At 38.6% G+C, this 243,793-nt stretch overlaps 1 protein-coding gene across 2 annotated transcripts; it reads left to right on the top strand.

Annotated features, from left to right (window-relative positions):
* Window positions 1–229: 229 nt before the first annotated feature.
* On the top strand, window positions 230–155,195 carry CCDC171 (coiled-coil domain containing 171). Of its 2 annotated transcripts, XM_075136387.1 has the most exons (25): window positions 230–435; window positions 3,569–3,739; window positions 7,537–7,675; window positions 9,744–9,918; window positions 12,793–12,974; window positions 18,114–18,260; window positions 28,226–28,318; window positions 29,688–29,848; window positions 37,679–37,817; window positions 46,766–46,868; window positions 51,812–51,915; window positions 54,784–54,873; window positions 56,752–56,952; window positions 61,800–61,967; window positions 63,905–64,093; window positions 69,689–70,193; window positions 70,936–71,052; window positions 75,930–76,156; window positions 76,831–77,013; window positions 78,710–78,895; window positions 96,367–96,512; window positions 99,760–99,814; window positions 111,188–111,319; window positions 132,995–133,147; window positions 154,911–155,195. In XM_075136387.1, the coding sequence occupies exons 2-25, from the start codon at window positions 3,582–3,584 to the stop codon at window positions 154,950–154,952; spliced, it is 3,795 nt and encodes a 1,264-aa protein (XP_074992488.1). In that variant the 5' UTR covers window positions 230–435; window positions 3,569–3,581; the 3' UTR covers window positions 154,953–155,195. The 2 variants fall into 2 exon arrangements, with proteins under 2 accessions (XP_074992488.1, XP_074992489.1); XM_075136388.1 differs by lacking the exon at window positions 56,752–56,952 and having other exon boundaries at window positions 154,911–155,194.
* Window positions 155,196–243,793: the final 88,598 nt, after the last annotated feature.

Genomic DNA, 243,793 nt, shown 5'->3' with positions numbered 1-243,793 from the left:
TGCTCCGCGCAGGCCGCCGGCACGATGGAGCGGGCATTGCGCCTCCGCTGCCCGGAGGGCTGGAACCATCACCGCCCGGCGGGGCGGAGGGCGGGCTGCCGGGCCGGCCAGAAGGAAGGCGAGGCGGGAGCCGCAGCCGACCGCTCAGAGGCGGCAAGCGCCGGCTGCAGGGGCGCTCTCCCTCGCCCCCGCCCCGCGCACGCGCACGCGGACGCGGACGCGCACGCGCGGCGCCCCGCCCGCCAGCGCCGAGCGGCGGCGTTGCCAGGCCTCTCCGCGCCCTCAGTCGCGCGACCCCTTCCAGGCGTGGGCGGAGCCGCGGCCCCGCCGCCGCAGCCGGAAGTCGCCGTTGAGAAGGCGCGGCGGGGCGGGGCGGGACTGAGTCCTTCCCTCCGGGCCCTAGCGACCGCGCGCCCCGCGGGCGGCTGCGGAGAGGTGGGCCGGGGCCGGGGCCGGGGCCGGGGCCGGGGCCGGGGCCGGGGCCGGCGTCTCGGCCGGGGTCGGGGTCGGGGTCTCGGCGGGACGCGCTCGTCCTGCGGGCGGTGGGGCGGGCGCCTCACGCAGGGCTCGGGAGTGCCCTGGCCGCGTCCGGCGGCGCCGGGGGCCGGCTGCCGCGGCGGCGCGGCACCGTGAGTCCCTCCGGCCGCCCGCCGGCGGCGGCGGCACGCTGCCTGGCGCGCAGCCAGGGCGGCGGGAGGCCCGTGGGGCCGTTCTGCCCGGCGGCAGCAGCAGGCTTGCGGCGCCCGGTGGACGGCGTGCCCGGCGGTGGCGACGGAGCTTCCCGCTCGTCCCTCACTGGCGGCGGGTTTCGGGTGGGGCGCAGTACCAACTCTTGACGTGCCGCCGAGCCCGGCGCTGCCGCCGGCGCTTTGGCTTCGGCCGGCAGCACGCCGCGCTCCGCTTCGGGCTGCCGGGTGCGCCGCCCGAGCCACTGGTATTGCCTGCGCCTAAAGACGTGACACCTTTGGTGTAAGCGTGGTGAGGTGATGGTGTCGCTTTGGTTTTTGGCTTGCGTAAGAATTTTGGTCTACGTTAAGGAAAATCTAGTGATTCTTTCAGCTGAAACAGCTCCTGGTGAGTTTTTACAGGTTCCAGTGCAGATACATTAGTTACGCCTGGCTTTGTATGTTTCAAAGCAGTACGTCATAAAGTCATGCTTAGATTTATTTTGAGTAGTCTCAATCACAGAACGGTTTGGGTTGGAAGGGACCTTCAAAGATTATCTAGTCCAAGCCCCCTGCCACAGGCTGGGACACCTTCCACTAGATCAGGTTGCTCAAAGCCCCGTCCAGCCTGGCCTTGGACACTTCCAGGGATGGGACATCTACAACTTCTCTGGGCAACCTGTTCCAGTGCCTCACCACCCTCACAGTAAAGAATTTCTTGCTTATATCCAATCAATGGGCTTGCTAGTTAGTTAAGCATATTCAGAAGTTCATGAGGAGAATATGACAAGTTTTGTAGGTAACGCCCGTCAAACGTATTAACTCCTCAAATGAGCTGTTTTGTTTAACTATGAGGCTTCTATGAGCCATTCCATGCCACTTGAATACTTTTTTTCATGAGTGAAATAGCATGCTTTTGAAGCGTATCCATTTCTGTGCTAATAAACTAGCTATTGATACATATTTTAACAGGTTGCACATTCAAAATCAGTAACATTCCCAGAAAACATTCTTTAGATTTTTTTTTCCCCCTGTGTAGTTTCAGAGTAATTTCAGGAAGTTTTAAAACTGCAGAATGATGCAGATGTGACAGAGTACCTTTTGATTGTGTTTTGAGACTAAGATTTTTTTTCACTGCAGCTATTGGTTGTTGGGTAGAGTTAGTGAATTCTATTCTTGAGGTGAAAAAACAGGTTTCTGAGAAAGTGTTTTAGTTATATTTTTTTCCTACTGTTCATTATGAGATAAAGCTTAAAAGCGTGGTATGAAAAACTTGTTCCTCAGTGTTCAGAGCTATATCTGAATGTGAAAATTGGGCACAATTGTTAGAGGTATAGTTTCCCATACCCTGATATCACAATTTCATTTTATCCAAGCAGCTGATCTTTACTGAGTGCAATACTGCAAATACGCTGTCAGGATTGTTCTTCTGTCATGTAAAGTTGGAGTTTTCAGTTTGCAAATTACTAACAATTTATTGGGCCTTAACATGTGCCTAGCAATTGTACCACTGATTTGTCTAAACTTTGAAAATGAGGTCTTCAACTGTTTTCTTAGCCGAGATGGAAAGAAAGCTGTGTTGCTTTCTCTAGGAGTGTGAGTGACAGTTGTATGGTGGTTATGTGTTTTGGGGCTTACAAACACATGTACCAAGGTGAATTCTGATGGGTAGATCTTAAAAATCACAAATGATACATCTAGATACTCTTTATTAAGAACCTGAAGCAAACTGTTAACCTTCATTGTACTTTTCTTCCCATATTACTCCACTTGATTTTAAAGATACTTTGGAATAACTGCATGTTTGAATATAAAGCAGTATCATAACACTGGGCACCAGTTGTTATGCTTTTCTGTTAAAAAAAAAAAGTTTTTTAGAACTAATAGGTTTATTCTTGCTGCATGTCCTGTTAAAATTATAGTTTGAAGCAGAAATGCATTTTTTCTTCTCCATGTTTGTAGTGCACATTATTAGCTACTGGAATGAACAAAATCAGTTAATATATTATATCGGGTAGTTCTGTGTTCAGTTTGACAGAAATAGATTGTGGCAAACATGTGGCTGCAAGCCAGTGATGGTAAAGGTGGAGTCCCGGCTAGTTTCTTGTTTTGGACTTTAGTATGGATGTCCATCTGCTGTGGAGTTCAAAAGCAAAAGCCTTCATGGCTCATTAATCTTGACTGTTGAATACAACTTTTTCTTCATGTTACCTTGCTTTAGTTAATGGAAGGAACTCATGAATGAGTGTGCTATTCAACTTGAAGTAAATCTTGGAGTTTTTTTAAGGTCTATGTTATAAATATGCTACCTGTATTGATTTCTTTTTATCAGTAACACTGAATTAGTGAGTTTCTTTTAAAGGTGAGCTGAGTTATAGTTCAATTTAATATTCCTCCTGTATACCCCTAAATATTGCTGATATATCTAAGACAATAAAAATAAGTTCAGGCAGAAAATTCCAGGTTTATAAAACAGAAGACTTGCTATGTTAAAGGCTGCTATTAGACAGTAAACCTTGGATATTGATCTACTTAAAAAATCACAGTACATGCATTTATCTCCCTTAGAATTATTTTGAAGAGGAATGGAATTTGTGATCCTCTTAGGAGAATAGAGAATGTAGATGAACAATCTACGCAAACATAACATTATGTATTGACATCCTTCTGAATACCCTGGCAGTGGATGTTCTACAAAATACATTTTTTTTTTCCCCATCTACAACATTTAAGCTTAGAGGACTAGCAGCACAATTCTCTTTGCTGGCTAAAACTGATGTCAAATTACAGTTGGTGGTAATTGTTCACATGACATAGTAGTAAAACTGGTAACTGTTCGTGAGTGTTAACAAATGATTCTTCTATTATGTTGCCAAATAAACTAAAGCATGTCTCTGTTACAGGTTTTAATTTTTTATGATATGGAAAAGAGTAATCTTTGAAGCTTGTCAAGTAAAAGTATATGTGGTCGAAGATGATGTTCATTCTGTAGAGTTTAGAGACTTAAAAAGCTGCATATTGGACGTCATGAGTTTGTCCTCTCCAGTCACCTGTGCTGTCACGGAAGCTAAATGGTGAGCTCCACTTCTGTATTTTTAAGTCTAGTAATACGGTTCATGGTTTTTGTGGCTTATTTCCTAGACCCCTGAAATTATGTAACTCAGACTGAAGAAGAACCAGATACAGTGTGATATCTGCAAGCTGTGCCGTGTCAACGCAGTCATAGGATGAAAAGACTTGGAGGCGTGCATACTGGCCAGCTGATGTGCAAGAATTCTCAGACGACCGTAGGAGACGTAACTTAGAGGTAGAGGGAGTTCTGGTCTGCGGTTAGGAACCCTGACCTGGAGTTACAGAATGGTTTTCTGCATTAGCTGAGGTGCTAGGGGTCAGCTTTAAGTCTTGCACATGGCACTTATTTTTTATAACCTGATATGTGTTTGATCTTTGGCACAATTAGAGTAAGCTTTAATTCATTCTGTTTATCTTAGCTGTGAGAGCTATTTGTCACTATTTAAAGTCTAATTATACAAAACTGCCAATTATATGTAGGAACAGCAAATTTCCATGAATATCAACTTTGGTTAGGAATCAGACTGCAGACTACTCCTTCAGCTGGGGAAGTTTAGCAAGATTTCACTGTTAGGTAATAAATGAAAGAAAATTTCTCTCTGTTACAAAATTACTGTACATTTTTTGCCAGACGTGGAAGAAAAGCTGGTGAAAAACTGTTTTTCTGCAATATTCTGTGATCACCGTAGCTAGCTGACTTGTGAAGTGAATGTGAATTTAAAGTTTTGAGTTATAAACAGTCATTCTGCAATGTAGAACTCAAAAGCTATTTCACCTTCTTATATGCTCTCTTGAAGAATCTTAAAGTACTACTACAAATGGTGTCTTAGATAAAAGCTGTAGTTGGTAAAATATGTATTTTAGCTAAAAACCAATGATCGATGAAAATGGAAGCACAAAGCATTCTCTGAATTCCTGTTAGACTGCAAATCGTACATGCTGTGAAACTTTCCAGGGATTTTGTGAGGTTGTTTTGTCTTTGTTTAAGCTTCCAAGAGTTTTACGTTTGTAACACTTGTAATATGAGTATGAATATGGAAGGAAGAATCTCCTACAATAGGGAGTACGAAGCTCTCATGAAGTACTGTATCTGCTGGCGACACTGTGATGATTAAAGAAAATATCACAGAAAGAAGAATTCTTAAGATCAATCTCTATTTTACTTGAAAATGTTTAAGTAGACAAATAAAATAATCAAGTGGCTAATATAGTAATATTCCCTTGGGGGGGGGCATTGTTGTTTTTGTTTTTTTTTTTAAAAAGTAGCTGATTCAATTTGATTCTATGCTAAGACCAAAAATAGGGTTTTCTGCTCTATATTTTTAATTTTTCAGTAATGGCATTTTGAGTTTAGAGGCTGTGCAGAAAATGCTGTTTTAGAAAGGTGTTTAATGCTTTCTTCCCAAGTAGTTACTGTTGTGCTCTTGTGTCTTAATGCTCTTATGCACATTTTTCATGTCTAAAATGTCCCTATTACTTGTGATGTTTTGTAACTTGTTTGTTGTTTGTTTGTTTGTTTCCCCTCCCCCCGCTGGTCCAGTTAAGCAGAACAGTTAATCACATAGTTAAATTTTCCAGTTATTGTGTAGATATCTCCATTGTGCTCTTTTTTTTCCTGGATAATTAATAGAGGAGTTGGAAGGAACAGTTTTCTTGAAGGCTGATTGCCATACAAACCTATGTCATTTACTTAAAGATTTAAAGGTGTTTTTTTATTTACTTTACAAAAAGTACTCATGCCTTTGCTTGCATTCAGTGTGCTCTCCATGCAAGAAATATTAAATATCACCAGGTTTAAAGAAGCAAAACGACCTCCCCACTGCCTGCAAACTGACAAAATTGTTACCCATTCCATAATCCTTGTTTCTTTGCCCTAGTCCTCCTCAGTTTTCAACTGGGTTCTGTTTTTCTACCTAACCCGTGCTTTGCTAACTGTGGTGCTATCTGGCCTTTAGCTGTCTTCAGTTGAGATTGATACTTCTTGCATCATGTCTGAATTAGGTGACTTGCCTTTCTTTCATCTCTGTTTTTCCCAGCCACAGAAAAATAAAGGTCTCCCAAACCTATTTTATGATGTCCACAAACAAGCTTTTATACAGTTTACAGATGCTCTGGGTGTTCAGATTCTTCTTATTTCCTGCTTGTCTTACCACCACATCTTCTTACTGCAGTAGCTAAGAGTTGCATAAAATAACAATACATGATTTTACTCACCTTGTTGCTGATCTTTTGCCCTTTGAGTTATGTTGGTTCCTTTGGGTATGGCTCCCATAGTAAACACTGAAAGCTAATAATGAGCCTGTTGTTTTCTTGCAGTACATGCAGGTTTTTATGATCCTCATCTCCTACATTTATTAAATATATAAAATGTGTTAACTACATGGCACCCTGTGGAACAATTACTGATGACATACAATTATTCTGATCTCATAGATGAAGTCCGTCTTGTTTTTAAATGGAAATAGACTTAGTATTTATTAAATTATAAAATATTTATAGGCTGCAGCTAAAAAACTGAAATTTCATCCTTTGTTACTACTAATGTCTTTAAAGGGAAAACTTAATCTAAATCACTGTTCCCTTTGTTGATGACATTTATGTCTTTTTTGCTAGTCAACTTACGTGAGAACTCTACCTTATGATATACGTTTTCTCAGTCATGGAAAATGTTTATGGTGCCTGTGCACAAACCTAGGGATAAAGTGGTCATTTTTTATTTAAAAAACCCAAATAATTAAATCCCAGTAGACTGTCATTTCTGTAATTAATACTTAAGACTTCATGTAGACAAAGGTGAGCTATTTTAGTGTTTTCAGTTCTCTGTGAAATGATGCCAACCTTGTGGTTAATTTAATTATGTTTCTCTTTACAGTATATTTCATATTTAGTTGTCCTGACAACTGGTGCTTTTGTGTGGAGCAACTAATTATTGTAGCCAGTCTTACATATATAAAATAACGTGAAAACTGACATATATAAAATAATGTGAAAACTGATTCTTAACTCCTGAAAAAATTTAGAATTTGTCCGGTTTGAAGTTACAATAATTGCACAGAAGATTATTAAACTAGTTTATTTTAATTAAATATGTATTTTTATACTCATTTTCACTCTACATATATAAGCTTGTTTTGATTGTTTTAATATTGCTTGTGCTCAAGGGCTGGTCCTGCTAACTGCCAAGTAGTTTCTCTTTTAACTGAAATAGTAGTGGAAGTGAAGATACTGGGTATTTTAGAGGACTAGACCTTTAATTTGTATTGTGTTTGTGATCAATTGCTTGTACGTAGTTTAAATGTATATGTCTTTGAAGAAAAAATGTGGAAAAGTGATTTTTTTTTTCCCCCACATATATGCATTTGTTTTACGACAGAGGTGGTTTTGAGGTCATAATCCATGTTAAAAAATGAGCCTTGCTGCAGGAGCCAAACAAAAACTTGCTAGTCATTTTAATGTAAGTGATTGCAATGATGTTTTTTTAAGCATCCTGAAAGTTTATTGAATCGATAATAAAGATAATGAAAAATAATAAAAAACATGTTATGCTTAATTTAACATTGGGAAATCCAAAGGGAATATCTGTTTTAAGTTCTTACTGCTACATCTCTCATCTCTTGCACAATAAGCAATTCTATATAACCCTTTCTTCAAAGAGCAGTAGTATGATGACAACTGCGTGGCATAATTTTACTTAAGTGAATGTTCAGAACTTTGGGCTCACAGTCGGATCATCGAAATAAGGGAGCATTAAAACTTAAAAGGAATACTCATGTTTTTTGAAAACATCCATATTTTGCAGCTTACATAATGCCAAGTGTGAGTCACAGTTACTACAATATAGCAATGAATCAGAATTGGACACTGCTGAAGATCTGAGAAGGAAACTCTGTCAAGCTAAAAAAGAAAAATTAGACTTAACCATTAAACACAATCAAGAAGTAAGGACTTTCTTGTTTTCTTTATTTTACTCTTGGAATAAATGTAATCTTGTTTCATTAAAATAATGCTTTTGCGTGTTGTGTCAGAAGCACAGTCATTAGCTGAAAAATAACAGGGAAGATGATGCTGTACAGACCTCTCATACCTGTTCGTAGGAACTCTTAGCACCTCCACTGGCATTGTTAGAAGTTGAAGTTGCACCAAGCAGAGTGCAAATTTTCTGCAGGGAAAGGAGTCACTGTCATTATCAGTAGTTTGTTACATAAAATTGCCTGGTGACACGAATAAATAAAAGCCACTGCTTGAATCTAGCCTCATAAAAGATCTTATTTAGTTCTTACGTTTTTTTGCAGAGTATTAGAGTATCATTTTAATTCTGCAGAAAACATTTGCAAATCATAAACCTAGTACAGTATTTTTCTGTGTGTGTACACTAAATCCAGCTAGGATGTCCTTTAGTGGTCTTGCAATGTCTCAACTTGTGCAAATTTGCAGTTTTCAATAACTGTAACAATGTGTAATGTAAAAATGTGGTGATGTGTTCATCAATAACTTCATACTTGTTAATGAGAACCTCATTCATAGGGAAATAATTTACCGGCATTACAAAGGTTTTCCCTGATGCTGTTGTAGCGAACTAGTATTGAAATGAAGTAGTAGTAAGAAAATACTTAATTTTTTCTTTAGCTTGAATATCAGGTTTCCCACTAGTATACATAAGGAAAGGTGGGCACTGAGTACAGCAGTAGTTGTAATCATCTTTAGATTTGTTGTTACTAGGATCACTTCCCACACTCGATAAGGCCAAGGCCAACCTGACAGCTGATGTCCTGGTTTAAACTGTGCTGGTGCGGAAGTATTATTGCTACTATATAGTAGTAACATAGTAGGTAACATAGTAGTAATATCTGCTCTTAGCTAGGGGCAGTTGATGTGGGTGCTCAGTCATCTGTTTTGGGCTAAATCCAGCCAATAAATCAAGTTTTCTGTTCCATATCCATTTATTATTAGGGTGGGTACCCAAATTAAGAGATTCCTGCTTCTCCCACAAGGACTTGCTCTTGTGCTGCAGTTAATTCGTTATTTTCCCATTGCCCCATCGATTATGGGGTAGTTCCATAAAATGGATCCCTGGAATTATCTGGATTTAAAAAAAATCCAAACAAATTGCTTCTTACATTGAGAATTTGAAAGCTGGGTGTGAACAAGGATCTTCTGCATCGTTTTGCTGTTGTGGTTTGCACCACAAGGTCAGGTTGCATTTTAAGTAGATAAACTACTTGTGAGACTGTTTTTTTTTTCTCCCCTGTCCATTTACTGTATAGTTACAGATAATGGAAATGCTCAAGTTACCTACACACGATATTATTGATATGAAGGGGCTATTTTGTAGATGGTCTGAAGAAATACATATTTTACTTCCCACCTTCCTGTGTTGAAATAGCTTGGACTTGATTTTCTGGACCCAGTTTTTGGCAGCAATGACTAGACTATGTTTCTTAATCTGGATAAGATCACTTTTTGAAGCATTTTCCATTCTTAGTTTGTTGTCTGTTAAATTTAATAGCATTCTGTTTGACTACTGAACATTATTGGACTGAATTTTATGTTCATACCTATACTTGTGAGTTATTAGATGTCTGATAGTCTAGCATGCCAACATGACTGTTTTTCTAAGTGTTAAATTTGAAGAAAGTTACCAGAAAATTGCCTGTGGAATACAATGTGTCTGTTGCTGCAGTTTTTCCTTTGAGGTGCGGGAAGATGACAGTATTATGACTTATTTCCTTAAGGTAGTGTATTTTTGGAAGAATGGAGGGGTATGTTTAAGGTACATGAAATTCATCTAGGAATAGGTACAGTTTGCATAAAAAACAGTAAAAGTACTTAAAATCTGCATAAATGTGTATTTGCAAGACTATATTTCAAATTCAAGTGGAATAAGGAGACAGCTGCAAATGCAATTCAAAATATCTTTTAAAATTATTCTGCAGGTGTATTTCTGTAATGTTGCATTTTTTCAAAGGAGCGTAGTTGCTAGTTTTCTGAAACAAATTTATTTTCTAGCTGTCCAACTATGAAAGCCAGATAGTCAAATTACGGTCAGAAATTGAGAAAGGAGAGGCTGTTCGACAAAGTCTGGAGTATGAATTGGCAATTGCCAGAAAAGATGCTCGTCTGAAAAGATATGCTGCAGGAGAGGAGTTAAGTGATGCAAAAAACAAACTTGTGGAACTGCAAGGTAAGTTTCAAAAAAGCAAACATGGAACAAAGGCTAAGTCCATTTCAAGTCAGGAAGACAAATGAGAAGCAGTGACTTAATTAAATTTTCTAGTTATTGCTGTTTTTCTTGGATCCCTCTTATCTTTCCCATCTCTTATCCATCTGCTTTTGTAAACTCATAAGAGTTTACAAAACTCTTGCTGTCTCGTGTGTATTAAAACTAACCTGCTAAACCTATCAAACTGTTTTCCTCTTGCCCCTTACCTTCTGTTGTTCCCTCTTTCACTGCTGTCCTTGTACAGAATTGTAATTATGGTGGCTGTCTACACATTCTAGTTATCACTATGTCCAGCAGTTCTTCCTTTTCCATTTCAGGGGAAAAAAAGAAAAGAAAAAGTCCTTTCCTGTTAATTTGTTTGCACTATTTCCAACAACTTTTTTCCAAAAGTTCTCATCATACTGCTTCTTTCTTTCTTCTTTTCAAAGGTTTCAAGCTTCTCATTGCTGATGTCTGGTTTCGTTTCTTCTCATCATGCTTGTTTCTCTTTCTATCGGTAATGGAACATGTATGTTGTGACAGTAGTATGTGGAAGGGAAAGTTTTTACTTAGACGTTTTTTTTCCTACTAGTTTTGTGTTCAGAAACTCAGATTCTCTTGATCCTCCTCAATAGAGAGAGAGATATTTCTCATTCTTACAAGTAAGTGAGGCGCATTTTTAATGACCTAAGTAAGTATAATACCTTTTTAATCTAGTACAGGAGATGCATTTGTGAGTTTGCTGAACCTTTGATGTTCCATGAAGAGTTTAGAGCATTCCTCGTGGAGATTTTGTCTTTCCAAGAATGGAAGGAGACTTGGAAACTTGCAAGTACTTAAAGTACCAGGTGTTTTTAAGATAATTAGAAAGCTGAACTTTCACTGCTTTGGAGAACACCTAAAAAAAAAAAATCTTATGGATTGCAAACTGGAAGAAGGCATTTTTTCCCCTTTGGAAATTCCCCTGCGATTGCAGGCTGAAGACTTGAACTGCTCGTTTCTCCCTTAGAGGAAAGCTGTGTTTCTTTCTGTGCATGCTCATTTTACTGCTAGTTTGCTTGCCAGTTTAGAAGTGAGTAGTGTGTGTGTTTCAGAATAAATCTTATTTTGTGATTCACTTTATGATTTAGAAAACTCATTGGCGTCTGTATTGGGCACAGCTGGCAGGTGTTGGTGGTGGGTGCAGGTCTGCAGGGCAACCTGTGCGGGAGGAAAGAGGTCTGAGTCTGCCTGGAGCTTGTCCCAGCCAGCTCCACAACGGGCAAACCCACCTGCCACCAGTGGCGCCAAACTGGTCACCAGAAAGTGCATATGGTGCTTCTGCCAAAACGTGTTTCAGAGAGGGTGGTAAATGCTGAGAGGAAGAGAAAAAGAAGGAGAGAAAAAAAGAAAAAGCAGGAGAGACGGGAGCAGAGCAGCAGCCTGAGCAGGGGCTGGGGCCAAAGCAGTGACCGCTGTGCGGGCACCAAGAGGCAGGACTCAAGAGGGACTGTTGCTGACAGAGGAACCACAGCACAGTGACCCTAGTCTGCTGCACTGCCCATCACCTCTCTGAAGGGACTGGTGTGTGGTGAGGGGACTGGAGAACAAAAAGCGGGTAGGAGAGGTTTTGCAGAGGCAAGGGATGTAGTTTCTTTCAATACCAGAATCAGTAATAGAAGTCTGTTAACTGGCAGTAAAATACATTGGTTGAAATTCCTCAAACTTTTTTTTTTTCTGTGACAGGTGCCAAAGAAGTCAAATCATCATGGCGTTGCTTCTCAATTCTTTTGCAGTTTATAACTTACCACTTGTTTTCCCTGGTCACTTGGAGCCTTCCCCACCTCATTTGGTGCTTTGATGTGACCCCGACTTAGCTCCTTGGACAGATGACCTCATTTGTGGCTCGTCCTCTTCAGTATTTCCTCCAAATTGTTTTTCTCCTGTTCTCAGTGAGGCTTGATTTTCTGCTGTCTGACAGTCGTCCTTTCCCATCATTGTGTCCACTGATTTTCTGTGTTGTCTTAACGTGCGTTTTCTCTTCGTTTTATCCTTCTCAGACTGGGAAGAAATTTCAGAAAACTGGGATGAGTTTGAAATAAAAATCTGTTAGAAAGTGGTGATCACTTAAATGCCAATGTAGCTAGTTGTATTCAGCAAAATGAAAAGCTGATACAAAGTACTTTCATCAGAAAGCCAATTTGTAAAATAAAGCAAAGTTCCTAGTCAAACTGCTTAAATAAATAGGCATAGGTAATGAAGGTTTCCGCAGCATTTAAGCTTTTGCGGAAGAGTATATACAGTGTTCCCCTATGTCAGGGCATTTGCTGGGCTGAAGACTTAAATCTCTTGAGAGCAAGAGCTTTCCTTGGAAAAGTTAAGCCTTTGCTCGCTAGCCCAACCGGCCTTAGGTTTTCCTATAGTCCCTTTCATGGTGCAAGTGCCTATCTTTACTGTCATTTAAAATGAGCTCAATATTAATTGATACAGACTAATATCTATATCAAATAGACATTTGGAAATAAGCTGGCCAAGTGTTGTAGAAATCTGAAATTAAGTCCTCCATGCTATAGAGACCTCACTTGAAAGAGTTATCTCAAGTTTTTATTCTTTTCCAAGAGTTTTAATTTCTAAAAATCTCTAGAGCATTTCTGTGTCCTTGTGTGAAAGATGCTATAGGAACACAAAATTTGACTGTTTCTTTGTAGTGAAGATGGTGGTCTCCGGTGCTGGAAGTGTTAATCTTCCAATGTTCCACAGGATATCACAATATATCACAATACACAGAAGAACTCACAATTATTATACTTTTTTTTTTCTGAACATGGTTTGCAGTGCTACTTGTCTTCTTTCTTTCTCTTTTTCTGTAAACAATAGTATTGAATGAAAAACTTCAGCAGAAAGTGGCAGAGACTGAGAAAACATTTCATATTGCTCAGCAGAATTGGAAAGAACAGCAGCAAAGACTTGCAAGTGAGAAGGATGATATCCGCAGAATTTGCAACAGTGAATATGAATTGCTTCTTAAGGAAAGAACCCAACTAGAAAGTGTTTTGCAGGTATGATGTATTAATAATTGAAAAGTTGCATGAGATGATGGCTGGAATTTTTTTGGTGCAAAGTGTGTGGTGGGTTAGGGTTTTTCTGGTTTAGGGAAAAAATCCTCCAAATAGCTAAATACTGCAGAGTATTTCTGAAGACTATAGCTTCATGAAGTTACACTTACTGTGTCACAGTCTGTCTTCTTTTGATGGAATATGTTGTGGCTGATTTTCATTTATCTGATTTACATTAGGTAAATACCTAAACCAAGTTACCAGTGCACAATGTAGTGCATTGTGGCGCAAAGCTGAGTTAGTAAAATCAGGGACACCCAAGACCTCGCTTCTGACTTAATTTCCCTGTTACCTGCTCCAGTCTGACATCTAACAGCCTGTGAATGTGAAAATAATTTGTATAATATGGAGACTACACGCTGTCAGGGAACCCAGTGATGATGGGATTTCCAGTTGTGCATTGTACATTATTAATTCCATGCCACATATGAAAAATGACCATTGTTGGAAATTCTGCCGTTTGGTTAGAAAAAAATCATTTAATGCTAAGAGATGGCCTTATAATCTATTTAGAACGTGCGTTTTTATTCTTCAGATAACTCATTTCATTGTATTTCATGAAAAAAGTAATTTTCAAAGTTGAGTTGCACTGATATGCATAAATCCCTTAGATATTAAATGTGTGCAAAATAATAAAAATACGAACTTTTTCTTACACTTTTTATACAGTCAAGCTATTCAAAACTGAAATGTGTTTCAAAGAAACCTGGTAGTATTACGGTATGGAAGTGCTGAGTTAACATATCCAACTTTTACCTGCTCCACAGAACGCAAACAATTATACAACTATAATTTAATAATTTTAATCTTTTAATTGACAATTGAATTGACTTATATCTTAGCAATGTAATAATAGCATCTGAGGAAAATGGAGAATGTATTCAGCGATAGTTATTCTTCATGCTTTTAAAGAAGTGTAGTGCAGAGGCTCTGTAACGGCTGATAGCCATTTACTCATATGCATGATGTATGCAGAGGACAGATTGCTACTAAGAGATTAATTTTCTTTTATTCAGTGAGACTTTTTCTTTTTTGTATTTCTATTTCTTCTTTTATAGCTCCCTTTAACATGTGGCAGACTTGTCTCAGTTGGTCCGGGCATTGATCAAACAGTAGAAAATTAGCTCTGCTTTCTTCCCACCTGGTCAACTCCAAGCCTGGGACAGTGCCAAACAGTCTTCCCAAATGACACAAAACAATCCTTATCTGGCAGCCAAGTTCTGACAGCAGACCTGCCTGTTGTACGTTATGGTGCTTTGTCAGATTCTATATGGCGCTTGTAGGAGCAGCTCTTAAAAACCAGGCCAGAGAGAATCCCTTAATTACGTGTATTCCAAAAGTACTGTCTGCTGACTCTTAGCTGTTTTTTGGAAGGTGACATCTGGAAAGAGAGGTGCAATAATGACACCTGAAGTAGAAATCAGGTAGTATGTGGATATGTAGTGTTTCTGTGCATGGGCTGCAAAAGGAGTTGCACTCTGTTGTTACCTGAATGACCAGGAGCCCTGAGACCAGGATCCCCTTGAACTGGATTTTCTCAGAATGAAGGACAAAAAGGAAGTTCCCTCCTCTCTCCTCACCCCAGTAATTTTGTGGTTATGTTGAACAGTGCTTTGAAGAAACAGTTAGGAGAACCATAAAGGAATAGTTAATCAAACAAACAAACAAAAAAACAACAAAAAACAGAGAAAGCCAAGGCAAGAGAAGGGTTCAGAGAAAAACGTGTGAGTTAGTTGACAGGTGATACCCTAAGATCCTTCTCAAACCAACAGAAATATGATGCAGTTTTCATTCAAAGTCGATGCTTAAAAAAATAGGGTTAGATATAGGCTATGAAGAAACCTATTTTTAGATACAGTTTTCTTTTTTAAGTTGCCAGGTAAAGCAGACTAAGAGTGGAACTTTGGCTCTGAGTTCTGGCTAACAATAGGCTGAGTTAGGTTGAGGAGGCTTTGGAATGGACTTGTCTTCTGTTCTGTAGTGTTTTGTAGAAGCCGTATTCAGCGAGTTAATACTGTATAAAAAGAGCAATGTTGGAGAGGTACTCTCTCTCGAGTGATGTTTGGCCTCAGATCAAAAGGAGCAATCCTGTCCCCAACAGGATTGCTTGGGACATTGTGTTCTCTGTCAGGGGATGTATATTCAGAAGTAAAGGTGATCTACAGAGGCAGGTGTTTGGTTGGTAAATGTATTAAAGCTAGAAAATTGTTTACTCCTGAGGTAAACGTGATTCACTACTAGGTGTCAACTCCTAACCTGCTTTCAATAGTAAAAACGTTCTATTTTCCCACTTCGTTTTTGTAGCTGTTACCTTGCCCATTGCCTTAGTTGTAGGTTTTATGTATAGGTATAAAATTCCAGCAAATTAAAAGTACATCAATAAATGTTAAATATGGACTTTTCCAGCAAATAAAAAATACATAAATAAATGATAAATATGGAATTGACTGCCTTAGTTGTTGCTTGAAAACTTAATTCATTTAAACTTGGCAGATAAATGTCAGAAGGATCTGGCTTTATAAATTATGACTTCAAATGTGTTCTGGTCTTTTGCGTTGTGTATTTACAGGCCTGTTTTAAATACTTTTATAGTTATTCTGAATTATGAAATGAAAGCTAGGTGAAGTGGATTTAATTTTGGTCTTAATATGTACATAGAAACGAGATTCTAAGCATGTATGCAAATCCTCGTTGGAAAAGCTCCGTTTCATGAACTGTAATTCTGAACTTGGCTATGAAAATGCTGAGATAGGCACAGAAATGAAGTCGGCTTAACCTATTGAAATGTGCCTCAAAGATATGGAGGGAAAGTAATCCTCTCTGGTTTCTAACAGGTTTGTAGTGTGCTCTGTTGCGTGTGCTTAGCATGCTATCCGCTTCATAATAAAAGATGTTGAAGTTCAATAGTAAGTGCAATAGCATCACCTTGTGGTTAGTCAGAATATAATATTCCTTCACAGAAGCACTCAGTTTTTCCTTAAACTGCTTGTGAAATCGTGTTGTTTATGCACGCTTTTTTAAAAATCAGTTATGTTTTTCATAAGTAGCTATATATAGTAAGTGTGTATATGACATGCAGGTATATGTATGGGTTTTTTTGTGTTTGTTTTTGGTTTTTTGCATGGTGAAGTATGTTTCTCTTTGAATGTTCTAAGTGCAGGTGACTGCTGGGATAGTCTTGCACAGTTTCATACCAAGTCTGAAAAGTTTGGAGACTTCTTTAAGATTCTGAAATCCTACAACTCATGTCGACTTGTATAACAAGCTTGATGTATTGATGTCAATTTTAGTCTGATTAATGTTAACTACATTTCCAGTATAAAAATTTTTTAAGTATTGATGTAGTATTTTGCAGCAAACTATGTATTACTTATTTCATGCACGCTTTTCCCAGCTCACTTCTGTTAATGTCTGGAAGATATACCTGAAGAGATAAATATCTCTATATCTTTCCAGTGTGGAGAGAGTGTGAGTAGTTGTGTATTTCTATAAAAATGGTTAAAATTTTTTTTTAGCATGCTGGTGGGCAAAAAACCTGTGCATTGGTTTGATATTACAGGCAAAATTAGGGGATTAGTTTAAATTTAGTCCATATCCAGGTGTACTATTTTTGCAATATTTTGATTTACTGAGGTTCCCATTTTTTTCTTCACATGTGTTTCATATGCATGCTCCTTGTTATCTTTTCAGAGGATGCCAAAAAATCATGTCATAGTGCCTGCGCATGAAAGAAGAGAGAAAATAAACTTAATTTTTTCAGTTACTAATTGGTAACACGTAGCACTGTAGAAGAGTTGTGATTCCCTTATTGTCATGTTTGAGTGGCCAAAACTTTCTACCTTCATTCTGGAGGAACTTCTAAAAATCGTTTTCCAAACTTTGGAAAAGACTCTTATTTCTTTGATCTTCATGTATAAACATGCTTCTGTCAGACTTCAGTCTTCCGAAGAATCATTCTATATGAATAATTCATTTTCTCCTCTTCCTCTCCTCCCTGCTCTGCAGATGTCTTATGATTAGTAATTTCTAGGAACAAGATTATGTGATGTAAGGGTAATAGCAGAATTTGCAGACCAACTAGTTTATTTTCACAAAATGTCTCTTGCCATTATATTGGAGTAAATGAACAGGAGGACTTATTGTAATCTTTCTATGTTTTGCACAGAAAGTCATTTTAACAAATTGGGTCTCCAAAGGTCCTCCAACTAAATCACTGGATTTATAGCTTGTTTCTGATGCTAGTTACGGAAAAGCTTATTCCTGTCCACTAGACCAAAGCTATTCTTTCTGAGACTTCTGGGATCTCCAGCTTAAGTATGCGCTAGACTACTGGGGGTTCATTATTTGGCTACTTTCCTCTGAGCCTGGTGTGGTGTGAATGTGGATTTTATAACAGTGACTCCACAGAGCTGCTGAGTCCAGTGGTGTTAGTAATTATCCCAGCCTATAGCTTGGTTCAACTTCTGAATGCAGAAATTGAAGTGGGGAACAGCTTGGTTATTTTATTCCACTGGGAACTTCGTAGTTCTTGGAGATCATTTTATAAAGTAATTCAGTTTCTAGACAGAAGAAAGTCTTTCTCAGAACAGCAGAAATGAAGATTACTTAGTCTATGGGAGTAACTATTTCTAAAAGTGTCTGATTTGATTTCAAGTTCTAACAATTAAAACCAGCACCAAACAGAACTTCTGTCCCTATGTATCATTTTGTCAAATGCACTTAACTGTTTCCCTCTCCATCATTGCCATTGAGCTGGGGGAGAGAAGAGATTGGAAGAGCAGCCTTGTACTCTTTAGAGAGTAAGATTTCCTGTGGGGAATTGGCTCTGATTTTAGTATTACCGCAGAAGGTCATGTTCATAGTGATTTTTGAACCAACACATTATTCAATTCATTTTACCTGGTGGTGAATGAAGAGCATATCTGTTGTTGGGTAAATGGTTCTGTTGACATGTGCTAACGTGTTAGATTTTAATGACCTGTTCTAATGCAGTCTCCATTCACAAAGTATTCCTCTTTTGAACTCTTTACTATAATATTTTATCTTAGTAAAAGCATCTCTTAATGCTTTATTTTTTTCTAGGAGCAGAATAATGCATTGCAAAATATACGCAAGAAAATGAAAGATGTAGAAGTGGAACACAATGGGTGTACTGAGCTGCTGAGGCACCAGGCCAATGAGCTTGAATACAGCGCTGAACGAGAGGAGCGACTTAAAAAAGAACTTGAAGTAAGGTTTTGGACTACTGCTATTAGTCTCAACAAGCACTGACACTCTGAGCAATTTCGGTTTTGAGGGATGGAACCTCCCAGTTAGGCTCTGAATTCTATGTACTGGATTAACAAAATGTTGAACATCTGTTTCACAGAGAAGGCTGAACCAGGCAAATGCCATTTACGCTATGTGCCTGACTTGAGACTGGTGTTTGAACAGCAGATGGGAAAAGGTTTATGTAAGCGTGAAAACAAGGCTAACTTTAGTTTAGGAAATCTGTACATTTTCCATAACCTCCTAATTTGTCTATCTTTCTATCTTTTTGGCTTAAGAACAGATTTTGAGAATTAGTGAATTTGTGATGGAGAATCTACTGGAGCTGAGAAAGTCACCGCATGTTGTGCTAGGTAGAGAGAACAGCATACTGGAATATCACAGTGGTATTATGGCAGCCTCTTCCTATCTAGACTTAAATGCTACAGGTAGTTTTAGTTTGCCTGTCTGTTGAGTGGCACCGGTTGCTGGGAAGTCTCAGGTCTTTAGGACTAATATCTTGTAAATGTGCTCCTTTTACTAAACTGCTAGTTCTCTCCTAAGTTTCAACATTTTGTTTGTCCACTGATAGGCTTTGTAGTTACTATGCTATCTGTATGTACAGTCTGGACCAAGACTTTCTTGCTAGAACATTTGTCACTGCAGAAAAGCATAGTGACCAGATGATTCTTTTTCTTGATGTAAGTTTTCTACCAAAGGTATCTTTAAATATTTTCTGCAACGAATTTTAAAGAATTGGCACTTGCAATTGGCAACTTGGGTATTGGGAGCCCTTAAAGGAATAAGTGACATACCGTTTTCAGCTGTGTTTGTTTTCTGTTATTTTTCCCTTAAAGGCAAAAGAAGTGTTTAAAGCATTGATTGCTAGGTAGATAGAGCCCTGCATTAAAGATGAAGTACAAAAGAAAATTCCTACAGGGAAGATCAAAGCTCATCAACTAAAAACACTGACTTATTGATCAACAAGGTAGACTTTTATGCCCTCAAACGTATCTACAGGAAATCTATTGTCAGGTATTGTGAGCTGCACCTACTGGCCTAGGCAGAATTACCTTCAGTTGGAAAGCGCTGCGTACTGTGAAGTTCCAATAGCCATTTTAAAAACAAAGATTTTTGTTTCCAAGTACTTGAACAAGGGCTTTTTTTGTGATGTCATGGCTTTTAATATATTAACATAGAAATCATGAGCTGAAAGGAGGAGGAGCAAGGCACTCACCGTTTGTGAATTTGAAAAAGAAGCACTCAGTTCCTTGAAAATGTGTAACTGCTATGCCCTGGAGACGGTTTTATCAGGGAATGCTATTTATTAACCACAATTAATTAAGATATTTTCATTGCTGCTTAATTTTTATTAAATTCATTTAACTTATTGAATCTCTTAATAAAGTTGTGAGAAAACAACATTTCCTACTACAGAAAAATCAGTCTTGTGGTACTTGTTCTAAGTATAGCTGTTTAAGAAGTGATTAAGAAAAGTATGTGATGAAACCTCTTGCATTCAAAAGTTTAAGCAAATAGCACAAGTCCCTGTGAATTAAAAAAAAAAAGTCTAATTAGACTGCAATGCATATGCTTTAGTCAGCTTGCATCTCACTTTAGCGTCTCAAAAGTGAATTGCACGTGTGTAAGTGTGTGAAAGGGCCTACAATAACAACTTACCCATTCTATACTTGAAGTCAAAGAGAGATTAACTGATGAGCATCTCTGAAAATACCTTTATTCTTTAAGAAGCAAAAGCACTAGATATTTTAAGCTTTCAATATTGATTACTGTAGATGGTATTGATTACTGTAGAGTTCATATTGGATAGTGGACTCAAACTCCAGAGTTTGTGTCAACAGCATCATTGGCATCTTACAAGGTACCAGTACTCTTCATTGCCGTTTGTGGAGCGAAATTTATTCTGCCTTTTCTGTGGTCATGAAAGGCTGCAGGGGTTCTGAAGTTCAAAATTCAGTTTAATAAAATCTATTTTAAGTTGCTCTCTCACCCATAATCCTTTCCCCAAAAAGTTATATACTGGGGAACAGAGTTTGAAATCTAATTGCAACCTTTCTTTGATTTATAAATTTGTCGTTCCTCTTCCTCTCTTACCTTCTGGAGCTCATCAGCCAGAGGTATTATCTGTCCTTCATGCTGAAACAGAGTGGAAAGACCTCAGTTAAAGGGACCAGATAAGCTGCTCTTCACCTCCATAGCTCAGGTTATTGGAACTTTGGTCTTGGAGGCTGTAAGGGAAGGAAATGGAGGAGTGTTCAAGGACAGACTTGTTGCATAAAGGAGGGGAAATGAGCACAATCTTCTTTTCTAATTGTGTTTGACAGAAACAACTATGCCCTTTTAAAGAGATATGCTGCATTCCCAGGTAGAAGGAAGTGCTTCTGTGGAGCCTGGAGATTGTGGGGATTTAAGCACATTGCTGTCCATAGAATTTCCTACTCTCTGCCTTAATAGCTGCCTCACTAGCTTGCTAGCTTCTGTGGATCACATTCTTAGTTGCCAAATTCTTTCCGTACACTGTGGACGAGGCGTTAAAGAAGGGCGCTAAAGCCTGGGCAGTAGTTTTCATTGTGTGCCAATGTCCTAAATTCTCCTTGTGTTTCTGCCCATCTGGTATTACTCTTACATAGTTCTGTGGTGTTCTAGCTCTCAATTTAAAACTCCTCAATGTATGGGAATAAGGACTACCCATGTTAGAAATATGGATAAAGTTCTGATAACCAGTCCTGTACTTCCAGCTGTGGTTAAACACAACTCTTATTTTTGCCTCTATGATGTCAGTATTTGAGATGGTTTTCCATTCAGATATAGAAGACTTAAAGTAGTACACCCCAGACGGAACAGTCTACATTTTTTCGTGAAATAGCCCTATATTTCTTCATCCCGCTTCATGGAATTTTTAGCTTATAGATTGAAATTTGTTTTTTGTGGGAAGATGGACACAGGAGACATGTCTTATTTCAATTTCTATGCAGAGTAGCTTGTGTTAATGGGCATTTGGTTAGAAAGTGTGTACTTCTTGATGATGGCAGCGAACTTCTTAAGGTGATTTGTGTGAAGAGCAGTGTAGTTCTAATTAAAAGACAATCTTACAGTCTTTTGTTATATGCTACTTCTTGGTGTGCAATGAGGATGAACTTTTTTTGGAGTTCACAAAGCTGTTTCTTTACTACCCTCTGCTGGACATAAGGGAGAAGTCCATGGGAAAATATTTGTGTTTCAGTAGTGAAAGGAAATGATAAATTTAGAATCTTTTTCTTTTTGTACGATGGCACTTTTGTGAAGCATTCTATCTAATAGACTATATTATAAAGAAAGGAAGGTCAAAAAAGTCCCTGCTCTTTTTTTTTTTTTTTTTTAAATATTAGTCTGGTTTTATCCTTCAATCATTATTCTGAACATGGTCTAAAAAAGGAGATTTCTAGTTTCTGGAGTTAGAAATGAAGAGGAAGAATAACGTCAAGTTTCTGTGGACTCTTCAGTTGAAAGGTGGCTGTTGGTACACTGTATAACCTGCTAGCTTTCCAGTTTGCAATGATACCAATGTGTACCATTGCATGGATGTGGAGTCCTGAAGTGGAACACATACTGTACCAGAAAAATTTAGATTGGGAACCTTGATATCATTCTGCCTCTTTAGCCTAAGATTCAGTAGTCAAACAAATTCTTTATGTATTTGTATTGAACTCATCAAGATACTACTGTTTATGATAATCAGTTTCCTGGAACCAGTGTCTTTTATTTTAACCTTTAGCGCCATTGCTCTGGAAAGATGATTTCTTGGGAAATATAGAGCAATCTGTATATAAAAATAGTGTTTCTTGTGATGTGTCTAGCTGCCAAAAAGCTGGGTGGGAAAGCTGTTTGATAAACAGTGGAGGAAAGGGGAATGTGGATTTTACCATGAGAAACAGAATTATTAGTTCATAAATTTCAAACTCTGTGTCTTGTTCACAGAAATGTAGTGATTTTCTATTGTTTGTTTTATGTGTTTGAGGCTGCCAACTCTTGAGGCTGCTCCAAGCTGGAGCTCAAGGTCTCTCAAAGTTTTTAAGCCTTTCTCATGAGGCCTGAAAAATGTCCCCATAACTTCGTCCATTTTATTTCTGAGACTGAGTATGTTGCCATATTTCTGAGACTTTGAGTAACCATTTAAAGACCATTCCCGTAGCTTTCACCTTGTCTTTCCTGCTCCCTTGCCTGTAAATATATTGACCTTTTCATGTCCTGCTAAATGTGTCATCTCGTATTAGCTTGGTAATGCTGCTATGATGGGGAGATGACTGCAAAGAAGACTTGAGTCATGGTCCATCTCTGTATTTGCAGAAGGTATACGTACATGCAATAGTTTAAGGCTGTGGGTGTATTAACTTTCTTATTGTATCTAAGTCAGTGAAACAGGAAATTTAGGTCCTAGCTAAAACCAAAACACACCCCCCCCCCAAACCTGCAGACCTGCTTTTTTTTCTCCTTGTTGTTATTAATTTCACCATGAACTGCAGTGTTAGATAAGTTATAGTTCTCATAAGAAAGGCTTGAAAAAGCTGCAAGTAGTGTGAGAGAGGACACATTCCTCAGCCAGTTAAGAGTGCTACTGGTTAAACTTTAAACTACTTTTTGTCTTCTATTTTTGTCTACACACTTCTTGACGACTTCCCCCTACTTAATCCTCTGCTTTCTAGTGTCTCCACAATGCACAACTGGCATCTAGAATTCTGGCTACTGTGCTGTCTTGTATATCCTCTAAGCACTGCAGTTTTCGTAATGATATCTCTGTTGTGGCTCCAAAGTTCATATTTCTCCAGTGACAGGCTCACTGACGTAATGGACTTTCTTTCTGAGAGGAGCTTCCTCTTTATCATTTTCTATGTCATCGTATTATTCAAGTCCAGTTTGAAGGCTGTTTGCTTTTACCTCACTATCAGACCAAAGTTGTTTGAATACTGTCTTATGTAGCCCTCACCAGGAGTTAGTAACAAGTCACATGTTAATCTTGTCTACGTGCATGTATAAAGAAACAGTGTCAGTTCATGTACTGTTAAGGGGTTTACCAGCTACTGAGCACGAGAACCAAAAGGAACATGATTTTCCCCTCAAGGTACTGTAGAAAGAGAGAATAGTTCAGATGGGTTTTCCAACTGCAACTGAGTTGCAGATTGGAATGAACTTGGATTTATCCAAAGGCAACCAAACTACATCAGTTTAGCAATCCTAGTTGTTTTTACTTTTTTTTTTAACCTAAAGCCAAGCGTATGGCTTATCTTGTAGCCCCCATGCCAGTGCAGTTGTTTATCCGGTGTTGTGCAGATCAAGTATGGCTCCTCTGTCAATGAGACACATGACTCTAGACTTCATATACAGAAAATGTTTATAGTGAGGGTTGACCGCACTCTGTCAGGCTGAAACAACATTTACTTCAGTGGTTAAGAATTGTTCATAGTTAAGTAACTTTATAGTTATTAAAAGGTTGTTTATTATCCGGACAGGAGATGGCTCCACCTTACCATGATCAAGAGGCATTAGCATTTCTAACACTAGGTGGAAGTGGTCAGCACATCTCCCAAAGATGTGTTTAGACCTGACCTCCTGATTTGAGTTATGAGTCATGGGGAAATGCTTTTAAGTAGCAAGAAGTAAGATCTTAATCTGAATATGGAAGCACACAAACAGAGTGGGTAGATGATGATCCAGATATGAGGTACATGTGTGTCCTCTTCACTTAAAACTTTATCTTGGCTGAGCATTTCGCATAGGGATTGGACCTCAGCCACGGGGAAGTGTAAGTATCCTGACAACTTGTTAGTAAAATGAAGCTGAAAAATCTTGCAGAAGTGATCTAAACAAAAGCAGAGAAGAGAAAAATTACTTCTATTGCTGTATCTAACCTTAGTAACTGTTGTAAATGTACTTTTCTCTTTTTCCTATTGTTTTTTTTGCTGCTTATCTGATAAAGGGTATTTTCATGTAAATGCAAATGCCACATTTTCGTGGCTGTGGCATTGCATAGTTGTAGGATACTGAATTACTCTTTCAGTACAGACTGCCCCAGTATTCACAAGTATTGCAGTACTTAGAGCAACTGTGAGGTGCTGAGAAAAGTGGAAGCCACAAAGGCCAGTTTGGAAAATGGTATTGCAAACTGTTAGCAGGCAGAAAATGTCTCCTAGAAACCACATTAGCATTGACGTGCAATAGGACACTGGAAAAAGTGACTGAACCTTAAGGGATTAGAGTAAACATATAGCACGGTTGCCCACAAGTTCCAAGGCTGATACTGAAGTTTTCCTAGTAATTTTTATTTGCTGTTTCTCAAAAGTCACAATTCTGTGTGTGCTATCATGGAAACAGATCCCAGATATCTTTGTTCTTTAAATTAAGACTGAAATTGACTCAGGTTGAATAGCTAAGGAAACTTCAGAGATTCCATGAGTTTGTGTGTGGTATTTTACTTAAGATGTCTGCCTTCATATAGACCATTAGCTGCACATGGACGTGACGAGTGACTGAATCTTGTTGAATAACCAATGTTTTCCATGTTGGATAAGCAAACTCTTTGTAAATACTGGAGAACCCACTTTTTGGATCCATCCTTGGGATCGATCTCTGTGACTCGGAAGTGACAAGAAGCTTTCCAAGCTAAACCAGAAAGTATTCCGATTTGACTCCCAGTTGAGAGACTGTGGTCTGGATGTCTGTGGCCAGGAACCTTTATAACTTGTTTTCACACAGATTCTTGTTTCTAGACAGGCATTGTGTAAAGTTTTCAGACACATATGGTTCAGTAAGGATACTGATTTTCACACCTTTTGTGTGATTCGAAGAGGTTTGCCTGGCTAACATGATGCTGGTATCAGTGTCTTTCTGTTTGTCAGACAGGAACACGGAACTCCTCTCCTCATCCTACTTCTCTTTTTGGAATCGTTAGTACAGTGTTACAGGTTAGACTCATCCCTGACATTTCTTTCTTTCCCTCAGAGCGTGTAATGGATCATTCTCACTGTGAAGAGAAGTGCATATAAGCATCAGTAGAACCTGTTTGAACCTTTACTCGCAAAATAGACAAGATTTTCTATATAGTGTTTTTCTGCAGCTGTGTTCTTCCCAAACAAAACTTCAGACTCGGCTTGGAATCCAGGTGCAACTTCTATGGCTGATGTGCACTTAGATAAACAGTGATTCCGAGATTCTTTTCCTTAGAGCAGTCTAAGCAAATCTGAATTTCTTTATGTTTAATAACTCTGTATTAGCAAGGCTTATGTGCTAATGGCTGGTTAGATATCTCTCATAAAGTCTTCGTTTTCCCACTGATTTCCTACTGATTTACTGGCATCTAGCTCTGTTTAAATTTGCTAGATATATGGTGAACCATAAGCTGCAGCAATCAAATTGGTAGAACCCAGGAAAAAGAATATTCACTGCTCCATCAGACACAGACAGCATCTTACATGACTTCCTCAATTTACATACATAATTCTTCTGCAAGCTCTTTTAAGCATCTGAATCTCTTCTGGGTAAGACAGCTGCTTATACTGGTAAGCTAAGATTAAGGTTTACCTGAGTAATCTTCTGAGACTTTTGAGGAGAACATAGTTCACTCTTCATCTTTGGCTTCTAGCAATGCAAGAAATTAGTGGCAGTTCCTGTCAGGTCTCTGCCAGTGACTTATCTTGAATGAAAATACATTTTATTTCTCTCCCTAGGTCTTTGTTTTCTGAAGGTCCGGTGAACTAATTTAAACAAGGTTTTAAAAATCAAAATTGTAACAAACTACTGACATGTGGCAAAGCTTTAAAGAATCAAACTGTAGAAGAAGATGAGCTGTAAAAGCAAGAATAGGGCGTTGAGATTCCTAACCTCATGAAGAAACCCCAGTTTTGAACAAGTCAATTTTCTACACCTTTATATGGGGATAAGATGATACTTACCTGTCAAACAGATATTTTGATTTCTAGTTTCTAATTTAATTTCCCTGTGTGTACTGTCTTGAATCTTTTTGAAAACTTTCCGTTGGAAACCTGTCAGGTACATCTAGCTCTTCTTTGGTCAGTGCCTAGGGTTCATACCTTTTTTACAGTAGGCTAGACACCGTGTCCTGCTTCCAGTTAGGAGCCTGTTTCTCACATTCCAGAGATCATCAGGAATCTATGTAGCTGAAACACTAGTTTTGCCAGTGCTTCTCTTTAGCACAGGCATGCTAATTCTACAAGTTAATTCTTCAGTGACTTGTGACAACTCAAGCAAATGGACCATCTGCAAATATGTCTGTTTTTAAATGGAATTGCTTTTACTTCAGACAGCAAGAGAGTGATATGTTGGCACTTCGTACAGGTGTCTGCTTGTTCCTTGTAATTGTTTTTTTAATTAAGTATGTTAAGCAGATAAAACTCCTGGGAAGAGGCAAAATTTAAGCCTTTTGACAGACCTTATTGTGGAGAAGGTTTGGTAGGCTCTGTGCTGTTGCTGCTTTTTTCTTTAGTAGACCTTCCATGGACATCAGTTTCAAAAGTCTTATCTTTTGTATGTGTGTGTGTGCTTATACAAAGTTTAAATTTGTTGCCAAGAGCCATTTTACCATCTGTTAATGTTTCTCTTCTTTAAAAGTTCAGAATCAAGATGTAGTCTCACATACTTGCTACTTTGTTTTACTTTTCCAAAATCAGTAACTTCAATTGTTTTCCTGTAACCTTAAATGTGCTTATGTTAAATGACTTTTTAATATTAATTCCTTTTTCTTGATCGTCCTAATTTAATTTGAAGCCAAGAGACATTTTTGGATGAATTTTTCTTTTCAATTCAGTTATCAATCAAAGTGAAAAGATTTTATTGATAGAAAACAGTGTAGTTAAAATTGCATGTGAATTTCCATTATAGCAGATCTTTAGTACTGCTTTTGGTAAAAGTATTTTTCCAGATGAAATTTTGTGTCCAGGCCCTTAACTGGACATATGTATCTGGTGATTGGTTTTGTGTTTATTGTAACTTGAAAGAAATTTTTTCAGCTTGGATCACTTAAAAAAAAAAAGTTTAGTAAAAATATAGTCTACTTTTGAATTTTTTGTAGGTAATACACATTTCCAAGTAGATTCTTAGCATAGTCATTTGCATTTTTGTGCTTTTCTAAATGTTGTAAGAATGGGTAAGAAAGTTGCAACAACTTAATTCAGAGAATCCCATTTTGCTTAAACTCTGCATGCATGTATAAGTGTTCTTCTGTGTAATGAGATGTTGTAGTAGTCAGGATATTTGTTAAAAGAGGTCATGAACATCCTGAATTGCTAGACAAAAACTTAACAGAATAGTTACAGGTCAAGAAACACAGCAGCAGAAAAATAATAGGTTAATGCTTTAAAACATTACAGAGTTTACAGATTTGTGTTGTAGGGAAACTATGACTAGTCTAGGGCTGCAAAGCAATCTGTTTTGGGCACCTTAATTGGAAATTAGGTGCCAAAGCCAACATATTTTTGAGGAATTCTGTATCTTCTTGTGCTTCATCTGTCTTCTCACTGAAATTGTAGATACTCTATTGATATCCCATTGTATTTTGGGACATACAGGGTGTGGTTATGTTGCCTCAGGTGACAACATTGGTGAAAAAGCAAATAGTAAGGGAATAGGTAGAATATTTAACTTGGTTTTTCTGTTTTCTGACTCCAGCTGCAGTTTTCTTGATTGTAAAAAATGCAGCAATAACATAATGCTACATCAATTTCTTTAACTAAATAGAAAATAATAATTTAATATTCTAGATATGTAAAAATTATTTTTATATGTATTTCTTGGTATGAGTTCTCACAGTTCCAAAGTACAAGTAGTTCAGATACATCAGGTTGGTATATGGAGTTCTAATATACTGAATAAATAGAATAGTCTGTGTCCTGTTTACCATCTCTGTGGACTTAAATTTCTTCAAAATGTACTTTTAGGCAGCTACGGTGAGAATAAAGAAACTGGAAGAAAACATTGAAGCAGAGAGAGCAGCACATTTGGAATCCAAATTTAATTCAGAGATCATCCAGGTAAACTTTTTGTTAACTATTATGTACAAGTTTACAGTAAAACAGTTGATGAAGTTGTAGACATACAATCTTCCAAAAATGTTAAGACCACTTACTTGCTTCAGTGAAAACACTGGATAGTTTTTTTGCAACAAGTGTCAAAATTGTAATAGCAGATATATAAAATGAGAGAATAGAAAAATACCTGCTTTTCAGGGAAAATTAAAGTTATTAGAATAAATAATAAAATAAAATGTTACATTTGTAAGTTTGAGAATTCCCACTAGCATTTAAACAGTGAGGGGAAAGGAAATGTTTCACAATAGTTAAACACTATACTACTGTTTAAATATCCTGCCCTGTATCTTTTGAATGGGCACTTAGAGTTATTTGGAGATACAGTGATTACATCCAGCTTCTCTAGGAGAGAGAGTGAGAGCTTAATGCATCCTGAAACTGCAGTTCCAAACACAACTATTCAGAGTACATTTCAGCTTCAAAAAAAGTTGATATGTGCTGTTACCAGTAAAGATTGATTATATGAAAAAATCTAGTATATATATACTTGCATATTAAATCTTTGTATTATTAAACTGTATTACATGGGGTTTGACCCAGTAAGGCAATTATGGTTTATTTTAAAAAGCAAGTGAGAAAAAGCTAAATCATGATTGCTTAGTAATCTTGTACTAACTAACAAGCCCTTCACACTGGACTTTTGAAAAACTAACAAAAAAAAAAAAAGGAAATTTTGGTATCTTTTTTTAAATTTATTTTCTGAGTAACAAAAATAAGTACAGCCATTCTTCAGTCAGTTGTTTTCTTATTCTCATGATCTTCTTTATGTACAGGCACTTAAATTTTTTAAAGTGACAATTAAACTAGTAGAAAGGAAAGATTTAGTTTTTTTAATTTCCTCTCTCTACTTTTACAACATACAAAGGAACTGGGAGGGTAACATTCCTTAAAGTTAGAGACTTATGGGTGAATGACTGGTAAGGTTTTCTTTCTTGTTCATGTACATGAACAAGCTTCAAGTCTGCTTTATGCTCAGTGGAAGTGTAGCCTGTACTGTTAATCCCACACTTTCATGAGTCTACTTAAAAAATAGAATTCCCCTGTAAAACTTCAATAATAACAGAAAAAGGAAAAATCCAGACATCACCAAAGGAGAATAAAAGGTGCTTTTGGTCAGCGTATCTGTTTGTCTCTGATTTGAACTGTATGTATTCATACATTTTTACATGTGTTCAATATTTTCTGTGTGTATACTTCCATATAGAATTAATAGAATATAGTTACCTGTGAAGCAGAACAGAACATAGAACAGCATTAAAGATCATGATAGTTTTTCCTAACTTGTTTTAATTGCTGTCTTATCACTTGGTAGTTAAGAATTCGAGACCTTGAAGGAGCTTTGCAGGTGGAAAAAGCCAGCCAAGCAGAAGCTCTTTCGGATTTAGAAATGATCAAGAAAGAGTTCAAAGAGGTAGAAAATGCATATGAGAGAGAAAAACACAATGCCCAAGAGAACTTGGAAAAACTCAATGTGTAAGTTACCTTTTAAATTAATTGTAAAATGACAGTAGTCAATTGAGTACCACTTATAGTTTACATTCTCTATAGTTTTCAGACAGTAGAAAACAACACAATCTGATGCAATTTGCCAAACCAAGCCAAGGTTCAGAACCTGGCATTCTCTTAATAACAGGTCCGTATCAGTAACTGTACATATTATGGGTAGGTGGAGAAAATAACCAATCTGTTATAAATTATTTACAAAGCAAAAATGTTGAAAATAGTAGTTATGATAGGGTCCTGTCTCCAGTAGTGTTTGGGAGAAGTGTAGGAAAACATACGTGGCGGGTTTGTAACAGATTTTTTTTCTGTATTCTCTTACATTATTATGAAAACATTACTTTTCACTTCAGGGAGCTAGATGAATCTTTAAGACTTCTGTCTAGAAGTTGTGTATAATTTATAGTGGATAATCTTCATTTTCAGCTTTGAATAATTGTGGAAAATTCTAACTTGGTAACGAAAAATAGAAAAAGGGGTGAAGTGTGTGAGAGCAGATGAAATTACTTGGGATTCCTTTCCTGCTCAGCACAATCTGCTGTGTCTGTGGTAACAGACAGTTTTTGGAAGAGTGGCTTTGTTATATTCCCCAGGCAGATATAGGATGCACAATACTGAGTCTTCTTCCCTGGCTGGATCAAGTATATATTGGGGTGAGAAAATGTCAGGAAGAATGGTGTTGGAAGACAGAGAACTGAGGAGTAGGTGAAATAAAGAATAGTAGGTGACGTTTAGGGATAGAAGAGGTTTAAGAAGACTTAAAGTGGGTGGCACACAGTGGGGGTGTGGAAAGAGACTCGAGCTAGTAGAATGGGTTGGGAAAAGGTAGAGGTGGCATCTCTTTCAGTCTCAGATTATATGAATCTGCACACATAGGTATTTATGTTGACTTATTCACACAAGCAATAGTGTAGAACAAAAGAAACTGGTTTTCCCACAAGTAAGAAAGTTTTGTGTGCCTGAGAGAATCTTTCTATATGCATGGTTACAGAGATGTTTTTACTAACACAGCTGAAACCTGTGCTGTATTATAAACACCTTAGAGCTCTTCATTGAAATAAGGCCAAAAGAAGTCTGAATGTAAGATTGTGCATTTAGGTAAACCAGAGTCATATTAAAAAATTAAAGCTTTTTTCCTCAAAGAAAAAGAAATAATTTTTATTTAAAAAATTTGTGAAAATGTGTGAAATACATTATGATAGTAATCTAATGTGGTGCTTCAGGAAGACTGCAGTCTTCACAGCTGGGAAACTGAATAAGTATATTTCAAGATTCTGTATGGTCCTAAAATAACATCAGTTAATTAAACTGTAATCTCATCCTGCTTGATTGTTTTTGCTTTGAGCATGAGTTCTACGCCAGCAACATACATGGCACTAAACTAATACCAAGTTCTTTGCATTTCCTTGAAATGGACAAGGCCTGTACCATTGATTGGACATCTTATTCGTTTTTTGTTGCTGTGTTTTTAAAAAAGCTCCTTTGTGTTCAAAACAGCCTTGTTTGGAGGAATGGCTGTTGGATCAGTAGTTTTACGTAACAGGCTACTTCACACTGTATGAGTTTTTATTGTATGTAACTTCTTACTCTTACAGACAATATGGTTCCTTTTTATTTTTTTCCTTTTCCTCCTTCTTGTTCTTTCTGGTAGGTTTCCATATTCTTCGAGTGGTCCAGAAAGTATGGAAAATTCATGTAACAGATAAAATCTTTCTCTTCCCTTCAGACTTAGAAGTTTTCTTGAACTAGTGTTCTTCCACTAGTACTTGTGAACTAGTGTTCTTCCAGTGCTTGTTCTTGGACCGTTTCTTCAGTCCTTCCAAAGGCTAATATTCCAAAGTCCATCTTTGTATTTGAGGTTAGACCAGCCAAATTCAGCATTCTCAAGTGAAACACGGGGCTTTTTTTAGTTTTTTTGGCTAATGCCTGTTAAGCTGGAGTAGTTTTCAGTCTAGAAAAATTTCTCCTGTCTTGGCAACATGCCTACCATAGCATGGCTTTCTGTAATCAGTCGGGGAGCTGTAACCTTCCAAGAATCTCCAGATACTATTTACTCTTTCCTTCTGGAAGTTTCGGGAATTTTTCTCCTGTTGTTTCTGTCCAAGCTCAAAAACTAGCCCTTGAATTGTACAAGCAGCTCATGTTTGTCCTTATATCTCTTATTACGTCTCTTGCATTCTTAGAGAAAACAAGTGTGTCTGACCTGTAGCTTTTGCTGATGAAGTTCAAGGTAATGAGATTAATGAACCACAGATACTGTGAAATCTAAGGGTGCAGTCAGTCCATCTGGGGGGTTAATAGACTTGTAGAAATTATACCTATGACTTTTGAAAGTACTTAGCTTTTGAAATGCAGAACTGCACTGTTTTTTATCTTTATAGCTCTTAAGAATGTGAGTCTGAACACGTGGGTCATGTTCGGCTTTGATGTAGTCACAAATAAAGTTAAAATTACAGAAGATTGTAAAAGATGTGAAATAAACGTGGAGTCATGAATTCTGCATAAATAAATTTTTAAAATACAATAACATATTTAAGTGTTACACATGCCCAAAAATGTAAACCACACATCATGCAAACATACTAGGTCCTGAAAGGAGTGTTAATGCTTTACACTGGGAGTTACGTATCAGTAAAACAATTTGATTTTCAGGGTTTCTATTCTGTTTGGCATTTTAATGCTTTTATTTGTCTATCTTCAGTTGTTCTTTTTAACTTTCATCATGCCTGTTCTCTCAGGTACTCCTCTCTGTTTTAGGAAATTCTTATTTTCATGTTGCTACAAGATGTTTTATCTTAGGTATCTGTGCTCAGTAATAATTTTCAGTACAAGATCCTCTCATGAAGATTCCTTTTGGCCCCACAGAAAGCTCATAAAATATGAGTTCCTCACCTACATTTTTTAGAACAATTTGATTGTTTGATTTCATCACGCTAGATCCCAATCCCCCAAAGTGGTATGCATGTGCACTTAAGTTTCCTTAACAAACAGAGTTTGTCAGAGCATTTCATTCTGTGAATTGTATTAGCTTCTCAGATGACCAAAGACATTTTATCTCAAGAAGTAGTCTTAAGGTGGAGTACTGCCTGCACATGGAACTGAACTGCTGTCCAGTTGTTAACCATGTGGAGCTCCACTATCACTTTAGGCATTGAACGTGAGCGCTCTTTCACAATTCTGTATTTTTTCTAGACACTTAGAAATTACAGGTTACACTCCACTAAGTTAGTGACAGAGATGTGAGTCTTTTAAGGCCTGAATTATTCTATTATTAGTATCAATATATTCTGAGAATCAAGGGATGATAATAGAGATAAAATGTAAGCTAATTAGAAGCATTTTTGATAGTTTAAACATCTGTTTAGGAATTTTCCAAACCATTAGAACTTTATAAATTTTACCACAAGACCTGTTTTTTAAATTTTAAATTAGTAATGTTAGTTAAAAATTGTGAAAATCCGTAAGTAGTAATTTTCCAACTAAGTCTTGGAGAAACTCCTAAAGATACTTTTCTGTATGAGATTATTCTTAGATTATTAGATTATTATTAGATTATATGTATTATTATAATAGTTAAATATTGAATTATATTGCTGCATTCAGTAATGTTTTTTTCCTTGTGAGAATCTTTTATCTAGACATATGAAGCTGTTTCTTTGAGAAGCGAAGGTTTTTGTGTTTAGAGTAGTTCTGATCCATAAAAATTACATTTTGGAAAGATGGGACGAACTCTAAAAAAAAAACCTTATTGTAAAAAAAAAAAAAAGACTTGTTTTTTTAGGGACTATATTTCTTTGTCTGGAATTGCTGTAGGAAGTACGTGAATATATGTATTTGTTGGGGCTAAGACTAGGAAATACAGTTCTTACAGTTATGGTACCAGTTGCATTAGGAACTTCGATTAGTAGAGAAGTAAGTACTTGTGTTACTAAAATGCAACAAGAACCTTAAACAGCCTTCCCCTTTTCCTCTAAACTGAGTAATTCTGTTCAACAGTTCTTTCCCAGGAAAGCAGATTTGTCTTGTTTTGGAGCAAAAAGAATTTGTGCCTACCTAAAGCATCTGCTTTGTGTGTTAACTGGGTATCAGAATAAATTTTGTCTAATACCCAAACAGTACTTTCCACTACTTGCAATCATCTGTTGATTCAGGCAATTACTCCTAGCAGCTTCTGCCAACTGAGTTTTTTGAAAACAAATTATCTTCTGTGATTTCAGAGAATGCAAACCTTTCCATGAAAGTTAACACAGTTAAACAGTTGGTGGTTTTGCTAATAGAGCTTGAAGAAACAGAAACAGCCTATCGTTACAATTTTGTTAGTCCAGACACCCAAATTTCCAGAACTCCATAAAGATAGGTAATAAAGGTCAAGCTTTATCTCAGATGGATGTCAATACTCAGTTCCCTTGAGGTAATTACATGGGGTGGACATGTACTGCCTCGTCTGTTTCCTGTTCCTTTTTTTATTCTTTGAAGCATGTAAGTATCGGTAACATTGGTGAATATCAGTGATTGCCTTCACCGGATCCCTTCAGAGAGAATAAAAGAGCCTTTGATCTACTTACCTTTGAAGGCTGTGGTCCTTGGACTCCAGACAATGTCAGGAGTTTGGCTTTTTCTTTTAAGCCATGATTTGGCATCCTAACATATTTTCCCTTTTTCTGGAGGAGTCCCATGAGTTTGTCATTAAGCCTTAGTCTTTGCAAAGTCTTGGAGACTTCACTTGTGGTGCTAGAACACTTGTATGTCTTTTTAGCTGGACTTGATGTAGGATAAATTATGCCAAATTTGGAAGCTATACAAAGCTGTGAGAATATATTTTCTCAGAAAAAGATGGTTGTAGTAACTGAAACCAAGCAAACAGGCTTTTCTGGGTTGCATGACTTATTAATTAGCTCTGAACCCAGTAGCACTATGTAAATGGGAAGCAACATGGGATTTGGGTCTCTGTGTGAATTTACTTTTCTTGAAGAGTGAGAGCATGATATTGAATAAATTGGAACTGCTTTTGCTGTGTTTCTGAAAGCTGTGGGAGTAGAAGCTACTTTGGGGGACTGAATCAGGCAAGTTCCTTCTCTAAGAATAAGAAATAACCATCTACAGCTAAAAGAAAAAAAATCAGCCAGGCTGAAGCAGAAGCGCATAGATATTTGAAGGACTGTTAAAGTAGTCCTTCAGGTAAAAAGATACATTGATCTGTAAGAAATAAGTCAAAGTCATGAAATGACAATATTGACTCAAAAGTTTCAAAGTTGGAAGAACTTTGAGCACTTAGCATTACTTTCAATTCTAGTGAGACAGAAGTGATAGGAGCAGAGACAAAGAAATGAGAGACGCCTGGATGTTCCCACTGCTAGGTTTGAAAGTTTGAACTTTTCAAACCTAGTTCAGGTTGAAAGGGATTGCAGGAGATCTATAGTCCAACATTCTGCTGAAACCAGGAAGCTATGAGACCAGGTTGCTCAGGGCTTCATCCCGTTAGGTCTTGAAAACCTCCAAGAATGAAGTTGGCACAACTTCTCTGGGAACCTGTTCCACTGTTTGACTGTCATGAAGGTGGAAAAAGTTTCTCCTTGTCTGAACCTCTTTGAATTTGCTTTGTGACTATTGTCTCTTGTGCTCTAGCCATACATTGCTGTGAAGTGACTGGCGGCATCTTCTTGATAACCTCCTTTTAGATATTGGGGGCCCTGTTATATACCCTGAAGTTATCTCTTCTCCAGCCTGAACATACCAAGTTCCCTCAGTTCTTACATGTACTTCAGCCCCCGACCATGTTGGTGACCCTCTCCTGAGCTCACTCCAACTTTTTTCCTGTGTTACGGGGGAGATGTCTGCTTAAAAGTGGTCATTATCCTAGATGTGTTGTAATGAGTGCCAAATAAAAAGTGATTAGTCACTTCCCTTGATCTTCTGGCTATGCTACTGCTAATACAGCCCAGGATACTGTTAGCTATCTCTACTTGTATGCCGTACTGCTGATTTGTGGCTAACTTGCTGTGTATCAAGATTACCAGGTCCTTCTTGAGCATAGCTGCTCCCCAGCCAATTACCAACCATATTGCTTCAGGAGGCTCTTGCTTTCTGAATTCAGATCTTTGCACGTGTCATTGTTGAATCTCAGAAGGTTCATGCTGGCCTGTTCCTCCTCCCTGTCTAGATTCTAATGAATGGCAGCCCTTCTCTTAAGTGTATCAATTGCGTTGTGTTGTGACCTACCCCCACCCAGTTCACTGTTACCTGCAAACTTGGTGAGACTGTACTCTGGGCCTAATCCAGGTGATGGATAAAGATGTTAAACAGATTCTAATACAGACTCCTACAGTATTCCACTTGTTACCAGCCACTACCATCTGAGCTTTACCATCCAACCATTTTTATCAATGTTGTAGTTCACATATCTAGACTGAAATCCTAATTTGGGTATAAAAATACTGTGTGAGACAGTGCCAAAAGCCTTGCTAAAGTTGAGTTATAGTTAATCTATTTGCTCTCCTTTTGTCCACAGATCTGGTCATTTTATCATGGAATATTACTGGGTTGGCCAGACATGATTTAGCCTTGGTAAATCCTCACTGTCTGTTCCCAGTCACCTTTTTCTCTTTCATGAGCCCAGAAATTTGTTCCAAGAGGACTTGCTTCATGACCTTGCTGGGACTGAAATGAAGCTAACTGGTCTATAGTTCCTTGGCTTGTCCTTTTGCCCTTTTCTGAATATAAGTGTGACATTTGCTTTTCTCCATTTGCCAGTGACCTCCCCAATCTCTGTGACTTTTCAAAGATGATAATGAGCAGCCTCACTGTGACATTGGCCAGCTTTGTCAGTGTGGGTGAGCTGGCCTCTTCAATTTCTATGGGTTGAATTCTTACAAGTAATCCCAGACTCAAACCTCACCTGCTGCTAGCAACTGTTCTCCTCTTTGAGACCTTTTACTGATCATAGAGGCTTGGGAGACTTGTCAGGGAAGACTGAGGCAAAAAAGGCATTGAGTGTGGTGACCACCTCTGTGTCCACTGTTGATAAATGACCTGGTCTGTGTAGAAGAAGGTCCATGTTTTCTTTTCTACCTTAACGTAGTGGTAAAATCTCTTGTTGTCTCTGTCATGCTTTGCAAACATCAATTTTAGGTGAGCTTTTGGCTTTCCTGACACCATGCCTACATACTCAGGCAATCCTTCTAAATTCTTCCTTGGATTCCAGTCCCTGCTTCTGTCTTCTGTATGGTGGTGTTTGGCCTTGTAGCTTTCTCATGAGTTGCCTGTTTAGCCATGCCAGGCTCGTTATGTATCTGTTTTCCTGAGTACCAGGAGGACTGAAATAGTACAGGAACTGTTTGAAATTTTGGGAACAGTCTGCTGGTGGAAAAATTTGAAATCATGCCATTCTGAGTAGAATATAGTCAGGGATGTGGAAACTTCAGGAGCAAGCTTCATATTTGAAATCAGGGTTGATTATACAAGATGTGACATGGTCTTTCTGAAGAGGGCTACTGTGTTAATTAAAATATGATGAATTCTGTTTATTATATGTAATTTGGAAGCCATATCCAAATGATCAAATGGATTATAACTGGAAGCCTAACACAAGCAATGGTAACTGAAAAGGATATAACTACTTCTTGAAAAGCCTTTCTTAGAAGGAATATATAACTTTCTTCAGTTAAAAAAAAAAAAAAGCTACTTCAGAAGCTATATGATGTGCCAACATGGTATGTGTCATACCCATTGATTATCTTTAAAAGCATATAGTATACTTGACAAAAGTATTTTTGATAAAAATGCTCTAATGCTGAAATTTTCCAGATTAGAAAGAGAGTGTTTCTGCACAAACAAGCAAATGAATGAGAAGATTGAGGAAAAGAAGAAGGTAATTAAAGACCTCTCTGAGAGACTAGGGAATAACGAAAAAACCTGCAGAGAATTACAGGAGGAACTTGCAATGGTAAGACAAAAGGCCTGTGGCACTCATTGTCTAGGGTTTTTTAAACATACTGGGAACATAATCTGCATTTGCTGTGCTGAGCTGTGGAATAATGGCATTGTGTTACTCTGATTTTACTTTTATTACTTTGTTTTGTAAAACGTGAGTAAATATAGCTCATACACTGGAGAAGCTAATTCAAAAATGAATTTTAAGTGATACACCATGTATTTAACTGAAGAGTTATTTACAGAAAATAATTATTTTAAAAGTGTGGCTGTGAGTAAAGAGTAACTTGTGTTGGCATTCCTAATGAAGAAGGCCGTTTCTAGATATGGATTATGATTCCTTGTTGTTGTGGTTTAACCTGGCAGGCAGCCAACCACCACACAGCCACTCGCTCACTCCCCCTGCCCCCGGGGAAAGAATCGGGGGGGGGGGGGTGTGTGGGGTGGAAATTTCGTGGTTTGAGATAAAGACAGTTTAATAGAACAGGAAAGAAAGGGAGAATGATAATAATAATAACAACAATAATGATAGAATATACAAAATGAGTGATGCACAATGCAATTGCTTACCAAGCAATTGCTTGCCGAGCAATGTGCAAACAGCGATCGCTACTTCCTGGACCACACCTCTTATTTATATACTGAACATGACGTCATATGGTATGGAATACCCTGTTGGCCAGTTGGGTCAGCTGTCCTCGCTATGCTTCCTCTCAGTTTCTTGTGCACCTGGCAGAGCACGGGAAGCTGAAAAGTCCTTGACTAACGTAAACACTACTTCGTAACAACTGAAAACATCAGTGTGTTATCAACATTCTTCTCATATTAAACCCAAAACACAGCACTAGGAAGAAATTTAACTCTATCCCAACCAAAACCAGGACACTTGTGGAGAATGTTCCATCTTTCTACCCAAGCTTTTTTCTCCAAGCGTTATTAGCTACCATTGTAAGCTTATTTATTTCTATTTCACATAACGTTTGCTTTTAGTGCAAACATTTGACTGTAAAAATTGCTTGAAAATTGCTTGTTTGCAGGTGACAAAGCAGAGGGAATTTTTTTTTGTTTTGTTTTGGTGTGCATTTGGCATGTTGGACGTATTTTACTGGATTATTTTCTGAAATCTTTCTCTTTTATATGACCAACTGGGGCCTTCCCACTGGCTCTACCGACCTCAACTTTGAATAACAATTTTGCCATCCTGTTGCATAGCAGCAGGGACAAAGCAAAGATCTTAGGATATCTAGAAAACCTGCCCTCCTTCCATTGTGTAGTAGCATTAGCCAATGTAAACGTTTTTTGATACTGGTTTGCAAATTTCTCCTCTTTCTCTTTCTTGGAGCTGTGAGTATGGAAAGTAAATGTGGTTTGTTCCCTGCTGCTGACAGGCAGTGAGCAGGAGCAGAGACCCGCATCAGAGGATCTTCAGACTTGTTGGTGTCTTCTGTTCAGTTGATGGAGTTATTCCATACATTGTCTTAGTGTTATCCACTTCCCAGACAGATTGGTAACTAATAAATTGAAGAAAAATCAAATCAAAACCCCCTCTTCCTTCTCGGAGAATCACAGCTTCTTCCATGCAAGTATTAATGTATTAAAAGGCATTTGCTGGCCTAGTTAACCTGAAGAAGTAATCTTATCAGGCAAAAAAGGAGTAAGAAGAGACAAAAGCAACTGTCTCCCCTAACTACAGTCAGTAATGATTGCTATTTATTAATATAAAATACAATTCAAAGCTGAAAAATTTATCCTAAGAACCTTGAGTGCTTGCTAGCTATCGCTGTGATTTGAGTTTTCTTTTTCATTTTGTATTCCTTAGTAAAATGTATGTTATAGCTGCCAAGAATTTAGGGCAAATTCTATTCATGATCAAGGTTTCTGGTAATGGCAACAGTATCAAATGGTGTACTCAAAATGAACATTACATTACTGAAAGGTAAAAAGCAGAATGGATTGTCTCTGTTAAAAGAACTGTCTTATTCATAGAGCCGGTTGTTTTAATTGTTTTACTGGAACGATTTCAAACCACAAGACTGTCTTGAACAGGTAATAAAAATACTCATTTTCTGAGCAGTTGTATTAGTGGTCCCCTATGGGATTAGATTTTTATCACCTTGGATGGCTTCGTATTTTTCCTGAAGACTTTTGTATTTGTTTGGGAAGGAGGAGTGCCTGTGTGTGGTCTTGTTTACACAGTTTGGACAGCTTTTTGTTATTTTTCTTCCTAAAATGAAAAAGCAGAAGACTCTAGTAGAAACTAAGTATAGATAACATTTCATATATTGTTATTAGACTTCCCTATACACATAGTAAAATTGTGTGAAAATGGCAGCGTGTTCTCTTCCCTTCATTTCCTCCTCCTGCTTTCTTGATCTATTCATTACTTTCTTATATTTTATACTGTTGTTAGACATCCTGAATACGTCTTTTCCACTCCAGCCTGATAATCTTATATTGGTTTCTCACTCTACTGCTATAATGCAAGTTAATGTTTTTGTTTGTAAAATACTTGGGAAATATAACCAAACCAGTGAAGGCTCTTTGTTTTTAGAGAAGCAGACTTATGCAGGGACGAAATACATTCTTTGGAAACTTTATATGAGAAAGAACTTTTTTTTTTGTGTGTGGCTCAGTTGAATGTATAGTAAAGTAGTTATGCTGCTTTTAATTTTAAATATCAGCATGTGGCAGAAGTTTGCCAGAAATTTGCATGGATCAAATGTGATAGGATCTGTTGGTATCAAACAAAACTGCTTATGAATGTTCAGCATGAGCAGGCTCTGAAGATTTCCATTATGTTTTTCTGAGGAAATTGGTCTCAAGCTTGTCATTATTTCCAGCTAGGGTTTTTAGAAATTTTTAGCTTGAAGAATAGGAATTTGGAAGAATGGCTATTATGATTCAGAACTTGTTTTAAGTTGAAACAGCCCCAGCTGTATTCCTGCCCCATGGAAAGAATAAGAGGTGTCTTTAATAGTTTTAAAAGTTACTCAGGATATTTACATTTCTGGCACCTAGTAGTGGATGATCTTTAATTCTTAGTACCGGACAAGCGGGAGACGTTGAACCTTTTATTTTATGGGAAATGTATATTGAAATTTGGGGAACTTGCCAATTCACCAGAATGCATATTAGGAAACTGAAGTCATTAAAAATAGTGTATTTTAGTATAAATTCCTTTAATTTGGAAGAACTGTGTATTCATTTCCTCCCCTTTGTATAGATACTATCAGGAGTAGCATAATTAGTGTGTAAGTAGTGTAATCGATTACACCCAGAGCATGTCTTTTTCCGTGTGGCATATAAATCTTCCTCTTATAGGCATGCATGCAGTCATGTGCTGTATACATCTCGGCTGTCTGTAATAGCCCTGTAGGTTATTGTAAGCTGAAAGTCAGAACAGAAGTGTTTGAGAATCTAGTTCCTAGACATAGGCATTAACCATTGTTCTTTAACAGAAGTGTCTTAAGTATTGACTGAACAGACAATGAAACACCCTGAAGATTATGATTCTGCTCTACAAACTCGATGAAGTAGAATCTGGTACTGGATGGCAAAGGTGTAAATCTCATCTAGACGATTCATTGTGAATGGAGCTTTTTCTTTCAATTTAAAAAAACTGAGACACAGTCTTCATTAATTTTGTGCTAATGATTGTTAAATGTTATGTTACCTTGATTCTTGTTTTGCTTGCCTTAACTCAGGGCTGGTGTGTTTCTACCCTGATGCTACTTCTGTTGTTCTAATTTAAGACCGATAAGTCTGAAGCATATGCTTAAATGATCTTCTACAAAGAAACCAATTTTGTAATTTATTCTGGAAGTGGAGAGCTCACTCAAGCTGTGATGTCGCAGTGTTTGAAGACAGGCATCTAGAAAATGCTTTTAAAGTTGCCAGGTTTTGAAAAATTTTCTCTCACTAAAAAAAAACAAACCCAAAAAACCAAAGAGATACTTCATAACATTCTCTCCCACCAAAAGTTTGTTACAAATCTCTCTTTAGGGGACTAGAATTGTTCCATATAAAACTTGAGCATTTTTGATTAATTTTATTTCAGGTGATTAAAACTGAGACACTAAATTTTTTGAGAAATTCTATTTAATTTACACATGGCTAGACACTTTTTAAAGACCCCTTCATAGGGGAAGGGTCTTTGGAAAATGCTAGCTAATGTAAGAAAATAAAGAAACCCTATTAACTATTCAATAGTTAGATAACTTGAGCAAAAATAAATAGTAGCCTAAGGAGAGAGATTGTCAGTGAGGGTTTTGTTTTGTTTTTTATACTGCAATTTATGCTTGGTTGTTTAAAATTTGTGCCACTGTTCTGCTATACAGAACATCACTCAAGTAAACCCATTTTTTGTTAACTGTGGAGGAGTCATTTGGAGCCTATTTCTATAAATGCTTTGATTTGGTTCCTCCAAGGTCATGCCTGGTAAATGTTCTTTTGTAAAGAATTTACCCAAATGCTTTTCAAGGACTATCTGAATATACTGCTTTTTGGTGGCTGCGTGGGTAGTGGCCCTTGCTCTGCCATCACTAGATGGGATTTGTACTGTGGACCAAGTGGGTAAATTTGTCCATGTGCAAGAAAGCGACACAGGAAAATCCCTGTAACTGTAAACAAAGTAGAGAGAATTCCTCGTGGAATAATGGCAGTTCGTTGCAGCACTGGACCCCAGTTACCTGCATAGTACTACCGGGGTTTTGATAAATTAAGTTTGAAAAAGCCTCAAACTCCTGCCTACATGTTTATTTTTTAAACGTTATTGAACTTGAGATACAGATGCATATTTGCAGCATCAGGTCATGTGGGCTATTCTGGAAGTGTGCGTAGAGTTTGCATCTATTTTCTTTACAATGGCTTTTGGAAACTGCTGAAAAATCAATGGGGCTTCATTTCTGTCCTGGAACAGGTGATGGAATGACACCAAAATCGAATACTGGTAGTTCAGGAAAATATCTCTACAATCAAGGTACTAGGGGATTGCCAAGATAAATGCAAATACCCTACTTCTGGAAGATTAGTATAATTCTGACAGTGGGTGGAATAATTTTTATAAGTAGTAGGTTTTCCTAATAATTCTGGTTATCCTTACAGGTAAGGATACAAAGCATTTGGAAAAAAGATTTTCTCCTGGTTGGAGGCTACAGTACATGTAATGAAATACATGTAATGAAAAATACTTGGCTTCTATTTAATTTCTTTAAAATTGCGGTTGTGTTTTAAAATTGATGGTTAAGTAAATATTTTTTCTACCAAAAATTCTTTTGTCCTCAAGAGATGTTTTGTGATAATAGGAGCCTTCTTAAGGATATGAAGTTTGACTTGGGGAAGCATTGTGTATGCTACAATTCAGCATATATTTTGGGTTCAGAAAGTACGGCTTTGCTCCCATATTGTTTGGTTTCTAGCCTCCTGACTATTTTGTGAGGGAGGGAATTGTGTTTGGGGGGTATAGGAAATACTCCTAATATATTTCAAGAATTTTAAATTCTCAAGTGTTCCTGCAGACTTCACAAGAAGACTTTACTGCTGGTGTCAGGGACCTGGGATTCCTGAAGGCAGGTTCTACCGGTAAAGACTGAGGTGCAAAAGGCGTTGAGAAGGTCTTTTCTGCATCCTAGTCACCAGATCCTCTGCCCCATTCAGCAGCGGGCCCACATTTTGGCTAGTCTTCCTTTTGCTGGTGATGTACTCCACGAAGCCTTTCCTGTTGCCCTTCACGTCCCTTGCCAGATACAACTTTAGATGGATTTTGGCTTTCCTAAGAATATCCCTCCATGCTTGGACAGCATCTTTATATTTCTTCCAGGTCAGCTATGCCTGCTTCCACTTCCTTTATGTTTCCTATTAATATTTGAATTTAGTCAGGAGCTCCTTGTGCATCCACACAGGCCTCCTGCTGCTTTTGATTTTCAAGGTCATTTTCAAGGATCACCTCCAAGGTCAAGAATGGTCCATCCCAATGTGCAGGAGTCAAGCAAAGTCAGCAGAAGGCTTACTTTACAAGTGTTCTTTCACCTTTTTCTACTAAGTGGTCTGGGAAGCAAATTTTCTTAAGTAAAAGCTTTAGGACTTCGTCACCTGATTTCCCTTTTGAAGTAGTCTAGGGAACACTCTCAATAGTACCTTTCCGGTAGTTCTACGGGAATGGCATCCCCTAACACAAATATGATGATGGATGGAGTTGCTGAGAGGGAAGTAATCGCATCTCCTGGAACAGTTGGATGTGGCAGAAGATATCTTTCAGCAGCTGCAATGAATTATGTTTGACTTCTATACTGTGGACTCCATTTTCCTTTTCAAAATAAAGAGTTATGTATACTTGCTGTGTTTGTTCAGACTGAAAAAAGAAAACTAAGGGAGTTATAGCTACTGCTATGACCTATCCAGTGAGTGCTTATGGAGAAGACGGAGCTACGCTCCCTTTCGAACTGTGCAGTGAAGGTATGAGAGAAAACAGAAGCTTTTGAGAGGGAAATTCTAATTACCTGTAAGGGGGAAAAAAAAACTTCACAGTGAGGATTGTGAGATATTGGAGCAGGTTGCCTGGAGGGGTTATTGAAACTCCATCCTTGAGGATACTCAAAACTTGACTGGAGAAGGCTCTGAGCAACCTAACCTGACTTCAAGCATGGCCGTACTTTGAGTGGGGAGTGGGACCAGATGATGTCCAGAGATCCTGTCAGCTTAAATTATTCCATGATTTTATGACTCTACACATTTTTATTAGATACCTGTCAGTGAGACATAAGAAATTAGATCGATATGTTCAGACCCTTTTGGACTTTTAACTTGTGCCTGGATTTCCAGCACTGTAGTTTACAGTATTTTTCTTCAATTTCTGAGAATGGGAACAGTGATTGAAAATGGGAGTTAGAAAGAAAAGATACTAAATACTTTGCAGATGAAGTGTAGAGAAACTGGCTAGTCTAAGGAATTTCCTTTTCATCTTTATTGCTGTTAAAAAGAGACTGAAATTGGCTTAGGGAGTGTAGATGCAGTTAGCAAATAAAGCAGAGAGAAGTGGTGAAGGCTGAATAGACTGGAATATACTGACTAAATTGTGGTAAATTCACTAAACCAAATCAAAAAATTGGATGAGGAGATGGAAGAAAAATTCTCACATTTGACTTTTCCATGGGAAAAGGTTTTTCTGGGAAGATTTAGTCTGACCTTGTCTGTGCTGGAGTGGTTTATGTAAAAAGAGTACTTATTTTATTGTGATGCTGATCATATTGTTCTATTTTCTTATTTGTAATATGTGAGGTCTTTGAGATGATATGAGTACATGAGAGAAAATTATTTTAATGTGTTTGCATCCCATAAAATATTTTGACTGGACCTCAGCAATTACAAGCTCTATTTATATAGATAATTTTATAGAGTAAGAATTAAAACTTAGTTATTTTTGAATATATAGAAGTGGTTTGCAAATTCTTTATGAAGTGTAGTACAAACTCACACAAGGAAAGGCGTGTAAATGCTACAGGGGACTCAACACTGAAATACACATATGAATAATATATTAGTTGATATACAGTAGATATAATTAAAATTGAAAGAGTAAAGCAAATTTATAAAATATTTAAACTGAATAGTGAAGAACACTACAGAGAATTAAATGCATTTCTTGGTTTTTTAGCCTGACAGTTATATGCTACCAGTATATAGCAGTTTTCTTGCAGAGGATGTTTCCCACACTTGAGAAATTGACTGGATCCTTATACATGCAGTGAAGCGTAACTAAAGCAATAGTTTATAGATATGATACAAAACAGTAGGATTTTTCTCAGTACAACAAGAATAACCTTCCATCACCAAGTAGAAATGGAAATTACTCAAATAGGTGTTAGAATTTAGAATAAAAATATATCGAGTAATTAAAAGTAATGAGACATCTTTCAGCATAACCTTTGTCATAAGAAAATTGTGAAGTTATTTAAATCTAGTTTCCTCTTGATTTGGGGGGGAGGGGTTGTTGGTCTTTTTGGTCTTTTTTGGGGGGGGTTGTTTGTTTGGGGTTTTGGTTTTTTTTTTTTTGTTGTGGTTTTTTTGTTTGTTTTATTTTCTCTGCCCCCCCCCCCCTCCCCCGCTGAGATGTATTACTTTTTGTCAGTCAGCTGCTAAATTGTGTACATTTCTTTGAGAGGTCAGAACTACATATGTCCAAGAGGACGTTGGTCTTGTCTGGAACTACAGATTCATGTCTTTGAAAATTGCAAGTTTTAATATCAGATATAATTGAAGGAACGATTTGGTATAGTCTTTCTATTGTAGTGATTAAAAAATTTGCTGTAATACCTTTCTACCCTCAGAATAAAGCCAGTGTCTTCATTTGAACAATAGGCTGCACTTAGTGAACAGCTTTCTTTAAGAAAATTCAGTGATAGGAGCTGAAGGACTCTGCTGCTTTATGTTCCATGCATAAGGAGGAATTTTTGATATTGAAGAAATCACTATCAAGCATGGAAGATACTAACAATTGAAGTAGGCAGGTTTACAATGAGAATAGGTGTGGGATTTGACTGAGTGCCAAATCATGAATTTCTAGCTTGTCTGCCAGTAATTTGGTGTCTTTCTGGATGTCCTTGTAGGGTGTAACAATAGATTTCATTGCTCGCATAGATGGGCAGCAGTTAATGAATGTTCATTAAGATATTTTTAAAGGGGAAGATGATCAAAACTAGGTTTTAGTACAACCATTTTTTTCTTTTTCATTTGACTACCTGAAGCCTTTAGTTCTATTTTAAGTGTGTTTCAGGGTTCTGTTACTTATTTGTGATGTCATGTTAGGTCTCTTGGCTCTAGAAAAGGAGTTATAAGAAATATAGCAGGAATTTAAATTTAAAGGGGAACAAAAATACCATTGTGATCTGTATTTCTTCTGTTTACTATTTTAATGGGTTTCTTTTTTTCCCCTCTTGTCTTGTCTGTATCTCCTGTCAAATAAAGGCCAAGAAACACCAGGTCTTTCTAACAGAGACGTATGAAAACAACATGAGAGAGCTGGAGTTACTCTTGGACAGCTTTGCTATGTCAGGCCAGCGGACAGCAGGTTAGTTGAAGGTATAAAATGACAGATGCATCTGTCAATGTTCCAAAGTCACTACATTGTGGGAATTCTGCAGATGCCTCTTGCATTCCCTCTTCTCAACATGCTTTGATTTGATGACATGATAAGAGCAGTTCTCACAGCAGTCAAATGGCCTTGCTAGCTGAGAAAGGGTGACGGAATGTGGACCTGCTGTTGTCAGCCCAGAGCTTGATTTACAAATGCTGGGGTGTATATGATCGGTCAGAAAAGGGCTCACTTGCTGTGCTCTAAATCCAACTGAGAAAAAAGTCCTTACAGTATACCTGCAAAGGGAACAGATGTTTTGCCTGAACTGAGCCAAATTCTGAGGCAACCTTCAGCAACTTAAAGGTCATATATTCACAAAGGTTGTGTAGGACACATGATATAATACAATACTTTCTACTGTTGATTGTGGACTAGTACTATATTGCATTCACTTGATCTAATATAGAACATATATTTCTCTGTTTTCATTAAAATTAATTGTAAGTCAGTGGTTGTCACTCTGCTACCTAGCTTTATATGTAATTATTACATCAAACTCAACAAACTGCTGCCTGCTTAAACATTTGAAATAGTGGCTAACGTAAACAAGCTGAACTTTAACATCAAAGCTAGTAATTTTTTTAAAGGTGAAAATAGTACACTTCTTAAAATCTTCATTTAAAACTATCTATAAAAGTTTTCTCTATGCGTTTCCTGTTAGAAAATCACATACTAGACACAAAATGCTTCCAACTTACAGTGCAAGTAGACAGGCAAAATGTTGGTTAAAGAGCAAGTGGGTTTATTTTGTGTAAATTGTGATGATATGTTTCTGCACTTTTTAGCAACAGTAGACATAAATGGGTCGTGTAACACCTTTAAATGAAGATGCATTTTTTGGTATCTTCACAAAAAGATTTTTTTTTCAGAGCCTGGTACTGTTAGAATTGAATGAAGGAAGTCCCTGAGATTGTCCTTAAAAGCCTAGCCTTGAGCCTGTGATGCATTGATTTCCTCACATGGACTATATGATTTTTGTTTGGGAACTGGTATCAGTTTTATTCTGTAATTACAAATGTAATTCCTGTGGGTGGTACCTGTAGGTTTACTGTAGATACGTCAGACTGAAAAGCTCTTCAAAACCATGTGTTTTCCTCCATCTTGCAAAGTTCCACATGTCCAGACGGGCTTCAGTAATTCTGGGGGGAGCTGGATGCTGCTGCCAAAGTGCAGTTTCCAAAGCAGTAATTGTCTTTTGGGTAGGTTTTCTGTTCTCCCTAGTGGTAAACCTTGGAGAGAACAGCTTTGACCTGTTTCTATAATATTAGGGATTCAGTAACAGTAACTTCAGTATTAATTTGCTTTGTTTAAGGTAAACTTTGAAAGATCTTATTTAAAGAGATCTTTTCTGTAAGCTTCAGCATATCTGCAGAGCCTCCATTGAGGCAGAAAGTCAAATTTAGCTCTGCTGTGGATTGAGTCTTTACGGCTAATATTAAAATGAACATTGACTAAGACATTTGTTCTACATATTTACTACGGTTCTAAGTGTGAAACTTAAATGTTTAATGCTATTCCCTTACTGGGTTGTACTTAAGAATTTATTATGTAACTATTTCTTTCAATTTTCAAAAAAATGTTTAATGTAATCATATTTGAAATGGAAATGCCTAGGTGCCAATAAAAGTAAAAATCTTAAATAAATCTTTGTAGTCTAATTAGCAGATGAGGGTCTACATGAGCCATGCCTGGCTGGGCAATCTTTCTTGCTTGTTTTTGTTTTTAACATTTAACTCAAGTGGTTGAGAGATCTGCTTAAAAATCTGTCAATATCAAAGGTCCAGCCCCTTCATTTAAGTGCTGATTAGGCTGTGATGTGATTATTGGGCTATACAGAAAAAAGAATAGAAAACTTTCTGGTTTTAAGATTAAAAACCAAGGTATTTTAAAAAGTTATTTTTTTCTTTATACATTCCAAAATAATAAGCATAAATCCACATCTTCTCCTTTTTAAGTGACCTTTATAAATTTTCCGCAGCATTGTTGTTCTTACTGGGCAATTTGCATTATTTCAGTTTGTCCCTGTTCAGTTTATCATATTTTGCAGTTATTTGGCAACAGGGTTTGTGCTCAGGGAAGTTTGTCTTCATTTCAGGAAAAAAAAATAGCGATGGTAGTAATCTCAAAAAAGTGAACTAAGTAAAGCGCTAAAAGTGTTAGCTGCTTTGAGTTAGTGTCGCCGTTTAACGCCAGCCACCAGTACTGTTTTGGTCAGAAATCTAAAACACAGCACCATATGAGCCGCTATGAAGAAAATTAACTCTATCCCAGCCAGGCCCAGTACCATTTAAGAGTTTACTCACTTTGTATGCCTCCTGTCAGACTCCTATTGAACCCGAACTCTTAGGTGATACTGGGCAAATGCTTTAAGTATTGGGTTTTTTTCCCCCTCATTGCTGAAGTAGGGCCTCTCCAGCAAGAGGGGGCCATTTGGATTATGTTGCATGTCTCTTGCATGGTTGTATGAAGACAGACAACATTTGGCCTGTATTAAAGCCATAGGCTTGTTTTCAGCTAGTGCAGGAAGGTGGAATCTGGTATTTCTGCTGGCAGACTGGGCTGCCTAGAAAATAGGGTTGCAGCAAAAGCAAGGAATGCCAGCATGGAAAGTTTACTAGCAAAAGTCTGGTTTCGGCAAATATGATGTAAGTTAAGATAGTTCAGAGGTACGTTTCAGTGACAGCATTGCAAGCTGGGACTTTAGAAATGCAGATGCATTATTTAGACAGCTTGATGAAAACTATGGGATGGAAGACAACCCCTAGATTGACTTAATAGGTATTATTTTAAGCTGAATGAGAATTGAGCGTTACAACTTCTCTAGAGCTAGAAGTATGGAATAATAGTACTTTCTTTTTCTGTGCAACCAGATCACTGCAAAATGTTCCTACAATGGGTATTAGGAAGAAGTTGCTTGTGTAATTGAGAAGACGGGACTGGAGCCCTGTGCGTCCTTAACTCTAGCTGTGGTTAAGTGATAAAAATAATAGTAAGGTGTTACTAGTCTCTTTCTTAAATGTGAAATCTAAACTTCTCATGAAAGGTCAGATTTTATGAATTCTTCTTAGGTTGATTCTAAGTGTAACATTGCTATTTGGGACATCTCTAGGACTCAGAAGTTTGGGTAAGGGCACTGGAGTCTCATTAAGAAGATTTTGCTTTTCCCTGACACTGTAGACCTTTAGAAACTAAAGGTAAATAGGTGTCCACTGGGGTGGCTGATAGGACAGAGCAGAAGTCTGTCGCTGGAATGTGCATTCTCTTTAAATTTGCTGGCGTGCTGTAGAGCAGACCTTGCTCCTGTTACTGAAAGCAATCTTGCAAACCTGCATTTGTTTGACTTTGACAGTAACAGTTGGCTGTCAAAATGAAAAGTTAGTGTCCAACCTGAATAGTACCCTATGCTTTCTGTTATTATCAAAGGGTTGGGAGAGAAGAGGCTAATTAATTGAAACAATTTTCAGGGCGGCTGTTGGTAATGTTTGCTGACTTGTGCATGTGTGTAAGTTTTCCACTGACTACCATTGGTGCATTATGTACAGCCTACAGGATAAATCTATCATTTTTGTAAAATGCTTTGAGTAGAATATCATGCTTACTAGATAACACTAACCATAGGATTCTTCAAAAAAACCAGCCTGCAAGTCTGTAAAGTGCACCTCCTCTAGCTGACAAAGTTGTATGGAGAGCCAAAGAAAAGGCTTAGAGTTTAGTGTCTGACTTGACTTTATGAACCACCCTAGGTAAATTGCTTAGTGACACTGACCTTTCAGAGGTAATAAACAGTTGTATCATCATTTAGTTCTGCTGGGAGTTGTGATTGTTTAGCCTCTCTGGAGTTCAAATGCCACAGATTTTTTCAATTCTTTTGCAAAATAAGGATGCTATTAGTCCTTGGTTGGTAAAGTTAGTTTTGCTTATAGAACATGTTAAGACTTGTGGAAAAGATGATACTATAACTTGTTACAAATAAGTTGGTAAATGCTGCATACTATTATAAATAATGCTGAGAAGAATCTGTCAATAACCTGGTATTTTGCTGTAACACTAGAAAAAAATGAATAGTTTCTTCTTGGAAATTTAATATCAGCTGACATCTTGTGACCTCTTGATCAATACAGTGTTGTTTTGCTTTCTTAGCACATTGTACTACGGGCTTTGGAATGCTCAAACTTGTTCATATGTCCCTAATTAAGGCAACCAGATCAGAAGTCTCCGTCTAAAGGTTTAATAAATAAGTGTAGTGTGTATATAATGGATATATCAGCTTTAAGATTTATAATTGAAACGTTATGTAGGACTCTGCAGACAGATAATAAATTTTTTTTATTATTTCCTTTGGAATGAAATTCAAGATAATTTAAAAGGTTTTTAAGACCTCTCCAAGCATAACATAGTCATGTGATCTTTGGCTCAGTAAAGCTTTGAGTAAATGAAGTACTACATTATAATATGCATGCTTAGTCACAACAGCAAAATAATGTCAGGAAAAGTGTAACATACTTAACTTTCAGGCAACATGTTTTTCAAAGTGTGTTATTGTGTGGTTTTAAAGTTGGCTGGTCTGACTGAGTGACACAGACTTGACCACAGTAGAAATTATATGCGAGACTGCATACCAAATACATTAGGTAGAAATGTAATCCAGAACTTACAGTTCTGTATCTTGTATTAAAGCTTTTATACAAATGTCTTTCAGCTGTATTTGCTGTGAAAGTATGGCTATTCGGCTGCATCTCTTGTGGCAAACAAGGCTGCTGTTCAGTGTTTTGTATTGTCACTGAAGCCCTAACTAATTTTAATACCCCTCATCCAGAGTGAGTAGTTTTCTCTCTGTTGGCTTTAAGGCTTCATTTTCATTCTGTATTTTTCTTCAGGCGCTTGTAAGGACAAAGATAAACCTCCGAGCCTCTCTGTCCTTGAGACTTTGAGGTGTACCTTGACAGCTTACCAGAACAAGCTGGAAGATACGTCTAATGAGGTAACACTTGCACTGTTTGGCTCTATATGTATCGCCTTCAGCCTGCAGCAGTACATATGCTTTGCTTGTAAAAAAGGTCAGAAAGTGGGAATGTTGACTTGACAGCTTCACATATACCCAAAGAAATAATCTCTGTCACTACTATTTCCCTAAGCTTGCCCTACAGTGAAGTTTCACTTACATTTGGGGGACAGGGAGAAGAGGTTTTTTCTTTTTTTTTTTTTAGTTTAATTTGGTTTTGTTTTCTTATTAAACCTGTTGGGGTTATTATTTTCAATAAACATTCAGGAAAACAAGCCATTCGTATCTAGGCTTTCAGTTAAAAGATGATGATTTAAGAGTTGGGGAGTGTATACAGCAATATTCTTAAATACGCAACACTTGAGCCTCAGCAGTCATTGGTATCAGTTCTGTAAATGTGCATACCGTTGTACATTTAAAAAGTGACATAATTTTCTGAGATGAGCATGTTTATGATGAAATCTCTTTTGGTGCTATTTAGAGGTCTTTTCAAGTAAAATAGGACTGTGACAATACTTTCTTTGAGTTATCTAAGACCATAATGGAAGTATTTGAATTTTGGAAGTCTTACCCTTGAAAAAAATCAAATGTTTTCCATGCAGTCCTACTGGCCTTTCATCTCACTGACTGAAAAGTCACAATCTTGCATTTATTTTCTCATTTGTATTGCTAATGTGATTAAATTAATCCTGTTGGGTGTAAATGTTTTCTGAATTTGTGGCTTTAAAGGCTGTAGAGAGAAGTTAACTGCACTGTTAAAGCTTTCTGTAGAAACTTGTAATTAGCTTATCTTTGGATAAAATCGGCAAATACAGAAAGGCAAGGTGTGATAAGATTGTAAAAAAGGCAGTACTGGTTTTTCATTTCTAGGTTTTGTCTTTTGTTTTGACAAATGCATAGTCTAGCTAGTCACTCACAACGTTTTTTTTAAAAAAAAAAAAAAAAAAAGAGAAAAGAAAAAACCAGAAGAAAAGTATATCGGCTTTGCCCCTTTTGTTGGGAAAAGAATGGTTTCCCGCAAGACCTTTGAGTTTGTTCAAAGGGCGCAAAAATAAGTGACCATGGAAACAATTATACTTTTGTAAACAGCAAGCACTCTTAGGTCTCTCCCAGCGAGATAAGAGAACCGATGTGTATAGTCATTATGAAACTCTTCTGAGACCCAGGTCTGGAAGCTGCAGAGTAACTAGGAACATATTACCCACAGCGAATTGTTATTTGGGAGGAGGAATGTCACGTGATAGGCAGCACAGTTGAAAAGTCGACTCAGCAGGCTTTGGCTTAGTGATGTGCTTTGTTGTGAAACTGTGCCAGAGACAGCAGTGGGGAGACCAAGGGGGTGGCTGCTAAGAAAGCAAAGAGAGTATTCTGACAGAAAGAAGAATGAACTGTCAAGGAAAATAAATCGCAAGCAGAGCAGGACCAACTGATGACCTGCCACAAGACTTCCCAGTAGGACTGCATGTGACTGACTCTGAAGTTGTCATATGGAGCCAGAGATCACCGAGCACCTTCATGGTGCACAGAAAGGGCAGTGCTCTGTCCTTCTTGATTACCCCCGCCCCCATAGATAACACTGCTTTTGGCTTTTTATATATTAGATATGTTTAGTAATAAAACTTTTTAATAATACAATAATGCACAAAGGGACTATGAAGGGCACTGTGCAATAAAAACAGGATGTTTTAATACACAGCAGTAAGGGTTTAGTTTTGAGTAATTATGTAGTGGTTCTTTTTACAGAGAGATTTTCGAGAAGACCCCACATATTGGTGGAGTTATTAATATACGTGTACACCTGTATGTATACGTGAAACGTGCTGGTAAACTTGTCATGTGTCACCTTTAACTTACTGCATTCAACATTAGATTGAACGATCTAGTTAATTTGTGTGACTGAAAGGTGTATAAGTGTTTTGGTTTTGACAGATAACAAGGTTTTGACTTTCTTTATAGTGCAGAGGCTAGAATATGTTTGGGGAGAGAGAGAAGGCTAGTAAACCAACAAAAAGACTGGAAATATTCCAGTAGCATTCTGTAATTTACTGTAATTATTTCTAAGGGTTCTGCCAGGTCTCCTGATCTGAGATCAAACAAAAATATAATTACCAAAGTAATTTGTAAATTTTGTAAATGAGATATTTTACTTCTGAGTTGCTCCTTAATACTCAAGTGCCGGCAGTAACCTGCATTATAATACATCTCTATTTGATGCTTTCTTTCAGACATTTGTATTACTAACCTCATCATCAGGTAGCCAAAAATATAGATTATAATAATGTGTTGTTATCTTTTTTGAAAGTGGAAAGTGAAGCTAGTACACATTATGGTCATGAGCTACCTCTAAGATGGTTGCTTGTAACACCACAAACAGTTCAGTAGTCACCATGCCTCTTGGGAACATTGCTGCTTTTTACGGGTATGTGAGTACTATCCAGCGCTCAGTAAAAAGTAGAGACCACGCTCATAGCTGGAGAATTTCTGCAAATGGCCACTGACTTTGAAATCTTGTTTACTCAAACCACTCCCCAGATCATAATCTGAATTTATTACCTTTTCAAATGCATTTCAAAGCCTGTGTTTTTGTCAGTATTTTGAGAGTTGATGGGAAAGTTAATAGTGGACTCAGTTTGGGATTCTGCCACGGCTATTTATCTTAAATCATTGTAAAAGAGTTATTTAGTGCTTTTGTAATGGCACGTTATTTAGATTGTACGGAGTATAAATATTTTCAAAGGAATTGAAAACAATTTTTTTCTTACATTTATATACAAAATTTTTCCTTTATGTTCAAGTGATTATGTAGCCTTTCTGTAAAAGCCTGTTTGACTTCCATATTTTTCACAGCTTGGGAAAATGAAGGCTTTGTGTGAAAAGATGACAAAAGAACTTGAGATATCCAAAGAGAAAATGTATGCTTTAAATCAAGACCTTAAGGTATGGTTTTGTAAACTTAACATAAAATTTGAAAGTTCTGCAAAAAGTATCTTTCAGGATTTAAGGCATCCTTTTTTCTTATCAGAATAAGTCTCTATATCATTGTATTCTGTTGAGCAGACTAGTTTACCTTGTATGCTGCTTTATTCTGGTTACCACCTTAGACCACATAACTGATCATTTCAGTGATTGCACTTCTGAAATAATTTGAAATAGATTTATCAATTTGCAGAGTATTGTTTTACATTGAAATCAGCATCAGTAATTTTTTTTCTTAACTGTTTTTCTCAAGAAAAGGAGAAGAGAGTTTCTCTGTTCACATGAAAGCACATTTTATTAAAGCTGTCCTTTACTTTGTTAATTTTTTTTTATGTTTGTGATTATCAGACAAGTTAATGCATGTGTGAATCATCAGGTCATCCTTAACAGCTGTACAATGTGCAGCCCAAAATTTCCTAGAGTAAAATCTACCTGGGAACTGATAAAAACACTTGAGAACTTTTTTCTTTAGTTTTTGAATAAGAATTTTTTTTTTTGTCTCTGTTTTTGGCTGACATACCACTTTTGTAATGTCCTGTCTGGTTACATCAGTGGCCAAGGGAGTGAGAAGTCCTGAGGTCATGGTTAAACTTAATCTCCCAACTGGCAGTGTATTATATTACTGCCAAAATAGAATGTCTCTACTCCCAGTGTTTCTCAGATTCTTTTGCTGGGGATATGCTGCTTTATCACTTCAGTTTAGTCACAGATACTTTTGCAACACTCATTGAATTTTCATATTAATTGATACTTGCACATGACCTCCTGTCATCTGATCTGAACTTTCTTTACTAATTTATTTTAAGAAGACTTAAGACTTCTGCTTCTGTTGCAGCACCTTTGTAAGGCACCTAAAATTTTGCAACCCATTGCAATAGATACTTGTATTCTTCATGCAAAAACTGAGTTTGCTACACAAAGATGGTACTGGTTTTTATGCAGTACACCGGTTTCTGATCTCTTTAGATTTTTGGTAATAAAATTGTATACATGAGTGAAAACTACATCCAGTCTGAAAACATTTGTGTTAGAAATTTAACATTGCTTTAATCTTCTAATATTTTTGTTAAGAAAAATAAAATTTGTTATTGTCTGATGAATTGGAAGTATCTTTGCTCTTATATTTCCTATATAAACAGCTGTGATTTTATGAAAAACAAACCTTTAGCAAACTTCAGCAGTGCTGGAAGTCCAGTGGTTGTAGGAGAGGAAAGCATGTGTATTTGTCCACTCCATCTCAGCAATCTTTCGGCTGAAATGGGTAGTGTATTAAGTTCTTTGTTTACCTTGTGAGATTTGGTACTGGTAACATATTGATTGTATTTACGACCATTTCTGATTATTAGTTTCTTCCCGTGGTCAAACCTCCAAAGAGAGACTTCACATTTTTTTATCATGCAGATAAAGAATACAGTGGGTAACAACGGCTGTCTGTGTTGCCTACTGACTCAGTTGTAATGGATCAGATATTTACTTATGAAGATAATGTATCTTTTCACTAGCTCTGAAAGCTCTCCACTCTGCAGAGGATAACTTGCATCCATGCATTCTGCATCTCAGTTGTGGGGGTAGAGGGGATTCCGAAGGTCACTGCATCATGGAGCTTTTAAGTTTCAGAGATGGATTTCTGATGCCGACTAGTTACAAGCTGTCGAGAAGGACTATTGTCAATTTTGAAATTCTATTATTGACGAGATACAATCAGCTTAGCCTGGAGTCTTCAGAACACATATGGCTATATGACTGTTTACTTCCTCAGATGCTGAGCACTGGACTAAAGTAACATTTTATAGAGTAAAATTCTTACTAGCCTTTCTGTTCCATGCCTCTGTTCTACAGGAAGCTCAGGATAACCTGGCTGATGCCAATAAAGAGTTAAATCATCTGCACACTAAGTGTGCAGGCAGAGAGACTTTAATAGGAACTTTAAAAATGGAACTACAGAATGTACAGCAGTGCTGGGAGAAGGAGAAAGTACGTGCCACAGAATCTGAAAATGAAATCCAGAAGCTTACCAGGGCTTACCAGAAGGATATGGAGGTATTACCAGAGACAAGATGAGTGTCAAAAAGAGTCTTTATTTAATCTCAATTTTATACATTTACATACATCAGATGGTTACTCTTGGTCTTAACAGATTTATCCCCAAAACATGATTTTAAGATACGTATTTTGAAATATGTATTTAATATCTGCAAGATCTCAGGACATACTGGTTCTCCTTCCTTCTATATCACAGAATCATACAATGGTTTGGGTTGGAAGGGACCTTAAAAATCATCTAGTTCCAAGCCCCCTGCCATGGGCAGGGACACCTTCCACTAGACCAGGTTCCTCAAAGCCCCGTCCAACCTGGCCTTAAACACTTCCAGGGATGGGGCATGGCATCCACAACTTCTCTAGGCAACCTGTTCCAGTGCCTCACCACCCTCATAGTGAAGAATTTCTTCCTTATATCTAATCTAAATCTACCCTCTTTCAGTTTAAAGCCATTACCCCTTGTCCTATCACTGCTGCCCTTGTAAAAAGTCCCTCTCCAGCTTTCTTGTAGGCCCCCTTCAGGTACTGGAAGGCTTCTATAAGGTCTCCCCAGAGCCTTCTCTTCTCCATGCTGAACAACCCCAACTCTCTCAGCCTGTCGTCATAGGAGAGGTGGTCCAGCCCCCTGACAATCTTGGTAGCCCTCCTCTCGACCGGCTCCAACAGGTCCATGTCCTTCTTACATTGGGGACCCCAGAGCTGAATGCAGTACTCCAGGTGGGGTCTCACGAGAGCCGAGTAGAGGAGGAGAATCACCTCCCTTGACCTGCTGGTCACGCTTCTTTTGATGCAGCCCAGGATACGATTGGCTTTCAGGGCTGTGAGCACACATTGCTGGGCCATGTTGAGCTTCTCACCAGCCAGCACTCCCAAGTCCTTCTCAGGGCTGCTCTCAATCCATTCTCCACCCAGCCTGTATTTGTGCTTGGGATTGCCCTGGCCCATGTGCCGGACCTTGCACTTGGCCTTGTTGAACTTCATGAGGTTCGCACAGGCCCACCTCTCAAGCCTATGAAGGTCCCTCTGGATGGCATCCCCTCCCTCCAGTGTGTTGACTGCACCACATAGCTTGATGTCGTTGGCAAACTTGCTGACTGTCATGTCACCAGCAAAGATGTTAAACAGCACCAGTCCCAATACTGACCTCTGAGGAACACCACTCGTCACTGATCTCCACTTGGACATCGAGCCGTTGACCGCAACTCTTTGAGTGTGACCATCCAGCCAATTCCTTATCCACCGAGTGGTCCATCCGTGAAATCCATGTCTCTGCAATTTAGAGACAAGGATGTCATGCATCCGGACAGTGTCAAAGGCTTTGCACAAGTCCAGATAAATGATATCAGTTGTTCTTCCCTTATCCACCAACGCTGTAACCCCATCGTAGAAGGCCACTAAATTTGTCAGACACGATTTGCCCTTAGTGAAGCCATCCTGGCTGTCACCAATCACCTCCTTATTTTCCATGTGCCTTAGCATAGTTTTCAGGAGCTCTGCTCCATGATCTTGCCGGGCACAGAGGTGAGACTGACTGGCCTGTAATTCCCTGGGTCTTCTTTCCCTTTTTAAGAATGAGGGTTATGTTTCCCCTTTTCCAGTCAGTGGGAACTTCACCGGACTGCCACGACTTCTCAAATACGATGGATAGCGGCTTAGCAACTTCATCTGCCGATTCCCTCAGGACCCACAGATGGATCTCATCAGATCCCATGGACTTGTGCACCTTCAGATTCCTTAGATGGTCTCGAACCTGATCTTCCCCTACAGTGGGCGGCTCTTCATTCTCCCAGTCCCTGCCTTTGCCTTCTGCGGCTTGGGCAGTGAGGCTCAAGCACTTGCTGGTGAAGACCGAAGCAAAAAAGTCATTGAGTACCTCAGCCTTCTCCATATCGCGGGCAACCAGGTCTCCTGTTTCATTCTGGAAAGGGCCTACATTTTCCCTAGTCTTCCTTTTATCACCAACGTACCTGTAGAAGCTTTTTTTGTTGCCTTTGATGTCTCTGGTCAGATTTAATTCTATCAGGGCTTTAGCTTTCCTAACCTGATCCCTGGCTGGTCAGACAGTTTCTCTGTATTCCTCCCAGGCTACCTGTCCTTGTTTCTACCCTCTGTAGGCTTCCCTTTTGTGTTTGAGTGTGCCCAGGAGCTCCTTGTTTATCCATGCAGGCCTCCTGGCATTTTTGCCTGACTTCCTGTTTGTTGGGATGCATTGCTCCTGAGCTTGGAGGAGGTGATCCTTGAATATAAGCCAGCTTTCTTGGGCCCTTCTTTCCTCCAGGGCATTATCCCATGGTACTCTACCAAGCATGGGTAGAAGAGGCCAAAGTCTGCTCTCCTGAAGTCCAGGGTAGTGAGCTTGCTGTGCGCCCTCCTCGGTGCCCTAAGGATTTTGAACTCCACCATTTCATGGTCACTACAGGCAAGTCTGCCAGTGAGCTTCACATTCCCCACCAGTCCCTCTTGTTGGTGAGAACAAGGTCCAGCCTAGCACCTCTCCTCGTTGGCTCCTCTACCACTTGGAGAAGGAAGTTATCATTGATGCATTCCAGGAACCTCTTGGATTGTTTATGCCCTGCCGTGTTGTCCTTCCAACAGATATCGGTGTGGTTGAAGTCTCCCCATGAGGACCAGGGCTTGTGAATGTGAGGCTGCTCCTATCTGTCTACAGAGGGCCTCATCAGCTCAGTCTTCCTGGTCAGGTGGCCTGTAGCAGACCTCCACCGTAATGTCACCTGTCCCTGCTTTCCCATTAATCCTGACCCACAAGCTCCTGGTCAGTTCCTCATCCCTCCCCAGGCGGAGCTCCATGCACTCCAGCTGGTCATTGACATAGAGGGGGACACCCCCCTCCTCGTCTCCCCTGCCTGTCCTTCGTAAAGAGCCTGTATCCCTCCATCCCAACACTCCAGTCATAGGAGCCATCCCACCACATCTCCATGATGCCAATAAGATCGTAGCCCTGCAGGCGTGCGCACGTCTGTAACTCCTCTCGTTTATTCCCCATGCTACGTGCATTTGCATAGAGGCATTTAAGTTGGGCCCCCGATGAAGCTGTCCTACTGGCTGGAGTGGCTGGAATTCATTTGTGCTGCTCTTCAGGTGTTCTCCTGCTGACCTGTGACCATTCTCCAGATCTTTCTCTATCAGAATTAATAGCTTAACCCTTCCAGTATTGTGAATTTTTGAACAACTGAGTTTATTTAAAGAACTACACCTGACAAGCAATTCTTTCTTTCTTTCAAATTGAAAGTTAGCAAAAATGTTTTACAATTGGAACATACAATAGTACCATCATAATATGCTGATGTTAATTACTGATTCACATGGCAATTGATAGATATCAAATGTAGAATTGAGGTAGTTTTGCCTGTGTGCCACAAAACCTAGAAATTCTTATTTGTGACCTGTTAGCTCATTGTGGTGTGTTATACGTGGGAATTGCTTCACAAAGTCTTATTTCAGAACTATTATCTTTCTCCTTATATTTGTTTACGGATGTTAATTTTGTTGCCTTTTTTCCCAGTAAAGCAGTTCTGTACTAGCAATAGCAATGATATTCTTTATCATAGTTGTTGTGCATATTGAGCTCATTACTTCCACAAATTTGGACATGGATGCCAACTGAGTAAAAAGGAAACATTCTTTCCACCTCTTTTGCAGCCTGGTATTTAAATAGTGTCCACATGAAGCAGCTGGAATCGTTATACACATCAGATAATGATTAGAGTGAAGGAAGCTAGAAGCCTGGCTATATTGTAAAGTCAGCATGTCTACAACACTGTGGTTGCATTCAACATGTGTGAATTGATTTTGGGTCTTGGGATCCCTTTTTTCATGCCAAATGGATAATTGTCATCCTTGGTTTATCACAGCTCAAGCAAAAATGTAATGATTATGGCACACTGGATTTTCCTTGGGGAATTAGGAGATCTGCTAGGAAAAAAGTCAAACTGAACTAAACTAGAATTTTTTATTGCCTAAAATATCATTAAATAATTGTGAGAAAATGCACCTAAGTATAATGGAAAGGGCTCAGAAAAACTATAGTTCCCCATCTCGGTCATCCGCAAAGTCTTGATGTAAAGCCCCTGGAAAACAATGGGAACCTTTACAGTGGTTTACAGACTTTGAATAAAGGCTCTGTTTCTTATGGCTTTTGAGGTAGAGCTTTCTATTGTTGTCTTAATCAAAGTCGCTAAGTTGCATATATGTACTAAAAGGATGAAGGCTGGAATTTCTGTGGCATGCTGTTGTTGGTAAAGTTTATTTATAACTTGCATCAATTTATTATACTACTGACTAAAATCAGTTTAAAGGAATGAGGTATGGCTCATGGAATTTAACTGATGAAGCTATAAGCCTATTTTGTCTAGCTAATTTAGTCATACATAATCTACGCAAAAACAATTTTTAAAAGACTTTAGAGTGATTAGTTGTATAAACAGTGTGTTGTGCTGCCAAGCCAATCAGACAATTTTCTGCATGCTATGCAGATATTGGAAATGGGTACGATTTGAATGTACCTGAAAGTGTTAACATGAAGGATTAAATTGCATCTACTAATAGCACAGAAATTTGTGTCTATATCAGGTTATGGTTGTGACCACTGCAGGACTGCGCTTTCTTTATTTATATACTATGTCTAATTAGACAAATTTTGTGGAAACTGTTTTCTTACTCTGGTTTTAATATGTATGACTGCAAATATTAACCATATTGCTTTTGAAAAGGTTTGAGAATGAGCTTTGTGGGTTTTTTTCAGCTGCGTGCAGCTTACTTTACTACACATATGATGCATCTCTTTGGATTCTAACTCTGTTCAGATACAATTTTTCTTTTTGTTTCAGGAGAAGCTAACCTTCCTCCATAGCTTATACCAGCGTTTGGTAGCAGGCTGTGTGCTTATAAAACAACCAGAAGGCATCCTAGATAGATTCTCTTGGTCTGAGCTTTGTGCAGTCTTGCAGGAGAATGTTGATGCCCTGATCTTAGACCTCAACAGGGCTAATGAGAAGGTAAGTGTCCTTAGGCACCAGCTACCTCTATTAAATTCAGTGACATTTGTCCACATCACAGTATCATTAAAAAGGACTGACATTCATCTTATTTCAAAAAGAATTTGGACGTTAATAATTCAATACCATTAATTATGGCTTGTCTACAACTCAGTTTGATGCCATTGCTGTGGGCATGTAAATGTGACTGAAGTCTGTATGAAGTCTCTAAGCTCCACTTTCTGTGCAGGACATGCTAATAGTACTAGCCAATATTAGCCACAGGGACCTAATTAAAACAAAATAAATTAATCTTACTGATGAAGCAATTCAAAGAACTTAGTCATTTACACTAATAAAGCAAGTCTTTATTTTAGCATAAAACAGAAACAAAATGCACTTACTCCAGGAACATCATCTTTAAATTATATGTTTATGATTCAGAGGTATGATATCTGAAAAAATGCCAGTGTGGTTTTTTGATTTAATTGTAACTTTTGGATTATGAAATTTGTATTCAGAAATACAATAGAAAATACTTATTTTTATAAAACATGTCAATATTTGTTTAAGGGAGAAGCTGAACTTTTCTGAATGGTTTTAATGTGAATAAGCTTACGTGGCCTTTCTCCCCAGAAATCCCCGAGTTTTTAGGAAAGAAAAGACCTCTTTTTAAATAACTTAAACTGGCTCCACAGACTAACATATGCCACTCTTTAGGATTTCAGTTCATGTTCTGGCTCCATTGATCAGGCCAGTCCTACAGTCTTAGTAGAGCAACTCCACATCTTGGCTGCCCTGACATTTTGTTCTTAAGGCACAGGAAGGGAAAAGCTCTTTTGGATGTTTCTCATCTGCTGGAATTGTGACCACTCTTCTGGCCTGAGTAAGGGACAGGGCTGGTTACAGTGAATCGTTTTTACTCTGCCCATCATTTGGTAAATAACCCACCAGTCAATGGAAATTACTAAAGAGAGATAGTATAAAATAAATTCTGGGATGCACATTGGGTGTATATCTCTATTTTCCTTTTGAAATAAAGGAGGAAAGGGAATGGAAGGGAAGGGAGTGAATATTGTTGGCAGTGTTTGGGGGGGTTGTGTCTTATTGTTTCTTGCTTTTTAATTTAGTATGGTTATTGAGATTGATTGTGAGGTCTCTAGGGCTCTTTTCATGTACTTACCAGCTTTTCAGGGATTTGGGGCAGTGTTGTTACCTGTGTTGTACCTGCTTTCTGAGAACAAAATTTTTCTGCAGTTTTGTGTGATCTATTTGGAAGGTATCTTGCTGATATTCTCTAGTAACAAAGTGTAAGCATGTGTATTTAGAGGTCATGGTTAGCTTGATTCATTACTCCATTTAGTTTGCATGGGAGCTGCAATGTTAAACCACAGAGTGAATACCTTCATGCTTCTTGAAAACGCATCGTAAACTAATGAGCTACTTGTGAGAAAAACATTCTGTACGCTAAAATTTCCTGAAATTATTTCAATACTTAATAATATATGGAATGTCTTGGCTTTCCAATAAAACAAAATAAAATTAAGGGCTGTTTCTTCATTATTACTTGCAATCCTTGCAAACTGCTAAAGGGCTGGTATACTCACATTACTAATTTAGCAGCACAAGATTTAATGCACTTGTTTCAAAAAAATATGGGAAGTGTCCAGTTCAGGTTTCCAACAAAGAAGGCAACAGATACCTGCAAGGTGGTATAAGGATGGCAAAACTGAAACCAAGGAAAATGTATTATTCCAAAATATGTCTCAGTTTTGTTGCAAGATTCAAGTAAGTAATCTGTCATGAAAGGCTTTTATTTAGTTTTAATAAATATTTTGAAGAAATTACAGTTTAGATTTTATGTTGGAATAGTCTGTGCCTAAATTAATATGTACAATTAAAGTAAAAAGGTATTTTGAGAAGTAAAATAATTTCTTTTCAAATCCTCGGTCACACAGATATCTCACCTAGAATATATTTGTAAGAACAAGTCTGATACTATGAAAGAGCTTCAGCAGAGCCAGGAAGATGCTTTTAGCAAAATGGCTGAACAGATGAAAGCACAGCAAAGCTCTTGGCAGAAACAAAAAAAGTATCTGGAACAGCAATACTCAGGTCTCCTTGGGGAAGTTCATGCAAGGGCACAGGTATGGTGCTGTGAACCATGTAAATATTTAATGAATTATTTTGGTATTTTAAGCTCCTAACCAATTTAAGTTTTTTGGGGAATTTTAATATATCTTTAAAATAAAAAAAACCTAACGCTGTGGTAGTATTAACTTCATTTATAATAAGAAATAAATGACTTCATGAAAACATTCCAGAAATGAATTGCTTAATTTGGTCTAGCAGTTGCTAGTGATTTTTTTTTTTGAGATGTTAAAGCTGTAAGATTGAAATTGCTTATTTTAAGAATTATATAGGGCAGTTACTTTTCCAGTGTCATGCTTTGCAAAGACTCTGTAGAGTAACTGTAATGTGGTGTCGTCTGGCGATAAATTTAGGTATATACATTCTGACCTTAAGAACCAATTAGCAGTTACAGTGGTAGATTTCAACAGTATTAAAGGACTTCGTTATACAGATACTACAGTGAGCAATGGTTCAAAAGTGTAAAACTGTCATCACTGGTTGTTAGAAAAGTTATCTGCAATCTAAATTGCAATCTAATTTGTAATCTAAAATTTTCACTGTTGTTCTACAACCACAATCCATTTTCTTTCAGGTCACATTCCTTTACACGTGTTTCAGTTAAAAGTGTTGTGAAATATAGGAACTAAGATATGCCTTGTTATTTGTGACTGCCGTCAGAAGAATGCTGTATTTGACTCAGATTTTGGGCTTGGAAGTCTTTGCACTCCAAAAAATGTATTTATGAAGTATTCTTTAGACAGAGCAATTTATGGTAATTTCTTGGGAATGAGTTAAAAATCTTGTATATATTATTTGCTTGATATTTACATTTCACATGGGATATTGGCAATGCTAAAAACATCCTTATGAGTGGAGTAAGTGGCATCCAGACTTATACTAATTTCCCCCCAAATCCTGTAGTTTCATCTTATGAAATAATTGCCAACAAAAAGAATGAAGAAATGAGAAAGCTTAATTTGAATTTTAAAAATTACTTTTCCTTCCTAAAGAAAAAGAGGATTTACACAATCTAGATTTCTACCTCTCATGGATGCTGCAGAAAAGAAAGGTCTGAGTCATCTCTTTCAGAACTACAGCGTATTGTGGAGAATTGGTGCTGTGCAGTACTGCGCCATTCTTCAGGATGGCGCTGAAGCTGCCAGTCTTCTCAGCTGAACTGTGTAGACAGCAAACAGAGCATGTACTCAAAACATGGCTCTCTTTCGTGAAGTGTGCATCAGGCACGTCGTCTGGAAAAGACTTCATCTGTCAACTTGCTGTACAGGACTACTTGGTTTCTAAAAGGGAAATGCTTTCCCTTAGAAACATCTGGGCATGTCTTCTAACACAGGTTATGCAGTGTTGGAGTAATAGCTGCTAGTAGTGTAATCTAGGCAGCACAACGTCTGTATACACTTGGATGATTCAACAACACTGTCTCATCTTTTTTCCATCCCGGGTTGCAGTTTGCCTTCCTTACCATTCAGTGTCAATCTGGGAAGAAGACAGTCTAATTTCTTCTGGATTTCTAACTTGTGACTTACTTTGGAACTACAAATACCAGATGAAGCCTTTCCCTTTCTTGGATCCGCAGGGTCCATGGATGTCTGCTGTTAGGGCTGTCCTAATCATGATTGCTTGTTTTTAGTAAGACTTGACTGTCTTTTACGTATTGCATTTTGAGCCTGTTAGCCATATTTGTCTGCAAGATCACTGCTCTGTTGGATCAGAGGTGTGCAGACAGACTAATGTTGTAGCCTGATTTCCATAGGAAACAAGGAAAAATGTGCCACCATTTACGGAATATCTTCAAAGGGTCTTTTAGATATTACTGACGGCCAGTGTTTAAATAAAGATGCAGAATGCAATATTTAAATTTAATTCTTTTAACAGGCTTTATTCATTAAACTTTATAGGAAACATATAGTCAGTGTAAGCAGAATATAATTTGCCAGTATTCTGTATTTCATTGTAGAACTGTGGGTCTCATCACTCTAGGACATTTATTCCAGCACTACAAGGAAACTGTAGCAATTTGCTGTATTTTCCATCCAGAGATCTGAGTGTTAATTACAATTACAGTTTAATGAATTAATCTCTTGTAGGTGTTATTTCCTTTCTGGAAAGGGAGGATGAGTGATTTTTGCTGTCCTGCACCAAGCTAATGGTACATCGTAGGATGCATTCTTTTGTTTGTAACTTTGTCTTCAACCAGTGTTCCATGCCTTCTTCTAGACATTTTCTCCTCAAAACTCCTGGCTTGAGACTTCTTTATTTTTTCCAATTGTTGGTACATGTGCAAAGGTAAACTGAAGACAATCATTTCAGACTCTCAGGAGTTAACTGAGAGCTCTAACTGCACAGCAATATGAGTAATGTGTCTTGGAAATTATTGTTTGGGTTTCTTAGAACTGCAGTAGAGAGTTAAGGCTTTTCAGAACGGTCTCTTTATGATTAAAATGTAACATTGCAAAATCTGGAGGTTTTAGTAGCAATGACACCTGCCACTGCTTCTGTTCCCAGCCAGTACTGTTCAGGGTCCCTGACTCCAAGGTAGGATCTATGGATGTTAATAGGTACTACTTCACAGCTGTTACTCTAGGTCAGATGGATGGTGTAATCAGAAAGCAGTCTCACTGTTTTTCTGTAGGGCAGAAATTCCCAGAGTGGCCTTATCACAGATCAACAGTAAACAAGGCACTCTATAGATATCGCTCTTCTTTGTCTGTGGTCTCCGTGTTTGGAGAGTCAATGGAGCTTAAAATGCATATCCTTTTTCCTTGCCTTTTGTAGTAGGAGTACAGTCCTCTTGATTTGATAGTGTGCCATTTTGAAAAAGTTACTATGCCTGTTCCTTAGCCTCACACAAATTGTTTATTCAGACTCTGCACAGTCTCATGGGAAATGTCCTCTGAATTTTAACTATCAGTTGTTTTTTTTTTATTATGTAGACATTTATTAATCTGTTCCCATTTTTTGTGGCAACCACTTAAAATACCAAGGTTTTGTTCTGATATGTAAGAGAAAAATCCTGTAACTGCTTTAAAAATGTTAAATTCAACAGAAAAATAAAAGCTTTGCTAAATAGGAAAGGGAAAAAGTTCTCCAGGGAGGAAAAAAAAAGTCTTTTTTTTTATTGGCTTTTTTTTTGTTTGGACACCTTGCTCTTATAGCAAGGCAGATGAATTAGCTGAAGGCTGCGGTGTCTTGCAATTGTATCAAAAGTCAGTGCAATCACTGCAAAAGGAGGAGAAATACGCGTAACTAAACTGTTCCTGACCCTCCGGGTCTCTTTGGACGTGTCTGGCCCATGTACTTAAAACACAGGGAAGAAATAGAGGACAGTGGTGTTGATGACGTTTATTTAGATGTATAGATGTATATATTTAAAAAAATAAAACAACTAAAATACAGGAAAACCTTTTGAAGTCATAGTGTCATTATATTTCTAGTTTACAGTTCTGTTTTCATGCCGGAATAAAGCGTAAGAAGTACGATAAAGTAGTGTTGCTAGTAGCACCTGATTTTTTGTTAAGGATTCTTGGAATCCACCAGGTTCTGCAACCCAGTGAGCTGTCCCTCAAAGCTCAAACACTGAAGGAAGCCGGCTTGCCAATGTTTAGGAAGAGAATTCTATGTCCCTTTCAAAAACTGGGCTTTTAAGCTTTGAAGAAAATACTAAAAACAGTGTGGAGTAAGTCAAAAGCAATTATTAGCCAGTAAAAACAAGGTGTATTTTCTTACAAAACTTTCACATTTCTGTAATCAGAGATTGTCTTGTTCACTTTTGCATATTACCGTATAACCATAAGTGTAAAAACACTAAGCTTTTTTAAAAAATAAGCTTTAATTAGCCAGAGCACTGAACGTTAGTATTGCTGCCCAACAGCTCTGTAGGGATCACACTTTGTTTTCTCAGATATTGGCCTTTCACCTGTGATGACCAGAAACCATAAGCTGTTTTCTAAATTCAGCTTACCTTTTGAGTTCCTTCCAGTCATGCTATCAGGGTTTTTTTCTAAAAAATGAAACACTGTAAATAATGCAGTGGCGCCGAAAGTATTGTACATGTTTATACTTAATTTTAGAGTAGTAAAGTGACATATGAGGCCTGTAAATTGCATTTTGTAATTAAATCTTTTAGTTACCTACTTTATTTTTGTATCACTGAAAGTATTTTGATAACACTACAAATTCGTCCTCTTGCAAAAAAAAAAAAAATTATTTGGTCAAAGATATTCTGAACTGACTAGGGTACATCTCTATAGAAGCATGGAATCTTTTATTTCCATTCTAGGGATAGCTATGTATTTTTTTTCCCCCCATTGTGCTTGCAGGATGGAGGAGGGAGAAGAAACGAGGGTGCCCCTCTCACCACTTGCTTCGGACCTGAACCAAATAGAACACTTGGGAATGTGGCTGGATGACACCGTTTTACTTCTTTTTTGGCCACTGCTAACAGGAATAACCTCACCCCATTTTTAACAAAACTGATTATAGCTCTAAGAGAGGTAGCTGGAGCTTAGCATAATCCTCTCTTTTCTTCATCATACGGGCTTGTAATTCCATTCATGTTTACTTTTTTGTGTCCATATATTGTAACTGGAGCGTAAGCATTTAACTTGAGCTTGTGGGTTTGTTGTGAACAGTGCCTAAAATTTATTATCTGCTTATACCACCGGGTCCTGTTTAAATGTAGCCTCAAGCGGTTGTTCCAATCACAGAGGACTCTCATGCCTCAAGAAGTCAGTCTAAGTCTCTGAAGTCCCAGCGTAGTGTCTTGATTCCTGTACAAGAACTTCATGTTATCAAAAGTAACTAGTATGCATGGTCTAACCTTAGTCCTGGCATTCCCTGGCTTGTTAGTGTCTTCATTTTGCTTCACCAGTTTACTGTTTTAAATCTCCCTCTTTCCCTATTTCAGGGCATATAGAGGAAAAGAAAAAATGTTATGCAAGTTGAAAAAAATCTGTTACGGCACTAGTCAAAACAAAAATATCTGTATTACACTGTTCTTTTGAAAACTCAATTCTGTATGAGACCTAATTAATCTGTGAATATATAAGTAGGGGGTTGATTACAAAGTAATTAAGAGATCACCTTTACTTCCCCTTTCCCAGCTGCTGCCAATCTGTCTAGGTTTATCTTCCAGAGTTTTCCTTCTTTTTTTTCCTCTCTCTTACACTAACTTTCTCTTCTGCTTTGAAGAGCAATGTTCTTTCTGAATCTGGAGCATGTAATTGCTTATTGTTAAGCCAGTCATAAAACTGGATTGTGGACAACCAGCTACTGTTGGACCTTCTGTGGGCTATTGCAGTACTACTGGATTATTGTCAGAAATTTGGGGTCCATCTGTAGTGAAAGATTGTGCAAATTTTCCTCGTACCATTGATTTATTTTCATATCTCTGGTTCTGTAACTGTTTGCTAAGAGAGATACTTTGACAGTCATTACTAATAATTTTTGTTCCTTTAATGTGTTATTTGAATCTCAAAAAAAAAATCAATTTTCTTTTAGCTTTTGTCTAGGTAAAAATGATTTTGTTATTTTTAAAAATATCTCCTTGCTAGTATTTCTTCTGTTTTTCTTTGGTTTTTCCCTTATCCTAGGAATACGAAGAAACAGCAGAGAAAAACAAAGAAAAAATTTATGTCCTTGAAAAAAGATGGGAGAAATTGGCCCTTGAAAACGTTTCTGTGAAAAATACGTTAACGCAGGTTCAGAAGGAGCATTCATCTCTCCTGGCAGCCTGTGCGCTATTGGCAGGTGCCCTGTATCCTCTCTATGGCCGATCGTGTGCTATGTCTTCCCAAAGAGACCTTCTCCAGGATCAGGTCAACATTTATGAATTAGTGAACCAGCAGATTAGGACCCTAGTTCATGCTCTCTGTGATGTAGAGGAAAACAATCAAGATGAAGCAAAACCGAAGAAAAGAAAATTCAAAGGCCTGATTCGTGTATTCCGAAGAGGTGTGATTGCAGTTTTGGCAGCTAACAGACTTAAAGTTTTAGCTCAGTCTTCTAGTTCCCTCTTCTCCTGGGTAAATGGCTTCAAAGAAGGCATTGGAATTCTAGTTTGTATAGGAGACTCCAAAAGCAAGCGTGATCTGTCAAGTAAGCTAATTGTTTTCTTCTTTGATAAGCGTTATGTCAAATTACATGGTTAGTGAATAACAAATAGTGATGTTATTAATAATAAAGTGTAAAGACAAATTTAGTGACATTTTGACAAATGTAATTTCTGGATTTGTGATTTCTAGATTTCTTGACAAATGTAATTTCCCCTAAAAGGAAATGCTTAGTCTGTTAAGCATTGAAAGAAAAGTTACAACTACGCATGTGAACTCATACTGTTTATATCCTTGACATTTGCGTTATGGATTTCAGAACTAGGTGCTACTGCATTTTCTCTGTGGTAAAGTATCTTGTAATGTTCCTAAATGATTGACCATCAGCATATTTTTTGAAAAGATATTTCCTCTGCTTTTATTAATCACTTTTAATATTTATTTCCTACTAAAAATGCAAAAAGTTGCTTTCTGATTCAGATAAAATATTAGCATAGGATTTCTAAATTTTTCTGTAGAGATTATGTAGTCTTCCTGTCCCTTTCTGTTACCAGACCAGCTCATGCTTCCCCCTGCTATCAAAAATGTTTCCCAAACTAGAAGATCCACCTACTTTTCTGTTTTAGTAGTTCTGGAAGCATATTTAATACAGTCTAAATTGTCCTGAAAGAAGAATTAGTTTGTGACTTACATACTTAGTCTTGGTCAATTTCTGAAAGAGCTGGAAATAGTAGTGTGCCTTATCTAAGTTAATCAGTTTTATTCCTAGCTCCAATTCTGTTTCACAGGTCGTGAAGAGGAACAAATTCCCTGTGTTGAAGCACTCAGATGGTTTACCAGTTCTAACCTCCTTGCTGCAATAATCAGTTCTGTCACCGAATTACAGGATGTTGTTAACAAAACAGGTAATTTTAAAAGTATATTCTTGTAGTAGAAGATTAAAAAAAAAAATCAGGATGGCTACATCATTTCCATTTTTTAGGATTTTATCTAAACTATTCTGGATCAAATCTCTGGAAAGCTGTATTGTTGGAACAGATTAATTTTCTTTAATTGGTGATATGATACTTTATCATTTTGGTATATAGAGTCGTGGAAACAGAAGTCTGGAGAGTGCTTCTAGAAAGCATATAAACAGTTTTGCCTGGCTTATTGTGAGATAGAAAAAAAGAATTTATGCCACGCTAATAGATATTTGGCTAACCTGTTCTTCAAAGCTTCCACTGAAGTAATATTTACAAGCTTCCTAGTTATCTTGTTCCACTGTTCTAATATTCAAAAAGTATTTTACTGAAGCTCAACCTGATTTTTTTCCATAGAGAAGATCTATGTCATTTCTGTCTATTTGATCTGTGTATTTCTTAAGTGCGGGCGCTGAAACTGGCACATATTCAACCTGGGAGATTACCGCTGCTGACTGAAAGGAAATAATTTCCTGCTGTGTTTTATATGATATCAATCTAGAATTTCCAAATTGCTGGCATCTGGAAAACAATTGAATTTGATGGATACTATTTTCATCTGGTTTACTTGCTATTTTGTGATTTTTGAGAGAGAAATAAAATGCTGTCAATTTACACAATGTATAGCAGTCCTTATTTTATGTCTCTACTGTGTTCCCTCTCTAAGTATATGTTGAATTAGATTTGTGTCTAGATTCCCTAATTTTTTCAGTCTCCCCTGATACAGATTTCTGCTATGCCTATGGAGGATTTTAGTGCCAGTCTCTGGAAATATCACCTCTTAATTCCCAGCTGTTAACTATCTGCTTTAATTTCTTTGCAGTGAGGACTGATACAAGATCTCACTTGCTTCCTCTGCATTGCTGTCATCCTTAGTTCTTTGGTACCTGGTAGTTTCAGAGTCCCAACAATTCTGTCACAGAATAAAGGATACTAAAGGAAGGATGATTTATATGAATAAAGGGAAATAGCAGGACAGAGAGAAGGTGATATATTTCCCAGAAGCCTGAACAGTAAACTGGTACCAGAAGTCAGCCATTGAATCAAAAGTGTTTTGATTCAGTGTCAGGTGCTCTCTTCTTTGATCATCCTGTTTTCAGTAACTTAAAGTTACATCTTACAAAAAAAAGTTTAAACTCTGTTTCAGAATATTTACAGGGTTTATACTGCAAATGTTCCTGTGTATCGAGTGTTAAGTAAGAACAGCAAATTGAAAAGGAATCAAGAGAAACTTTACAGCAGCATTGATGTGCTGAAGTGACTAGCTAGAATACCCTAAACTTCAATTTTGCTGGTACTGAAGTATATGAGAATTCTGGTGGACTCTATTTACTTGATATCTCTGCACTCAACACACTTTTGATTTTGAGAATTAGGAAAAGCCATGCTGAGAATTTTATGGCCACAGTCAGTCTGGAGAGTCTTTCATAGCTTATCTGTATTTTAAGTCATTTTCACAGAACCTCAAGATCTAACTGCTCATGTATTACTTGGAATTCTGTTGCTTGTGAGATCAAAAGTCTCCCAAGAACCTTTGGTTCAAAAATAGTAATAAATAATTTAAAGTTGGACATCAAATTTCCGGAAGTATCGAAGTGATAAGGCTCTGAAGGAATATATTTGAAAGAAAGCTTGCATACTTAGGAAATTATTTTATGTTCTGTAAGTCATATTTCAAATAGGATTTAAACCTTCAAACTGACTTAAAGGATTTTGGATTTTTTTTTAATGTAAATAGGCAATCTGAGAGGCATCTGCTCTCTTCAGATCTTAAAATAATGGCAGTTCCAGATTAGGAACTCCCTCCTGCACATCACAGGAGAGAGTAGGCACAAGAAGGTGCTATGTGGATCTACAATATGGAATGGGTTAAAAATTACTTTTAAAGATGGCTAGATTCTGAGGAACCATTTGAGACAGTTGGAAGAAACAAAATCCAGATCACTCAGATAACACTGGAACTTTGGGCTTGTGCGCTCTGGTGATTTGAGGCACATTTCTTGGGCTTCTAAGTTTTAAAAAAAATGGTTTTGGTTTGACATTTGTGATCATTTCCCTTCACAGTGTTCATTAGTTTGTTTCTCATTCCAGCATGTCTTGGAATGATCTCTTAACTTCAATCTGAATACAAGTTCATTAAAGTGTTGGGGTTTTTTGATTTTGTTTGGTTTGGGTTTTTGTAAGGTTGGTTGTAGATTTGTTTGAACAGAATTTGTACTGCGATAAACCAGAGAAAATAAAGGTCAAGCTTTTTGAATACAAATACCATCAACTGTTACATACACAAAGCTTTTGAAGCTTAGCATGAAAATTTTAGTCTTGTGTAGTACTACTAAGTTCATCCTGCTGACTGTTCTATTTCAACAAAACAGAGTAAACAAGAATTCTTGTCAGTGAAGTAAGATTTGTCACTTTTCATTGTCTTTTTCTTCATTTTTTTAATGTAAGAATTAATTGCTCTTTGTGATATACCTGTGTTTGTGTTAATAATTTCTTATACACATCACAATGTACCTCATTTAATGCTTTTATTGTAATTCCTTGATCCTTCGTGGGCTGGTACTTAAAATGTATGTACTTAAACCATATATTCTCTTCCCAATGATTATAGATACAGTTCCTTGTGGAATTGCATTATATTCTCATTTCATCTTTCAAAGCAGTCAGTAACTTGCATCAACATATTTCTGTGTATTTATTCCAAACTGCTTCTCATTAAAAAAAACAAACAGAGGTGGTGATTTGCTTTGTTATTCCCCATCCCAAGAAAGTGCCTTAAGTTGTGGATGCTGAACTGTTCTGAATAACAGGAATCCTGGTTATGAAGTGGAATGATTGTTTCAAAATGCTACAACACAATTGCCTAAACTATTAATTTATTTTTAATACAGTTAAACTGGGGGTTCTAGACATGGGGAAAGGGGCTGCCGTCCTAGGTACTGCACATATGGAAGAATACTGCGTTTTCTGGCAGGCAAACAATCTCGTGTAAAATGAGATACCAGGTGGAAATACTAGGAAAGATGAAGGAACAGTAGCTCATTGACAGTATGCTTGTTTTGATATTTACCAAAAATCATGGCAAAGGAGAGTTTTTTAGAAGTTTTGGTGTCATCTTACATGGAAGGCAGTACAAATGTTCTAGTTTTAATTTTAGGTTAATTTGACTAAACATTCAAACTAATGAATGCATCACGACTGGAGAAGGGAGATGGTCTTTGAAACTGAAAGACAGGTAGGACAGGATAATCTGTGATAAGAGTTAAAATGATGAAGGTAGCTTATCTTTTATGAGATCAGTAATAGAGAACCAACATAAAGAAAAGAGAGGAGCCATGGCCAAAGTAGACAGAGCATTACAATAGCAGTTTCTTCTGGGTATGAGAAGAATAATATTTTTTTATTTCAAAGGATGTTTTGTTAGTTGAAGTGCAAGATAAAAATGCTGGGTAAGATTTTTAGCTTTAAAGATGAATAGAAAGAGTACTATCTTAGACGTGAAGAAAAGACAGATTTACTACTAGCTGGGGTTATGGAGAGCGTGTACTCAAAAATGATACTCCAGTTAAGCACTGGAATCATTGGAATGGTGGTATTTCGAAACCAAGCAGGAGAATGGCTCTGAAAAAAGAATGTTTGACTTTATCATGTGCATTTTTTTTGTTTGCTTACAGATAAATTTAATCTCATATGTGTAAATGATAAATTCTTTATGATGAGAATCCTAATCTAAAAATATCAATGATCATGTTTTGTTTGCTTTGAACCTTTGGTTTTATCCTCGCAATGTATAAAGAGAAATTCTTAACTTAAAAAAGCTATGGTTACTTTTTTCTGTTTATACTCTTAAGCAAATATTTTAATTCACTGCAGCAACAGGAGGTCTGCTGTACTACTGAATGTAAATAAGCTCTTCCATGCTTGTCATCTTACACTGATAGTATCATAAGACAAGTAATGACAGATTAAGACCTGCCTAGCAGAGGGAAAACTAAATTACAAGACTTTTATTAAGGCATAAATAAACCTATTAACTGTTATCTGGAATACCAATTAGTGGAAGGAGCACTGACAATTTTATTTATCAACATTAAACACAATTATTAATTACAGACCTGACGAATCTAGCAGTAAGCAGGACATGTTGGGTGTGCTGGGGCCTTAAGTCCATTATATGAGAAGGATGATTACCAAAATCCTGTGGGGAAATAAGTAATTGTAGCTGTAAAATTTTAATTGCCTTGGAATAAGGTAAATTATATTCTCCTGTCTTAGAATATAAATAGTATGGCATTAAGGTACCAAGCCTCACTAATTTTGTACAGCAAATGATTTAGACATCTATAGAGGGAAGGGGAGTCAGGAAACCCTCAGAAATTTGCATTGTACATATTGCGATAAAGTGATTTACCATGTGCTATCACATCTGACATACTTGACCTGGCTTGCATTTGCTTGCATCCGTTTTATATGTTTTCTGAATTACAAAATTAGAACACTCAAGAAAGATTTAAGAAAGTATAGTATTGGAGGAGAACATAAAAACAACTGGAAAGTTATTCTTTGACAAACAAATCCCATTCTTTAGAATCCTATCCTACTCTTCTATCCAAAGATTGATAGGAGTAGAGTGTTCATTGCTAAATACATAATGTGTCCCAAAGTCTCTCTTGAGATATTGCTGTGAGCTCAATCTTCCGCTCTTTAATGGAAATTTCTTATTGAGTATTTTAAAGCTGCTATTTGTTGTTTTTTTCCACTGAAAAAAACCAAAACTAATAACCTACTTGATGTTTCTTTTTTGTTGTTGCTTCTTCAAGATCCAAAGCCCTGGCTTTCTGGACACTCACTTGTAAGTGCAGCCAGGAACTCCTTTTCAAAACTTATGGACAAGCTGAATGTACTAATGGAGACTGTTCCACTAGACAGCAGCAGGAGCATTACTTACCTGGAGAAAGACTCCTTGGTGCAGAGGCTGGCTCATGGACTTCATAAAATAAATACTCAGGCTCTGGAAGCTGGATTGTGTGACAGACTACCCATTATGGTATGCATTTTTATAGCGCTACTTCATGTAAACAGTAGGTTCACAGCATTAGTGTTACGGTGAAGCTTTCTTGATAGTACCAATAATTTTGTTTCAGATTGTTTATGAGTCCATTACATTGAAGTCAACTGTATAGAGAATCAGAAGTTGATTTGCAACACCCAAAAACATTAGGGTGTGAATAGATCCTTTCTTTTATTAGCAAAGAATTTTAAGAAAAGATTTGATGTATCCAAGAAAAAGATTTTTTTTAAGTTCTATCAGAATTGTATTTGCTTTATAGGAACAAACTTGCTTTTGGCTTTAACTAAATGTTAAGGTTCTTTTTTTTTCTTTCTTTCTTTCTTTCTTTCTTTCTTTCTTTTTTCTCCTGCTTACTGTTCTATCTTTCAGAAAAGATAACCTTCCTCCCTTTAACCGAAGTGAAAGGATAAACTCTTTCTCACATAATCTATCTCCTGTTGTGGGCCTTACATAAAAACAGGTACTTCCTTGAAAACAGAATTTTCAGTAACCCTCAACAGTAGGTGAAACATTTTTGCACTCGTGTGTCTTTTAGAGATGGAGGACAAAATGATAACTTTGTCTAATTTGCTTTGGTATTGAATGTGCTTGATTTTATTGCTAAAATAGCACACTTTGTAGCACATGAATATGTTTCTGTTTACTAACAGAAAAGCATAGCATCCTTGCAGAAGCAAATATTTGAATTTACACAAAGACTTCATACAGCAGAGGTGGAACGCCGCTCACTGCGCCTAAAACTTGCAGAAGTCAAACGGAATTTCAGTGAGATGAAAAAAGAAGCTGACAAAACCCAGAGCCTGCAAGAGCAATTAAATATGTTTAAGCAATCTGTAAGTATATTCGATTTAGAGGAGACTGCTTACAAGAGATCCTCCTTTTTACACATTTTTTGATTTGTGTTCTTTTGAAAAACAAGTATAAAATCAATCTACTATTAACAGAATTTTCCAGAAAACTTGCGTTGTAAATGTCACTGAACTATAAGTCAGATGTATTTAGGAGTATCTCCTTTCCACAGGAGTTTCTCTTTGATTTGTAGAATGAGGTATTCTGTGTAAATTACATGTTTGGTCTTCAGCAACCCAGGTTTTCTTCCATATGTTGAAAATGTTGGTGTGATTTATACACCCTAAAAGGATTTATAGATTTCACTTCAACAGAGTAAAGTCAGCTGGAATGAGGGTATCCAATAAGTGTGTTCATGAGAAGTTCATAAAGCATAAATGTAGTATTTTAAACTCTGCATGGATATTGCTGAATATTAGATAGACTTTTTACTGTATCTCTGAGTATGGGTTATATCCTGAGCTAGTAAGTGCAAATTTTAGTGTGGCAGTTTCCTTGAAGGAGTAAGTTTATGGCAAGTAAAAAAAAAAGCCCTAATCTACATTCTCAGTAGCACATGTGCACCGAATTCCTCTCACCCTTTGCTGTCGCTGATGATTTACTTAAACACTATGGGTTCACTAATCTGTAAATAGCACTGTCTGGCAGGAATGAGCAGAGACAACAAAAAGGTTCCTTAACTGCTTGAAGCCACAGTATAGCGAGTAATGGACATGGAGTTTGAGGGATTGATGCCATTTTGTGGGTTGTCAGTTTGTTCCCTGTCATACTCATGGAACTGTGCCTTCGGTCCTTATTGGAGGGCAAGAAACTTGTCTTGCGTTAGCGTGCTGGAGGTTCACTGGGCACCCTTCCTCCTATGCTTATTTTCTGTAGGTTGCTTTCAGAATTGAGCTCACATTTGAGCTATCTGGGAAAGTGAATGGATGAGGATTCTTATGCGTGCTTTACACGTGCACAGTATAACCGAAATAGTCATGTCCCAGAATGAGCAGCATTTTCTATAGCTGTGCGCAGTGTTGATCCTGAGGCCTAGTTGGTAGACCTGTCAGTGTGTCCCAATCAAAACACTTCCAAGCAGAGAACATTTAATAGATGATTTCATATCCATTCACCTTCCCGTTCCTAGCTGGTAAAATGGATTTTTTTTACTCAAATGGACAAGGTTATATCTAATCATCTTCGGTTTTGTTCTTAATGGGTTTTATTCCCTTACAGTTCTGGGACAGCTCGATGAAATTGTCACCTTTTAGATTGTTGTTCCAATGTAGATGATGATTTTCCTTGAAGAATTATTTCTTCTTCCTGGAACATTTTGGGGAACGGAGAAAGAGTCCAGGAAGACATTTACAAGGGTCAATAAGATATGCACTGAAATGTGGGACATTGCTCTGCATATTTCCTTCTAAATATTGATTCTTTACAACCTGGGATGGTAATATGAATAGAATAATGAAAGCATACTGTACGCTGAATGCTTTTTTGAAAAAATATAGTGAATAAAGTTGTCTGCCGTTCTATTGTTCGGTGATCTGTCTTCATGTTAAAAAACCTAAATATTCATCTTTAGCATGCTTTTGGTTTAGAATTCGGTATGTTTGCACGTGGAACTCTCAAAGTCAAGCATGTATACAAGTGAATACAGTTACACAATCAAACACAATTTATTTCCCTTATCAGAAATTGATCACCCATGAGAGGTTTGAAAGTGCATGTGAAGAATTGAATAATGCATTACATCGGGAGCATCAGGCACAAGTGCTTTTGAATGAACAGGCACAACAGCTACAGGAGTTAAATAATAAACTAGAATTACACTCCAGCGAAGAAGCAGATAAAAATCAAGTCTTAAGTGAAACTGTAAAGGTAAGATGATTATCCTTCTGAAATAGGCACCAGAAATTTACCTTTTGGTGAATAAGCCAATCTTGCAGTTCCTGTGCAATTAAAATTATAGGGGTAAATGCACACACACTACTCAGTCCATTGGAATTTTAGGGTACTCGGAAAACACTTTCAAAATGAAACTTCAAGGTATAACTTCCCTTTTCTTCTTTTGGGACTGGGCCGTGTACACCAGTATCTGTAATCTGTGAAGTGTCTGGACTTTACATGCTACATAAGAGATAGCAGTTCTAGCTGTCATGAGGTGTTTGCAGACTATAGGAAAAATGAAGGAAGAAATACAGGAATACTTTGATTTTTGATAGAGATCATAAGAATATTATAAAACCTGGATTAGCTATTTCCTGAATATAATCTTAGGGTAGAGAATGCATTTGTCGGTTTGGAATATGCTAGGTCAGAGTAGAGAAAGATCCTTTTTCATCAGGCTTTAGAATTTTCCCCAGACGTAATGAGTAATGAGGGAAAAGATGATGTTATCAGAATCTCTAATAGCAAATCAAGGGGCAGAGAGAGAATAAGAGATTTGAAACCAGGTGGATATCTAACGCGGGAAGAGGAGAAGCCTTGTGATGGCAGGCCAGTAATGTGTGGTGACTTGAGCTCTGCAGCTTTCACTTATTTTTTTATTTAAAGCAAGCTTTGTTGCTTCTGTCTGCTCTTCAGCCCTACTACTCTCTTTCCACTTCCCAGTGTTCTTCTGTGAATTGATAGTTGAGCAAAAGAGACTGCTTCACTGATATTTTGAGAAATAGAAGCACTTGAGATTCTGAGGAAGATGTAGGGAGGAAGTGATAAGAAATGTCAAGAGGTGGGAGGAGAACCAAAAAGATGCAAGCTACAAAACCAGTAGAAATGTCAGAAACCGTTGTTGAAAACGTAACAGTGAAAATGGATGTCAAGGAGGATGACTTGCAGCAGAGTTGAAGTTTGAAGTGATGTACAGTGGAGGAAGCTGAAGGATGTTGTTAAATTTATTAAGGAGGGTTCTCATTAGCGGTATTATTTACTGAAAATGCCTTGCCTCACTAAGGGTGAAAGACAATGACATTTCCAATTTACCTGTTAGTTTGGTTTTTATGTTTTTTTCCCCTCCCAGTCCCCTAACTTTGGGTGTGTCATTTCAATGTAAAAATAAACTTTTCTAATATTTAAGTCAGGTTGCTTGTTAATACTATTGCTTTTTTGTTTTGGATACAACTGCAGTATATATATAAGCCATTAGACTTGTGTTTGATTTCTTTGGGAAATACTTAATTCAAGAGTTTTAAATGGGTATTAGGTCATAAAGAAGGGAAGGAATAGAAGACAGCTGTTATTTGAAATCTTCATTAAGGTCTACTCTTTATACATTAATGCATGGTATTTCACCATGTTTTACTTTATATGTAAGACATACCTTTACATTTGTTCAGAGGAAATGAAACAAAAAGTCAATTGTAGGCATTTGCAATATAGGATGGAGTTTTAAACAAATCTATTGCATGGATTATTTGATACTGAATTAGATTTCACAGCTTCTGTTTTGTATTAATTGAAGGCTAGACAGAAATTTTGTGAGACAGCAGTGATCCTGAAATGCACCCTAATTCTGCAACCCCATAGCAGATGTTTGCTACTGGAACAACTTGATTTAGTGTAAAATACTTGATTATGGCTGAAAGCTGTAAAGATACAATATAATGTAATAACGTAGCTGTTGTGATAGGATGGAGGCTAAGAAAGTTGACAAAATAAGCCTTAGAACTGAAGCTTACCACTTACAGTTACACTGATTTGGTTTTCTAAATGTATTATGCTGTAATTCTCAATCCTTTCCATGGAGGAGTTTTGAACGTAATTTAAGTTGTAGACTTGTTGCCGTGTACTGTCTCTAAACTTCTGTTTAAATACCAGAAGGTTGATTGATGTCTCTTAATTCCTTCATGATGTTTACTACAATAGTTAGCACAAAATTGCATTGTGGTTGTAATGGCCTGTATCTGTGACTGTATCAAGGAAGGAGACAAGATCAGTTTGGTAGCATGGCAACAAATGTTCATGATCTAGCGTTTCTTGATTTTTTTTTTATCATGCATATATGATTTTATAATGTATACTTCGTAAATCATCATCTTGCCTTCAATTTTTATCATTGTTTTTTACAGTTCCAAACCTGTGCTGAATAAGTACTTCCTAAATTCAAGCAGCAGTCTAACACAAACTACTTTGATACCAAGGGGTAAAAGGACTTTTTTTTTTTTTGAGCTCTACATGTTTGGGGTTTTAAAATTTAAGAAAAAGTCTTTCATAAGCTTTTTCTCCCCCACAGTTTACCACAATCCCACTTTATTCATGGCTTTATTTATGACAGGCAGAAATGGACTCTGCCTTTGCCCTGGCATTTTAACTGACAGACCTTTTTCTTTTGGCTAATCAGCTTTTGTGACTTAAAATGGGTTTTTTTTGGAGCTCTTGTTTTGCAATACAGTGGAACAATCTCATCTCTGTAATAATCAACCCTGACCTTGTAAAATAGTGTTCTTACAATTGCATAAGCTTTTAAACTCTTAAATAATACAGAAATACGGAGAAAAAGAACTGTTGCATTGAAAAAATATAATAGAAAAAATATGCCTCCATCTTCATCTTAAGATATATCTCCAAGTATACATCTCCAAGTATATATAAAAAGTTGGAGAATGTGGTGGTGTACAAGAGTTTTCAGATGGAGTAGGGTGTCATAGAGTAAAAAACTTGCTTTGAATTCTTTATTCATAGTTTTTAAACAGGTAAGAAGGGGAAAAATAAAATATTAGATACTTGTACTTTTGAAATTTTTTTTTTAAATTCACACTTAAACTTATTCACACTTCAACAGCAATCAGTAAAGGAGATATTTTGGTATTCACGTACTTTCATAAAGTGGGCTTATTAAAGGAGTAATACTTAATTTCTTAGCTTATCGGTTCAGATTTTAATCCTGTATATTTTTATCTTCTTAATGGCATATACCATAGAGACAGCCAAGGTAGCCAATTACATTCAAGGTCAGCTAGAACTAAGCAACTCTTGTACACCTCTTTTTTTATTAGATGAGGTAAATCAGTAGATCTGATTCCCATGTCTTTGAAGAGAGACTTTTACACAAATGCTAAACAGGCATCTATAGCAGACGTAGTTTTTACTCCTTATACAAGCATGTCTTAATTCCACTAAAATACTTTTTCTTCCTATTGACAGGCACTGTGTGTATTTTTACTTCCTTTTAGGTATGTTAGTACCTGTAATAAAAACAGTATCTTTTCAAGGTTTAATTTATGGAGCGTGTCCTATAAATTGCTAATGAATAACTCTGTGTGCATTTCAAGTGCAATATATGTTAAATCATGTAACTTGCTACTGATCTGCCTCAAAATAATCTTCAATACATGTTTTAGAAGGAGATAATACCCTAAATTTTGGGTTTATTTACTCTACTGACTTTAGTGAAGTTACCATTGATTTATGACAGCATAACTGAGATAAGAATCTCATCCAAGTGCTTTGATAACAATCACAGAAAAATGTTTTCTGATGGTAAGATTTGGAGTGTTTATTTTCCCTAGCTGTTTCATTTAAATCATTATATGCATATTCTGTGTTCAGAAAGTGTAGTATCCTTCGCTAAACAGACACATCCAAATTAATTAGATTCTGATGGAGACTGGGATTTCTAGGTTTGTTAGAAGTGGATGTTTTCCCTGAGTAGGGTCTGTGTTCTTGGTGTGGATTTCAGGTGAAGGTGATACACAATTTGCTGCTTTTTGTTGTGTTTCCTCTTCATACATTTATAGCCACATATTTGCCCTGAAAAATCATTTCAATTATTTATACAATTTCTTTTATTAATATTATTGCACACACTTTGCAAGTCAGTTTTATAGTTGTCTATTTCTGCAAATGATGCAGTATTCTAACTTACAGAAAGGTTAAAAGGCCTCACTTACATGAGGAAGACCAAATGATTTTCATGCTTCTCAAATAGAACAGCAAAGATTACAGTTACTACAAGAACAGAAATAGGTTTTGGATTTTTTTTTTTTTTAAACTCTCTGACATCTGAAGTTGGAAAGACAGTTCGGATTTGGGTGAACTGAGGGATATTGTTGATTCCCAAAAACTTGTCACTTTGTCAAGAAACGGCATTTCTGTGCATTGCCTGGTTAAATTAAAGGCTGTTCTTTAAAGAAAGCAGTATAGCTGATTACCATTAGCATCTAACTTAATAGAAAATTTGTATTAATCAAATTTAGCATGTTAAAGAGAAGCAAGCTCCCCTCTAAATAGGTTAGAAACAAATTCATAATTCATTAATTAAATGGTTTTTTTTTTAGTTTCCATACTCTGAATGTTCTGAACAGCTAAATAATTTATAAAGTAGGTAAGAATGGATTAGCATGGCCATCTGCCCTATTCTTAGTCAAAAGAGGCCATATGTTTTCTTATTACAATAAAATACAGGTTAAACAGTTTTGTCATGTATTTCAGTTTGCATTAACACCTTTTGTAAAATGAGCAAGCCTGCTCATTCTCCTTCTCTGTTACATAACTTTCACTACCGATAACTTCTTAGTTAGATAGTCTTCAAAGAGTTAGGTCAACTAAAGACTTGGTCTGGAACTGGTCCTTTGTGCTTTCTCGTCTAAAGATTGCAACACATTATACATGGAATTTAGATATACGGGAAGGGATAGTCTTCCCAGGCTTCCTTCTGGCAGCTGGTATCTTTACAGAATAGGAGAAACACATAAAGACCATCCTGTTGTGGACTGGACCTGAGAGCTTCTCTTTGCAGAAGAAAAGAGAAGGCGACTGTGACAAAGTCTGCATTCTGTTACTCAATCTGCACTTCAGATATCTAAAATTAAACTTCACCTTAAATTTCTCTCTTCTGTGGTTTGTCCATGAAGTTCGTTTGTGTTATTGTCTTACTCTCTACTTTATTATCTTATTTTTTTTAAATCACAAACTTGTGCATTAAATCTTCTCTTGGAGATAAATAATTGTACTCTATTCTGTTTAGCGCTTTGAAAGCAGCTCTTTATGTTGTGGTGCGCAGCTCTCCTCGCTTTGCTTCTCTGGTTAGCCTCTAAGATTCAGAGTCCAAGGGTTACCCTGTTCTTTTTCCACTTTAGGAATCACCTCATTAGGAATATTGATCCCTGCGTTTCCTCGCTGAACTAACTTATTTCCAGCCAGGTTGTTAGGTCTGTGTATTTCCTTTGTTCTGTGCCTAGAACATTCATCAGCATCAGCATGAGTAGTCTGGAGGGACTGAGGTCAGTACGTGGCCTTTAGAAAAGTATTGTATTTGCTCCATAGTCATCAATGAAGCAACCAGCAACCAAGTTGTTGAAGGTCTGCCTTAACTTTTCTGAGTCAGGCTTTCTGGAAGATATGTAGGTAATGAGCAGAAGAGGGGAAAGAATAAAGTTAAAATTTATGGTTATGAACTAGTTATGTGTTTGCATTAACATGAAGTTCAAAACAACAATTCAAATTTTTGCGGTATGAGTCACACAAACATAATTTAATTAGAAGCTCTTATTTTGAAAGGATATTGGTGTTACCATTTTGTTACTGTTTCATTCCTCTGCAGTTCCTCTTTTGTCCAGTTTTGCAAGTGGAATGTTGGTAATAGTTCATTGTAATTTGAGCGATGTTAAGATTTTACATTGGAATTTGAACATGTATTCATACCAGGTGAACATTTTTTGTTATTTTTTAAATTATCCTACTACAAAATATTTTATTGGTGAGTAGTAAGAATATTATTCAGGCTGTTTTTGTCAGGCAAATTCTTTACTGTCTTTGTATAGTAAGAAAATAATAAAATAATCTCAAAAATTGCTTCTACTTTATATTGAGAGAAGAGTGAAAGGAATTGTCAGTTTATTACATTTATGTTCAATCTAGTCAGGTGTAAACATTATTTATCTAATAAGAAAAGACATTTCTGTGTTAGAAAAATTCATATTTTATTTTTAATGTGTCAAAGAGTTTAAGATAACTGAGGAAGATGCTCTCACCATTATAACAATTTGGGTGTAATTTAGGCACTGAGAGAGAACACTGGAATAAGTCATGATTACATAACATCACTTTAGTTAATCTTTGAAAGCCAATTATGATCAGGAGTTAATTTCCAAGTAAAAGTAGATTTTCCCTTCTGTAGAAAATTACGGGATAAGTTTGGTCATGCTAGTCTGATTCAGTAGTCTGATTTGAACAGTCATTTTACTAATCATGCACTTAAGTGCCCTTCTGGTAGTTTGCAGAGGAAGGCAAGTAACCAAGACGGGTAGAACTGTGCCCAGGAATAATGAAACTAATATAGAAACAAGAGTCAATAATTTGGACTGCAAGTTACTTCTCAACAGATGTCTAAGACCTTGGGTTTTTGGTCTAATATATTAAAAACTGGCACACAAAATGCTTTATTTATATCTTTACAGTGTAGCAACGTTGCCTATTTCAGAGAATACTTTTTGTCTTGAGTCTGTTTGCTGCACTGTGCTATTAAAAAAAAAAAAAGGAATTCTAACATTCTGTCAAAGATTAAATAAAGGAAAAGGAAAACTTTAACAAAGTAATTGCATGAACCAGAGCATTTTTATGGTCTTTTAAAAGTAAATTCCAATTTTTTCTGGGTATTCCATTTGTAGGAACTATTTGCCTCCCTTGGGACGAGGGGAGAATAAATGGAACAATGTCGGGATCTAAAAGCTTAATGGTTTTATTGCTGCATTGTAATTATACTAATAAACACCTCTGTCCATGACCTTGGAATTTATAGTGCAGTGAGAAAGATTTATTGACATGTAATTTGGAAGAAATATGGGATTATTGTGTAATTACAGTGTGTGGTTATTAAGCATATGTACTTACATACCGTTTATCCCTGTTATTTCAAGACCTTCAACTATGTTTCAGTTTTCACTCAAAAATACAGAAAAGCTTCTTGTTAAATCCGGTGCCTGGGAGATCTTTGTTACATTATTGGGTCAACTTCAAAGTAACTTTGTTACCTTGAGATGTGCAAAGGGGATCAATAGATCTTTAAAACAGCATGTGATGTTTTTAAAGAAATGTTCTAAACCCTATTTTTCCGAGTAGTTTAGATATCAATGTGTAGGACTTTCTGCTATTCAGGTTCTTGATATAGAAGTCCTTTATACATAGATTTGCTTCTTGCCGCTGTTTAACAAGTATATCTCTAGGGCCCCATCATTTTTTCACCTTAGTCAGGTTTTCCCATGATCTCCCTTTCTATTTGTGTGAAGCTAACTCTGTAAAGATCTTTATATCTTCTTGTGAAACCATAAGTAACTAACTCTCAAATACCTATTGGAATATAATTAAGCTATTGGAATATAATTAAGTATGTATCTAAGTGGCATAAGGCTAAAGCAAGAGATGCCTTCCTTTGCACTTCAGTCCCCTTTCTTGGCTACATACCATGACAGCAGCCATGCCTATCTTTCATTTAATTTGGTTTTTGAATTTAATTCAGCACTCTATTTTCATTAGGTATTCAATGATTTTTCAAGGGCAAGTTTTTGCAAAATTTATACCACTTTCAGCTTCCAAAATCTATAGCTGTGTTATCTTCTTTTTATCATGAAAAGCATCGAAGCTCTTTGAGATTGTAGCAGGGTAACAAACTCAAAACAGAAATTTGTTTTTATGTTGCCTAAATTTTTGTGTTGACTTTTACAATGTGTATTTATGAAAAACCCACTGAAGTTCTTTTTGCTACTTGAATCTTTTTATTATTAGAAGGACTTTTTAAAAAGTTTTTAAAACTTTCTAGCCAAAGTAAACCCACCTTAATTGTTTGTTGTGTTTGGTTTTTTTTTTGTCTATGGACTATACAATAAGTAATTAAGTGATTTAAAAACTATGAATTTAAGATTCTCAATTCTAAGTAACAGTCCTGAGATCTTATTTATAAATAGTACTTCGCTGTCATACAAGAAAATTTCTCAGTTGTGAGAAAGAAGGAATAAGTGTTCTTAAAAAAAAAAAGTTAATGAGAATTCACTGAAATAATTGGTTGTGTGGTATCACAACCAATGTGGTTCAATAATAAGGCATATTTATTACTATTGCTTCTATAGGTGAGTGAAGCAGGTAATTTTCCAAGTTTTGTACCATCATGGTGCCATTTTATCTTATACTTAGGAAACATACCAAAAGTGAAAAATGTGAATAATAATTCAATTTAACAGTTGCAGTGATTTATGCTGTCAGTGTTTACCATGTCTGCTTCAGGATCTGTGTGTTCCGTGCTCAGAAAAACATACTACTTGTTTAAGGTTTGTGCTCTCAGTTGGCACTTGGTATGCCACAAAGCATACCCAGAGGGAAGGGAGACATCCAATCAATATGCCTTCATAGCATTTTGATCTCTTTGCTGAATATTGGGATGTAATATATCTCTGATGCTTTTTCAACAGAATGATTTAGAAGTTGCCTTTTATATTAGTTAAATTTTGTTTTACTGTATCTGTTTTTTCTGCTAAAAAGACTATTCTCCAGTTTTTAATGAAGGAGGGATAGGAGTGACCTGAATAAAAGAACAGACCTTTTAGTATGAAATTACATATTTATCAATTTATTCTTATTTTATTCAGGTTTAAAGAGTAAAAGGGATAAAGAGAATCATGTATCTGTGTTTTCCCCCTGCAGATACTTCATGCAGCAGGATGTGGCTGGCATAATATTAAAATAAAATACGCATACACTAAACAGCATTTGGGGCTGTCTGTGGAAACACATATACCTGAATACAAATGTATGGTTTGGTCAGGACTCTTCTGAAGGAGAACGCAGTCTTTGAATGTAACCTGGATAAAGTGATAAATCTGCCAAAGCCCATGCTAATATTAGTGCCATGTTAAGAAAAATTTGTCAAATTCATTAGTTAAGAAAATGAAAAACTCTTGCTGAAGCAAGATCAAAACTTTAGCTGGCATAAATTGACATACTTGGCATTGTCCATAACTGCTTAATGTGGTGGCTCACACTAATGCACTAGTGTCTGGTGGAATTGTGTAGCAGCTTCTTCCAAGAAACTGCTGCAGAATGACCTGCAGCACTAAAATAACTTAACTGGGACCACCAGTATATTGAGGTCATGTAGAGTATATTTTCTTACTCAGAACTGAACCTTAAGTTCTATTTAGAAAATTTCCCGAAACTGTTCTAAAGACTCTTAGGATTCCCATTTTTAAACCACTGTCTGAAGTGAAGATATATAGCCAGTGTACCATAATAACTGTTTCTTAATTTTAGTTTTGAAGCAGAATGCTGTGTGATTTAACGTGTCCCTGATGGCTTTTTAGTCTGTGTCCAGATTCCTACTGACTTGAAAGTGTATGCCTTTTTAAATAAACAATGGCAATGAAATTGTGGTTATTTACTTTGTAGGTAACATTTAATTGTCATTGTTAATAATTTATTGCTGTCATTTCTCCTTCTTCCTGAATTATCTTAACTAACTTTTATGATTTAGAAATATTCCAAACAAGTTGAGTGATGCAGATCCAATGGAAGGATATTTTTTGAGAATTTAAAATAGTCTGTTCCTGGGCTTAGAAATGTCACTGGTAATCAAGATCATTAAGACCAGTAGGACGTGATCAGAGGCAGATGGTTTGAGCCCAGTTCACCTATAATGAAATGCAAGAAACTGATGCGATGTATTGTGTCATCATAGATATCCCGCTAAATATTTCTCTGTGTGTACATGTGGTATAGTAGCACTTGTAAACCATAGTAAAGGTAAAGTCTAAGTGCTGTTTATGTTTACCATGTACACTGTGTGCTAATGTGCACAATTAGATAATGTGTATCAAAATTAAGCAACAGTATGGCAGATGCTTGTGTATAGCAGAGAGCAGTGTTACAGAGCAGCATCAGTTTCCCTGTAAAGGTAGGTGCCTCACTTACATACAGGTGCATGAGAGGGTTATGAAAAGTCCTCTTTTGCAGTACCAGGTATAAACCATCTTTCTGAAATCTTGGAACTGTAACAAGTATAAGGCTGGGGGTCTATCAGGGTAGAAACTGTAACAGTGAAAACAATAGGATTACTTCTTTTCTGTGGCACTTAAATAACTGATTTAAAAGCATGACACTGACAAAGCACAGAAAAGCTGCTGCTCCTGTAAGGCTGGATCTTGTCTGGTCTGCAGTTGCACAGGGTTGGGTGTTGTGGTGGGAGAGGAATTTACCTTTTCTAGGGAGAAAAAAGAAACATCGGTCCTGAGGTAGCATGTCAGAAGTGAATGAGGAGTGACTGATCATGTACTCATGCCACCATGCATGTGATTCCAAAAATTTATTCTCACTTAACATCGAGGGTTTTTCTAAGACACTTAAAACTCACAGTGATAAAGCCTGGGTTTTTCTAAAATTGTCTTTGTTCCGTTAAGGTGGTATAATCCTTCTCTGCAGCTTTCCAGTAATGCTAACATAATTCACGTAGCTCAGAAGATGATAAAAATTTCTAGATTATCATGTGCATAAATTTTATTATGTACTTTAACATTTTGCAAAACGTTGTTTAAAAGTAGGGCTTAATTATTATTTCTGATTGGATTAGTGTATGTCTGGAAGGTCCAGTGCATCTTGGTATTCAAAAGGGTGTCCCTCATTTGAGGTGGCTTTTCAACTTCTGTCTCTCTTCAAACGCAGCAGTGTACCTCGCTGACACATTTGAACACCGATGCTTTTGTTTGCTAATACTAACAGTCCATGAGGGTCTAGCCTATGTGTGGGCAGTTTATATTTTGTGATTACTTCATATAAAAACTTCCAAAGTTTTGTTTAGTTTCACTTACTTTGAAGCTGAGTGACATGTGAACTAGGATATTGCTTCTGGAAGAAGTGTTATTATGTGAAATTATTCAGGAATAGCTACTGTGTTTAAATTAATAAGCTCTTTTAATTCACAATGACTTTAAAGGGTACACAGCTCAGCGACTTCAAAAAGCATTTTCAGTCATCCTTTGCTAAACATTTTGAGCTAATGCAATTGAAAAATGCATTCTTTTCTTGTTGATCAGAACAGATTTTCTCTTGAGAAATAAGTCTGCATTGTAGCACAGAGATATTAAACCTAGCTTTAAGTCTTTGAGGCACTGTAATCCAGCCTGAACCACTGCAGGTAAAATGCTTGTAGTACCTAAAGTTGCTTGGATGGTCTGAGAGCTATGCTTCAGTCAATAAATGGACTGTTGTCTAGAAGTACATAGGTAATGCCATTCGCTTTCACGATGTGAGTGCCTACAATTTCAAATCACTTTTGTAAGAAAAATCTCTTGCACGATGAAAACGTATGCATCTTCCTGATCCAATCCATTGAGTGACTCTCGAATAAATTTTTATTGAAATGTTTCTTAATACTTAGATGCTAGATCTTGTAGAGTAACTGTATTTCACAGCTGCTTTTTAAGCTACCTGCACCATCATTTAACTTATAATTGTCTTTAGATGATTGCTTGACTTTTTTTCTGATACTGATTTGGCTAAAGCTTTCTACTATTAGCATAGGTTTTTTTCCAATATTATGAGGCTTTCTTATATAAAACAATCACAAGCAATTGTATTTGACATTGTATCAGAAATGTGAAAATACGTCTGCAAGTATCCCTTAATTCACCAGTATTTTGTTGGTTATTTACTAAAATTATTGTGCTGGTTGGCGTTACTGTTTTGCTTAGTAGGCCTACTCATGCTCTGTGACCTCATCATACAGGGCACTTTCAAAGACATGAAGAGCCATTTTGCGCCTTGTTAGGTACACTGTGATCTGCAAACTATGTTTAAATGCTTCCATTTCAGAGAAGAAATGCTTCCATGCTTGAGAGGAGAGTCATCAGGTATGTCCTTTCTCAGAATGCCAGCATATGAAAAGATTGCTGCTGTCAGGATGATGGTCCAGTAGCAAAGAGGTTAAAAAAAATCACTGCTTTTTCTGCAAAGCAGGTACAGCTCATTCAAATGTCCTTTTGAGTATATTTCTTTTCTTAAGTGTAAAGGGCACGTGAAAGCAGCATTTGCTATTGAAGGGATGGCATGGGTGGTCAACCTCAGGTTAGCTCTGCTTTGCAAGAGCAGAACAGCCACATGGAGTTCATTTCAAACTGCACTACTGTTTGACCCTACTGCAGCCACTATGAAACACACAGTGAATCCAGGTATAGTATGTTGATATTGCAGTTTGGTTTCCAGTTGAGAAGTGTAAATCCATCTTATTTGTTGATATAGCTCTAAATGTATGTCTTGGGTGTTCTTTTTTTTTTTTTTCATGTATCGATGAGAAGTCTCAGTTATGAATTTTTTTTGCCACAGAACTTTTTTCCCTGAGTTTTTTAATCGCCTGTTTTGATAGAAGTTTCATTTTGAGTTGTTCTTGGTAAGTGAGAATTTTTTTCAGAAAACATCCTGTGGAAATTCAGCTGTATAGTTTGAGCTAATGTAATTTGTAATTGTAGTCATGCATACTAAAAATTCAGTTGACATTAAATATTAATGTAACTTTTTGTACCTTCTGAATTTGGATGTTTCAAAGATGCAAGATTTCTCTAGATTATCTGTAGACTGTCTTTTGAGGGGCACTGAGAGACCATCCTGAAGATTATATTTGCCAACAGGGATAATGGGAAGTGTGTTTCAACTGGTGGAAGAATCGGTGTTGGCTAAACTTTGTATTGTTTTTTTCATTGTGGAATTTTATTAGGACGAGAGGAAATGGCCTCAAGTTGCGCCAGGGGAGGTTTAGACTGGACATTAGGAAGAATTTCTTTACTGAAAGAGTGGTCAGGCCTTGGAACAGGCTGCCCAGGGAAGTGGTGGAGTCACCATCCCTGGAAGTATTTAAAAGACATGTAGATGTGGCGCTTAGGGACATGGTTTAGTGGTGGACTTGGCAGTGCTAGGTTAACGGTTGGACTTTATGATCTTAAGGGTCTTTTCCAATCTAAACAATTCTGTGATTCTATGACAGTTTTCAGGATGTATTCAGTGTGTAGGTCTTTTAAAAAAGTAGTATTTTGCATCTAAATGGAAATTATACATATAAAACTTAATCCTGAAGGCAAAATCTTTAATTTCACAAATTAGTTCATAATACACATACTGCAGTATATTTGCATATCTTGGTGCTGTGTTGTGTCTGCGTAATTTAAATCTAATTTAGTAAGCAGTTTGATCCAGCTTTAGTTGGTCTTGGAAAATACGCTCTCAGTATAAATTTGTCACACCTTATGAATTTAAACCTTATGACTGTCATCGTTCATCTAGAATGATTGTCTATCTCTTATCTTTTGAATAGAGTACTTTTTTGTGTGTAAAGAATGACAATGTTAAACTTTGATTTATTTTTGTAACTGGTTTTGAAGAAAGAGATTCCTCACTGCAAAGCCTAAGCTTGTTAAAATTATTTGTGGAAGGACCCAGCCGACAGACATCCAACCAATGAGTTTTTTTTCTTAAGTACTATCGGTTACTTGCTGTTCTCTTCAACAAATGGTTTTTCATGCTCAGTTTATGGGGGAAAAAAGCCAAATCTAAAATATCTCTAAATAGAACTCCTTCTAAGGATTCTGATGAAAACTCAGCTGATCTATGAGATTTTGGTGGACTGTAGAGGAAGGAGTGCAATGATGTCTGAATTAGCACCTGAATGTCTAAACATCTGAACTAAACAGATAACTGGTATTTTATGCAATGTAAATAAATTGGAGTTTGGCTTCTAAGTTGGTTCAGAATATTGTGCTTGAAAGTGAAAGCTCAGCATCTTCACAGAACTATGTGCAGACACAGTAGGTTTTTAAAACCTTCATTCTTCTTATCATATTTAGCCTCAACTTTCTAACAATTGTAATTGTCCATAGAAAACATTTCAAGATAAATGCATTATCAGGTTTTGAAATTTTCTTATTTTTGTAAATACTAAGACCTGGGGAGCAAAATAAGGGCTATATTGTGGATTAAGTGAAATATCTCAAGGCTGTGCTTTTCTGATAACTGAACCTGAAGTGACCTTTCTCAGACACAATTACAGAGCTGTATGTTTTTCCTTTAATTTCATCAGGGGTTTAATTAGTATACAAATAAAACTTCCCTTATCTTCCTTTCTACCTAATTGGCTTGTCTTCGCTTATATATGAAGAATGTGAAAATGGGCTGTAATTAGGGTGACCGTGTTAACCTTTTTTTCTCAAATGTACTGTTGCCTAAAGGCCTCAAGGCCTAAAAACAGTGCTTTGGATTATTGCTTTGCAATCACTATGGCTGTCCCATAGGTTTTCTCATGAGCAGAAGGGCTTTGGGTGCTGCAGGTTCCCACTGCTTAACGGGATCTTCATTCTTCTCCCCACTAAATGTTTATTGATTATCTCACTGCTCCACACTCAGCCTCCAACAACTTAATATCAGGTGACAGTCAGGAGAGTTCTCCAAGTAATTAGAGTGGAGCATTGAGGGAACAATTAGGAGCAGAGTTATTAAACTTGATTTATCCTATTCTCTCCTGAACACTTTCTTGGATATCAGAACATCACACTTTCACAATCTACCCTGGCTGAGAAATTAGTGGCTAACCTGCTGCTTATCATTGTTGCCTTGCTGCCTTGAGGCACACCCTCTTGGTTTCAGTCACTCAGCTGGAAATATTAGAGTCCATAAAGTTTATCAAGGGTTTTAATTAGATCAATCTGAAGAAGGAAAAAAAGAGAGGCTTAGCAGCCATTACTTTAGAATACTCCACACTCTATTTGAGCAATTTCCAAGGCTTGACTTTAACCCACGGTAGCAAGGAGCTTCAAGTGAATGCTGAAACTGCTTTTAGAGAGCTAAAATCAGTTTACATTTTGCTTAGATATTGCAATATTATTGATAGGTAAAGTCTGAATCCTTTGGAGATTTCTGTAAATAATGGTGAAAGTTTTGAATATAATAAAGCAGCTGTTCAGTGAGATATTTGATTTAATATTTTCCGTATTGCTTCGTCACCGGCTAGTGTGGGTTGCTGGCCATGCCTCTCAAAGAGTTAGGCTTTATGCTTTCATCCCTGTTATTGCCTCGTGAATAGGCCTGCGCTTGCAATTGGTAAGCAAGATTAGTTAGCAGCTCCCAGAGGATTTTGACACCTAGTGAGTCTCTTCACCGTTTGTGGTCCGTGATGAAAGCTTTATGCGGGAGCAGACAACTCTTCAGCCCTTGTAGAAGGATAGCTATCTAATAAAAATTAAATAAATATGCATAATGTTCCTATTATCCTGTCTTTCTTCCCTCATTTAGACCACTAGAATCTTGGAGCCAGATTCTGTTCCAGCAGCCCCTACATTAAAAGTTGCTTGCATCAAAGTATTAGCAGAACTATCTATTCTGCATCGGCCAGAGCTCAGTCCTGTGACTGCATCTTAAAAACAGATTTTTCAATCAGATGGGAAAGCGGGGTGGACAAAGCATTGTTACCAGAGACATTGTTCTCTGTTCAATAAGTTTTGTTTGTCAAAAACAAAATGGGTATATGGGCAGGAGGGGACTTGACTCAGTTTTCAGAGCTGTTTCCTCAATGCTGACTTAGCCTAAAACAAACAAACAGTAAACACAATAAATGGAAGAAGATAATGTTCTTTGTTCTTAAATTAAAAACGGCTCCTTTTATCTTTGCTAATCCACATCTAGTTTCTTGGAAATAACTTTTCTGAAAATCTAGCAATTCACAAATTCAGCTGTTCAGACAGGACTTTGATAGCTGTCAGTGGCATTAAGGTAAAATTTCTGAAAGCAACACTTCTGGTTTTGGATATCTTTATGCTAATAATGCAGTGGAAGAATGATATCTGTGTGTTTATCGTCTCATAGGTGAAAAATAGCATTCTTCATTGAAAATAATGACATAAGAGGCAGAATAGAGTTATTCAATCTGCAATAATTTGAGCAAGACTAATATTAACATTTCTGGAGTTTAGAGTTTCTTAAATAAACTCCTGATTGTTTTTTTTTTTCCTTACAGCAGCGATTAATCTTAGCCTGGATTTTGTAAATTGCTGAACAGAGAGTTCAGGTAGTGGTGCTGTACCTCCCAAATACTCTGTTGAAATAACTGGTTGGTTTTTTATCTTGAGAAATGTTTGAAGTAAACTTACGCCAATCCACAGATTTCAGTTTATTTTGCAGGATTATGCAGTTTTATGCTGTACTTGGGGGTTTTTTTGTAGAAATTTTCTCTAGCATATTGTTTTTTGAAGTGCCTTTGACTCTTGGCTAAGTCTGAAGCTTTTTCAGATTAGCTGAGTTTTCAGTGCCCTCCAAATTTTTATCAGCCTTTTGTATATACTGTTCTTAGTACCTATCCACAGCATAATACATATTCTCAGTGTTCACAGTCCAGGTCAAGTACTCCTGAGTACAAATTATGCAGAGTATTCTTAGAGCTTAAGGAGAAAACATATCCCTAAATTTTGAAAACAAGATGCAAGAGCTCAGTCTTGCAACTGTGCAGCCTTCTCTATCCTTCTAAATTGGTTTAGAATCTGTCAGGGAATTTGCATTTTGTAAAAGAATGTTTATAGCCACCTATTATAATTTCTTTCTAAAAAGGCAGTTAACAGCTGTAAGTAAAATGTAACATTTAGCAAACTATGAAATTTCGTTATTAATACTGCAGTCTGTAAAAGTATTGATTTTTCTCAGCAGAAAGGGGTAGCAACTAGCCAGGTTCTGTATTAATTAGTTCTGTGTGCTATTTGTCACCTATTGGATTAATCTGAATTGATTTAAAGCACGTTGTGTTAATTCTAAGCTGGAGAGAAACATTAAAAAAATACACGTACTACTTTGCATATTGGAAAACTAATGTTAAAATAGTGAAAGCACCATAAACCAGTGATTTATTCTTAGCAAGAATTGCAGCAAAACTGTACTTAATGCACTAACACAGAATATTAAATTTTTTTTTAATCCTGAAATTTCTGAATAGTGCAGAGTATTTAAATAAATGCTACTTTGTTTATTCCCTTTCTTTCTTTGTGAATTCTTTAATGGTCATTTTAAATTAAGTTTTGAGACTATTTTGTTCTCTTCAATGCTGTACTCTTGATATTTCCACTGTGTTTAGATCTGGTATTTGTAAATATAGCACAGTATATGTACCTGTTTGATCAACAAATTGCTTTATTTTAGAAAACATATTTGTACGCAGGCAATATACTAAAAACTGGAGGGTTCTGAATTAGTAATGTTTTTGCTAGAGAATTCATAAAACCTTAGTATGTAATGGTCCAAATCTACTTCACGGTCAGTCTGTTTTCCACTTTGTTTAATAGCCTATGGCATAAATTGAAGTTAATTATTTGGGCTGACAAGTAACTCTGCTTTCTGTCTGCTTGCAGAGACTCTCCGAGGCAAAGATGGAGCTGAGAAGGAAAGATCAATCTCTGCATCAGCTCAATAGACTTCTTACCCAGCTGGAGCAGGACAAGCGTCGACTGAAAGAGAGCATCCATGATGCAGAGAGTGCCCTCTGCATGGCAGCGAAGTGAGTGCTGGGACCTTGGGGAGATCACTTAAAACGGACAAAAGATCAATTCTTACTTTCATGCACAGGGTTTTAGCCCTGGCTAATGTAATGCTAGAAAACAAAAGTACATCTGTCTCTCTTTGAAGTTCAGTGATAGTCTTCTAAAAAGAAAACTGTTAGTTCAAGATACTAGATGGTATGTTTTCTCTAGTTATCCCATAATAGTGCTCCAAATTCTGGGTCCTGAAATAGCATGGGCATTTTTGTTTGCCAGTTATCGTACTGATTTGACAACATCTCTTTGGCAGATCCCTAATGCTGTGTTTATCTAAGAAATGATTGCTTGTTTTCTCTATTTCCATGTCATCTTTTTATAGAGAGTTACAATTTATTTATAATAAATACAGAAATGTCAGCTAGGTGACAGGTCTTGGCTGCCAAAGGGGCTGAAACCCATTTTGGACCTAGTCTTAGCTGCGGAACAGGATAGATCTTTCAGCTGATTTCAGAGAGTTTTGGATTTAGACATAAAACCCATGCCTTTTTATACCATAACCTGGAGAGTGGAAGGAAATGTTCAGGGAGCAATCTTGAAAAGATTGGTAGTCAAAAGGTGTTCCATTGTCTTGAATGAGATTATTGCTAACCTCTTAAAGTCATATAGTCAGATAAAAAGATAAATCTTTGCAGACTCTGTTATCTCTTACTCTTATTGTAGTATGTACTTTGAATATTGTTGGTCCATGGCTAAGATTTAAAAAAAGTTTAATTTAAAATTAAAATTTCTCATTATACGTGGGATACATTTGACCTCTGAAGAACAATAGCTTAGAAGCTTTAAGGGTTTTATGCACAAGTGAAATAATATCATTAATATAGTTATCAGTGAAATGTTTAACAAGCTAATTAAAATGACAAATGTTATTTAGTATGAGTGTATTAAAGCAGATGTGACCTGAAGAAGGATTTGATCTGGAAAGCTTGCCCCTTTTCACCCTGCCCCAACCTATTTTATGCACTCTAGTAAAGATCATTCCCTGTGTCCCTTCTTATATTCAGAAAAGGTTATTTTAATGTGATGTGGTTTTAAAATTGGTTTTATTTCTGTATATAGCAATTGAATATTGACAAAGAAAAAACCCATACCATTTATTGTTCTACCAACTCTTCATAAGAAATATCTTTTTTTCCCTTTGGAACATAGCAGCAAAGTAGGTGAAACAGACTTTACTTTTGTCCAGAAAATCTTTTTTATATTTTTATACCTATTTTATATACCTTTTTATATTTTAATACCTATTCCATAACCTCAGTGATTGTAAGCAATTGTTGTGGTTTAACCCTAGCCGACAACTACGCACCACACAGCTGCTCGCTCACTCCCCCCCTGTGGGATGGGGGAGAGAATTGGAACGCTAAAAGTGAGAAAACTTGTGGGTTGAGATAAAGTTTAGTAGGTAAAGCAAAAGCTGCATGTGCAAGCAAAACGAAGTAAGGAATTCATTCAGTACTCCCATTGGCAGGCAGGTGTTCAGCACAGCAATGCATGGGTGTCTTTCAAGTTCTTTCCTAATCTTTCGTACAGCTTTAAAGGATAGCAAGATGGCTGGCTTGTTCTGAGAATGGCTAACTTGATTTTTCTTGCAGTGGTGGCAAACTGCAGAAATTTAGTATCCTTTTCGTCATTTCTCTGCTAGATACAAACTCTGTATCAAACCTTCACTCCAGCTATTGTGTAAAAGATGATGTAAAGCATGTTCCTCATGCCTGAACTACATTTCTCGATAATAATCCTAAAGAATAGTTCTATGATCCAATTCCAATTTCCCTTACAGCTGTAGGCGTTAATAAGTATATGAAATAAAGATTGAATGAAATGTGGATCCTGGCATGTAGAAGTGCAATAGATTCATTTTTTTAAACTTTTTTCCTAGGTGCTATAGACAAATATCAGCCAGACTTTTATTTTAACATGTTGTTTAAGATAATAAATCAAGCATAATCAAAAGGCTTCCTGTTCACAAAAATAAGAACCTGGGGACCATCTGGGTCTGAAATTCCATCTGAAGATGCTTTCCCTTTTATGATGAACACCTGAGATATGCGAGGAACAGACTGACTTCTATGTCAGTAGCTAACTTAGAAATTAATGGTGTTGAACTGACTCTCTAGAACTGACTTCACCCAGACAAATAGCAATCACTACATAAATGAGGCCAGTAGAGAAGGTGAACAGCATGTCCCTGTCAATCTAGTCCAAAGAAAGGCAGGATCCTGAAAAGAGAAAAACCTATGTGACAGCTTTACTAGGAGTGTAAAAGCCAATCCTACTTTTCTGGCCACCTTCCTGTATTTGCTGTTAGGATAGTATGGATCAAGAAATGAGGAAGCAGTAGTCATTCCAGGCAGAAGAACGCCATGGTTTTGACTTCTGTTTTAGGAACTGTAAGAGCTCGAACAAAATATTCACATAGCTGTCAAGGTAAAAGACAATTCTGGAATATTAAGGTGTATCAGCTTTTCTGGCATAGATTCCATTTGATTTCCTATGGTGTTTTGTTGGTCACACTGTCCTGTTGTTCTTAGTCATATGGTGTTATGCAACTTTAATTCCATTTCCGTCAGTGCATCAGATGAGACCAAGGTTTTTTATGGCAGCATAACTGATCAAAGCTGTCTTTCTTACTGAAGCCCTAATCTACAAAAAGGCATGAGAGTAGTATTTCATTCTTCAAACTTCTGTTTCGTAAGGATAGGATCCTGACTGGACTTCTTTTGGAAAAGGACCAGTGGAATGTTCAGATTTAGAGAAGACAGGAAGACTTATATGCATATAAGTACATAGTTGTTAGGCCCATATAATTGATGAAAAACATAGAATTTGTCAGTGTTTTCCAGTACAAGAATGTAATCTCTTCCTGCTAGAGCCTGGACTCCATTCAACATGCCTTTTTTATCCAAGACTGCAGATTTCTTCTCCAGGAACACAATAGTTGTTCATTGATATGCCTATAAATACAGCTAGTTTAATTGCTTATCCACAACAGAAGCATCTTTCATATGGAAACATGCCAAATAGTGGTCCATAAACTATTTTTTAGGGTTTGCATTGGAGATATAAAAAGGAGACATACAAACATAACAGTTTGAGTTGTCAACGATTATTTTTAAAGACATGATGGTTATAAAGTAGCAGAAAATTAATTTCTACATCAGTAGAGCTTCAGTTCTATTAACTACTCTGTTTTTTTTTCTCTTGTAATAGAGACAAAGAATTGATTATTAGTCATATGAAATCTGTGGAAGCCACTCTTCATAAGGTAAGAACTTGAAGTGTTCTCTCTGCATTTGTATTTCCAAACACACCGAGATATTACAACTGCTTATTCTCAGGGAAGGAGGGGAGCAGAAGTTGTTGTAAAGCAACTTCCTTTCCTTAGAGTTTAAGTTCCCACCTTCAACTTCTTTCATCTCCAAAAACTATTCATATTTAGTGAAATAAAATACAATTTTCTAGTACACGGACTTCTTATTTTTAATATAAAACTTACTACAAAATTCACCTTACTTCCCTCAATCACTGAGCACTATTTCTGGTTACCAATTGAAGACTACTGATCATCCAAACAATGTGTAATTGCTGCTGAGTTAACTCTCTCTACTGAGTAAAGCGGAGGTCGTCTGGTGAGGTCACATACGTGGTGGCCATAAGGCATTTGGCTTTATGCATGCTACTTTAATCTTTGATATATGCTAAATAAAATAAGGAAGAGACAATAACTATTAACCTGTAATCAAAAACTTCCATGATATTTTTTTAAAACCTTTCTTAAATTGAGTAATAATCTTAAGTTATCTCTTTGACTTGTACTATTTTGCCCTAGTATGGTATTCTTTGAAGGTCCTAAAAAGCTGTATATATTAATTATTTGGGAGAAAGGGCCGTTTTTAACTGTAGCTCTAATGGCTGATTGTTTTATAACTGTTTTTAGTCCAGAGCAACACAGACCAAAAGAAGTGTTTTTATTACCTTGGAGTGTTCATTTCCCTTATCGCATCTTGAATTCCCAGCAACATGGGAATCTATTCCTTATTTTAGTTTCTGTGTCCACCAAAACTGTTAATTTAATTTTCAGATACCTTTTTCAAGTTTCTCTTTCATTTCATGTTCACAAAAAGTGACAGTACCTAAACTGTGTGGTTTAGCTGCAGCAAACTGGGCTGATAGGTAATGTCTTCCTTTGTGTCCCCATCTTCTTCTTACTGGCTTCTTTTAAGCTTGGGAAATCTATATAATGCAGAAAGTGCTGTGTTTTTAAGTAACATGTACGTGTAATGTCCTTGGCCTTGAGAATTTATTGTTCTGGATTGCAAGTTTACATTTTGATTTAGAAAGCAGTGCTGTATATGCACAAGGATTGAAATGTTTGGGGAAAGGTTATAGGGAAGGTCACATGCTTAGTACTGATTTTCCCAATGCAGTAAATGCATTGAGAAACTGCCATCTTTCTTTGAGAATTTTAGTTACCACATCTGCTTCTTAATGCTTGATGTACATAATTGTTAGGCCCAAATAGCTTATTATTGAGTAGCAGAGTAATTTATCCTTTCTGGTTTGTCAACCTAAAGAATGATGAAAACATGAGAATTAGAAATGTCAAGATGCTCCTTTCAGCAGGAGCTAAAAAGAATTGATTGTAAATCATTCATAATTTGACATATCATTTCTCCTAGAAGAACAAAGGGAAATTATTGATCTTTGTTTGGGAAATACCTGAAATGTAAACCCTACATCATAACGGTAGCTAATTATCTAACATTAATGAACATGGCTTCTGTGTAAACTATCAAGTTTACACTGTTGTTCTTAAAGGTTTTCTCACACTGTGAAAAATCAGAACATGATGAAATAGATTAAATACTAGTAAAGGAACCACAACCCTGTCTTTCCCCTCATAGAAATTCTGGGAACTGCTTTTGTTTTCAAAAAAGGAATCAAAAGAAAGTGGATAAAGTTCAGAATTGCCTGGAGTTGAACTTCAAGTATTACTATTAGCTGCAGATATATTTATGGGAGTTTGAAATTGAACATTGTGGTATTTCTACGTTGATGTATTCATGAGCAAATATCCACAAAATTCCACTGCATCACTTGCAGGATCTGTGTTACCAATGCATAATGCTAAATTTTTGCCTATAGAGCTCAAAGGGATTTTACAGACATCCTTAGTAGTCTTAGTTAGACTCAGGATAAGATGGTATACACTGATACCCATTAAAGCGACCTCATTCTTTTCTGTACTCTATCACTACAAGAATTCCAGAAGGCAGCAATGTAGGTACTATACTTGGGGTGTCACATTCAACAAACAAAGCAAGAAGAAGCAGAGCTGAGGGAGACAATCTCTGTGCGTGCTTCTAGAACAACTCCAGATGAGGGATTATTTACAACACTTACTGCCCTCCCTGTGACTGGATGGGAAATCCAGAATCATACATTTGGCTTTGTCAACAAGTGCTTGGACATGCTTGTGCCCGGAATGATTCTTTTAAAACCATTTCAGAGCCACCTTTTTAAATCGTCATGAATATTTATGAAGCGTAAATATTGAAGAACTTGAGTATGTGTATGCTAAGAGAGAAAATATTTTTAGCAGCTAGTTCCATACCGTTCATAACCTGCAAGATATTCTTTAGAAGGTTATTTTTTGTCTTATTCTGTGTATTGTCATGTTAGCTATCTCCATCTGACTCCTGGAGCTGGATTATTTGCACAAGAGTTCCTAATACCATTACAATAAGAGATCTTTCTTCGTTTTATACCATCTAAATATTGAAGACAAAGTGCAAAGTGAACGTTTTACCAAATTAAAAAAAAAAAACACTACCAAGGACAAACAAGGACCTCAAGAAGATTTTGGTTTGGTTCAGTTTATTCTCATAATATTAAAGATGACCAAAAGGTAATAGCTGAATTTTTTTAAAACCTAGTTTCGGAAAACTAGGGGGATCAGTCGGTCCATAACAACTCTTCTCTGCCGTTCCTTCTTCTTCATGCTGTTTCGCTGCTCCAGTGTGGGCTCTCCACAGGGCCTGCAGTCCTTCAAGAATACCTGCTCCAGTATGGGCCCTCCATGGACTTCAGTTCCTTCAGGAACTCTCCACGTGCTCTGGTGTGGGGTCCTCCACAGGCTACTACTCCCGTGCTCCAGCACAGTCCTCTCCATGGGCTACAGGGAAATACCTGATTCGGTGCCTCAAGCACTTCCCCCCGGCCCTGCTTCTTCTCTGATTTTGGCGTTCGCAGGGCTGTTTCTCAGTCGTCTTCTTCCCTCCTCCTCTGCCTGTGTTGTAGTTTTTGCCCTTTAAATACGTTTTCCCAGAGGGGCCACCAGCTTGGCTGAGGGGCTCAGCTCTGCCCTGCGGTGGGTCGGTTGGAGCCGGATGGAACTGGCTGTGTGCAGCACGGGGCCGCCTAGTCTCTCCCCACGGAGGCCGCTCCGCGGCCCCCCTGCCAGCGCCCGGGCACCTGCACCTGGTACAGTGCCGTAAGTGCCTCTTCTTCAGCCTCCCTAAATCCCTGCTCTCTAAACTCTGCCTGTGCGAAACGCCATGGTTTCTGTTTTCCCTTGTACTCCTAACTATTAAAGTCTTGACAAGCTTTATGGGCTGGCAGAGTTTTCAGCCTGTCCCAGCCTCGGCTGCTTAGGATTTGGCCATTTTAACAGGTTAATAAAATACTATGTCTTACAAGCTTATACTGTTACCCACTACCCTGTGAGGCTGATGAGCTGTGATAATGAGTAAGTAAAAAAACACAAAAAAACCTCCCAAAAAAATCTTTTTCTCAATACCAGTTAGCAACCCACTCATTCTGACATTTTGGGACAGTTCAGGGATCAAAGCACCTATTCAGTGTGCTCCTTTCCTTTTCGCACTTGGTCAGAAAAATTCTTCTTCATCTACTTCTATAATGCACTTCGTTTCTGCTGATTGAAAGGTTCATACGCCAGCTGGCAGAACAGCTTCCATGCAGACCCGACAGCGGTCGTGCCTTGAAATCCTTCCACCATTGTGTTTCATTGCCTCACTGCTGCTCCCCTTCCACCCCGTTGTCGTCTCTGAAATGTCGCTAAACTGGCTATGCATGAGATTTGGGCCCCACAGTTCTATCAGTGAAAAAAATCTGAACACTGTATGATCCGTCCTGTTATATACAGAGACAAAATTATCTTTCTTTATCCAATTTAATGATGTTTTTAATACAGGACAAAGAGACAGTCGGAGATGGGGTGAGACCATTGAAGACTTGAGAATTAGTAACTTCGTAGCATTAGATTGCTATTTCTGAGGTAGTCCATAGCAATAAAACGCATTTCCTTATGGTGGTTGTTTTATGGTCTGTAAGAAATTAATTTACAATATGTTTAAGTCCATATACAAGTGACTACATCAGTAAAAACACTCAGTGTAAGTGGCATTAATTGTTAGTTTCAGCAAGAAGACCACAAATTGATCAGGCCTTGAAAAAACAGAACAGTTATAAGGCTTAAGTTAGCTGCCACAATCAGACTTCAGGAGATGTGACCTGATACTTCTCGGTGTACTGATCAGCAACATTTTTCTGATTTAACTGGGATCTATCACATTATTTAGTTATCTCAATAGTGATTTAAAAGCTCTTGTTTTAGAGATCTCAACTTGAAAATTTTTCCCTAGCCTAATGTCTTCCCAGGGCTGGTTCTTCCTTGTATTTAGACACTTTAGAGTGAAGCCTGCTCGTGTGTGTGTACTCAGGGTCTATTAATTGTTGTGGTCCTTGATTGTTCTAAACCGGCCCTATCACAAGCCTATCGAAACAGTGGATATGTGTACATGCAATAAAATCACAAAGAAAACCCAAGTAGAATATTAAAATTCTAGATGACTGCTGTAAGAAGTTTACAGTAGGAAATAAGCTATTGTTTCTCTGTGATAAGAAAAAAATGCAGTAAAAAGATCACTTTTTCTCCTCCTCCATCTCGAATTAGCACCTCTTCATTTCAATGTTTTATGAATGACTTTTGTTCACCCTCCTAGTAATCTGACTTTCTTGATCCTTGTTCCTAAAGATCAGTTGTGCAGGACATACAGGTGTTAGCACAGCTGGCTTGCTGATGACAACTCTGTCCATATAGCTGTCTAGTGTGTCATCACTCATATTGTTCAGTGTCATTCTGACCTAGCCAAGCTAAAAATGGTACTCCAGCTCAAGAGGGATTTAAAAACCTTGACAAACTAAAGATAAGACATTGCTGAATGTCATACCCATGTGCTTAACTGTTTTCAGTTTAGACATACCTAAATAACTAATTTCAGGGTGCATTTGTCTTCTTTTGTTGTTGGTTTTCTTTTTTTTTTTAAGGCTGAATACTTTTGTGGAGTTTGCCTTCAGTAAGGAAAAATTCTTGTTTGGAGAATTGTGGAATTACTGAATACATTAACTGTTATTTTCTCCAGACGTAGGTTCATTTTCAGCCCAAGGTCACTGAATCCATTCATAGGGAATGTATTATAGTGCACATCCTGCAACTACAGCGAAGCTTAGGTGCAGTGGTCAATGTTTGCAAAAAACAACTCTGGATCAAATTAACATCTTACTCAACAGACTGTGTAATGTGTGTGTCTAGTAATACGAGAAAGCTTGAATTAAACTTACAGGTAAGCCTGGGATGGTATTATACTCTGAAAATTAATTTCCAGAATCTTGAGTAGTTTAAAAAAAAAAAAAAGGCAAAAAAAAAAAAAAAAGCCAAGCATACCCAAAACATCAGTTTTATGAGATACGTGTCTTCTTACACAAATGCGGTTATGCGGTAATTCATGTTCTTTTAAAAACCACCTATGAAATGGCTTGTATTGTAATTAAATACAGATTTGCATGGCAGTAATCAAAAAGGATAGTCACTAAATCTGTATGCTAATACAGAAATTTTTAGTAGATTTTCAATTACATTCCTGAATGGCTACCTATAGCAGGGTATGTGCAAATGCTATTTAAAACCTCCACTATAAACAAAAGTCAGACCCTTGGGTTTGAGGATGTATTCCTTCTTTTGATGGAAGAGTATGCAATGATCTGCTGGCCTTTCATGAGTACTCAAACCTAACTGTGACGACCGTATGATAAGTATCCATTCAACTGTACCATGTAGCTCTTTTCCCCTTTCCCTCCCATGAGGCACTATTTTGTGATTTGGTGTAGTTTGGTTTGGCCTTCTTGAGGGAAAAAAAAAAAGAAGAAAAAAGAGTTTGAGGTGGTTTTTTTGCAGTTCAGTTGACTGGTTTGGTTCCTCACCTGTTTCGCGCTCTAATTGCAGCTATAGTTTTTCCAGTTTTCAGATGTTTGATTTAAAGTGCCTTCAGTTTAAGCAATGCAATCTTGTCACAGGCAGTCTCTCTACTTCTGGAGTGATCCTTGATTCCTGAAACATCCTGATGGAAAATATTGTGCCCGTGATTATGTAAGCCCTCCTTCAATAAGGTGAATGTACACTTTTTGAGTCATTTCCTTATTTCCAGGGCACACTCAGACTCTAGTGTTTATCAGCAACTGATATTAACGGATTGTCTCTTGCATCTGACAGGGTGCTGTGGTATATAGTTCTTTGGATGTCACACGTGCCAAATCCTTCAGCAAATCTTTTGGAGTCTGCATTCCCTTAAAGGGCTAACACTTCGGGTGTGATCACTGTTTTCTAGAGAGCCCACACTCAGGAATGACAGTAGTTGGATATATCCTTAGAAAGATTATCTGTATTGGCAACTTACTTGAAGAACTGCTGTTATCAACACTATTGAGTACTATTGTTGGTGCAACTTCTTTCATGTATATTCAGTTGTATTTTTTAGTATAGAGTAAAAGAACATCAACAATTCATAACTAAACATTAAAAAATTAGGAAGTGTTCATGAAGGTCTAATTCTGTCCACCAATGTATACATTTTTTTATTATTCTCCTTAGTTCCATAATCGTTTGTGCCTCTCTAGCAAAGACTTGTGCATCCAAATGAGTTACTATATAATTTACTTGTGTTAAAGTGCTTCTCATCGAAGAAGGCAAAGGACCGTGTTCAGTAGATGTGCATGTCCTTAATTTGTGCAATATGGCCTCCATTCTACATACTGCCCTGGAGGTGTGGGCATTAGGCAGCTAAACGCATCACATATTTACAAGACTGTGGTGAAGACTAAGATGTGGTTTGCATTCAGATGGCCTCCTTCTATTTTAAAAAGTTCTAAAACCATTTTTCTTAATTATATGTCACGTGCAGAACACATAACAGTGTGGTAGAAACCATTTTGCTTGGATTCTTTTAGAATTATTTGCATAAGGTATTTGTAGCTTCTATTATCTCAGCAATATGGTCATCTCAAAGTCAAGCAGACTAAATCATTGTTTGCCATTCATTTATCACCAAACCACTGCATCATCGTAGTTTTTGTTCCACTGTTTAAATTGCAGGTGATATTGTATTAAAAATAGTAGTAGGAAATGAAAGTAAAAGAAGCCCGAAGTCTTTGACTTCTAGGTACTATTTTTTATGTAGAATTGATGAAACTTTGAACTTACAAAAGGTTCCCCTATATAGCTTACATAGAGAAGTTTATATCCATAAATAATCTTATTTTCTTTTCACCATAAGAAAGCATTGAATTAGGCCCAAAATAAGGAACTAAAATCTCAGGTTTGTTCTACCAATCAGACAGTAACTGGGCAAAGACATTAGACAGTAATGCACATCTTAATACCATTTACAACTTGCTAGCATGTAGCACCATGTCTTTATTGGCATAACTGGACATACCAGCTCAAACTGTGCAGAGGGAAAACAAAGAAGTGAGCACAGAAGTGGACTATAGACAAAATTACTGTTATCTCTGATTAGCAGAGAATTTTTAATATAATTTTTGGACATGTAGAATTAGCCCATCAAATTCTACACGTTGGTTCAGTCAATAATGTAACTTCAGTTTATTATTCAGTTTCAGCTTTGATCTGAATTCATCAGTACTTTATTGATTTTAAATTTAGTGGCTATAGTGTTGTCTTCTGTGTTGCTCTCTTAATTAATTAAAAAGTTAAACACTGTCATAAGTCACTGTGCTCCTTTGATTTAAAATGTTTTGAGTATTTGTAGTAGAGTTGTGTGGATCCGTTTGTGATTTTGCCTGTTTTCAGACAGTATTTATGTAAGGCTAAACTGAAAAATCTGATGATCATACTTAGCAGCCCACTGTCGCAGTACTTATTATGCTCCATATAAAATCACTCTTGCAACTTTTCACGGTCTCAGCCAAAATTATGTTTACCAAAATCAGAAATAGCCAAAATCTTCACTAGCATTGGATTTAGATACATTTTTTTTTTCTCTCTCTATTAATTTTTGAGTGTAGGGAAGTAGAACTGGGTTTAGACATTTTTAATCATTGCAATAAGCCTGATTAGCTGATAAGGTTTTTCAGATTATAGTGTTAGGTCTCTATGCTAAGGAGACCTCTCGAATAAAAGTGTCTTGCTTTTGATTTCACGTGGAGAAAAAAAGAAGTGTCATTAAATACAAAAGAAGCTCTGAAACTTGCATCATAAAGCTTAACTACATAGGATGGCTTTCCTCCCTGTCAAGCTGCCAAAAAACAAATTTTTTTTTTTAATAAAACTACCAGTTTTACCTTTGTCTGACAGTTCTGTAAACATAAATGTGTATGTGAGTACTGTGCTTACTTCATTAGAGAATGAGGAAATAACGTAGTCAGGAAGTGATGAAATTAGTTCTTAACTAGAATTTCATATAGGTACGGCTTATCCAGCTTGATTCTGTGCAGGCATGGCCATTATAGCTTTCCATTCCTTGAATCGGTAGCCAACTTGAAGACTGTTTTCACTTTTAGTGAAACAATGTAATGATATTTGTACAGTATATGCCCAGTCTTTTGTTCTTATAATTTTTCCGAACCCTTGTGAGTATTTTTTAAAGGAAAACTCTAGCTTGATTTTCTGTTTCTCAGTATGCATCAGTTCATAATGAAATTCACTCTTTACAATCTAAGTATTTACAAACACAAAAAGTTTTGGGGTTGTTTTTTTAGTGGTGAATCTTTATACCAAATGTCATACTCTGTAAGGAGCTAATATGTACTTTGCTGGTGTGGTGGTACTAATGGCATATGTTTACTACAATTCAGCCATTTTTTAAAATGGCTTGTGTATTTTATTATTCAGTGAGTGTCAGGCCCCAATACTGAAGTGGAGAGTTTGAAACTAATAGGGTTAAAAGGACTTCTACTGTCTGTATTGTGTGTGTATTATACCTACATTGCTTATACGTTGTTTTTTTCCCCCTAGTATTAGCAATCTGCTTTTGTACTTTGACATAGGGATTTCCCGTGTGAATTTTGTCACAGAAAAAAGAGAATCATCAATATCGCAGTTAAACTTGACTTTCAAAGCTAATAGTATCTCATTTGGGGGCTGAAATTTAATAAATTTTCTTTGATTCTGGGTGAGTTTTTAAACATCAAACAATGAATTGGCCAGGGTGCAGTAAAATATTTAGATCTATTGACTACGGTTCAGAAGGGTAGAAGGCAAAACACTGGTGGTTTGATGTTGATAAATTCTTAGTACCTTAATCCACATTAATGTTTTCTTTTATCTGTGTGCATACTGGCAGCAAAGACACAAAAGTTGGCATACATAAGCTATAAAAATGTAAATCGTGTATGTGTGTATGTGTGTATTTAAAGTAATGCATTTTGTTATATTCAGCACGTTAACATCTGACCGGAATTACACATGCTGACAGAACACTCCAGAGAATTTTTTTGTTCCACAGGACTGTATATCCTGAACCTAGTGCACTATGTGTGCAAAAAATGTGTAGAGGACCTTTCCTGTTATAAAAATTGCATCATAGTGCATATGTTTGGCAGCCACAGGTATTGACAGGAATTCTTTAGGTCAACTTGGGAAATGTAGGGCTCCCTATTCCCACAGAACAGAGCAACGAATAAAATAAAATCTTTTATTCTTTGTATCAGTAGATTTACGCATGCATACTTTTTTCAATCAGAGCAGATTTCAAAGGCTGTGCTATTATTTGAAATATGTTCACTCACAACATTTTATAAAAAGCTAATTTTGTAAGTGGTTCAAAAAAGTAGTTTGGGACTTAAAATGAATGGACATGTTTTAATTCATGTTGGTGAGTTCTTTTGGGCAAGGGAGGCTCTAAGAAAAACTGAAATTTATTTTAAATAGGATTTAGTAAACGGTGTGTCTATTGATTTATATGTGTTTAGTATCTGTTTAGTATCAGACCGTGAATTGTTGTAAACAGCAGTAAATTATTTTTGCAGTACTAGCTGTTCGTACTCAACAGATGCAGTCTATGCCAAATGAATGCACTTCCTCTGTTCGTTTGTACTAGTACGTATTTGTACGTGTGTCCATCCATCTGTACTAGAATCTAATCTGACTACTGGGATCTCCTGGAGGAGGACATCATAGTTTTTGTATTAAATAGAATGAAAAATGGGTGCGTGGCAGCATGTGGTATGCGAATGTAGGTGATGTGTCCGCGGAAGTTGTGTGTTCAGTGTAATGTGTAATTTCCCATCCATGCTGATAGACTAATTACATCTTGTAAAATGGTGCCGTGTAAATAGCGGTAACGGTATTCGCCCCGTCTCCAACACTAGTCGGGCTGGTTGTGTTTAAAGAGGAAAGCGTAGATCACGTCACATCGCTGCGAGTTCTACCGGTGCGTTGGTGTCGCGCGGGGGGCACGCGAGTTTCGAACGAGGACCGGTTCCCCGCGTGGTCGGCAGGTGGCGCTGTGACACCGAGGGCCCGTGGCGCGGGCTGTGGCCCTCTGTGGAAATGACACTGGTGCTGCGTGGGGGTTTTGTTTCACCCTTTCTTTTCAGACTGCCTGCGAAGCTGACTGAATATCAACCTGTCTGAATTTTGTGCAAATTGTAGCATTTCCCACGCCAAACTGGCATAGTTAGAAACAGTATGAAAGTCGATTAATAGCAATTGGTGCATTATTTCTGGTAGAGAATCCACAACAAGAAATCTAGTAGCAGGGCTTTTTTTTTGCCCCTCCTTCTGTTAATTGTAGAGCTACAGGTTGGTTTATTTTGCTTTGTTTTAGGATTATTCATTTTGATCTGGCGTTTAACTGAATTGATGCTAAGTGAACCTTATTGTTGAGGACTGATATGATCTCCCTACAGTAGACAGAACTCACATGCCAGCTTCTTGGTTGTTAGATCACATGCGCTTTTTAATTTCATAGCTGATGTTTGTTTGAGTCAGAAGTACAATTACAATTTCTTTTCTTACACTGTTTTTACAGGGGACAGATCTGTGAAATGTATGTACCAGGTGGGCTTGTGAGCCCTTAGTGTCTCTTCTTTCCTCCTCATTTCAGACCAGGGGAAGATGCTTTTTCTTCTTAACATTCTCTCCCAGCACTCTGAATTAGAGATTTATTTGCAACGAAAAATCAATTAGTCCTAAATTTATTCATGGATTTCAGGTCCAGCGATCAATGCAAGTCCACTCAGTGGGCTCAAGGGGACCCAGTTCATCCCAGTTAATGTGTCTGAAGGGGAATTACCATTGATGCTGTTTTTTTCCCTTTAGGTCAGAGATCAGACCTTGCTGTCACGGACTGCGGCAACCAGGAATGACTTCACCCTGCAGCTACCCAAACTGCACCTAGAGACCTTTGCAGTGGAAGGGCTGAAGGGCAGGCCAGAGGTTGTAGCATTTCAGGTTAGAGTCTAAAATAATCCCATTTCTTTTTTTCCTTTTTTGCATCTGAGATAGAAAAAGAAGCTAGACTGCTGTGAATGTGTGGAGAACAAAAAGCTCCAAAACTATTGCAGTTAACAGTTGAAAGAGAAATAATTTCCATGTTTACTCTTGAATATGGTATTTCAGAGATGATGTGAACTTTTAATTTTGCAGTTATAATGTTAAATAACTGACAGGAATATGACCATGGAAAAATTCAAATGTTATATTTGAAAATTAAATCACTCAATCCCACCCCCCTTTTTCTCCCCCCCTTAATTTAAGCAAGACAAATAAAATAGGGGGGGAAAAAAAGACAGAATTTTTATGCTGCTTCTTGGTCAGTATCAGATTTTTCCATATTACAGTTTTAGAAGTAATAGTGGGTTTTGAGCATTTCTAATTTGAGAGACACTGCTATTTGTGATACTTAAATATAGAAGCTATTTTGTTCATGTAGGTTTAGAGACTTTTATGTTTCAAAATACTAATTTTGTTAGGAAGAAATAATGGGGGAAAAAGAGAAATTAACTGAAAACATACATATTTTCAGCTCTGAAAATGGATTCTGTGCAATGCCTCCTTACTGTTTTTAAGTTTGTTATGTCGTCTTGTACACAAACTATCCCTTAGTCTTTATAGCTGTGCAGGATGACTTCATGCTGGTGATACAATATTGCTAAAGGCAGAACATTTTGTTTTCTCAAAGAGAAAACGAAAGGCAGAGTGAGTACGTACTTCTTTCATTGTGCTTTTCTATGTGAATCAGAGAGAGGAAAGCTAGTTGTGTAAAGTGCAAGGAAGTTAGACAATGCAAGTATTGCATAGTGTGTGTACATTTCTGTAGTAATCCTTTTTAATTTATTGTAGCTTTTCTGTTCTAGATGCGATATATAATTGCAGGAAGAGAGTCACAAAATCAAACGTTCAAGATAGGCAGATTCTAAGCTGGACATTTCTCACTGTTTGGCCTCTTGCATGCATGCGTTTCAATGTGATAAAGTTTTGAATTATGTGTGTATTATTGTGTTTCCATAATAAAGTAGTAATATGTAACACCTGAGATTCCCATGAACTTTAGTTAACACAGCTGTACGTCTCTAGCAGAGAGCAGAGTTGCAACCGTTTCCCCAGTACAGTGATGATCACTTTTAAGGCTGTGCAAAAGGTTCCACAGGTCGCATCTTTTCAAAGAAGCTGTCATGGAAATCACCAGCTTTTAAATACTGCTCTTCTAATTCGGTGGCCTGTTCAGTGGTGGCTGCCCTTTTTTTTTTTGTCCCATCCCAACACCCATTCTTTTTTGACCTCAAAATGATTGTAGAAGTATTTGCAAGACAGCGTATTCCTTCTTTCTTTCTAAGAAGATGAAGAGAAACAGAAGTATAAAAAGTTGCATTTGGCATTTGTACAGAGTGCTTGCGGTTTAACTAACACATAGCAGTATATGCGCTGGGTAGCTTACTGGTGGTGCAATATTGTAAACATGCTTTTTGTTCACCCAACAGCTTCAATTACACATAGTTACTCTGTACGTACACAAACAGCATCAATGGTTCACAGTCTATCTCACTGTGCAGTTTCTTTTCCCCTTTCCCCTTTCCCCTTTCCCCTTTCCCCTTTCCCCTTTCCCCTTTCCCCTTTCCCCTTTCCCCTTTCCCCTTTCCCCTTTCCCCTTTCCCCTTTCCCCTTTCCCCTTTCCTTTTTTCCCCTCTCCTTGTCTCCAGTTACATAGTGCCTGTTTAATAACTTTCTATGTACATTATAGAGATTTTATTGTAAAATTTCCCCTTTATAGCTGGGAGTCAGCTAATTGATTTTAATTTCATTGTATATAAAACTATATTAAGGGCAATCCTGCAATCTTGAATGAGGTAAGCAGTTAGTAACCTTATTAAAACCAGTGGAATTGTTTGCGTGCATGGTCTCTGTAACCACTACTACTACATGTATTTTATAGTTAGTCTGTGACAAGTACATTTCAGTTAAAGGTCTTATTATCTTCAAGTGTTAGACATAAGGAGTTTTTTTCCAAGTCTAAGTTTGTTATCATAGAATCATAGAATAGTTTGAGTTGGAAGGGACCTTTAAAGATCATCTAGTCCAACTCCCCTGCAATGAGCAGGGACATCTTCAACTAGCTCAGGTTGCTCAGAGCCCTGTCCAACCTGAGCTTGAATGTTTCCAGGGATGGGACATCTACCACCTCTCTAGGCAACCTGTTCCCATGTTTCACCATCCTCATTGTAAAAAATTTCTTCCTTATATCTAGTCTAAATCTACCCTCTTTTAGTTTAAAACCATTACCTCTTGTTGTGTCGCAACAGGCCTTGCTAAAAAATCTGTCCCCATTTTTCTTACAAGCCCCCTTTAAGTACTGAAAGGCTGCAGTAAGGTCTCCCCAAAGCCTTCTCTTCTTCAGGCTGAACAACCCCAACTCTCTCAGCCTTTCTTTATAGGAGAGGTGTTCCAGCCCCCTGGTCATTTTCGTGGCCCTCCTCCGGACCCGCTCCAACAGGTCCATGTCTTTCCTGTGCTGAGGACTCCAGAACTGGATGCAGGACTCCAGGTGGGGTCTCACCAGAGCGGAGTAGAGGGGCAGAATCACCTCCCTCGACCTGCTGGCCACGCTTCTTTTGATGCAGCCCGGGACATGGTTGGCCTTCTGGGCTGCGAGCGCATATTGTCGGCTCATGTCCAGCTTTCCATCCACCAGTACCCCCAAGTCCTTCTTGGCAGGGCTGCTCTCAATCCTTTCATCCCCCAGCCTGTGTTGATACTGGGGGTTGCCCCAATCCAGGTGCAGGACCTTGCACTTGGCCTTGTTGAACCTCACGAGGTTCACATGGGCCCACTTCTCAAGCTTGTCCAGGTCCCTCTGAATGGCATCCCGACCCTCAGGGGTGTCAACCGCACCATTCAGCTTGGTGTCGTCTGCAAACTTGCTGAGGGTGCACTCGATCCCGCTGTCTATGTCATTGATGAAGATATTAAACAGTACTGGTCCCAGTACAGACCCCTGAGGGACACCAGTTGTCACTGATCTCCATCTGGACATTGAGCTGTTGACCACTACCCTCTGGATGCAACCATCCAACCAATTCCTCATCCACCAGACAGTCCACCCATCAAATCCATACCTCCCCAGTTTAGAGAGAAGGATGTTGTGGGGGACCGTGTCAAAGGCCTTACAGAGGTTCAGACAGATGACATCTGTACCTCTTTGCATGTCCACTTATGTAGTTACTCCATCATAGAAGGCCGCTAGGTTGGTTAGGCAGGACCTGCTTCGCTTTCGTGTTTGAGTACACCCAGGAGCTCCTTGTTCATCCATGCAGGCCTCCTGGCATTTTTATGTGACTTCCTCTTTGTTGGGATGTATCACTCCTGAGCTTGGAGGAGGTGATCCTTGAATATTAACCAGCTTTCTTGGGGCCCTTATTGATATTTGATGGTTTCTTTTAAAAAATCGCATATAAATTAAGATCTTAAATTACACAGTATGATAGGGATGATTGCATTGTTTTATTTTTATTATTTATGCATCCGGTTCGTAGTGGGTGGCTGGAATCAGTAATTAATAATAATTTTATATCCATTGGTTCAGTGTGTATCACTTTTTCATCATATGAGAGGAAGGAAAAAAGCTAGTATATTTGCATGTGCTTGCACATCTGCATAGGTTATCTTTCTTCCAAATTTTTGGAAACCAAGTGGCTCTTAAAGGTGTTTTGAATGAAATCTGCTATCCTTAATTCACTTGATGGGCTCAGCAGCATTAGTGATCTATATTCCTTGTCATTGGGAATACGGGAAGTCTTGGAATTTTTAAATTGCTGTTATCTCTACATGTATGTTTCTTGGGAAAAATATGCTTTCTTTATAGGAGACAAGTGCAAAGAAGATTGGCATAATGAACCTAAGTTGCTTGACTGTGAACTAAGCTATCAGAGATTTGCTTTTTTGTGGCATACTTAATTAATTATCTTGTAAAACCAGAAGGTTGTTTTTTCGAGCAAATGGATCCAACATTCCAAATACCATGAATGCTTACAGGGCTGATCAAACACACAAATAAAACCCTGGTCATTCCCAAATGAAATAATTGTTAAGCTGTAGGAAGTGGTGTGCATCTTTTACAGAATGTGTTGTACACTCTAGTGATAGACCTTCAGCTAATGAAATGAAATATTTGGGACACAAAGTTCTGTGTATCTTCTCCAAAGCCTCACTTTATGTAATGGCTCTTGAATTGCAAAATTACATAATAGATTGAAATGTAAGTTATTCAACAAGAATGTCCTTGCACTGAGTGTCTTCTAAAGCCCCATGCAAGTAGGGAAAGTATGACTTAATTTGTAGGCATTCATTAAATTCTTGGAAACTGTAATAAGAATTACTATAATAGTTTGAATATGTCACTTGAGATGGATAAGTAATGAAAAAAGTGCAGTATCTCGAAGAGTAAAATGATATGATTTCTATAGCTTTGAAACACTCTCACCTGATATTTAATTGCTTTGAAGGATGTTATGTCACAAAGTTGTGCTGTTTGTTACTTAGCTAAGTTTGAAAGCGGAAAACGTAGTAGTATTTTCAAGCACCTGAAACACATGAGAGCATAATTTAAGGTGTGCTGTTCTGGCCGTGCCTGAATGTTCCCACTGAAGACAAAAAGTGGAACTATATGTGAAGCCTCCAATAAATACAAGATACAGGATCAAAAAGAGCAACTGAAATAACATGGGATTCCTAATTCTAGTAGTTTTGCTTGGCACATGACTATTTAAATTAACCAATAAAGGTTATCAACTCATAAAATATAAAATTGAATTATCCTACACCTTTAGGAAGAGGATAATGTTCTCTTAGCTCTCTCTTCTGAAAGAGGTTATTGGCTCACAGAAAAAGTGGTCATTCAGAAGATTGATCAAATATGTAATTAATACTCATGGCAAGCAATTTGACCTAAAAAACAGTATATAAGGTCCCCAAATAAACCAGATGAGGTTTAAATGTTCATGTATAAATAATTAAGCATTGGTATATTCTCACAATAAATTTCTTCTATTTGCAGATGTAGACACAGAATGGTAAGAACTGGTATGAAAGAAACTTCTTGAAGCAAATTTAGGTACCTCAGGCTATTTTGCAATAGCAATAGGATGTGTAATGTATACTTGATGTGTAAGTGCTTGACTCCCAAACAGGGAAAGGCTAACAACATACAAATCAGTGGTTTTCTGTGTACCTAGTTTATGCTCTGTATTTTCTGTTGCAGGTTGGTTTTACAGGAGGTACAGGAGCCATTTAAACAAAGTAGAGGACAATCTTTATGGAGGATGTCCCAGATGTTCTAATACATAGGCGTTGTCGGTGAAAAACAGTGGCCACAAAAAACTAACTGTGGTTGTCAGAATCACATCCGCTGCATGTCTGAAAGACATGCATATGGCTGTGTGATCAGACAGCCACTGACGTTCTCACGTGGTAGCTACCTGCAGATGTGCAATTAGGGAAAGAGTAATCATCTTCTGTGTCATGGGAATTACCTTGACCTCTGTCTTCAAAGTCTCCATTTGCGTATTTTATTAATTGGCCTTATTAATTTGTGGTGGTTGCTTTTGGTCAATATTTGGCGTGGTGGGCCTCTTCCTCCTCTAATATCTGGTTGCTAAAGGATATGATGTGACTTGGAAGAGAACTGATATTCACAGATTAACTTGTGTTGCTGTTTTACAGGATTTATATGAATTAGAGAATTCAAATGGGCAAGTTTTGTGAATGACTTTAATGAGGATGTGAATATTTAATGCATTTATGTGGTGTATGAAAAAGCAGATGTGACGATGAGACTATAGGTAGGCTTCTGGTGTAAAAGGGGTGCACATACATGTATCTGTATTTGTCAGTATTTATAGGTCTTAGGAAAAAGCATTTCTTTGTGTGCTGCCCTTCACCGGAGATGTAAGATTGGCCTGAATGTTGGAAATCCCTTGCATATTAAGAAAATTTTTGTTTATTATAACCAAGGACTTGAGTAGGTAAATCTGCATTTTTCATTACTAAGCTCTCCCTTAATTCTGAAGGATACTATACACTTGTGTTGTGCTTTCTATCCTCCAGGTGGGTTTGAGATGGATAAGTTTTCACTTTGTCTTGTCTGTCTGTCTCTGTCTCCCTCTCTCTTTGTCTCCCTGCCACACGCTCTCGTTCTTCACTGCACGCTGTCTCTCTCTGTGTCCTATGTGCACACTCTCCACTGCAGGCGTGCTCTCTCTGCCGCACGCTTGCTTGCTGCTGTGTGCACACTCTCTGCTGCCGTTGCTCTCGCTTTCCCTGCCGTGCCTGCTCTCTCTGCTGTACACCTGCTCGTGCTTTCCCTCGGTCCATCTCCGCTTGCTGCTCTGCCTCAGTCTCTCTTTCTCAGTCTCTGCCCCCTCTCCTGTACCTGTCTTTCCCAGCCTGGCTCTGTCTCGCTTGCTCTGCCGCTCTCTCTGTCTTTCTGTTCCCCCCGTCCCTCTGCCTCTGGCTCGCTCCCTCTTTCTCTGCCTCTCCCTCCCACCCTTGTCTCCCTCTGTCTTGCTCTCCCTCTGTCTCTGTCTTCAGCATGTGTCCATCTGTTCATGCAGATTTAGGAAGTCCACACGGGATTTATATGTACTTCTTTGCGTTTCTCAGGTGTTTTGAGGTAATTTGAAATGAAAAGTGCAGTAATGACATACGGACTTATAGTGGTGGTATTAATATAGTCAAGTACTGACATATCTTCAGTGTTAGCGTATAATCATTATAAATTTATGAAGGAGTAGGTTCTTACCATTTGTTTTATGTAAATTATGTATTCATGTATGATTTAGTCATGCATTATCTGATTGTGTTGTAGGTCCACTTTTTCTAATTAATTGGGCAAACATAAATGTAGTTTAAGGTGTTAGGAGCTTCTTAATTTGTATTTATTTTCACTTGCTCATTAATTTTAGATTTATGCTTGATAGATTAGAAGGTAAAAGATAGGCATAATTCTGCTGATAATTTTTCTCAAAATAATAAACACTTTCTCATTCCCGTGCTTACTTGTCAATAAAATAGTTCTTACCAAATTGAGGAAGCAAGTGATTTCAAAGGTAACATTATAATTCTGTCATCAGATTTTATCCTCTGCAGAGGGCAAGTCTTTCAAACATAAATCAGTTCTGGTATGAGGATGTAATGGGATGAATTAATCGTGGAGTAGCTGCTTGAAAACTGAATTATTAGAATTTTAAATGTTGTACTTCTGTTTTGGAGCCTTTTTCTTTATTTTTTTAATGGCATAGCTGTTAAAAGAACAAATAATGGTGTTTTTTTTCTCTTAATACTTTAGAAAGGAGAAAACTTTTTAAGAGGGTCTTGAAGATTTATATATACATGCACCCAACATGTACACACTTTTAGTGTTTTCTTTTTACTTCCACCATTTCACCCACAGAAGGAACTATCCATTTCATTACAGAGGCCAGAATGCTGCCTCCTCTGGAATCAGACTGCTGCTTCTTGTTGGGTAAAACTGGGTCTTCGTTCTCCAGGAGTTCAACAGCTGCTATCAACAGTACCTGGGCTGCCTTCCCCCTCTTTTCTTCTCCTCTCCAAAAGGACTGATTTCCTACCTAGTGTCAAAATGTGCTGCTTCTGGACTGACCACGAGCCTGCTTTCCAATATACTGTTTAAAGAGAGAAGTGATTCTTTATTAATATAATGATACTTTGCACTTGCACCTTGAGTTGAAATACTCATAAATAAGTGTTTTAAACTCACTAGAGTTTAAAGACTCGAAAGAGTCTTGCAACCCTGACCTTTTGCAAACTTCAATTTGTCAAAAATAAAGTTGGTGCAGGGCTTAAGAGACAATAATTAACAACTAAGTAAAATCTGAATAACCAGATTGAAGAGACATAACATGAAGAACTCTAATTTAATCTCCTTGAATGTGTTCAGCTGATATCTGGAGTCATGTCTCCAGATAGGTTATATCATGATGATAAATATTTAGAAGCCATTTTAGCATGATTTATTTTAACTATAGTTCCTTTAAAACGTAACATTAATGTGTGTAAGCAAAACACAATTTAAAACATAAAAAGTGTTCTTCAAAATGCCAGTGATGTTGGAAATGTGCCTTTTATAATTTGAATCTCACACCCCTTCTCCTTTCTGCGGGTTAACTGTGTTCCCAACTACCTCTCCTCTTCACAGCATTTCTTTTAGCAGTCTTTTCTTCCCTGTTCTCTGTGGGGTTTTTATTGCTCTCTCTCCTTTTGTCATTTTCCCCCTCCTTATCATTAGCCTCTTTCCCTCGCTTTCTCAAGCATCCTTTAACTTTTTTGTTTCTTCCTTGCCTTTCTTCATTCTAATATGACGAACCCTTCTAGGAAGGCTTTGTAGTTAGCTGGTACACTGATTGCACCCCAACCCTGTTAAGTCTTTGACACTGTGGGACTGTAAATATCAAAGTCAGTATCTGTAATCACCAATTAATCAATTACTGAAAGCTGTCTCTTTATGCCTGTGAAACTACTAACTATTGTCCAGCCTCTTTCATAAGCGTTATTAGTTTTGTAAAAACTTTAAGTTAAGTTCTGCTGCTGGTTGTCTTGAATGCCAAAGTTAGCATATAATCATTTAACCTTTCAGTAACCTACCTTAATGGAAAAATTTCTTTCTTGACCCTGTCAAGCAATTGTGTAACTATCTGCCTTTGTCCACTTAGACTTTTTTGTACATTTATGTCTGTTGCATGTGAGTAATCTCTTATGAATGATCTGTGCTGATATGCAAGAAAGCCGTATAAGAACTGTGTAAAATATGATCTTAATTCACCAAGTTTATTTATTTAGTTTTGCCTCTGCTTGTAATCCTGAGATGGTTTTTTTTTTCCAGCTGCTTACCAGGTTGCTGCATCTTATAGCATAAGGACCCAACAGGAAGCATCTTTATTGACTTCTAATCACTATTCTTTTATGAGAAAAATTACTCTAGAGATATGGTGATCTCAATATGTACCCAAAGCTGCCTCAGTGAATAAGGGAAGACTCCTAAATGCTGTAACTACAAAAATAAAGCATCATTCAATTACAGAAAATAACAAATATCATTTTCAAAGCACCTTGTTTGTTAGGCAATTTTTCTTACTTCAGAAATCCTATATTTCAGAACTTGCATGGGATTATCTCTGCACAGTATCTTCAGAAAAGGAGTAATTTTACCAGATAACCACTGTGTAGCTTGGACGTGAATGCATTGTTTGATTTTGTCTGCGGTGTGTACTGTTGTAACACAGATAAGCCCATTCAGAAGCATAGCTGTTAAACTGTTGATAATCATGTGAGTTACAAAATGAATTCATGAAGCGAATACCGTGAAAGATTAGGAATTGTCTGGAGTCTTGCCTTTTTTGTACTGGTTCTTTTAATTTCAAAAACTAAGAAGAAATGCTGAGCAAGTGAGTCTAAGCAGTAGGAACTAATAAGGCAATAGACTTTATTACACAAATATCTTAGTAGCAGAAACAGAATCAAACTATTTTCTATTCTTAATTACATTTAAACTAAAAAAAGAAACTTCTTCAAATATTGAATCTTTTGTTTAGTCTTTATTCACTTTAGTATTCCATTATTATAAAACATATATATGTTTGTTATTCTTACCGATTGCTTTACAGAGCAAAAAAAAAATTATTAAATAATGCACTATATTAGTGCAAGAATTTTGTAATGGAATCAAGAGAGATATTTCTGCCCAGATACTGCGTTTGGTGGGCCTTGTAGTTAAAGACCTGGAAGAGGAAGGGTTATCTACAACTCGAGCGAGTTTATTATGGCTTAGTGATTTGCTGATTGATTTCATTTGCTGTCAGTTAAGGCTCTCTTAATGTCAGCTTTCTTTGCATAATGCCTTGAAATAAAGACTGATGAAGTTTTTCAGATTGATGCCGCTTACATAAACTGACCCTGATTTGCCCTTCTGCATGACAATATAAGTGACAGCAGTTAGACGAAAATATAGCAATGAATATGCAACTTAAGGATTAAGAAAAACACAGTAAACCTTTCAGAATGTAAAACTAGGCATAAAAAACAGGCTGTTCTGTTAATTCCACAGTTGTCCTATATTGAAGAAATAGACTGGGATAGCATCCCAAATAGTATACCACTGAAGTGAAATTTGAAGAGGATGAGTTTTGAAAGGATTAAAAGTTAACCTGTTTTTTACCAAAGTCTACCAATTTGCCACTAATTCATTTTGTTGGGGTTTTTTTTTGGGGTGGGAGAGGTGTGTAAATTGTGGCTCATAAATTCACATATTGTTGTTACCTGTGAATTTTCTTTTTTACGTTGTTATCTTGCAGAAATCATAATGAACTACTTTGAAGCTGTTGTCTTGATTTTTCAGTTACTGAATTGATTGATGGTCTAGTGATATGTGCTGCTAGAATCCTGAGGTCAAAGTACCAACATTTATATTGGTCTGTGAAAAGCATAAATTCTTAGGATTGATAAGGTCTATTGCTGTAGGTGTTCCAGGACAAATATGCTTGAAATAGGGCACTCATTTTTAATGAATACTTGTCCATTGCAGTACCCAATTTCATTATAGTGTTCTTTAACTCTCCCTTCGTTATGGTCTCTTCCTTCATTATGTTCTCTTCTCTCATTATGGTCGCTTCCCCTTTGAAGCAAAAAGGTGGTAAGAAATTAGAGGGTGGGGAGAAAATGGAGAGGGCTGGAGGGTGCAATCTCATTTAATGCCTGAAGACTATATTTTAGTTATGACTTCTCTCTGTTCAGAGGCAGATTGTGTGTTCTTTTCCAATACCAGCACCCACCAGGTCCCCCTCTTCCTGATCATATCATAACTGACAAATACTAAAGGGAGAGATTAGAGAGCAAAGCATTAGGCCGTTAGTACTGCCTGTAGTGCCAGACTTTCTCTCCATCCAGTTTCCCATTCTCAAAGGAATAACCTTTTTTATAAATTACTTCAATATTATGCAAGCTAAAGTTTACAAGTTGAAGTTTAAATTCTGAAGTTTTTACAAATGCTTGCAAAGATCACAGGACTGGGTTTTGAGTAGTGAGTCTCCTACATGTCAAAATGCGATGTTTGTCTGTACGTTGGCAAAGGTCACTATCCTAGATGCTTGATTTGTTCTGCATTTATTCCATTTGAGACTTGCTGCAAATTTTACTCCTTTGGGAAATAGACTGTGGGACTGAGTAAACATTTAATGCCTAGAGGCACACAGAATAGCAGTAAATCTGGTTGTCCCTGCTTAAAAACAGGTTGGACAGGGGAAACTAAAAAAAAAAAAAAAAGAGTATAAAAAACAGGGCTAAAATGTCTCCAGAATTTCTCCCAGCCCCCACCATTTTAGTCCAAAGACCTCCTGAAACAAAATTCATATTTTTGTATTCAACAGCCATTTATTGTCCCATTGCTTTTTGAACCTATGTAAAGTTAAACATTCACATGACTTGTGGAAAGGACTTTCGCAGCTTAACTACACACTTTCTGAAAAACTATTTTCTGTGTTTGTTTTGCAAATGGTTTCTGCTACTTCATTTAATGTTAATATGTTAATGTCAATAAATATTCCCAGTTTACCTTCTTTATACTAGTCATGCTTTGGCATCGTCTGTCATAATCACCTCCCATTCTCTGCCACTCCATCAGTAGTTGTTTCTTTTCAGGCTACTTTCCTCATTTCCGAGCTAGAAAAAGGTGAAAAACAGTAGAAATCATCTGTAGTTTCTAGATTTGGTAAGCTGTGGAAGTGATTTCTCTATGTTACCAACATCTATAGGAACAATTGCTAATAAATGACCTAACTGCAAGTAGTGGTCCAGCTCTGAAAAATGAGTAAGGAAATAGTAACCAACTAACATTAGAAGTAGTTTGGAAAATGCTGTCCTCTAGGGTGTTTCCAAGTTAGGACAGCCTGGGATCCTTGGATAAGAACCAGCCGCTTTTGTTGATCCACCAGTAAGGTTACCACTCAAGCACATGATATTGTGGTGCCTGCAGTCATTGCCAAATCTATTAAAAAAGAAAGACTAAAAAGAGCTTTCTCAATTTAGTTACAATGCCCTATGATATGGGGTATTTTACTTCTCATCCTATTGTTGAAGAATACTTCATGCTCTCAAGGCAAACTCATCTCATCAGTGCCTATCCTCTTTAGTTTTCTCCTTTCACTGTTGCTATAAGCATCCTGTTTTATAAACAGAATTCAGAAAGTCACTTTATCTCTCATGCTTCTAAAGAATTGGATCTAATTGTTGACTGTTGGCCGGACAGGGGAATGGACCATAACAGCCCGTTCCTTATTTGCCAGGCTCCCAACCTAATAATTCAATTCCTGTTCTGCAATCTGATGATAAGTTTCCATTTAATGGAAAGACACTTGGTGCATTTGCTGAAGACAAAGCAGAAAATCAATGTCTTCCAAAATATTATCCAAAAAAGCTCATCAGGTAACAACACATCGTTGAATTGTTGGTCTGAATGAGGACAGCCAGAGCTCTGCCAACAGAAAAGTTAGTGTCGTCTTCTCTGTCTTTCAAGCTGTTCCAAGTGAACAGCTTTCTCACTTAGCTTGTTAACCTCTGGAAATATAAGTGGCCCAGACTACAGTATAGTGGAGTCTCACTCATCCACCAGTTTTTAGCATGTGTTGATTGGGATTTATACCTTTCTGAGTTGAGCTAATCTGTAATCTATATGACAAATGCCAGAAAGATAGACAAACAGAATCAGTTTTTCCCAACAAGTGTTTTCTTCACCTGTACATCCATTGTTAGTAGAATTAGATATTCAGAGATGACAGGGATCATTTTATTCATTCTTCTTCCTCAGATTATGATGGTTAAAAGCAAACTTTGGGAGGAAAATATTTTCTTTATTTCATACTAAGTTTAAGGATAGCAAATTGTCAAGCTCCGTGTCAGTACCACTTTTGGCAGACGTTGCCAATATTCTCCAACTTTTGCTTTGGAAAGAGGGATGCTAATGTGTATGCTCATTGTAAAGGTCAGTAGTAGGCGTACTGTGCTCTTTAAATTTCCTTTGACTCTTCAGATTTTGGAACAAGAGCTGTTGTCCCTGAAATTTCTAATAAAACATTTTAATGCCTTAAGTCAGGTCTTGAAAACAAGTCTGGTTGAAAATCTAGCCATTTGTATGTTGGTTTTTTTCAAATTCCAATTTTTTTTAAAGTTCAAGAATGTATGAAGCAAACTGGTTATCTCGCTAACATCTGAGTTTAGGCAGAATGAAGGGAGAACACCTGTCCATCCTATATGTGGCAGTGGACATTAGATGAAGGGTGTGTCCATTTAACTAAGGAATGCAATTCAGCTTTTCTAGATCATTACTTTCTCTATAGAGACTGACTGGTGCTTTTTCCTGTGCTGGCATGATGAATTTGTGCACATAACTGATGTTTTGGTGAGAAGCCAAAATGAAAAAATTAGTTTACTATCCAACCTAACAGTATACTTTAGAGTTTCCTTACAAAACTACAAAAGGCTGCTTTATGTAGGATGAAATATTTATGTTGAATTAAAATGCAGTGCTACCATGAGCACTTCATAAGAAAAGTAAAGGAAATGAAGTAACTGTATTATAAAACTTTGTGCAGTTTTCTAGGCCCTGGGCTCCATTAGACTCGAGCATTCGCCTAAAATCTGATACGAAGATTAGGACTTAGTAATGATTGTTTATGTATGAGCCACATAATCGCAGTTGTCATACCGACTAAATCTGCCAGAAGGGACCTTTGTCTCTCCTAATAAATGGCAACTACAGCATAGATTGTCTTCATCTTTTTGTGTGGAAAATACAAAGCCGACACATTTCCCCCTTCTAAGCATATGTAAAATACTTTATCTAATTCAGTTTGAAAATGTTTTAATCTAAAATTGAAAAGCTGCTTCTTGTGGGCAGAAAGGAGTAATCTATATCTGTTCATAGCTCTAGTAAAAATATTTAAGGAAATGTCTATAATGAGCCCAGATTTTGTGCGGTGATCGTTTTCTTCTGTTGGAGTCAGTGACGGACTTTTTCTACACTGGTTAAAACTAAATTGGTATTTTATCATGAGTTTCTAAAAAGATTCATAGAAGTCTCAGTAGCATCTATTTGTCTGTAAAGCATATTTCTTTTACTAAAAGTAATTGAAATCAGTCTTAGTTTATAGAGCACTCTTTAAAACCAATGAAAAAATGTATCTTAATTGTCAGTAAACTCATTGTTTCTACTACGTTGGCAAATAGTCAAGTTAGTTACTTATGTTGGATAGTTTGTGGACAGCATTTCAGAAGAACAGAAGAGTTTCTCAGATCACACATTTACCTTCCATGTGAAGTTGCTTCAGATTTTCCTACTTAGTAACTTGATAGATTAACGTTTGCTTCTCTCTCCTCCTTAAATTGTTCTCATACACATACACCTATAATTAATCCATTAGATTTCAGACTTAGTGTCTAAGTTAAGACTTAGTGTTTAGGTAACATTTATATAGGTAACATTTATTTATAAAGATTGGTTTGCTTATATAGGATATCCTATCCATATGTAGGAGTCCCTTAAAAATAAGAAAGAATATGGTTTTTAAAATTGATTTTACTTCTATGAATTTGGTTGTGAAAACAGAATTCTATACTTCAACTTTTGTATCTCTCTTTTACTTCCAAGATGTCACTCCAATAGACCAAGAGCAACATCATCCGGATACAGGCAACTTGTACTTTCACTTGACATTTCACCTGGATTTTGATGAGAAGTTTTACTCTCTTGTTTCTCCTCAAGACTGAATGTGTGGTGGGACGCTGCCATTTTTTAAATAAAACTGCATCCTGACTTTTCTGTTGTGACTGCTGCTGTTTAGTTCCTCTCATCAGTGGTAGTATATTGTGCTCACTCTAGACATATTTTCATGCTCACAGTTGAGGCACTGTAACGTGGACTTTATATTATTTTCAGTGGCTACCTGTCCCTCTTCCTTTCATCCCTGTCTAGAATATACACTGCAAGACAAAGTTGAAGGAAGGGTACCAGCCTGAAACTTCTTTCAGTTTCCATTTCTTTCTTGCCAAAACCATTTATTTGAAAATTCTCTTCCTCCCTGACAGACTGAAATGTTCTTTTTGAATCAAGACTGTGTAAGAAGATGGGAAGGGGTACAATGTATTGGTAGCATTTTCCCCATAGCTGTACTTATACTACCAGTTCTTCGGGGCAGCGATTGTTTTTCCTTTACATTTAGCATGCAGCTATGCTTGACTTTGTGCAATGGGCAGTGAGAATGGTCTTTGCCTGCAAACATTGGCCTATAAAAATCTGCATTTCCTTAATTTTGTTAAGTGGTAATTTGCTTGCATGGTCCAGAGATATTTCTGAGTAGTCAAGGCTGCAGGTAGCTCCTTTGCTATAAAATTCTCAGGATGTTTTCTACCTGATCATACTAACAAACACAACATTGGTCTTAATTTATCAGTTTCTGGAAAATCAATGTTATTTTTGAAACTCTTACACTTCGTAATAATTTTCATGGCAATTGTTGTTATGCCCATCCGCTGTGGTTTCCAGTAGAAGCACTTTCCCTTCAGTCTCTGTCAATTTCAATTCTCCCTTTTCAATTTTCTTGTAGGAAGTCATGTCATTACCTCTTGCAGAGAATCTAGCCTTTTATTTAGAGCTTCATTCCCTTGGGCTATCCTCTGAGACCTACAGGGTAAAGTAATTGTTATTGAAGCGAAGGGGATAGAGTTAGGCCCCGTGTGTGGCACTGAGTCAGCTTTCGTTGGGGGAAAAAAAAAGTTGTAACAGAACTGACCTGCTTTTTGGCACATTTAAATTGTGCATGCCACGCTTGAATGGAACCCAACAAAAAGTTTAGTGTCGAAATGAGATACAAGGAGAATAGATCATTAAAGAAGTGCCAAACAGCTGCAAAAGTGCAATTTTGCTGAATGCTGTTTCCCTTGAGGGTTTTTTCTGATGCCTGAGAAGCTGCTGTATTTACATCCTCCACTGCTGTTGCCACTAGACATTTCGGACTATGGGTCAAGGCAGCCAGAATGGGTTTTCAAATACTAAAATGTACAGGGGAAATGAATTTTAATCCTTTTTTCGCCAAATATAGCGCTCTCAAATCTGTAATAAGTATCCTGAAATCTTGCTTCTGAAAACAAAAAGTAATTGACGTATGTTTTGTTTACTGGACTCATTTTAACTAATCTTATTTATGTCAGTTTGAAGCAAGGCAGTAATGACAGGCATTGTATGGGTTATCCATTAAGCATGCAGAACTCCACTGCGTGGAGTTTTGTTTTCACACCGGTTGCTTTTGTCTGAACTGCACTTCAGCCAAATTCTGTACTATAAATGAAATTCTCAGTCTTTTCATAGTCTCATCTAAGCACTTTGTTATACTAGAGTTAGTCTTTCATTCTTCTGAAGTCCATTCATTATTCCTTCTCTTTTTCTTTTTCATCCTTTTGTATATGTTGCCCTTAGGTAAATTTACTACCTGCTAACCTTTTTAGTTGAAGAGTTTCCTGAAGGGAGAACTTATCAGTCAAATGTTAATTTTGACTTTTTTTATACTTTTTTTTTTTTTTAAGCACATTGTGTAAAATAGATGGTCTTGTTATTCTGGCTGCTGCTTCTGATGTTACAAACTCAGTGCTTATATTGTCAGGCTGCTGGTCTGTTTGATACCTTTTAATAAGCATCATTTCACATAGGGTCTCCTTCCTTTAGTTTTGTTCCTTCTAAACAGGAGATACGGTTCTATGATAACAGCAGGCCCAATAAGATCCTGAGTTAATGGTATAACATGGATATAAAAATGAAGAAACTGATTCTTAATCACTTGGTATTTTATTTGTAACTTCAGAATAGTCTAAAACTTTAAGTGGAAGCTTCCATTCTCAATTATTTATAATTCATAATCCAAACAAAAATTATTTTGAACTGTGTTTGTTCTCATTAGCCAAGCACTGAGGGCAAGGGAGACAACATGAACAGTGTTTTAATTTGGAATTAAAAACGCCGTTTTTATAATGTATAATAAATACATTAAAACTTTGATGAGAGGTCTTCTGCTAATTTGCATATGCTGATCTATATATTTCTTGTCATATGTTTCTACTATAACTGAATTGAGAACAGCTGAAGTTTGAGTAACCTTTGCATTTCATAAATGAGTTTTATAAAGGGTTTATTTTCTTTTCGTGTTTCATGTTTCTTAAAGATTGTTGTGTAATTTGTCAGTATTAGCCATTTTTCACTTTATTTAAAGTAGTCCTGAAGATTGGAGTCTTCCAGTCTTGTAAATTTATAGCCAGTAATACATGCAAAAGCTGTTTTAAAGCATCTATAGCACTGTGCACATTAAAATTACTGGTTCTAGAAATGGTGTACAGAACAAGGAAATGATTGATTATTCAAAAGTACATGGAGGGAATGTTAGAAAAAATTGTTTTTACATGTCCTCTGGAGGACTCTCTCTAATGTTAAGTGTTCTCAGTCCTTTTAAAGACTAATCTGGAGAAAGAAAGCACAGCTTAAATTTCGCTCTGCAGTTCACTGGTTTGTAGTTTGTAAACAGCATCAAATTAGTTTGTCTCATTTTTACTCTCAACTCAGCTTTCTCAGCTTCACCAACTGTAGCTTAAGCCAGAAATTTTTATGCGTACCCTCATATTACAGATGAGACATCTTTGAACAGGTCATAAGGACCTTTTTCCTTATGGCTGCTTTCAAATAAACCTTATCTGTTAATTTCACTTAAAACAAAACATGTTTAATTTTTGTAAAATTTTATATTTGTTCTCTTTTATCTATTTATGTGCTTATCTATGTATATTCAGGGTATTGGAGCATTGGTAGATGGATATGCACATACATGGTTTTACAATGCTCCTGTCTTTTGACCTTGTTTTTACAAGCTGGGGAGGCAGGCAAAACGGCCAGGTGTGCAATGCCCAGAATCTTCAGAGTCCCATTTTCTAAATAAATAAGGATCTGACATTTAAAATATTTTGTTCTTTTATCATTTGAATAGCACTTACCTGAATTTTTCAAAATTTTCTGATTTGCTTTTAATTCAAAGATAGTTAAAGTGCTTGTAGGGATTTTCTAGATGGGGATACTGTTTTAAATTTATAAATATCCATAAAAAGAGATCCTTAGAAGTACTTAGGTTTAAAATAACTTGTCCATTGAAAGTTATATTTGAAAATGGGACTTGGGCAGTCTTGCAAATTTTGTGCCTAGTCCAGCACCTTCAGCATAAAAACATCCTTTCTCCATGTCAACCTTATGGATATATTTTTATCCTGTGAGTTGCAGCCAATTATCAGGGAAAGTTATGCATCTGTTTTCATGAAGCTGCCTGTGTCTTGACTTAGTGTTGGAGCATGGGTCTCCTCTCGCACTGAAGGCACTTTTGACTTTGAAAACACTCCTACCTATATTTGATTCTGCCATATCAGTACCACATGATGTAGAACTTCAAATAATAGTGAAATCCTTTATAAAATAAGGCATTGAGTAAAAGGAGAGGGAAGAGGTCACTGAAAAAAGTCATTCAGCTGTCTGATTAATTCCTCTTTTTGTTTGATTAATGCAGAGTAATTCATTACAATTTCTGCTCTTAAAATTGACAGTCCTATGTAAATTTCAACCATAGTTATCTTGCATCGTGTTCCATCCTTAGGAAGACTTTGTAATCACCGAATTACAGACTGGTTGAGGTTGGAAGGGACCTCTGGAGGTCATCTGGTCCAAGCCCCCTGCTCAAGCAGGGATAGCTAGAGCCAGTAATGTTTAAAATTAGTATTCTTCAGCCCCACTATTGCTGTGGCCTCCTTGGCTAAGTCTTCTCCCCACTAACTTTCCTATAGTACTCATCTGTCTGAAAAGGTTCTAACTTTTAGAGTGGTGTGAGTCGCAACAATATTGGTTCCTATAACGTTCAGGGATCGCTGCATCTGGCCTTTTTGAACAGAAGTAATTTTCTGGTGTGTATTTTTAAAATATCTTTATTTGTAACAGAAGACAAGTTTTTATTGTTTCATGTTCTGTTCCCAGTTTGCATGTCACACTATTACCAACACATTCAAAACCAGAAGTGCTCGCTTAAATGCAGATCTGGCAGATGTGTATGAATGCCAAATTTTATGCTATAAAAATTAATCAGGAGGGTTGCTGAAGTATCTTATTGCTATGTATACTTAAAAACTATGTATACATCTTATTGCTATGTGTACTTAAAAACAAAAGAAAACACTCCTTCTTAGCAGGAGAGGAAAAAAATTCTGCAGGACTAGATGTGCCTTCTCTGAAATTCTGTCAACAGACTTTGTGGATCATGGAACAGTTTCCAGAGCTATAGATATATTTGTATCTGTAACGTGCAAATAGGGATCTAAACTAAAGCGCTGAACTCCTTTAGAGATGTGTTTAATCATTATGTGACAGATCTTAAAATATGCAAGTGACCAAGTTCTATGCCCATTCCCCGTGTATCAAGCTTTCCAATAAGTGGAACTTTTGTATTGTGGAAAACGGATCCGTGACTCAATGTGTGACTGACGTGAGTTACGTAAAATCGTGTGTAAGTTAATGCCTTCCAATGGCACGTCTAAAGACCCGAAGTATTTGCCTTCCTTCAGATGGCATTTAGAATAAATGTTCTGCACACTCATTATCAAGGATTCCGTATCACCCACAGGAAGACCCAAAAATACTGTTTTCCCTAACCTGGTCCTGAGTGAGAGAAATCTAAAGTGACCCTGACTCTTTGCTAGGGAGTTGGGATATACTGGAAGGAGTGTATACCTACGGGTGCATAAATGCTGCCTTCCACATCGGTAGTGAATCATTAATAGCTGAGAAGTAGCTTCCTTCTGGACTGAAGAAAATCTATGTCTTAGAAAAAATATTTACCATGTCTGAAAATAAAAGCTTGTGAACAAATACATTTTTTCTAGATTGAAAATTTTCGAACTCATTAGACAAAAGAACAAATGAAATAGCTGAGTTGAGCAGCAAGGAATTGATAACTGTTGTTTCAGATAACTGCATGGACCTAGAGTAGCTCTGGAGATGGAGGGTGAAGCTGTATAGCTTAGTGGCTTCACTATCTTTGTGATAGCAGAGGTAAAAGGAAGAAGGTAAGGAATCATCTCTATGCATTCTAGTTCGGTGATACCTTTGGATATCATCTGGGAAGTAATCAACGGAACACATAAGATTTTTTTCTCTGAGATTTGAGACATAGCTTGTTATGACGCATTGGTATAATCCTTGTTTATGAGTCACAGGCCCAGCCCATAGACTTATTTCAACATATGTCTAATTTTTAACATGTGGGCAGTTGCCATATGAAGACTCTCAGCCAGTTTTATATGGGGTGTGAGATATATATCCACATTCTTGCTTGGTATTGTTTGTGAAGAGCTGCAGCATTTTAGTCACGTTGAATGTGGATGAAAAATTTTAAAAGCAGGATCAGAGCTGACAGCGGCAGACTTACAGAGCTGTGTGAATACACTTTTAGGACTAGCACCATAATATGTAAAACATTTTGTATATTCTTTCTGCTGAGAAAAGATATGATATTGTTAATTTGCCACTGCTGTTTTCTACATTTGACAATGAAATAACTTGATTGATTTCAGCTATGTTAACTTTTATTCTGAAAAGCAGTAGTGTGTTTGAGAACAATGAAAGGAAAACAGTAAAAATTTTTGTGAATGCCTGTTTCTGGCACTAAGTTTATTTTTGCCTGTACCACAGACTTACATTCAAAAGGCCAATTTCATATTATCTGTAATATGTTCTTACAGTAAAAACTCGCTACAGGTCATTTCAGAAGGGAAAACTATAACTTACAAAATGTGATTAACCAGTTGTAAAGAAGACCAATAATCTCAACAGTGTTACACTATTTAGGATAGATATAAAGTTAGCAGTGCTGCCAAATCATTTGTACTCTCTTGTGCTGCTAACTTTATTATCAGTCTGATCAATATTACATGGTTGGGACATTCTTCCACTATACATGAAAACAATTATATTTTCCCAACTATATCGTAATCAGATTATTTACTTTCAAAGGTCTGTCAGTTCACTGCGTTTCTTTTGTTTCTGCCAAATTAATTTTTTTTTTAACGTGGAGTGGGAGGATTAGTAACTTGACTCATTTTGAAAGTATGAACATTTACCTGAAACTGTATAGTGATTCTTTGTAAAGAGAAATTGAACTTGCACTGAGTCTTGTATTTAAATACAATGAAAAATGGTATCAGCTGCTCAATGCAGTTCTGCATGTTTGAAAACAGCTCATCAAAACACCTTCTAATTAGGGTGCACAGTCATTTGCTTTTCTTCAATGCTATCAATATTTAAGATTTTAGAAAGAACACAAAATCCTGTTAGACCTTTTTAATGTTTAAGCCGTGAGGCTGAAATTTTGCCTGCCTTCCAGCTTTTGATTTCTCTGATTAATAGAAGTTAGGTCTTCTGTAATGAATTTGGATGTATGCTGTTTGGCATTTAAGTATAGCCTGCCTGGCACTGATGATTTATTTTACTTTTTAAAGGCCATGATTAAAAGTTTTATGGATGTCTACCAACTTGCAAGTTCCAGAATTGACATGTTAGTGACAGAGAGAGCATCTCATCAACTTCACACTGCAGCCCCAAAGTCCAAGCTCCAAACAGCTTGTCTTCATGAAAGTGAAAGCTTACAACTGGTAAGTCTGCTTTTCAAGTAATTTTTGTCATTTGGATGTGGTTTCCTAGCCAGCATTTCCCTTCATGCTGCATAGTTTCTGTAAGGAAATACAATAATATTTCATTATAAACATAATAGAGTAATAAAACTAGTGTCAACAGAAACCACGTGAGACTTTTTCAGAAGAGAAAGGGGGTAGTAAAAGTTAACACAGGGATTAATTTTACTATTGTATCTTCTACAAGGACCTGTTCATTGCTGCTGTAACTGGAAAAGTATACATTGTAATTTCTTTGATTTTGGCAGTACAGCAAACGGTTGAATTTTGGACCATCTAAAAATATATCACCATGTTAAAACAGAATATTAACTGTACATGAAAACAAAATGTTTATTAGGAGATGTGGGGGGTTTTTTTAGACAATTGTGATTACGAATAATAATTCTCACTAAAGTCACAAGGTTAAAATCCAATTTCAGAAATAATTTCTTGTCTAAAATGCTGTTGCCCACAAAGATACTTGGACTTGCTTAAGGCTAATAAGGTGATTCTTCAGATCTGAGATCTCTCTCTAGGGGCCTTAACTGAATGCAGATCTATTTGTGTCACACAGGCCAGATACATAAAATGTCATAAATATGTAGTCAAATATGTCTAGAATGGGACTGTGTAAGCTGTGCAACTTGCATACACTTGATGTATTTCTTCTCCATCTTTCTTTACTTTTCCACATAGGATAAAGGAGAAAGCTTTGGAGTTTGGGGGTTTTATTTTTGTTCTCCTCTCCTTCCTCCTTTCTCTTCTTTTATTCTTGTGAAGCAAAGGACCATAAAGAAAATGAGGATTGTTTGTCTTTCTTTTTGAAATAGAAGATCTCTGAGAAGAGAGACGTCACTAATGCAAATGACATAAATACATTGGCAAGTGTATATTCAAAGGCTGTGGCTGTGACTTTGGTTGTTTCCAACAGAATTACATTCATTTCTTATCCTGCTTCTAAATTGGATCAGCACAATGGGAAATCAGCACAAATAGAAAAATATATTAATCAGTGCAGAATTTCAGTTTTAAGATCTTGAGATGATAATTGTTGAATGAAAGCTTTGTTTTATTTGTGACTGCACAACCTTTCTGAGAAACTAAATGAAATTGCTTCACTAAAATTGCTTTTTTTCTCCTCCAACCAGGCTTTCTTTATGTTTTCTACTAGGTTTACATGTGTCCTGCTGAGCCTGTGCCCAGTGTAATTGGGTTGCTCCTTTGCCTGTTATGATTGTTTTTGTTGTTTAAATCAAGATGACCACTTGTGTACTGAGGATTGGGAAGTCTGCCAAACTTGCTGCAGAGAGGTTTGCTTTCATTTGGATTGAGAGAGCTTTTAGCAAAGATTATGCTAGTCCTGTCTATGAAGGGATATGCAGTGGCTTGATACGTTACAGTGAAAACAAACAACTTCCCCCCCCCCCCCCCAGTTCTCCGATGCCTGTGACTAAATGCAGTGCTTTTTAGGTGATTTGTGTCTGCCTACAGTATCAATGTAAAGATGATACTTTTTGCATTGTAGTAGGATCTGTTCGCCCTTCCATACAACCCTCTGGGGGGAAGATTAGTTCTTCCTTTAGATGCAGTTTAATTTGAACCTAAGCATAAGCATTAATAGAAAGTGTTTTAAAATTTTAATGTAAGGGCAAAAAATTCAGAATGATAGATTCTCAAGTTTCCATAAAAAAGTATAAATGTCTATGGTATATTTTGTAGTATTTGGGTTTTTTGTAAAGCTTGTCCCTAATATTTGCAAAAGTTGCATCAAGCGGGACTTTTAGTAACTTCAGGCATCACATCTTTCCAGAATGACTGACATTTTAGTTTCAGCTGGTACTGTTCTGTTCTGATTTTGAGGAAGAAATTTTGCACTACATTTCTTTCTGTATTAAAAAGTAGGACAGATTTTTTCACCTGATTATGTTAAATGATAGGGAGTAATTACTTTTCTTGAGCATCTATTTGGTTTCAGAATTGTACATACTTTGCTGGTTTCAATCCACTGTGTTTAATCACGTATCCAGTTCTAGTAACATTGCAGGCAAAACTTTTCATGTAGGAGACAAACACAGCATCTGGACTGTATTAATTGCAGAACTTCATATGACGTATGCTTGTGTTCCTAGAACAGTAACCTACTGCTCAGTGCTGAAACACACTTTTGAAAAGTCTTTCAGGTGTATACCATGTGTGGACCCTTACCTTGTAAGACTGGTTTTTATCTCACTATGTTGTGGCTGTCTCTTGATGTCTTGTATGCTAGTTGTGTAAGGTTCTTGCCTTCCCAACTGTCCACTGCATGCAAGTTTGAGCTATTCATCAGTATTCATCTTTTCCATGTTCAGAAGGTATTGCTTTCCTAATTGACCTTTTTGTACTGAAATTTGCTAACTATGTCACCTTTCTGTCTATTCACACCACTTTTTTCCCTCTTCCTTTGCTTTGGGTTTTGCTGATAATTGTAAAAACAAAACTGATGCCATAAGGCAACATCAGTGATTCTGACTCCTCATCTTTTATCTAAGACTCTGAATAGACATCTCCATCCTCCAGTCTGCTCCTAGTCCAACCACTTTCCTTCTAGTCAACAGTGTTTAGATTCTGAGGTTGCTATGTGTGCTCGTGCTAATGCCAACAGAGGGGAACAGGAAGGGATATGATTATGATGGACAGAGGGGAGATGAATGCTGGAAACACTGCTATCAGAGAAGAGAATTATTATGTGGGGTGAAGAGGAGTCAATAGCAGAATGTCTCTGTACTCTCCATTAGCGTCCAGCTATCTGCCTGTTGTACTCATCTCTGATGATTCTTTCTCTGTGCAGAGAAAGGCCGTGAGCATTTTTCATTCTTGCAGCTCTTTAAAATTCAGTATGGCTGAAATGCAGATTGTTGGTTTTCTACCTAAACCTTTTTTTTCTATTGTTCCCTATTCCTGTATCTCTTTTCTGTTTGTTTGATTGGTTTTTTAATTTCTCCTGATTTTTTTCTTCTTTACCAAATGCTGCTGAAATTTCCCTTACATTTCTAAAATGTCTTTTTCTTTTATTTCTGTTATCAGACCATTAACATTTTGTAATAGTCTTTCTTTGCAACCATGAGAGTTTCACTTCTGTGCATTTCCTTGTTTTTTAAAATTTACTTTCTCTGAAGTGCAAGTACCACAGTCACCATTCTGTCCTCCATAACGTGCTGCATCCCCACATTAAGGGTCACGCCTTTAATTGCTAGAGCTAATAATAAAAAGAGTTCAGCTAAGATGATGTCATTGATGGGGGCATATGTAGTCTTGACTACATAAGGATGTAGGTTGCCAGAAGAGGGACAGAGAAGCCAGCAGTCAACCTCTAGCATGAAATAAGATGGAGAATTATTTCACTGAGCACTGAAGTCAGTACTTCAGTGCTGACTGGCACTGCCGTTTTCTCATGATATTTAAGAAACGGTATTGTTTCCCTTTACATGTCTCTGCTTTTATGCCTTCTTATGATTTTCCCTAGGAAAGCTTAATGTGCCTAGAAGATGGGTTTAGTGGAAGTACTTCACTGGTCGTAACTAACTGTACACATGATCTGTATGTAAGCAAAGAAGGTATCAGCTAAAATGTTCTTGTATTTCTTTTTTCTGCCTATTTCTTGTTCAGCAACATCTAGTAATAGAAACATCACGAACTGGACTGTGCTTCAAGGTTTCCTATTAAATGAACACTTGCCAGTTACTTTAACAGTACTGGATTCTGCTGCTTTGATTCATTTTACTTCTTCAGATACATTAGTTTATTACTATACTTGCACTTTCATTCAGAGTTGCAGTAATAAGTAGGCTTTGAACTGGGAGCTTTTAAGTGCTGCACTATGCAGTAGTATAGTCATAAGCAATTACTTTGTGGGTGCTGTGGAGCACCGTGTGGCATCATATTAGTCACGTGGCAAGCACATGAATCCATGGTGTCTGTACTGCCGGAAAGTTTGTTGCTGCAAGCACAGTGTTGTGGGAAGTGGATGCAGTGACACTGTATTTTCCAGTGTGACCTGACACATATGAGGAACTGACAGAATTCAATTAATTATAAAATTTCTCCAGAAAGAGTTTTTGTAGCTTTCAGCCCTGAGATTTTGTGCCTGATGTCAGTACTGCTGGCAGAATTTTAAGAATTTAAAATATTCTGGTATCAGTTTGGCAAACAAAAGAAGCCACTGTTATATTACAAGTGGTCAGGTGCTCCTCTGATCCTGAATGTGCAGCTGATCTGGTGATATTCCTTCTGCTTTCACTTCAGAATCAAAGGAGAATAGAAAAGGAAGGGGGAAATACAGTAATTTATAAAGACGATGAGGAGAGAAAAGCTTTGTGTGCACTGGAGAAATGGAAATTTGGGGAGCCAAAAAGGATAACTTTAAGGAGGAGAAGGTGAGTTTCAGATGGGTGAGAGGGATGAAGTGAAGGTCTGTGAGAAGAGCAGAGTTCTCTAACTAACTACGAAAACAATTGTTGTCTTTGGATCCTTCTCCTATCTGGGGTTGAAAATGAAATCACTCATGGCTTTATGTGGCTTTGCATCACCCTTACTTTTTTTTCCCCACAGTTGTGGCTGTGTCTGTCCTTTGTCTGAAAATGCCTAGTGATATCACTTAAAGTACTGAAAAGACAGGAATTTTAGGTTTGGTAAAGTGAGAGAAGCAAGTAAAATGATCTTGTGCGTGAAAAATCCATATTTATTGTTGAGATGCTAGTAATTGACATATGCTCTCATATTTTTGTTTTGAAGAACTGCATTAAGCAAAATGTACACTTTTCTTCCCAGACAGAGCAGTCAGCTCTCAGTTCTCGTGATCTACTTGAATCCTGTTCATGGAGGGGAGAGAGAAAAGAAATACTTAAAACTCAAACTTACCAGTTAACTACACCAGTGACAGTTTCTTCCTACTTAGCCACGCTGGTCAGGGCAGTGGTTTTACATGTCTTTCCCCCATACCCTTTTTTTCCTTGTCACTAGTGCAATCTGTGTTTCAAGGCTGAGACGTGCATCTAAAAGGGATGCAATATCTTACATTTAGAATTATGAGGACGGAACTGGAAAGAAAGAAGAAAACTTATTTGTCTTTTCACTTGCTGCATAGGAGAAAGGCACTCACTCCATTGGTGTCATGTTAAATGTCAGAGAGTGTCTTTCATGGGCCAGAGCCATATCTCTTGTGTTAGGACATGGAATGACTGATGTAGCTGGGGGAATTCTTCCCAGATGTTGCAAGAAGCAGATAGGTCCTGGATGAAAACTCTGCTTGGCTTTTCCACTACTTCATGCTAGCCTGATGCACAGTTGAACTGAAAAGATTTTTTGAAAGATTTGGAATTGAACTCGTTTTGTGAAAAATTTGGAGATACTAGTTCCTAATTTGCCTTGCAAAAAATAATCAGACTTGTTATTTTTATTGTTACCCTGTGTCTTGCAGTGTTTTCTTGGAAATAGTCTAGGACAGAATGCAGTAACATATGGACCTCAAATAATTGTAACTTTTGCTCAGTACTGTTAATTATGAGTGTATGGTTTATTTACTATGAAACATATGAATGTTTTTAAAGTGATAGTAAGTAAAGAAAAATCTGACAGACCCACAAGGAGAATTTCCCAATTACTGAGATGATAATAGACATGAAAGAGTGGAAATATCAGTATAGGCAAAAATAGAAAACTGTATTCGTGATACTTACTAAGCTTGAAGTCTCTGTCAGGCTGAATCCACAAAGCGATAATATCTTCCAGAAACTATTTTTTTACTGAAATATTTGCATTTCTTACCTGATTTTAAGCAATTGGGTGTTACTTGCCAACCTTACTGCATAGCCAAGGAATGCAGGTATCCTAGTGCAAATGCTTACCTTGTCATGTGGTATTGCTTACACAAGTAATAGTTGTAACCAAACAGTATAAATCATGTAGTTTAAACTACTTGCTTATTATGTAGTACCAATAAAAAAAAGAAAAAGAAACCAATATTATAAATCACATTATGTAACTTAGGGCAAGGTGTTCAAAAACAGTTACAGTAATCCAACAACACATTTGCTATTTTGTAAAGAATACTTCCTTTTCTATGCAAAAATTTTTTGATACTCAATATTCTAGGTATGTGAACTTTTAACTTGTCAGACTATTGTAACATATTTGAAAATTATAGTAATTTGATTAAAATGTTGCCTATAAGGCAAAAGATTCAGTTAATAGAATCCATATGTAATTAAAATGCAGAACTAAATGTAATCAGACCCCAGTGACTGGTGCCTTCATATTGATAGTTTTACAATGGCCTCTGGGGTTGAAAGTTTATGTTAAAGTTACTAATGTAGCCGTGCTCCAGAAAAAGAGTAAGACAGTTTAGCTGTTTCAGGTATAACAACGTCCTGAAGTGATAGTCACACAACTAAATAGTTGATAGTCTGAATTTTAGGGGTATCTTCCACTGGCAGGTGGTAGAAGCACAAGACTGCTGGAGTCTACTAGTCAGAGAATTGCATTCAGCAGCAACACTGCTACGTAAACATCCTCAAATGAAGGATCTTGCTGTGAGCAAGTAACGGTGTATTTTTTTAATAATATAGTTACTTAATTTGTGTGAATTCACGTTTGAATCATCTGAAAGTTATAGACACAACAGTATGTACCAAGCCACAAAAGAAGTTTAAAAAAATTTCCTGAACTTAAAAAAAAAAAAAATTATTTTCTCTGGACAGTTTTAAGAGTCGACATCCTGTGTTAGAGTTCTCTAATCATCACCAGCACAATTTACAATCAGAACACACAGAGAGCCAGTTCAGACCAGCTCATCTGTTGACTTTGGCAGAAGCCCTTAATCTCACTGTGTGCAGCTGCCACTTGAGAGCTGGGGACTCGGCAGAGAGCCGAAGGAGGGTGGGATGCAGGGTTGGTCAAGGCATGAACACATAGGCCTGCTTCATTTCAACAGCCGTACACTGCTTTTTTTATAGTCTTTTCATTTTACAGCTTTTTTTTTTCTTTTTTTTTTTTTTTAAAAAAAACTGAAATTAAATGAGGACCTCTCATGAGCCACTGCGCTCCAGGCATAAGAAATTGTAATGTCTGGCTTCCAGAAACTGTCCCGTCAAAATGTGCTTCTGATTAGGTGGCTTAATTACAGCTGTGAAAACAATGTTGATTTAGGCCTCAAGATTCCAGTGCATGTCAGCCGTTATTAGCTAGCCTTGGACTGAAGCCACCATTTTAAAACTCTGTACCACTAAAGTCACACACTGCCTGACAACTTTTTATTTAGGCAGAAATGTTGCCAGAAGCAACACATTTTATGCAAAATATTTTTCATTGCGCAAATTTCAAATGTGACACTGTTGATGGACATAAAATGGGTAGTTACGGGTGGACTTCACCATGTCCAAAACCTAACTTTTGCAAAAAAAAAAAAAAAACAAACCACCACCAACAAAAAACCCACCCCTACCCCCCCATTTAAAATAGTTTTTATAAAGTTTGACTGACATAATGCTTAATTTTAATTCCTTTAATTCAGTTTTATTCCAAATCCAGCATGTTGGTTTAACCACCCAATTTTATTGCATCTAAATTTTCCTGACAGTTTCATTTGCTGTTGGGAAATAAAATTGCCATTTTTGCAACATGGGAAATAATGGCTAGTTTCAAAACCAATATGTTTGAAACTTCCTTTGCCTGAAGCAGGTTAAGGCACACACTCAATTTAATTTAGGGTAAAAAACCTCATTAAATAGTTTTTAATATTTTAATATAATTTAAGTAACTGCTTTCACAGTGGGAAGGCTTATTAGGCCCATGTACTTACACCTGCAGAGAGGTAAATGTTTGGGTAATTAGGTGGTTTCCAATACTTTGGCTTTTCAGTGTAGTTGCAGAGTTAATGCTGTAAACACTGTAGATGGACACAATGCCTTTGCTGCATTTAAACATTACATTTCCACTTGTAGTATTTTGCTTTCAAGTGCTTAAGAAAGAGGTTTAAGTGGGGTGGTTTCTTTTTATTTTTTTTTTTGCTTTGTTTTGTCTGTTCTTAAAGTCTCCTTAATGACATGAATTGGCTAAGGAATGTGAGTGAATGTGTGTGGGTGTTAGCTCTCGGCAGAGGCCGGTGCTTTGGAAAAGCAAGATCTACATTCTCACTTCACAGTTGCCATGAAATTCCAAATGTCCATGCTGTGCGGTTTAATGGAAACCATGAAGTTCCTAAATGACCGCAGGTTTGTTCCGATGTTAAGCACAAAACAAATCTTTCAAGTCATTGGCTGAGTCGCAAAAAAGGAGGGTCATGTTTTCAGGAAGCTAATCTCCTTTCCTTTTTTTCCTTCATGGTTTGCATTTCTATGGCATTAGAAATGTGTTTCTAGTGAGGTACTGGAACTACCAGCTCACAAACAAGGGTTCTCAGTTCCCAGGACTGAAAACAAGACACTTGGAACCTGAAGCAGTATTCATCTTTTATCCTAAATGCTCAGGCCAGTGCAACAATTGTACCTCCCGGAGCAACTAATTGGAAATTGATTTAGAGAAACTAATGATTTGGATAAGGAAAGAAGTCTGAAGTATAGATTCAAGTTTGCCCTGTAAAAAATCATCATGCATTCATTCTCTGCCTGCAGCAGATTAACAGGGAAAAAGGAAGTGAATGCCTACGCTTCATTTTGTTCAGTTTCTGAAGGAGAAATACTGGAAGTAGTTAGTCTCTTATTTTCTTTGCAAAATGGTACGTGGGGTTTCCTGAAACTGAATGTTTCGGAAAGGCCTCCGTTGCAGTGGAGGGCACCTGTGAGTCGGGAGACAGCCATGTGATGCCATTTTCTTTATTGGATGTCTTTGCAGCGGTCTTTAAAAATGTTTCATTGGTAATATGCAATGAGTTTTATTCACCAGCCACATATGTTTGCTTCCTGTTTTCTACACACCCCTGTTTCTTTTGCCTTCTTCCCACACCTCTCAAAGTGACATTTTCAGCACATCAAATTAAAATAAACTTTTGTATATTATTACGTATACCGCTAATGCTGCAGTAGAAATAAAAGTATTGGGAGTGCTAGACAGGCTGTTATTTTGAGAACTGGATATTATAGACCAGGACATTTAACCCCTGGAAAAAGTTTTTACAAAAGAACAGAGCCAAGCACACAATTTTACTGGCTTTATAGAAGAAAAGGAATATTCTCTACAAAGGCAGACAAATTCACTTCTTTCTAGACTCAAGGACTTTTACTCAGGCCAGAAGGTGCTTCCTCCTCCCTTTTGAAGAAGTTATTTCAAGAAAGAGAGCTGGGAAGCTTCTATTATTCCCTGCTAAACTGTGGGTTAAACATAAAGGGAATGTCTGTTTGTTCTGAGACTGTGAATTCACTGAGAAATTTTTTGAGGTGATTAAAGCATAGCTGTGCTTGAATGAGTCTAGCTCAGATACTTAAATGGCGAATGAATCCATGCAATCCAGATTGTCATCTTCCTGATATTTTCTTGACATTTTAAATTTATATCCTATAAGGTATACTGTTGTGAATAATCATTTTCTTGTTCTGACACCTGTTTAGTTTTGTGTTTCAAGCTAAGTATGTAAAGCACTGTTTATAAGGAGAAAATTCAGTGCTGATCTTCAGGCATGAGCTTTGATAAATAGTGCAAGATGTGTAGATGCTACCTATGAGTTGCAATTCAATTGTTCAGGATGATAGGTGGAAGGGGTTTTGTTGTCTTTTGTGGTGTTTCTTGTTTACTTTGTACCAGTAGCTCACTGACTAGTTTGCAGGAAAAAAAGACAAGAGAATAAGACCTTGGGCACAGTTTCCAGGAGTCTGCCTCTTTCTCAGCCAGCCTCAGAAATGCATCTATGTGCAGCATGCACCCACTTACGATACAGTATGGATAACGCTACATGCACCCATTTAAAAAAAAAAAAGAAAAAAGAAACTTCTGCTGACATTTAACTGGATTGGGCCTAGAGAATCTATTTAAGCGTAAAACTACATTTAAAATAGTGGAGAAGTAAGTATTCCCCTGAAAAGATGTACTTTAAGTGTTTGTAAAGCAAAATCTCATGTTTAGAGGTTTATGTTTCCCTCTGGATGGCAGGGAAACGACTGATGCCCCACCACCAGAGAATTCAGTGCCAGCTAGCAGGCAAACTTTCCTCCACAGGAGACAACTGTCTCTGATGCTGTATCTCCTCTTAGTCTCTGCTTCTGGTGCACTGACTGGAAGGAAGGTCATGGGAGCACAAGACTGGGTATCATCTCCACCCTTGGTCCCACAGCAGATTTCTTAGCTGTCAGACCTCACCTCACTAGTCCAAGTGGAGGAGGAGTGGATCCTCCGCAGGCCAAAGGGAGATAATGAGAGCGATAAAGAAGGGAAGCTGTAAACCATAGCAGTCTCCTTTACTTTGTGCCTTTCTGGAATTTATAAAATCAGATTGTTTTTCTGTTGATTTGCTCATGCTCTTTTCCCCTGCCTTCTCCTGTAATTGTGCATGTTTGCATCCTTTTCAACAGGGGAAAAAAAGAACAAACCTTTGTGTTCCTTTCCGTGACATTTTTGCAGTAGAGTAACACGTTTTTGTAGAAATACATGTGTTTACCTACTTCCATTGCCTGATTGCTTGCATTTTGTACTTTAAGCATAAAAGTTAATGTGAGAAATGAAAAAAAAAAAAAAAAACTTGAAAATATATTAGAGAGTATGACTTGCAGAGATAAAAAGACAGGAAATTCAGAGTTAGGGCATGAAGCATAACACTGTTCTTAACTCATAATTTTACTCCTATAATGTTGACATGATTTAAGGGCATACAGTCAGCAAGTTACATCTTAATGTTTGTTTTCATTGGGTTTTACATATTTAAGTCACACTGCTTAATATTTACCCATCATATATTTATTTATTTATTGTTGTTGGTTTTAAATTACGTATAAAAACTTTTCGTAGAAGGCTGTGAAACCCACATTATGTAGTGAAGGCACAGTTTTTCCAGTTGATCATAGTAAGGACCTGTTTTCTCTAGAGACTGGGCTCCCTGAAGCAGTTTGGCCTGTTGAATAAACTAGTACTTGAACAAATTTTAAAACTGTGGAATGAATACACAGTAGGGTAGAGAGTTTCATTGTCAGCTAAAAGGATGTTATCATGATAATAATCCTGATTTTTCAAATAACTTCTGTTTTATTCAGTTTGCATAATGGTTCAGTTAAAGAGATTTAGAAACTAATGTGCTTCTTAAACTGTATCTTTCCTTTCCCATTTTACAAGGGTTTGGTTTTTTTGTTGACTTGTTTCAGAAATGCTACCTTTTGGAAAGGAAGGACGCTCTTTTTGTTAAGTAATCAATTGGCTTTTTTTTTTTTTAATGGAAGGTAAGGCACTTTTAAAATGCATAGTAAGTAATAAAATTTACTAAAAATGTAGACAAGAATAGTGTGGTTAATCACCAACAGAGTTACCCTGCTACATGTCATGATATTAGGAAAGCAAAGTGACATTATGATGGTGCAATGATTCCATTTCATCCTCTTCAGACGATGTAACTGCTTCAATTCCTACAGCTTTTTAGAGGGGGACCCATGGAAACTTTAAAGCCACATTGCTTTAAGACACCACACTTGTGGATCTGGCCCTCAACTGAAATTGCCCATAAACATATAGTGTGCTCAGTAAATGTCACCATAAAGCTGATATTGCAATACTTGCCTCTCTTAAATTTGTATCTTGACCAATATTTTGAAAGCCTTTTATCCTGTCTAGGTGTTGCAGGTAATTTGACCAAGAAAGCCCTTGGAGGCCAGAGCCACAATAATGAAATAATTCACTAATTTTTCACCTTTTGTTGAGTATCAAGGATCTCATTTGATCGCAAAAGGATCAGCTTATATGGAGGTTATATACTTACGATCAGGGACCTGTTAGTCTTCCAGACTCTGTGTGACATCAAGTTTTCTTTCACAGGGTCTAGTAAATGCATTGCACTCTTTTGGGAGCCTAAGCATGTATTGTAGCTTAACCAGGACTTTGCAAAACTTCCTGCCACTTAAAGTCATCTAGTTTCATTTTAATTTGTGCATGTCAAAACATCATATTGCTTTAGGAATTTCTAGTTTAATTTAATAGCTTACTGAAGTTTACTACACTTTAAATAAGAGATTTTTCAGAAGAGCATAATCTAATTGGGAGCTCTGAATAAAGGAATTTAAGATATCATTCTGGAGTATACAACGCACACCAAATTACTGAAACATCCCTGTGTAAAATGATTTTTTAAAGTTGTGTTACAGCTTGCTTGTTTTACAAACCAAAAAGCTGAAGAAACCTCTCTCCAAGGCTCCTTCTGTGTTCTTCATGACTCTTCTGATAAAAATTTTACATGTGTGATGGAAGTTTGTAGTGTTGTATGTGGTGGTGGTGGGTTCTGTTTTTTGGGTGGGTTTTTTTGTTTGTTTTAACTCTTCTGTGCTTTCAGAACACACATTTGGTATATATATATGAAAGGATGAAATTCCATTAGCATTTTTTTAATGTTGATTCACATAAAATATGATTGGTATGCAGGAAATATTAGTTCCATTTGCCTAGCAGACTCACTCGAATTGCGTGTTCAGCCTCACAGAAAGTGGTGATCTAGTACCTGAGCTAAGAGCAGTTCTTAGAGGCTGATTGTGCTCAGGAATCTAATAAGTATAAAAAGTTATGCTGAAGTAATTATTAGATTTTTTTATTTAATTTCAGTCTGAAGTATAACTGTATATATAAATTCGGCCAAAACCAATAGAGACAGTAAACCTAGCTCACCCACACTCAAGTTGTTTATAACTGATAAGCTTGATTCCTTGCCCAGTTAGTGTAATTTGGATCTTGCATTTACAAAAGACCTACATGTTAGCCATCAACTGAAATTGAGCCTAAAATTTTTTTTTTTTTGGCTATTCAGATATCAACTGATATTTTATAAGCAATACTGCTGGAAAGCCAACTGTTTTCCCAGACCATTACTGTTATAAAACTACCCTTTAGAACTCTACTGAATATACACTGCTTCAGATATTGCATGCAATTTGCGGGAGAAGGAGTAATTCCCTCCTGAAGTTACTTCAACTAAGTTTTAGTGGGGGTGAATGAACATTAAAGTGCTTGGTTTGGATAAGCAAACAAAAGTTTGAAAACTATCCCAAGCCTGCAGGAAGCCAAATGTACCTCTTCCCGGTGAATCTTTATGAGGGAGGGGGATGGAGCCCTTATCAGGATTTTGGCTGGGAGGTAGCAGGCTGCACATCCGCGGTGGACAATCCAGAAAATGTACACTGCATTGGCCAGTGCTAAAAGGGTGGAACCCTTTGTCCTCCTAATACCTTTATGATTTTAATAATAACCATTTATTTTGAGAAAATGAAGTTGACAATAGTAATAGTTCACTTCTAAGCATGTGGGTATAAGTCAGTCATTTTTTGCTCTAATATTAGAGGATCTTTTTGAGAGACTAGTCAGTTTAATACAGTTATTTAGATGAACTGAGATTTAGATTAGCCTGTTGCCTAATGCAAGTGTAGATGTTCTTACTCAGCATGCAGGTGTTTGTCTGTATTTTGGATAATAGATTACAATCACTCTGTTTTTCAAATAGGTGCAGATAGGTTGCATAAACCATATCTGTATCCAGTTTATGATCCAAATTCTGTTGTCTCCTAAGAGCTAACATCAATCTGCTGTTTGTTAGGGGATGTTAAAGACTGTCAGTTCATGAGATCAGCATTTCCCTTCTCACTTCGGGATTATGCACAACACCAGATTATATTCTCACAACCAAGTGGACCGAAAATCACTTTTTGCTCACTTAAAGGTTTTTGGAGAGTTCTGCAATAACATTCTCCACTAAGAGGCCTTGTGTGTCCCTGGCACTTCATTTTAAGTCCGAATAATACCATTTTCCTACTTGAAATCTGAGTGAGATGTTCGCTACATTTTTTTTCATTGCTACAAAACTACCCATTTTTGCATCAGCAACCTCTGCCAGTGGTGTGCAAGTTCCAAGTCCTTGTGACTTGCTTCTTTTCACCACCTTTCATAAGATAAGTTGGTTCTATGTCGTTGCCGTAAATTCCTGTCGAGATAGGTGTCTGCTTTACACCTCAATCAATATATTTCTGTTTTATTTTCCTTCCTTCATGCTTATGGCTACTCTTGAGCTTCCACTTTCTACGTACTAGATGTCCGCTTCTCTTTATGAAAATCAGATTTCTTGTGTGAGAAAATGCCCTTTCAATGGCTTTTAGCGAGAACTTCAAGGGGACTTGTCCCTGTAGATATGCTGGGAAAGCAAATAGGTTACATAACCTATTTCAACTTGCTGTAGTTTAGTAAACACTAGAACCTGAAAGGGCTTCTTGAATAGTCTTCTGAGTCTTGCCTTGCTGGAGATCTGCTAGTTGAAACCCATAAGACCACCAGAAGGCAATCACTACAGTGACTCTCCTAGTTCCGCTGTCCAGACACCACTGCTCATCCATTCCACCCTTGGTTAACAGTGTGCCTCTTCAGCAGAGAGCACTTGAACATCATCAGTACTTATTGCGTATTGGGTTTTTAAGGGGCTTTTCTGACCTACGCCAGGTATTTAATACAAATATACTTGAGAGAAGTAGTGAGCAAACTGGAGTATTCTCAAGGCATCTGTCTGTAAATTAACAGTGAGTTCTATGTTTGTTCTTGTTTATACATAAGCTATCAGGAGAATCCTAAAATGTTGATTTCAATTTTTTTAATAGTTCATTTGTTTTGTTAGCTACATTCAGATTTATATTTCTGAATATTATTCCTCAAAAATATTGCATATTTGGCAGAAAAGCGTAGCAAAAATTAATCTTCTGAATGCCTAAAGATTTTTTAATGCAAGAAAGCTGAATCATAAAGACACTTTCATTGTTCCTAGACCTTTCTCCTTTATGTTGTTAAATGTTACTATTAGAAATAATTACTTTTTCCCTCTTTCCCCCTTGTTATCCATATTGCTGATACAGTATATCTTTATTAATTATAAAGTGATTGAAGTATTTTACTGAATCAGTGTAATTTCTTTTTTGCCAAAACATATATGATGATTAGCTCTAGGATTCTGCATTAAAATTAGTCTTTGGTAAAAGATAGATTAATGCACCACTGCTGTCCTTGTCCTGCTTAGTAGCAGAACGCCTGAATTGTAGCTGCACCAGTTCAGCGCAAACAGACAAAAAGGAAGGTAGCTAAGCATTTTGCTGTGCGTGAGCAGTTAGAGGGCAAGCAGACACCATGCACCTTGACCACCTATTATGAAGCTTTTTGCTGCAATGTCAAGTGAAAGCGAGTTAATTGGGTGAAGCTGTAGAGCATGTTAGGGGCATGGTAAAGGGTTGCTGTCTGACAGCTGAATGTCAGCAGAAGCTAGTGAAGTGTGGCTGAGAGACAGAGACCTGTCACAAAGTTCATGTGGACTATAGCACAGTTAGGGAGATGAAATGTGGTTCTGTCTCACTTTCTCCCTCATTGCATTCAAGCACCTTAAGATTTCACACTGTATGTGTCAACCCTTGTTCTCTAAGCTGTTTTCTCCTAACACTTCTGCATTCAAATGATTGGACAGAAGATGCTAATGTTTAGGAAAATGAATGTAAATATACTTTTTTCTTTTTCTGCTAGAGCAGCAGTATACATGCAACTCAGACGAAACTTTGAAGGCTTACGTCAGACAGTCACACTGTCTAGATATTCAGCTGATGACTGAATACATTTCTCAAGAGAATATGAAGTTTGACACTTTAACTAGTTGGATAGGGACTGTTTTCCCTCTAGCACTGGCAGAAGAGAACGCTAAGTGGGGAGGACTACTTCATGAGCCGCTTGTGCCTCAGCATGGTGTTGTGAGTGTTTTAGTCTCTGGTTGTAGTCACCTTCTCCTCTTCTTGCTAGAAAGAAGCGAAGAGCTGAGAGGGAACCATGAGAGAGAGAAATACTGATCTGAGGCAATGAAAAGCTGTGGGGAAACTCACATAGCAGGAAAGGCTTTCTTGGAAGCAAGAGCACCGTCAGTTAAAGATAGCGACAATCTTACACACTGATGCATGGAGAGGTGTCACAACAGATTAGTAAGAGTATAGTGTACCTTTCAATGTTGTTTGCAATATGCAGCACAAGATAAGCCAATAGCCATTTGGGTTAGCTACTCAGATTAAAAATAAATAAATAAAAGTTGCTTCCATTCTTGAGAAAGTGGAAAGACACTGGTAGGCAGCATGGGCAAAAAGTACTAAAGAGTTTGGAAACTTGGATTGAAATCAATACAGACTGAGCATTTCACCATGAAAATAGTGTACTACATAGTTTGTCTTATGTTTTGGTATTATTAGTGTAGTGCAGAGAATTTGACCTGAAAATGGGAGACTTCCATGTGTATTCCAATGAAGCATCTGGAAGAGAAACTTGCTATATAGGCTGTATGGTGGATTTTGGCCAAACTATTTAGATATCATCAAAATTAGCAATGCAAAACCAGCTTATTTGTCTTCAAGCCAACAAAATATTGAAGATAAGGTGTTCATCTGATGTGATAATCCATCCAATCCCGTGCGTTCCTCAAACATAGCAGGTTTAAGTATGTTTGAATAAAACAGGATTTTCTTTTAGAAAAACAAATACAATATTATGAAATCTTTCTCTTAATTGCTTTTAATAGAGCCTCTAGAATGTGATTTCACTGAATGCATTAAATGCTAAAGCATTAGAAAAGCAGGGGAAAAAAATCTTTTTCCAGATATTTCAGACTTGTATCTTTGTTTAAAAACTCCTGAAAGTGGAAGAGGGAATTCTTTGATAATGAAAAAAGCCATTAGTATTGTTGGCTAGCAGCATCTAAAGTGTGTTGTGTGTCTACCTTTCTGACTTAATATATAATGAGTTGGCAGCCCATTGAATTATTCTCTGATAGTAAATTGTTTGCAGAATCCAGGCAGGAGTGCTGACAATTAAAATTTATACCGAATGTTACCATTTTCGTACTTTGTGTCAGGGCACCAATTTAGTCCTACTGCCTCAGCATACAGAATTGCAAAATCATTGACATAGGACGCAAACTTTCCAGTTTTGGCCAGCGTACATTCCTGCTTTGAAAAAGTTTGTTAACTAGCACTGTATTGCACTGACACCCACTAGTAATATTTTCCATTTTAAGTACCAGTTTCTAGCATTTTCATTAGTCTGATATTTTATTTATTTCACTGGGAGTGAGAAATGGCTCTTGGAGCTACATTTAACAGCAAAAGAATGAGCAGCATACTGGAAGTCCATGGGCATTGTCTGGCAAAAGGCAACTCAGTTTTGGAAATAGTAGTCTGAGGAGGAGATTGTGAATGATCTGAAAATATGCATCTTTCTCTATAGGGAAACAGGTTTTCCACATAAGTGCTGCAAAATGGTTATAAAAGACAGTGGTTGTTTCTTTACACTTACTGGAATTGCTATTGCTACAGCGAAATGATGCAAGCTACAATGATAGCATAGGTGGGAGAAGCTGAAAAGAGCGTTATTGGCCAGTTGATTTGCTGTCTACTGGTATTACTGTGTATATGTATGTTCTAGAGTTGGGGTGAGAGGAATCAGTATCAGAAATCAATTGCAGAGAAATATATTGACTGTTTCCCACTTTCCCCCCATTGCTTTCTGCGTCTGTGCTTACCTTACATTATTTCCTACTCTTGAGGGACTGTGCTACAGCCTTTCCAGAGATTTTAGGGGTTGTTAGAATTCAGAAGAAACTACAGCTTACTCCTCTCTTCTGTTTGCTGTCAGGCATCCTCACACACCTAAGTAATCTGGTGATTTCTAGATCACACTTTAGCTTTATAATTCAACTATGGTCTTTAATTTACCTTGAGATATAACACTGAACTTATTACCGCATCTGCATCATCACACAGGGAACCCCCATAACCGAGTCTTTGTATTATGTTGTAACTTCAGTATTATTCTTTCTGCCCTTTTATTTTGTCCCTTACTCGGTCATTTTCTGTTCTGATTCTAAGCAGTTTCATTACTTACGTCAGTCAAAGCCATATATGCAAGCTTGCTATTCACAACCCAGAAGCCTTAACTCACAAAAAACTTAACAGTTTTTATTATTCTGATTTTTTAATAATATAGAATGTTACATGTCATAAGAAAGAAAGCAAAAGGGAAGTTTGGGCTACTGTGTTTTGAATTTGAATATTTGAAAGCAGTTTAAAGTGACTAAAATTAGTGGTGGGAAATCCCAAAATTGGAAGGAGTTATTTTTGTAACATGCAAATAGTAGAGGGCAATTGAAAAGTTGTAGCGTGGTATTATAGTGAAAATTGTGGTCCAGTAAAATTATCCTTGTGTAGACTTGGAAGGCTGAAACCATTCTGACTGATTTGTGGCTTCAGCTCTGGTTATAGATTTTACTCCTACGATTGAAGATTAACAGTATACTTCTAACAGTATATTTCTTTATGTAATTATCTGTTTGCACCACTGTCATAACACATGCATAGTCTTCTAATTCCATGTGCCTAACTGTGCATATTATTCCACAAGTATTGATATGTAAAAGCAAAATGGGGTGTCTGATCACATGATGCTTTTGAGTAGGCCGACATTGCAATAAAAACATATGTAAGGATATAATACATGATGGTATTATAATATTTCCTCACAATTTCATACATAGTAAAGCAACCCACTATAAATCAGTTTTAACTTTGGTAAAACTGGTCATGTATCGTGAGAGAACCTGTAAACTAGATCCTGAATGTGATCATGGGTTAGTCTCAGCAGAACAATTGTAGAGAAGAATTGTTTTAAAAATCTTTTTCCATGTCTAATACTAAAAAATTGCTTGAGTTAACTACAGTTTAGAAAGCAATTATTCCGTAGTATAGACTAACCTTTCATATTTTGGTCTTTGGGAAAACATGTTTTATAAACTTAGGCTATCAAACTTTGAAAAATGACCATAGGACATGACCAATTACTATATTACATAAATATTTTGAAAGCGTATTTTTGCTAGACATATTGTGTCCTAAATATCTATTTACCTGATGAAGTGTAACAGTTTATATGGAATCATTTACAGCTTATCGGGTAAATAAAAATGCTATGCTAAAGATTTACCTGAACAGACACCTTATTTAAGATACATAATTCCTCTTTTAAAAATTACCTAAATGCATATTTATATGATGGATTATCATCACAGCTCTGGCATAGTCATTTGAGTTTGTCAATTTAATACATGTTTTAGAAAGGTGTCTAAATACAATAACATTGAAAGAGGTCTGCTGGGGAAATTATAACTGCCTTTAAAATTCCTGCGTACAGGTATGTGTTCAAACAATGAATGTTATAACAGTTCTGATTATTTTTTCTTCTAACCTATAGAATCCTATTTTCTTTTTCATCATGAGTGTATATAATGATACTGGATCAAAACAGTTCTTATGAGTAACAGCCAAGATTTTTTTTTACATCAATCACATTGGTATAAGATCCGATTTCCCTTCTATTCAATGAATAGTATTCTGTTCTTTGTAAGAAGTACAGCACAGGATCTGGATAACTAAAACAGAGCTTTTTTCCCCCAACAGTGAAGCTTTTACTGTAACATAGTCTATTGACTTGCTGCCAATCATTAAGTTTCATACTTTTTTTCCCAACTCTCAAAGGAAATCTGATTTCTTATCTCCTTACTGGGATTTTGATGCCATATTCTTAAAAAAACACCTCGCTACATCTAGGAAAAGAGTAATATGAGAGTGTAATTGTAGCATGTAATTTTTACTCATTGTGATATGCTGATTAATTGAGATGCTGAAAGCAGTGCAAACCAATATGGTTAAATTTGTCTTCAATATTTGTTTTCTAGAGTGAAACCTGTTTATAGCTTATATCTTAGTGATTTCATTTTTTTACACACAGAAGTGTTTTTAGAACATCACAAGTTATTTGCATATTTCAATATTGTCATAATGTTTTTTAATGAATGACTTACTGTAGAGAGAATTTTGGCTATGTGGTCAGCTGATTAATGTGTACAAATAACAGGCTGTTAATTGGTGTAATAGGTGGATGCCTTCATTGAGATCTCATTTCAGATGTGCTGATACAAATGCAGTAAATCTCGTTTGTGCTTTTGCTTTTTAGTGGTTCCCATTCTGCATAGCGTTGAACCCAGAGGGACTGAAAAGCTGGAGTGTTACAGATCATACTTGCCAGTTCTGCTGGTTATTTCACCCTCATCACCACCATAGTTTAGAAAAACTCAAGGCACTACCTCATTTTAACTATCTACTTTAAGTAGTCATGTGAATTTGCTACTGTCTGGGTTCTTAAGGAAGGTCTAACATAACCTAGCTGTTTACCGTAGCTGCAATATGGCTTGTGGTGAATCAGGAAATCAAAAGAGTCCATATCAAAGGGAACTGTTGAAGTAGGTGTTAGAGGCAACTATTGATTTTTCTCCAGCAATAGTAAAACAGGAAAGGGGAATCTTTCATGAATGTGTCTTTATACGTATGATTGAGTCTGGATTTGTTGAAATATGAATATACACACACCCTTCTGCCTTTCTCTGGATATCTATGAGTATGTATGTTGGAATCTGTGCCTCTGTATGTATGCATTTCTGCCTCTGCGTATGTGTGTTTATGTATGCATGTATACTCTTCCTGAAATGCTGAAGAGAGTGTGTTTAAAACCTCAAATATACTGTAACAGTCTTTCAGTATCTTAACTTTTTTCTTTTCTGTAATTATGCTTTGCATGTGAAATTTTCACATATTTTGTGACCTGATGAAATAATTGATTGTTATTTCCACAGCTATATAGTGCATTGGGTAAAATACCTTGATAAAGGGCAGAAGAGCAATATGGCATTGTGTTTTCTTAAGTTTGTTTATTATTATGGATATTTAAGGGAATACAGAGTTTCTTTATTTAGCATTTTAAAAAATCTAAAAAATTTTAGATTAATTTAAAATTAATTTTATTAATGCCGATATACTGATATTACCCATAATCTTTCAAATTAGAATGCAGAATGTTTTCGTGCTGGAAGTTATTTAATGTTGAATTTTAACTGCTCTAACCTTTATAACTGTTTGACCGAATGTCAAGACTCACTGAAATATGAATCATGTTCCCCATCAACATACATTCAGTGTATATTCTCTGGCTATCTTCTAACAGGCTAACATTTGAAGAGTCTTAAGTGTTTGATTTCAATAGATGTTAAAATATATTTAAAAGTTAATTAATACCTTCCATGGTTAGCATGGCATATTTTTCCTAATAACAGTGTCACGGAGACTATAGAATAAGTTTATTTACTTGGTTAAAAAAAACACACCTAGAAATGCTAATGAAGAGGGGTAAAAGTTTTCTGTAAGTATTTGTAGCACTTCAAATAAAGTACGCTATTTTTTCCTAACACTTACTAGTGCAGAATACTCTAGCTAATGTCCTTTGTTCCTGCTTAAAGATTAATATATATATTCAGGTACCATGTATTTTAAATAAGTGTTTGAAACAAGAAGCAAACACTTGCAAATACTTCATATGCGTACCTTTGTGAAAGGCATGATGAAATTATTTTTCTTGCTTGTTTAACAGTAAATGTACATTCTTTTTTGTTTTTTTGTTTTTTTATTATTACTTTATTTTACTCTAGGAATCGAGAGGGAGTTCAAACATCACCATGGCTTCAAGCTAGGAATTCAGCCTGACCAGAGTTGTATCCCAGGTTTTTTGGCATTGCAAGCTGAACCTGACATATCCTATGCACAATAGACCCGGTTCTCAGTCTTCAGTCTATTCCTTCAGCCTGAATGTCACATCCAGTCCCAAAAGAACAATGGAAAATGGATTTTCAGATTCTTTGTATCAATAATCTTTTAGAAGGAAAAAATTGCATTAATGTAAAATGATGCAATTAAAGTGCAATTTTGTTGCTACCTTTGAATTGTAGTTCAGCGTATGTATTTTTTGACATTAATTTTACGTTTTTATGAAAATGTGCATTCATATGTTCAGATTTCTGCACTTCTCATTCTTTGCATACCAAAACAGTTATTTTTTTAACTTTTATTTATTGCAGTTGTTCATTTTTTATGTAGTATATTTTTAAATGTTAAAGAATGACACATTTTGGGTAATTTTCCTCAGTCTTAAAAAAAAAAATCAATAAGCCATTTTAGTCTCTATCTATCAAAGTTGTTTCATACTTGTCTATTTTAAAGCAGGACTGCAATACTTTAATAGGATTGAGAGAGCTATTTGAAATGTATGCCAATGATTCCTGTCATTTCATGGCAGCCCTGCCATGGTTCACTGAGCCCCCTCTTTTCTCTTGTCAGCTCAACTGAAGACAAGCATTTAGTTGCAAACTTTAAGCAGGTTGTGCAAAACAGAAATGATGTGACTGCTTCTCTTCCTGCACAATAATGTCACTGCTGGTCAATGTGAGAAGGTCAGGTTGCTCCTTGTAAAGCTACATGATACCACTTGCCTATTTGAACAAGTTAAGTTAACTGCTGAATCTGGTCCCTGCAGGCGCTGAAAACTCACCCTTTTATCAAGTCTGCATTTCATCAGAAAGAAGAACAATTGTGCAGGGAGGATTTCTGATGATATGTTTATGTACTTTATAAGGACAGTTCCCAAACCAGTGTTGCAGGTAATATATTTCGTTTAAGTTGAAGTACTTTAAAGTAATGGCTGTTTTGACCTTCAGAGAGACTCCTTTTTTGTTGTTGTTGGTAGGACCCAAGAGTGACGCCCATCTTTGATGCTGACAGAATTTAAAGCAAGGCCATTGCCCTGCATTTTCTGCCTTGTAGCACACAAAAGTAAAATTGTATGTCAGGCCGAGATGTCGGGGAGCTGACAAGATGCCCCAGTGACATTTCAGCTGGAAAGAGCAAGTGTCTTGCAACCAAGTGGTCAAATATCAAATAATAGGTCAAGCAGGAAGGAGCTGAGTTCTAACCACAAAGAGGTTTCTGGCAACTTACTTGACAAGCTTTTGGGCGCTTTGTGGCTTGACAAAGTGATGTTCTGTTGGGTATCGCTAGACAGACTGTTCTTTATCGCCTTCAGAAGATCAGACATTGACATTGATTAAACTGTTTAACCCTTAAAGGTTAAATCCTCGCAGTTTCATCACTGTGAATGAAGAACAAAAGAAAATTTGTAATATACCATTTGTTTTCATATTAATCACTGAACTCCCCAGTGCTATTAACTTTTGATGTGCTATGTAGTTTTTGACAAAAAGATTGAATGCAAAATCTATATAATAGATTGTTTCTCATTATGGGCCAGTGATACATTAGAAAAATAATATTATGGGTTATGGAATTTGTAATTTCTTCTAATATGTCAAATGTAGGATGTGATTTTAAAGTCTCCCAACTGCTACTGAAATTCCATTTTGAATGGAAAACAATATTTGCATAGATAATATACCACTTACAATGACCAAAGTCTTCCAAATACCCTTGTTTTTAGGTACCAGAAAAGCTAAATAAAACTCAAATTTACAACAAAAGAACTTTAATTAAAGATAGCTTCAAGTTTTCAGGTACTCCCTCATTGTGCAAGTCCATTGCTCACAGACATGATGTGCATATGTGTGTGTATACTAATACGGAGCCATGCAAAAATAAATAATAAATTCTGCAGAACTCTCACATGGAAGAGTTGGCTAATAGAGGAAGAACACTCCTTTTCTTTATGATGATATATTTATGCTTGAATACTGAAGAAAGAAGTTTTGTTTTCCTCCAAAAGTCTTGGCTCCCCTCTTTAGTGACAGTGACTGTTCCTGGTAAAGGCAGGTACTACAAGTACTGTATTCTGCTCTCCCAAATATAATGTCAAAGATCTGTTATATTTGTATGAAGAATGGAAGAATATATTTTACCAAGCATTTTTCTCTCTACTATGTATAGAAGCATGTATGCATTTTACTTTTTAAAATATATTCTCGTGGTACTCTCTAGTTTGAGAAAGAAAGTGCCTATTCTTTGCTACATGACCTCAAACTACTGAAGAAAATTTGCAGCATATTTGTCCCTTTCCCATCATTGCCAGTCCATGTGATATTGTGCATGTAGAGATGGAAGGAGGATTTCTTTCTGAAATCTGTTTTTCTTTCTGAAATCAATATCTATCAGACAAGGACTGGTGTCCTCCAGTTACTCCAGTTGCTGCTCCAAGCATAGGTTCATGTGATTTCACAGTGGCCACAGCAATGGCAAACTGGGTGTAGTTAATAGGAATAATCTAGCGAGCTATCATTTCTCACAAGAACTAGCTTGTATGTTTTCATTGAAAGGAGGAGGTCTACCTCATTTACTCTGTTTAAATATTGACGAACTGCGAGTTGTAGACTATTTTTCTTAAACCCATCCACTTTGAAAAGAGTTTGAAATATCTTTTGTTTGGATGTCAGATGTCCCATTTGTAAAGGAGAGCTCCTCTTTCTCATATTGTGAAGAAGTTGTTGAGTAGTAAACTGGATCATCATTAGTCAAATACTCCTGTGTTGCTTTTCCAGGCATCTGATAAATTGAAGTTTGTGATAAATTCCAAATGAATAGAAGAAATCCAGCTGGCAAGATCCCCTGTTAGTAGTTTACGAATGATCCCATCAAAGCATTTCTTTCCCTTTTTGGGGACACAATAAAAATCATGCTCGTGTAGAATGTGGCAACACAGTTCAATAACAGTAGCTGCCAAAAGAGCATCCTGATTGTTTTATACCATCTGCTCTCTCTGGCTTGCTTCGGAAGTTGCAGAGCTTTAAACCTTGATCCTTATTTTCAGAGTTTTTCGTGGTTTGGGCCTGGGATTTCAAGAGGACTGCTTCCACTTGGATAGCCTCAGCTCCATCATCAGCACTGCTCCATGGGAACAACCAAACAATTTCCTTAGAAATAAGCCCATGTTTGGTGGGACTAGAATATTCTCCACGGTTTTGGAATGTGGCACAACAAATAATTGGTCACAAATCTGCCGTCTGATCAATCTCAAAATTCATATTAATTTATTTTCCCACCAAGCAACTAATCTCTGAAAAGATACTGTGAAATATATGATTTCTTCCCTGCAATAGGAAGTTTTACAGCTGTTAGTACAAATTATTTGTGTGCCTGTATGCAGACGTGTATGTATACTTCTCAGCAAAGAGTTTGGTTATTGAGCTGACTCTATTATCACTCCACATACTGTAAGCAATTACTACTACACCAGTAGAGGGGCTTTTTGGCTCCCCCTGTCTCCCACACATACTTGCAAATTCAGTACAAGCTTTACTGCCAGTAAAGTTTGATATACTATTATAGGAGTCTCCTCCGTTGCTGGAAAAGACCTTGGATGCCTTTACCAAGTTAATCCAGGGCAGCGGAGGTTGGAAGGCACCTCTTGGTTGGAAGGAGATCATGTAGTCCAGCGCCCCTGCTCAGAACACAGTCAGCTACAACAGGTTGCTGAGCATCATGTCCGGTTGGGTTTGAATATCTGCAAGGATGGAGTCTCTCTTGACAACCTGTTTCAGTGTTCAATCACCCTCAAAGTAAAGGTGTTTTTTTCTTATGTTTAAATGGAATTTCGTATGTTTCAGTTTCTGCCCATTGCCTCTTGTCCTGTCACTAGGCACCACTGAGAATAGTGTGGCCCCATCTTCTTTACTTTGCAGGTATTTATACACGTTGATAAGATCTCCCTGAGCCTTCTCTTCTACAGGCTAAGAAAACCACAGTGCGCTCAGCCTCTCCTCGTGTGACAGATGCTCCAGTCATTTTATTAGTCATCTTTGTCACCCTTCACTGGACTCACTCCAGTATGTCCATGCCTCTCTTGTACTAGGGAGCTCAGGACTGGAACATTACTCCAGATATGGTGTCACCAGTGCCTCCCTTGGCCTGCTGGCAGCTCTCTTCCTGATGCAGCCCAAGGAGGCTGTTGGCCTGCTTTGCTGCAAGGGCACATTGCTGCCTCGTGGTCAACGTGGAGCCTATGAGGACCTCTAGGTACTTTTTTGCCAAGCTGCTCCCCAGCCAGTTGGTCCCCTGTCAGTCTTGGGCCCCCAACCTGTCCTGGTGCATGAGGTTATTCCACCCCAGGTAGAGGGCTTTCTTCTTCTTTTTTTTTGAACTTCGTGAAGTTCCTGTCAGCCCATTTCTCTGGCCTGTCAAAGTCCCTCTGGATGGCAGCAAACCCCTCTGGTCTATCAACCACTTCTCCCTGCTTTGTATCATCAGCAAACTTGTGGAGTGTGCACTGGCTTCCATTGTACAGGTCATTAATGAAGTTATTAAAACACTATTGGCCCCAGTATTGACCCCTGGGGTACATGGCTAGTGACTGGCCTCCAGGTGAACGTTGTGCCACTGATCACAACCCTTTGACGCCACCAGTTTAGACAGTTTTGAAACTGACTTACTGTCTATGTATCTAGTCCATATTTCCTCACTCAACAGTGGTCCGTTTTGCTGTGTAAAGGGCTCTCAAAATTCCCACGCACTGCTGAAGTCGTGGATTAAGTGAAATGCAATATTTTACATAATCTGTTTTTCAATTAGGTCAGTTTGATCATTTGATCAATAATCATATATTTATGATAATAAATATAATTATAACAGCATCTGATCATCCTATACTTGAAAGGTTTTCCAAGGCCTTAAATTTTATATAAATCTGCATGTTCAGTGGTATAACTTAGCTCCTAAAAATTATTTAAACTCTCTTTTGAAATACAAAATTGCTTTAGTAGCATTTTTCTCCCGATGTTTTTTGTTGTTATTTGATCATTCTCTAGTGAGTAAAACCCAAGAAGCCCTTGGCAGTATCACAGTTTAGAACAAATCTTTATGTGAAGAGCACCTTTCTTCCATTGCTGGTGATGAACACCAAGCTTACTCAGTGTTTCTCTCTCCATCCTTTTGTTGATCGGCCTTGAAATCCAAACTCACAAAATGAATCTTTTAGGACATTCTTTCCTATCTTTTCAACTTTCATCTTGCCCAGTATGAAATTACTAGATTTTTGCTAACTTGGCTTCACTTTGGTCTTCATAATCTGACGCTTTTTGGACAATCATTTCACATCATGCCCTCTGTATGGCCCAAAAATGTACCTCGGTATTTATTTGGAAAGTATTTGTCTTCTTTTCTCTTTGCTGCATATTCACCTAAAACAGTGGAATTTACAGTGATCTTTACATGTATTAAAACTAAATTATTTAACCCCTTTATGTACAGTGTTTTGGGATTAAAACTGGTATAATTACATTCTCTGATAGGTTCTCTGCCTCTACTGTATTTTCAATTTTACAGATGTAGACTTGGCTTTCAGCTAGGTCTCTGCAAATCGTCCTTCAATATCAATGGAAGATGGAAGGTGACATGCTCTTTGTCATGCTAACGTGGATCTAATCGCTGTCATGGGGAGCATCATGTAGGGATTTTGTGTGGTTTATATAATTTTATGTATTGTAGTTTGATGCTAATGTTGAAAAATAAAAAAAGGTTCTTACTTTACAAACCAGTCATTCAGCCACGCACGTGAAACGGAATCTTTGTCTGCCGTTTCTGGTGTCCAGTGACTGATGAATAAAATTGAACAAGGACGAAGGAAAATATGAGGAAGTGTCTGAAAACTAAATTGTTTCCAAGGAATGCTTAGCAGGAGGTAGGGAGACGCATTGAATAATTTTTCTTTAGTTCTTTTTTTACCACTTTCACTTTAACATACTTCCTGTCTCTTTATAAGCTAATAGTACTGATAATCATTACTGATATTAGATTGCCTTCTCATGACTCTACTGTGCCTGATTAAAGCTTCAGAAGTTGTTGAATTTTGTTTTGACTAATTCGATGGAAGTCATTAATTAAAAAATGAAGAACATTGGATTTACTTTAAGCACAAGTATTGTGAGCATTATTGTGTAAGTATCCTTTCTTTTTCATGGTAAACAGATTTTTTATGGTAATAAATATGGTAATAATGGTAAGAGGGAGATTGTTCAAAATGAAAACAACGATGCCAATTATATTTAATATGTAAACATATTTACATTCTTTTTTGCGTGATACACAGCTAACCCGTATAGCAGCCCCACTAACTGTTGACTCGTAGATGCTTGAATGGTTTAGTTCACAGGAGTGGTGTGGTCCTCAAGTCCTAGCAGCAAGCATCATAGACTGTCTACTTGTGAACAGTAGTCTGTTAAGTAAGGCATACACCTTTTATGCTTCACAGGGAAAATGCTGTTAGGTGTAAGCATCTGGCACATATGCATAGCAGTGCCAGTCTAAATGGTGGCAACTTTTGTATGAATCAGGCAAGAGTTTGAGTAACTTTCAGTATATGCTGTGTTGATTTGCCAGCCCATCATGACTTCATAGATAAAGTCTTTCTAATTGTGTGGGATTCTGCAGGCACACATGGGGAGAGACCCAAAGCTATACTCAATCCTGTGACATTTGGACAGCATTTGAGATTTTTACTGAATAAAAAACTTTTTAAAATGATTTCCAAATCCTCAGTTCACAAGGTAGTTATCAAAAAGAGCAAGGGAATTAGAAATTAAATATGAAATCCTTTCCTACCTCTATGCCATGTGAAGGTTAGTAAAATTTCTTCCCATAAACAATAGTATGGGAGAAATCTTAATTGCAATATGTTTGCAGTAGAAGATAAATCCTGGTTTCAGGCTTCATTCTCAGTTGGCTTACTGATACAAGTTTATGTCAGACATTTGGGGTGGGAAGCTGTATATATTAAAGCACTGACCTTAACGAGAGTCATGCAGCTAAAATCCTGCACAATTCTTTTAAAATGTCAGGGGTTAATGTTATTTAAATGCAGTATTTGGTGGTTTAATTGAGTCATGCTTCGTTGTCTTTTACTGCACATTAATGCCAATGAAACACTGATTGTTGACAGAAAGTTCTCTTCAGCAAAGTACACGCTGACATATCGTGCTGCTATAGAAAAATAGTGTGCAAGACAGAGCAGTCATATTCTGCTGGAGTAGGAATCCTATACTGTCTAAATGGTGGCAACATTCATTATACACTGACAGGAAATGTGAACTAGGTTTTTTTTCTCATATATGTTTTCAGACTGCCTCTTGAGAGGACTGCTAAGACAGAATTGCTGGGTCTTTAGATAAATAAATTAATCTCAAGATTTTTTTCTCAACTGTGTCACACAAGTTAGTAAATGTACCTTGAAAAGTACAAAGCCAACTCCAGAAGGCAGATTTGTTATAGAAGCACCTTCTGGTAGCTTTTGTAAGCTTCCCTTGGGACACACCAATGGCTTGTCATCTTGTCTTTAAGTTTGGAAAAAATAACTTCATGTTCTTTCTCTGAATACTTCTCAGTGTTAAGTCTCCATGCCAGTCTGAAACCCTCAAGAGGAAATAGATGCTGGCTTGGCAAGTGAGATATGGAAAATACTGTAAATTGCAGACTCAAACAAACAAAAGCTTTTGAAGAGGAATATGGGAAGCAATAAACAGTTGTGAGCTTACAAGAGCTTGTGTGCACAATGGGTGGGTATATATCATGTTGTGCTTTTGCACGGTAGAACAACTATTCCAAAATAACTGCCCTCGTATGGACAGCTGTTATAGACCTCCTTATTTTGGCTGAATGCTGTTTGTCTAGTCCCCCAGGGCTTTGTTATGCTTTTGGGCTCTGTGCTTTCCAGGATTTTTCTCATGACTACAGGATGCTTTCTGGAAGTCATTAGAATTCTGTGTCTTGGAAATGAGTTTGCAAATGCTCATGAGTTACGACTTTCTTTTGATTTTTTGCAAGCCTGTGTCATTTTTCAAGTTGATGTCAGCCAGCCTGGTTGAAGCCTGCAACTGCAAATGGACCTAGCTTATGTGAAACTTTTGATGCTTTGTGTGAACTTCCTGGTTCTTATACTATCTTATTAGGTGACATCGGGACATCACACTTGGGCTTCTAAGGGAATAACTAAGTGTTTGAATCTTATGTGAGTGGTAAATCATAAAGAGTTTCTGTAGAAAGTCATAATAGTCAGAGCTTCCTAGAAGCAGCAGCCCGTTTAAGTACGTGCCTTTATGGGTTTAAGTAAATATATTTAGCTTCTTCCTATGTGTGAGATATCATGAAAGTGTTTGGAACCAGATTAACTACTTCACAGTAGGAATTACTGGTGAAGTTTGCAGATCTATGTCTTCTTCCAAGATCTACACTGAGTCTCTTGTATACTATGGAGAATAGTGTAGTTCAGCAAGCAGGGCCTATAGAGCTCTGACCTGTGGGAACTCAATTCTCCTGTCTGCCACTGGCTCAAGGGCAAAAAATAAATCCTTCCAGCTTCCAGAAACTCACAACTGTGCTGCAAAAAGCACTGAGCAATACAGAGGGACGAAGCCATAAGGAGGCTTGCAGGAACCTGCTGTAGCTCAAAGTCTAATTGTCCATGCCATGTGTTTGTATATGAACATTCGAGTTGGGTGTTGGCTTTTTGAACATGTTAATGCTTCATTTTATTTAATGAGTTCTTTAGCACTCTGTGGTGTATGTGCTCTTACCTATATTGTGCACATTGCGCTGAACTCCTTATTTTACCCACAAGCACTTACAGCAATCAGATAGAACCAACTGTTGCTTGGTGAACTCTTGAGCCTCTGTTAAGGCAGAGTGTGTTAATTTATTAGCAAGAGAGAAGAGGAAACTTGATGATTACCAGTAAACTGAGAAAAATTTATTGTCTGGCATTGTAAATAAACCCCTTTTTAAAGCTGTGAGCCAAATACCACAATCTTAGGCTGCAAAGCAGTGCTAGTGATTTAGTCAAAAAGCTCCAAGAAGAAAGGCGTGTAAAACTGACCAATTAGAAAGGCTCTGCTAATATTTTCCTAATGGATCCTAATTTAGGAAAATAATATATAAAAGGGGAGAATAGCTAGAAACAGCTTTAATTGTGAAGGACCAGGAAGAAGAGAAGACCTGGGAATCTCTGGATAGCTTCAGAGGACATCAGGTAACTTGTAGCCTTGTTCAGTGGCAAAAGACTCTGTTTATTTCTGAAGAAGGGGTTTGTGTGATTTTAGCAATAAATTAGGATTTGGACACCAAATGCTGGCTGTGGCTCTCTGTAAGAAAAAGAACAAAAAACCCTTATCTTTCATGTCAACTGCTAGTTAAAACAAACAAACACAGAAGCAAAAAAATTCCCAGCTTACCCTTCAAGATGGAATCCTTTTGTGCAGGAGCCTGATTGTAAATTCTCATAAGTAAGAATTTCTACCCATTTTTCTCCAGTACTTTTAAAAAACGTTTTCATTCTCAGATGAAAAATGTTATCTACCTGTCCATTCATTGTCATCTCTACTGTATTGATGTCCTGCAGTCCATGAAGGTATCTTAATTTACTGAAAATGCAAATTTCCTCAAGTGTGAAATACTTACCTTTACAACTATAACTATATCAAAAGTCTTCATGAAGTATTTGTGGAATACTTGTTGTTTGTGTTGCATTTTTGTGCCTGTATGATTGGCTGATCACCGCACAGGGAAAGTTAGGGAAATCAGTAAATGTTACAACTGGGAAATTTGCTAGAATTTCGAACGAATTGCTTAAAACCTAACAGAGAGCACCCTGACTGAACTGACTCTGGAGTACTAGTAAATTTAAAAGGAAGTGATAAACAGGACCTTTTATGTTTTCATGTAAACTAAACTTAGAAGCTGCTGGTTTTCTACATAAATAAAATTAAATACCTTTGTTAATGGATCTACTGTCCTTTTTCTTTTCGGGAGAAATTTGCCTACAGTGGTCCCCCATGGTCACAGATTCTGACCAGACTACAAAAGGATGAAGATTCACAAGTCATATAATGCCATTCTCTGCAAAGGAAGAGTAGGTTCCTTTCCCTATCAGAAGCAGCTAGTTTTACACTGGGCTGAGCAGAACTGTATGATTCTTCCTATTTCAGCAAAAATGTTTCTGTCTCACGTACACACACAGCTTGACTTCCTGAAGGGTACAGATTAAATGGTTGGGGTTATTTGAAAAGTGTCTGAAGTCCTCTTCCTAGCCATAAAGAATTGCACTATAAAGATTTATAATTTGAAAGGGAGGAGTTTCCTCTTTTTTGGTGCTGCACAAAAAGACTTGGTTTCTTTTAATAACTGAAATGGTTTCTACCTCTGTCTGAGTCTACAAGAACCTCTTACAAAGTTCATAGAGAGTTGCAGTTCACCATGTGAGCTAGTCAAATACAAACTTATTTCTTTGAGCAGCTGCTAGTCATCTTTTTAGTTAAACCAGTGGCCTAATTTACGTCCAATCTAGAGACTATAATTTTATAGACAAGTCTGAGGATCTCAGAAAGATAGAAATCTTAGGGACATGAAGATGAAATGTGGAGAGCTACTTGGGTTGCCTGTAAACTGGAATATGGGCTGTAGTCCTGAGGTAAGTGTTGTGATAGAAATTTCTGCCTGGCTTCCACAAGTTTTTTTTTTTTTTCAATTCCCAATTCTTAGTTTCCTGTATGCTTTGTTCCTCTTGTTGTGTATGTGTATGTATATTTATTTTCACAACCAAAATTCTGCCTTTTCCAGAATGAAGGAGTTCTCTGTGAGAATGAAGGAAGGAGGAAAGTAGATCCAGATAGTGCAGCTTTGAGTGTTTCTAGAATTGCCCCTCTATTAGAGCAGAGTTTAAATGTTCTGTCAGAAATACAAGGTCACTCAACTGGGTTGTAAACCTGATACCCCAGTTTTCTTGTTCTGTCAGTTCTAAGTGATATTTTAACACATTTTCTTTGCCCCAGTTATTCATATCATGAGGGGTTTGTCTAAAAACAGGTGTCCTGTCCCCAAGGACAGCATTATTTTACCATTATTGTACAAACTTGGCTGCTTTTCTTAAAACAATCGAATACATTATGCCATATACATGTTAACTAAAAAGGTTCAAGATGGGAACTTAGAGGACTGCAAAGGTGATAGAAAAAAGGTGGTCATTAAAATCAGGCCATTCACTTGGGACATATATAAAAAACATGGTATGCAATGCACAATAATGATGAGACACACCAATACACAGGCATACAGCTATCAGCCTAATAAAAGATTGGAGGGGGAACTTCATCATTGTGAAACCTGAGGTTTGTGTCCACAGCAAATGAGAGGATGAGCATATCCTAAAATTCCATCGTTCGTTCTCTCTGTCTTTAGATTACAGTACACAAGAGTGTTTGGTTTGTTAAGGAGCTGTTCCTGTTTTATGATGATTAGTTCATCTATTCCATGATGCCACTACACGAGTGATGTGATCATTCTCATGAAGTCATCAAATTCATAAATTGTTGCAGCAAATAACTGCAAGTAAGCCACTGGCTTGCAAATCACAGAATCACAGAATGGTTGAGGTTGGAAGGGACCTCTGAAGATCATCTAATCTGACCCCCCTGCTTAGAGCAGGGTCAGCTAGAGTAGGTTTTCCAGGACTCTGTACAGTTGGGTTTTCAATATTTCCAAGGTGGGAGACTCCACAACGTCCCTGGGCAACCTGTGCCAGGGCTCAATCACCCTCACAGCAAAAAAAGTGTTTCCTGATGTTCAGAGGGAACCTTCTGTGTTTCAGTTTGTGCCCATTGCCTCTTGTCACTGGGCACCACTGAAAAGACCCAGGCTCCCTCATCTTCATTCCCTCCTGTCAGGTATTTATACACATGGAGAAGATTCCCTTGAGCCTGCTTTTCTGTGGGCTGAACAGGCCCAGCTCTTTCAGCCTCCACTCATATGAAAGGTGCTCCAGTACCTTGATCATCTTTGTTGCTCTGGAGTTGTTCCAGTATGTCCATGTCTCTTGTACTGGGGAGCCCAGAACTGGACACAGTACTCCAGATGTGGCCTCACCAGTGCTGAGCAGAGTGGAAGGATCACCTTCCTCAACCTGCTGACCACTCACTGCCTAAAGCAGCCCAAGATACTGTTGGGTTTTTATGCTGTGAGAATGCATTGCTGCCTCATGGTCAGCTTGTTGCCCATCAGAACTCTCAAATCCTTTTCTGCAAAGGTGCTTTCCAGCTGGGTGGCCAGCATGTACTGGTGCCTGGAGTTATTCCTTCCCAGGACTTTCCATTTCTCCTTGTTGAACTTCTGGAGTTTCCTCTCTGCCTATTTCTCTAGCTTGTTGATGTCCCTCCGAATGGCAGCAAAATGCTGTGGTGTACCAGCCACACTTTCCAGTTTTGTATCATCATCTGTGAACCTGCTGAGGATGCACTCCATCTCGTCCTCCAGGCCATTAATGAAGATGTTGAACAGCACTGGGCCTGATTGTTCAGCCACTTTTTAATCCATTTCACTGTCCACTTATCTAACCTGTACTTTGTCAGCTTGTCTATGATGATGTTACAGGAGACAGTGTCAAAGACTTTGCTAGGGTCAAGGGAAATTCCATCCACTGTTCTTCCTTCATCCACCAAGCTAGTCACCACATTGTAGAAGACAATGAGGTTGGTCAAGGATGATCTTACCTTCATAAATCCATGCTGAATATTCCCAGTCACCTTCTTGTCATTCACGACTGGAAATGGTTTCCAGAAGTGGTTGTTCATCACCTTCCTAGGGATTGAGGTGATGCTGAAGGGCCTATAGTTCTCCAAATCTTCCATTTTGCCATTCTTGAAGATTGGAGTGATATTTGCTCTGTTCCAGTCTTCAGGAACCTCTCCTAGTCGCCGTGACCATTCAAAGACAATTGAGAGTGGCCTCACAGTGACATCAGCAGCTCCCTCAGCACTTTTGAGCTTATGTACAAACACTTCAGGTGTTCCCTAACCTGGTCCTTCTTCATTGGGGGTAAGTAAGTCTTCCTTGCTTCATATTTTCCCGCTGGTCTCAGGGGCCTGGGATTCCTGAAAGCAGTTTTTACTGGTAAAGACTGAGGCAAAGTAGTCCTTCTCTATGTCAGTTGTCACCAGTTTTCCAGCTCCATTCAGCGGTGGGCTCACATTTTTCTTTTGCTGTTCGTGTACTTGCAGAATACTTCCCTGTTGTCCTTCACATTCCTTGGCAAATTCAGCTCCAGGTGGGCCTTGGCTTTCCTAACCCCATCCTTGCATGACTGGACAGCAACACCATAGTCCTTTGGGTCACTTGACCCAGCTCCCACCTCTTGTCCACTTTCCTTTTATGTCTCAGTTCAATTGCACAAATAAAATGAAAATGAGATGAGAGGTCAGTAAGAGTTGTTCTTCCACGTCTACCTGTAACTGTTGATTTAGTTGATTAACAGAGTGGGGGACAAATATAAAGTCATATTAACTGCTACTATGTGCTATATGTGACCAAAGATCAGCAGAAATACGGCTGCTTGTTGGTAGGCTATGAACTGCCAGACCTTCAAACACTTTCATTTTGATGAACTTAATTGTCAACTAGAACTCCTTGGGTTAAAAGTTAGACTATATCCCAAGATAAACAGCTTAATTGTATTTGTAGCAGGCAAAACTGCTGTATTTTCCTCATCCATATTTTAGGTTTTGCAAATAGATATGGAAGTATATCTATAGCTGAAGTTTATTCTTATCTGTTTTCCATGTCAAAGGAGAAATTCTGAGAATAGTAAGGAAACTGTATAAAAAAAATATTTTGTATTGTGGGTTAATAGAGCCTCACTGCAGTTTTTAAAAAGAATACTTCAGAAACAAGTGGTGAATAAGAATGGATAATATAACAGATGGATGAAAGTGGAATTTATAGAAACTGCTGATGTTCAGAAAATGAAAGGGCTGGTAATAGCAATTAATGATTGTGAAGTCTGCTACTCTGTTCTGTGTGATGTTAAAACCATGTCTGAAAAGGGGAGAAGATTAAAATACATATTGATTGGCTGATGGGCAAAAGGTAAGGTTTAAAAGCAAAGAATTGACTAATATGCGTGGTATTAATTAAACTCTTCTCATCATTGTGAATAAACAAGGGCTGATAACCCATATCTGTAAATTCCTGAATTGATTCCAGATAGAGTGTACTTCAAAGGTCTATGCCATGTAAACCAGAAATCACCTTCAGAAGGGTCTTTTCCTGCAGCTCAGGGGAACTGCAGGACACGATGCTTTCTGCTGCACCATTTTCATTCTAAGTTTTCCTGCTGATTTAGTAGGCAACACATAGTGGGTGGATTGATAAGATAGGCCCTAAAGTGTACAAGTTTGCCAGAAATATCTAATATGTCTTCCATGAGGACAGACGACACAGAAAAGGCAAGTGTGTCAATTTAATCAGCTGTTGATAAACAGGCGTGACCAGTTATAAAATATTTGGATTAAACCTGCAAACATGTAGACATCAGGCTCTTGTTGAGAAAGGACAGTAAGGGTGGTGCTTTGGAAGCATAACTAATAAACCATACAGAGACTAATGTGGGGTACCTCCTGTGTGAAATCCTGACCCTATTGAAATGAGTAGGAATTTTGGCCTTTTGTTCACCAAGACGTGTATTACACCCAAGATGGATTACTTGCCTGCTAGGATGCCCAATGCTTTAAGGAATGTTACTCAGTATTACATGTGCTTCTCAGTGTTTCTCCTGACTTGGGTGTAGATATTTTTGCTAGGAGAAACAGTAACAATAGTCTTTTTCTCTGAGCCTTTGAAAGCCTTTTATAAAGTGCCTTCAGCTCATTTTAAGACTGCTGCAACTACAGCCCGAAGAAGTTTTAAAGCACTTGTCTAAGCTAAAACACTCCCTACTATAAGATAAATAGAGTCAAATATTCTGCCTCCTTATCTTGTATGGGTCCCATTCCCTTTATCTGTGGCTCTCTCAGATTTTGTTCTCTCATGTTTTGATACTTAAAATTTAAAAATTAGAGGAATTAAACCTGGGTTAGAAGAGTTCAGTGAAGAGGACAAAGCGTCTGCCTCATGACTGCTTGGTGTCCCCAGCTTACAAACAGGTTGTATATATATTTTTCTCCATTTTCCTTTCTATGTCTTTTCTATAAATATGTTTTACTTACTTACATTAAATACTATCCTGTCATGGAGTGTTGCACGACCAGGAAAGATCTATAGCACAGATAGCAAAGAAATAGAGTAGAGAAAGTGTGTCACTCCTTGCCATCAGCTGAAAGCACAAAAAGATTTCTGAAGTTTAGCAGAGTCCTTAAGTAAAAAGATTTAATTGAAACCTACGTAAGTAAGGTTGACTGAGCTTTGTGTATTAGCTAGTTTGGGTAGTTGTTTTTGAATTTAAACAAAAATTAGGTGTTCCATAATGTCAGAAACTGAGCTGCAGCCTGGCCATCTCCACAGCACAGGTCCAGAGAGGGCAGAAGGGCTGCAGCCTCCCTCCGCTGCCTCTGTTGGTGCACCAAGCCGCCTCGCCTGGAGAGCTGCCACCCCGACCACTGAGTGTTTCTGCAGCGGCCACTACAAGGACTGATTAGCATTTGTGATGGCCGTGCTCTTTGCCAAAATTACCGCTTCTTCATCCAGTCACTTTTCCAGTCAAACCTTGATGCCTGTTTGCGTTCAGAGATCTTTGCAGGTAGGAGTCTGTGGCTGTCTTGGCCGGTCATCTTCTCTGAAGTGCTGGCTCTCCCATACAGGGTTGTACTGCTCAAGTATTGGTGAGGCCAAAATGGACTGACACCATTGTGAACTGCTAGTGGTTTCTTGCATTCCCGTCACATATTCAGACAGCAGTGCTATGTCACCTATAATCTTTCTCACCTGCTTCCCTTCAGTCGTATCTGACGCCCTTATTAGAGTTTTCAATTGATTTCTGCTGCTGCGTCACGCAGTCAATTGCAAGACTGCACAGTGCAAGGTTTAAACAAGGAAAAAATGCAGGTTACTCCCTGGGTTGTCTATAAGCCATTCAGGACTCCCTGCTGTTTGTTTTCACGTGAGATTCAGTGCGGTTTCTGGCAAAGCCAGTGATCTCAATAGCAAAGTTGCAGTGGTAGCATCACTACGGAGATTTCTCTCTGTTTCTCCTGTCCAAGCTCCTTGAAAAAGTGAGGAAGTTGATTATCACACTGTTTTCAGTACTTAGCACTGCTCTGGTTTATGTCAAGATGTATCAAGCAGGGGAGCTTCATACTGACGGAGATCAGGCATGTATTCCCAAAGGCATCAATTAGCAAATTAGCAACCCTTCCCCATGAAACAATTGAACAGGTTTACTGTATTTTTGCTATCATAACAACATGCATTACCTGGTGCTTTTCATCTAGAGAGCCTACTAGTGCATTAGAGCCAGTGGAGTCATAAAATCTGCCATTTGCAGAAGTAAGCTGAGGGACAGAGTGATGAAGTGACTGGCCCCAAATACTGGTGAAGAGTAAATTTTAACATAGATTCAGGTTCTCAGCCCCCTTTCAAGACACCAAATTGCACTAGGGTTTTTGTGTTGCTATTTCATGTACTTTCCACTATTAAAAAAAATGCAACAAATTCAGTAGTAATCTATGGTTGAGACCTGAGAAAATCAAGGTCTTAGAAAATTCAGTATTTTCTTCCTAGTCAGTTTCAATCAAAATTGAATTGTAGCTGGCCTTAGAGATGAGTATTTCAACCAAGCAGATAAATGAAAGGCAAAACCTAGCCCTGGAAATCTGTTCATCAAAACAGTCCCTTTTTCTTCAGTGGTTCAGAGAACCAGGTTCTTGGCATAGCCTTGCTATAATTTGTAAAACATCTTAATTCTCCATTCTTTTTTTTAATGTGGTTATGTAAAGGAGGGAATTGGCACCGGTTCTCCTTTTGGTTTGGTTTCTTTATTCTGTCATGTTAAGAAGTGGCCTGTGCCGCCAGTATCTGTCAAGCTCCCCCCTTGTACAGGAAACACACTGCAGTTTGTCCCACTGGAGATGCTCAGGCATATTGTATTCAAATCTTACTTTTGCTGAAGATATATACCTACAGTTCATCAGGCTAATGCAAGGAATAATTAGGAGTAATTAGGATGAAATCTAGCAAATTACTAAAACCAGACAGGGCTTGTTGTGTTTTTTTCTTAAAAAAAAAAAATCAGTGTTCACAACTGATTTACTTCTTTACTGGGCATCGTGCAGTTCAGACGGAGAGACCCCTAGGACTAAATCATCTTGTCTGGGGGAAGAGAAGAGAAAGAAGACGACATGCAGGAGTTGTTTCTGGGTGCTGTGTTTCCTTGCAAAGATGGCATATATCTAGTGATTGTCTGTCTGAAGATGTGACGCAAGGATCCAGGTCTATTTTTGCCTTTCAGTGCCAGGCCCTCAGTCCAGCATGTTCCCATCTTCTAAGGTTTGGAAGGTGCTTTTTCCTATCTGTTATGCCCACACGGGAACCAGTCACTCTAGTGGGCAGACCTGAAGGGCGTTCAGAGTTTGTTGGTTTTGCGGCAGGACGCCAGGACTGGCCACGTGGCATGCAGGCTGAAGAAGACATACTGAAGAGAAACCTGGAACTAACCCGATCCCAATGTTATCATTTAATGCAAGAATGAGGTGGTGCTGTGGCAGACAGTATTTTACTGCAAGAAAAAAGCAACAGCAATGAGTTTCTAAAATTGTGTTGAGCCAACTCAGCATGTCTTTTTGACCTGTGACAGTTGGATTTCTGTAGCACTGAACACAACCCAACTATCTGTTTGCATACACAAGATGCTGACACCCACAGTGCCTGGCAGGATTTTGCTAACATGGTTTTTACACCCGTTCCTCTTACAACAGAAAACACAGCAGAAGCTTTCAACTGTACAACTTTTTATCTTTTTTCCTTCTGGTTGTGTACATCTAGGTCTCTGTTGCTGTAATGCCTCTTATGCCTTTCTACTATCATGTAAGAAGTAGCCTGTTTAGCTGGGCTACTCATGCTTTCTACTGTGTCTGGGCTTTTCAGAAATATTCTGATTTGATATCTGTTCTTACATGGGCAGGAGAAGGAGAGCTCCAAGTACTGTAAAAACACTCAAAGATAATTTTCAGTTGAAAGAGGGGGTGAGAGATTGGAAAGTCACTGATCAGAAAAAAGGGAAAAAAGTATATATATGAAACTGGATTTTCTTCCTCCATGTTATTCCACAGTTTCTTCTTCTCCCTTAGGGGTGTTCTGGCTAGAAGCCACACTTCTAGTAACATAGGATATTTTCAGACATCCCAAATTGCATCAGGAAGTGGAAGCCAAAGTATGAACCAAAGTATCAAGCTTTCTCTCATGAATACCTTTATTTCTCCAGAAGTGCTTGAAAATGGCCTTCCACAATAGTTACCCTTTCCCATCCCAGGGGAGGTGGATGTAATGTCTCCAAGAGGCAGCAGAGCTGTTCCCAGCCTCCCCAGAAAGAGAGATCATTTTGCTGTGACGGGGCTGTTTGGAGCGCTGTCAATCCCAGCCCTCTTTGAGAAGCAGCTCCCCAAAATGCCCTTGTCACAGTCACCATTCGGAGTGGAATCTCTAAGTGCTGCGACTTGGAGTTATCATAGCAGTGTAGAAGTGTATGTGAGCTATGACAATTTAATGTTTCTACCACAGTAAATTTTAGGCGGACTAACGCTGTCTCTATTAGTAACTCCACAGCATCTGCTGATAATGCTGGCACCAAGGTTTTTACTACACTTCAGGAGCTCAAGGCTTTTTTGTTAGAACGTTGCAAAACCTGAGATAAGTTAATTAGCAACTAAAAGCTGTAAAAAGGCTTTAAACTGCAAATATGGCATGGCACAGACCTTTCAAAAAATGTTTCAAGTAAAAGCCCTGGCGTATTAATTCCCGTGAGCTGTGTATGGCTTGAACATAGATGGAAGTGTAAGATAAATGGGAATACATCCCACATGCTAGGAGAATGCCACAGTGCAGTCAGGTAACCGAATGTGAAAACTTACAGGTGTCACTGCAAATTCACATACTGATGGCTATGAGTGGATCAGCTCGGAGCACTAACCCAGGCCAGTCTGGAGACCTCCTTTGGGAAGACGCTGCTGTGAACACATGCCCAGATTGGCAGGCTGCGATGTGCCGCCCAGGCAGGCAGGAGGGTTGTTTCGTCTGGGGAAGGAGCTACGGGGCCCCGGCGGCTGGGTGCCCCATGCTGGGCTCTGCCTGAGGTCCCGGCGAAGCTCGGCGTGGTGGGTCCCGTGGTCCCGCGTAAACAGATGTCCATGGGATGATTCACAAAACTATAATTACACACAATAGTGCAAATGTTTAATTAATCAGGTCACATGTCCTTATTATCCCCTCACTGGGTTTCACTAATAATGACCCAGAGGAAAATTCTGCTCCTGTCTGTGAATTATATTTTATTTACAAGAGTTTCATTTCTTAGACGATTTTTCTCTCTCATTGCTGGGTAGCACTACCAACAAGAAAATAAAATTGTGATGTCCTTTACAGGTAAAACTTGTGACTGGCCTAAAATTCAAAATCAGGAGGGGGGCTTTGTGCTACCTCACATGGTTCCTTTAGCAGAATAAATTAGAATAACTTAGCACTTAATACATCTCTTGCCTCACATTCACAGGATGCATAAATATTTGGCTGTAATCCTATCACTAAAGCTGACAGGAAAAGAAAAGATGTCTTGAAGGAAAAGCCGCTCTGGAGGAGGAAGAAAGCAACCCTTCCAAGTTGCTTTGTAACCCATATGAAGGGTTAAATTGCAGAAGGGTGGATGGAGCCAAGAATGGAGTTCCAGCCTCCTTCCCTGATGATGCCTCCACCACCCCCAAAAGCTGCTGGAAAGAAAGTGTTAAAAAGGATATTGTTTGCATTAAGGGGCTGAATTTTCCACTGGGTAATCATCAGTGAAACCCAGTGAAGGGCAAATGAGGATGGCAGGCCTGATTAATTAAACATGTGCTACGGTGCTAAGAGCAAGATTCATGCTATTGGTTTTACAAGAATCATTGATATTAATACTGCTAGTAGAAATTTTGAGCTGCTGCTTACTGTTTCCATCTTTCACTGCAAAACTGATGTTAAAAGTACAAATGAGGGTTGTGGAGTGTTGCTGTAATATTGTAGTTTCACTCTCTAAATGTTACTTCTGCTCTACAGAAGAGATCTTGCAGTGCTGCTATTAGATTCTCTGTTGCGCTATTTCCATTATAATCTCCAATTCTGGAGGTTTTTAAACCTGATTACAAAAATTTACTTTGGTTACTAAAATCCACTTTACAAAGATCTCCATCCAATATACATATGTTTGGTTATGTATACACGAGTGCACTCCTATTTGTACAGAACATTATATGGAACTTTCTGAAAAATGGAGAGAAAAATAACAGTGTATGCATTTGTAAGTTTTGGAATGCGAATAGATATCTACCGGTGATCTGTGAAGCTGTGCACATGGTGATGTGAGGCATTGCATTCTGCTAAAGCCAGATGACATGGTCTGTTCGAGCCTGAAAAAGACAAGTGTCATTACAAAGCGTGGAGTAGAACAGAATAACATTTTGGGGATAACAAGGGCTACTGTACATGAACACTCTCTCCTCTAAGCAGAAAGAGGCTTTTATAAATCTGTTAAGTATTTTCATCACTTCCAGGTTGATATGCAGCACATTCAGAAGTATCTATTTCATAATGTATTAGTAGAGTAGAAGCTGAATGCCCTTGCACTATAAACACTGTTTCAGAAATGTGTTTATAGGCAATTCTGCTTTTGTTCATTAATATGCCACAGGAAATATAGCAGTAAAATCTGAAGTGTGGGGTGTGAATGTGTGTCTTGGGGTGGAAGAAGGGAGTTGTCTGTTGCAAATAAGCTTGTTCACCTCATGGAGAGCATGAATGGCCACCGACCAGGGCAGTGTCAGTTCAGCTTTTATTTTCCTGGTAACGCACTCATGTTTACTTTTCCCATTACACTAACATGGAGCATTTTGTTGGAATGATGCCTCTTCCTCTGGGGTAATTTTTCTCCTTTCTTGACAAGAAACTCTCAGTAGTCATGTATAGCCCAGTAAAGGCTGTAGACTTTGCAGTAACTTTGCAAGGTCTCAGGACCGAGGCAAGCTTGCCAGGCTTTATGTGGGGTCATCTTGGCCTGCCTGGGGCTTTGTTTTAGTTAATTTAGCTGCAACAACAATTCTTCCAATGTTCAGGTGACTGTTGCCTCATTTGTTTTGCTTTTGCTGATCTTTGTACAATCACAGAATAGCCATAATTTTATACCTTATACTTTAGCCATAATTTTGTATTTTATAGTATAGTTACTTTGTGCAGAATGCAAAATTTATGACCCTACCATAATGATGTCATTATTATGTCATTATATGCAGGCCTGGTATGACAGCAGAGGCCTTGGGAATGGGGACACAGCATAGAGGTGTACAGGTGTGGGGTGATAGGAGAGAAGGAACAGGCTGGCACTGGAGACCCCAGGGCTATAAACAACTTACTGCTGTCAGCTAAACAGGCACAGGCCTGGGACCTGAGCAGAACTAGCCACAGGAGCAACAAGCAACAGGTATCTATCTACCAATTGTAAAATACACCTTACAGAGTAAATTGGGACGTAACATGAGCTCCAGAGCAATAAAGACAGAGCGAAGTGTAGAAGTGTGTCATACAGGTGTGGCTGCCGACCTGCGGACACGCAGGGGCCGTGGGAGGGTCAGTATAAATCCAGAGAAAGGGGAAGATAGTAGGAGGTTTTGTATAATGATTTTTAAACCGTATTATTAAGGAGATTTATTTTGTGTTAATTAGGTCATTTGGACAATGACCAAATTAGCATTCCAGTTCTAGCTGGACTACTCGTTAGAACTACCTGTTGCTTAGTTACACTGTAGGATTTTAATTACACTAACAGGAAATTCTAGGCTTCCCTTATAAGGTGTGCTGCCCTTTTTGACCCATAACAAGTTTTTGAGTGTAACATCAAAGCACTCCTGGCAAATGAGAAATCGGTGTTTGTTTGTTTTGTTAAGCGTTCCTGTCTCATGAGGGATAATGCAGGATTTAAGTATTATAACATAGATAGCGCCTACCTTGAAATGGGAAACCAGTTAGGGTTTTCCTATAGCAACCCTCTTCCTATATTTTTCTTCTTGAGGCAGATAGCAAGTGACAGCTTTGATGGAAAATTCATTATACTATATATTTTAAAATACCGAACAGGCTAAGCCAGTAACCTCAGAGAAATGTCTCCCTTGACCTGAACTGAGGAAGTTTATCGAGACCTCAGCAAAGGCTGGATCTTCAAACAGCTCTAAGCACATGCCTGATGCTGCGGCATCACGTGAAGTTTCTGAAGTTATGGGCACCCAACACCTCCACTGTTGAGCTGGTAGCAGGTGCTGGCCCCTGCAGCCTCCTGGTTCCACAGCACCCTGCAGAGCTCAGTGCTGAGCAAAGGCTGGGTGGTGCTGCTGGCTGGGTAAGGTGGTCATCCTATGCTCTGCGCTGGGGTCTTGTCTTCGTTTGTTATGTGAGTCACGTGTGCTCTCTTGTCAACACCAATGGGTACAGGGTGCCTTGTGCTAAACCAAAAAATCACTTCGGGAGGGAGACTAGCCTGAAACCCAGCTTGGTAACAATGCTAGCACACCAGAACTGTCGTACAGTGGTGACGGCTGATTTTTGTGGCAGAAGCGATGAGGTGCGTCAAAGCATCTGGTGAGTGCAGGCCCCTCCTGATCATAGTGCACCTCTGCTGATTGATTACTTGCAATGTATGCAGGAAGGATTTCATTTCCCTCAGACCTTGGTCTGTCTGCCTGGGACTGCTAGGTCACTAATGAAGCTTTCCTTTTGTCACTTCCAGTTATGAAACACAAAAGAAGTTTTGGAAAAGTGGTGACCTTGCCTGCCGGTAGATTAATGCAATTATTTTCATGCAGCAGGGCTTCGTTTTGCAGTCTGTATGAGTATGGCATGCCTGCCTGAAGTCTTGCATCTGTCAGTTCACCATTGACAGCACATCAGTGGATAGAAGCATGACTGCCGAGTTCAAATAGTGGGGAGACCTGTGTGAATTCCTACTTCTTGTTGTGATGGGCTTAATTCCTTGAAAAGAATTTTTACAAATCAAGCTGCTCACTGCTGCAGAGCTGTTTTTTCAGTTGTATCACCGTCAGCCACTGGGGAAATCCAGAACCACTGAGGACCGTCACAGGTGTGCATTTGTTACGAGTGATATGAAGACGTGTTCTCTCTTCATCCATCCTGTTTAGGGTGGGCACCAAATACACTACAAACTAAGCACCTTGCTAAGAAGAAACTACTAAGTAATGTTAAATTAGGTGACACTTTTCTGATGTGAAAAAAGGTCTTTAGTTTTATATGGCATATAAAAATTTACAAACTCAACCTGTTGTGTCAATTGCAACCTGGACTTGCTATTCATCCCTCAAGGAACCAGCCCTGGTGTGTTGTCAACCTTGCATGGCACTGTGAGGAAGTAATTTAACCTCTCTGTATCTTGATTTCCCTCATTCACTTTTCAAAAAAAAAAAATCTTACATACCTTTCATATGATTGCATGACTCCAAATAACACTTTGACAACAACTTTTATGTTTTCAAAGGAGCTGTTTTAAAAGAGCCTTGCACATGTAAGCTTGAAACAGTTTTTGATTGTTTTCTGAGTGGATGAAGAGTGGTATGTATATTTGCAGCTTAGAACAGATGAACAGGTTAGTTCAGGTGAATAATGCTGCTAGGTAGAGCTTTCAAGAATAGTTCAGTATCTATTGTCCTGTTGAAAAACATTCCTTAGTGAAGTTTTTAATAAAATCTCATTCCTTTTCTAATTACATTTTATTATGTTTTGTTAGTTTTTCTTCATTTTTAAATCTGCTGTTTTCTTCACTGTTCTTACTATGTTCTGCCACTACCCAGCCACTGCCTAGACACCAACTGCTCTGCACTGCCCTAGCAGCTGAAAAAGCACTTACTTAGTAGAGTAATCCATAGTTTTCAATAGATGGATAACTTGTGTGGGACTTTCAGTCCGGGTGACGCATGCTGCCAACGTCCCACAGCCTGGTTTTGGAATTTCCAAAAATTGTACATATTGATTTTCTAACTTAATATGTGTTACATCCAAATCCAGGGAGCTTTATGTTAGACTTCACCTTGAAAAAGAGAAGTTGATCTCAGAACTTAAAATCAGTAGTTTTTTAGATGTGAATTGGCTCAACTTGATTACATCTGTTATGTGCAAACAGAATACAGTCTGAACCAGCAGTACATGTACAAAAGGATGTTAAAGGGTCAGTTTCACAGATTGGAAAACAATTTTAAGTGAGATCATCTAGGAAGAAGAATCTTGTTATTTGTTACAAAATGTTTCACTAGCTGCCCAACAAACTCACAGTCTAAAGGGCTATTATGGTTTAGGTTTTTGAAATAATAATAATAATAATAATAATAATAATAATTATTGTTGTTGTTGTTTCTTAAAAGATAGGCATAGAGGTGAAAATAAACATTTTTTTAAAGATATAAAAATTATTAGAAAAATAAAAAATAGCACCAGTGAATGTGAGTTAAAAGGCAGGAAAAACAGAAAATTGATGAGGGAAGCAAAAGTTCACAAAGAGATGTCTATGGAAAAAGTCTACTGAGAAACAAAAGAAGTCTGCAATGACCCATTGCTAGTACTGGTACTGTTACTATTTGTAGTGCAGAAGACATAGCAATTCAATAAATATCTTTGTAACAGACTTGATAAAAGCCCTTACTTCTGTCATGCAATGCTAAACACTTCTCAGTTCCAGTGATAATGAAAGATGATGTTAAAGAATGCCTTTGAAAATCAGATTGCTTAATCACCTATTGAAAGTACTTATACCAGCAAATTTTAAACAAAATGGCTGAGAACTCCTCTGAGGCAGTAACTGACTTTTTTCCCTAACATGTCTCATAACCATTCCAAGAGAGTAAAGCAAATATTGGGCCAGAATACAAAGGGGCTACTCAGCCCGCTGTTTTGGACATCGGTGCCACATAAAATAATGGCATAAGCCCTAAATAAAAGGATGGTATTTCTGTTAACAGCAGTCAGCGTGGGTTAAGGGAATAGGTCTGGGGAAATAACTGGTGTATTTGTGACATTTTAAAATGCTATTTGATAAAAGTGTGTTGATCCAATAAGCTAAGAAATCTCTGGTGCCTTCTATTTTGTATTAACATGCAGTTTGGTTGAAAGCCTAGAACGGTACCAAACCAACATTGCACTCAGATAATGGACAAGGGGCAGGTCTCAAGAAGATAATTACAAATGCCTCCTTTTCTCAGGCCACAGACGCTTGACCTAGCCTTATGCTGTTTAACATTTCCCTGAGCAATGACCGTAACGGTTGCTGATAAATGGCCGCTCATTCCAGAAGAATGGGGGGACAGCAAGTAGCAATATTGGTTATTTGGTATAGCCGGAATGCAAGAAAACAATACACATTTCCATGGCTCTTTCATTAAACGTAGTCTTAGAATTGAAGGACTCTATCATGGGAAAAAACCACAGTGGCTTGTGGTTGTCATGAGCAAAGAGGGTTGTCCTGTGTTCAGCACCCATAATTCTGACACTGAGCCTGCTGCAATATTGGCCACCACTGGTCCCATGGTCCAAGAAGCAGCCGAGATATGGAGAGGGTTCAGGGAGAGGCCCCAGGTGATGCCGGACCCTGAGGGCGAGCTTCAGTGTGGAGTGGCATGCAGATTACTCCATAGGACCATTTTCTCTATTAGCCAAACTCCTAAAAAGATTAAGAGATGGGAAATTGAAGTTAGACAAATTCTGTCTAAAATGAAGACAGTTCTTCAAAGTGATAGTCACTGAAACAATGGGGGTCATGAATTATACCTGGGGGCAATTATTTTAGTAAAGATTTCTTCTTTTTTCTTTTCTTTTCTAAAAAGTGCACTGTAGTTCAAGAGCACGCGTTGGGCAGAAGCAGGCATTTCTTAAGTGAAGTCTGCTTTTTGTTATGATGAGTCCATTCTGACATTAAACCCTATTGATCTATTCATAGAGGCTAAAGTCAATATTTAGGCATATCAATAACAGGTCTGACTTTTCAAAATTCTTCATTTGATTTCATTAACCTTAACTTCTGGTTGTTATTCTACTTCTCATTGATTACTTGTAAATAGAAAAGAATGAGGATGCATTAGTGATTTTGACTACTGAAAAATTATCTGTACCATCATCACAAGGAAATAGAATTTCATATGGTCTTCATGTTTTTGTGTATAACAGTATTGTATTTTTTCAATTTTCTAACACAAGAAGATGATACTGATAGAGGATCTGTCTTTCCTCTGATGAATTACACCAGTAAATTTAACAACAGCTGTTTTGATGTACTAAGTATTGTTTATTATTCCAATGGAAGTGATGGACTAATATGGATTGCAAAAAGTTTCATTTACTGTTAAGTTAAATTGACTTATATTATTGTTTTCATTTTAGACACAGGCTCTTAAAAACATCAAGTCTCTGATGCTGTCTAAGACCTATTTAAATGTCACTCTGCTTGAAGCTTTCTGTCTGCCACAGTTAACTTGAAGTTTAAAAGTTGCTTGTCTTCTGAAAACATCGAAAGGAACTTGGTTGTCCAGCTAAAATGCATCTTCGCCTTTTCCATTTGTCCCCTCTCTCAGAAATGATGCTAAAAGACCAATTCTAATTAAGTCTATAAGTTTAAACCATGTGCTTTAAGTTAAAGAAGAGAGACTGGTTATGTTTCCAGCTCAAATATCACAGTGTGATATGTGCCTGCTGTACCATGCCAGGTATCCTCAGATGTCGCTAAAATTAATAATCCAGGAGCAGGCATATGAATGAATGGCAGTCCTGCAGAGACCTGTGCCTGCAACTATTCCTACTGAAGTCAATAGGACTATGCAAGTAATTAAGAGTGTTCACATGCCTGTCTTGTAGACATTGCTGTAAAGAGCAGACTTGGTGTTCACAGAGTGGAGTTCTGATTTAATTACATTTTCTGAATGTTTTTGTTAAATGACCCAGGTACTGGACTAATTTCATTGGAATAGGCAAACTGCTTCAATCTCTAGTTTGATTCCAGCATGGCAGTAATTTGTGATGTAAAACTGCAACGTATGTCTTACTTAAGACATAATGTATACGAAAGGGAAACTTTATGTCACTTGTCACAGTGAGAAATTTTTCCAAACAACGTACACTGGGTTGTTGCTTTTTAATTTGCTGCTCTTATACTTATGGTTCCTTTCTAACGGCATGACAAAACTGACTAATCGAAAATCGAAATCCAGAATGAAATATAAAGAATGAATATGTACTGATACTTAATAGGATTTTTTTTTCTTAAGCAAGCTACAGGACAAATTGCCTGCAAGTGATACATCCTGTGGTGGTAAGTACTTGTAATGCCCTGACAATTCAACTTATGACTTCTTGAAAAACAAGTTCAGAGACATTTAGTGATTTCGTCAATCATTTTGTCCACTGTTACATTCTGGAAGTCTCCATGATGAACAGAATTTTTTATATTAGCAGAAAATAAGGCAAAATTTAGCTAGGCTAGGAAATTATTGCAATTTGGGTTTTAGAAGGCTATACCAGATACAGCATAATAGTTTGAATCTGGGATATTAGCTTTGCTTATTAACCAGAAGAGCTTTGCCTCAGAGCAAATTGACTCAGATCAGATGTGGCATGATGTCCTCGTTAAGAAATGCCATTCGATTCCAGGTAGCACTTCAATTTGGGCGCATGCGTAAAGTTAGGTAGCTAGTTAAGTACCGTATTGCTCAAGGACGGATGTAATGAGCCTATTGCCAAAAACCTGTGAAAGTCTCCCCTTCAGTCACAGAATATTTCTGCATGGGTTGAGAGCAAAAGATACACTTCCCCTGGTCCCTCGTTGTATGACTTCTGGTGATGCTTCACAGTCAGTGAGCTGGAATATCCGCTACAAAGCAAAACCAAGGTTCTCATTCCTGATGTGGATTATCTCTATATTACATAATACAGAAACGGAAAGATATTGCTGCCAGTTAGGGTCAGACACAAGAAGCCCATGGATAATGATGTCATCAGTGTAAAGCAGTCAGGTTAGGAAGAAGCACCACAGGGTTTTCCTTTCAGCCAGTCAAGGTGGCCATATTGATCTCAGCAAGCCTTTCGTTACTGCAAAGGAATCCAGCTGGAAATAAAGATGCAATAAATTAAATTTTAAAAGGGTTACAGCCAATTCTGTTGTTCAGCATATCGAGGTTTGCCTTGATCTTGGAACTTGTCTTCGTGCAATTGAGACCTTGGGGTAAATCTGAAGCATTGGAAGGCAGCAGCTGCACTCCATCAAGGCTGGATTCAGGAAAATCTTACAGTTTGCATAACTGGAGGAAATGGTCATCTGACATTAACCAGCAATGACATAAAATGGTGTAAGATATATGTAATATCATATATATATATATGTGTCCTGGTTTCGGCTGGGATCGACTTAAATTTCTTCCTAGTGCTGTGCTTTGCATTTAGTATGAGGAGAATGTTGATAACAAACTGATGTTTTCAATTGTTGCTAAGTGCTCTGCTAGTCAAGGACATTCAGCTTCCCATGCTCTGCCAAGTGCACAAGGGGCTGGGAGGGAGCATAGCCAGGACAGCTGGCCCAGCTGGCCAATGGGGTATTCCATACCATATGACGTCATGCTCAGTATATGAATGGTAGGCGTGTTCCTGAAAGCAGCAATCGCCACTTGGTTATCGGTCAGCACAGGTGGTGAGCAGTTGCATTGTGCATCACTCATTTTGTATATTCTATCATTATTATTATATTATTATAATTATTATTATTATTATTTTCCCTTCCTTTTCTGTTCTATTAAACTGTCTTTATCTCAACCCATGAGTTTGTTTTTCCACTCTTACCCTTCCGATTCTCTTCCCGTCTCACTGAGGCGGGGGGAGTGAGTGAGCGGCTGTGTGGTGTTTGGCTGCCTGCCAGGTTAAACCATGACAATATATTTAAATACATAAAGAGTCAAAGTAGCCTACATGAAACATAACTTCCTTCTGAATCTTAACATTTGAAGACGACCTAAAAGATGACCAATAAAAATAATTTCTTCACATAACTTTGCTGAAGACCAAGAAGATACAACCACAGAGCAATCAAATCTTAGTGTCATTTGGCATTGTCTAGAAGTGGGTATGAGGAGAGGCTTCCTACACGATTGAACATAATCTGAGTCACTTGGGGAGGAAACAGGGAGCTAATGCTTTTTCTGAATTGGAGCTTTGCCACAACCCTCTGTTGAACTGGAGGCTGTGTTAAGTGAGGTTTTCCACAAGTACTGCAAGTAGGTAAAATGAGAGCAGTTTTGGCACGGTTGTTTGCTAAAGGTAGGAAATGGGATGTTAAAGGCAGTGAACGGGATGTGCAGCCTCTGATGATGCTGTGCTTCGTAAGCAAACTCAAGCAGAATCAAATTTCCTCTTTCAGAGGGACTGAAGGGAAGCCTTCTATGCTGAGGAGGAATGGGCACTAGCTCCAAGTGACAAGTCTGTAGACAAGACCATACTTCTCCATTTTAATAAGACTGTCTGAAGATTTTACAGATAACTCAGGAGTGGTCAAGCTGAAAAAAACCCAACCACAGCAACAACAACAACAACATCAAAAAATCCCCAAAAAAGCAAGCAAACAAACAAACAAAAACAAATCTGGAAAAGAAATCAATATCTATAAAGAAATAAAATGAGTAGCAGCAGAAGCAACAGCAAGAAAAATTCAATTAAAATAAGAAAAAGAATGAGCCAATGACCTTTTCTATGAACTTCAGTATTCAGGTTTTCTATAAACCCCATCTAACTCATGCAAATATGTTGTGCTAAAAGCATTTTAGACAAAGAATAAATAAATAAATACCATATGGAGACCCAATTGGTCACCGTGCCAGAACTAACCTTTGAACCAAGCTATGGTTCTAAATATGGGAATGAGAGAGGGAGGGGGAAAAAAAAAAGAGAAAGAAGAAAAGACCTTTTGTTTTCGTTATGGGAGGGAGAAAACTCATTGCTCTAGGCAGTCTTGGGGAGAGTTCGCTGTTCCGGGACACTTTGTCATTGTGGTGGCATTGCTTGTCCTGCTCTTTGTCATATTCCATTGCAGTCTGGGACTTAACTTGACAGTAGCAAAGGGTTCCTCTGAAACGGATTCAACTGGTTAGCATTGCGTCCACCCACCCACATGCAAAAAGTCCCAAAGTGTCATCAGTCACGATAATTTACTGAAAAACATGAACTCCTTGACTCTCTCAGGAACCATGTCAAAAAAATGCAGCTTTAGCAATGAGTTAGTCAATGAAACTGTTTTTTCCGTGGCTATTTTATTCTTTTTTCCTCCCTAGTCTTGAAAACACAAAAATTTTCAAATGCTTTCTTGTCTGAAATGGAGTGGAAGTCAAATCTTTCCCACAGTTTTGTATACATCTGCCACATTTAGACATCCCTCTCCTTTTGACAAGAGAACTAGGTAACTAAACATAACCTGCCACTCCCTGTTAGGACATGCTATCAGAAACTTTGTGTATGAGAGAAAGGTGGATGTGTCTTTTCTCATATCACAGTAGGATTTTGACTGATCTGCCTAACACCATGGTTGAACCCCCTGATGTAGACCATTGCAACTACAAGGATTTCCAGTGACACTGATGTTTATACTTTAATATTAGTGTGCTTTATGAGAGTGTGGCAGTCTGCAAGTTTACCCAGTTGCTGATCACATTACGGATGTAATGGGAAACCTAACTCCACACATAATGTGATAAATGTAATGGGAAGCTCTTGCCCAGCTTTGTGGTCAGGGCTGGGGAAGAAGTTGTATTCCCTGTTTCTTGGCCAGAGTGAGCATTTGCAGGCAATTAAAAAAAAAAAGCAAGCCTCACCTCATGGTCCAATGGAAGTCCTAAGTCGGGTAGTTACAATCACTGAAGTGTGTAGGTCATACACACATATATATGTGTGTGTATATATATATCTATATATTAGCAGAGGAAATTTATTCTATATTCTCCTGCAGAGTATGAATATGTGAGAGAGCAAACCCTCCTGTTGTGACTATATGTTTGTGTGGGCTAGAACCAGCTGAGTAAAGACATAAGAGATGTGTGGAGAAGAACGAATGGGACCAAGAGAGAGAACTGAGGAGGGAGCGTCTGGGGACCTTCAGACAAGCCAATGATATCAAGGGATATAACTTCACAGCATGTATTAAAATTAAACCAAGAGAACTAGTTGACTGATGGAGGGGGAAGCTTTAATGCTCATAAAATACAATTAACTCCTTTAAAATGTCAGGGGATATGTGAGCGAACTGACTCCAAACCAAACAACACTTTGTCTCCTTGCTTGGCAATTACTAACTTTTAGTATTATTAACTTTTGCTAACTCTTAGGGTAAGCAAGGCATACATCCTCCTCCATAGGTCTGTTTATTTAAATTGGTTCTGGAGGAAAAAGATGATGGGATCTATTGTCATATTCTAGTGGCCTGCTGAGTACTTAATAATGAAAATGTGTTTAGACATGAAGTTAAGCAACTCTCATTTAAGGGACAGATCTGAGGGGGTGGGTAGATTCTTGAAGTTCTCATTCATTTTCCCTTCATCAAATTTTGAACTTTCTGAATTCAGTGGATGCTTTTCTACTGTTAATTCAAGTTAATCTAAAATGTACTGAAGAAGAGGTCGCATTATATGGAATTTGGGTCAGGTGTTTGATAAACCTGTGTGTTGTTCAGCTTTGCAGAAAAGGACCTGGAGATCCTGATGGACAACAAGCTGAACATAAAACAACAACATGCCTTTACTGCAAAGAAAGCTAATGGTATCCTGGGCTGTACTAGGAGGACTGCTGCCTGGACTGCCTGAGGGAGGTGGTCCTTTCCCTCTACTCAGCACTGGTGGAGTCCTGTGTCCAGTTCTGGGCTCCCCAGTACAAGAGAGACATGGACATGCTGGAGAGAGTCCAGCAAAGGGCCACAAAGGTGAATAAGGCCTTGAGCATCTCTCCTATGAGGAAAGGCTGAGAGAGCTGGGACTGTTCAACCTGGAGAAGAGCAGACTCAGGGGGGATCTTATCCTTGTGTATAAGTACTTGAAGGGAGGGAACAAAGAAGATGCAGCCAGACTATTTTCAGTGGTGCCCAGTGACAGGACCAGAGGCAATGGGCATAAACTGAAACACAGGAGGCTCTGTCTGAACATCAGGAAACACTTCTTCACAGTGAGGGTGACTGAGCATGAGCGCAGGTTGCCCAGAGAGGTTGTGGATTCTCCATCCTTGGAGATACTCAAAAGCCGTCTGGACATGGTCCTGGGCAACCAGTTCTAGGCGGCAGGGGGATTGGACAAGATGACCTCTAGAGGCCCCTTTCAACCTCAACTATTCTGTGAATCTACTACACGTGAGAGATTCCTGGATGGTTATTTATTTCTTGCACAATAGAAAATCTAATTCAACTGCCTTCAAATCATTTGCTGTCTTCATAAGAAAGATCAATTGCATTGGGACTGATACTCTGTCTTTGTGATGGACTTCTGATCACAAGGTATTCCCTTTGCATTCTACAACATCATTTCATTCCTAGATAGTTTATAAAGGGTTAATAAATTCTTACTAGAGGTGAAAAAGAGGTATAAGCCTTGTAGTAACAAGTGATATGGAAGGTTATAAGCATTTCAAGAGGAGGTGTAATGCATGGTTTTTAATAACGGTTTGCAACCTATTGACTGACAGGATTTTAAAACAATTGATTATTTATTACAACATTTATTAATCATTTATTGTTATTAATCATTTAGTAACTATCCATTCACTGTTTTTACAGAGAAACTTGATATAAAATTGTGCCTCCAATGAGAATAAAGAAACAAAAGTAAATGCAGAGCATTAGAATCTGACTTATGTATGAAAAGATTGAGTTTTAATTACTATTTTTTGTGCCTCAATCTTTCTCTATCAAGATCTGTAGGCCTGATTAATTTTGACTTATGCAAGTATTTATTATGTGTACAAACACATTTCAGTCTGTCAATTTACAAAACCTAGATTGTCCCCAGAAATTGTTGAAGAACCCAATTTTATGACGGAATTCAGGAATTCTTTCCAGGAACAAAAACTTGAGTAAAAGCCTGGGTTTTGATCCTTTTGCTTTAGAGGAGTATTTCTTGAGTCTGAGCAAAAACTTAGCAGAAATGTTTGATTAGTATTCCAAGAGGAGGTATTAATAAGCATACCATGAGTACAAGCTGAAGCTGGGCCTGAATTAATGGGAAGCTGCTGCACAGTCCTTCTGTTAATTTCATAAAAACATTTGTTAAGAAGGACATCTAGTGGGTCATCTGATTCAGCAGCCACAACATGGTTATTTGTGTTGAACTCCTACCAGGTGGAAGGGTGGAAGGACAAAAGGCATAGTGTGGAGGCTGAACTGCTGCCCAGCACACCTCTTTCCCCTCCCTCAGCTCTGCTGTTGTGGGCACAAAGGTTTGCCTGCAAACGTGTTTTCCAACCTGAAGCTCTTTTCTGTTGAGGGTGTTCTGGGTGACATCGGTTCAGTGTTTTGGGCGACATTAGTTCAGTCTGCTCAGAACTAGTTTGCTTTCCATTTGGTGCTGCTCGGGTAGCAACAGTACAAAGAGAAAATCCTTTAACCCACTCTCCTTCCACATTAAAATGAGCAGAATCACAGAAGAATCTTCAGTCGGCCAGGCTGAGGCCTGGATGAATATTTGGAGAAGGAGGAAGTCTCTTTCTTGGCATTGTCAAGAGTTGCCCTCCCATGGCAGGAGTTCGGCTCCATGAGGTCGTCAGCCTGTGTCCTGGCTACTCTGCTCTTCTCTGGGACGCAGGAAAGGAGAAAAGGTCTGTTCTGCTCTGAATGTCTCCAGCTGGCTCCTCTCTGGGACTTGGTTTTCAGGCCATGCAGGAAGGAGACAACGAACAGACTATAACCCTGCCTGCTGGCCTGGCCCTTTCCTGTGGGGATGAAGTGGCTGTACTGGTGTATGTGGGGAGACTTCTCTCCATTGCTGAGCCACCCCCCCAACTCCTACTCCTCATAGCAGTGGTTTTATGTCTTCCTCTGCCAACAGGCTGCTAGGATGCTCACCAGAGTTTTTAGGTATATGCATTATTTCTTTCCTACCTCTTGGCGCTCAGCTGGAAGATGGGTGTGCACTCCACAGCTTGTGAGCCATCCTGCCACTGCAGGCTTAAACAAATGGCCCTGCATCATGTTTTCTTTGACAGTAAATGCTGCAGTACATATACATGTTGCTCAACAGTCATGCTGCAGCTCATAGAAATCCCTCATTGCTTCACAGCTTCCTGACATGTTCTCCATAAACACCAAACCAAGCTTCATCCTGCTTTTCCACAACACCATTATGACTTTACAAGTGTCTTGTTTCAACAGACATGGTATAAAGCCTCCTTCTAAGCCAAGGAAATTCCTGTATACCAAATCAGAAGATCTGGTTGAGTTAGCTATTTTTTGTAATAGCAGCAAAAGCAGCCACTGTAGCATTGATAGGCAGAAATCCCACTACAGCCACCACCATTTTAGTTTGACGCAGAGACCCTGGCCTTAGTAACATGTCTGGAGTCTTTCACTTTCCTTTCTGCTGTAAGTGCCAGTCACTTAAGACCCCAACTCCACCACCTTGCAGTGTCAAGAAAGAGGACAAATGTTGCTTTAATTAATAGTGCCTCCAACATCAAGCTTGCTGAAGAGACTATCCATGTAACAGATAGCTTGAATGAATGGTATTTTTAATCCAATACTAGTCTCTGACTGGAAGGGAATTATTACCTTCAACACAGACCAATTTCACCATGGTGGACCTATCCCTTTGTATATCTCAATCCAACGAGCAGTCCTGAGGTGCAGAATGCTCTTAGCGCTCTTCACGTGATTTATGCCTGGTGGTGGTCTAAAATTTGCAGGGTTGGTCCTCTAACTTATGGGAGAATATGGCCTGCAGACTCAGAGAGAGAAACAATTAAGTAACTTGATGAAAAATGGTGGCAAACAGAGGTGGCTTCCTGAAAAGGATGAGTCTGAAAATTTAACAGAAAAACAAAACCCAACTGCTTCCACCCTCTTAATAGGATTATGGTTCAGCTGCTTTGGCCTTAGCAGCAGTCCACATGGAGCTCCCTGTCAGCTGCCACATCACATCTCATTCACTTCTGCATTGTGTCACTGCTCTCACGGAGAGAACAGGCAACTTGGAGAATTTCCTTTGCTGCTACCTGATATACCATTATTCACCTCTTATCATTTTAGCAAAGCAGTTACGCTGCTGTCAGAAGTAATGGAGACCATGCCACTAAGAAAATTGGCTGTAATTTATTTATCAATTGTTTCTACATACCACAAAAAAGACCATCTACTTTACAGCTGGGTCTAAGGTATCTGAGAGCCCTTGAAGTTCATGGTTTTCCGGTATTCTAAGTTCTACTTATGGCTTTTCCTGTATATGACACACAACACCACCCCTGTGGTCTTCAAGGCTGATTTCTTCTTTGCTTTCTTTAGTCACAAATCATTCTGAGGCATCCCTTAAGTGCATTTGTATTGTTAAGTGCACCGGCCTGATTTGGTGTTAATTCAATTTGAGTGCCCTTAATATCTTGCGGGAGTGAGGCAATGCATGCGAGCTGTACCTTGTAAAAACAGGTTCCAGGTCTGCCTGAGAGCAAAGCACCTTTCCCACAGCAATTTACCAAAGTTGCTGATAAAATTTTCATAAGGAAACCTTTTTAGTCTGACCCTGTTGTGTTATTCTACCATTAAGAGTCGGGGAACTGAGACTGTATGCTGGTGACAGTTTATCACATTCTCCATTATTTTAGTGTATAGACAGCCTACTGATGGGTCACAGCCTACATCCCCTCCTCTTACAATGTGGAAACGGCTTTCAGAGCCAGAGCCCGGAGGCCCAAGTATTCCAGTTGCAGCATGTGTGTGTCAATATAACTGAACTGAACTCTAGATAAACCAGCCACCTCTAACCTTCAAATGGTGGGAGATGGGACATTTTAGTGCATTTGGGGCCAAGCGAAGAGAGGGAAAAGCAAAAATAAACCATAGGAATATTTAGCCTTAAGGAATTTCTGGAAGAAACGATATCACATTTTGATAAAGGGAAAGCTATTTGACTAACAATCAAAGATGAAAAGCCAGTTTTAAAGTAATTGGGATAAGCAAATGCTATCTTCATAGATGAGGACTAATTTTGCTCTCAAATGAGTGATTGTAAATCCTAAACAACTCCAATGATAACTGAAAAAGTTTATCTTACAAAGGTGAACCAGTAATAATACAAAGAAAAGTGCCCACCTACCTGACAGATTGCCTTTCTACACTACTGTGACCCCCAGACTTTGGAGAGCAGGGAGCTGCAGCAAGGGAGAAGGAGTGAAGGGTCCAGCTGCTGTGCACGTGATGTTCCAGAATGTGTATGTTCTGTCATGCTGTATAAACACATTTTTTTCAGCTGTTACAGAAAGCATAACTAAACTAGTCTGGATGCCATCTGAAGACACGGACACATGTCTTCTGAATTCCTATCTAGCATTTTGAAGCAAAACTGAGAAGAACAAGTCGGTTCTGAAAGCAACAAAGAAAGGAAGAGAGGAGATGAGAAAGGGGGAGAGAGAGAAAGTGGGGTGGGGGGAGAGAGATAGCAGAGGGAGAGGGAGAAAGAAAGTAAAAGAGGAGGAAGAGGAAGAGGAAGAGGAAGAGGAAGAGGAAGAGGAAGAGGAAGAGGAAAGGGAAGAGGAAGGGGAAGAGGAAGGGGAAGAGGAAGGGGAAGAAAGAGAAACAGAGAGAGTTGAAGAAAGGTGAAGAAAGGGAAAGAAGAAAGAAAGAAAGACAAAGAAAAAAGAAAGAAAAGAAAAGGAAGAGAGAAAGAAAGAAAGGAAGGAAGAAAGGAAGAGAGAAAGAAAGAAAAAGAATAAAAGAAGGAAGGAAGAGAAAGAGAGAAAGAAAAGATGAAAATGACCTCAGGGTTTTACACTGAATTTAAGTGAGGTTGAAACGGAGGTTTGGGAGCTTAGCTAGAGTGTCACGGTTGTTCAGCACAAGGTACCTAAATACTGAGGCTGGATGGTTTGATTATAAGGAACATCTTCTGTAACCTAGCTCACAATGGTAAATTTGTTGCACTTTAAATTGCCTTTGGGAGTCTTGCCCGCCCTACCAGCACGACTTACTGTCAGTTGCTCGTGGGCGAAAGCCTTGATCCTGCATCCCATGGAAGTCAATGGGAGCATTGCCTTTGACATCAATGAGTGCTGGATCACACCCCAGGTGAAAAACAATAGCTTTGCTTCTAGTCGGGCCAAACTGATGAATAAATCAGAGCCTTGTGTGTGTGGAGTCAGGGCTGGTTGTGAGTGTCTCTTGCAGAGGCATTTTACAGTCCAAGTATGTGTGACCAAGGCAATCTGATTAATTATTGGATAAAGCTTGAGGCAAGCACAGAGTTACAGATACCAGCTAGAGAACTGTGTTACAGAGGAATTTATAATACCTTTGACTATCAGCCTCTTGATCTTCAGGGGTATTCAAGGAAGATGGAGATAAGGCAATTCTTTCTGTGTGTTTTCAATAGAGGAGGAAAAAGAGACAGCAAATACTTAGAGTTGTTTCTCTCTCTGGTACTCAGTATTATGCTCCAACATTGTGCTCTACTTCCAATTATTTTTGAAGAAGTATGTAAGTTCTCAGGAAAGAGAACAGAGTGCATTTAATATTGTGTACAACCCCTCCCCCAAATCACAAACCTTGAACTGTGTTGGGTATTTGCAAGCTGCCCTGCCGCATTATAAACAAGGCAGAAGCTGCAAAGGGCAGGGTAAATATCACCATAGGCCCTGGGTGTCTGCGGCCAGTCCTGCTTCGTCTCCATGCACCACTGAGGTCAGTGGCAAGGCTTGTACTGCAGGGTGCTGTGGAAAGGCTGGGCCATCTGAGGAAAGTGCTTGCAACCTTGATTCAGCCTCAGCTCTTTTGTTCTAGTCTGGGTCTGTGTGGCCCTTCGAGTGACCCAGTCCCCTCAGAGTTTTTCCTGAGTTCTGCATAATGCCTCGTGACAAGTTTTTGAGGGTGGGGGGGACGTTGGCTGACATAGCTTTCCTATTCAAAACACTGGGGAAAATGTATCTTTTTTTTTTTTTTTTTCCAAGTAACATTGAGGTGGGCACAAAGTGTCAGTGACTTCAGAAAGAGGAGCTTACCAGGATGTTCTGGATGACGTCCTGCCAGCTATGTCTCTTTGAACTGCAGTGAGCTGAAGCAGCCAGGAAGAAAGGGGCTAAAAGCACGTGGAACTTCAAGATGCATAGGTAAATCCCACGGCAGCATCTGCAGTAGCTGCCCCAGACACTGTGAGTGAGTGGGTTAGGAGGCCCTTTCTGATGGATCAGCGGTAGGTCAAAGACAGGCATGGAGGAAGAGTCACAGTTTCATTCTCTTGCTCTTGCATTATAAGGTGATTTTAGGGACTCAGAAGGTTATAGTTACTGCAATAGGTTCTGGGGTTTTTAAGAATTAATGGGTGAAGGTTATTTGCAATGAATTTCAGGGGAGGAAAGTCTATGTTGGCAGGATTTGTGCTACCCTTCAAACAACAGAGAGGGAAGGTTATGTGAGAGATGGGACACGGCACCGTGCTCTGGAGTCTTCCAGCATTGTTTTGCTTCCACCTAAGGATAAATAAATGCCTCTGTGTATGGTGCTTTGAGAGAGAAAACTCCAGCTCGATCAGGAAAAGAGTCTTTGACTTCCTAATCCAGTGAGAAATGGAAATGCTCTTCTCTCTCCCTTCCTCTTCATTAGTTTATGTACATCAGCTCTCATCATGTTTACCTGCGAAGCAGTGGTTTCAGTATGACTGCTATCTTTGTAGCTTTTTCTGTAAACACTTCAAGCCCCATTGTATAACTTAGATGGAAGCTAAATAAGCATTCAAATGAAACAAAAAACCTCAGGAGATCTTGCTGCCAGGACATAAGTTGTGTAGTCAGGAGAAAAATAGCCGAAGTAAGAAGCTATGGGCCATGCCTCACGCTAACAGAGACACAGGTGTTTCCCTTGACTGTTTTGAAATAAGGCCTGAGCCAAGGCCTCTCCACATGGCTTCAAGTGGGAATGCGTCTTATTGCTCAAGATGCTAAAAAACCTGAGTGATTTACACACTTCTAAACCTACTCTGCACTTCCACCATTAATCATACACAATCCACAACAATGTCACTCTCTTTGTGCACCATGATGGAAGTATCTGTGTATCACATATTCAAATTACATCGTGTGCTTGAGGGAGCTTGTGATCCCCTGAAAACTTCTGTGGCAGCACGGTTTGCGGGCTCCACATGCTACCTGTGAACCATCTATTGTGTATGTGACTGCAAGCTTGAATCCCTGCCTGGGATTATCTGAAAACTCTGGAACTTGCCAGCAGGAAAATTTACAGCTAAACAATTATATTGTTGAAACTCTGACAAATCCACCACAGTTTATGACTTTGAAAATAGGGCTAGGTGTGAGCAACTGAATATATTATACACCGTAGCATGGCCTCCTGGGGGCTGCAATATAGAATCTGTTTACTTTGACTGACACTTTTCATTTTTCTTTTCTTCCAGACATTATTGCTGCAAATGTTATCTCTGCTCAATATGGATTTGTTCCTCAAAAAACTGTTTAGATATTTGGATAAACATCTTCTGAACAACTTCTTTTATTATTATGATGATGATTTTTGGAAGTAATCCAGCAATAATGCAACAGACAGGCAACACAGTGAGTAAAAGCAAGCAGACCTGCATTATATTGGCACATCAGATTACATATGGAGGTGGGTTTTCCAGAACTTCTCTCCAATGTAAAGTAGTTCTAAAAACTCCAAATCTGGACACAAAAGAGAGTAGATTTTTTTTCCTCCCCACCGCTTTTCTGTAAACAGAAGTTAAACCCCCCCCAAATAAACTGGTGACTTCTTGCCAAGGGCGAAATAAACCTCACTCAAGCGCACTTCATTCTACTTAGACCCCTGTAAGCAGGCAGAGACATTCTTGCAAAGTACAACTACTCAGAAAAAGCAAGATTTGTTGTTAAAGCCAATGACAGTACTTCCAGATAGAATCAGCAGCAGGTCATGCAGAGTGGCAGCATTTCTTTTCCTGCTGTATTGGTACCAGAAATTGGAAATCCACTGCCATTTTCCAGTTACTTCAGACATTCCAGCATCTCTGATGTTGAATGCCAGAACAGGTGGTAATGACTGGTGACCACGTTGTACACTGGTACATTAGCCTGAAGAGTGATTTTTTTTTTCTAGGTCTATAGGCGAAATAGTAGAAGAGCAAAATTTATTTTCCAAAGCATTCTCTGATTGACAAATAAATCATTCTTCATCTCACTCAGACAGGACCAAAGAGCACCTTTTAGATAAAGAGATGGCTGAGAGATGGCAGTTTTATCAATGTGGGCTTGAGTTGTAAAACACAAAGTATACCTTTTAAATATAATTTTGTGAACAGAAAAAGTATATTTTGGTCTGATGCATGAATCTTTTATCTACCTTACTCCTGCCATTTGTATCTCCTGCCATTTGGGAATATCCCAAATGGTCTCTGCTTCTCTCTTTGTTGTTTTATAGTTCCTTTTGTACAGCAGCCAATGCTAACATTTCTTTCTGAGTGTGAAAGTTGCCTATGGTTTTGATGTACCTATACTGTACAGTACTTGCCAAGTACTCCGGATGGACACTGTGCTTTCTGAGATCATTAAGAAGAAAATTCCACCTGGTTCACGTTGAGGAGGGATAATTTCTGTGTTGAGTTCTTGCAGGACATGAGAAATGCAGAAGAGCTGCTGAAGTAACTTCAAAGCTCGTATTTGGAAGGCCAATGAACTCTCACAATAAACTTCAATTTCTCTAGTGCCTTCATGACTACCAGTAATGGCCCTTGCTGTGCAGCACATGGGGAAACAGGAATGCTGCACTGGGGACTGGGTTCTGTCTAGACATTGCAAAACCTGCTATGATTGTTGCAGAAGATACTTACAGTGGACCTCAGAGAAGCCTCAGCTCCACCTGGTTACTACGCTGTGGTGTAGCTCTTGCTCTGGTATGGAAAGCAGGGGTGACATAGACTGATTTACTTTTCACTTGTCTTCCCTGTGCGCAGGCTGCCTCTGGTCGAGTACCCGCAGTGTGTTCTGGTCTGAGAGGATGTAGCCATAGGGCTGAGGGCACTGCTCTGTACAAGTACCTGGCGCTCTATTTCTGGACTAAGGGATGTTTCCAGTTGTGTGTTGTTATGCCCCTGTGGAACTTCTCCCATCGTGAGGGAATCCCAAGAAATTAAATTAGGGCAGCACTGGTACAAATGCAGCACATACAAAAGCTCACATTTCTTTATTTCCATGGATTTATGTTGTTTATTTATGTTTTGTGATGTAAACAGGATTAGAGGATTAGGTAATAGATTGCATCTTGTAAATAAAAATATATAAGCGTCTCATGCACACACCACATTTTCACCTTTATTAGAGATCATAAAACCCTGGAAGGAAAGAACAAGGGGCAATCACTCAATGATCTTTTCATGCAGTGTCTTCAACATATTTATTGCTGCATGAGAATTGTCAGAGCTGTCCTACCTGTGATCAGTTTGTGCTAACTCTGGCTGATGCTTTGCTGAGGACTGAAAAGAAAAAGACACTAAGCAGTTCCTGTGTCAGAAGTGGCTGCCTATTTTTGGCTTAAAGCTTGAGTAAACTAAAACACAGTCTTTCCAGTGAAGGACTGTTTCACCTGAAAATATTCTACTGTCTCAGCAAGTGCTCTGCACTCCAAGCAACATTGTAAGCACCACAGATAATTTACTTCAAACTGGAAAGAAAGGTAGAGTTATAGAGGAACTGAGTAAACTTGCTTGCTTGAGAGAAGTATGTAGTTTGCTGGCTGACCCTGATAGTAATTTACTTAGGGTGTTCCCCAAAATTTTCAGGTTGGGAAAAAGTGAGGGTACTCGGCTGAAAAAAGAGACAAGTACCCTCAGTTACTCCTGACTTGTGACCACCTCAGATTCCCTACCATTCTTTCTTTTCCCAACTTCAAGCAGTAGAAGGAGGAAAGAAGGAATTAGGGACTGTATGTAATCACCATTTATCCTGCCTGCATCTCCCACAACCCACAGAAGGCTTCATGAGTGAGTGGAATCAAAGAGGAGCCCAGTAATCACTGTCCAGTGGTTTTGAATTTTGTATATGTAATTTGTGGCAACAGCTAGCAGCAGACAAGGTGTGGTGATTTGCTGAGAGTGTCTATGAATAGTGTCTTGTTTTCAACGTAATCCTGAAAGCAAGAGGTTATGGAGAATCTACCTAAGACCTAGACAATATTTAAAGCCTGCCATTCACCCCAGAAAGCCCCTCCTCACTTTGACATCCCATGTCAGCTCCTTAAATCAAACCTCTCAGAGTCAGGACTGAAGTAAATAAATTATAAGCTTTATTGATTGTGTCTGCTGTGTGAACGTTCTTTAGCATTGACTAAGCCATTCAAATCGTTGTCCCAACATGGATCAGGCTCCCTGTAAAACCCGAAATGGCTACTCAAGAGGGAGCAGAAATGTTTTCCTTCGTTGATCCAAGGTTCTGTCAGGGAGGGTTTTGCTCTCTACAGCTTTACAACATCCATATGGTCAGGAATGAATTGGCTGGCTCCTTTCAGTGGGATTCGGGATCAGAGTTTTAGATTGGACAGAAGCCCACTGTGATATGGTCTTTCTTTTTTTTTTTTTAAATGAATATCAGTGAATTTCTCATGATTTTTGGAACCATGGATCCAGTTTGTCTCTCACTTTGTCTGTTCTCCTGTCTGTATTACTCTGTTGACTTCAACTGGTATAAATGCATCTTAGACTTCTCTTCCAACTGAAGGAGATAGTGCTGGTGGTTGCTGGCTAGGGGTTCTTTTGGGGGAAGGGATTGTTTTTGCTTCTGCTTTAAAGCAAGAAGGTGTGGTAAATCACAGGCATCTTTCTTGGGATGGAGATAATAAATCACTCTTCCCAGGTGAAATCTTTTATTTATGCCTTGGGATTCCATTTCATTGAGGAAAGGTATGTTCTTTTGGCTTCAGCCGGGCTGCACTTTAGCAAGTGATTCAAATCAAGCTGACACTTATTAGCGAGCATGTTGAACACTGCTCTCAGGCACTTCACTGGGCTGCCACCATTCTCCATTCTTCACAGATGTTTGTTCTCCTCAGGTTTCATCTGGAAGCAAAATCACTGCCTGCTCCTCCTGTCAGTGGGAAGTCAACTGCAAAGGGCAGCTTGATTTTAGAGACAATGGATCACTCCCACCAGTAAAAAAAACAAATACAAGGGAAGATGAAATAATACACTCACAGATCAGCTATAATACACTCCCAGATCAGCTTGAGCTCATTCTTCTGGTCTGAGAGTGACCAAGCAAACCTCTTATTATCATTTATGAGGTGTTGAGCCCTGTCACCACTCTCAGTGTTGCACAGTACATATTCAATAGTAGTGGCTCCAAAGAGAGTATCAACAATATCATACAGATGGTAAATTATTTAATTGCAAAGCACCAACTGTTATTGCAAGCTGGTGTTTATGTGGAAAAAAAACCAAAACCAAATCTTGAACAAAAAAAAATTACACAGATAAGTAGTTCTAGGTGCTGCCCTTCCTCCAGGAATACTCTAAGCTAATCCCTACACATACCATTCTTAAATTTTCTTTGCACTGCATGCACTTATGTACCACCCTGAGAAAGCATGATTCAGAGGCAAGAGCCTGCAACTAAGTCCTGCTGCCAGAGAAGAAGGAAGCAATGGCAGAAGCCCACTTATGTAGCCTCTTGGTTAAATTGAGGTTTATTTGTGTCTAGAAAGAGGTGTCACAACTCAACTCACCAGATCACAGGTAAGTGTGATGTACTTACCACAGAAATAAAAAGAAGCAGCAGACCTAGAGAGCTGGTAAACTTTAGAAGACATCTGGAGCCTCTGCCCAGATTGGAGGTTCTGGTGGTATAGGGCATCTCTGCATGCAGGCTACATGTCACAACAGAGGGGTGGTTGCTGCCAGGTATAACAACCTACATGTGTCCAGGTGACTCTATAAGATGTCTGGGAACTCTGAGCCCTTCTGGCAAAGGCAGGAGTGTGTGGTCACCCAAGATGATATGGCAGGGACTCATTGCACTGGCCATTTCTTACTGCACAAAACTTAGCTTCCTGCTTGCTTTGTAACCTAGCATAAACAGTGGAAAGGAACTGCAGAAAAATGGAGGCTACCTATTAAAAGACCTGACTATTTTCTTAGTTCATTTTACTTCATGGCCATCGTGGGGCCCTTCCTACACTAAGTAGAGGAGGCAGCTTGCTGTTTCTAAAATGTAAACTTTGGCATCACTGTCAAAAATGGAATGCCTATAGTAAGGAAACAAACACTACTTGTAGCATGAGTTAGTGTGTGCTGGAATTTGAATCGTATTTATACACAGAGAGGGACTATGTGAAATGCATGACCTGGAAAGGTGACCCTGCCATTTAAGAAGTTATGCATGGTTAATAAACAATGGAGGAAAAAAATCCCCTTTAAAAAAACAGGTTCTTTTCATTTAACATTATAATAATCATAAAAAGGAAACCAAACCTGCAAAGGCAGGGATAGAGTGTTTGTGTTTCTTCCTTTCCTTAAACATTTTATTGTATTGCAATATATCCAATGTCTGTCTAATATGCCAAGTGTTTTAAGACATTAATATGTGTACAAAATTTGTATAAAACAGTAACTACTAAACCTTTCAAAATAAACTGTACCTATCCTCTAGCGAGGTAGACAAAACAGTGAGGCTATGTTGCAGCAGAGAAAGAGCACGTTCCCCAGCCCAGAGTTCACTGTGGAAGACACCAGCCACAAACTCTCCTCTCCCCAACAAAGTCACAGATGAGCTAGCTGTCTGCATGTGCAGTCATGTGAACCAGGGGGCTTGGGTTCATGGGAATCTTGTTAATTAATAGGAAGCTGAGCAATAGGGAATGAACTGTTGCAAGGTAGTTGCAAAGTGATCTGAGGACCTGCTAGGAATGGAGGAAAATGACTGACCAGTTTTCATAGACTTCTGTCATGTGCTTCTGCGTATAGCTTTAGGGAAAATGGGGCAGTCGATAACCTTTAGGAATGACTGATGATTAGCTGCATGGGCTAATATGAGCCAGAATATCTTTACAAATGCTAAAATCGGCTGTGTCAAAAAAGTAAAAGGATTCAGGAGCAGCTTCAGTCTTGGCAATAAATTGCCCTACTGCTCACATGGAGGAAGCGTCTTTTTTTTTATATAATATCATTATGATCACAATTCTACCTCTACAACTTTCCCAATTCTGTAACAATACATAAACTTATTTACTAGTGGCTTTTTCTTCTTATCTTCTTTGCTATCTTCAGACTGACAACATTCAGTTGGAATCAGTGAAGGTATGGCACCAGAATAGGTTGTATCCAAAGCAGTGGAAAATATTGCAAGTAGGAGTCTATCAACCCGAAAAGAAAGTGCATGTTGTTATGATTACACTACTGAGAGGTCAGTTCCTCTAAATCTTGACATTTGTGGTTTTGTTCATGCTCTACCATTAATAGCAATGGCTGTCTATATGATTGTGTTAGTAGCAGTATTATTTGAGAAAGAATTTTTACTACCAAATATAAATATAGCATATGTTCTTTTTTTTAATTACGTGTAACATTCAGTAGAGTGATACATTATTAAGAAAGGTCATTGATTGTTCCCAAGATGTGGCAGCAAAATATATAGTATGTACTAAAATTAAAACTAGTTTTAGAGCAGTCTAGTATGGAATAATGCAAAACAAAAAAAAAAGTGCCAAAGTTAACAATAAATCTGTGAATAGAAAAAGGAGCAAAAATGATGCCCTTTAATCTGATGATAGCTTGACTGGATTTGGAATTGGAGATGTGAACAAGCTTTTTCTTGCTAAGATAAGAACACATTGGTAGCCTGCAAGACATTTCTAAGGTTTTCATGACTTGAGAAAAAGGATCACTGAGATTATGGACCTACAAAATTTCGTGAGTGCCAACCCCCATGAAAAATCATTGCTCTTAAGCTGATTGCATTGTTTTGGAAATACTATATTAAGTCTTTGAGATCCTGCCAAAAAAGTAGAAATAGACTTTTTTCCCCCCAGATCCATAATATCTGTCTGCTTCAAAAAGTTGGCTCTCAATATCTCCGCATCCTCCATGTCACGTTAAGGTCCTGATCCTGCAACCCAAGTTTCAGCAGGAGGTTGTACCCACTCAGCAGCATGTGTGCCCACTATCATGAATTTGATAGGCTTAATTTTTTTTTGTGGTGAGACAGAAATCAAGGCACACATGATCTCAAAACATTTCATAATTCTTCCTAAATAGGTATGATGGCTCTGAATTACTTTTAAAAATATTCCAAATAACTTCCTAGCAAATAAATGCTGAAAACCCTTAAAAAGTCCTACCCAGATTAGTAAACGTTTAATGAAAACAAAAAGAAACATTCTCTTAGGTTTCTTTTTTTACTTGTACTTTTATTTCATATAATAAGTTGCGGAGGCTCCGCAAGAAGCAGAAGAACCCCTGCCCTCTTGCCACCAGGCAGAAGGAGGAGACCCAGGCGATGGAGGGGAATGGACACAGGTCCCTGCTCGGGGTGCCAGGCGAACCCCCGCCCGGCCTCCCTCACCTCAACCTTCCCAGTTGCCCCTTCACAACAGATACGGGGCTCTGGAACTTGAGTGCCAGACGAACGAGGACGAAGATGAAGGCCCATCCAGGGGGGTGCCCGAGGGCGAGGCAGCCAGCCCCACAAATTACGACTGCCTCCGCTAAGAAAAAAAGGAGGGTAATTGTCATAGGTGATTCCCTTCTGAGGGGGACAGAGGGCGCAATTTGTCAGCCAGACCCATCCCACAGGGAAGTCTGCTGCCTCCCTGGCGCCCAGGTGAAGGACTTTACTAGGAAGCTCCCTGGTCTCGTGCAGGCCTCCGATTACTGCCCGCTGCTGGTTATACAGGCTGGCAGTGAGGAGGTTGCAGAGAGAAGTCCCGAAGGGATCAAAAGGGACTTCAGGGCGCTGGGGCGACTGGTGGGAGGATCGGGAGAACAGGTAGTGTTTTCCTCGATCCCTTTAGTAGCAGGGCAGAACACCGATAGGAACAGGAAAACTCATCGGATCAACACGCAGCTCAGGGGCTGGTGCCATTGGCAGAATTTTGGCTTCTTTGACCACGGGGAGGTTTACATGGCACCGGGCCTGCTGGTGACGGACGGAGTTCAGCTGTCTCACAGGGGGAAAAGGATTCTCGCGTATGAGTTGGTGGGGCTCATCGAGAGGGCTTTAAACTAGGTTCGAAGGGGGAAGGGGATAAAACCAGGCTCACTAGAGAAGAGCCTAGGGACCGCACGCCATTGTCGGGGGAGAAATCGGCAGCCCAGCTCAAGTGCATCTACACCAATGCATGCAGCATGGGCGGCAAACAGGAGGAGCTGGAAGCCATTGTGCAGCGGGGTAGCTATGACTTAGTCGCCATCACGGAAACGTGGTGGGATGAGTCGCATGATTGGAGTGCTGCAATGGATGGCTATAAGCTCTTCAGAAGGGACAGGCGAGGAAGGAGAGGCGGTGGAGTAGCCCTGTATGTTAGGGAGAGCTTCGACTGTCTAGAGCTCGATGGTAGTGATGACGAGGTCGAATGCTTGTGGGTAAGGATGAGGGGGAAGGCCAACAAGGCAGATATCCTACTGGGAGTCTGTTATAGACCACCTAGCCAGGATGAGGAGGCAGACAAAATATTCTACCAGAGGCTGGCAGAAGTCTCCCAGTCGCTAGCCCTTGTTCTCGTGGGGGACTTCAACTTTCCGGACGTCTGCTGGAAATACCACATGGCAGAGAGGAAACAGTCGAGGAGGTTCCTGGAGTGTGTGGAGGATAACTTCCTGACGCAGCTGGTAAGCGAGCCCACCAGGGGAGATGCCTCGCTTGACCTGCTGTTCACGAACAGAGAAGGACTGGTGGGAGATGTGGTGGTCAGAGGCCGGCTTGGGCTTAGCGACCATGAAATGGTAGAATTCTCGATACTTGGTGAAGTAAGGAGGGGGGCCAGCAAAACCGCTACCATGGACTTCCGGAGGGCGGACTTTGGCCTGCTCAGGACACTGGTCGAGAGGGTCCCTTGGGAGACAGTCCTGAAGGGCAAAGGGGTCCAGGAAGGCTGGACATTCTTCAGGAAGGAAATCTTAAAGGCGCAGGAGCGGGCTGTCCCCATGTGCCGCAAGAAGAACGGGCGGGGAAGGCGACCGGCCTGGCTGAACGGGGAGTTCTGGCTGGGACTCAGGAAAAAAAGGAGAGTTTATCACTTGTGGAAGAAGAGGCAGGCAACTCAAGAAGAGTACAGGGATCTCGTTAGGTCGTGCAGAGAGGAGATTAGAAAGGCAAAAGCCCGGCTAGAACTCAACCTGGCCACTGTCGTGAGAGACAACAAAAAATGCTTTTATAAGTATGTTAATGACAAAAGGAGAGCCAAGGAGAATCTCCATCCTCTATTGGATGCGGGGGGGAACATTGCCACCAAGGATGAGGAAAAGGCTGAGGTACTCAACGCCTTCTTTGCCTCAGTCTTTAGTAGTCAGAGTGGTTATCCTCAGGGTACTCAGCCCCCTGATCTGGAAGACAAGGACGACGAGCAGGATAAACCCCCCATAATTCAAGAGGATGAAGGTAATGACCTGCTACGCCACCTGGATGCTCACAAGTCTATGGGGCTGGATGGGATCCACCCGAGGGGACTGAGGGAGCTGGCGGAGGAGCTTGCCGAGCCGCTCTCCATCATTTACCAGCAGTCCTGGTTAACTGGGGAGGTCCCGGATGACTGGAGGCTCGCCAATGTGACGCCGATCTACAAGAAGGGCTGGAAGGAGGGTCTGAGGAACTACAGGCCGGTCAGCCTGACTTCGGTGCCGGGGAAGATCATGGAGCAGTTGGTTTTGAGGGTGCTCACGAGCCATGTCCGGGACAACCAGGGGATCAGGCCCAGCCACCACGGGTTCATGGAAGGCAGGTCCTGCTTGACCAACCTGATCTCCTTCTATGACCAGGTGACCCGCCTAGTGGATGAGGGAAAGGCAGTGGATGTGGTCTACTTGGACTTCAGTAAAGCCTTTGACACTGTCTCCCACAGCATTCTCCTAGAGAAGCTGGCGGCTCACGGCTTAGACAGGTGCACTCTTCGCTGGGTAAAAAACTGGCTGGACGGCCGAGCCCAGAGAGTTGTGGTCAACGGAGTTAAATCCAGTTGGCGGCCGGTCACGAGCGGTGTTCCCCAGTACTGGGGCCAGTCTTGTTCAATATCTTTATCAACGATCTGGACGAGGGGATCGAGTGCTCCCTCAGTAAGTTTGCAGACGACACCAAGTTGGGCGGGAGTGTTGATCTGCTGGAGGGTAGGAAGGCTCTGCAGAGGGACCTGGACAGGCTGGATCGATGGGCCGAGGCGAACTGTATGAGGTTCAACAAGGCCAAGTGCCGGGTCCTGCACTTCGGCCACAACAACCCCAGGCAACGCTACAGGCTTGGGGAAGAGTGGCTGGAAAGCTGCCCAGAGGAAAAGGACCTGGGGGTGCTGATTGACAGCCGACTGAACATGAGTTGGCAGTGTGCTCAGGTGGCCAAGAAGGCCAACGGCATCCTGGCCTGTATCAGAAATAGTGTGGCCAGCAGGAGTAGGGAGGTGATCGTGCCCCTGTACTTGGCACTGGTGAGGCCGCACCTCGAATACTGTGTTCAGTTTTGGGCCCCTCACTACAAGAAGGACATGGAGGTGCTGGAGCGTGTCCAGAGGAGGGCAACAAAGCTGGTGAAGGGCCTGGAGCACAAGCCTTATGAGGAGCGGCTGAGGGAACTGGGGTTGTTTAGCCTGGAGAAGAGGAGGCTGAGGGGAGACCTCATCGCGCTCTACAACTACCTGAAAGGAGGTTGTAGCGAGGTGGGTGTTGGTCTCTTCTGCCAAGTAACTAGCGATAGGACAAGAGGAAATGGCCTCAAGTTGTACCAACGGAGGTTTAGATTGAACATTAGGAGAAATTTCTTTACTGAAAGAGTGGTCAGGCCTTGGAACAGGCTGCCCAGGGAAGTGGTGGAGTCACCATCCCTGGAGGTATTTAAAAGAGGTGTAGATGAGGCCCTTAGGGACATGGTGTAGTGGGCATGTTGTGTTGGGTTGACAGTTGGACTCGATGATCTTAGAGGTCTTTTCCAACCTGTATCATTCTATGATTCTATGATTCTAAGTTGAATGATTTAAAAAGAAAAATGGCAGATCACAGTTTGAATAGCATGTTTCATTGATTAGTTTCTTTTCTGCTCTTGAGCTGATGAGATCCTTGCCACAGCTACAGCATTTGCTTACATGGGCAATGAGTATTCGGAAATGTACCTTTTGCTGTTTAACACAACCAAGCAGCTGGAAGCAAGGAATTAAAGCAGTTCCGTGTGATCAAGGCGTTATCTGCAGAGCGTGTGGATAACACCTGCCAACTTGTACAAAAAAAATTGCGTTGTGAAGAGCAGCAGAAGGCCATGGTGGAGGCTACAAAGTAGCCCACAATGCAAGAACACAAGCAAAATCTTTAAAGTGAGGAATGGAGAAAGTAAATTGTCTGTTCCTATTTACCCTTTTCCTTAAAAAAAAAAGAAGGAAGGATTTTTTAATGAAGCTGAAAAACAAGATAGTGATGAAATAAACTTTTTATTTGGTTCTGATGGCAGTACTATATTGGTAACTTACTTTTTAATGATTGCTGCTATTTGTTCTGGTTGGTTTTGTTTCTTTTTCCCAGATAGGAAGACTTGAAAAAACCCTCCCCAAATTCACGGGCTATGCTGTGGTCCTGGGAGTCCCAGAGAGACCTTGCGGCGAGGGGAGCCAGCTGGCACCGCCGCAGCCGTCCGCAGCCCTGGGGCTGGCTGGGGGCACGTGCACGGTGCCATGGGGCACGGCCAGGCTGCGAGCTGCCTTGGTGCCCCGTAGGAAGGATGGGGATCTCTGGGCCTGCGCCTGGGGCCTAGGAAGCAGCTAGGGGAAGAGTGGGGCTTAGGGGAGGTTTCAGGGCTGTGCATAGGGCTGGAGAAAACAGCCTATTGCAGGCTTTTTTCCTTTAATATAACATTTTTGGGTGGGTGTGGGGAAGCGGACTTCTTATTTCCACTCCGTAAAACACAAGAGCATGCATCCTTACATGGAAGGCTACCCGGTATCTCGGCCAATGCAGTGTATCACTGAGATGAAGAGCATAACGAGCTCTATTAAAGCATCAGACAGCACAGGGATAATTACAAGATCCATCGTTATTAGGCAAGAAAAACAAATGTGTCTTATAAACCCTAAAGCTCTAAAGCAAAAATCGCTCACTAATTGAGCGGGGGACTAGGAGCAAGCTTCACTGGAGGTCAGGTTATTCTAGGTTAGTCCGTTATATGGTTATTGCACCTTGCTCTGAAGCACAAGTACTCAGTGAGGTTTGTGCAGGATGAGATGGCAGATGTCTCTCCACCGTAATCAGTGTTCCCACTTCATGCACCTGCACCGAACTGCTCTGTGGGCTCCTAGCGTTGCTTTACTGAATTCTGGTCTCACAGTGCAAAAAGGCCCTTTCTTTTCTCTAATGCTAATTGGTTTATTCCTCCCTACTCTCTCATCTTCTTCATTAGAGATGCCTTATCCCTGGAAATCATTCAAGTGTTTGTGTGGAGCAAACATTTGCCATAGTAATTGATTGGGTTGCATGAAATAGTAGTTGCTTTGTGACAAATTAGCAAAGGGATAGTATTTCTGTGTTTCCCTTGAAGCCTACTGTGCTGTGCACTCACAATGGCATTCCTTGAGAAGATTGGAAATCTCTTTCCTTATGTGAAGAAACTAAAAAATATAGTCTGTAAATTCATCACCCCTTCTAAGTTTGTGAGGCTTGAACTGAAGGTGTTCGTCATGATTTAGAGGTGAGTATGAGGAGTGTCAGTGGAGTTTCAGGGGTGATGGAGGAACCTTATAAATAATGCTGGTGTACACCTGACTCGGTCTTGCAGTTCAGCCTTCCTCTCATCTTGGGGAGGCTAGCCAAAAAGGTGACCAGATGTACTTTGGCTTTGAAGAACTTTCTGTTAGTTTTAGATCAGTGATTGATAGATGAATACAATAGGTTGCAGGAGTGGGATGTCTGACTTGTCTTTCAGATATGAAATCAAGTGTTATAATCAGGTGGTCACCTGACTCTGCCTGTCAATAGCAATGTGCCCACAGGTCAGATCTGCAGTCATGCAAGGGTCCAACCACAGTTCCCAAGCACCTTGGCTTTGCCTTGCACTGCACACTAAGAGGAAACCCTTCCAGTACCCCTGAAAGGTCCTCCTCTTTGTCCTCCCTAGAATGCCTTGCCAGCCCAGGGGACTGACATTGCTTTTGCTGCATCACCACATATAAGAAACTATGATTTGTGTCGCTAGGGAGCAGTAGAAGAAGGAGCAAGAGATCCCAGACAAGGAGGGAGGTGATCCTCTCACCCTAGGGAGAGGTGTTGCTGCGGTCTGTGGTCTGAGTCCCGGGAAGCGAGACCCTTGTGAGCCATCATGGGGTACTGTGTGACACTCTGCTAAGCAAGAAGCAGAGATGCTGGGCTCCTGGAAGTCCTGGCTGTCCCCGCTGCCATGTTGCCTTGCTCTCCACATCTTGCTGACCGACCCTTTCTTTCTCCAGTTGTGGGTGACCGGTAACATTTAGAACAGTATGCTACCTTCTCAGCTTTGTGACAGCAGCTGACACTAGTCTTAGAAAGGATATCACATCAGCTTTTGAAAGGGCCATTGTCTCCAGCCAGAAGCTCTTGATCAGCATAAAGGGTTCAGAGACCATCTTAAGCTAAACCTGCCTCCCTCCTCACTGAAAATCCTCCCCAGGACCAGCCTGAAAGTTGTAACCCATTCACTTCTTAAACTTATATCTTCACCCAAGACCACATCCCACCACTTTCCTCTATCCAGAATCTGTCTCAGAGGCTTCCTTCCTCCTGAGATTGTCTTCCCCATACAGCCCCAAATCTGCAACAGTTCCCACCCCACTGTGTATCACAGCACAGCAAAATGCTGTTTGCACCTGTGGGTCAAGGAAAATAAGAAGGCAAGAGGGAGCACTGGACCTCATGGCCTCTCCAGGGAGCATTGGGTAGAGAGAATAGACATATGTAAAACTAAGGTGCAAACCCACTTCATTAGTGTCCAGCACACATACCCTTTCTGTGTTCAAGTGCATACAGACAGCACTGGTGTCACAGAAAGAGTCTCCTGGCAAGGCTCAGCCCCAAAAGGCGACTCACACTTCATGGCACCCCAGGATTGCCTGCTCATTTGGGAGACTTCAGAAAATAAACAGCAGTCCAAACCAAGAGAGAACATGTACCTACAGGTCAGCCCTTCTTAATGGGGTCAGCTGAGATTAGGTGTGATTCTCTCACAAGACACAAAGCCCCACCACCACCTTTGATGGATCCAGCTGGAGTGCCTCAGAGTTCATGCAGATTAAATGCAGACAAGCTATGGCCTGGGACATACAACAGGGAATGTAAACTTACGCCAAGTCTTGACCCCTGCAGGCACCTGAGAAACAGAGTATACCCCTGTAACACCGGACTGTGCTCACAAAAATTGAGCAAACAAAAAGAAGGGCAATCCCAGGCCACAGATCTGGTCTCTGGGCTGTCCCTTCGTGAATTTTCTTTTTTTTTTAAAAAAAAAACCACTATGACCACCTCTGTAAGGACGTAAACAAAGCACCTCACCTTGTGGGTGGCAAAATGAGGAGGGAAAGAGCCCACTTTCCAACCAGTGTGGAGACTTCCGAGTGCCCGCCAGCCCTGCCTGCTCATCTCCACGGCTGTCAGCTGGGCAAGCTTAGCCCTCCAGCTGCTTGGGGCATTGGGCACCACGGGCTGGGATGGTCACAGTTATCTGATGAACAGAGAGTTGCATTTCTCCTGCCTGATTTCCCCTGCCAGGAGCTGAGTGCAGTGAAGTCTCTTATCCCAAATACTTTACTGCTCTTCCTGGAGACATCTTCAAAGTTGGAGGCTTCAGTGTTATTTTTCTCCTTTCTGTAGTCTGTCAACCTTGCCGAGACACTCATGGGTCGTGATGCCAGGAACATGCACTGCTAAAACAAGATTGCATTCCCAACAACAGTTCCCATCTTTGGCAGGGATAAACGCATGAATAATCTTTCTTGTCTTAGCACCTCACCAGTATCCAGCTCACTGGTCCCCATGAATTTACAGTCCATAAGACTAGCTTGGACAACCTTTCAAAAATTTGTGAACATGCTGCTACTAACTACATGGAAAAGAGAGCGCAGGAGTTTTCCCTAGTCCTGTTGCCCCCCCCCCCCCCCCCCCCCGTTAGACAATAGATAGCTTGAGCAAGTTATGATAATAACGTAGTTCTAGGCAAAATGTTGCTTCCAAAGTTAGATGTTGTGAGTGTTCAGGGAATTTGTTTTTAGAGACCCTGTAGCCAGGTCTGTATGCAGAGAACACATATGCTGTGAAATTAAAGCTGAGGAAAAATGAAAATTCACAAGCTGTTCCCTTGCAGCAATTGTAAACTCTACAGAAAGCCAGATAAAAGAGAGCAAGACTAGTGCTTAACACACAGGACAGACAGGAGACTTGGCTTTCATCAGTGGCTTTGACTTGCTGCCTCCACGGATGCTTTTGAAGAGAGTATGTCCTGCTGTTGAAATGGGCAAGGGACACTGGCTATAACCTGAAGGATTAGACATTAGCCCAGTAGTTCCAATGCAGCAAGATAAGAAGGATAACAGAATTTTAAGTACAGTTGTCTTCTCAAAATTTCATGTGGTTCTGTATAGAGAAAAAAGTTATCCTGTTGTATTTTTGCAGGCAGGACTATAGGATATTGCAACGCTACATGTATTTCCAGTGTTTACATACGCTGTGAGCTGAGAACAGGCTCCAGTTCTCTGGAGGATTTTAGTGCTTGATGACATCTTCATTGTTATTATTACTCATTACAAACAGATTTCTGGGAGTGAGGTCATTCAATGGCAACCCCATCATAAGCGTTTCCCAAAAAGTGTGCCTGGAGAAACCTTTTGGATGCAACCATTTTTTGTGAACAAGAAATAAATAGAAGAAGCTGATGTTGTTTGTGGTTTGCAAAACCTAAAACTTTATCCCTCCCTTGTTTTCCGCTGCATGTTTCACCCCTAAAATAATCAAATACAAACATCCCAAACCTCTATGAATTTCCTTTAAAAACAGCAAAGTATTTATCCAGAAGTAGCTCACATCCTGAAAAAAACAAACTCTGATTGGAAAATAACTCCTGATTTACCTTTCTCTAGGAGTTAAAAAATAAAAGAAAATTTAGAGGATGCATCAGCCTGAAATGAACCCATGAACACTGATCACAAGCATTTGCAGCTCTGTTCTGGACCCACAAGCTGTGGTTTCCAAACTAGCCCTTAACTAACACAGGTGAGCCGTACAGGCGAAAGGAGCCTTCTGCCAAACTCGTCCCCTGTTGATGTGGAGTTATTTTTCTCAAGTTATGTTGGCTAAACATGTTTCCAAACTGAGTCTCTTTGTGATATTTGCAGTCTATTTCTAACAGCTTAAAGGTTTGGCCCAGCCCTCCCCAGACATAAAGAACATTTAATCATTCATTTCTGTTAAATGAGGTTCAAAGTTGACAGGGCTTTGAATTTTTGTTCTGTTTTCAGCAAAGTTTAGTGACTTCTCTTTTCTATTAATAGGATGGTTCAGACATTTTTTTCTAGATCATCCATGAAAAGTGTAAATAAGAGAGGTCAAACTTTGCAATGTCCTTTTTGGCATTTACTCCTGATACTGATTCTTGTCCAACATCAGCTATGTTACAAAAAGTTCAGCATTTCTGATTAAAATAATACTTTAATTTCACAAGTATATGGCTGCTTTTGTTTACAAAGAAAATGCAACAATGTCATCAACTAACTTTATTATTTGAATGGGGGGCAAAAATCCATTTCTGCTTGGCCACTTTGGTTTTGAGTGGTTTTTTGTACTTTATGTTGTCTCATACTTTCCTTGGCCTTGTTAAGGTGTTTTCCTTTCATTGGTGAAATAGTTAATAATAAAGACTTACACAGAATCATCTGAAAACTTCGGACTTAACTCTCAGTGAAGAAAATCTCTCATTTAAAGAATCATGTCTTCCCAGGGGTGTTGTTTTGGGCTGTCTGCTGGCTTGAGAAGAGAAAATGGCATTGTTTTACAATTGAGTCACAAGCTGAAAGTTAACTCTGATCTTCTAGGAACTCAAGAGCTAGGCCAGTTTTTACTAATATAAATATTTAACTCCAGGCTACTGTAGCTAGTTTATATCAATTTCTCAACAGCTGCATTTTAATTTTTAGATATAGTGAGCAGCACAATCTCTGATTACCTTGCATATACCAGGATCTGCTTTGTGATTAATAGGTCACAGAAGTTAGCCCTTGTTTGAGAGCAAGAGCACAAAAAACCCCCAAGAACTGCTTAGGGAGACTGTGAAACCCACTGCAGTTTTAATAAGGAAACTAGTCTTTTTAGAAAGTAATTATTTAATACAAGTGTTTTCTAACTGAAAGTCCACATTACATATTGTAAAATAAAGAGAAAATAAAATTTCAACCTCAGAATGCTCATGGTAGACGATTTTATGGGATTACTTGCTTGGTTATATTTCGCCTTTAGCTTCCCTCTACAGATACATTTTCTGTCACTGTCAGTTTTAGCTTGTCTCTTTGCTGTTGTTTTCGTCACCTCCCTGCAAACCCTGCGTCGCTGCCAGGCTCAGCTCACCCTTCCTTCTTTCTTTTGCATGTTCCAGAAAAACTCCATTTCCATTACTCTCCCCCTCAAATCTGCATCCAACATTTTTACAGACTCTCTTGGTCTTATTGTATGTTTTCTTCCAGACAACTGGTAGAATGGCATGTTGAGGGCAGACTTTTTTTTCTTTCACATCTCCCTCATTGCTTCCATTCATCACTGCAGACAATACTGCCATCATTTATGTGTTACGGATGAAACTATGGCTGAATATGTTTCCCTGTCTGCTTTGACTGTTTTTTGCATATAACATAATACAATAGTGGTAAGATACTAAAGATATACTTTAATGAGCTGTTGGTCGTGTTGGGAAACTGATTGCTTTACAATGATTGGTAATATTACCTCTGTTTTTCACACGAATGCTGAAAAGCTAACCTCTGAGTTTCTGGAAGCCAAACCATGTTCTGAAATGGTAACCTACATCTTGGTCCTTGTTCATCCTACCAAATTTCAGACATTTGTATAGAAGCATCTAATTTAGGGGCTTCCTCACCACAGGTTGGCTCTGTTGTAGACAGTGGCAAAATAGCTGACCTTCTGCCAGCTCTGAATTGCCCTTTGAAAATACTCAATTCTCTTCACCAATTTAAGATACATTTTCTGATTTTTCTGAATTCTCTGGAAGTTAGATGATTGATACCAGGATCCAGACTCCTTTCTCTTGTCATTGGCTCAATGACCAAGACACATGAAGAAGGAACTATGAAAAGAAGGAAAGTGGAGGAGAAGGTCTGGCTCTGACATGCCATTTTCCTCCAGCCAACATTAAATGAGTTTGCTGAAAGAAAACTGGCTTGTCTGGCTGTCATGTGAGCCTTAACAAAGAATTGTCACAAAATCAAAAATGATTGTATCTGTTACCTTTAAATAAGTTTGTCATTCCACAGAACCTGCAGTTATCACCAAACACTGTGTCAGCAAGGTAAAACTCTTGCATTTCTTTGTGTCTTTGAAAATATCACTGGAATACTGCTTGGACAAATACATGGCAATGAACTCATCCAATGGCAAACCTGACAGGCATTTGTGCCAATACAATTTTTGCTGGTGAAGGCATTAGAAAATTAGCACTGGGATGAAAAGAAAATAGGACAGACCACTTTTATGAAAAAAAAAAAAAAAAAGATCTCAGTCTACCTGTTGGTATCCTCTCAACAATCAATCCCTAGCCTTTTGCTAAGTAACACAGTTTTCATGCAAAGCCATGTTTACTCTGCTCTTTAGCATGATGCGTCTTCTGTGTGATAAGCTTCAGAAATGTTTTATGCCCTGAAAATAGGAAATACAAATTCTAGAGACTGAACGTATACAGGCAATCCTCAGCTCTTCCCCATGTTTTCATATTAACTCAATCAGCAAAGCCATGGCGTCTGACCCACCATGATGTTGAGTTATACTCCATTTAAAATGAATGCTTTCCAGTATAAGCAGGAAAATATCTAAGCCACTTGCTGTTAAGGGAGGATTGTTTTCTCATGGCCTTCACTTTCCATTTTAAACCTCTCATACAGCATTGCTCTATGCCATTAAATAGTTGCCAAGTTATACCACAGGGGAGGCTGTATTTCAGTGTTGGATAAAATGATCCCTTTACACAAATATCTCAAGGAACCACTCAAGGGACCAGGAAATACATGAGTTGCTTGGACAAGGTAGTCTTCAGTATGGGTTGAATCACTGGGGATGCTATAAAGTGATACCTATGAAGTAGTAGAAGGTTACCCACTGAAAGGCCTCAATCTTGCAAGGTGCTGAATGCTCTGTCTTTGGTGAAAAAGAAATGAGGATTTTTTGCAAGTGTCTCTTAAATACTTGACATGTTCCAGGCTGCTCTGAACGCAAGTTTCACTGTAGAGTTTGTTAATCCTTTGCTAATATTTAGGTATAGGTTTCAGCTATGCTAGCAGTAATGGAGTGTTTGTGTGTGTCTGTGTGTGTAGCTTCCTGAGTTCAGTTCAGCAAAATGTTCCATCAGTGAAAACTCTCTCAGGCAGGGTGACTGCAGAAATGAGAAATGTTTTCAGCTCCTGCACCGCTGAGCTTCTGCGAGGGTCCAGGGGAAGTCTGAAAATTAGCAATGCTCACAGGTGTGAAATACCTGGGAGTGCATATAACCTTCAGTGGCTTGAAACTTTAAATCTTAACACCTTTCAGTTTGTAAAAATTAAATTTCTGTATGATCAAGAGACATGTGAAATGAATTCAACACAAGATTGTTATTGTAGCCAATTGACAAGTCATAATAAACTGAGTCATCAATGACAGTTTCCTCTAGACATTGGTTAGGCGTGAAATCATTTTTTGTTTTGCAAAGATAAAAGATGTCCAGTGAAAGTATTTTTTTTCCTTTTATGGCAAGAAAAAAGTGGACAAGTATTTGATTTGCCTTGGTGGACCTGCATGGGACAGATCCCACTTGCACTGAAGAAAGTTCATGGGGCTTTTCATCCACTTTTCTGCTGATCTGTCTCCTGGAATCACATAATGTTGGATGGCTCACGTCATCTGAAACTGCCCCTCTTTGAAACCACTGCTAATCCAGAACTGCTGGAGTTTGGCATGCTCTGACTACTGCTGTTTTCAAATGTATTCAAAATATCTAAGCAAATTCTAACTGAAGGATCTGAAGGTCTGTTCTTGAACCTCATATTAGACATAGAAGCTGGTTTAAATTTGCTTAGAAATAAATCAAAATTCAAACTTACAGATGAACCTCACTTCAGTGTTGAGCTTGGAACAAAACAGACCCTTTTTCAAATGTTAATGTCAGTAGATTTTTGTCCAGCCATCCTTACAACCATGATATTATTCCTTTACGTCGACACAAGACCTTCTGCATGCACTAGGACATTCAGCTGTCACCAAGCTAAACGGCTGCTGCAAGTTGCCTTTCATCTGACGTGGCATTTGACAAACAACTGGTGACCTAGAGAAGTCTTTACGGTAATGCTGACATTGTATCCACTGGCTGATGCTTTTTTGTCTGAGGAGTTTCCAAGAGTACAGTTCAGTTGTTTAGTGTTTACTAAAACTCCCAAAAAGAAGCAAGCCAGGTACAAAAGTGGTGAAACTTCTCCTAAATTGGAAGTTTCACTGTTGCCTCTCTGATAAACTTATTAATGCCTATTAGAGGCCACCTGTTTACAGTCCAGGATTGAATGAGGGTTGATGACAGCCAAGGCTTTTACAATACTATGTTATGTGAAAACTTTTTTGTTGTGTATTGTAAATCACAAATTAAATGATCCCTCTTGCAGATCAGATATGTTTGTTTCTTCTGTAGTAAATGCTCTGTACGTGTCTCTTGGTTACATATATTATACCACAGCTTATGATCCACATGCTCAGTTAGGACTGAAGTTTCGGCTTCCTGGAAAGCTAGAAACAAGCTCATTTTAAAGAGAGAAAGAGAAAAGAAGGCTTGCTTTCAGTACCCAGACTATTCTAGGAATACCTGGAGTGGTAAATTTGATGCTTATTGTCAGCAAATATGTGCTTGGAAAATTAGGTCCTGTGGGTTTTGTGGTTTTTTTTCTTCTTTTGAAGCAGGAATGGCTTCCAGCTCTCCGCACCAGAAGGCAGTCTGCATTTAGTGTTGCTCCCGCAGCTCTGAATTTTGCACTGGATCACTCCACTGTGAGTTTGGGTAGCCATGCTGCATAAAGCACAAGGGGTGCCTCTGCTACCTCCTGCAGCACTAGCATTAGGCAGAGACTACCTTTTTCTCCTGGTAGTGGTAGGCCATGTCTGTAATAAAACTGGGCTAAATTACACTCCTCGCATATGCTCTCCATATTCCCTTACATTTCCTAGAAAAAAAATTACCCCAAAATGTCTGAAACATGAGAAAGAAATTCTGTGCTTTATAAACCTTCATAGACTAGTCGACATCTTTTTTTGCCCCCAGTCAATAATTTCATATGCTATCTAAGCAATCGAAATAAACTTCTGTGGAGTCAAGACACCTCCTTCCCTGTCTTGGTTGTGGTAGATGCTATGCAAATCCATAAAAGAAAGAATCCTATTCTGCAAGATTACATCTTAAGTGACAAGAGAAAGAACAGAAAGAAGGAATTATTGTTATTCCAACTACACAGAGAGGGAACTAAGCAACAGTCATTAAGTGACTTGCCTGTGGTAACTGTGACCAAGAAAATCAGAGCTTTACCTGCTACCAACCATATAGCACAGCACATTGTATTAGTGTTTTTGCCTTTTCTTACACCAAGTCACTCATACTAGTTTTGCATTAATGCCTATGATTCAATTCTGTGCTTAGAAGAACTAATTGGAAACTGTGTCCCGCTGGCTTCAAAAGTACAAACGCAGAACAGAAAAGGTCCCTGTCACAGTGAGTTTGCAATCAAGTCCCCGCTAAGCCTGAGGAATAACAATATTATCTGGTGCTATCTAGAGTTCATTCTTGTGCCACTCAGAGTTCACTGAAAGCCTCAATTTTTATTCCAGTCAAAGATCCCTGGAAAGACAGCTTTATTCACTAAATTCACAGATCAATGCAGCAAGATTTGCATATAGGCAAGTATATAAATCCTGATTTGCAGTATATTTTCCTTCTCTTGCACTGTGAATTTTTAAAGAGTCTTGTGTCAGAAAGAGGCAACAGTCTGACAGCACTAGAAAATGAACTCCTTTGTTTATCTGAAGAACAGGTATAGCCCATGCAAGAGCAGTAGCAGCTTTCTCTGACTGTGTCCACCCATCCAGCAGCAAGCATTTTGGGAAAGAAAAGACAACTCAGCCTGTATGATTGTTCAGTCTTTGGCTGTCTTTCCAGGAGTGCAGTGTTGCCAAACCTGGGTCCAAACACCAGGATGCAGCCCTTCTCCTACTGTTGTTCTCCCACCCTTTTTTAAAAATAAAAAGGGGGCTATGCTTACAATAAACTTCTGGTTTCTGTGCTTTTGGAGTATATTTTAGGCACATTCTTAGCCTTTCTGCAGCAATGAAAATGAAAACTTATTTTTTTTTAAATACAGAAATCTAAAATTATCTCCTAATTGCAACATTAAAAGAAATAGGGCTTTATGAATAGCATCAAATGCGCAAGAGAAATCTGTGAAGATTGTAACATTGTGGGTGCTATTTCCAGTTCAGCACTTTTTCTCCTGTACCTGACCTGAGAACAAATGTGTATTTTGCATAGTTCATTGAAAAAAATGAAATAATTTTTGGTCTCCAGAACTAGGGTTGAATTTGAACTAGGAGCCACAGGGTCAGCACTGCACCATCCCACTGCCAGTTCCATAAATGAGATATTTGCGGCTGTTTCCTCGATCCCTGAAGGCATATTTTCCTAAAGGACTTAAAGTCTCTCCATTTTGTTTTCCCTAATCTTGTATTCTGTTGCAGCTCACAAAGCCATCACTCTGTCCCTTTCTGAAGACCAGCAAAATCAGTTGTCTTGGTCAAAAATATATGCAGTTGCTCTCTCAGTGTAGCCTGGTCTGAAAAGGAGTCTGGTTAATTAACATTGATTACAATCCACTGGCTGCAAGTAAAAATTGATCGCCAAGGTTCCTAATTTGAATGCCTCTCTGTCCTGATTTCACTATTTCTGTGACTGTCCAACGAGAAAGAAGGGACGGAGAGTGAATCCACTTCTTAAAAGTCCCAGTTATTCGTAGGCTCCCCTGTGAAAGACATCAGTGATCCTTCTGGTCCTGCTTTATCACCCTGTGGGATGGTCATTTGTTAGCACAGCATCTAATTGCTGCAAATTGTCAGTGTGCACATTTGGACCCTGTTCAACACTCCATTTTTTATTGAGAGAGGAGCAATGGTATTGATTTTGGAGAGCCAGAGAGAATGCCAGGGATATTAGTAAGGAGCTCAGAGAACACAACACATAAACTTTTATGACATGATGTCAAACTGGATTGCGCAGGCATAAATGAAAAGGACAACATCTTCTGTAATTACTGCAAACATACACCATACATCTATTAGAAAAAGGGTACATTTCAATGAAAAAGAGACCTTGCAAAAAGCAGCATCTCAGAAAACACTGGCCAAAACGGAGAAGGGGAAGGATTTTTAAGTGTACCTCTGGAAATGACAATGCACGAGCCAGGAGCTGTATTTCTGCTGCCGTTTCACTGTGACTGAAACCTACATTTGTGTAGACTGGTGACCCACTTCCACCCTCCTTAGAGTTTGGATTTGTGTGATCCCACGCAAAGCACCAGCCCTCTCCCAGTGAAGCTGATGCCAGGGCGGGGTACAGCACAGCCGCTGCCCAACTCTGCTGAGTGAGCTTTGTCCTGGTCCTCCACACCAAAGGCAACTTCATCCCCATAAGGGTGAAATTGCACACCCCTCAGAAAGGATCCGGTAACCACCTGACCTACTGTAGCGTACAGTGTTACCATTATGCTGAAGTTCAAACTAAATAGCAATTTAACCAGCTAAGCCAACGCTTTCAGTGACCTTCAAGCACTTAATTCACAACCACAGGTGAGCTGGTGCATGTTAGACCATGGCTTAACTTGCTTATATCTGTTCCAGCTTTTCTGTAAAGTGGTTATACGACAGTTTGCTGTAAATAATTTGTGCAAATCACACATTAGAGCCATTAATTCAGAAGTTTTGTCTCCTTGTGTCTGCTGCTCTCCCTGACTTCTTACTATCTCTTCTGCATGGTTCATTATGAAAGTCAGTGTGAGTAGTTGTGTTTTAGCTTACCCAGAATTCCACCCATGAAATCTCGATAGCCCAAATTTAAGAAAACCAAGGATGTTATGAACACAAACTGAAACACAGGCGGGTCTGTGTGAACATCACAGAAGACTTTTTCACTGTGAGGGTGACTGAGCCCTGGCACAGGTTGCCCAGGGAGGCTGTGGAGTCTCCATCCTTAGAGATATTCAAAAGCCATGTGGTCGTGGTCATGGTCCTCGACAACCGGCTCTAGGTGGCCCTGCTACAGCAGGATGGTTGGACCAGATGACCTCCAGAGGCCCCTTCCAACCTCAGCCACTCTGTGAGTTGCAATTCTATGAGGTAATACAAAGAGCATAAATATCTTTGCAGCTATTGTGTAGTTCTGTTTCTACTTACGAACTTATTTATTTATTTGTTTATGAATTTATTTGAATTCTTAAAGTTCTGAATTCACCAAGTGAAAACTGTAAAGATTTGCACGTCATTTTTGCATGGGATCTGTTGCTTCAAGCAATAGTGAAAGGTGCAGGAGTTCCCAAAGGAATCCCCCCACTGATTGACCCAAACTTCTCCTATCTTTGAAATACAGCTTTAAACTCAGAACAGCAGTAGATGAATGGTGAAGACTGAAATGATGTCAACAATTTGTGTGGAGGCCAAAGAAAATACAAAGGGGCCCTCAATGGCTTCGTCTCTGAATTTGTTGCAATGCAGCTGTGAGTAATAAGTTTGCTTTCTTTTCAGGCACAGTACACTACATCTGAAATAGTTTCTGAACTTAGCACACAGTTTCCTGACCATCTATTATTTTCCTGGGGGATCAGGAGCCTTTCAAGCATTGCAGTGAAGAGTTTGATCTAAGCATATCGTGCAGCAGGGAGATGGGTGGTGGTCTGCTGGCCTGATCCCACAGATTGCAGAGTTTGGGGAAAGTCACTATTTAGACATATTAATATCATTTTATTGCTGGCCCTATCATTTATTTTGACTCATCTGAAAAGTGGCCAATTTTGTACTATTTTAAGCATGTATGTAGAGAAGTTATGCAAATACATAAGTTTTCTGTACGGGTGGGTTTAGAAAAACCTCATTGGAAATAAGGAGCTAGATTAAATCTCTCTTGTTCTTCTACAGTCTGTAGAAGGTCTGCATTCATAGCAGTGGCTCCAATTTTTAGGAGGTGAACACGGCCAGCAGACACCCTCCGGTGTCCCCATACATATATGTGTGTGAACCTCATGAAGTTCAACAAGGCCAAGTACAAGCTCCGGCACATGGGCTGGAGCAATCCCCCACCCATCCCGAAATACAGGCTGGGTGGAGGATGGATTGAGAGCAGTCCTGAGGAGAAGGACTTGGGAGTGTTGATTGATGAGAAGCTCAATATGACCCGGCAATGTATGCTTGCAGCCCTGAAAGCCAACCGTATCCTGGCCTGCATCAAAAGAAGCATGACCAGCAAGTCAAGGGAGGTGATTCTCCTCCTCTACTTGGCTCTTGTGAGACCCCACCTGGAGTACTGCGTTCAGTTCTGGGGCTCCCAACATAAGAAGGGCATGGACCTGTTGGAGTGGGTCCAGAGGAGGGCTACGAAGATCATCAGAGAGCTGGAGCACCTCTCCTATGACGACAGGCTGAGAGAGTTGGAATTGTTCAGCATGGAGAAGAGAAGGTTCGGGGGAGACCTTATAGAAGCCTTCCAGTACCTGAAGGAGACCTACAAGAAAGCTGGAGAGGGACTTTTTACAAGGGCAGTAGTGATAGGACAAGGGGTAATGGCTTTAAACTGAAAGAGGGTAGATTTAGATTAGATATAAGGAAGAAATTCTTCACTATGAAGGTGGTGAGGCACTGGAACAGGTTGCCCAGAGAAGCTGTGGATGCCCCATCCCTAGAAATGTTCAAGGCCAGGTTGGACGGGGCTTTGAGCAACCTGGTCTAATGGAAGGTATCCCTGCCCATGGCACTGGGGTTGGAACTACATGATCTTTAAGGTCCTTTCCGACCCAAACCATTCTACGATTCTATGACATGCAGGGCTATTTTATAAAAAAAAAAATATTTGATGTATATTTTATTTCACGACCATGAAATCAGAGTGATATTCTAAGCAGTAATATTTATTTATCTTTGTATTTGGATTTTTCCTTAATTTCTTAACACATCCTGAAAATTACTAAGTAACTGAAATAACATCCCTCAATTCAGTTTGCATGAAGCAAATCTATTCAATAAAATCAAAAGTAAACAGCACTATGAAGCCGAGACAAAGAAAAGATACTATTTCTGCTTTTGATTCTGTGGCTTCTTCTAGGGGCATCACACTCTCTCAGGAAAGTGCATTGCTGCACTCATCAGGTTCATCACCTGAGAGGTGTAGAATCAATGGAGATTTTTATTTCCTATATCAAACCGAGAGGTACTTCTTCCCCCCTCCACCACTTCGTTTCTGGATAAGGCGAGTGTAGTCTACAGCCTAAAAACACCTGGGTGTTTTCTTCAGTTAATTGCCCACCACTGCCAAGACTTTGGGGTGCCTCTGATCCCTTCCATTTTCTTGCTGTGGCACAATATGGCTTTTGGTCCATTTGGTAGCTTGGAAGTTTGCTGTGACGTGTTGTGGTATTTTGCTGCTGGTATGTGGAGCGGATGTTTTGAGGGCCTTTCAGGGTGAACCCCATCTTGTTTGGATGCAGTGGGCCAAGGTCGGTGAGTCAGGAGCTTCCTTCAAGACCTGTAAGCCCCTGTTTCCTTCACTCTTTCTTCCAAATGCATAGCCTTTATTTCCCAGGAAAGCATCAGCTCTATATGAAGGAATTACAGACCTTTGCATACATTTAGTCCTAAATGTCTGCAGTTTGGGGGCTGGAGGTTGCAAAATCTTTGGGGCAGATTTGTTTTTTTCACTTGTGATGTACCTAGCCTGCAGCATGCTCTGGCATCAGGTGAATAATATTGGTAACAATGATGCAGACATATATGAGTGATATTGCTCTGGACATCAGAGAAAAATCCATTAATTTAAGTGAAAAAGTGCAGGTAAAACACAGGTAGATATATGAGATCCGAATGTGGCCCGGGATCTGCTTCTTTTTGTGTTGTCCATCAAAGTGGTGCCCGTCACTATATTCTCTGATAGCCTCTCCCACATATCTCTTCTCCTCCCATTTCTCTGGTGGTTCTCCCAACAGAAATAAAGAGAGAAGAAAGAGGAATGGTGTCAGCAATGGGTGGTTTGATGGTTACATCAACACTGAACAAACATTAAGGAGTTTTGCTGGGGTGGGGGGTGAGAAGGTGAAAAAAGTTACCTGGCAGCTGCCAGATTTCCACTGAAGGGAGAAAGTGGCCACAGCCACCACACCCTTTGCTATTGCTGAGGACCAGGAAGGAAAACATGACTTGAAATGAACAAGATGTTAACAATCATGGGTTTTAATTAACATTGCTACATGGAAGCGAATGTGCTACGAGAATGTGAAAAATATAGTTCTACTCTGAGTCCTACTCAGTTACCTGAAACTAAAAATACTGTCTTCTTGTTTTTTCTTTGGGTTTAAAATAGAATTACTGAAATTTTCTTCTTTTTTTGGCTATCGTAGTAACAGCCAGGTGGCAGAAGAAGGGATTTCCCTGCCTTATGCTGGCTGTTAGTACAAGTGTTAAATTAATCCAATGCCTGGGATGATTTAGTACTGATGAAGGATTGAAAGACTGTGAGAAAAAACAGTATTTTTGGGACAAAAATAAAAGGCTCACTGGGAATTTTGGTTAGTGAGAGAAACAAGGACTAAAACCACAGAGGCCAAGACAAAACATGTGCAAAAGTAGAAGACAAAACATATTTTCCCTTTCTGCCACTGCCAATGAGCTTGAAAAGAAAAGAAGCAATTCTGGCTAGGAGATTAAAATGGATCATTTCTCAGAGAAAAGACATAATCCCGGGATCTACTTGGAAAAGAACGAGAAAATAAAAACAAAAGCAAAACCCCTGAGAAACACTTGAGTGAGATGAAGAGCAGAAAGGCATGATGATTCAGGTGAAAGCCAAGTGAGATCAGGGATAAAAGCTAGAGCTATGTGAAATTCCCAAGATTTGGTTGGCAAGAATGTGGGTTGTTGATAGACTTGAGGCTTTGAATTCAAGGTTGTTTGATCCTGAAATCCTAGAAGCAGAAATCGAAGTAATTTCTACCAGGAAAGAAAGCATTCACATCAACCCTGTAGGTCAGTTTCTGAATAGCTTCTAGGATCCAGCCACCCTTTCCCCTCACTTGCTGCTGAGCGGTGCAATCCAGACTCCAGGCTGTTCTCACCAACTGGCTAGTCTGAATGTTTGCAATAAAAATCCAGAGTGTTGTCTGTGAGAATAAATGCATATCTGGCACAATCTCCATAGCAGCAGTAGGTTGACACCTTCACCAGCTGGATCTTGGGCTTGCATGAAGTCTCCAAGTCCCAAGAATATCTCCTACACTTGGTTTACACTGAATTTATTACAATCTACACGGCTGAGGGGGATAATTAAGGAAGTGCATACATTTAATTGCAAGCAATATTTAATTAAAATACTAGTAATAAATATTGGTACATGCCCACACAATATGTTGGATAACACAAGTTGCTTAGCCTGTTTTAAAAATGAGTTTTAGTGAGGACACATCACAGAAATTGCTACTTTGTGAAAGCTGTGCTCTTGTATACATAATGATAACTGTGATTGTGAATTTTACAGGATTATATTTCTCTGTCATTCTTTAATTTTTTTTATTCACTGTGCACATAGAAAAGATTGAAGTAATGCTGCTATATGTGATAAGAATTTCCTTTAGGAACGAGCTATTTAGATTTAGGAGTGATTTTGAAGTCTAGATTACTGAAAAGTATAAGAATTTTTCTTAGATAGGAAAAAAACCCCACAGAACAAGGTCAATGTCCTAGAACTGGGCAAGTCTTTTCCTAAAGCAACAAGAAAGAAGAAATTAAAAGTTTGTTACAATGATAACTGCAAGCCTGGAGTCTGTCAGTTGGAAAGACTCTGAAATATCTTGAGAGATCAGGCCATAAGGGTTTTACACATTCACTTTCAGAATTTTGTCAGCACATAGTTTGACGTGATTTTGTTAATGAACGTAAAAAATTTTATATGTTGTTCTACCCCTTGGATGCCAAAGTTCTGGGTCATTGGTACCTAAATAGATAGATAGATGGCTCTGTATTCAAAAAAATGGGCAGTTTAAATAAAATTGAACATGTATTTTGATATAACTTGAAGCAACTATTTCTTTTGCAATTTATGACATCTTCACGCCAAAGAGAAAGACAAGTGTGAGTGAGCTGATTGCTAGGCACACCGCATGTTTTCCTCTGGAGACTCCCCTGCAGGAAATAACTTCAGCTGGCACAGGAGTGGGTGAAAGCCGAGGCAAACTGGTACAGATCTCAGGTAACTCTCCTGTCAGGAAGATTTGCCTGATCATACCGAAAGTCTGATTCCTGACAGGGGTCAGTGCCAGATTACTCTGACTAAGAGATAACCTGCCTCCTGGCTGCTGCTTTTCCTATGCAGTCGCACATCTGTCATTATTCTCCAGAGACAGTAGATGTTGCTCCCAGGGATGGATTAAAAATGAACCTTTTGACCTAATGAGCCAAATGACTCCTTTGTCCTGCTTATAAAGGTTGTGAACTGGCTGTCTGGAGCAGCAGAAGGAAAGGGAGAAAATCTGAGGAACAAACTGATCAGAGAGCAACATTCCAGAACAACTCTGAATTTAGGGAAGCCAAAGAAGAAGATTTGACGACGTTCTTCTGTATTTCTGTTAATTACTGTGTGAGCAAAACCAGATTCCTTTGAAGGGCTCGGTTTGAACTCCACAGCTTTGTACGGACTGTGTTTAAAAGTGGGATGGGAATGAAACCTGATCTAAGACCCATCACAAAAGCTTCTGGAAGTTTTATGTTCTTATAAGCTAAAGACTGAAATTTTCATGTGAGAAAATGTGGTTACCAATGTTCTGATCATTCATAAAATAGTCCTCTTCTATAAGCTAAATACTGCCTGTCTTCTCAGATTCTTCTTTTGTATCCGCTATCAGAGTTCCTTTCATTTTGCCGGGGCTTTCCCTTTATATCATACATCATACCCTTTTCTACGTAGCAGCTCCTGCCCCTACTTGTTCTTTAATGAGTACTTTGTGCTGTGTGCACACAGTCCTTAGGGATTGCTCTAAACCCGTTGTGCACCTCTAGGAAGAGTTTCAAGACAGCTGTCTTCAAGAGGGAAATCTTAACAGGGAGCAACTGAGCAGAAGCTTAGCTAGGTCTGTACAGTAGGTCTCTCCCCCTAGCTGGGGCTTCCCCCAGAGCAGGCAAGCATCAAAACAGAGCAGACTGGATAGTACCTCCAGGACCAGCTATTCACTCTCTCCCAGCAAATGACTTACTCACTTGTTGGGATCCCAAGCTCAAACCTCAAATTAGTTAATTAATGTGACATCAGAGAAAATAAAACCAAGTTCAAATCTGGATGTCTGAAATATACATATTTAATATGCCTATATACACAAGGATGGGATTTAAGTATTTTAGAAAAATATAAAGGTTCTCTAGTTTCAGCAGATTTTGCTGCATTTCCAATAACTGCAAAGCCAAAAATTGCACTTTCATCTTCCCTGATAGAATTGGTGCACTTAATTAGACATGTCCACCTGGTGCAGTTGGTAGGGCAGAGGCCCCGTGGAACAAACAGTATAGGATAAAATAAAGACTGGGATAACTAGCAAACTTTGCACTCATGCTTGTTGAGTCTGGAGTGTGTACCTGCAACCAGAATGTTCTTTTGATAGCTTTCATACTCGTTAAAAAATTACAGGTATGCAGATCCATTTCAATATTGTCTTGCCAAAACTGGCTTTTCATCTGACATTCTATGTGAAGTGGGAGTGGATGATATGTTAAAAAAAAGGTCTTGTTTTAAGGAAAAAAAAGAAAGAAGAAGAAAAAAAAAAAGATCCTCCCCACAGTCATTGAGCTACTACACGCTGTTGCTTCACTCCGGGTTAATCTGCTGAAATCTCTGGATGGTGTTTTCTATTTCTACTAGGGTATTGTGGAAGATGGAGGTAAGTCTTCATTGACTTCAGGTCCAATTTCCCCCATTTCAGCAGCACTTTTCCTAGGAAAGGCTGAATGAAAACACCAGGATTTTTCATGTGTTAATGATGGCAACTGTATTAGCCCGGCTACCTGTACCACCAGAAACAGCTGGCAGTAGCTCCCACCTAAAGTAGTCAGAAGAAAACAATAACGAGCAAGGCAATTATTTTAAGCAAACACATTCATTCACCACACTGAACTGGCTCCCAAATTTTGGCTGATGACAGCGACTGAGTAGGGTGTGATATCTGCACCTGACTTTCTCTCTGCCATTTCCTGCTCACCTCCTGCTTTGATCTCTGTCTCTGAATATAATTATGAATCCTGAATCAAAATCAGGCTCTCATTTCTGCTGCCCCAACTTGCCCTCCTCTCTAGCTCTTAAGGAAGACACTGTGATTCTCAAATGCTTGCCTTTTATTTTTAATCCAATAAAATGGACCACCTGCAAATTCAGGTTGCTTTTTTCTTTTTATTACTTGCTTTTTATTATGCAGCCAACATACCCCAAAAGTACCCAGTAAGTGCATCTAAAACATAATTAATCTTCTGAAAGGAATGTACCTTCTTTACCTGAAATTGTTGTACCAAACCCTTAGGTGACATACACTGGCAGAGCTCCACTGAAATCAGCCCAGCTATCTTCGTTTAGAACACTCGTATGTTTGGCCCAATCCTTTTGCTCTCAGTGATAAGTGCATATACTGAGCTGGATCTTCGAGACTAAAGGAATTGGTTCTTGGTTACCAGTGGGGGCCGATTAGCATAGCTCTGTTAACTGAAATGAGATTATCCCGATTTACAGAAGCTGAATGTTTGCACCGGCCTCCTTCCCCTTCCCCACCCCAGCAGACATTGTTTCAATAATCAGCATTTAAAAATATACTTACTATGGAAAAATATATTTACGTGACAAAGATATTTTTCTAAGGCTTTGCACTGACCTCAGGAGATTGGGACCCTGCGCACGTCCTGTGCTCTGTGCAAGCAGTGTAGTAATCGCTATTAGGTTACATCGGTGTATTTAATTGTGATAACTAGGTCCTGTTTGCTGCAAAGAGAGCAAACCAAAACCCAGAGGTGCTGTTTCTCTTACATGCAGTTCTTGACAAAGATATGACGTTCACCACTGTAAAATTTTATTCAATCAGGACCAAGAATAATAAGGGATCTTATACTAATCAGGATATGTACATCTATACATATGTACACATAAATACATACATAAATACAGCTCTCAGACTGATCCTCCTTCTTCTAAGTTGTTCACTAGCCTAAGTGCAGCATAAAAGCAACATAAGCAAGAACAGAATCATATATCATACCTCTCATTTTTGAGATTTGATTTTGTAAAAAGAATTGTCAAGTTTGCCCCAGACATGTTTGTTGACATGTTAGTGTCAACTAACATGCTAGTTGTTAGTGTTTCATCCTTTATTAAGCAGAACATTTTATAGTAGCCGATTTCATGTTACCATCACAAACAGCACACATCAACTGCTTGTGCCTAGTGACTGTTATAAATTCTGCTGGGAGAGTGAAGGTTGTAAAACAAGAGCATTAAGTGCATGCATAAAAAGCACAAGCCAAGTGTTTACAGCTCCTACATAAATGTCCTCCTTATGTTTCCTTTATTTTTTTATTAGAAAGTGACAAGGCAAAGGTCAAGTACCCAGCAAATGCCCGCCATTGCAGACTATTGAACCAGAGCAAACTAAATTTAGCTAATCCTCAATCCTTTCTATTGTAGAGAAGGGCCAGGGCATGAAGGAGCAAATCAAACACCTATTTTTCTTCTGAAGTTTTAGGAAAATTCTTCAGATGCTGGAAGCCCAGGCTTAAATCTAGTGTCAGGCAGTCCCACATAATCATGGCCTTTAGTGGAGTTGTTCAAATTTCACAATGACACAAGTGATGAAAAGCTCAAGCCTGTCTTATTTATGCACAGATTGGATTATATTTGCAATATCACCAGAATAAACTTACTTATAAAATACTCTTAAACATTTAAAGGACTGACTGTATTCTGTTATAACTCACTGTCTGCCGCTGTAGCTTCACTGACCTTTTAAAGACAGAACTCTTCATTAAACAGTTAAGCACAGAGTTAAAGGGAAAGCATTTCCATCTCTTTTCTCTGAAGTGGCTGACTTTGAAGTTTTGTAGTGCAAAAGACACAGTTCAGACTGGAGTCAAATACTCGCCACAGGAACTACTGTTCTTACAATAGCAGAGGGTGTGTTACAATGGAGATTTGCTGAATATACAGACTTTTTGAAGACAGTCAATACACGGTGTTCTGTTAACAAGTTGATCTCTTCCTGGAGTCATCCTTTAGATCCTTTATTACAGGAACTAGTGCAAAAGAGTTTCACTGAAACAGGGTAATTCCTTTGACAGATGTGATAACAATAACTATATTTTCCTTTTTGATACATGGTTTTTGGTTTCACTTCACATATCTGTATTAAGCGATTTTTTGACGGGCATTTTATCCTATCACTAGATCTTAAGTTGGGATTATTTTGCAATCAGTAGCATTTCAACCTGACAGGAACAGCAGAGAATAGCTGAGAAATAATAAGCCAGGCTTCTGTAGGCATTTCACAGAAGTTTCTTTAAGTACTTAGTAACTGCTAGAACAGTATATAAAGCACACTGAAAGGCTCCTGATTTTCATGTTCCAAGCTGTCTCTACAGAGCTGTTAAATTTTCCCAATGAGGAGTGATACAGAGATGTTCTGGCTATGTTTCCATAGATATTTCCTTAAGGAAATGTTTCTATTCACTGAATCCACAGGGAATATTTTAATAAGACAGAGTCACCCTCCAGCATGATCTATCAGTAAATGACAGTATGATGTTAGTGTTGTTTCTCACAACAAAGATGTTTTGGATTTTCTGTAGAAAAGCAAATTCACATTCCTAACTTTCCTCTAATCCTCCTGTCCCTCCTCAAAAAGCCCACATCCACTTTTTAGCCATCTTTCCTGTCAAGTCCCTTCTGCAGCCTATCTGTGGATGTTTCTCTCTTTCTTAAAAATCTTTGGAAAAAAAGACCCTCTATTTTTTCATAGAGTTTTAGTAGCTCTTAACAGTTATAGAACACATTGACTGTAGTATATATAATATATGTGTCATTTCACTATTAGTTAGCTAATTTCTATTAGTAAGGAAATGAGTCTGAAATTTGGCAAACCAAACACATGCACGCACACACTCTCACACGCGCTCACTCATCCACGTAGAGAGATATATATCCATAGATATATCCTTTTTCCATTCACAGTTCCCTATTGAAACTTAGAATATTTAAAGAGTCAAGACAGGACAGAATTATTCAGTCATGGTTAAGCCAAGGTGCTAAACAGCTCGGTGGCTGGCCCAAGATCATTCAGTGCACTCCAAGCTCTTTTGGACCGACCATCTGCATCACTTCAATTTTTTTAATTGAAAGTAAACACCTTCCTCTAATTTTATTCTGCTAGGAGAGTCAGTTTCTTTTAGAAAACTAGTGCCAACAACCACCAAACAAAAGAGCAAACTATACTATTGAAGAGAAATTTTATCAACAACAACCACCCTTTAAGAAAACACACAGTTGCCACCTATTAGCACAATGCAGAAAAATTAGCTGTAACAATGTAACATCATTAAGTTACTGCAACAATAACAAAAAATGGAAATAACATATGCTTTCCATCCGTTAGTATAATAGAATCACGATTCCAAAAATATGAAGCAAATGTATTTAAGAGCCAACACTCACAACACAGAGAGGTTTTACCACAGAATATTGAATTGCACTACTACCTACCTTGTCCTACCACTACTCACATTCTTTAAAACCAAAAAAATACAAAGAAATGGTATGCCCATTTCTCTTTTTTTTCCCTTTTCTTTTTTCTTTTTTTTTTTTTTTCTTCTTTTCTTTTTAAGAAGCCTTCATGTCTGCCTCAGCTGTCACAGGCTATGACTGCTTCTGGGCTAGGTAACTCCGCCATCTGCAAGGTTTCCTCCTAACACAAGAGCAGCCAGTCACATGTGTTTATCCAGTAATAAATTATATTCTAGCTGCAGAAATCCATAGGATGATTCAGAAAAATACACCCATAGGATATTACTGTGAATTAATTATAGAGCTCTAGCATTTTAGAAGAACACCTATCTAAATCTTAAACATTTATAGTACCCTGCAAGTTCTGCGATTATCTTCTTTTTTTGTGAAGAAGGGTGTCTAGATCTCACAACAGTGACTCTGAAGGCATGGGATCCAATTGTATATCCTTTGCATGCCTCAAATACCTATTGAGTGGAAACTGGAACAGGAATCTTTTTTCTGATGGTGATGATTATGACAATTTAGCTTTTGTTTTCTTTTTTTTTTGATGTCTCTAAAGAAAACAGCAGTTATCTGTTCCCTCTCTGCTGCATTGCTCAGTTCCTCAGAAATAAATGCTTGTAGAGAATTCAATTCTTCTTGCTTTTTCCTGTGAAATATACTTTCTTAGACAAGAGTTCCCACCTCAAACTGTGTCATTAAATTTCCCCTCACTCTTCATAAGTGCTTTCATATGCATGCATTTTGGTTTGTGCTGGTAGAAAATGTGAAGCTGAAGAATCAAAGTCCATCAAGCAGTTCTGACAGAATCGAAGCAGTATATTATTTTTAAATTTACATTTGTCGTCAAGACATGGTTCCCTGTATATTAACTGAGTGTGTACACATATACATGGTTAAGGATGTTCACTGTTTTGCTGAAATACGATAATGTATGATAACAAAGAACACCTAACTTAACAGACAAGCACCTGCTGGTAACATTTTGATGTAGATAGATACAGCCATGATCTTTCTCCTTTGCTAATATAAAAGAATGAAATACAAACTAGGAATGATCCTCAACGCACGGTGACTGCCAAAATACTATTATTATCCTATCCTAGGTCATCATTTTGAAATGGATAGATTAGAAAAAATCACAGGACAATATTAGTCTAAATACTGATGTCCTGACGCACAATTGCTCTGCAAAATGAGATTAAGAGATTCTGTGCTCTGGCTTGTAGACACTTAATTTCTGATTAGATGACTGGAAGAAACTGTTATGTTCAGAACAGTGACTGGAAGAAATTGTCAGAGTGTTGATGTTTTCCAGGGACTGTGGCTCCACAATGCACGTTAATTCTATTCAGTTTTGTGAGAAAACAAATGGGTCGTGTGTACTCCTCTGGGGAATTATGAGGTTTACTTGCCATTTTGTAACTTTCCTTACAAAATTCAGTGAATATTGGCATATAAAAGGCATAAACAGGGCCTGATTTCATGTGGCAACAAAGGTGCTCAGTGGCCCTGAAAGTGAAAGTTGCTGACTTCTTGTTTGGAAGTAAGAAGACAGAAGAAAGCAAGAGGTCTCTGTTTACAAGTAACCACCCATGTCAGTTCTTACTTCATGCTAGCAGGCCCAAAAGATCTTTCCACATGCTGCATCAGTTTCTGCGAAAACGTTTTGAAACATCTATCGTTATTTTGAAAGCACCTTAGTGCCTGAACACAGATTTGTAAAGCACTGAAATGATATTAATTAAATAAGGTGCCGAAAAAAGAAGTAAGTAACTAATCAAAACCAACTGAGATCCCAAGTATAACCCAATTCTGAGTTGCAACTTAGGGACAGAAGTTACAGCCCAGGAGATTTGAATAACAAAGATTCAACTTCATCTGTGGGTTGTAAGTATCTTTGGTATCCAGGAACTTGAGTGTTCATTACAAATCAGCCAACCTTTTCTGCCCTGCTGTCTTCAGCAACTTAAAGAGAAGCTGGCTCCATATTTGTCTCTTCTACTGAGGGGGAGATACACAAAAGGTGTGGTGATATGGTCCTAAGTCCCAGAGCACAAGCAGCACATCAGGTATCAGCACAGAATTGCTTCTGTGAGAGCGCTTACACCTGGGGATGTTGCAGCTGGGGATGTCCCTTCCCAGCCACCCCGAGGGAACACCTAAGCCAGAAGCTGAGGAGCGAAGTCGTGCTCTCCATCTGAGAGCTTTCACTAGACAGTTGAAGGAGGCAAACACAGAGAAAGGAGTCCACTACTCCTCTCCAGGATGCACACTGGCACAAAAATCCCTCTGCGATACAGTGCCCCGGGAGGGGTTGTCGGCTGCAGACACGATCCCTCTTGGAGCACCCTCTGGTTATTGGCCACATTCTTACCATAGTGAACCACCGAGGGCTATCTGGCCCTTATGCATTAGTGTTGGACAACGTATAAGGACTTGACTCATTGGATGACACATTTTGTTCTATTATTCCAGTACACTAAAAAAACCCTCATACGTACTTATTTGCTTCCTATAGTGCTTCCAATAATCACAGCTGCTGCAAAGAACGTGCTCGCTCTTGCAATTATCTTGCCATCAAGAAAACTAAGAAAATAGCAAAGGATTTTGCTCTCCACTCGAGACCGTATGATACTTGGGGTGTTTCTCATTAAAGAAAAGGTACATGTTTTAAAACGTGTTAGCAGCTGGAAAGATCTGCACCTTTAAAATCTTGTTTTCAGAAGGTGATGGATTTGCTTGTAAAGGAATCGCTTAGAGAGAGGCTCAGTGTAGCTTTGAGCTAAACCAGAGGATGAATTAGCTTTATAACAACAAGACTTACAAGAAGGTTTAGTATTAAATATTAAACATTTCTCCATTAAAATCCTGAATGGAAATCTGGGTATGATGGATTGACTTAAGGAAATAACCATTCATGTGACCATGCTCAAGATCTCCATTTGCATTTCAGTCTGGAAAGACACCTTGCTGCTGATGTTAGCTCCTGGAGTTTAACAGAGGACTACTGTGCACAGAGGTGGGCATCACTCCTATGCTCAAAGTAACACACATAGCCCTTGGAGGGCTGGAGGAGGGGAACCCCTTCCTCACCATTGGCTGCACTTTTTTTGTGGATGCTTAGAACAGCCTTTTTGAGAGCTGGGGAGACCAGAGCATCCCAACCTCTTCTTTACTTTCCAGAAACAAACCATAACAAATCAGTCAAGCAAAATCCTATGAGATGTTTCCTATATAACAGTTTATGAAACAGTTACCTCATTTGTTATAGCGTTCTAAGGTTATTAAGAATAGCTTTAAAAAAATCAACTCAGATTTCTCTAAAAAGAGGCTGAGGTGGTAGAGAGAGATGTTTCTAAAAGCAGTCAGCAACTACTAGCTCCTGTAGAGAACTTCAGAGGCCAAAGGAAATGGAGTCTTCTTAAGGAAACTGGCCTTGAGAGACCAAATCTTACAGGAGTTTAATGGAAATCGGGTGCCTAGGTCACACAATTTGCTTCAGAAAAGCCCAGCTTCTGGTCATTTGGCTCCTGCAAACTATTCTGAGTCCCTTCCTCCCTAAATCCTATTAATTCTACAGTTTTCAGGATCTATTCCACATAAATCAGTTTTGAGCTGATCAGCATTTCTCTATTAATAGTTTCCAGACCCATGCTGTAAGAGTACAAAAAATCAGAGCAACTCAAGCCAGAAAATTTGTAATGAATTTTGTCTTGTGAGAGATGGCAAAATGGCACAAGGATTAAACTGAGAAGCAGGAAAGTTGGTCTTAACAGCAAGAAGAGTGTCCTAGCTTTAAATGGTTTTTAGTTAGTGTAAATTGGGATGTCCCCACTGGTTCACTTGGATCTATGCTTACCAAAACTAGCTAAGGATCTAGTCCTCTTTGTTACCAAGAGGTCTGGTTCTGGCTGCTTTTTGTCTGTTTATTCCAGCACAATTAACTGACTTCAGCTGATGCAGCTCAAGTTGCCTGTATTGTGAAATCCGTTGTTAAATATCTCTCTTTCTCAGTTACATCGACCAGAAAAAAAAAAGCTTATGATGGTTCCCAATAATTTAGATAACTGGTCTTTCCCTTTTGTTTCTCCAAAGTATCACATACAATACAGTTGAGTTTCATCTCTTGTGGTGGGCACACAGCAATGGAAATAGTGTTGCATCACTGTGTGGTTAATACAGGGATAACTGATAGGCTGAAATCATCACTGCAATCAACACTGCTGTGTTGTCTGGCTGATATGTGATGGATGAAATATTTTCCTGGGTCAGCATTTATTCACATTTTTTTCCAAAATGTATATTTATTAATGTTGTGACTGAGGGAATCCTTAAGGTCTTTCAGGCTTCAGTTTACCAAAATGCTCATGCAACATAACAGCTTACCACTGTTGTCAAATGAGGTCTTCTTGACTTCCTCTCCTGCTCATCTTCCAAGCTCACAGCTGGTACCAGCTCCCACTGGGGAGTGGAGAGTGACTGAGCTGACACAAGGTGAACAGCTGGAGTGTGATGCTGGCAGGGAAAAAGATAGAAGGGAAGGATAGCATTACCCTACCCCTTCCTCAATAGCAGAATGGTAGATTGGCTCATGCCATCTGAAACTGTGCTGTCTGAGTTCAGTTATTTCTCCACGTTGCTTTACTTGGAGCAATGTGAGACAGGTGGAAGAAGTTTCCCCAGACTATGTGGGTCTGTACCAGGTATGATTCATAGAATCATAGAATACCAGGTTGGAAGGGACCTCAAGGATCATCAGGTCCAACCTTTCTTGGCAAAAGCATGGTCTAGACAAAACGGTCCAGCACCCTGTCCAGCAAAATCTTAAAAGTGTCCAATGTTGGGAGATCCCCAACTTCCCTGGGGAGATCATTCCAATGGCTGATTGTTCTTATTGTGAAAAATTTTCCTCTTGTGTCCAATCGGAATCTCCCCAGGAGTAACTTGTACCCATTACTCCTTGTCTTTTCCTTGTGTCTCCTTGTAAAAAGGGAGTCTCTATCTTCTTTGCAGCCACCCTTTAAATACCAGAACATGGTGATAAGGTCTCCCCTAAGCCTTCTTTTCTCAAGGCTGAACAAACCCAGTTCTCTCAGCCTTTCCTCATATGGCAGGCTTCCTAGTCCTTGGATCATCTTTGTGGCCCTGGTCTGGACCCTTTCCAGCCTGTCCACATCTTTTCTGTATAGCGGGGACCAAAACTGAACACAGTATTCCAGGTGTGGCCTGACAAGCGCTGAGTAGAGTGGGGTAATGACTTCTTTATCTCTGCTGGTGATGCCCTCGTTGATGCAAAGCAGCATCCTGTTGGCTTTCTTTGCCGCAGCAGCACACTTGAACTTCTTGTCCACCAGGACCCCCAGCTCCCTTTCCACAGAGCTGCTCCCCAGCTGGGTAGATCCCAGCCTGCGCTGCACTCCTGAATTTCCAGGAAATCCTGTTTTCCCAGGTGCAAGACGTTACATTTGTCCTTGTTGAACTTCATAAGGTTCTTCTTAGCCCACTCTTCCAGCCTACCCAGGTCTTCCTGCAGGGTGGCTCTCCCTTCCGAAGTGTCCACTTCCCCACTCAGTTTGGTATCATCGGCAAACTTCATCAGGGTACATTTGATCCCATCATCCAGATGACTTACAAAGATATTAAACAGCATTGGGCCCAATATCAATCCCTGGGGGACCCCACTTGTGACAGGTTGCCAGTTTGAAAAGGAGCTGTTTACCACCACCTCCCTCTGGGTGCAGCCTGTCAGCCAGTTCCCCACCCACCGCACAGACCACTTGCCTAGACCGTAACGCATCAGCTTCTCTGGGAGGAGGCTGTGGGAAACCAAATCGAAAGCCTTGGAGGAATCCAGGTAGACAATGTCCACCGCTCACCCCACATCAACCGAGCAGGTTACTTTGTCGTAGAAGGCGATCAGGTTTGTCAAGCACGATTTGCCCTTGGTGAATCCATGCTGGCTTTTCCCAATCACGTGCTTCATTTGACTTGTGATAGTCCCCAGGAGGATTCGTTCCATAACTTTCCCAGGGACTGATGTAAGACTGATGGGCCTATAATTTCCTGGATCCTCCTTTAAGCCTTCTTGTAGATGGGGACGACATTAGCCTTCTTCCAGTCTTCTGGGATGTCCCCCCGATCTCCATGACTTCTGAAAGGTTATGGAAAGCGGCCTCACAATGATGTCAGCCAGCTCTCTTAACACCCTCGGGTGGATATTGTCAGGGCCCATCGATTTGTAGGGGTCAAGCTCCTGTAACAGTTCACATACCAACTCTTCCGTCACTGACGGTGGGTCTGTGTTTGCATCGACCTGGATTTTTGTTCCCAAGGCCTGGGGCCCAACAGTGCTGGTAAAGACAGAGGTGAAGGAAGTGTTGAGAACCTCTGCCTTTTCAGCATTGTTGGTGACTAGTTCACCTCTCTTGTTTAACAGTGGCCCAATATTTTCCTTCTGTTTCTACTTGTTGTTTACGTAGAAAAACCTTTTCTTGTAGTTTTTGACATCTCTGGCCAATTTCAATTTGAGCTGAGCTTTTGCTTTTCTAACAGCATCTCTGCATGCCCTGGCAATGATGTCCTTGTAATTCTCAACGGGTGTTCATCTGCTTTTCCATCTCTGGTATACGTCTCTTTTGGTTTTGAGCAGACTCGGAAGCTCGCAGTTAAGCCAAGAGGGTCGCTTGCTCCGCCTACTTCCCTTACCTTTAAAGGAGAAACAACCTACTGCCAAGTAGATTATATGGGAGACAATATCAGAATTACTATCGTTTGAACAGACAGCTCTGAGGGACATGGGCTTATCTAACCCTGACATGTGGATTTTATTAGTGAATCTTCATTATTCAATTACCAATGCCAGGAAACACTTCAAAGCAGTGAAATAGTGTTTCGCTATTTCAGTGTGGTCCCTGGCAATCATTGCTCTCTCAGGTGGTTACCAGAGAGGCCTCAGGAGCTACCATAAGCTGACCCACTCTGTCTTGGGGGTTAGGAGAGTTCTGTACTATGGATGTCAGTTGGCCTCAGAGAATTTAACACTGCTGAAATTATTCATAAATTATAGTCTACATGCCTAATCTGAATAAATTTCATAAGATGTTCCGTCTATCTCAGGATTTGTTGCTGTTGCCACTAGTATTGGACATCTTTACAGAGATGCTCAGAGATGTCTCTACTAGCTTTCTCCTTGAAGTCACAGACTTGTCTGTTTGCTTTGGTTCAGCTTTCCCTGACTTGAACACTGAGCAGAGTCTAAGGGGGAACTACTCAAAGTCTTTGCAGTTTGCCCAAAACACCCTGGCCTCTGCTTGGGTGTGCACTTTCATCTCCTGCAGGAGCTGATGGTCCACCTGGCCGTCCCACTCTCATCCCTGCTGTTTTTCATCTGCTGGAGCTGCCAAAATGGAAGGACTGGAAATTTCAAGCACTTCTCTTCCAACCTACTCGCATTCTAGTTCTTTTCCTCTGCTATTGAAACAAAAAGGAAAGGTGTCAAGGAAGAGAAAGCAATTGCCCAGGGAAGACATCTGTGTTGACCACAAAGAAAAAAAGCTCATTAGTCTTTAATCATCAGTTCTGGCTGAAGTATGTGTCAGATGAAGTATATTTGCTTAACATAAAATCAGCTACACTAATATTTTGACAAAGAAAAAGAAATGGCTGCTGGGTGAAGGTTCTGTGGTCTAAATTTCTAAATACACGGGAGCAATCTGTATCTTCAAAATTGTATTGTATAACATAGAAAAGTTGTTTAAGTAGTCAAAAAGATATCTGTAAGGCAGTTTGTTGTTTGTTTCTGCTGTTACATATATTGCAAGCAATGTCAAAGAACTTCACGGGGATTTTTGTTTGGTTTTTTTTTTTATTTGTCCATTCAGTTCAAGTTCCCTCTGAATTAACGCATCTTAGTATTAAACATCTAAAGAATGAGGATTGGTTACACTGGAAAGATTGATGCAAAGCTAACTAGCATAACAAAGTCGATGCTATCAAAATAACACAGAGGAACACAGTTTCAATAGCATGAGTCTGCTTTTAAGTTGGGATGTTGAAGAAATCTTTCACAAGTGTAATTAATTTGTAAATGCTTCATTTGTACAAGCTAAATCTGTCCAGTCATCAGACACAGATTATTGCTCTTGCACACTTTGCTTTCATGACAATATTTATACAGAAAAAATCATATTATCAACCTACACATCTACTCTCCAATCAGATTGTGGCTGCAATGCCAAAGAAAGACAAATGGAAACCCACATTCCTAGCAGAGGGAAAGGGCTTAAGTGAATTATTCTTTGACATTAATAGGATAACATGTGTGCTTTGTAACAAACAGCAACTTTAAGAGTGATACTGTGGATGGAAGGTTGGGGGAGATGGATGTTAATATCATCAGAGATCCCTGCTTGCAAATAAATGTTCCTGAAGACAGAATTAGATCAGAAAAGAACTTGACTTTGTCCATCATTTTCTAAATAAAAAGCAATAAGAAATCAATCCCAAAAGCCCTTAGACTTCAAAACTAGAAAGCTCTGAACTTCATAAGGCCCAGACTCATGAATTTCCATGGCAAAATTTTCATCCACATCTGTGGGGTAGTATCAAGCTTTACCTTCTTTTATTTCAATAAATTATTCTGCACCTAGGAGAAAGAAAAAAACACTTAGCTGAGTTTTCTAGACCAGAACATTTTTTTCTCAAAAATGTGATCGTGTGTATGACAGAAAAACTATAGTATTCAAAATGTATAGGGGAAATTGTGTAAATATGTAAACATTTTTTAAAATATAATTTAAATTCTAGAAACAAATCCCTGAATTTGCTGAACTTTCCCTAAGAGAATCCTTGAGAATATTGGAGAACGTAAAATTACTCTGGTGTGTTAGTGGAGTGCTGTTAAATCTTAACCTTCTTCCCTACCATAACAGGGAACTAAATATCTGAAGAGTGAAGTTTCCAAATAGGCTGAAGTGAGAAATCATAGGCATGCAAAAACCATAGAAGTGGTTACAGTAATGCTGACCACATGAAAAATGACTGATACATGTCTAGAGCTTGCTGGTGTGGCATCCATGGCAACTGGATGGAGGATCACACATGTCTTAAGAGCATACCCAAACTTCACTCAGAAACAGGCCCTCAGGCCCTGCTCCACCCCCTGCGACGCTCTCCCACCTGGACTCCCTCGCACGCCATGCCCAGAGCCACCTCTAAGATCCAGCGCTCTTCAGGTAGCCGCTCTTCCATGTTCAATCACTGACATACCTCTGGCCATTACAGAGCAGCTCAAAGAACAGTATGGTCTTTATAAGCGTGGCTATTTAGCTTTGTTTTTTTCCATTAAGCATAAATTACACTCAAACCTATCCCCCAAACCTTTTACCTATAGAAGCAAACTGAAAAACAAGCTTTGGTCACGGACCTCTGCAAAGAGCAGTACTGATCCAAGGAACAAGAAGTGCTCGGACCATCTCATCCCTCCGTATTTATTAAATATTACACCTCAGTGTGATGCCTCTTACTCGGGCAGTAGTTGCCATGTACTACATGAGCACCAGAGTAACTGAGAACCTCTGTTTTCTGATACAGCCAGGATTTTATTCCCTGAGTATATCCCATCTTCTCCTATCAACAAAAGCTAGTCTGGAGGTATGGGCATACCAGGAACTGCTGGTGACCTGAAATCTTGATTCCCCGACAAAAGACCAAAACACCATGAACCATACAGCATGTCAAATGTAAAGGAAATTCAAGAATGCCAGCAAATTTTAAAGCAGTTGGAAGAACTGTGTTTTACACAGAAAAGGATGTACAGAGAGGTGTGAAGATACTTGTCCACCCTGGTCTGAATTTCTTGGGTGAATGGGAACCAGGAAACATCTCGGAGAAATGAGAACTGCTTTATCCATGCCGGAGCACGTCCTCCTGCCTCAATGCCTTCTCTTTAGCAAGGCTGAGAGCCTGTGACGTGCATGGAGTGCAGCTGCTCTCTGATGTTGGCGTCACACTGGTCCCTGCATGCACATAGTACATGCCTCCTGTGTAGCTCTCTTCATGAATGAGGGACAAAGTATCCTCAGGTGTCATGTCACACAGGGACAAAAGCCATCATTTTACATTAAGGAAACATTGGTGAATGGATCCAGGCTAAAAGTAAACCTTTGCTTTGCAGGGCTCTTTTTAATCCTGGGTCAGCTCTATGACATGTTATAGAACATGGTCCCAAAAACACCAGAGGTGGTAAAAATTGCAGGAAAAGTGACCAATGACAGGGAACAGCAGGAATGCATTAAGTTTTCATTTCTGCCAAAACCCCTGTACTGTGAAACTATGGTCTCAGTTCTAGATGACCAGGGCTTCCCAAAATAGTCTGTGTGGGAAAAGGTTCCCTGATTCAGAGGAGGCAGGGGACAGGAGAAGAAGGTCTGCTACCTGTTGCACAAATCAGTGTCTCCTTTTTTTTCCATCCTGCACATACCTCTGCAGCAGCAGTTGCTCTAGTCCCTAATCCCCAAGCACTCATCCTTCGCCACCCCTTCCCCACGTCATTCCTCACAGTGATCCTGTTACTCCTATTCCCCTTAATCAACACTGTTTCCCCCAACCTCTGCTCCTCCTTCTTCCCTCCTCCCTTTTTATCCACGCATAGCCATTCCTTCTCTCGCCAAATCTTTAAAGTCTTCTTTCTCCACCCCTTTTCCTGTCCACTAACAGAAAGTGAGTACATGTCATTTATATTTTTTGATGAAACAATCTGAGGCCCTTCATAAGTCTATATTGTACTCAGGTTAGATTTCCCCCCAAAATAATTACGAAATTCCCTTTTTGAGGAATTTTTTTTTCTTTTTTTTTCTTTTTTTTTCATTTTCAACGACCTACTTAATGTCAAATACAAAATGACCCATAGCAAGTCCATCTTGGGATCTCTAGCTGAGCCACCAGCCTAGAAGCCTTTCAGCTGCTTGGACAGTGAATGGGTTGGTGTAACCCACTTGGTCTGTGACTCTGTCTTGCTTTTTTTTTCTGGAACCTCAACTTTTTTAGGAATATTAATTTTCATATAGTTCCTCCAAAACGGGGACTCAGAAGGGGCATAAAATCGAATATTAGGTAGGGAAAATGTCAAATATATGAGGCCAGTTTTAGGCACTTCTGGGACTTGAACCCTCAGATCTGCAGTCAAAACACACTAGAGGAATTTGTCAGCCTCAAGACAGCCTCTGTACTTGAGAAGATAAAAGGGCAAGACATCTGAGGAAACCCTTCTTCAAGTATCAACAAATTAAAGACAATAAACTATCCTGGCTCCAGTCTGAAGCAGGCCACATACTAAGACCCTCTGGATAAGAACATTGTGGTGAAAAAAAAGATTTAGTAGAAGAAATTTTAAAATAAAGAATGTTAATAAGAGAGTTAGCTACAGCATATATGGATCTCTGTTGTAATACTAACTGATCTGTATTTTGCAAGTCAACGCTACGTACCTGATCACAAAATTTACCTTTTGCAAAGTCATTAGCTTTTGAACTGTAATTTCTAAAACAAGAGCTCAATCATGTATGAAGGACAGCCTTCTTTTTAAAAACTAATGATAAATCTCTAATATCAATATTGATCTCATTTTGATTGCTGATAATTTTAGCAGAAGCATAAAACTAACATGTTTATTCTACAGCTTCAAACTTCCTTCTGCTATTTTTTGGAGTCATAAGTCTCATTTGTCCCCTCCTTGTATGCTAGAGTCACTGAAAATGATACAAAGTACTTTACATTCCAAGTCCAAAACTTTGTGGTTCACTGAAAGCCACGAACATAAGACAAACAGGTTAAAACTTAATGCAAAATTAAGTAACACTAGGGTTATAGTTTGAGTCATATTCTTCATTTTCACATTAAAACCAAAAAAAGCTATCCTTACAACTTTATTTGAAGGTACTATAAGGTTATTAATTTGTTGTATCTGAATGTAACAGAAATCAACAGGCAATGGTCAAGTTAGGTGTCATGTTTTTACTTAGTATTTAGGTACAATTGTTGGGCATGTATGCTATGTATGTACACAAACACACACACATGCACACTTGCAAGCACCTTGCATGTATCCTTAAGAAACCCGAAGACTGCCTGGTTTTATTCGGCTACTACTTAACGTGAAAATGTATGTAAAATATAAAGAAAAGCACAAAAAATATTCAGGTTACACCCAAGCATCTCAAACCTGTAACGCTTGAACTCATCATTATTCATTGAGGTGGATCTGATAGCTGGATGAAGCAATATTGTCTTTTCTTTTCTTTTCTCAGTCACTTTGAACCAGAGTATGGGGACAGAATGAAAGACACCATTATTCTTCAAAAAAGTCAAACCCAGAAGCCGTGAAAGCCTATATATTCACATAAAATGGCTTGTAATTTGGGCTTTTATATCCTAACTTGGGACAATGACACACACAACGTCTGTGCTGTTGTGAATAAAGTTGGGCCATGCAGTCTATTTGGGTTGAAAACTGCTGGTTTAGGTTGTTTTCATCTTTACTCTTTTTTTTTTTCTGTGTGTGCATGAAGAATTCTTTCTTTTAAAAAATATTATTATTCAAGTGCATGCTGAAATTGAATCATGCTATTCTTACATAATTTTTCATTGGATTGTTGCAACCTATAAAGAAATCCAATTAAATTTCCCTTGCAGGCACAGAGCCTCATTCAGCACGCCTTTATAAAGCTGGCTTGTTGTATTGTATGGCATGTCTATGAATTGAGAAGCACAGAGGCCCTGTCCCATTCCTTGTCCTGTGTGACATGATGTAGAGAGAGAAAGTCCGCCAGCAGTGTTTCAAAGAGCTGTATTATCAGAAAACATAAAGGCTTTGCCATCATTTCTGCCGCCGCGGTTTAGAATATGCATGTGCCAGTGCATTTGCAGAACAGTTTTGAGCACTGTATGGTTCACATATTACCTTCTGCATCTGTGATTTTCACCTTCCTTATACTAAGGACATATGACTTAATGTTTTATTCTATTCTAAAGAAGTACAGATTCTTTGTTGAAGATAAGGTTAGCAGAAGCACTTTTTAGAATGGTATTCTAGTTTCGCAGGCTGCACACTTTTCCTATCTCAAGGAAGCAGACTGCAAAATTTGTAGAGTTAGATTATACAGCAGTGGGATTCCTGCACTATTTGTCTGTGTGCCTTGCCTCTGAGTTAAATGTCACAGGATGAACCAAATGATCAGCAGGCTCACTCCGGCTGTCTCCAATAGGAAAGGCAATGCTTACCTTTGTCCACGGACACAGCATGGAAACACATAGTGCCACCTTCATTCAATATCAGACTTTGCCAACAGTGGATGTAAGCACTGTGTATCCTGCGTGTGATGGATACTCCATGTTGTACAATAAGACTGCCTTGGCTTGATCAATCTACTTGTTCTTATTGCTGAGAAAGACGTGGCAAACCATGTTCTGTAGGCTCCAGGCACTTTCCATATAGGAGATTACTGGTTATGGTAAGGAGCAGGAGTATTTATCTACCTGGTGGCACATATCTGGCCTGCATGGGTCATGAAGTTAACTACAGATGCCTCCTTTCACCTCCTCCGACCTCCATATCCTGCAGTTGGAAATAAGCTGTAAGATCCAAATTATAAACGCTATGTGGAATGCAGAGATGATAAAGATCAACCACTATATCTTCCTGTTAATGTGGAATTGATTTCTGTGCTATATTTCCTGATGTTTCTCCAATCTAATTTAAATGTTCCCAAGTGTTCTTCTCCCTTGAGAAATTATTCCACTGTCTAATGTTATGATGATGGGCAAAGTGTAG

Source organism: Calonectris borealis, chromosome Z (genome assembly GCF_964195595.1).
Source record: "Calonectris borealis chromosome Z, bCalBor7.hap1.2, whole genome shotgun sequence".
Classification (NCBI taxonomy): Eukaryota; Metazoa; Chordata; class Aves; order Procellariiformes; family Procellariidae; genus Calonectris; species Calonectris borealis.
This window is presented reverse-complemented; position numbering and strand designations above follow the sequence as displayed.

Coding starts and splice junctions, on each gene's coding strand:
- CCDC171 (XM_075136387.1), top strand. CDS start 3,582: ATGATATGGAAAAGAGTAATCTTTGAAGCTTGTCAAGTAAAAGTATAT. Junction 64,094..69,688: donor AAGTTCATGCAAGGGCACAG/GTATGGTGCTGT, acceptor CCCTTATCCTAG/GAATACGAAGAAACAGCAGA. Junction 111,320..132,994: donor CAGAGGTTGTAGCATTTCAG/GTTAGAGTCTAA, acceptor TACTTTTTAAAG/GCCATGATTAAAAGTTTTAT.